The 288358-nt window shown below is 38.0% G+C and overlaps 2 protein-coding genes and 2 long non-coding RNA genes across 8 annotated transcripts in view; 1 reads left to right on the top strand and 3 right to left on the bottom strand.

Annotated features, from left to right (window-relative positions):
* ODAD2 (outer dynein arm docking complex subunit 2) overlaps window positions 1-85462 on the bottom strand; it is an 87249-nt gene extending 1787 nt beyond the window's left edge. Inside the window, exons 1-19 of the mRNA XM_037387390.1 lie at window positions 85047-85462; window positions 84189-84440; window positions 82870-83027; window positions 81330-81525; window positions 80650-80756; window positions 80061-80197; window positions 78915-79031; window positions 76048-76267; window positions 74251-74386; window positions 73907-74051; window positions 52968-53114; window positions 52485-52694; window positions 52090-52326; window positions 50659-50769; window positions 49991-50145; window positions 46348-46590; window positions 38761-38875; window positions 25880-26068; window positions 25104-25325 (exon numbers count right to left, since the gene is read on the bottom strand). Of these exons, the coding sequence (XP_037243287.1) occupies window positions 25104-25325; window positions 25880-26068; window positions 38761-38875; window positions 46348-46590; window positions 49991-50145; window positions 50659-50769; window positions 52090-52326; window positions 52485-52694; window positions 52968-53114; window positions 73907-74051; window positions 74251-74386; window positions 76048-76267; window positions 78915-79031; window positions 80061-80197; window positions 80650-80756; window positions 81330-81525; window positions 82870-83027; window positions 84189-84412 (3069 nt within the window). The 5' untranslated portion in view covers window positions 84413-84440; window positions 85047-85462. The remainder of the gene's footprint in view (window positions 1-25103; window positions 25326-25879; window positions 26069-38760; window positions 38876-46347; window positions 46591-49990; window positions 50146-50658; window positions 50770-52089; window positions 52327-52484; window positions 52695-52967; window positions 53115-73906; window positions 74052-74250; window positions 74387-76047; window positions 76268-78914; window positions 79032-80060; window positions 80198-80649; window positions 80757-81329; window positions 81526-82869; window positions 83028-84188; window positions 84441-85046) is intronic.
* On the top strand, window positions 85192-89677 carry LOC119147910. Its single transcript, XR_005104223.1, has 3 exons — window positions 85192-85280; window positions 86424-86475; window positions 89623-89677. It is a non-coding gene; the product is annotated as an uncharacterized LOC119147910 (long non-coding RNA).
* Window positions 89678-106801: 17124 nt separating this feature from the next.
* MPP7 (membrane palmitoylated protein 7) lies at window positions 106802-264434 on the bottom strand. Of its 5 annotated transcripts, none has more exons than XM_037385049.1 (21): window positions 264279-264434; window positions 259341-259416; window positions 221339-221505; window positions 207607-207725; window positions 177105-177182; window positions 172508-172588; window positions 154575-154706; window positions 146168-146249; window positions 145154-145239; window positions 143248-143322; window positions 142448-142644; window positions 141856-141920; window positions 132671-132691; window positions 132559-132570; window positions 131447-131488; window positions 122976-123146; window positions 116119-116199; window positions 114193-114286; window positions 113003-113111; window positions 111427-111570; window positions 106802-110030 (listed from the first exon to the last, which is right to left on the bottom strand). In XM_037385049.1, the coding sequence occupies exons 3-21, from the start codon at window positions 221373-221375 to the stop codon at window positions 109851-109853; spliced, it is 1806 nt and encodes a 601-aa protein (XP_037240946.1). In that variant the 5' UTR covers window positions 221376-221505; window positions 259341-259416; window positions 264279-264434; the 3' UTR covers window positions 106802-109850. The 5 variants fall into 5 exon arrangements, with proteins under 5 accessions (XP_037240946.1, XP_037240948.1, XP_037240947.1 ...); XM_037385051.1 differs by having other exon boundaries at window positions 131447-131485; XM_037385050.1 differs by lacking the exon at window positions 259341-259416.
* A 1109-nt stretch (window positions 264435-265543) lies between these two features.
* On the bottom strand, window positions 265544-271731 carry LOC119147210. The gene is made up of 3 exons (XR_005103972.1): window positions 271043-271731; window positions 268733-268953; window positions 265544-265804 (listed from the first exon to the last, which is right to left on the bottom strand). It is a non-coding gene; the product is annotated as an uncharacterized LOC119147210 (long non-coding RNA).
* Between the last annotated feature and the right edge of the window lie 16627 nt (window positions 271732-288358).

Below are 288358 nucleotides of genomic sequence, written 5' to 3'. Positions count from 1 at the left end.
TATCACTCAACTCCGGTGCATATTTTTCATACAGCTAAAATATTACACAAAATTATGAACTGCTAAATATAAAAGCATAAATTGAATGCAGACATCAAATTCGTATGCTACCTTTTTCTAACCTTCTAGCAATCGTGAGGTATGGGCCACAGCTGCACACATATGGCATTTGCTTAGAGAGATCAAAGCATTTTATACTTGAGGAAGTATTTGTGTTAGACAAATGTACAAAACAAGCATCTTGCCAGTCACCTTTCACCCTTTGACCCCTGCATATAACTTGCGAGAGTGCCTGTGAGAGGCCTGAATTGTGTCAAAAAGAGCATTATGCAAATTAGGCATCGATGATAAACTTTTTAGCAGTTCTTCTTCCTCGAATTTCCATTACTGCAATCAGATGTCTATGTACAAGTAGCTAGATAAGAATTCTATGAACACTCCTGAAAGGATATGCCAGAGTTAAAATGACATGAGAAGAAACAATATGAGAAAACTTTATCTTCTTTTACTGTATTTGCATGCAAAAGCTGGGCCAGGGTCAGCAACCAGAGGAGTCAGTGGAAGTTTCACCACCGACTTCAACTGGAAGCAAGACCAAAGACTACGCCTCTGTGTAATGATAAAGCTGCTCTACAAAGCACAAAGGCCAGAACCCAAGTCTTATCAGATGCCTAACGTTTTTTCTTTTTTAAGAAATATTGCTAGATGAAAATCTTTCTTCCCTGCTATTTTCCACCAGCTGATTTCTCACCAGCTTAAAGCGTTTCTTTAGGTGCCTCACAACTTTCTTGTATAACTTACAGAAGAAAACTGGTATAAATCCTTCATATCCCTGACTCAAAACCAAAAATATGTATGAACATACCATTCATATGGTGGTTTTGGTAAAGCCGTAAGTTTCCAATTTGGGGGCAAGGAAACTATATGTCTTATGTGATTATTCACTGCATCTGCACAGACCTAATGCAAGGCTTTTTCAGTGTACTAAGCATGGAACTCAAACTTTCATAATAATTTCAGCATAAGGCTTGTTATCAATGCCTAAGGGCAGAAGTTCATCACAAAAAAAATGTTTTGGAGATACATTATTTAGTAGAAATATAGCAAAAAGCAAAAATAGGCCTTTGCCTTTAATATAGGACTCTATTTATTCAGGTTATTTATTTCTTCTTTTAGCAACCACTTCTTTCTAGGCTCAGAAGACTTAGGAAAATAGGTATTCTTCTGTCACTTTCCATGGAGAGCTTAATATAAAGACATGACAATGGCTGTAGCGGTGGGTCTGTTCTCTTTGTTACAGGTGCATTTTGGAAAATCAGGCATCTAAGAACAGCATACTACATGACACTGGTTCAAAGTACCCGAACAGATGACTAAAGAATTAGTGGTACTAATGCAACCAATGCAACCAGCAATTTTTATAAAGGTATCAGATACTGATTTTTTTTCCTTCTGGGTTCAGGGGAGCAAGGATCAGTTGCTCTCTAATTTATTCTTCTAAATCACTTGCCAGTGGTAACATCTGTAAGAACCGCCCTGTCATACAAAATCCTGTACTACACTTGGTCTCAGGATTTTCACAATACGACTTCAAAGAAATATTCTTGGAAACACAGTCCAATACAGTAGCTGCCTCTAAGGACTCTAAGGACTGAGGATATACAGCAGCATTTGCCAGGTAACCTACTCCTTTTGTGCTAACAGGAAGACAGCTGAAGAGAAGATTACTGAAAACACAAAATATTTCAATATAAGTAGGTAATTCCATATTTAGGAATATAACTGAAGATTTTGATGTAAATTCTGCCTTAAATGAAAATAAATTTTATTCTTTTTGTATATACCAAGAAAGTTATAATTCTTTCACTTCCTGACAGCCACTCCTTGTCCCTTCATGGGTTCAGTTCAATTTACTGGCAATTTGGGTTGTCCATTTCAGCTATGGATTCACAGATAGTATACACAGACTACACCCACATATTAGATATATTTGACAAATCCAAGAAATCTTCTTTTATTCGAATGCACCAGTGCCATATAACATGTCCTTTTCCTTGACGCAATGACCTTGAACTTCATGTATCCCTTCCCTTTACTGTTCAGGTATTGTTTTCTGACACATGTAAATGTTAACAGATGTGAGAAGCAGTAAAAAAGTGTGTGGTATAAATGCTTCTTTCTGGCACATAAGAGGCCCTTTCCATAGACAGAGAAAACATTTGCAGCCCTACGTAGCCTTCATTTTCTGTTGGCAGGTATCTATATTCTAAGGCAGGAGTCCAAATTTTTTTGCACAGTTAGCACGTCATACTAGCAAATAAGCACAAATACAAGCTGTTTGGAGAACGTACAGAGCATATGTAGCATTTCTAGTTTCCAAAAGCAAGAGAAATGCACAGCCAAATCATTTAAATATTAGAACAATTAAGACTTTGTTATTACTATCTCAGCTTTAAAATCGCACAGAATTGTGATACTATATTAGGATTGCACAATCATAGAATAGTTCAGAATGGAAGGGCTCTCAGGAGTTCTCTAGCCCAATGTCATGCTCAAAGCAGAGTCAGGTATGACATTAGACTGGACTGCTGCGTTTTATTCAGCCTGATCTTGAAAACCTCCAAGGATAGAGATGGCACAACCTCTCTGGGCAACCTATTACAGTGTTTGACTGTCCTCGTAGAGACAAAGGTTTTCTCTGCATTCAGTTACTTGTTTCAGTTTATGCCTGTTGTCTGTCATCCTCTTGCCCTGCATGACTGTGAAAAGCCTAGCGCCATCTTTTTGATGACTGACCTCCTTGTAGGTACTGGACTGCTGTTGAGTCTGCTTGAAGCTCTCTATTCTCCAGGTTGAAAAAGCCCTATTTCCTTAGTTTCTCCTCATAGGTCAAGTGTTCCAGCTCTTGATCATCCTGGTGGTCCTCTGCTGAACCTATTATGGTTTACCCATAACAGTACTCTAGGTGTGGTCTAATGAATACTAAGGGGAACAATCACTTCTCTTCATCTGCTGGGTGTGCTCCTGCTCATACAGCCCAGTATGTATTCAGGACACATTTCTGGCTAATGTTCTGCTTGCCGTCTACCAAAATCTCCATACCCTTTTCAGTAAAGCTGTTCCTCAGCCAGTCAGTCCCTAGCTTGTATCACTGCAAGGGCAAGTGGAAGTGCAAGTCCTTCTCAGATGCAGGATTTTGCATTTGTCCTTGCTGAATTTCACAATGTTTCTGTTGGCCCGCTCCAGCCCTGCCTAGGTATCTCTGAATGGCAGCTCTTCCCTTCACGGTAGCAAAAACAGCCCCCCTGCCCCAACTTGCAATTTGGCATCATTGCAAACCCTGTGAGTAAGCAGTCCATTGCCTTCCCCAGGTCACTGAGAAAGAAGTTAAATGGGACAGGTCCCAACAGAGCGAGCCCTTCAGCACTGCCCTTCTCACCAGCCTCCAGGCAGCCTACAACCCATGAACTATACCCTCTGAGCTGGATCACACAGCCAGTTTTAATCCATTTGGTTGTTCACACATCTGGACTCTTACACACTGTAACCTGGACAGAAGTATGCTGTGGGAAGCTGCAAACCTTGCTAAAGCCAAGGTAAATGACATCCATGGCTCTCCTCTCATCTACAAACTTAGACACATAAAGGGCAATCAGGTTTACCTCTGGCAAACCTAAATTGACTGTTCCCAGCCATTTTCTCCTTCTTGTGCCCAGAAAAGCATTCCAAGAGGACTCCCTCTGCAATTTCCACAGAGATCAATGTGAGGCTGACCAATTTATAGTGCCCCAGACTGTGATGAGGAATTTTGCTCTGAAGACATGCTTTGCTAACTCCTATTGTTGAGTCTTACACTCTCTGGCATACCAAAGATGTAACAAAAATGCCCTTGCTCCTCAGGGCAGTAGTAAGAGGTAAGGAAATAAGCCATAATGCTTGCATAGTCATGCATCATGAATGAAGCTACCTTCCACAGTCTGAAAGCATTTCCTTCCACATAGTATCTTTACCATGACAAAATAACCAATTCAAAATGGGTTATTTCAAACATACTCAAATGAAATGCTAGGAAAGAAAGTAGAAAGAAGAGTAGGGCTTGAAAGATTCAGTGAAGTATTCTGAACATACGATTGCTGGTACCTTACCATAAGATGTTTACTATTTCTTTAGAACACAAGGTAACACAAGCATCAATGTAAGAACTTGCAGAAGTGTCATTTCAAAATGGGTATGGATCCCTGGATGAGCAAGACAGTAACAAACCTGGGCTAGTAATTCCCTTTTCTATGAAGATGTCTTTCTAGAATTTCTCATTTCTGTAAAAGAAGTAGCACAAGGGGATTTGAAAGCAGAAAAAGTGTAGACAAGTTTTGTACCAATAAACCCTAAATCTGACAAAATCTCAGATGGTAGCAATGCTCTGTGTACTGGTTACAATGATTTGGAAGTACTCACTTTCCTTTAGTCACAGTCATTGCAGCTTCCAGACTCAGAGGGTGGAAGCAGTACACATAGGAAGTGTTTTCAGAAAGAATATCATTTTGAATGTATTAATCTTTAAATAAGGGGTTAGTCATGTGATGTGTCTACAACAAGTTTTCCAAAACAGTGGAAAGTGTAGAACAATGCTGCTGGAAAGAGCAGAGATCAGCCTATTCAACACTCTGGAGTCCTGTGAACATGAAAGCAAAAAGATGAATAAAGAGTAACTATAAAAAGTATTTAATGCCTTTATATTTCTGGCTTCTTTAGATTTTCTGCCCTGTAAAACAGGTTTTATTGGGTTTTTTCTAATCAGAAGGAAATATGGACAAACTCCTCCAACAAGATTCGTATCTGTATTGGGAAGCTAGTCAGAGTTCACATAGAGCTTAAAATTCCTGGAACTAAAGACATTTACTTCAATACAACATCTTGTAGATTGACATAGTATTTCCAGTTGGTGGTAGGACTTGCTGTTTTTAAAAATTTGTATTTAGTATCTGACTTGTTTTACATGCAGCATTTCCTAAAGGATGTTAATTTTCTAGCACTGTGATCTTCTAATTGTGTAACACTTCTTTTCCAAAAAAGACATTTTTCACATGCTTTTTATAAATCTAACCTAAAAGAAAAAAATACTTTAAATAAAAGCATATGGTGGAAGCTTATCCAAGAAAGTATCAGCCTAGATCCAGCCAGCATTATCTAACTTTCAACACCATATTGCACACTGGAAAATATTAAAGCACCTAGTTTGGGTGTTATGTTACACATATTCCTATGAAAATACTTCTCATAAAATTAAATTATAAATAATAAAACATACTCCGCAATCAAAGCATAATGAAGGTTAAGCTAAGTCACCGCTTCTAAACTAAAATTCAGGCCAATTTCCCTATTTCCTTTTTCAGCTGAGTGAAACGGTAAGACATGTACCATGCACAGCCTCCTAAGAAGATGCTTGTTTAAGTTCTGGGGTGTTTTCTGTTAATTTTGTTTTTCTCAGGTGGCACAAAGAGAATAGATTTCAGATGTAAAGTCCTGCACGGCAGGGAACACTCTGAGCTAGCAGACGTACAAAATCCAGTACCAAGAAATTCCAGTAAAGGCAAAAGATGGGCAGGGCAGACACCCACTGTGCTGATTCCTTCTTGTATAAAGTTTCTCTGGGACTAAAGTCAAAGCAACCCCTGGTGCAGCCTAGTTCACCCACTCTGAACATAAAGAGGTGGGAACCTGAAGTGTTCTGGCTGGGGTGGGAAAAATCCTAGGAAGCTTGCACCTGGCTTCCTTTCCTCTCTTATTTGTCTTTCCTCTTGCCTCGCCCATGAAACACATCTCCCTCCTGGCAGCCATGGAAAAAGGATCATAACCTTTTGGAGTCACTCAAGCGTAGCTGGGGGGATGATGTGGTCCAAAGGACGCAGCTTGGGCTATGGTACAACTGAATGTGGTGGCCAGCAGGCTAGCCAGGAGCTGTCTCTTCTTTCTCACCTTTCCCTTCCTCTCTCAAAAAAACAGTGAAAGAGTACAGGGGTAAGCAAACCTGGACAGTTTCTGCAAACAGGTGCTGGACACATCAGGATGAGAACAAACTTGTCTGAAGTTTGTGCTGCACTTTCAGGTATTAAACCATCTCACCTGTCTCAGGATTCAGTACTGGTGACTTGTCCTTAGCAAGTCATTATTTTTGACTACGCGACTGTCTGTGACAAAACAGCTGTTTGTAAGCTACTTCCCACAAACCGCTGGGAAACAAGGGAGAAAGAAGAATAGGGCTCAACAGATTCAGTGAAGTATCCTGAACATATGATTACTGGTGCCTTACCATGAGTTGTTTACTATTTCTTTAAAACACAGCTTCAGTGAACTTCAACTGAATTTACACCATGACAGATTTGAAGCTTAAAACCCTTCCAGGTACAGCTTCATTTTCTTGTTTTTTGGTACCTGCTCTCTGTCCCTTTTTGCCTGTTCGGTTTAGTCACCTCCTTTATTAGAACTAAACTGAAAGGTATTTGGCACAAGGACTGTATTTCTCCAACACATTTGAATTGTGCCTACTACAATGGGGACAGCACTCTTGAAAATAAATACTCCTGAGAAGATAAATAAAACATAAAATAAAAACATAGTTCTCATACTCTCCAATAAGGTTAAATGTTGCATTGCATTACTTTGGAGAAATACATAATCTGAATGCCTAAATGAAATTACAGTATGGTGCTCACACATACTTGCAAGTTTTTATATATCTACAACATACGTATAAACCCTACAGCTCTCTCTCCACCTCACATGTATTAATTGTCTATTTCTTATAATCATAAAATTATTTAGAGAAGGATGCCCCTCTACGTGCGAAGATATAATAAATGGGTGGAGAACTCTGAAGTGACAAGGACAAAATGAACAAAATGCTAAATGGTGAAATAGTTTAAAAACTGTAAACTTGCAGGACACTTTAAAATGCACTAAGTTTAAAGATTTACCCATCTCAAGTTGTTACTTACAGGACTTCAGTGGGATAATTCCAACAATTTCAGATGTAAATCTAACTAAATATAAACACACCATGCAAAGTTAATGTAGCTAAATAAAACCAGTATATAGAAATGATTTCTAATCTTTGTTTAAAAGGTGTGATTATATGTAACCAACTGGAGTCCTTAAAGGCGGACAGCTTGAATCTACATTGAGCTGTAAGATGTTCGGTGCAATATTAAGAAAGAATTCAATCATCATGAACATTCCAATGTACAAAAAGTCTTACGGGATATGAAATTCATCCCACAAAAAGCAATAGGCAGATCTGATAATCCAGAAGTGATGAAGCCCAGGGTCTTACAGCACATTTTTATTTGAACCGATTTCACTATATTATTTTTATTTCATTGTAGTTTTCAAAAGAAGATTAACATATAAAAGGCTTTTAGTGGGATAGAGAGAATAAAGAACTTTTTTGTAATCTCAATAGAGTGACAGTTTAACAAAGCTTTTTTCAATTCACTGGAAATTAATTTTATTAAGATTTAAACAGGACCCTGCTTGGTTCGTACATGTAATGGACCTTCAAACCAGTAAACTTACATCATGGATGTTTCTTTCCTTTCATACTTTAGTTTGGCTTAGTAACGTGTTGGGGACTATCCTCCCCTTACATTGCTGCCAGCCTAATCAGTCTTTCCTCTCTGTATTTCCTGCTTCTTTTCCATACTTGCCTGCTTTCTCACACTTTGCTTTCTTTTTCATTTTACAGGACCATGACTTTTAGCTTGCCTTTCCTTCCCAAATATTACTGAGGAGGTAGTACAGGAACATGAGAAAGAACTGTTAATTCGGTTTTAGTTTTCCAAATTTGTTTACTATCAATATGAACACTTAACATTTTTTCTTTCTGTCTATCTCTAGCGGTCATATGAAGATTACTCAAAAGCTAAGAAGGGGCAGTTGCAAATAACCTATCAGCAGCAAGTCAGAGGAAAAAAAAAAAAAAAAGAGGCTTAAGTTGTCCATTAACCCTCACATACTGGAGGGTTCTGGCTGACTTCTCAGAAATACCCTGAAAACATTCTGCATTTTGTTCCTCTGGTTTGTGTGATATTCCTGAATTGCACTATAACTAGTCTGGCTTTGAAGACAACATTGAACTGCAGCAAAGAGACACCACAGTTTCCACACTAGTGACAAATTTTGCAATGTTTATCTCGAGTTTATCTCAGTTTATATGCTGAAAACAGGGTATAAAATCTGACTATAAAAGTATTTTAAAAGCATGTTAGATCTACTGGTATGCATGAACTGACTTCAAACTCTCTTCTGTATCCAATTTCAAGTACTGATTTTGATCTCTAAAGTTAATATAGCTTTAGGTCCAATGGTCTAAAGTGTCTGTCTCCCTGCCTATATTCATTCATTATAATCAAAACCAGTGGGGTGCTTTTGCTAGTAAACCTTACATATCAAAGTCTGGGGATAAACCCAGGATGTTCTCACTGTAGATCCATAAAATAGCATTTATTTCAAATAACGAGCCAAGGTATTTTGAAGCTCTTTTTTGTGGCACACAAGAAGACAGATCTATAATCTCATGTTTTTAGATGTGTGGGTGGCAACAGTGCATACATTTACATAAACTGGAAGATGAGTGGTAATTTCAACTTACAGTCTGGTTTTAGACTAGTAAATGTACTAGAAAATTTACAATTAGAAAATGGCATAAATAAATGCATAAATGGTATGAACACTGTTCAGCCTTACTCATACAAATAAGGAATTCTGAATATCATCAAACAAGAAATGATCTGGGGCTGTCCATGGGCAAAGGTCTTTGTATAGTCCTAGTCTATAGTATACCTAGTATAGATATGATTCATTCATATCTAGAGATTAAAATGTGTAATATCAGAGAATTAAATGTACAAAAGCAACGATGAATGCAGAGTAGAAGTTACTTTTCAAGATTGGCAAACTGCTTTTTGTTATTAGAGACAAATATAAGGAATACATTATTTTATACTGAGGAGTCAACTTCCTATGATCACCCCAAATTTCTGAGTCACTTGAGCATTTCTTTATGAACAGAGTTTGGTGCAGTCATCATAAAATGTATTTACTAGTACTGGAAATTTGTGTGCAAAACCAAGTCTAAAGTCTGTGCTGTGGAAAAACATTACCATGCACACTTTTTGTGACAGATAAAGGCTTTGGGTTTTTTTTGTGATTAAAAGATAAGGGGTGGCTTGAATTAGCACTCCATTCAGGTCACATTCAACCGAAGTATTTGTAATTTACGTATAGTTCTCTAGAGTGGTGTACTGGGTTTGCATGGCAAGGTTTTGGTAGCGGGGGGCTACAGGGGTGGCTTCTGTGAGAAGCTGCTAGAAGCTTCCCCCAAGTCCAATGACCCAATGCCAGCCGGCTTCAAGATGGACCTGCTGCTGGCCAAGGCTGAGCCCATCACAGCGATGGTAGTAGCACCTCTGGGATAGCGTATCTAAGAAGGGGGGAAAAATCTGCACAACAAAATTGCAGCCAGAGAGAGGAGTGAGAACATGTGAGAGCAAGAGCTCTGCAGACACCAGGTCAGCGCAGGAGGAGGCAGGAGCAGCTCCAGGTGCCGGAGCAGATTCCCAGGCAGCCCCTGGTGAAGCCCACGGTGAGGCAGCTGTGCCCTCAGCCAGGGAGGTTCATGGTGGGGCAGATCCCCACCTGCAGCCCACGGAGGACCCCACGCCAGAGCAGGGGGATGCCTGAAGGAGGCTGTGACCCCGTGGGAAGCCTGTGCTGGAGCTGGCTCCTGGCAGGACCTGGGGACCCACAGAGAGAGAAGCCCACACTGGAGCAGGTTTGCTGGCAGGGCTTGTGACCCCATAGGCTCCTGAGGAACTGCACCCTGTGGAAAAGACCCACACTGAAGCAGTTCACAAAGAACTGCAGCCCACAGGAAGGACTCATGTTGGAGAAGTTTGTGCAGAACTGTCCCCACAGGAGGGACTCCAGGCTGGAGCAGGGGAAGAGTGTGCAGAGCCCTCCCCCTGAGGAAGGAGCAGCAGAGACATGAGATGAATTGACTGCAAACCCCATTCCTGTCCCCCTGCACCATTCATGTGGAGAAGGTAAAGAATATGGGAGTAAAGTTGAGCCTGGGAAGAAGGGAGGGGTGGGGGAATGGTGTTTTCAGGTTTCGGGTTTATTTCTTATTATCCTACTCTGATTTGATTGGCAATAAATTAATTTCCCAAAGTTGAGTCTGTTTTGCTCATGACGGTAACTGCTGAGTGGCCTCCCTGTCCTTACCTTGACCCACGAGCTTTTCATTGTGTTTTCTCTCCCCTGCCCAGTTGAGGAGGGGGGGTGATAGAGCAGCTTTGGTGGGCAGCTGCTGTCCAGCCAAGGTCAACCCATCGTGAGTGAAGTCAGGTATTTTTTTAAAAAAGAAGCAAAACAACTCCCCAAAACCACTCAAGGTACTCAGTCTGGCCACAAACTGCTTGAGTGGCTGCTGGATTTTGGAAGCTTTCTGAGATCAGAGATTTTTAAAGACACTTTGCAGCCTGCAAGCAAGCAATAATACCTGCCTGCCTAACTTGTGTATGTCAGCAAGGAAATACTAGAGCCCTTGATCTGCTTCCTTCCCTCTCTAAAGATGTAGCTATCAAGTAGAGAATGAAAACTTAACTAATAGAAGTTAAATTTAAAACCTTCTTCTGATTAGAGCAAAGGTCTATTCCTCCACTTTTTTATTAAGTAATTGCTCAACTTTAATTCCAAGCTTCAAATTTTGGGGATGTTTTTCACTTATTCATTTGATTGGGCTTTTTTAGTTTTATAAAAAGAAAATTATAGTTGTGCTTCAGTAAGTGGAGGTTGTAGCACATGTATAAAAGCTCTGCTAGAGCTGGTTAAAGCATGCGGGGGAAGATGTGAAAATTAATTTCCTAAAACCATGCAACTCTATGCTTTAACATAGAAAGAAAAAATTCATGTGGGCCTTCTAACTGAATGCTACTACTGCAAAAGGTAAAAAGAATCACGATTAATATTCTCAATTCAGTATGGGGGTTACTTGGCATCTCAGGTAGGATGCAGTGGTTGGAAAGGCTGGTTAACTAGCTTCTAAAATACTACTTCACAACACGAATGCTAGCACAAGAACATTAACAGCATGCTGGACATTCTTGGGTGAGTAAACTTGGGGCATACTGCCATCTAATCATAACAATATGTGGAAGCCGTTGTAAGACGAAGCACTACTCCTACATGGGGAATGTACTCTCTTTTTCATCAGTTCCCAACTCAAAGAGGCTATTTTTTCATGAAAACAGTGTCTCATGTGTTTGAATCATGATAAAATTAAGGAATTTAACATCCTTTCCCGAACAGGAGCATCTTTATGCAGAATACTGGCATGTGTCAAAGAGCGGTTTCTCAAAATACAATTCCCTCGTATGCATTTTTGATGTTGAATAATTAAACAAAGTATCAGCTTCCACGCCCACTTGCCAGGAAGTCAACACAAAATTAAAGATAAATAACTCTTACGTTTAACCTCAAATTTTATATGAATTCTTGGATTATGAAAAGAAAAGCAGAAGGATTACAGAAACAGTCTGATCAACAAGAAGCAAACCCAAGATCAAAGTCAGGGCTTCAGGGTATCCCTAGCTGTATGGTACATTGATAACTTTTCTGTCCAAATTGTTTGTGAGGACTTTATTGCCTCGCCCAAATATATGGACATCTTTTCAGTTCTAACAGGTAGTTATTGTAATTCCCTTTGCATATGCTGCACGTGTAGTGTGCAATACTATCCAGTGTAGTAAATCCAGTGCTTTCATGAAAGGTAAAAACTTTGCACTGAGCTGGGATGTACTTGCACAGGAGATCTGACCTCCATGGCTCCGCACTGTGAATCACAGTTCGCAACTGGCTCTTGTCTCTACTGCCATGAAGCACTTTATTGTCAGCAAAGTTTGCAAACTTACCATTCACCACCCGTCCCATTATCATTTATGAAATACTGAATAGCAAGATCCCCTGGCTGCAAAACTTGATCCTAATTCCTACACTTGGATTCCTCGTTTTTAACGAATTATTTATCCTTTCTAGGACTTTGCCTTCTCATCATACAGCAGTTTAACTTCTATAAGAGTTTTTGGTGAAGAGTGCTGCTGAAAAAATCCAAACATGGTCAATTCCAAATGGCAACAGGATTATTGCACATGAATAGACTATACAACTGATGAAAAAACAAAATTATTTGAGAAGCAAAAGACTAATAAAATATTCTCTATACAGTGAATGTCCAGCAAATCCAGTACAAAAGTATGACAGGCCTTCTTTGGACACATACACACTCTATTAGCCTCTCCAATGCTCCAATGCCTCTGGAGTTCAGCTATTATCTCTCTTTGGAATTCTGCAAAGGAGTTAATCCAGTCTAATGACTGTTGGATTTGTGCAGATTTCACAGATACAATGTACAGAGATAAAACCAGCAAATAACCTGGATTCATCCCACATACCTGTGGTCAAGGTAGACAGTCGCAAAACTAGTGAACAACAGTACTCCAGAGGGCAATTCTGATTTTAGGTATTCTAAATACTTTCTGGAGATTTCTAACCTTTCTATAATGCCACAAAACCCTAAATTACATTTCTTAGCCTGAGTTCAGTATCTGGAAGGAACCGTCATACATGTATGGGAGTATGGAAGCACCTTTATGAGCGCCTGCATTCTTAGTTCTACATCATGGAGAGGTTTGTTTACTTAATTTCAACACAAATGCAGTGAATAGACTCGATACAACCTACAGTCACTTTCTATGTAGCTTCCCAGTTTCCTCAGATCCAAAGATAACACATAATTTGCGTGTAGCAGACTCCTTTGGTAATTAAGCAGTGTTATTGGCTAACATTTTCTTACTTTAACATTAGTATTTTCTGCAAAAATTCCAGAGATTAAACATTATCATAAACTGTGGCAAGAGACCCTGCACTGATTAGGAGCTGGTAAATATGGCCAATTATCATCCTTGGAGATAAATGCAAAATTAAATAAAGCAAAATATCCAATAAAATGAAATTGTATGGACTTTCACTCATAGTCTAGGAGAATACACATTCTACCTTTTGCATACAATTGATTATTATATAATCATAACTGCATCAGCAATGCATAACGTGACCCTGCCCTCACTCAAGTCAGGAGAGAATTCTCATCAGCCTCGTGCTGCCTGGCAACCTTGTCAGGTCTTTAGATTTTATGCCAAAGTACAGAACACTGACTAGGAACATGAATACTAGAGCCCATCCCATAATCAATAGTTTGCAAGTAGACTTTTCCTTAGCATCTTTACCTTGAAAGTAACAGCAATAAGATGTGCCATATTACTTAAAAGATACTGCATAGTTCTCTTTGCAATGCGACATAAAAGAGATTACAATGACCAGGGCTTGGAGCCAATTGGAACCGAGTGATGGATTTACAGGAAGAAAAAAAAAAAAGAAGTTTTCATAGATGACAACAATGAATGTATAATTCAGTACATTAAGGATTCCTGAGTGACAATTCAGCCTCTATTTACACATACATATACATATGTATACACATGTGTGTGTGTGTATATATTTGTGTATATTCTTGGTATTTCTTATGTTCAGCTTCTGTGAATAGCTTCTTACATACAAGGAAACTATTTTTGACGAGCTGAATGCCAAAAATAATCACCTGGCATTCTGCTCTTGTGCATTAAGCCCAGTATCTCTCAATTAAGAAAGTAAATTTTAATACCTGATGATTTAGCTAAGGTATTATTCCATAAATGTAAAAATATTTAAATAATCTTCTTTCTTATTATTGCCAAATTATTAAGAAACATTTCACATAGTCACAAGGATAAGACTGGTGCAGGGAGCTAAACAATTGCAAGAAGCTGCTCTGTGTATTTCTGTGGTTTGGAAATAGTGCCAGGTCGGAAGGAAAAGACATTCTCTGCATTTTCTAAAGCAAGATAAATACAGAAAAGAAATACAGATGAAAGATGGAACTGCTATCTATGGACTCTGCCAGATTCCTTGGCTTTTTGGCACACCTATTGAAGCTGGAAGACTTAACCAGTAGCCATCTTTTCCATTAAAAGCAGCAGCATATATTTTTGGTATAACATACTTTGTTTGTGCATTTTTAAGCTTCAAAAATGTCTATTTCAAATTTTTTTAATGATTCCTTCTGCACAGTTGGCTGCATTTGCACTTATTTGAAGAGGCTCATTTATCACTAAAAGAGCTGCAGGGCACAGCTACTGTTAAACAGCTCCAGGAAACCTACAGCTTAGTGGGACAAGCTTCTTTTTATAAGACTAAAAGATGTTTAAAATGTGCCAAGAGGAGCTTTATGCCAGCCTCTAGGTTTGTTATCCAAACGTTACTAAATTAGAGGTCTCCTGAAGCACAGAGTTTGGGCAACGATAAGCTGATCTCCTTTAGGCTGCTGGTTTTTTCCCATCCAGGATCAGCCAGATTTTAACAGAACACTTGCTATGTATCATAAACTTTAGTAATGTGAAATTTTGAAAAATAATCTAAAGTCTGAGGCTTAATCTACACTGAACCAAACTTCATTACCTTTGGCAATGGTGCAAAAGCAAAATGTTTTACAAGTACCCCTATTTTATGAATGGTGAAAATTTGCCTATTACGAAGGTAAAGGCTTACTGGTTTCTGTTTCCTGGAGCTGAAACTGTAAGGAAAATGTTCACACCTGGCAGTTGCTAACACAATAGAAATTGCAGTGCTGCAACATTGACAATTTTCATTAATCCTTCTGAAATAAAACAAAATATGCCAGTATTGGACTTAGTTTATGGAACCTCTTACATCTGAAATTTTAAAGTGTGGTGAGATCAGTACCTCTGTGGGTGAAGGGACTGGGCATACCTTCTGTAGACAACAGACCTGCAGAAATTTTGCCATCTAGTGCCCTCTTTCTTGATGTCCAAGAATTGTAACAACTAATTTATAAAAACTAACAGGCAACAGCTTGGAGTATGTGCCAAACGTGCTGTATGTCTAGCCTGAACAGTGGAGCCTGAATAGAGCCAACCACGACAGTTAAAAAGTGAGTTCTTCTAAACTTAAAATTAAAATACAAATATGGAAATATGCAAATACATGCTATTGTACCCTGATAATATTACTGCATAGATATTATACGAAATATTTTGGATTGATTTATGAAGACCTTACCTTAAACCTTGCTTAATAATTTAAAAATCTACACTCCGTATTCAATGTTCTCACCAAAGGCCCCTCCAAAAAACCAACCAACCCCACAGCCAAATGCTCCAAAAGAAGTAGGTACCAATGCTTTTGCATTTCATTTTCTAAACTTCAGATATATATGGTTTGTGGAAAAAAGTTGTTTATAGAATGTTTTCAGTAGAAATTTCTAGTAATTGTCCTCCATATTTTGTAATTCACATCTATTAATTTCACAAAGTTGGTCTTCGGAAAGCCTTTTCACATAAAATCGTTAGCCAAAATTTCTGGTAGGGATTTACGACTTTAGCAAACAATGACCAATATTCTAGAAGCTCTGCACAATAAAATACACAAAATGTATTTTTTAATGCAATCATAACAAGTGTAAAAGAACTCTCCAAATATTAAATCTAAATTTCACAATAACTTTCATAAATCATGGCTAAACCAACTGGTTTTATATCTTAGGTTATTACAAGGGAATGGAAGAGCCTACGTGTGATTAACCTTTCCACTACTAAGAACAGAACTCAGAAAGCACAAATACCTCTTATAAATTCATCATAGAATTCAGAAAATAAATTATAGCTATTACATCTTCTTAGGAAAAAAATTAACAAACTGAAAAAACCCTCATGCAGCTCTTGAGGCTATAATCTGATGAGAAAACAGGAATAAATTTGATGGATTAATTTTATATATATATATTAAAATATATGAATATACAAATCAAGACCCATTCTTAGGAGTATGAGTCTCTGCTTTGCCTGCCCTATGTACCAAGCACTTGAAATTAGCTTTCCAGCATCCCTGGTGGAGTTCCTATAACTACAAAACCTGATATTCTAGAAGGCATCTATTAATACTTTCTAATATTAAGAAAAAGAGCACTTCCATGTTGTGCATATAATTCAATAAACTAGCCCACAGAGTAAAGCTAAAGATCAGTTCTATGCATTGGTAGGTTGGATAGACATTTTCAATACTAAATAATGTCAGAACATGAATGGAAAGTCTTATCTTCTGCATATCAGCTATGTATTGTAATCATTAAGTTAATGGTTCCTTTAGCCCAAAAATAATTAGTTCTGCATATACAATGGAAAAAGAATGGGAGAAAATGGACTTGTTCATAGTGCCGCACAGCAATACTATCTTTAAACAAATAAAAGCAGCTCAGAACAATGCAGAGCTCAACAAAGGCTAATTTACTCTGACTTCATGTAGCCTTCAGCATAGACACACACATGCAAAAAATTGCCAACAGCACTAGTTCTGATTCCCACACAGCAGAAGTGCCTTAATGTCTGGGTGACCGGCTACTATCCAGTGGTCCTTGGTTTTCTCAAAAAGCTTCCAGTCAGTATTTGGCATTTATGTTTTACTTACGGTAACTGAGTTGCAGCTATGAATTAGCAGTTGGTTTGCTTGAACTATCAAATATGATCAGTAAAAATATTTTTATATATTTTTTCCTATCACTCCATTGCTATCTGTTTGTTCACCTCCACCTTGTTGTGCGCTACATTTAAACTGACTAGGGTCTTCTTCTTCTTATGTAGGTATACACCACTGCCTAGCAAAGAGAACTACTTATCAATGATCAATGGCTTTAAGTATCATCACAGTACATAGAAATAAATGAATAAATAGAAAAATAAATACCTTTACTTATTATTATTTAATTAGTTCAGAATTCAGGCACAAGTCTTAAGTCAAAATATCAGGTGATCCTCATATGAGATACTGGAAATGACCTCACTGGAAAGATTTCCCTACATATTTTAGAATATTCATGTACCATCTGATCAGGTACTTGCAAATGTAGAATTTCATTGGCAAGTAGAACAGGCGGTTTTTAGCTTCACAATCAAAGCCTCTGCTATTCCTTTCACAGACCTTGATTTATTTGTGTCTACATAATTCAAAAGTATTTACCACTTTCTCAGCCAGCGAACTCCTTCAGTTTTCTAATGAATCATATCTGTGCCAAACCTGGAATCCTCCACTGTGGAAGGGCAATATTTTGTTTTAAGAGTCAGTGTGTTGGTCTCGTAAAATTTTCCTCTCTAAAACAACAAAATGCTTGAATACATTTTGTCAGTTTTTAAGTTGTGAATTGTTCTTAAAAAAATGAGACCTAATTGATCTGACATTTATAAAGTATATTGACAACAATTAAAATCTGATACAATCTCCTGAAAAAACAAATCAATTTAAACCACAAGATCTAAACTCACTGGTGATTTCCATTAACAGTATTACCTAATTTTTACTCCTGTGCATGAGGGCCAAGATTAGAGCATGCAGAGGTCTAACCTGGGGAACAATTTCCAAAAAGATATGGAAATCAGAGTAGAAAACTGGCTGATTATGAGCTTCGAGGGCAATACTATGGACAAACAAAAGTAATGAAACTCTCTGATGCTCAGAGCTTACATCGAAACAGGGAAGTTATTTCACCTGTTTTAAGTATTCAGGCAGATATTAATGGAATACTGAATTCTGTTTTGAAGTATTTGAAATTCAGTCCAAAAGGGAAGGTCAAAAATAAAAAATTCAGAACTAACACCCAAATATAATTCAAGAATTAAACAGACATAAATTCCATCAGAGATTACACTTGCTTAGCTAATTAAAAAGATGACAATGTGACAAGTAATTTGATCTTAGTAAGAATGTATATAAGAACAGAAGTTATGTAAGGCTTCTCAGTTTACCAGGCAACAGTACCATCTAAGTAACTGCATAAGATAAAGTTAGACAAACCTTAGGCTACAAATAAGATGCAAATGTTTTTATGGGGAAGGTATTTAACTACTGGAACAAATTATGATGGCATTAGTGGATTTTCCATCGCTGGAATTTTTTAAGTAAAGAGTCAGTGTTTTCCTAAAAGATATACTCTATTCCAAACAGAAATAAATTGAAGCAACATCTCTGGTTTGTATGAGCAAGGCTAGTCAGACTAGATCACTAAACGATCCCTTCTAGTATTATAATGTATGTACCTATGATTATTTAACATGAGAACAGTGTCCAGTTTACTGGACTATAATCTTATTTAGGCTTTTTAAATATTGGCACATTACTTTTCTTCCAGCCCTGCAACTTCCCCTGTACCGCAAGCTTGTTGAAAATCAACATTCAGGAGGATATTAATTTAAATTCAGCTGTCTGAAAGCTAGCTACTTAGTCTGAGCTCGTCACTTGGGTCCTTTCTATATTAAGTGGAGAAAACTAGGCACTTTATGAGTCTGTTCCTCTCAGATATCTTGGACATCTATTTTCAGGTAGGACAAGTCTGCAGGTGCCTCCCTCTCTTTCCATTGACTACAGAACACATCTTGGTTTAGACTACTTTAAATTCCATACCTAAATGGCCAAAGTCAGATGAAAAGATTCCAACCTTAATATTCCAAAGAGCTTTTCCAAAATCCCCGGATTCAAGTTAGTTAGATCCACTAATTTAAAACATCTGGCTTTATTAGATCATGTTCAAAGTGTGCTTCAGTTACTGCTGAACCATCATAGTATATAAATGCATCTCATCTGTATTTTTGTAGGAAAAGAATACATTTTTAAATAGCTTTTCCTGATTGCACTATTATTCAGAATTCTGTCATTCCTCTCTAATAATGAACTGGACTGTATATTCATTTAAACAAGTTCTCCACTGCCTTGGGATGGGATTCACCCCATTAAACACAGATACATTGTAGATGTGCAGATCTGGCCTTTGAACCTGCACTCCCATTATAGGCAAAGGAGACCAGAAAACACGGCCAATAGAGGCTGAGGTGTGTTATCTTTGCACAAATGTCCAAATTATGAATGATGAAACACAGTAAAGAATCTATTCCTCTTCCTTGACACTTATAAGAATTTGGGTGACTATAACAGATTGGCATGTCCACAATGTAAACATTTAAAGTTGAATGATGACTTTGATGATGGGATGCAAACAGCCAACTTTTCACCAACCAGAATGACTCAAGTTCCATTTTCATCAACATTGTATTTCCTTTTAATTTACTTTGCCTCCTTTCTCTGTTCAGAGACATACACATTTACTTCAGTCCCTTTAGGGTGCAGCAGTTCCCACTGATACTGGTTTTTTTTTTCTTCCATAGCCTGATTCTGGGTGCTTATTTTCCCTTGTTCTTACTTTTTTTCATTACTTTAATAATCTCCTCAGAGGTCTTATTAAGCCCCATAATAAAAGACTCGTCTCAACTCTGTAGTCATGAAGCCATTCAAACTTCCTAAGCCGTCTTTGCACAGAAACAGTAATGATATTCCACGAAACCAAATCCTTTATATCATTTAAAAAGTCAGAAATCAACTTCCACAATAGATCAACTTTTAACTTTCTTCATTTGCAAAGTAAGAATGACCAGGAATAATCAGTCACATGTTTTTCACTTGTATACACTCTGAATCTTTCCTAAGATCTCTAGCCTTTTAGAAGACATTATGAGCAGTTTCATAAATGCCTATGCACACCACCATCCCCACTCATTTCAGAAGCATATCCCAACCTACAGCTTGCCAACATAACCAAGAAAAAGCATGTCTGTAACATAGAGAAGCATCGTGTTAGTTTGACATGGCAACATGGTTTCTAGGACAATTACTTAAGTATTCTCTCAGGATCTTCAGATGACTTGAATTCTTCCTTTAAAGCATGTTTAGATCATCTTTTCATTACTAAAGTAGTTACACTTTCTCATCTGCCTGTGCCCTGCAGAACAGTCTTAACCTACAATTAACCTGAAAACAGCAGCCCTATAAAAATCTTTATCTTTGTGCTTTGCAACAACTACATTTTAAGAGATTTTCTGCAGTTTCCATTAAGAATGTGGCAATGGCTGGGTGCTTCCAGTTGTCTGTGACTTTTCCTATTTCTCTTCCTTCTAATTGTGACAGACTCCAAGTGTGAAGAAAGTTGCCTGGTATTCCTGCTTATCTTGGCTATAAACTGCCAATCCCACATGGAAATTCTCTTCTCCCTTGATTTGTGGACAGCTACCTCCAATCTTGAATTCAGGTTCCTGTTCTGATTCAGGTTCTGTAGTCTGATGTCTAAAAATTTCTCCTGCTTTCTAGTGTCCCATACATCATTACTGGGTCTTTGAAAATACAAATCTCTTTTCCAGCACAGCCATGAATTTTTATTTCAGAAAGAGGAAATATTTTCTGGTGCTTGGTAGAAAGAAAGCATTGATTCATCTGTCACAGGTCATAACCATTGTTCCATTCCCACTCCTAAGAACACTGAGTGTGGAATGGAACATAAAAGGAAAACTTCAGAAACTGCCTTTCTAAACTTCCTCCAAAAGCACCCTGTTTGTGTACTCAGAATTTCACATGGCAGCTGACCTGCACCAGTTATTTCCCAACCTTTTTGTCACATAGCCTTGCTTGAGAAAACTGAATGTATTTTGGGTGTAGTTACAAATACGTGAAAACTTGGAACGCCAGTTTTCTCTCACAACTGTGTGCGTATACCTGTTGTTTTGTGATTAGCAAACACTGTTCGCAGCAGCAGCAAAAGGAAATATGAGAATCTGGCTGAAATTTCTTTCCCTATATATTTTTATTCCTGGTTTCCTGGACAGAAACATCTATATGCACATTGTGTAGTGAATGGTAGAAAGTCTGATGCTTTGAGAAAGTCTCTGACCAACTGTGCAAGCACTCAGCAACTGTCACTCATGCAGAGTAAATGTTTTCCTGAAGCATCAGACTTCCTGTGCATGTGAACATAGCACATGAACATGTACTGAAAAACACCTGAGAATATGCATGTCTTGCAACCTAGTCAGAACTACAGTAGCTGTGACATTAATCCAACTGGGCACGGTTACTGAAACACCAGGTATCTGGTAAAAGGATGAAAAAATATCAAAGGAACCCAGACAAATTTTTCAGAAGCAAAAATATGATTAGTCCTGGAAAAATCTGTACTTAACAACCCCTACATAAATATAAAGTATGCCTGCAGTCAACTATTCACTGGAGAGGCTAGAAGAATGAAAACACCCAGACATGCTGTCATCACTGAGGAGCATGGTGCAAAGACACCAACAGCACAGACATAGTGCTGCAACTACTGTCTCCCTTGCGCCAGGCAGACCAACAGAACAGACCAGGCTGGATTCAGTCCTGCACTGACTCTCACCATCTGAGCAACTAAATCTCCTCCACCCACTCTCCTTGCCACCTGGGAATGCCTCTTTAGCTCTTCCAAACACTAATTGATGCTTGATGGTAATCCCAACAGTGCCAGCATAGAAGTCAAGCTCATAAGTGTTGGTGGATTGGCCAGCTGTGCCCTGAGCTGTCATGGTGCATGTGGTGATTTGCTTCATGGTCTGCTCAGCTCTGGCAATACAGAACAAACACGCTTGGACTAGCACATCTGGAGGAACTATCACAGGTCCAACAGAACATATTTTCCCAGACTGCCTACCACGCTTCAGTTATTATATGGGCATCCTCACTGGATATGAACTAGTATGTCTCGCTGGTCTAATAAAACCTCCAAAAAGGCCCATTTGCTGCTTCACTGTGCTGCTTTGCCATTCTAGGTATAACACAATAGATAAACATTAGAAAGTGGTTAGAAATATCACAGCAGGATAACTGCTAAATAAACCAGGCTTTATTTAGGGTAAGAAATATTAGATGACCGTAGATATTGTCCTCTTGTGGGTGGGAGAATTCCAGTCCCTGAAAAACAGGGGCAAGGCTAAACTACACACAAGTGGGTATGTCTATAGTAGGCAAATCATCTGACACTGAGCTCTACACTACCACAGCTAGACAGGTAAGAAAGCTCAAGATAGCTTGAGAGAGTTTGCTCTGATGACCCCACACCCCCCATTTTTGCCACTTTATGGCCTAGGGAGAACAGGCCAAGGTCTAGGTTTTTCACAGTTTATTAACATGGATCTCTGAGCCACATTAACTTCAACACGTACACTGGTATTGGATTCTCTCTGGCTATATTCTAGTGGAAGGGCAAATGCATTTTGCAACATGCCTTGCAGTTCTGGTTCCCAGTTGTTCATACATATTGTGGTTCCAGTTCTGCACCTGCATTTTTTTTTAACACAGACAAGAATGTATGCATCCAGGTTTAGTCCTAATGTACAATCAGTATGTGGCCAGGTTATGCACTTGGAGTTAAGAGCTGGGAACGGCCCCAGGGTCCTGCTGTATAGACTTACCTATTACATCAATTTGCCTTGTGTTACGGATTTCTCAAAGACTTAAAGGAATAAAGCTCTAATAACAGCTCCATTAATACTTATTATGTTAGAACAAAGTTTCCATAAAATGTTATTTTTAAATATCTGGATAATTCACAGTACAGAACTATCAATTGTGAAGAATATTTGTTTAGATATAATTACTTTCATATTCTTCAGATAAAATGTCTGCAAATTTGTAATTAAGAACTTCCATGAATGTTCACTTGAATGTAACTGAACACAAACACATAGAAAAATGAAATATCTGCAGGTGCTGAGTAAGATGATGCCATGTAGCTTACCTACTTATTTGTAGCTCAGCACTAATTATGGGATATGTTTAAATAATTTCTTCACCTGAGTGGATTTCTTACAATTGTAAATTGTTATACCTCATTGTTACACATTTGCTGCATGACCTTAGGCCTTCAGATTCTACACTATTTACACTGACTTCAGTAGGACACTGAATAGAAGGCAGTTTGCTTGAAGAGCTGGACAGATCTCTACGATTTACCTTATTCAGTACATTTGACTATGGATTGGCTGACAGTCTTTGGTACGGACGACACCAACCATCTGACTGGTTTGATTTAGTTTACCTGAAAGTACACTCCGGTAACCAGACTTCCATTATTTCTGCTTTTTGGGTTCTGCAAGAACTATTCCTTCAGATAAATTAGTGTCTTCCAAGGATATTTAATTTTGTACTGCCAGTAGGCAAAATAGGCAGTAAGGAATAATATTTATTTTTCCCATCAATGTATTTGGCTTTTTCTTTTTGGCTATGTCACTTTCTGGCTATGAAGAGACTGCAGTCTACCAAACTAAACAGCTGATTGCATGAATAAACAACACAGCCTTTTAAGGTTAGAGGTGATTTCGCTGAATTCTGAATCACTTCCAAAAATCCTGCCCAAGACTTTTGCATATTGTGATACTTAGCAGGTATGAAGAGTTATTCCATGTACTTCATGGCAATGTGCAGTCACGGGTGTTTTTATCTTAATGCTCTTTAACCTCTTAATTCTTGATCAGGTTTGGCTGCATTTTAAAGATTCATTACAGAACCAGTTTTGTTTGCAGACAGACTTCTTTCCCCCCAAAACCTGAGATCTTATGAACTACAGAGAAGTAGTCAAACCTCATGGAATTCTGAAATAGGTGTGTGGGATAGCACTGCATCTCTTAGTCACACAGATTTGTAGCCCTGACCTAAAATTCAAGATTATTTTCTGTTCATGGAATGAATGTTTCATTTTTGAATGATACAGGGTGGAATTCTGACACTTTATCCTACACATCTCCCTAAGTATCTAAAAAACAGTGATTAAATCTGTTCCTCTGATGGTATTCCTTTTGAGATACCCATCTAAGTATAATGAAGAAGATTTCTGCCACATTAGATGGTGACTATTTCTGGATACTAAACGGAAAGCCCACTATCACAACTATGGCTGTTTTCCCTAACTGAATATGCTGTGTATGGCTCAATAAAGTCCACTGAGAAGCTGGAGAATACTGCTTAATTATACCAAAAAAATGAAGAAGTGGTTTGCAAAGTTCAATCATTACTTTGCATATTTCTTATTATTTTCATTATTTTCCATCTGATAAAAATCAGATTATCTGAATCACAGAATCATTTGGGTTGGAAGGTATCTCAGGAGGTCATCTAGTCCAATCTCCTAGTCAAAGCAGGGTCAACACTGAATTCAGACCAGGTTGCTGATGGCTTTGTCAAGTCAGGTCTCTAAATTTACTTGGATGGAGATTCCACAGCTTCTCTGAGGAACTATTCCAGTGCTTCACACAGTAGAACTTTTTTTCTTATATCCAGTCCATCAGATTCAATTTATGACCACTGATTGCCTCTTGTCCTCCTACCATGTACTTCAGTAAAGAACTTGACTTTGCTGCCTTGATAAATTTGTCTTAGATAACTGGCAGGCTGCTGTTAGGCATCACTGCCCAAAGGCCTTCTTTCTCAAAGCTAGATGAGCTTAGTTCCCTCACAAGTCATGTGCATCAGTCCCCTACCATCTTGGTGGCCCTTCAGTAGACTTGCTCAGGCTAATCCACATCTTTCTTGAAGTGGGGTACTGAACATAGTACTCCTGAACTGCTTTACTAAGTACTGAAACAGCTCCAAACCCTAAGCTTTAGTATTATTCTGTTTTAATTTGACCCCAAAATCCAGTTACACTTAGTTCCTAGGTGTCTTTCTTCATTGTAGGCAACTATCCATTAAGCTGACCCAACTTCCTTTGCAAAAGTCACTTGAGAATGAAAAACGCTGATGTGATGTCACTACCAGCCTAGGTCAGAGTCAAGTACTCTAGAGGTGAATGTCTGCATCATATTTACATTCCCAATATGTAGCTGTAAATCTTTAGCATTACCTAGCTGTAAAATCTTTAGCACTAAAATACTGGTCCCTAATTCACTACTTAACCAAAGATTTTTAGGATAAAATTCAGAAAAATCAAGGTACACAGCAATATTCAAGAACTATTTCAAATGAAAGATGTCTTCTTTCGACCATGCCAAACCCCTTCAATAATTTGAACTCCAAATAAGAAAAACCTTCCATCTTACCTTTACCACTCCATTTTCATGCATGGTGATACAGTTGTTGGGATCCTCTGAAAGTTCATATAAAGCCTGAGCTGTAGCTCTGTGAACTGATGGATCATTTGACTTCAAGTAACGTACTAAAGGAGCTACAGCCTTGGTCTCTCCAAAGGTAACTCTATTGCTTCCCCACTTGCAACAGTGGGAAATGGCTTCTGCTAAGTGACGTCTTAATTTGTCATTGTTCTGAAGAAGGTAAAAAAATAATGAAAGGCAATGTAATACAACAAAAATTTCATATGAAAGCAGAATTATATTCTCAAACATCTTTAAGGCCTGCCAAGTTAACTGCAGTACAATTAAAAACTGGAGAGAGCTGTAAGGCAGTCCCTTATTCTCTTTGTAAGTGCTGTGAATTTTTATATTGTTTCAGAGGTGCTTTTAGACTGAATTGAAATTAGATAAGCATTAAAACTTAACATACAGACCCACCATTGAGATTCTCTGCATGGTTCAGATTTATTGCTCTCTCGACCCTTTGTGCCTGTTTTCATACAGCAGCTGCATCTCTCAAAAGCAATATTCAACAACAGTGAGTATGAAAATGAAGCTCATCTTCCTAAGCAATTTAGCCACAGAGTGCTTTCATGTCCAATATACACCTCATAGAAGGATTCTACAGCTCTTCCTAGTAGCTGCTGCAAATTCTACTGCTCTTGTTATAACCTTTTAGTTGGGTATAATGCAGTCTGACATAAGAAATTCATATATACAGCATAATATGTTTAGATGTTACTTACTGTGTTTGCTAGTTTGGACAACAAAGGGACGACTCCATGATCTGTTATAACAGCTAAATTTTCTTCGTCTTTAGCTATATTTGTAATGGCTGCGCATACACTTGCTAAAACTTCTTTATTCTTGGATTTTAGCAAATTGACTATCAGTTCCAAGCCACCAACAAAGGATCGAACCATTTCCCCAGCATCCTAAATAAGAATCAAAAGAAACACTATTTTTAAATATTCAATCTGTATTTACATGGAAATGTTAAAAAAAGAGATTGGCATGACATAATTATTCAAAACTGCAGCTACTGCTGTGTTGTCTTCACCAAGAAATAAGGCTAATTCAGAACTCAGCAGTCTCTTGATTGATGTATGAGAGTTAGACTGGTTTACACACCACCACCTAGGCAGAAATTCAATGTCTAAATAAAGGTATCTAGTGTCATTTTAGATACCACAGGGTATTCTTTACAGCCTCAAGCTGTCACTCCAGAAGGGTGCAAGTCCTCCTTATCCGCTGTATCTTATTGGCCAGGTGGTTGTCTCACATACCTTAGGGCATCTTAAAACAGCAACAGACTCCCCTTTAGGCTCCAATAAGTGTCTTCGATTTCCTACATTGACAGCTAAGACAAAGCATATTTTCTTGTTTCAATGCAAATGAGTATCCAGGAATATTTAAGAGGGGAGGTTACACAAGTCATGACAGCAACTGTGGGAAAACAAGGTGCACCTCTGAGCACGAACAATCAACGCAAAATATGACTAAAGGACACAAACACAACTCTAGAAAAATGTCTAAGTATGCTCTTAGGAAAGAAATAGATAACTAAAGTGTGCCTTGGTCTTGAATACAGTATCTTTTCCGTCTTGAAAAAGTTATAGTAAAATTAGAAAGGGTTTAGAGAAAGACAACAAGAATAATCACTCTTGTGTTTATTAGTGAACTCAAATCATGAAGCACACGTTTACATGTCAATGTATAAAACAGGAAAACAGCAGTTTTGGCACTGTGAGACTGAACTAACAGGTATGGAATTCATTCAGTTGCCTCAAGCAAAGACAAACTAGCAGTATCTGGAAAAGCGACATGCAGCATACAGTACTTCATGTACCCTTAAAAGCACACAGGGTATAAATCTAAGTTTTGTTTAAGCACAAATTCTTAACTGATTAAGTTACACAGGCACTGACCAATGCTGTACGCCCAGATTCACTGCACTCTGTTAAGCTGAGATGTTTGAAAAGAAATGCATCGCTGTCTTTGATAAGATGTTCTACCATGTAATACTACATTATTTTAGACAATCTCTTTTCAGTTTCCTCATGGACAGAAATAACGCCAGAATAGAAAAACATGTACTTCTTTAAATGAGTTTTTACATGTTGATTCCATCTGTGGGTAACTAAGCAACCTTTTGCTAACTACGATCCAGAAAGGGTTCTCAGGATGCCTAGTTACACACAGCTTGAAAGACAACACTGCACAACGCGCCATCATTTTCAGAAACTTCGTTGTAAACACAATGATGTGTGTTTCCATCCACAAGGGGTGGATGGAACTTCAAGTGTCTAACCTGAGGTTAGCAAGTATTGCAATGTGGTTTGGAGAAAGCGCCATTTCTACTTGACTGGGCCCATCCGTTACTCTAGTTGAGTGGACCTCTATACTAAGCATAAGTATTTGTGTTTTATCAGGACTTCTTTATACAATCTGTAATCTAGCCCAACATTGTTAGATTTTCAACCTTTCAGATGTGGATCTGGAAAGATGACTGGTTTTCTTAAAGTTCTTTGTCCAATGGATATAGAAACTAGTGAATGGCTTAATTATGGCTAACATGGGTTTCTGTAAAAATGCAAGACTTGGGAAAAGCACATAACTATTGATTATGAAACAGATACAGGTCAGAAACCACTGTGGGCAAGAACTTCAGGTGGTTTTTTATGGTGATCTAATTTTTACAGAACTACTTACTAGAAATATGCCATTAGCGCCCAAATCATATCCTTCACAAAGGGTACTGAAAATAGGAAATGAAAACAGGTCAGAGGATTCTTGGTGACATCGTGGTGGCACATCTGCAGGTAGCATTGGATGGCCTGGTGTCAAACCACTATTGCACTGGATAGAGTAAAAGTGACTGGCCAAATGGTTAACAGTAACTTTGTAGAAGAAATTTTAGCCTGTGCACTTCAGTGATGGTAAATGTGCAGAGATGGAAAGAAAGGTCTGCAAATGGAATTATTTTAATTTGCTTCCTTCAGCAGGTCAATAGGAGACTTTTGAATAAAAACTACCACTCTCCTGAAACCCCTTTGGACTCAAAGGTCTTAGGACTTCATGGAAGTGCAAACATGGGTAATATGAACTTTCCTAGGGCTAGGGAGCAGCCCTGAGACTAAGAATGGTTTTGATTCTATTTATTTCTTCTTTTGGGGGCTGATTTATGAACATAGTAGAGTCCAATTGTATTGTGTTAGCTTTGCTGAGCAAATCCATCAAATTGCTCATGGACTTGGTAAACAAAAATCCCAGAAGATGCTACAGTTCATCTTTTTTAGTTCTGGGTCTAAATGCCAAACAGAACTCTTAGCTGTGATGTTTCTTCTCAAACCAAGCAAAAGCAGTGGGTAAGCCCACAGGAACAAAGCATTCTCCATCACAGGCAGTGCAATTTTTGAGACTGAAAGGGAGAGGTTAAAGTCATATAGTGTGAGGGTTAAAACCAGAAGCCACAGCATGTGGGAAAAGGGTAGTATCCAAGAGGAAACTTCATGCTGAAGTCCTAGAAAAAACAGAATGAACAAATAACAGAGGTCTGTACAGAAATAAAAAGAAGATCTAAATGTTTATGCAGAAGGAGGACAATACAGGTTTGTGACTTAGAAAAGCAGCTGAAAGAAATGGAAAAAAAGCTGATGCTCTGCCACATCTATCACCATGTGACCTGTATGTAAAGGGAGGTGGGTTTACAGTGTGCTTCCTATGGATATACTAGCATAAATGTTTCTCTATCATTGTTAGTGCATGCATACCACAATGGAAACGTATCTACAGTCATCTGAATAAAACCAATATTTCTTAGTATCAGTTTTCATGTCTGTCTTGAAATTTCTAAATTTGACAAAAGGCAGTAGATAACGGGTTACGGAGAATGATTTCTACACAGAAATTTCTTACCTGGTATGTATTAGAGGCTAGACAGCTAAATGATCAGACACAGCAGAAGGAAAGAAAATGAAATATTTTACATTTACTTCAATTTCTTGAAAGTTACTACAGAGGTGTGCATTACCCTGTGTCTAAATATTGGCTCAAGAAATGAGAAAGGCTTTGTGCAACAGGTAAACTACAGTAAACTACCTAAGACTTGAAAGGGGCCTGCTATACACGAAAAAGATTCTGATTTTCTGCATGGCTCAGATATCTGTGCATTATTATTCATGCTCTTGAAAGATGTTTCATTAAGAGATAAGATAGTCTGTATCCCATCTTAATGAACTAATACATATATTTTATATTTTCCTACCTGTACATATTTTCTTTCTAGGTGATTATAACCCTACTTGTTAAATTTCTCTTCTGAGAAGCTTATACTTTCTACATTTTGTAAAGGAGCATGGTCTAATTAAACTGATGGAATAATATATAAACAATTCAGCAGCAGGCAGAAAAAAAGACTTTCAGTAATCATCTGTGAAAACAGCTAAATACAAGGACAGAATCTTCTACCAGTGATGAAAAACAGAGTGAAACTGCAGAAACCACATGTCAGGAAAGTTTCCCAAATGTGATTGTGGGTGTAGTCTGGTGGTCTGTGCAAGACAAAGGGAAAAGCAAAGCAGCAAGAAATTTGAAGAAGTATGAGCAGAAAGGACTGAAATGAGAGCTTTTTAAATCCATTATGTTACGTACAAGATCCTTTTATTTCCCAAAGAAATATAAAAACAAATGCATTCTTTTTGGTATCATTTAGCAAAACTACATACTTGCCTTCTACAGTAAATATCTGCTTTCCCCCCACCCCTTTTTACTGAAAGATGTGTATTTATTATATGCAATTGCCATACTTTAATATTTAAAGAAGAAATTATATGGAGTTGTGCCTGTGATTACAGAGGTCTGGATTTAATTCTTTTTAATCAATGTTCTTTGAGTATACTTGTATTAATGATCAGATTGCTGTTCATACAATATAGTCTAAAGTAATTTCTGTGATTTTAGTTTCCATATACTCTCAAGCATATTAACCTATACTTATTTTTGTAATACAAGAAAAATCATATATAGCATGCCTTGGAAATATTTTTTTAACTTTTTGTTTCACATAGAAAAAAATGCAATCTTTAAATTCCACCTTCTAAATTAATTGACATGCAACTTTTTTTGTGTGACTTAACCCAAAGGGTTTGTCATTTTAAGCTTTCATATTTACCTGTAGTCCTTCAACCTCACTGCAGATATGTAAATGGCATTGTTTTAACATCTAGGTATTATACTATTACATAATAATATATTTTTGATATTGAACTTGAAGTGGAAAGTGTTCCATTTCCAGCCCAAGACTACACTACACTTTAGCATTTACATACTGCAAACTCTAATCTATTAATATAGCCATTAAACTGCATTTACTTTCTTTAATGTTACATATGATGTTATTCAACAAAATTCCAGTGTTTTGAAAAGCTCAGAGAACATCTTAGAACACAGCTACATAAAAAACAACTTGAAAGAAAAGACAAATGCATTTAAGTGAATTTAGGTAATTTACTCCTCCCATACATATTATGACAAAACCTTACTTCTTAGTTGTCCTAACAAGGCTACTCAGGTCAACTTAGGCAGGAAAAAAAAAAGGAATGGTAAAAATAAAGCCTAAGAAACAGTCTTTATATAGATAAAAATATTGGTAAAATTGCTGATAAATGTAATTTTATTGTATACATCTGAGTATATGTGTTAATGATAGGTTGGATGCTTCTGTTTTAACAATAATATTTCCTCAGCTGAACAAAACGAGAGGTTAAATGCAAAGACATTTAAAGAAGCAATAAAAATGTTAAGAAAAAATTGGGGGAGGGGGAGGGGGGGGGGAAAGAGCATTTTACTGTATTATCAGGAAATATCTTGATTTTAAGTCTTCATCATTCTTATACCTTTTAATGTAATATTTAACCTGAGGTAAAAGCTACGAAAAAATATGGATTGTTAGACTACATTTTAAGTGGCTGAAGCAGACAGGAAGAGACAACAGGATTTTTCATGACTTCACAAGACCACATCTTCTAACTAGCGGGCAGCAGTTTTCATCCTCAGAAAGTATGATTAATACTACTTAAAAATTAGATTCAAAGAGAAGAGTTTGCAATCTCAAGCAGTTAAAACCCCTAACTATCTGGCATAGATGCTGAAGCCAGCAAAGTTACCTGCTGTGCTAATAAAAGCCTCAACCTGCTACTCTTCATATATTTTTATCTTGTTGAACTGCATGACTGTTAAGAAAATCTAGTTAACTTTCCCTTTTCACTTCTACATTGGGTTCTGCCAAGAGCAGAAATACTGTGAAATAAACCAGCTTTACACTTTTTCTTTTTTTAATTAGGAGCAGAGCACATTACAATATTTGCAGAAAGATAGATTTGGAAAAATCACTTGATCTTTGCTGTATTTATACAAAGAGAACATTTGGGATTTTTGAGTTCTCTTGTCATCATATTATATGGGTTTTTGTGGTTATTTTCATTAAGTAAATAAAGTTCATCAGCCTTAAGCTGAGACATACAGTTCTTTTAAAAGAACTACTGAATTCTTTTGTAACTAAACTCCTTTCTTATTTCTTCCAAAGTGAATACTGTGTTCTTTATTTGAAAGATTTAAAGCTAAACACCCTATTACAAAACCACACTGTGTTTAACTATAAAATACCCCACTTGAAAAATAAAAGTTTGTCCACTGAAAACAAGTAGTATTTCACTCTTAGAACATCATTAAAAGCTTAAGGTGTCAAAGCTAATTTGTCAAATTGAATTGCTTTTGCCCAAGAAAGTGATGGTATGGCTGTGCAAATAAACTTTAGTTATCAAGAGTCATCTTTACCTTTTCTTTAATGAAGGAAGCTGTCCATTTCCATCTCCTATTGCCAACCAAATAACTTAGCATAATGCACAACCCAATTCAGAATTCAATATAAAGAAATGCAACAGATAAATTTCTGTATTATAGCCGTTCAGTGAAAAGGGAAAACACACAGTTTATATAATGAAGTTTCTATTCACTTTTCTTATTAAAGAACTCAGAGGTAATATTACTCAAAATACTTTATATATATAAAGGCTAATTTTATTCCTGTCTATACAGCTGTGGAGGCTTCCATTGTAGCAGAACAGACAAAGAAACATCCTGTTCAGATGAGACTACTTCACTACATCTCACAACTTTTCTTCTGTGTTGGGAAGATGTAATGCACTAGGAAAAAAACAGCAGACAATCAGCATGGATTTTCCTGTCCTCTTTACCTCACTGAAGCAGCTAAAGCCACAGCAGCAAAGCAGAGTAGCTTTAACATGGCTCCAATGCTACTCTGTAGCCTGGAAGAGCAGAATTTATTACTCCTGGCTCTTCAGGGATTGATCAATGCACAGTTAAACACTTGGCAAGCATCTTGCTATTGATAGTTTCAAGAAACAAAAGCAAAGTCCATTAGTCAAACGTAAAGACCAAAAAAGCATGCAATGCATGTTCTCTAAAAGACTGTGTGTGTGTTGGGGGGGAAGTCTACATAGTCACTCATGCAGCTTCTAGTAGTCCTTTTGTCTAGTGTTCTTATTTTTTCAGTCTGGCGGACTACACCTACTCTTCCTCCCCCTCCTCACCACTCTCACTGATGTTCAGTCCTGAGTAAATGCCAAAATCCTCATATTTTTCAAAGCAGCAAAACTACTATCATCAGAGTCCTTTGAGGCCACAGTCAAAGAAAACATCATGATTTGCTTTAGATTATTTTGAAAAGCATTTTTATAACAGAAGTGTGAGAAACAGATAACATAGAATAACTGGGAAAAGTAAACATTGTTTCCATTGGGTTTGGATGGAATTGAATCCAAGTAAGTGTCTAGGCAAACTTTTTATAATTATTAATGTTTATGAGATAGTCATCACTAATATGTAGTTTAATACTGTAGAGATGCAAGACAGCAATATTGGAATATTCTGAGGACAGTCTAGGTAAACAATCAATGCAGTGAGAACAGAAACTAATAAACTGTTATAACAATTATTGTTTGCATCTTTACAACTCTGGCTTGGTTCCATAAATTAGAGTGGTATACCAGAAGGCAATCATATCACATTGTACCACTTACCATTGCAGACAACTGAGAATCAGAACAAGTATGAAGTATAAAATCTGTTATAGTTCTGTCAAAAGCTTCTGTGCTAGATAAAATGATTGCTTGAAATTTTCTGATTCATGTTATGCAGCAAATGAGACACAATGATTTCCATACTCTTTTCTTGCCTTAAAATCTATGGAGGTCCCATGTGGCAAGTGAGAGGGTAAAGACAGGAAAAAAGTGAGATGGACAAGAAGGAAAAACAAAGAAGAGATGAAAAAGAAAAGCTGTGAGGAAGGTGGGGTTTAAACTTTTTATAGATTTAAAAAATCTAATCAGCAAGCCTAATTTAAAAGCTACATGACAAGCTGTTGACTAGCATGTGTAGCTATTATAAACTAAGTTACAAGGAAAGCTGGTCAAATATTTTCCAGTGGAACCGTATTCTATCAGAAAATGCTAATGGAACGGAACCAAAACCTTCCATAAGAACACAACTACTTCTTGAAAAGTTTTGACAGAAACCAGGCAGAAAGGCAGGCTACATTACCAACGTGCCTCTTCATCTTTACTCTTGTCAGCCAGATGGCTGGTGAGTAGCCTGCCAGGTTGCTTGGCTTCTGGTTTTCATAGAATCCCTGACTCCTTGCCTGATGGGCTGCCAAACAGCTGGAAAGCCAGGTCTCCAGGAGCTCCTAAGCTTTTTGGCTTCTTACGGTCTCCAAGCTCTCAGGCAGCTGCTTTGCATGGAACTTAGGACCTGAGGCTCCCCAGTGAGGGAGACAGGAGTTACACTCTTAGTTTCCCTTTGCTTCTCAGCTTTCAGGTTATGTGTTTTACAGGAACAGGACCCTACTGGATTTGTCAGCGTTAAAGGACCTCAGGGCAATTTATGTCAGTTCATTCAGATCTTCAGGGTAACATGTCTACAGGAGGCCCAAACAACTCCTGAAAGGTTATTCACTAAACTTCTAGGCAGCCTGTGTCAAGAATCATTGGATAGGCTGGTTCTGCCTGTACCCTGGCAAACATGGCAGCCAGCTATTGATTCACCAAGCCAGGTCGGGCTTCCCAGACTTCCTAAATCTCCAAGTACCCTGGTGCTCTGGAATTCCTGAGAGGCAAGCCAAAAATTCCTTTTTCTCTCTCTTACAGTATTCTTTTGAAGTTCAGTTCACAACAAACACTTAAAAATTTGGAAAGTCAAAATTCAGATATCAGGGATTAAAAACTGCATAAAAATGAGATCAAATATAGAGAAGTAGGTATGATTGATGCTAAAAATGATAATGTCTAGAGAAAACAAATAGGAAAATGGAAAGAGAGCCATAAGAGCACTACGTTTGAACTGCCAAGATTTCTGTATAGAATTGCAAGAAGCATAGCATGGAAAACAAAGAAACTGGAAAATGCTGTACATACTCAAGTAGGGAATTTTGACATTATAGGCTTAACCAAAGAATGGTACGTAAGCAAAAATATAGTTACTACTTAAGTAAAATTTTTAAAATATAACACAAATGAACAACAGTGTGCATTATGGGGCATGACTGAGCTTTATAAACTAAAGCTTTAAATTAGTAAAATGTGTAAACAAAGCATCTTAATTCATTTAAAACAGCAAGTTATTTTACTATTTGTTAAATATCAGAAGAATTTTCAAGTTCAATTACATTTCTTTGTTACTTTTAGTAAAGAAATGTTTTCTGTGGTTTTATACACATGGTTACATTAAAATTTCCATAACAAGCAAAATCTGTGTAAGAATCCTAAATAGCATGGGTCATCAGCAGCATATTTTCCACCCACAGGTTAACTCCAGACTGCTGGCTCCAGTAGAATTCACTTCCACAGTATATAATACTTTTGTGTAAGTGAAGACTACTTGACCTTCACACATACCCACTTCATGACCCTTCCCTCTTAAACTTGGTTTAGTTTTAATTTTGGGGTTTTTTTGTGTCAGCATGGACATTCTCTTCCCCAGTATGCAGGAAATATACAGACAGCTTTAGATGGCTGATTGTCCTTCATCACACCCATGAAATTCCACTGCAGAGCTGAAAAGGGTGCAGTAACTTGGAGGGGGTAAAAAGATCATGCTTTATCAGAGAAGTTGAGATGTCATTTTACAAGTACATTTTAAGAAAACAGAATAACTTTCTCTCTTTTCTCAAATAACCAGTTTTATACTGTTTACTTACATTATTTTGACAGACTTTATAGGTAGGTGGCTTCCTGAAGTTCTTTAAGAAAGCCTTTACAGCTGTAGCTGTAACGAAGGCTAAAACTGAAAATTTGAAAGTTCAAAGCTGATACACAAGCACAGGCAAAGGACAAAGGAAAAGACAATACCTGACATTACCATTCCTATTTTAATGTTTGCACCCAAAACTCTACCAAATATAAGGATGGAAAATAACCGCTGCAACTTTTTTTCTTTTTTTTTTTTTTTTTAATTTTATTTCAAGACATTCTATTTAAATGTTGCTCTGTGAGGAAACAGGTATTTTTGTACAAACTCAAGCTGGCAGTGTTGCTTTTACTGGCACAATACCTTTGGCTGAATTTTATAATAGCCCAAATAACATCTTTGTAGAATTTCTCTAATTTTTTCTGTTTGGGGCTGATAATACATTCGGAGAACACCAAAAATACTGTTTTTCAAAGAAGCATCATAACCAAATATAGTCGTTCCAACATCAACAGAGTTGAGCAGACTTTTCTGAGCCATTTTTCATAATCATTTGTGGTTTTTGGACAGTGCACTTACACTCTGTCATTACCAATGTGCCTGCAGTAGTAACTTTTTCTTTTGGAAGTAAGGAACTAATTAATAAGAATCTGGTTTTATTAACATAATTCCTTTGAATAAATTACATTCTTGTCTCTTTAAGTCTTATATTTTAAAGAAATGTATGAACTAATTTATACAAAATCATGAGATATTTGTCTAAGACTCACAAGTAGCACTCACAGGTGCTGTGCAAATTTTCTTGGGAGAGTTCTACCACCCAAATTATACCACTGCCAGCCTACCCGTAAGATCTTCACTCTACAAGAAATTCTTAAGGCTAAAAATATTTAGTACTAATACTGGCGTAGTATATCCTCTATTTAAAAAGTCTTAAATCTGTCATAGACCAAATATCACTTACCTATATATCATACTGCTGTAATAAACAATATTACTTAGCTATAACATACTGACACAATTCTATTCTATGGGAAGTACTCTGAACCAGCTACTGTAATGTAACCTTTGACATATATAATCTTGGGTTACATGAACTTGGGATTCTGCTCCCTTTGCAATTAACTTCCTGTTGAACAGCAGGCAAACTAGTTAACCTAAAAGCTCAAAACTGGCTGACACTAAACTTTTGGAGAATTCAAGTCCTGACCTTTTGTGACTCTTATACCCCAATGGTAAAACAGAAGTGGTAGACTTTCCAATCTTAAACAGATGACGGTGAGAGTAAGTGCATGGAAAGCCCTATCAGTATGATAGATTAGCTTCTAAGATTTTGAAAATATAATAGAAAATAAACTTTAAGTTGGATGTACAGAAATGTCTGTGCAGAAAAATGGATGCTGCACTACATTGTTATAAAAAAATTGTTTCTGATAATATTAACAAGTTCTATTTCATCTATGAACCTCCACACTGCAGAAGAGAGCCACTACAGTTTCCACAAAAGAACACAAAAAGAAAACAAATCCAGATTCCAAGCTTACAGCTATTTGAAACATAGTTTGCAGTCCCAAGTACAGGCTTGGAAAAGCCAGAATGCACATACATAATCCTTTTAAAGTCATATACTTACTACTGCTTTTGAATCAAGCACTGCATAAACCAAACTGCTTCTTGGAAGATCGAATTGTTGAATACTACTAACTTTGAATAAAAAAGCCAAAATTTTGTTTAGATAGAAATAGTTACTGCACTTTCACAGTGTGGCTATAATCGCTGCTTTATACATAATTCTTTCCATTCAGTGTCAGAGGAAAGGGTATTATTGGTAGGTTTGTTTCAGTGTGCCACTTTGCCTCAGTCTCACACAAAGAACTCTTTCTGGGGTCACAGATTAGCATTTGGGCAGGCAGCCAAGGTAGATGAAAGGAGGATAGCTAAACTAAGGATGTACATAGCTTATGCTCATCAAATACCCAGGGAAGAAAACAAGAAAAAAATCCATGTAGTCTATAATTTCAGTAGCTGTCCTCTAGCCCCTTAGTTTCTGAAGAACTGCTTTTAGTGGAAGGTCTAATAATGTGAAGTTCTATTCTGGCAATACAGGTTGCAGTCTTACACATAATAATTATTCCCTCAGCACTGAGATAAAGTAATATTTTAATATTCAGCTACAGCAATATTGTTCAAGAGAGAGGCAGGTATAGTCATATCTTGACAGAGGAGACATGCACACACTTCACCACCACCTAACAAAAAACTTTATTATACTAGAGTGTACATTAAAAAAAGAAAAAAAAAAAAAGATGGCAAGATAATAAGCAGCATGTCTGAAAAATAGCAAGCAAGCTGCCATTGCAGAAATCATTGCAAAGAAACTGAAAATACTTAAGTTACAAAAATCAAGACCAAATATTCTCACAATACTTTCATCCATATATCTGTATCTACATCTATCCATCCATATAAACGAATAGCAACCATACAGTGCTCATTTTCAAACAGGAAACATTGCCTGCAAAGGATGCTAAGGATATCTAGCACTTTGAAGGAACTTCCGTTTTTTACAGTCATGATCTCGTATTATATGTAGAGATATATCTATTTGTGGTACAGTAAAGAGAAGATGCAGAAGTATTAAATGTGGAGGTATATTAGAAAGGGAAGATATTGCTGTACAAGGATAAAGGATAAATTTCTAGGAAACTTCCAATGAGAAACAAAACCTTTCCCATTTATTCCACCACAGGTAAGAATTCACTGAAAATGACTTATAGCTTATACTCACCATTTTATCGCTATTTGGAAACTGACATGAAATAAATGAATAGCTCAGTCTTCTGTGCACAACTGACCTGCACAACAACCACTATTCACAACTGGCACTTGTTGTTGGCAGTCTGAGTAGAAAATCTAAGGATTACATTGGCACTGAGTCTGAAATGCTTTGAAACCAAATGATGGTCTCTTGAGAACATAGCTGAAGTACCTCATAGCGGAGAACAACTACAACTACCTGTGCTATTCATAGTCTGTGAGTAGAAGCTTTCTGTTTTCAGCAGTGTCAGATTTTCAGCATGCTTTGTTTGAGAACAGTAAGTCCAAGACCCGATAGGTTATTAAAATATATTTTCCAAATACAGTAAGCACTGTAAAGGCAAAACAGAATGCTATAATGAGTGCTAGATGAAGGACTATTCACTTTTGAAAAGTGAATACAACATGGTTTTAGCAGTTAACTGAATGAAATTAAGTGAGTGTAAGTAGCAAATGGCAAAGTATTTCTGGAAATCACACAAATACAAAAATTATATATGATATATATATATAACAAAAATATTTACTTTAAATTCTTTCTTACCTTAGCATTTTCAATGCAAGGACAAATAGCCCAAGCTGCACTTGCTTGAACATCTGGATTAGGATTTTTCAACAGTGACCATAATAAACGAACTCCATCTAGACGGTCAATTATCCTATTGCAGACACAGACCAATAAAAGAGATAATTAATTATGGAGTAGACAATTTTAAATTATATCAGTTTGTTTGGAGCACTGCTTTAAGAAATATTGGTATGATTTTCTTTAACATACTGTTTTGCTTTATGTAAGTGCTTGTGGTTTATTGTCAGCTAATCTCCATCAATTTATTCAGTAAACTGCGTACTATAGGAGATGGGTGTGAACAAATGATGTAAAGACAGAGTATGTTTTCTAACTAAATCTCATTAATGTCATTTACCTTTTTCTCAGCACTATCATCAAAATTCTTATAGAAGATAAAGTAAGGTAAACTACATTATAACCAGAACTCATATAAATGTGAAAACAAGCATGTGACTTTTTAACGATCTGCATGCAAAGTAAAATCTGAATTCAAGCATACTGGCTTCTTTCATATAGTAACAAATACTTTCCAAAACAAATATTTATGCCCAAACTATGTACTTAACCTTTTATTCAGTCTATGGTTAATGTATTTACCTTACTCTATGACATATTTTAAAATACTATGTTTCTAATCTAGCATTAGAAATTAAAATGGTCACACCACAGTGCATCCTTTGTTGGGAACGAATAATGTGTAACTTGTTTCCCACGTGTTCCTTACCAACAAGACTAACACTGAACACTATGTTACAATTACTTAAACACACCATAATCAAAGTATCTTCATGACTAGCTGGAAATGAATTATCATCAGAATCATCTCTACACAATCTGTGTTATGTTTAAAAATCAATCTGGCTTGGGGATCATAACTTCACATTAGGGTCCAGTGAATACCTTAAATGGAAAGGAAGGTCAAACAAAACTTAACAGCCTTTACAAACATGCCTATTTTCAAAAAGATATGTTAAATCCCAAGCAAATGAGCTGAAGATAAACAAAAGTAAGTACACCTTGTCTAACTGTGTAATCTCAAAAGTAAAGTTTCAATTGTATAAAATGAGTCTACAAGATAAATTTAAATACAGATTGGGCTTAAAAACATCAGATAAAACACCTAATTTGTGTTCACTATATGTAGGTTTGCCAGGAAATGTTTAAACTAATTATAAAATCAGCTTTGTATGTAATCCTATCATTTGAAGCAGAAAAAATAATAAAGTACATTAACTCTGTCTAAAATAACCAAGGATCTTATTCATAACGTTTTTATGCAAACTGGTTAAACAACTATGTTTTTCAAAATAATACTTTTTGCACAAAGCTATGGTTAAGGCACCAAGATTTTAAAGAATTGCTAGTTTTAATACAGCTTATTTTACATACTCAACTACAATTCAACTCCAAGAAAATCATCAAAGGACAAGTTCAGAAGTTCTAACACAACAAAATAAAACAGCATGATCACAAACTACACAATTACAGATATATATTCACATAGTAAGGATGACTTAAGTAAAAGCTTCAAAACAAGCTTTTAAAACCCTCCAAACCCTGAACACTTTTAAGCAATTTTAACATTACTTTCCTGTCAGAAAGCACAAGGAATTTTTTCCTGTATTGGAATTAATTAAAAAAGAATCCATGAATCTTTCTTCCAGTCAAGCGGAGTACTGACCGTTTACCAACACAAGGTACTTCCTCCCAAGAGGCGCTACATACAAATGACCCATCTCCAACCAGTATATAAAAACCAAGAGATAGAAGCCAAACACTGAGCTCAGATTTTTACACCACACTTAAAAAACCCCAACCTCTAGGCTGATTTATTTTTCCTTTCTATTTTTTTGAGAGCCTCCTTCTCAATTTGAAGTTTACTTTCATTTTCTTTTCAGTTTTCTTGCCTTCTCTTCAGCTTTTCAAGGTAAGCTACCCTCACTCTATAGTTCATTTTCTAAAGGAGACTTTTGCCTTTTGCTTGAAGACAAGAAAGACCGTTGTCTTAGACTCAACAGAACACCTCAGAATATCTGAAAGCAATAGTCCTCCACCTATTCAACGTGGACAAAATCAAACTAAAAACCAGCATGGACTAAATAAACCAATCTCCAAATTACATTGTTCATCGCTGATTACTGCTTTCTCTCAGTTACACTAGATTAACTCAAATGAAAAGAACTCTACATACAGAAAGGATGCTCTTATATTCTCATACTAGAGGAATTATTGTGTAATTACCATACAGGCACAAACCCTTTTATTTTCATCTTACCAAGAACATATATTTGCCAATTAAGAAAGCATTGCTAAAGAGTTCAATTTTTTATCTTTCCATGGTTTCACTGCACAATATAACAGATGAAGACAATGGGTGTTAAATGAGCATATCTGCTATAAAAACAAAGTGAACACTAAAATATATGGCCCTGAAAAATGTTTCCTCTATAAAGTGCTTAGACATTAGTTTCCTTACTATGTGAAAATGCCTTTTTAAAGTGGACAAAAATACACACTTAGATTTCTTTACAAATAAACAGAGAATGAGATGGGAAAATAGACCTGTAATCTTGAAAATTTCATCTCTGATGGCATAATGCTAAACAATATTCTGATTTGCTTCTGTATCTAATTTTCTTCCCCAAATTTATAACATTATTAGCAGGATGCTGTAATACAGCTAGTTACCACAGTAAATACAAGGAAATATACGTTAATATTTTTTTTGGTTAGCTTTCAATTCTGTATTCATCCATAGTTAGCACATTAGTCACTCTGTGGTTACAGTCACTTCAACGATATATTTTATAGTAACTTGTTGACATTATGATGATAAAATTAAACTACAGTTAAATCTGGATTAAGCAACCACTCATGGGACTGTTAAAGGACAGGTATTTTAATAAAGATACAGAGTATTTTCTTTGAAAGCTGAAGGGAATCTCATAAAAGCTGAAATAATATGCTATCTAGTTTATATAAAAGATCTTAATATTTAACATTTAAAAGCTCAAATATTTAACTGCTTTTAAAGAATAGCTGAACTGCATATGTGTAATGTACAGAACATTATTAATAATCAAAATCTTAACAGGCATAAAAGTCACTCAAAATAGAAATGTAAACTTTATTATAGGTAATTGCCATCTGGTGCTTCACTGTAAGTCCATAACAATATGTAAATATGCAGAGTTCAGAAGCAAAAGCCTTGATTCTGAACCACTGTGGCTCTATACCTTAATACAGCAGAGGCATCTCACAACAGACCTGGACCAAGATGGCCAGTGGCCACCTCTCCTGATCAAAGCCCTGTGCGTTGTTGTCAACTGTTCTTATTTGATCACTCATACAATTTAGAACAAGGTTTAGATTATTCTGTTCCCCAAAACAACCAAAAGAAATAGCTGGAGTTAAGAGGTGTTCCCATCCTGTGCAGGCCAGTCATGATTAGAGCAGAGATGAAGGGGTATGAAGCCGACATCACTCCTACAAAAAGGCAACTGCAATGTGTATGAGCAAAACATCTTCCTGGTTTCATCCACAGAACAGCTGATGTATGGTGTCTATAGAACATGTCTTAAGGACAAATAATTTTAATGAAATTAAACCCATTCAGAAGTTACTGGAATGTCTAGGTTGCAGTGAATTGGTATTTGCTATTTGACCAGTGCAGATAATTTTAAGGTGATAATTTTTTTGAATGAATTCTGTGGCTGTTTACAGTCAACAGTTGTTATAATAAAGACTTCTCATGTTATTTAAGAACCTTCATATCATGACGTCACTGAACATCATGAGATGTCTGTGCAAGACATGGGTTGCAGGTCTAGAAATATGGTCTGCTTTTTTACATGTATCTGAAACTAGCAAAGCTGTTAATCTGAAATAGTACTTCTCTTTCAAATTCAAACTTGATATTGAACATTTCCAGTAGAAACTTTGACATGAATTTCTTACACACACACACACACAGCCTAGACATCTGTTTGTCATATCTATCATCTTTCTCTGCTACAGTGTTATTTGCCAGAACTTTTGAGAACTCTAGTTTAATTGCCTGCCAATTTAGACCACAAATACAAATGTAAATAAACAAAGTTATACTGACTCTGTGTTGTGCTCACTGGTAAGATTACAGAGTTTAATTCTGGCAGAATGTAATCTTGTCTTTTTTGAAACCACAATTTAGCATGTTTCTTAAAACCTTCACTAGTTTCTGTGGACTGCTTTGATAAATAATATTATGTACCAATGACTCAAACTCCATCTGTTTGGCTAAAATAATTGTACATTTTAGTTTATAAGATTCTAAACCCTCAGTCTGAATGTTAGAGATGAAGTGTATGGGTTTTCAAATGGAAAGGGCAAATGAAAATCTAGTGGCAGTTAAAAGAATAAGCACTAGTCCTCTGTTTTTCAGTAAGAGAAAAAGAGTAACTTGAAAAAAGTTCCTGAAAAAGACGAATATACATAAAAGATATGGAGCAGCATCTCTTGTCAGTGGCCATGTGGCAGACTGAATATGTAGAACAGCATCATGCTGTCCACATAATAGTAAAGACGTTCTGTCACATAGTTGTGCTTTTTTTTAAGATAAGTCAACTATTTTTTTGCTGTGGGAGAAGCTGGCTGTGGTTCTTTATTTTACATAGCTCAATAGAGTCAATAAGAATCACTTAATTGCTTGAAGTTGCCTTCAAGTAAAGGTTCAGTGCAGGAAAGTAACACTTGTACCTTCTGCTCAGTAGTTGTAGAAGGTGAAGTGTCAACTAGGAAACACAGAAGAGATAAAATATATAAAAGACATATAGAAACTGTAGATTTACCTATGCTGATCTACTAGTCTCTGTCAGTGCAGGCTTCCTCAATAGAACGTATGATAAACATACAATATTTCCCTCAGATGTTTACTGCACTGCAGCAGAACACACTCTTTTTTATAATACATAATAATATTTTTTCCTTATATTAATTCCATCCTCTTCATTACATATTCTTGAATCTTTCTCAGCCTGTATGGTTTCCACATACCTGCTGCAAGTATAACCACATTCAAAATAGAAGACTGCTCAACTGAATATTTAGTCTCTAAGCCACACTTTGTTAAACACACATGCAGCTAATGAAATGTGAGAATATATCTGAAAATTCTCAGTCCTTATGAGGGCTTGACACTCCCTTTCAATTTTCTTGGTTTTTTCTGGGTGTCCAGTATATATGAAAGTCAACGATAGCAGAATCCAGAAAAATCATCATAGTTTTTCAAGTTTCTGTAGTGCCAAACTAACCAAGTAACTCTTTAAACAGTGCTTGTCTGTACCAGATGACAAAGAAAACAAGCCTCAAGACCTGCCAGCCAAATTTGTCAGAAGAAAAGCTATTAGCAGAAAAGAACTGGTCTCCTAGAACCTGTCAAGCCATTTGGAGGAGTAAGTGATTAAGAAATAAGGAATGTAATAGGGATCCAGGCAGGTGAACCAGGAAGAGCAGAAACAGCTAAGTATCAAGCTTCAGTGGGAAGCTTTCGTCACTACTTCTACTACCTTGAAGCTACAAGTGGCTTTGCTTTTCCTTCTTTCTAGAAGACAATCTTGGCACATCTCCACATCCTTGTTAGGATGTGTCTTTTTGGTTAAGAACTTCAGAAAATGATAACAGAAAAAGAATGAACTCCACAGTAGTTTTGAACAAGGCTACTTAGTGTTTTAGTCCCAAATTCTGTAAATGGAATGAAGTGATACTACTGGGTGACTTACTCTTCCCAAAAAGGAGAAGAGCAATCTGGATGACAACCTACAATTTCAGTTCCTGCTGTACAGCTCTGAGAGGAGGAGAAAGGAGAGGAATGGATGTCCCTTTTCTTTTCGCGGGTGGGTGGTGCTCTTAAGTGCTCTTAACCCTGTGAGAGGCAGAACACTCAACCAAGCAAATCATTTAAATGTAAATGGTTGCACAGGTGTCAATGTTTTAACTCAGCATTGTTTTTAAATATTTTGCTGGATTATATCAAATTTATCCACACCTGGATGAATCGTGCCTTGAGAAAAGACAGCAGCATTATCTCTTCTACGAGTCTAACTAGCACAACACATCATGTACATGTCAGCCTTACTAATAATAATAATTTCTGTGTAACAGTTCTTTTGTAATATTAAAAAGTATATTCTACTTGATCTAAGATCTTGCTTATTTGTTAATATTTTTAAATATTTTAAAAACATTTTAAAAGTTGAGAACCTTCAATAGAGAATATTTTTATATGAAACAAATTAGACATTTTATTCCTTTCTCCACTCTGCAAACTCTATACAATTTTTTCCCAAACAACCTGTATTCTCTCCTTCTTAGAAACAAGATGGACTTTATCACAATTTTAGCAGCAACTTGTGTTATGTTTTGTGCTTATACTGACCATATTCCACTATGAAGCTATCCATGCTGGCTGTTACAAGTGACAGTCCTGAGTACTGGAGTATGTCTGAGGTTTTATAAATATCAATTTGTACGTATTGGCATTTAAATTTAACAGTTGATGTCCAATGTTAATTATGTTAGCTTAATACATTACTCTAAAGTCTGATTTTTAGTGAGATATGTCGTGAAAATTATTTCATTTATTTATACTTTTATGCTACATTACTAACTGTTCATACAACCCATGTTTACAGTTGTGTACCATCTAGCCTTTTGCCACTGGGTGACAGCCAAAGCATGAAAACAAAAGCCCTATTCAGGAAAAGAATTCCCTGCACTGCTATATGAATATCAAGTGAATTATGCAAATCAGAACAGGAGGAGCTTAATAAAACTCTCTTTCTGACCTTCCTTATACATAAGGAGGGAAATATGCTGAGAATCTTGAGGTAAATATCCCTGTAAGAGAACAGCACAGTAAGCACAGCAAATACCGACCTCAACATTTAACTGGAACACTTAATCATAAAACTCAAGGATCTTTGTAAGTTGTACAAACCTACGTCACAAAATCAAAGAGAGCAGCTGTAAAAAGAGTCTTTTTCTTTGGTTTTGCAAAGGAATAGGGGAGAAAAAGGTCCAAAAAAAGTCTGAGTTCATAGAAGGAATGATGAAGAGGGACAAACCAGAGAAAATACAAATAATACTCCTAATTTTCAAATTATTTTTCATGACTGTAAATATGTACCTTTCTTTTTAGAATTACTTTCTCTAACTTAGTCTATTATTTATGATTTGAGAACATTTGTAAAAGGAGAAGGCAAAAGAGATACCTATCATGCAGCACTTTAAAATGATGCTCTGTAACTTTCAGTTTTAACTTTAATAAAAGCAATTTACTAAAGGTTTATCTGATTTTCCCTAAAATGCAAAATCTTTACATTCTATGTATTTAATTCATGATTTTTAAAAATACTTATTTATTTAGGACATTTTACAGTAGGAAGTAACTAACCCATAAAGCCCTGTAGAAAACAAAAGGTAAAATATCCTTTTAAGTCAGATTAAAATTGACTGTATTTATGCCAGATTTACTAAAAAAATCTTTTTTTCCAATCTAAAATGCTATGAATATGAATAGCTTACATCATATTTTCAGGTTCTGTTGCACAAGCTCCCACTGCTTTGGTGACATTCACAAGTAGTGCCTGATCAGTTCCAGTAAGGTACTTCACTAGAGGTGGTATTCCACCACATTTACGGATAATGCTTCGATTTATTGGCTCTTGGCAACATTCTCCCAGTGCTCCAACGATATTTACAAGGACTTCTTCAGGCTGATCAGTAAGCAGCCCTACCAAAGCTTCTACAGTTTTATATTCCCGAAATCTAAAGGACAGCAATAAACCCAAAGTTGTTAGTTTCAGTATGTTACTGTGATAAGTTTTATAATTAAAGTATCATTATAATTTAAGTACAATGTTTAATTTATGTATGTAAATTATTTTGTTGAAGAAATCACAGTACAGGTAAACCATTCCAATGAATTCTTGAAAGTGTGACATACAGCATGATTTCTTACTCTACCTTTATATACATTTGTCTAATTTAGCTATCTAAATCTGCAGAGTAGTTTGTGGGGTTTTTAAAACTTGACATGTTCATGCAACATCAATAAATAGTTGAAAACATACTGGAAGACTGGCAAGTACTGTGGCATCCTAACTTCCAGCACTTTTTCCTGCCATGCTAGCAATAGCTGGAGTAGTAGTGTGTTAGACCCCCCTCCACCTCTTTGGACCAAAGGATCACCCTTACTTTTCACTAAATGTCAGCCTTTAGAGAGTTTGCCCTGACCAGTTCTACACTTAGTTCAGGCCTAATACCTACATTTTCATAAGGTCAGACCTACAGTTCTAGTACACTTCTATTTACTGTGTTAGATTCCATTTTGAAACTAAGAAATCAGTGGACAGAAATTTGAGTTGACTGCTATTATTAATACTTCCCTCATTCTTCATAGCACTTTTGGTACTGAAAATCAGAAATATGTTTTAAAAATCCTGAACAACCTATTCTACAAACAGGTGCATGCTAGACCTCAGAAATTCATCTTTCAGAACAGGACTTTATTGCTCAGTACTGGGGTAATCTTCCAAGTTTGTTTTGTTCAGAACTTGGAAGATACTTAACAAATAGTGTATCTTTGTTTCATACATTTTCTGTGATACAACTTGACAATTCTACTTGGTGTATCAAGCTAGATGTAACCTGCATATTATCTAATGGTTATGCTTTGATTTATAGCTTTATGTAAATACACATAGTTCCTCCCCTAAAGAGTACAGAGTTCTCATTTGTGTTTTCCCCGCAGTCCCTAGCTTCTGGAAGTGTCTACTTGAGCTACAAATACTCTGTATTTTCCGGGAATCAGTTGTACATGTGCCTTTTCTTTCATACAAAAGAAATTAGTATTTTTGAGATTTTGATGGCAAAACTAGAACTGTTTCAATAAAAGTTAAAACTTCCCAAGCTGGTTTATCAGTATAACAATTAAAATAACTGAGAAATGAGGAACTTTCATTTTTCATCATTCAAGCTTTTGCTTAAAGAGGAATCTTCCTCTCTTTGTTCCCTATAATTTGGAAGTATCCCTACAATATTATTTTTTTTTCAAAAGAAACCATCAACAGCATGAAAAAAGAGCAATAAAGCAAGCAAATAATTTTAAGCCCCCCCTGATTTTCTCTGGCTACTTTATCTGTGTTGCCTATCAACTGCTTCACAGATAGAACTATATAAGCTGGCTCTGCAACGGGCTGGCTACACTCTGACAAAGCTGTTGGCTCGGGCCATCTTGTGTCCAGAAGAAGTAAGGCCGCTTGCACGCAAACTGGAATCTGAGCTAGTCGCGTCCAGACACCTGTATCAGCTCGTTGCTGAGTCAGTACAACATCTCAGCAATGTACTTCAGGTATAGGAAACACCGTGGAGTAGTTCAAAGGTAAGCGGCCCTACAGGAACCAGCAGGGTCTTTTAGCTTTACCCTCATGCCAGACTCAAGCTCATCCCTCCAGATCTCCTCACATGTTTTCACATTATCCTCTCTCCCTGTTCCGTAGTGCCCTCCCACCTTCAGTTTGGATAGGGTTTACTGCTTCAGACTCAGCACTGAATAATACATGAATTCAGCTCAAGCCTGGAGCTGCGCCTGGCTAGTAACCTTCATGGAGCATCAAGCACTTGCCAAAGACATGTGAGTAGCCCAGCAAAAATCTGTTTGCATTTGGACAGAATTACTGGCTACAGCTATACTAATAAATAAAACAGGCAAGGGCTCATTCTCTAGGCCTGAGGACAAGAAGTACAACATAGCATCCACATGGCTGAAGTCTCTTATCCTCACAATTCAGGGTGGGCTCACCCATTCTGCTAATAGGAACAATCTGTTGCCTGCACTGCTCCTAAGGAGTGTCTGGGCATTGTCTGGGAGAGCGCTTGCTGGCACAGGCCGAACTGTGTAAAGGACTGTGCTAGCAGTTAAACAGGATGGATAATCAAAACACAGTGCCTGAACCTGAAAGGTTTGGCCCTGTTCAGTAGTATAGAGTGCGCCATTCAGTCCATCTCGTCACTGACTGATCCAGAAACAGGATGCCTCTGTGCAGATACCCAAAGCCCACAGAAAAGAAGGATTTCCTTCTGAAAAGCCAGGTTACTGTGCAATCAAGAATGCAAAAAGCAATAGGACATCAGTGGAGTATGTAAAGACCACAGCTCGGTATACCAGCAGTTTGGGAACTCATTTAGGACAGTAAAAGCCAGACTATAAGCCCTTATTACTGGAATTCTTTCTGATTTTTATCCAGCATATCTGCTTGTCTAGCAAAGTACACTAAAATTAGGGCTGCAGGAAGCGGTTACCTCTTACTTATACTCCTTCCAGCCTCTGAATCTTACATTCCTCTGCACAGAGCAGCCTAAGTTCAGCAGGAAACCTAGCACAGACTCCAGGATTATTTTTTTTTTGAGGTAAGGTGCATGAATCTGATAACTGAATTCTAGATGAGGGGGTCAATTATTCTCAGTCATTAAGCTGTTTCATGAAAGGTGGAGGATGCTAATGCCTGCTGTCACATTCTCAGCTAATCACTCAGGATCCTGATACTAAGAGGTTGTAGTACCTATGGTACTCTCACCAGTTAATTCCACACAATTAGAAGCTGGGTGTCCAGACTAAGCTACTTTTCTGAGCCCCCTGTATAGTCAAGGAGAGAGGCATCTACGCTAATTATCCTAGATTGCAGTATATTGCTGAAGTAGGTGGACCTAATGTGTATCAGATATCTACCCTAGAATGAGATAATTTGGTCTCCACCTCTCTTGACATAAAACATTAAAGCTAAGTGTGCTAACTCTCTACCATGCAGCAGTGATTCCAGTTTGTAAGCTACAGAAAGGAGTGGGGATATCAGATATGCCCATGAGTCAAATGTTTAGTATGTGCTAGTACACCTCCTGATTCAGCGCCCTACATCTTAACTATTCTTTAGAGGCACCAATTGTCCCCACTGACTCTTAAGACTCTAGGAACTTAACGCTGTCTCCACTGTATCCTGATGAGGTAAAGTGACAATTTTTTAAGTACTGTAAAACCTAAGTTGAAAGCCCAACCGATTATAAAGTATGTTTTTGAAGAATTACGGCACAACAATTTTGAAAATTAAATAGAGGCCCATAAAATCAAAACATGATAATGCAATATATGTTTGTAAAATTAAATTGTTACTTTGACACATTTTCTCCACTGATTGCGCATTTCCAGATTGCTCCTGTCACAGCTGCTAAAAGTTGTTTGTTTTCAGAGTTACCAAGCAGAACAGATAATGGTTGTAGACCTCCGTGCTGTCTAACAAGGTCACGTGTTTCCTTATCTTCTGCACACTATACAAAAAAATTAAACATATGTACAATGCAAAATGTGCAAAATTATGTCTTCAAAAGCTAGGTGTATTATGTTATAACTAGTAAAAGCTAATACAGAAGAAAACGTAAGTATTTTATTAAAGTATCTGAATATGCTAACAACTCAGAGGTAGACAGTAAACCATTGCTGTATATGCAGCAGTGCTTATACTGTCACATTGTCCACCTTGTCGGCAAACAAACATAAAAACCCAAAGTAGCTCTTTGCACAGTACACCTCGCCTCTCTCTGTTGGTTACCTGTGCAATTCAGGGCTTGCACACAAGAACAGCAAGTACAAACTTAATTACAGTATTAAATATGCAGCTAAAATATTCTAATAAGATTTATCCAAAGACCATCAACATTTTCATGAAGTAATTTCTTACACATTAGAGAACTAGTAAAACTAAGAAATATTAAAAATGACAACCACATAAAACCAAAGGGCTAATCCTGGCTGTGATCTACTGATTATAATAATACAATTACCTTAAATATGGCACTTGCACAATGCATCTGAAGCTCCTCATGTTCACTACTCAGATTTTTGACAAGGTTCTCAATCATTCCTTCTGTCCTTATTGCAAGTCTGTAACTTGGCTAAAAAGATAAACTGAATCTTTTAAATCCTATCTATTAACAAATAACACCAGTCACAATTCTAGGCTTTGATATTGGGAATCTTCGTACTTTAAGAACAAGTAATCTGCATTGCCTTGAAAATACTATTGATGTTCTCAAAGTTAATCAGATACATAAATTCTCTGCAGTGCTCTTCAAATCACCTGTAAAACCAGGTGCTGCAATTTCTATTTTGTAGCCACCTGGCTTAAACAGAATTCAGTATATTCTGAACTGTGTCCAGACTCCCTGCTCAGAGCCAAGGAAAAAAAAGGTGCTTCAGAATGGGATCAAGAAGTACCCACTCATTTCATCAAGAGCCAGCAGCCAAAACAACAGATCTGTTCCTAGAACAAAGTTAGAAAAACATGTTCTAAGAATTGAAATTTTTTAGTGATCTTTTCTTCCAAATTTTAACCCAAAGGCATTGTAACAGGGGACCATTATTTAAGAGATGGGAAACATCTGTGTAAGAGATCCATTTAGTGTTATTTCCAAATCTGGCCATATGAGAAAACCTCAAAAACATCACCTTCTCAATATAGACTTACTGAAGCTAAAACCTGCTGGGTTGCTGTCTCGTGGAGCATGCATAAACTTGTGTAGTTCAAGAAGCTAATTTTGAAAATACAAAGTATTTTATAACGTAAAATCTTTTGAAAAATCATGTCTTACATGTCTTAAATTCACCAAGAGAATTTATGTATATTTTTGGCCATAATGCAATACACTTTAACTTCAAATATGATTCTACAAACGGAGAAATAACCTCTCATCTTATATGCAGTGGTAAAAAATACTTGTATTCAAATTTAAAAACGGAATCACATATATTCATCTTTTTGCAGTTGATCAGACACCATCTTACGCAATTCACAAGGACATTGTAAACCACACTGCCCTGCACTGTATTGGAACACCTTGGCCACACCTGTAGGTTAGTTTTGTAGAATTTAATTGTACTGATTAACCAGAATATAGCATCTGAAGTTGCCAAATTTGTCAAGTATGATGAAAAAAAAATGAGAAAAAAAATGAAACTGACTAGGGATTTCATTTCTATATATCTTCTTTCACAAACTACCCCTAGTCTTTTAAATAAAACATGCTGGTCTGTACTTCCTTACAAGATGTGACCTCAAAAATACTTTGACCACACAAAGCATCCACCTCCTGATGTGATAATGGCCCTGATTTAAATGACAGACAAATGTGATGCTTCCTTTTAGTAGCCAATTGTTTTAATGATTAGAAATAACTTAGCTATATGTGTTTACTTAGCTATAGGTGTTTACTTACCTCTGAGGCACATTCTTGTAGTGTCCCCACTACTGGGGTTAAGATGTTTGCATGTGAACATTTGAGCCATCTAGCTAACAATGGAATGCCACCAGCTTTACGGATTGCTTCTTTATTTTTGGTGCTTTTGCTGCAGCTCCAGAGCGCCAAAGCCCCACAGCGTGCTATTTCAGTATCATTTGCTTGGTATAGTGTTGGACTGGTTGATCCCACTGAAATACCTTCCAACAGCCCAACCTGAAAAAAAACCACTTTTTTTTTCATTATCTGAAGGGATTAGGTATTATACTGCTTTTTAATGATGGTAAACACTACTGCAAGAATCATGTACACAACACGTGATGTGTATTTTTGACAAAAATAAGACAAGGGTACAAATTTTAATGTCTGCTTACCAATCTCTTGATTCCTCCATGCTGCCTTACTGTCCTTCGTGCTAGTTTAAATCTAGCAACATTAGCAATCGTTTCAGCTGCCAAACATTTTAGATCTTTATCTGGAGAGTCCAGTATTTTCACCATGATCTGTAAGCCCCCAAGATCTGCAATTGCATGTCTGATCAGTATATTTTGACTAATTTCCTTCAGGATTTTTAATGAACCAATCTAAATAATGGAAAATAATAGAAGTTAAACATTATTTAAGTATACATAAAAGTATTTAACATGCTGGTTTATCCAAATCATTTTATCTTTTAAATTGAATCAGAAGAAGGAAACTGAAAATCAAGGAAATTTATGTTTATCTAAAAAATCCTTGAAATCAAGAAAATACAGAAATGAGAAATCAATTTGCATTATACTATATAACTTTGAAAACTGAAAAAATATTCTAATAGAAAAAGCATATTCGTTTCTCTATTTGACAAAGCTACTTACTTGGCATTTAATTTCTTCTGTATCGAGTAAATTAATTAACACTTCAAGACATCCAAGGTCTTTGATGGCCAACTGACAAGTTTCTTGAGCCAGATTGAAATCTCTCATCAAACACAATGCAATTACAGTAGCTGTAGGATTACCTCCCTAAAATAAAGCAAGTCATTAACAAATGTGTAAAGTGCATTTAATACAAAACAATCTCTTCTTCAATACTAGCAGAACTACTACTAAAAAAGAAACATGTTAAGATTATTTTGACTCTATGGTGTTAAATAATGCAGACATAGTAAGAAACAGAATTATTGATAAAGTCTGCAAATGGCGTAAAGATTGACATGAGAGTGAACAGCACAGGTGACAAACGACTAACATGGCCTGCTGTGAACGGACCAGTAAACTGGGCAGTCAAGTATTATGAGTTTTGTAATGAGTGTTTGCAGTTAGCAGAAGAACACACAGTGAAGACACAGACATTTCAGAGAAGCTATCTGCATTCTTTGCATTCATATTCACTCTGGAAGAAACCAAATTGATTCTGATGGGAATCTTCCATTGTGGACATTTCAGAGGATTTTTCTGAAACTGAAGCCAGTGTAAAAAAACTCTGACATTATGAACAGTAACAAATTGCCATGATTAGAAGGTTTTCAACTGAGTTATAAAGGAAACAGGATAAAATAGTTGATTCAGTAGAAGTGGCATGTATCTTCTTGCTTCAAACCGTCCTGTTACCAGTGTCCTGGGAATGTGGTGTCAACTCTGAAAAGAGTTCAACAGTTATCCAAGGCCTTTTAGCCAAATATCTGTGCTGGACAAATTGGTAGACTGCAATAAAGAATAGAATTAGCAGATATCTGTCTAAATATTATATTCTTGCAACAGTATGATATACTTAGAGTCACTGTGGATCTGTTAAGAGAAGCCCTACCTCACAGAATTTACCAAGCTTGTGGTAATGGAGATTTAGTTGTTATGTCTAACTGGACTCCATAAGGATTCTGACAATGTCCCTCCCTGATAGCTTTTAAAGAAACCAAGCCACTATATTATAAGAGGAAAGGTTATTGCATTGATTGAAAAGAATGACTAAAGGATAGGAAACTGAGGATGGGAGCAAGAAGTCAGTTCAATAAAGGGATGTGATTTCGTGGAGTTCCACAGATCTGTGTGGAAGTTAAGCAATTCAACATACTCGTAAATACCCTGAAATATGAAAGGAGTAGTTATGTGACAAAGTTTGCTGATGATATTATGATTCAGGGCCAGTTGTGACAAACCGCTAAAGAACTTTCTAAGATTGAGAGGGCAATAAAACAGCAAATGAGAAAATGAGAAGTCATGCGCATCAGAAAAAACAATCCTAACTCCATAGATGAAATGATAAGTTTTTCAGCTGACCATTACAAATCAGAAATGGTATCTGGAGGTTAGGGTAGATGGTAATCAAAAAACAAATGAAATATTAGGACTTCATTGGGAAAAACTGTGAACAGAGAATGTCACTATACAACAGTATAAATCCATAGTAACCTTCATGCAGTTTTGCAGCCTTAGTTTCAGGAAGGTCACTATAGCACTCAAAAACCTTCAGCAAAGAGCAGCAAAGATAACCCAAGGTATCTTAATTTAGAAAAGGGATGCTTGAGGGATATGATAGACTCATAGAATGGTTTGGCTTGGAAGAGATCTTTAAGATCATCCAGTTCCAACCTCCCTGCCATGTGCAGGGACACCTTCCACTAGACCAGGTTGCTCAAAGCCCCATCCAGCCTGGCCTTGGATGCTTCCAGGGATGGGGCATCTACTGCTTCTCTGGGCAACCTGTTCCAGTCTCACCACCTTCACAGTGAAGAATTTCTTTCTAATACTTGATTTAAATCTACCCTCTTTTAGTTTAAAGCCACCACCTGTTTACAGTATTAGGGATGGCACTGAGCACAATAGATAGGGATTGACTGCCCAATATCTCTTTTTTAATACGGATATAATCCCTTTTAATAATGAAGTATAATAGGATTTAGGTTAAAATAAATAAAGGGAGTTGATTCTTCAAATGAAGTAACAGACTAGTGGAACTAGTTGTGAAAGGATTCTGCGAAATTAAGTTGTCACTGAAGGTCAGTAAAAACGTAAATATCTCATTCAATTTTCAGATCCCTGGGCTAAAAACAAGTGGTAGCTTGGAAAGTATTAGAAAGCTGTGTGTTTGCCCTGTTCTTACTTTGCCTGCGTATTCATTTATGGTTCTGGGTTTCTTCTGTCTTGATAGAATATGAACAGAGTTTCACACTACTGTAAGTTATGCCGTCAAGTTTCCGACATCCATGTAAATTAGAGGTCAGGACATCTGAACTGCAAAAGATTAACCACAGAAAAAAACCCATCCCAATCATCATGTCTCCCTCCTGTTGCAGTAAGGTTATTGCAATACAGTCTTTTGATCTGCCCAATACAGTTTCTTTTATGTCTAAAATTAAAGTCATACACTTAAAAACAATGAAAACAGGATATAGCTCAATGTAGGAGTTCTGTCCTGGAAATCAGAGCATATAGACTTGGGATGTTGAATAGGAATTTGAGACTACAGTGTAAAATTTGATTAAAAGGATGAACTTTGGGATGTAGAATTCAAAGTACTGTATAGGAACATAGGTATTGTCTTTTTAGGCACTCGTTCAACTACTACTGAAATTCTGTGTCTAATTTTCCTTTTCACAGTTCTAGAAGGAAAGTGAAAATATGGAGATGATTCAGAGGAAAGAAATAAAAATGACTGCAAGCCTGGAAAATAGTTGCATTAAGACAGAAATGAAAAGCACTGTTTAATTTATTAAAAAGTAAATTAAGGTATGATTTATTCATAGTGAATATCTCTCTGTGAGGAATAGGAATGTGATCACGAGAGCTCTACAGTCTAGCACAGAGGTTTCGTTTGAAATTAAAGGTACTAAAATTTAGATGAGGAATAAAGTGCAAGATCTCCATTGTGTGGTTAATTATCCTTTGGAAGAAATTACTCAGAGTGATGATAAGTTTTCCAGCAGTGGAAATTTTTTCAGTCAAGATTGGATGTTTTACTAAAAGATAAGCTCTATTTCAGTCACAGCTACTAGACTGAAAGCAAGAAAGAGATCAAAGAATACACCCTATGGTATGCAGAAAGTTAAACCGTATGATAACAAAGGATTCTTTTGAACCTATAGTCCAGATTTACTATTAATCAAATCAAGGATGGACCCAGCTGCACAGAAATTAGAAGTGCTGAGCTACCATGTAGCTGCGACAGAAGCTAGCATGCTTGAGCGATGCCAACTGGTGCTAGTGTGGAAGTTACAACTTAGCTCACCCAGCAGATCAAACTACAGTATCCACCTCCCACATGCCTCTGAATTCCAAGGAGGCTTTGGCTCTCACCCAGATCTGAATTGTACTGCCCACGTCCATCTCTTTCAAATAACAGTTTTGAAACTGTAAAGGACTTTGAGTCAACCCTTTCCAGAGGAAAATATTTTGGTAAATTCTGCACATCATATTGAAATACAGAATACTGAAAAACTGAGTAATGTCTGCTAATAAGTAGATCTAACAGATCCACAAATTTAGCAGCATATTTCTTAGAGGTAAACAGAAACACTAAGACAAAGTAAAAATGTCTTTAACATGCTCTACAACAGATACCATAAATGTAGTAGAGAATTGCAAGTGAGAAAATACATCCAAAAGGAATGTGAGAAAAACACTTCATATAGTTTCAGATCAGTAACTTGCACCTTATGCACCTGCTAATCAACAAAGTGTATGTAGATGGTGCTTCATAGAGATTTTTTACTTAAAATGTCTTGTAACAATAGATATTCACATAATTTCCCCACAGAAAACTGTTAAATATAATTTTTTAACATCTGTAACATACAATGTCCTAAAGGAAGATTCCTACAATTTTTTATGTTGCCTTTTTTAAATCATTGTTACCACCTTGACTTCAGAAGAAAATGAAACATGTCTTGCTTTAAGAACATAATTTGATCTATTTTGAAAATATGTCCTAGTTAATAAAATATTTTTATATATTTCTCAATTTTTTCCTAGAGAAATCAGTTTATCCACACATATCAAAATCTAAACTTTTTTAAAAAAATCTATACAATATAATTACAAACTTACACAGGATATTCTGTAGCTCAAAAGGACTAACAGCTGTCATTTTATGAAGTTTGTGGTCTCTTCATATAGCTTAGTCTTTGAGATTTACTTTGCTTTGTATTATAAAAATTTTGCAATGGGTCTTTAAAGAGAAAACTTGTCTTTTTATTATTTTATATAAATGTAAGAAGTATATTGCTAACCTGACAAGCAATGTCTCTTCTTTTGAGGAGTGCTTCTCCTACAGTGAAACTACATTTATACATAACATAGTAATTCATAATTCACTTATTTTACATGTATAACAATACATGTGCAACATGGATAATGACTGGCATATGACATTTAATAGAGACCAGGTTTTTAAAAAATAAACAACTTTTAATTGTCTTATATTCAATAAAAAATAAAGCTGTATATAAAATATACACTCATTTAATTTTTTCAGCTTAAAAAATGCACACTAAGTGTTTTTAAAGTAAAACCACAATAAAATATTTTTCATATGTGCTGAAGCATCAGTTCTACAAAATAAGAACTATTACCGATGGTTTCAACAATTATTTTTTGCTTCTTGAGGTTATTATTACAGTAAGTCTTGCAGTACTTACAGCACAGATTTTAACATGCATGGAAGTAGTTATCTCTCCATTAAGTTGACATAAAATCTACATCAAGTTGTTATACCATCTGAAATCTGATATGCTGGATGCAAAATAAACTCTACTGGCAGATCAACAACCAATTTTAAGGCTTGAAATTAAACACAGACTTAGATTAATATGTGCCTCTTCCTATATAGTGGTATAACATATATATCCACAAATTAAATGAAAATAAAACAGTACCACTGCTACACTATCAGTAAAACATCTTCTCTGCAACGTATGTGTAATGTCTCTATAATGATACTCAGAGCTCACTGATGAGAATTACAGAACTATAATGTGTAGCAAAGCCTGGCTTTCTTTTGCTTTTACTTTTGAGGTGTTTAACAGACCACTTTTATAATAAAATAATGCACAGATTAATATAGTTAAAACTTTTCATGTATGTATACAGAGGCAGTTGTTTTAGATGACTATAAGATTGTATGTAAATTTGGTATCTGTCAGTCCAATCTCACAGGTTTAGTCACCACTATATTAGAAACATCTTTATTTTCTCCATATATGACTACATGCATCAGCTAGTCCATTCTGAATGCGCAGCAAGATGAAAGATGCGCTAACTTTTGGCTGCATCCAGAGCCCCTTTTCACTGGCTTGCTTAGTGTCCTGTCTTTGTCTATTTAAAAATCTTTGGGCCTTCAGAAATTCTTCCTTACGATCACAGGGAATGCTGGATACTGTTTCTGAAGTATTCAAGTACCTTCTGACACCTTCTGGCAGAAAAACATTCAGATACAGCATGCGTGACACACACTGCTCAAAGATCTAGTGAAAGATGTCCCAGCCCATGGCAGGGCATTTGGAACTAGATGATCTTTAAAGGTCCCCTCCAACCCAAACCATTCCATGATTCTATAATCTCAAGTTACAGTGGCTCCGTAACAACAACAGTGACAGAAAACAGCTAACCACTTAGTTACTGGTGCTATTACTTAGTAAAATTAGTATTCAAGGTCATCCTAGGGCTTCCTAGGCCACAAGAGAGTTCCAGTGGGAAGAAAAAACCAAAATTAGCTATAGGGACATATTTTAATATTCTTAAGCATTTCCTTTTTTTCTCTGTAAGTTTCTTAAATGAATTTTACAGTGAAAAGAACTGGCAAAGATGGCTTTGTGCTTATTTTGCAACCACTACCTCCTAAAGCAGCTGAAACCACCTTGATTCCCAACATAAGTCACAACAGCTTGAAGGTCAGTTGCCCAGGTCATTGCACAGATACACCAATGACTTTAAACGGCAGTGTATCAAATAGCAATTAAATCAAAGCTAGCAGGAGGCCAGAAATTCATCCATTGTTGTTTTGTAAATTCAGGAAACCAGAAGGTATGATATAATGGGAAAGAAGGAAAGATAAAGCTCAGAAGAGTCATCGGTGCCTTTAAAAAAATATTTATCAGGTACAAAAGCAAAAATCTCACCGAGGATGAAGAACAGGAAGTATAGAAAGAGATTAATCAGGCAAAATCATGAGCTCTTCAGTTGGCTAACACTTAGGGAGCATACAAAGAGTGAGGACAATATCAAATAACTACTAAGAATGAAAAAAAAAAAGAACCACAGAAGGACCAAACCCAAAATGTAACTACCAAGGGACATACAAGTTAAACCAAACATTTTATTTGATACTTCCATAATAATCAAGCAGAAAAAACTGTTAGTCGATGGCAAGCTTTCAACAAATGAAACCAAGAAAGCTAGAAGTGCTAATGAGCCCTTTTTTTTGCATTAGTCTTTACCATGTACTAGTAACATATACTTAATGTCAATGATGACATAGTCAACACTCTGCTTATGCTAAGGACATAACTAGTCAATAAGTACTTAGATAACTTAGCTGTTTTCATACTAGCTGAGCTTAATGGAATCTGCTCTATGGTGCTGAGAGAATTGGCTGATGCCAAAGACCATGCTTAGTTGGCAGATTTGCAGAAAAAAATCTGACCTGGTGTTAACAATGGAACACAACATACGTATTACCTATCAGTATCACAGTGTTGTCAGACAAAAAAGCAAACTTTACAGAGAGGTTTATAACCAGATTTGTTACCTGTAAGATGCAAGAAATCATCCTTCTTCAGTTGGTACTGAAAAAAACACATTAAGTACTAAGTTCAATTTAAGTATCATACTTCAAAAAAGACACTGACCAACTTGAAGACCAGAGGACAGCAAAATATCTCAAAAGCATAATCTACATGGTAAAAGGAAGGAACTGGAGGTGTTTACTCCAAAGATGAAGAGACTAAGAAGGTGGTTTAAAGAACAGCTACAGAGACAATCATCTGTTCTCCAGGTCCATTGTGAGTAAGACAGGAAATAATGGGGTTCTAGGTATTAGAAACATTTTTTTAATGGTAAGAATATCTGAATTTTGGAATACACAGCTTACAGCAGTTATTAAATCTCCATCACAGGAAAGAAAAGTTACAATGCTATTTTGGAGAAAGGCAGATAGGGTAAATAACTTCCTGCATTCTGCTCTAGCTCTGTTATCTGTTATTTGGGTATTGTGAACTTTTGTTACCATGAAATTTTGTAAATATGAAATGGTTTTGATTAGATATTTCCTTCTTTTTTTAAAAAAAAATAAAATTTAAATTTAAAATTTAAAAAAAAAAAAAGAAGGAATGATCCATAATAGATAAATAAGATCATAGGTACAGGTAACAGATAATAAAATATACAGGCTTAAGATTTCAATATCCCATGTCTCCTCCTAAATAAAACCCTTCCTAGTCAATACAATGCTTTAAATTTTGAAACTATGATGTCAGTTGAGTAGGCTAGGAAAAAAAGACACAACATTTCCTCTGGACTCATCTCTGGAAAGGATAAACACCATTAAAATTTTTGCAGATGATCTGTCAGAAGGTGGAAACATTAATTTATCAGACAACTGAGACTGTACAGGAGCTATACAGGAGACCTATGGAATATCTAACTTGGTACAGTCCACTTTATGGTATGCATTACCCTGTTCCTTTTGCTTGAATGCTCTGACATCATATATGGCATAATTATGCCACTTTGACTGATCTTCCTACAGCAAAGACCTGTATCAGACACCTGTCACAATTAACACTAGAGAAAGGATGGTTTTATGGGATAGGCACCATAGCTGGACTCAGGATACCAGCTGTCCTTGAGTCCTTTGACGAAATTCCTGCCTGCTGTTGGCCACATGCCTTTTCCCAGTATCTTTGTTCCCCACTTTCAACTGAAATGCAAAGGCATTATTGGAGTAGAAGTAATAAAAGTACTAACAAGACTGTAAAGAAGATTATTCCAAACATGTTGCCCAATTTGTAGTAAAATGCATGCACATGCATAGAAAAAGATAAAACTTTATTAATAAAGTTACAGTGCATTTAAGTTTCCTAAGAGAAATCAAGACTAAACAAAATGAAAATTATACAGCTTTTGGCTCACAAACATCTCTATAAATATGGTACCTATTTAGAGTTTTTTAAATTAATTTATTTAATTTGTATTTGTATTTAGAGTGAATATAACTGAATGTATCCAGAAAATGAAATATTGTTTTACTCTGCATGGCAATGTCAATGATAATTTTTTTTCTTTTTAGACCTATGACTGAAATTTATTTTGCCATAGTAAAAGTTCATTTTATTTACTGTATTAAGCAAGTCCTGGATAGATAACTTAATGTGCATGTCTATGGTAGTAAGCCTATGACTGAATAACAGAAAAGAAAGTTGCTGCTTGTGAGCAATTTTGTACTTCTTATGTACAGTAATACCTTACTTTTGATTATGAGTATACATAATCTGAATGGCAATCACAACATACTTGACCAAATTAAGGCCATACATACCAAGCCAATGTATTTTTAGAAAATACTGAATGAACAAAACAGTTTTATGTGATATGCAAAAGAAAGTATGTCAAATTATAGAAACCTTTATTGTTATACCAGAAATTATTTCATTAAAATTCATTAATGGAATGCAAAAACTCCTAGAAAAAAAACCTATTTAAGTCCCAGCCCAAAATATTATTAAAGTATTGCTATTTTTATAAAACAAAAAAGCCAAACCAAGTGGTAAAGTATAAAAAGGCAGAATTCTTAATTTACACCTTTGTGACTTTTGATTTTCTGTTTTATTTAACTCTCTCAGATCACGGGCCATTTTGTAATATTCTGCTGGAATACTTCAGAATTTAAATAAATTTTGATAAAACTTAATGAAAGACTAACTATTGCAGTATAATATCTTCAGCAAGGCAATTTTTCTATGCTAGTAAACCTCTAAACACTCTGAGTTTTGGTTTAAATATGAGTTGAAATTTTTCATTTTAGTTTATAAAACATACAAGCTGCAACTTGTTAAGAGATGAATTATGGACAAGTACAACTGAGTTATGGAATAACTCCCTGCCCCATTTCCTGAATCTTCTGGTGTTCTTTGGCTACAGCCTAGCAGTATGTAAACCATACAGATTAATACAAGTAAAACCAATGGAAAATCACAGGCATCACAAGATCCAAAATGTTCACATTGGACTAATACCATGTACAGAAGGTGCATAGCTTTACTTGCAGATTAATACCTTGACCCTGACCCTTCACAACGGCAGAAGTGACATATATGTTATGACCCTGACACAGAGTTTAAATTGTCACCATATTTTATGAAATTGAAAATAAATTAGTTTCTAAACAAAAGAATAAGTCTATTATTTTCTGAGTGATCCAGAAGGTTTTGTTAGGCACTGTTGATTCTCTCTTGAAAACTTTCCCAAGACATGTATCAGTTCTGTTAGTTTTCCTTTTCCGATTCACGGTAATTGGACTCTACTAGCAAGGAGGTAAGAGTCAATGTAGTTCATGCACAGACATATTCTTCCCCCTAACTTCACAAACCTCAAACCTCGAAAGAAGTGAAATGCTGACCCAAAAAGCCACAGAAACCCCAGCCAAGGTAGTACAAATATTTAACAGTGCAAGTTTATCTTCTTATTATTTGTGAAATTTTCAGTTTAGGAGTGTGTTTGTTCCCTGTTTGCATCTGGACAATTTTGTAAAGACAATGAACCACAATCTTTTCAACCTTAGATAAATCTGGAGAGAAAAATAAAGATTGTAATATGCACGATAAACTCACGATCCCACTGTGATTTCTAGATCAGATCACTGCAACAGATGTTAATTTGAGATTTAATCTATTTGATCCATTAGAAACTACTGTTACTGCAAAACATTACCATTCAAGAGAATGTGTGAGCACTGAGGTCATTCTGAGTTTTAGCTCTGGCTTTGGTTTTAGTTACCACAGGCCACCTGTAGTACCTTTGGTAGCTGTGCTGGAGTTCAGACATCAGCTCATTTGGCAAAGTGCCTTGAAGTAGCTGTATTTAAAGAGCAAGTCTTAGATTGTCTTCAACTCACATCGCAGTCTCCCAATGACACTCCAGCATGAATGAACTCAGCTTCAGCAACTATCCCAGACTTCCTCTGCCCGCCATGACAGGCCCTTTTAGCATCTGCAAAATGCTTTACTTAATGCACAAACCGTGACCTTCCAGCATTCCCTGTTAAAGAGAAGCCACCCTCCATGGCACCATCTTACCTCTCCAGCAGTACACTGATTTCAGCTGCCACTATCACCAAAACAGACGGGTTCTCTGAAGAGGGAATTTACCTCAGCACCCTTGATGACAGGGCCATGTTCTTGAAAAGGACAGGCTGTACATTTCTTCAGCCTTAGCTGAAGGAAGGTTGCTCACTTGTTTGTTTGGATCATGACATACTGAAATTGTCACTGTTGTTCCCTCTCCTCACTTTCAGAAGAGGTTGCTTTGGAGGACAGAGACTTAACACACTTGGTAAGTCCCACACAGTAGGAGAGTATTTTCATTCAGTGCTCTCTGGTCTTGAAATGCAAAGCTTTCTGCATGCCTACATCTGTGGCCAAAAGGTCAGAAACTTCCTCTAGCAATAGTCATGCTAACTTCTACCACCAAGTAACGATCTTTTTGGGGTGGGAACTCCACTGCCACAGTAACTGTAATAGTAGCGTGCAACGTCATCATACTCGGCCTGCCTGACCAGCATCAGAAATGGCCAATGCCACTCAGCTTGACAAAACATCTTAAATTCTGAGGTTAAAGAAGACTTGCTGCCTGCTCTAAAGGAATAGTAACTATGTATACAAAAAGACTAGCCTCTCTGTAGTAACTCAGAGCCTGGAGGATCATCATGGGACACTAAGACAGGACACACTGAGTGTGTGCACCACACCCAGGTCTTCATCAGGCATAGAGGACATCAGTGCTGGTAAGATACCTGTGCTATTGGCATGTCTGAATACCCTATACTGTCATGAGTCTATAGTGCCTATACAAACAATACAATGCCTCCAGCTCTTGCAGACTGAATAGAGTTATGGTCAGGCGTTTCACCATGAGATGACCGATTTTATACAAGTATCTGGATACTGTGTCCTCAACAAAGCTGGTGAAGACTTTAAAACCTCTGCAAGGCTGGAAAAAAGCACTTTTATCAAGTTCAATGAAATCAGAGCATGGCATTCAGGACTAACTTTGTTCACTCTAAAACTGCTGCAGTCCTGTGCTGTCCTGTTACAAATGGGCTATCTCCTTACATTTACATATCTGAGTGCAGTTACCTGCAAACATTTTTTTACATAGGCTTCCACCTGATGTTAGTCTTTATTAGTGTTCTCTCCTCCCTTTCTGCCTTCAGCCTCTGGCTGAAGTTGTATGTGATGCTACATATCACAAGCCCTGGAGACAAAACTTACCCCACAGTAATCCTTCAACCACCTTCAAAATGTCTCTGACATGAGCAATGAACATTTGGGGCTCATGGTGTCCTTGAGCAATGCTCCCCTCACATCCCATATAGATGCCCTTTATGCTGCCTATGCAGTCTCCCTCCTAAAAGATACCAACTGAACAAAAAATGTTCTTTCAGCAAAAGTACTAAATATTGCTAAATTTGTTTTGCAGGAAGAACAAGCAAACAAGCTCTCGGATGTATTATGTGACAGTACAGATAGGTAAGAACAGCTAGCTGGGCTAATGTAGGCAAAAGTAACTCAGAAGGTCAAGATACAACCTTAAAGGTGATTCTTGGATAAAGAGAACAAAAATGCTGTTTCTCAGAACAGTGTGTAACTTAGGTTCATATGATTCCTCGAAGAAAGGAATACGTATGTTTTAGTGACCAGAAGGCAGATAAGGTCTTTTGTATCTGTGTGGAAATTACTGGATTTTTTACTTTGCTTTTCTGATTGCCAGATGACATCAATCTCAGTCAGGTAGCACAAAACTGCCACATGCTGCTGTTCTTTTGGTTAGCTAATCCTTGCAAATTCCTTTCAGGTATTTATCTACTCCTGCTTTTCTGCCAGAAACCCGACAGCCTCTCTCTTTGTTCACAAACATAGTGTCAGAATAACACCTAAAAATGTGAGGATACTTTGCAGCTCCAAATACAGTGCAGCATATGGTGATAAGAAAGTAAAGAGCTCTGCATGGCCAGTAAGTCTGGTCTACTGAAATCTGCCTAAAGAACTAGAAGCAAGATAAACGTATAGGATCCTGATCGCACACATATTGTCTATGTAAACAAAGCTCAAGCACACTCACCAAGCTGGCTAGGCCAAAGGTAGAGCATAGGTATCTAGCAGATGCCAATCAATTAATTCTCCCATTAACTGAGGTCTGCCAATTAGTTTCTAAGGCTGTTACAAAAAAGACTGATCTTTACAAAGTACTCCAAAGAAAAAGGCCAGAAAGCACATAAAACCTTATTTCCAAATACATAAAGAATCTGCAATAAGAGTAGGCCTTCAAAAGATCACATTACACTCACCAATGACTTCAAATGCACAAGACTATGGGAGAGTCATCTGTCTAAATTCACTCATCTACAGCCATCCTACATCCTTGATAATTAAGACCGAGTCATCTATAGCCATCCTACATTCCTGTTAATTGAGAACAAGTCAACAATGATGCTGAAAACGTGATCCATCTCACTCTGAATTAGATGCTTAAAATACCAGATGAATCATATCCTTAAAGTGCCTATTTTTTTCCACTTATCATGAAGGTAGCGTTTATTTTTTCCACTTATCGTAAAGGTAGACTTGAATGCCCAGATCATCTACAAACACCTCTCTGTTTACATCTAGAACTAGGTGAGATGAATCCCAGTTTAGGTATTAACTTCTATGTCTTGGCACTAGAACAACGATACAGCCTCTCTCTGTCTTTGGCCACTTCATCAGAGGAAAATAAAAGTATATATTTTTTGAAAGAACATGCAGAATTTAGCAGAAAATGAGGACTGAATGAGAAAGAGAAAAGGGCCCAGGATTAACTAAACTAAACAAAGAAAAAAAGTCTACAAATAGCACTACTGTTTTTTAATTTAACATTGATACTTGTAAATCCTGACTGCAGACTTGGAGATGTGCCATATGCTGCCCATAATACAGGTGCACTACTGACTTTGTGTGACTCTGTCAGGCCTGCCTAAGCAATTTTGATTTTGCCTAACACTTGGCTCACAAACAGAATAAAAGCCTTAATGTTATTACAGCTATTTTATTTTAATGGATCCAACTCATTTGGGAAACCAGTGGAAATGAATCTGTGGAGAAAACTGAGTAAGGTTCAACCAGGAAGGACCTGTGCCTCTGTATCGCAGAGCTAGCACACTGTTGAAGCTTCACAAGCACTGAGCAGACAGAAAAGGCACTGTCGTTTGAAACCAGCCAAAAAGATTTTGCAAGAAAAGCAAAATTATACCAATATTTTATGAGAAATTAAGAGACAAATGTTTTCTGGAGAAACAAAACAAACTTAAACACTGAGCTTAGCGAAAGCATATGAAAAACAAATATAGATGAAGACATGGCTGAAGCACAGACATGCTTCTGAAATAACTGTGTGTTGAGTAAACTATGATTAAATTAAGTTTACATCCAATGTGGAACACTTAAAACCAATGAAGAATGCTGTTCTCACTTCTTAAAACTTGGTAGCTTTCAGACACAATCATGTTCTAATTCTTCAGGAAAGCCAACAATTTGATTATCTACTTCATGATTGTAAAGCCTTAAGTCAGATTGAGACAGCTGTGGCAATTCACAATTATTTGAGAGGTACAGTAGTTACAGTGTCAAAACAGTAGCTCAATTTAATTACCTGCTTTTACAATAGAATAAAATCCTGTAGAAAGAGAAGCATCAAACATAAGTTATTTTACAATCTTTTCTTCACCCCTTAATTACTGACATACCAGCTCTTCTTTATCAGTTTTTTTTGTTGAATTCCTACTTTTTTCTGCCTTTTTTTTAAATTTCTGTCTTGTCTTTCACCTCATCACCTATGAAACTCTTAGGAATGGATGACCCTCAGAACATTAATGAAACCTCCACTACACAGAAATTCATCAGAGTTGGTGTTAATGGTCAAGAATCAACTGGCTGTTATGAATTTTATATGTCTCTTGTGATGAGGAATTATTGTTTGTACAGTATTTTGAGGAGAGAGCTATGCAAGTGCTTCAGAGTTGCCAATTATAATAATAATTCCAGAGTTCACTATTTGCCAATATTTCCTACCCAGTAAATTTATCATAAAAAGATTTCTTCTTCATCAGCAGCACTGGCTAGGTTGTTAACAAATACATTATCTTAACTATAAAACACAGTTTTCCCATATTTTTATTGCCTTTTTTTTTTAGTAATCATATTCTTTACTGAAATAAAAAAAATATCTTGGCTAGTACTGGAAGATGGAAACAAGAAATGTTCATGAACAGTGGAGAAGAGAGTGATATGAAGGCTGACAGGTTTGCCAAGGCTGACAGGTTAGCCAAACATGTGCCTAGAAACACTAGCAGGTGGCACATGATTATGTCTCATACATTTGGTATTTTCTAAAAAATAGCACTCTATCATTTAGTCAAACTACAGCAAAATTTATTTTTCATCTTGATCTTTCAGTTCAGTTGAATAACCTCCTTCATATTACGCCATAATATACTTCCAGAAGGGAAAAGGAAAGATTTACTGTTAGGCACTCTACTAATAAGGTCAGGTAAATCATCTGCAAAGTTGGTCAGTTGTGAAAAATGCATTACACAGTGGCAAAATTATATTATACGTGAAAATATTTTATATGCACTTATATACGCTTATTTTGTATTTAATAGCCAAAATCTCATGCAAGCCTTGCTAATGTGACAGTACAAAAAGTTAACTCTTACTTACAGATTGTAGAAAAAAATAATGTGCAATATATTTCCTACACAGATTAGATATTTTTGTTCCTGCTATAAAATTCTAATATTTCCATCTCTTCCACGTCTAGGGGCAGATTTTGAGATTACAGATAAATTTCTTCGATAACTTTGCACAGAATATAATTTTAAATTTGGTTATGTATCTGATCAGATTTGTAACTTCCATGTTAATTATCTAAGTATTTGATTATGGTTTTAAAGTTCCACCCACCAGTAACTCTTCCTGGGGAAATGGAAGCAGAGTCAAGAAACAGAGTTAGTTTCTCAGAATTTGCATCTGCAGTTTTCTGTGCAGTTTATTGTTCAGGAATATCCATAAATACCATAGATTTTAGACTTTTTCTATGACCACCACAAAACTTTTGAGCAGTGTTAAAATACAATTAAACAAATGATTGGTACTTTAGTGGGTACACTGTAACACTGATACAATTTTCTCTTGTCTTACAAAGTTTAAAATTACTTCTTGTATAGTTTCACTTTAAATAAATTAGTATTTGAAGACCATTTTATTCCTTAGTCTAATATGTCCATTTCTCTTTTGAGGTTCTGCATTTTAGAATAAAACAGGATTACTTTTATGCTAATCCCCAAATATAATTAATTTCTTAATCTATGCACAGTTTATTAAGCTGATTTACATTTCTATAATGAGTACTATCTCAATAATTTGGAACATTTCCAACACCACTATAACTTAAGAAAGCTATAATTTGCTATTACGCAGTTAAAAAACACTGCATCTATCCTCTATTTCATACAAATTTTGAGAAAAATCTACAAGCCATATCAATGTCTTTGCAAGTGCCATAAATTTATAATTGGTTCATATAAAAAGAGTTGCTGTGTACACCACCTGTTAAACCACAGGAGAGCTGAGATGGCTACACAATTTTTGTTTCCAAAAGAAAGTAATAATTTATTTTGAAAAGCTGGATGTTTTCTATCACTAAATTTTATGAGGAAGGTATCTATTTTTCAGATATCTAAAATCTGAGACCTCAGATATGGCAAGTCTCATCTCAGAGATAAACTGTGCATTACTTTATATTAATGCATAGTAGGTAAGGTGTGCAAGCAGTTGCTGACTTCCTACTTCTTCCCCTCCAAGTAGAGAAATGTCATGTTGCAAACCTTGTATATAGAGTGCAAAAGAAGTCCACAACCACACACACACCCCCCTGTCATTTTAAATTTGGTCCTCAAACGTTCTGCAATAGGTTCCCTGTTTCTGTAATGGTTTGGACATTCCTGCCCTTTATGCATACATGGATTTCCTGTACCCTGGTTTGCCCCAAGCCCCTGAGTTCCAGCCTTCAGATGTCTCCCTGTCTTTTCCTAGGGAATAAAACTATCCCATACTGTTTATGAACAATATCTACATGAACATCTCACTTGAGATCCTGCATCATAGCTCCTGGCAGTCTCCCTCCATCATTTCACTGTGTATTTGACTTTCTGCATTTCTAAGCTGTGCCCTTCTTCCTCATGAATGCTAGTGCTTTCCATTTGCAAAGAGCTCAGCTGGGGATCCACTATTCTTTCCTGCAAGGCAATACACGGTTGCATCTCCCTGACTGATAAATTTGAGCTTCCTGAGAAGAGGAAATAAACTCTGCCTGTGGTGCAGCAACAACACTACATCCTCCTGGTTCAGCTCTGTTTGCACTGCAAACGGGAAGCAGAAGTGATGGGCATTAGGTCTTGCCCAGCCAATACTCACTGCAACACATGCACTGTAGGAACTACACCCATAGCTTTGATCTCTTAAGACTTTCATTTCCTTGACCTAATTGCCTAGAAATAAGTGAGGACTTGTAGAGGGAGCTGGAAAGGAAGAAAAGGAAAGATGCAAAGACCAGAAGAAATATTCTTCTACATACCTGCCTCCCTAGTCTGTTTGCCACTTTTATGTAATGTAAGCCAAATACAGAGGGCCCCCCTGCCAGCTACAGAAATGTTGCTTGAACGCAGCAGTCTTCCAAAGGTCCTGCCAAAATGCAGCTGTGGAGCAGACCTGAATACACTCCATGTATCCTGCAGTTCTTTCAACCTTCTCCTTGTCCAGTGAATGAGATTTCACTAAGACACGTGACAGACGGCCTCCCTTCCCAGCCATCCACTGCTATGCAGCACCAGGGTACACGGGCACCTGGCAGCTGGAGTTGAAGGCCATACTCAGGGCACATACTCCCTAGCTCCTGAGCAGTACCACAGCCTTTCCCTGACTCCTGGACCTGGCACAAGACATAAAAACAGCTGGGGAAAGACAGCATGTTTGTCCACCTATGATTCCAAAGGAGAAAAGAAATATAATGCTGTTCTGGGAATGAGGTCGTTCAAACTGGAGTAATTCAAAACAGATAGGAAAGTAGGGGATATTTTACATGAAGTGTGAGACTTGACTGGTTTCACTAATGTAGCCCTGAAATATAGCCAAAAGTAGAATGACTTTCCAGGTAGAAAACTGAAGGAAGAATACTGTAACTGGCATGGTCCTGCATAACTCTATCCAGAGCTCACCCTGGCATAGGTGTACATATAAATCACACCCTTACAGGGAACCAAAACCAAGCAGCACCAGGGCTTAAGGAATTAAAAGACTTATTCTGGAGATTGGAGCTATTCCAGGATCAGTCATCAGCCCCAATTCACCTCTCAACATCTCAATTTTATCTTAAAACGGGCAATAAACAGTGCTCAACAGCCCGCAGCACAAAGCATTGTGCCCAGCTCTCACCATTTTTTTCCTCTTTTTTTTTTCCCAAGCGAACAGCCCCAGTTCTGCCACAAAGATTCTGCATTTCTACCTGATGTCCCCCATTTCTAGTAAAAGGATCATTGCAAAATGTGACCCCTTCACCCTATTCCTAAAATTTTTCACATGTAAACTGTAGCCCTTCCCCTGGAAATCTAATACTTCAGAAGCACTAATAAATTTACTTTAATAAATTATGTGAAATCTGAAACAGGCTTTTTTGAGAAAATCTCACTGTTACAAACATCAACAGAACACTTCATTCTAATTCTATCTATCTAGCCCCCAAAAGATGCCTAACACAATGCCATCACCAAGCTCACTCATCTATTGTCACTGCCCATTCTTAAGTTGATGGGGAGACATGGCAAAAGCACACATGCTCTATCTTCTGTTTCACAGCCCTGGGAAGCTTGAAGGTAGGACAAAGAGCCAGACCACAGAAGCAGCTGCTTCCCAGTGGAGCAATTCCAATATGGCTGCTTTTTCCCAGAAAGGAGGGGGAATGGAGAAGGGCAAAAAGTCAGAAGGGAATTTCCCCTGCCCTGGAATTTTCTCTCCATGAAAAGGTATACAAACACGTAGCCTACAGGCACAATTCACAGGACCTAGCATGTTTGCTCTATACAGGAAGCAAATGTCTTTTTAAGTTTTAATAACAATCTAACATTGGGATAAAAACTATCACCTTTCAGGTTTTATGGAAGTTTTTTGTGTTTGCAAATTCATCTTTAATAGTGTTGTTGAATTGTGATTAATATTTCAGCAGACATTCAAAAAATGGTTGCACCTACAAATTATCGTATTTTCTAACTCGGGATCTCAAACATCTATTATTTAAGGCATTTTATTAATATTTTAAGATGTGAAAACAATGTTTACACCCTTTGAAGACACACAAACCCTCTGAAATTTGTGCTTCTATAGAAATACGCTTGTAGATACTAAAATATCATAGTCATAAATTTATTTTCTCTTACGTTGTATGTGTCATGAACACTTGCCTACATGAACAACAAGAATGCCAAAAAATCTCCTAAGTCTGGCCAGAAGTGCAGTATTTATACTTGAATTAAAATGAATTCCATGTGCAAGCTAAAGCAGCACTCCATCAATAAAACATTTCAACCACTGTCTGTGGTATGGCACTGAGGCATCTCTTTTCAGCTTTATCTGACACTAGGGATTTCTTGCTTTACATAGCTAAGAATCAACAGAGAACTATTCTAAGTATATCTTCAAGTACTTTTTAAATTTATATCTAATTTAAAGAACTATTGTAAGACTCAGGTGTGCATGAATACATGAATAAGTGAACATCTGAGTTTTCATAACAGAACCTTTTGCTATCACGAAGTTTTGTATTACATACACTTCTTAACAGTACCCACAATTTGATCAGAAATGCTCCCCTTCCTTTTTCTAGTTCTAAGCCATTAAGTATTCTTGCTTGTTGACAGCTGGAACAAAATATACTCATTTCTAAAACAGAGTAGCATGAAAAAATATTTTCCTATTTGCCACCCTCACTCTTTATTCAGAAGGGGTTCATGCAAGTGTAGGTATGTTTTGGTACTGAATCAAGTCCAATACTAAAACCTAAACGTCTAAATGAAGGATTTAGAAAGGAAAGGGAGTTTGAGAATTACTTAACCAGAAGAGCCTTGTTGGTAAAGAGGGTGGTGCATAAATGGGCCAATGAAAAGATTTCTGGAAGTTCATCAATAGTAATGAATTTCAAGTATCCTCTCCAGGAGGACCTTGGGTCTTTACTAAAGTCGCATGTTTATTTCTCTGAGCTCTCAGAGAAGTACAGAGGTGGTCTGTCAGACAGGCAAAAGCAAGCTATTAGTAGACTGGAAGATTTGAAAACATCACCTCGAACTGTAATTCCATGCAAATAGAAATAACTATCATGCAAAATGTATATATTGTGTGTTCAGCATGAGTAGATAGCTGAGCAAGTTACATGCTGAATTATAGGCCAGATTACACTTGCAAAGGGTTCTTTTAGCATAGTCAAAATGAGAATAATATAGAGGTTCAGCCTAGAGAAGATAAGGCACAAAGAATTGTAAAGAGACTTGTATTATCCATGCTTTCCTGTGTCTGGCTGCAACCACTAGCATAGGTCCCACATACATGAACAGAGAACAAACAGTGTGAGTGCACTGAAAACTGTTCAAAAGACTGAGTTACTCTTCTACAGCGGCTAAAGGGCTGGAAGGAGCCAAAGCTTTGCTTATTCTTCACAAGTATTTCTGCTGTACCAAATGCCAGCACCATCATTTTATCAGTCGGATGTGTATACTCTGTAGCTGTACTCAAAAAAACAAATAAACCAGCACTTTTATTAGCAACTTAGAGTACATAAATTCCAGCACAAACTTGTAAAGGAATTTCTCCTGAGGGAAAAGTATAATTAGTTTTAGAGTTTTCCAGAATAGTAGAGGGTTGTTGGGGGTTTTATGTGTTTCAGACATACACAGAGTTCTAAATATCTATATTAATAGGTTCCAAAAGATTTTCAACAAGTGCGTGAAAAAAAACATTTTTTTTTGTTTTAGAGGATGTCTGTTTAGCATACATTTTCTTGTCCACTAACAGCATCTATCCAGACACAAGAACACGTTAGAATTACTTCAGCCATGCATTAATCATAGCTGATGAAAGACTTTAGGCAAGTATTCAGTTTTAATAAAAACTCTTGAAAGTTATTATCCACATAAAGAATTATCTTGGAAAGTTTCACCCAAAAAGCAAAACAGAAACCCAATAATTAATAAAGAAATTATACCATCTTAAGTTTTAAATAACACTGAACAGATGGTTTAATCTAAGGGTTTATATAAGCCAAAAATAGCAGATAAAAAAACATGCAGGAGAAACGCGTGCATGATAGGAAAGGAAAGTCCCAGTTTCAGCTTTTGAACATACTACATGGAAGGGCTATTCAAAAATATATGGAAGGTGGAAAGGATGAGGAGCTGGTTTGGTGTCCTCAGATGCAGAAGGTAATGAGTAGCTTTTATATAAAAATTATCAAAGCTTCTTATTTACCTTTAAATACTTTGCGAGTTTCTGAATTCCCCAGTATTCTGATGGCAAATCAGTGCTTCGTTCCTGATGACGTACAGGCTGTTCTTCATCTTCCTCAGGCTCTGAGGAACTTTCACTAATGTCTTCAAACCTCCCTGATGTTTTACTAAAAATAAATAAACAGCGTCACCCATTTTAAACAGCTATAAACTAATATGAACATGCATATTTTAAACAGGTATGACAACACTGCTAAATAACAGAATTAGAAAAATATAATTGACATTACCAGATACTAAGTAATTACTGTAGGTATAGAAAATCAAAATAAAACAATTGAAGGAAGAAAAATAAGTATCCCATACCATCTTGAAGCTGGTTGTATTTTAACGGATCCAGAAGAAATGCCACTGGCTTTCTTTTTGGTTTTCAGAGACACAGTACTACTTCTGCCTTCTTCTTCAATGTCTTTTTTGGTGGCCTTGTCACTAAAATATTTGGGTTTATTAAAAGAAAAATAAATATATATATATGTACATAGAACCAAAAAGCTATGGTTAGACACATATTGTATCAGTGCATATGAGTTTATGAATCTACACAATAAACTTAATTAAAATTAAAGGATGCTGTGTCTTAACTAATTTTGCTTTAATAAAATAGTAGGATATTATAAAAATTATATTATGTTGAGCTGTATGTGACACAAGAACAAAGAACGAGTATATGCACACAGGCCACAGGTCCATTTATTCTAGGATACCGCCTCTAACTAGGATCTATCTAGGAGCTATCTAGGTAACGGTAGAAGAACAATGGAAGAACACGGAAATTATTTTTTTCCAGAATATTCTTCAGCAAATTGTGATTCAGTGAACTTGAATGTTCTTGCATTAACAGTTTTGGATGGATTTTTCTTCCATGAATATGTCTGGATGCTTCTTGAACTCACAAAAACAAATGGCCTCTACCATACTGTGACAAAGAATTTGAGAGTTTAGCAGTGTTGTACCCTTTGTTTTGAACTGGTCTCACTGACTCATTTTCCTTTGATGCCCTTTATTCTTGTATTAAAATGGACAGTGACTATCTCCAGTTTTTGGATGTCTTATTGTCTCTCAGTCATCTTTTTTCCAGAGACTTCTAGTCTATTCAGTTCTTACATACACTGAGCTGTTCCACAGCTTTGCTCACACTGACTACAACAACAACACAACTTGCTTTCCTCATATTCCAAGAAGACTCCTAGGCTTAGCTGGGCACAATCTCTGGTGCTTTTTTGTCCCAAGTTTACAATGCTGTGAAAACAAAATGTACTTTTGAGCCTGGACTGGTCATACTACCACAGTCATGACAATAAAAGAGAATACTACTCATGATTACAGCCAATTTCACTACATCTAGACTCCAACAATGACTGTGGAAAAACATTAAGCTCTTGTCCCTGGAAAGTCATATTTTTTTTTACCTAATGACTGCAGGTCACATCCAAAAATCCCTGAAAATGTTTCTTGCAACATGTCATACTGGCAGACTTGAGAAGATACTTTTTTTTGTAGGATGGCAATCAAAACCTTTCTTTCAGATACTTCTTCCTCTATTAACACAGAATCAGGAAGCATGACAAATCCAACAAAATCCAATCTATGTATACTCTATTTCTGGGTGTCCAAACTTTGAGATAATCTAATTAGTGAAGACTGTTGCTAAGCAGAGCTAGAAGAGTGGCTCATATAATAGGAGATCATTAAAAATTCGTAGTATAAGTAAGAGTCATCCTGATTTTCCATGCTGGATTCTCTTTCGCCTCTCTCAGTAAGTGTGGTTTAGATTAGACTGTCTGCTCTGTCTTACTTTAAAGAGCATTTTACACCAAAAATATGATAATATCACAGTCCTGGAGAACCAATAATGCAGACTGTTGCAGGGTATTTCCATGCCTTGCTGTGGAAATGATGTAGCATCATCAAAATTGTTGCGTGACAGAAGAAGACTGAGAAATCTCTTTGGTAGTCCATACTTTCTTCTTAGAAATTAACATGTAGTACATCTTGCTTTATTGCTCCTAACAAGATAATAATGCAAATCTATAACATGCAATCCAATCATTAGCACAGTTTAGAGAGATCTATAGGAAAATTCAATTATACAGATAACTACTTATCTGTGGGAAGCAGCAAGCCCCATACTCCTCCACTTCATAGACATTTCTAATTTCTTCTTGTCCATGGATCTCCTTGCTGCAGAACTTTTCATTTTCTCACATACATTCTTTTCTGTAATATTATAAAGGTCCTGGGATTGGCCAGAGACCTTAGATTCAACTATTTCCATACGCTGATAATTATTCTCATGTGTTGGTTCTTTAAAAAACCTATATTCCTAATAAAAGAAGGAGACATGGTTTGTCAGTCATATTGCTATATGAATAATGCATATTAAAACTGTCAGTTATAAGCACAATTCCAGGATGCTGTGCTTAACAATTGTATGTATCAAATGTAGAATTAGATTATAAGCACAAAATCAGATGGCCTTTAAAAGAATGAAACATTAATCTGGAAAGTAGCTGTTATCGTGTGCAATTTAAAGTTTTTGAAATAGGTGAACTAGCTAAATTGGGAACTTTCTGAACATACTAAATATTGGGTGTTGTTCAATTTCTAATATGTTAAATAATTTGTGGCACAAGCACTTTTACAGAACCTAATTCCAAATGAGCTTTAAGATCTAGAATTGCAAAGTCAGTCATTCTGCTTTCAATGGATCATTTATATAAGACTATTTATTTCCCTGCATAAAGGATTTACAAAAAATTCCCACAAAAAAAAATAACATAAACCTGAAAATAGGCTATGATAAACTGCTAGATTTCAGTTCCAAGTAATTTGATATAGTTTGGAATTAATATAAACACATTCCATTCGATTTTTTTCATCTCTCAGGACAAAACATTGTTGAACAAGTCACACACAAGAATGGAGCTGAGTGGCACCCACCAATCCTTCAGCTGTCTGTGTCTAGTACCATGGCTGATTAAAAATACCCAGAACAGAAAGGACTCTTGTCAACTCTTATTCTCTATTGGAACATATTCAATTTTTACAGGAAAGACAGCATATGATCATTACTTAGTATTATTATTATTATTATTGCAGCTGTCACTACCAAATAGGTGAAGACATTCCTTTATGTATCTGATTCAAGGCAGTTTTAAGGAGACTGTCACAGTATGGTCTGTTTTTGACTAGTCCCTGATGTGAATCAGCTGTTCCAGGCTTGCTGACCCAACTGTCTAACCATAAACTCATGCTAATACTCTCATTCTGAGAGTGTACTCTAGACAAGACGATTTAACACATGATAAACTAGACAAATCACAGGGGAATTGATGCTGTAGCTTGACCAGCTAAGCACATGTTATGAAGTACGTTTCCTACAGCACTATATGCCAACACAGCAACTCTAAATGCTAGCTTAAACAAGGCCAAGAAGATACTATAAAATTGGTTTTGCAATAAATGTGTATGTAATGAGCTTTTTGAAGCTCTCCTCTCTTCAGAAAATAAATCAAAACTATTCCCAGTCATAATGTATTTCATGTAGACAACTTTGGAAATACAGCTTCTCTCTGCTCTTCAGAGTTCAAGCATTTAAATTCTAGTTTTAGAATGCAGAACGTACGAAACCAGCTCTTCAGCAAGACAATATGATATGATATTTCTAAACCATTAAAATGGTATAATTTATACTCTTCAGCATAAACTTATTTACACAGTCAGGGAATACCAAGTGATTTATATGACAATTGAAAGAAAATAGGATAAATTGTATTTATTTACTCTTATTTCATAAGTGTAGAATTTCTTCATTAGCTACAGTACCTTTATAAGAGCAGAAAATCAGTAAAGAAAGTTATATTATATCTATTATCAATATTAACATTAATCTATTTAACATTTAGGATTTGAACTATTTAAAAATATTAAAATATTACCATATTTTACCTTTCATGACCATCAAATGAAGCCAAATCACTTTGAAAATACAGCAATTATGTCTAAAACCATTCATATATTGCCACATTTGTGAAATATAAACCAATAGGTAGATATAACATTAAAAAAATACTTCCCTATGGGATAAATAAAAGACAGTTTGGAACTTACTGTACTTTCAAACAGAACAACTTAAAAATTTAATTTCATTACTGTTAATTTAAGCTGCCGTATTTATGTATACAACTTGAAATGCTCTTTAAGAACTGTCAAAAATCTGTATCACCAAAAAAAACCCTACAGCCCTACATTCCAGAAAATCAGAACTAAAGCATAAGAAAATTTCCCTCTTAATTACTTAGTTCTTGCAATAATTAAAATTGCATATAAATATCCACAATAAAACTTCTGACAGGTTTTAGTCTGTAATGAATTTTACCAACAAGTTATTAATCTGTAATAATCACATTAGAAATTTGAAAAAAAAAAAGTTTTTATCAGGAATGATAAAATAACTAATACTGTAGTGGCACTGTGTAATTCTAGCTAATGTAAAGCTCTAAATAAAAGCCAAACTGCTTGCATTTCACAGGGGCTGAAGCAATACATAGTGTGTAAGCTGGATGCTTAACTCTCAGCTCTGATATTTAAAACAGGCAGCTCCCGTAAAAAAGTTGGGCTATTATTTATATTTGGGCTACAAAGAATGAAGATAAAAATTTAAGTAGTTTTGATCAAGAAAAATATTGTCACAAAAACTCGACCTCTTCCACAAGTATATCATAATTCCCTGCTCCAACATTTCCAGTGCTCCATAAAGAATAACACCAGAAGATGAGCAAAATTTTTTATGCAAAATTAGAAGCTGACCTCACATGTTGGATCAAACCTTATAGTAAGGTATGATAGAATGATATGTGAAATAGTGTATTTGGTGTTTATGAAAGGAACATATTTAGTAGAAATTGATATAAATCCAAATGCACATTTGTACAAAGTAGAAAACACACCCGATATCAGTAAATACATACCTGTTTAGCCATATTTTCTAGAAATCTAGGTGACCTCTCCCTTAAAAATGTGACAATATCTTTATATACATCACTTTTTCTTTCATAGTCAATGTCATCTTTACCCTTTAGCTGACCCTTAAAAATAAATTTAACATTATTAACAGTATTGCCTTACACATGTAATTTAATCTGCATCACAAAATAATGCTAAAAGAGCACAGAGGTCATATTGTCATGAATTAGATACAGAAGTCTCATGCTCAGCAGAGATCATCAAACCTCAATAATGTTTTGTAAAGATGCATGGGATCATCTCCATGGATCCCAACAGATAATCAAGATCTTATATAGAATCTGCAAGTAATTACTATGAGTTAATTGTGTAGTTCCACTGAAAAGAATTTCTGGCTTATGGCAAACAACCAAGTAAATATGAGCTTCCACTGCAGTATGGCAGATGTCTAAAAGGATCAGAAAATAATGTGACCTCACTAGCATAAGCCTTATGAGCTTCATCCATTAAAAATGTGCTAAGTCAAAACTTCCCTGGCGTTTTTAACTCTAAGGAAAACAATTTGTGGGTCACGCCTGACAGACATCAGATTCTCTTCAAAATGAATCGAAGAGCTCCAGTCACTGCTTAACACACACAAGGGACTATTATGCCTAAATAAAAGCTATCTGTAACGAAAGAGGTAATCAAAATGAAAAGTAGAAAAGGATAGATAAGTTCTAAAAGGCTTCCACTGAAAAGAAAACAAAAACCTGCTTATCATTTATAAAAACACAAAAGCAAGCTCTATTAGTCACATGCAATAATATTACACCTCAGATCAAGAGCAATGAGACATGAGAGAGGAATCTAGTCCTACACTACCTTTGAATAGGAATAGTATGAGGGACTGTTAGGGTACTTTTAAAGACTAAACAAACATTGCTAGCAAACAGTACAGAATACACTCCTACTATAAAAATTAGAGAAAAAGCACTCAAAACATACAGAAAACTATCATACATTTATGACTCTTGTCATCTTCTTCTGTCCCAATAAACTAGCTCTGCAGGTCTTACAGCCTCAATACCACTACACTAAACCTGATTGATTTTTTGATTTTAGCACATAAAAATATTCATTACTCCATGGTATCCTTTATTACTACTTACTCCATTTAAAAAGACTCCTGCTGTGCTGCAAGTGATATACAAGGGATCAGTATCATGCGGTTTGATGACTAAATAACAAATTTCGCCATGCACTTGTCTCCAGGGAGGAGCTCGACATCCATTAGAGAACATGTAATCTGTAACCAATTAGCATTAGTATTTTTAACCAGTTTAAAAGTAGGTTTTAATAATTAAGCTCAATAATTAATATAACATGTATACAAATCAAATTCCCAAAACAATGCCTTACTCGTAAGAATTCCTGCTGTTAGGAATTTATCATACAAAGTTCTGTGACCCACGGTCTGATCCAACCAAAAACTGCAACTGTGCTTAGCACTTTTTAGGATCAGGGACTCCACTCACTTCCTCTACTTCCACTGAAGATACTCATATAATTGGGAGATTATTTCTGTAAGTAAAGGCTGAAGAACAGCATTCCATACTTGAAAATATTTTTTATTTTACTTCATAACTTTAAAGTAGAAATAAACACTTCATTACTGAAATTAATTTAGCAAATTTCACACAGAACTCAAGGACTTCAAATAAGGGTATAAATAAATGTGAGATATGATCAGATCTGCACCTGATGTATATTCCAGTGATTCCAGTACTGTATCTTCTCCTTTCCCAGAAAAATTCTTGAGAAGATTCACTTCATTATCTATAGCAGCTGGATTTAGTCTTACGTCTCTGCAATTAACAGAAAATGGTCTAAAATGTATTCATCAAAAGGATGTACTCAGAGAAATAAGAAGAGAATATTACATTATTTTTTTCTTTTACATTGAGTGTTAATAGTAGCAACAGAGATCTGGAAATGGGTCATTTTCCATTGTTTTTCTTAATTTTTTCTGTTAGTTCAATGTAATTTTAGTTCCATAGCTGATATGAAGTCTTTGTAACTCTAAACCAGACTCAATGTAGTAATTAATATGCTTCCATGAAGAAATACAAATTTCCTTGAAAATATGTAACTGTAACTTTGTTGTCTGTCCAAATAACTTCAATTTCCTACCAAAACACAAAATATATGCAATAAACCCCCACACACTCTCAGGCACACTCTTGCATACCCACACCTACAGCAAAATCTTCAGAAAAAAAATGTTTTTTCAATAACTTAGTGAACAGTGAAAGCTATTTCAATAAATTTATTTATGTCACACCAAAAGCACATGTTGTGGGTTGAAACCAATCCAATTTAACCATAACACAATAAATGCATTGGTTGCCATGCTTACCTTCCATTTGAAATGCACTTACTGTGAAATGTGTTTCAAAGAACTATTAAGCAGTTGCAAATCCAGCTGACGAAGAAGAAGAAAGATTTTCATTTTCACCTCTGTTTCAGGGTCATCATCTTTTTTCACTTTGTCAAGTAAATGCAACATGGACATATCTTCTCCTTCAACAGTACCATATTCAGGGCCAAGAATTTTCACTATTGGATCTCTGTTAGCTGTGAACATGAAACAGAATAATATAACGTGATACTATGTTAAAAACTGTTAGGCAAGACAAACGCTTTTTATCTCAATTGCCAATTAATTTTGATGCTATTAATTTACAATAAGAACTTTAATGATGTGCACATTCATCAAGTACTACTGTATTATGTATTCTTTCATATCTCTCTTATAATTTGAAATGCACTTTTAAAAATATGAAAACATTAAGAAGAAATTTTTCATACGAACAAAATTGCTTTTCACAACAAAGGTTAAGATTTATTCAACCAAGAGGTGAATATTAAATAATTCCCTTTATCAATAGCCCCTTTCCATAAAATAGGCCTGGCTGATCACCAAAACAGGAAATCAATGGGTTCAACTCACTGAAAATTGATCATTTTGGAAATATTATTTAGGGTTAAAGAACACCTTTAAAGTTTCCTAGCAGCATTCCCAATGGACCCATTACTTCTTCAGCTATGCCAGCTGTGGTTTTTTTGGTAAACAGTGACATAACTGCATGTCAGTGGGTTTTACAAAAAACATTTTGCTCTGTTACTGCAAATGAAGTCCCATACATCTGTGAAAGCCTCTGCATGATATACTGTCCATATTATTCTTCCCCAATATTCCTGGTTGATCACTGTCAGTGACAGGACCCTGGATTAGATGGACCTGAAGTTTGATCCACAGCATTTACATCTTAGTATTGCAGATGCAATTTCTAGTAATTCTACCAAAGAACATTCCTCATCCCTCCTAGTTCCAACGAGAGGAGGACAGCTAGTTTAGTCTATGACGGGTCTTCTTGTCAGTTTGAAAATCTAGGACTTGAATATGACACAGCAGAAGTACTCATATCTGCATTTGAAAAGCTGTTGTGAGAAGGACCTGAAAGTGCTCATGGTGAACCTTGTGCAGGTAAGAATATCTTAAGCATATAAGGGGGGGACACACCTATTTTTTAAGAACGTAACATTTTAAAAGAGAATTTAACTACAAATATGTGAAAAACTGCTATTAGCCTCCAATAAGACATTTGTTTTCAGAAATTTAAATCTACTGTCTGTTGCAATAGCTGGGATATTACTCAACATATATGAATTTGTATGAGAATATTTTAACTTTATTACAGATTTCTCTGTTATTGATTTCTGTGAAAATAAAAGAAGAAATAGAAATTTCATTAAGTTCTGGATCAGCACCTTAGCCACCTTCATGAATTAGCAACTTCTCATACCCTTAAAATGAAGGCATAAATTTTTTTTCTTCACATTTCATAAACATGAATTGAAAGAGAAGACACACTTTTTTAAGAGAGAGGAAAGTTAAAATAAATAAAGAAAGAAAACCTTCAAGGCATGCCTGTGCTTCCTTCAACTTTTTTTCCATAGCAATTTGTAGCAAACAGCACAGCTGGTCAAAACTCCGAACTCTGAGAGTTGATGCCGTGAGGAGAAGCAATGGTTGGCCATCTTTACCTTTGGCTTCAGACTGAACAGTTGCTCCACTAGAAAAATAAAATTATATATTTTTAAAATAAGAACTTAAATAAACAGCAAGTGTTAGAGCATAATTCTGAATGTTACTCAAGCTTCATATGACAAAGCAAATATAATTTCTTTAAGCTGTATTTCAGAAAACTTCTGAGGTAAACCAATTTATCCACTGCAAATCAGTAGATGGATGTGCCCAAAGCAGGCTGGGACCCTGTGGAGAGCCTGCACTGCAGCAGGCTCCTGGCAGGACCTGTGTTCCCATGAAGAGGAGCCCACACAGAGAAGGCTTGCTGGCAGGACTTGTGACCCTGTGGGGGACCCATGCTGGAGCAGTCTGTTCCTGAAGGACTGCACCCTGTGGAAGGGACCCATACTAGAGCAGTTCACGAAGAACTGCAGCCCATGGAAAGGACCCACATTGGAGAAGTTTGTGGAGGGCTGTCTCCCATGGGAGGGAGCCTACCCTGGAGCAGGGGAAGACTGTGAGGAGGAAGAAGCATCAGAGACAACACAATGAACTGACTGCAACACCTATTCCCCATCTTCCTGTGATGCTTGGGGGTGAGGAGGTCGGGAAAACTGGGAGTGAAGTTGAGCTCAGGAAGAAGGGAGGGGTGGTGGGAAGGTGTTTCAAGAGTTGTTTTATTTCTCGTTATCCTACTCCAACTTTTCGTTGGCAATAAATTAATTTCCATGAGTTGAGTCTGGTCTGCCCATGACAGTAACAGGTGAGTGATCTCTCAGTCCTTATCTTGGCCCATGAGCCTTTCATCGTATTTTTCTCCCCTGACCAGTTGAGGAGGGGAGTGATAGAGCAGCTTGGTGGGCACCTGGCAGCCAGCCAGGGTCAACCCACCAGGCAGGAGCCACTTCTAACACTAAAAGAAGTTACAGCGTTAATCACTGTTAGACACACGTTGTGGAAAGTCTTAGGAATAGACAGTGCAAGTTGTAGAAATCAATAAACAGGCCTGAATCACAACCAAGATATCAGTAGCCTGAAACTCTCAAAAAACCCTACAAATTTTAACTCAAAATTTTCAATACATATCAGTAAAAACCCCACCCATTTCAACCTCCCAAAACCACTAAGGCTTTCTTTATGCTAAATGAGCAGTTTTGCTTTGTGGTCCACCTTCAACATTTCAAAGCACATCACAATTCGGACTTACTTGAGATCATAACCCTCTCCGAATACTGAACAGTTCAATTGTGTTTTCCACTCAAGGGGCTCTCTGAAGACAAATGCTGCTTCCTGAGGATGTCTAGTACTGAAGCCCTCTGCAAACTTAATAATTTGATTTAAAAGAGATTCGTTCAAAGGGGTGATTTCAAGTGTGCCGGGTCCAGAACCAGCAGCTGTCCACTGAGCTGCTCTTGCCAGCGCCGCTCCCATGGTCCTCACTAGTATCAAAGGTGTACACCTTAGCAAAGAAACAGTCAGAGAATGACCAAACTGAGCTCCAAAATGATAAATGCAATATGCTGTGCCTGCTATAATTTGAAATAAATATATCTAGGAATGGTTAGGTTCTTTTAACTCGTTTAAATTCCCAGAGTGAGAAAGAGGGAATTTAGGATGACAACTCACAAGTTTTAAACAGGGAAATCAGGTGAAAACACAGGTTTTTCCATCTTATTTCATTCCTGGCTCTATTAGGAACTGAGGGAGCTGACAGCAAGGGCCTCTGTTGTGGCCATTAACAAAAGGTGCTCTGGTTCTTGTAAAGTTGACCCCACTGTTAAAAACCATATGTGCAAGTCGACAAACACGTGCTGCCCCCAGCAACGGCACCCCTCCCTCAGCCACTTTCTTTAAATGGAGGAAAGAGGTGTGTCGGGCCCACCGCCAAGCCAGAGGCCGGAGCCCCCAGACGAGCGGGGCATAGGGAGGGCTCGCCCCTGAGGAGAGCCCGGGCCGGTGCCTGGGCTGCTGCAGGAGGCGGGAGGGGCCCTGCCCCCGCCCCCCCCCCCCCCCCGGGACACCGGCAGCCCGGCGGATGGCCGCCCCTCACCGCTAGCCCCCGTACCTTGCCCCGGGAGAGCCGCGCCGGACCCCGCCATAGCCGCTGGGGCCGAGGCCGATGGTGTTGCTATGGGGACGGGCCTGGCGGCAGCCGTTACCGGGAGAAGCGGGTAAACACAGGCGGCGCCCGGCGGCGGGAAGGGCGCAGCCCCGCGGGACGGGCGGCCCGGTGGCGGCAGGCGGCGGAGCGCCCCGGGAGGTGACGCGCTGCGGGGGAGGCCGGAGCCCGGCAGAGCAGGTGGGTGAGCGCGGCGGGGCCGCTGCGGCGGCCGCTCCCCACAACGTCCCCCGAGACCCGGCGGCGCTGAGGCAGGGGCACCCTGACGTGGCTTCCACGGTGGGAAACGCGCGTTTCCCACTCGGGAAAGGAGGCGGGAAGCCGGCGGAGGGGTCAGGCCTGTGGCACTTCGAGCTGGGCAGCGGGGCTGGTGGGGAGAGTGACGCTGAGGCTAAAGGGCGGCGCGTTTCTCGTTAGAAGGTAAGAGGAGCTATATTTAAAATAATAAACCATGTGATATGTTTTTGGCGTGGAAATAATCTGCTGATTAGAGTTACTTTACACTAGAGTTTAAAGGAAGACCACCAAATACTTTTTAGCTTGAATTTTATTCAGTATAGCTTAAACCTTTCACTAGCTTTCAGTCAGTGCAAGAAAACAGCTTTAATTAATAAGGTTAACATTGGCAGCTTTTCGTTCTTGAGGCAACGTGACAGATTATGCTTTAAATGTTTTTTGTTAAAGAAAATGTAATGCGAAATCAGTGTTTCTTGGAAGAAGTAAAGGAAATATGTATGGGCACAGCCAGTGAACAAAGTCCTTTAACAGACTGAGGACAACACAACACTACAAATACACAAATAAAGCACCCCAGACACGGAATGGAAACAAATACTATTTCCCCAGTCCTATTGTTGAGTCATAACGTGAATGAGCCATCACTCTGCATAAGTTTTTAAGTTATAAAGTTGCCACTGCACACCTGCCTGTCTCATCTGTACCACTGGGGCAGCGAGGGCTCCATGCCCAGACTGCCCCCTGTAAACCCCCCTTCCAGCCCAGTTATCTGGGCCCAGCAAAATACCTATCAGATGGTAAAAATTGGACTTGGATTCGACCTGGGAAGGAATAGTTACCTGTTGCATACTAGCAGAAGTTACTTCTGAAGGCAAAGGAAAATAACCCTTTCAAGAGCAGTCCAACAGAAGCACCCAGTTGTCTTAACACCATAGAGTTAACATAGCCAAGAGTTACTTTACTGAGAACTCAGCTGGATAAAAAACCCTGTAATAACAAGGAAGGCTATGGAACATATGTGGGATGTATCTGAAAGAATAACAGTGTGGGATTAATACCTTTTTCTTTTTTTTTTCCCCCACAAAGATGATTGTCCATATACGTTTTACTTACTGAAACTTTCAAGCAGTAACTATGGGTAAGTACATGCAGTCTGCGCAATAATGACTTAAGAATAGCATTGGTTTTTCTTGTTTCACTGCATAACTTTGTGAAGACAGAAAATGAATCATTTGATGAGGTGAAAATGAAAGAGCATTTTTAGTAAAAAGCCTTGCTAAAGACTTAATGCTTAATTCCTCTTTTCTTTATGGAATACTGTGTATGAAGGCATTTCCAGAAGGGATTAAATCTCTTCTTTTTACTGTAATAATGACTACTAAAAAGTGGAATTTGATGGGCAGAATGTGCAAACAGCAAAATGTGAAAGGGAGTAAAAGTATCCCCCCACCATGGGTGGTGGGGAGTGAGGACAGTGGGTTTTCACACAGAGCTGAGTATTTTAAGCAAGAAGTCGGTGGAGTAAGAAATAGAATTCCTAAACGAGATCACTCTGTTCCAGTGAACAGCAAGAAGGAAAGACATCTCAGTGGTGAAGATAAATGGGATGATTTGCCCTTGAAGAGTACACATCTCCACTGGCCATGAAAGGAGCTTTGATAACTAGCTGAGGCTTAGTTACCAGTAGAACTTCCCGTGGGGACAGATTTCAAAAAATGAAAAAGCAGAACAAGTTCTGCAAGCCAGTAGTGAGGAATGCTGCTGGGATCTGGTATTAGAAGCTAAAGGCCTATAGGCAGTCCAGAGGTTGGAGGTGCTTTTCCCCTTTCTTCTTTGTGGCAGGCAAATACTGAATTTGTAGCTCAGCTGTACTCATAGGAAAACTGCTCTAACTCTTCTGAAGACTAAAACCATTGGGTTTAATGTCTAACCTCGATTTGTATGACTAGTTTGTGTCTGTTCTTGCACCAACACTGGTCCTTTACCTTATTTTCAATGGCTACTTTTCCTCCCCAGTTCTACACCATTTCTGAGATATTTTCTCTTAGACTTCACTTTGCTAGTCTAAACAAATTCGGTTCCTCTAGTTTCAGCCTGCAACTTCATTTCTTTTGCTGTCACAGTATTCCTTATTTGCCTGTGTTCTAATCTGAGCTTGTTTTTCTTAAATAGATTTGACTCTGTTTCTAAGGTCATTTCACCAGGACCCATTACATCAACATTAATATTATCTCTTTTGGAAGTTCCTTAACTACCACATTCTAGGATTGCACTTGTTTTTCAGGTCATATTAGGGATTGTTGTCACCTTGCAACTGAGTAATACAGCCAGTTTTTAACCCATTACTTTTATTTTTAGTTGATGAGTTTGTAGCTTTCTGCAGGATTTAAACATATAGTGTTGCAGTTTGCTGTTATAAAATTAAATTCCATTTCTAAAGAAAAAAATACATAGCATGCAGTCTCTATATTTTGGTCCCCATCCTCTTCCTCTTTCCAAAGTAATTTTTGAACCTGATAGAAAATTTGAACCATGTTTCACAGAGGGTTGTGCTCTTGGAAGTAATGAAGCTCCTACAAGTTTTGTAAAACCTGATGTAGTTAAATTGAGACAACATTAATGACCTTGCTGAGTTAAAGGCAGGCATATGAACTGCATGTCACATCTGTAGCAACCAGACAGCCAAGTGTTTTGTTCACACCGTGCTGGCTAATTATAACATGAGTAACCTTAGCCTTGCCCAGTGGGTGTTTTATGGAGAAGGTGGACAGCAGCAGATTGAGGGAGAAAGCACATAATTCTGTAAGAACTCAGATCTTGTTACTGCTCGTGAAATCTTTCCCTGACCTTCAAGTCAGATGAGGTTAGTGAGCCTAGGGCAGAGTTGGTAGGTGCAGGGACTTCCAGATAATGCCTGTTCACACACAAGTACTTTGCCATGCCTGTCCTACGCCCTGCTAGGTTCTATGAACTGCGTTCTTCAGTGCTAAAACTTTTCACTCATTCCCTTATGTGATATAAACTGTTCCTGCTGTCTGCTCATAGTGTCTGTGCTCTATGGTCTTTTGCACATTTTCATACACATACTGGCTGTGGCAAGTCATTACTTCTTCCATCAGTAGTTAAGCTCTAGGTGATTCCCTCTGTTACTTTCAGGCTTGTCTTGCTGGATGACGGGAAGTCATGCATTCTTACATCAGCTATCACTAAAAAATAAGCACTTAGTAACTCCCTTACTTCGCCAGGCTGAAGGTTATTTACTACCACCTTTTACTTCTACCACATTTGATTGATCAATGCTATTAATACCTCCTAGCAGTAATACTCCTAGTACAAGATATAAATGGATGTATGTCTTAGAAAATCTTGTCTGAAAGCTAAAGTGTTAGGGAAAGTAATCACTTAAAGAATTATGAAAGTATTCTCTTGGTAACTCAAGATCAGCATGCAGAAAGTTCTAGTCTATGAAGTCATGTTCTCAAAAGTAGCTTACTGAGGAACTTACTCAGAAATAACATTTGCACCATATTTGGCTAATTCTGTAAATTTGTAGTAGTACATTTATGTACTAGTGACTGCATACTGTAAGTTACTTTTACATTTTTCATGTAAAAGACATTTTATAAAACAGTAGGTGAAATGTGTGCCTGAGTGTAGTCAAAGATGAGATCATTTGTTACTGGCACAAAGAAATGGGGGTTATGAAGAATTTGTCAACATGGAGAGAAGGGCAATAGGAAATATTTTTTACAATCTCAAGGTTGCAGCCAGAATGTGTAAGCCATTTTTCTTTTATATTTTTCCTCACATTATTGTAGAGTAGGGTGTAGATTATGACTGTTGAAGTAGAATAGTAATAGAAGTTGTAAAAAACAGTTGTAGAGGCTTACATAATATAAAAAAAGCCATTCAAGGTAAATAATACCAGCTATTCCTTCTGTTACATAGCAGTTTAGCTGATTGGCTTCATGGGTAATCTGTCAGACAAGCTGGAAATCAGGAGAAAACAAGATAGTATTTGTCAATTTCCTTTTATTGTTTATTAGCTTGCTTTTGTTGCAAAACTTACATATTTTTGGCATTCACGAAAGGAACAAAAGTCACCACTGTTTGGTGAAAAGGGCTTAGCTAGAGAAATTAAAAAATCCAGTTGTGTTGCATTTATTTGATTTTTGTATCAGTACAAATGAACTATTTAGGTGCCTAGAGCTGTTAACTAACAGTTTTATGCATCTTAAATTCTTGTAATCAATTGTTTGTTGTTGTTTGTCTTTTTTTTAATTAGGGAGTACTGTTTGTGGAAAGGCAGGGTTTCAGCTCAAGAGGCAACCTACATGAGGTAAAAAGAGGGAGTGGACATGATGAACCTGTTGATGTTTTGAATCTTTAAGCATGATTTGATGGAAAACCTATGTTCAAAACCTAATCCTTAGAAAGCAAATGACTACTAATTTTTCACTGAGTCTCTGATTTCTCTGTTGTGACCTCCTACTTACATCTTGTTTTCTGAGCAATTAGGTACTTTAAAAAATTCCAAATGATCTGAAGTGAGGAGTTTTAAAGATTGGACATTGTACAATACACTGTCTTGGCTCTAGAAATTAAAAAATAGAAAAGACTTTTTTTCAAATGTGACTCAATGCAAGAGACAAAGAGGTATGCAGTGTTGTGCATGGGTGTCTGGCAGAGACAGTTACTTCAGAGTTCTTAAAGGAAAATAAAGCAGGAAAATATTCTGGTTAGTAAGTTATAGATTAACAAAATAATATAATATTTCAGAATACAAACTGTGTTACTATACTGTGCTTCCCTCTATTTGTAGGTGGTTGTTTATTCCCTTTTGTTAATTTCTGTTTATGTTACTGCTAGGTCTCTTGACTACTTCTGAGTATAATTTGAAAGAAATAATCAGTGTGGTGTAGTAACCAGATGCTGTGACTATGTCATAACAATATTTGAAGTACCAGGTTAGAAGATAGTGATTTTGAAAGATGTAGTAAATTCATTTACATTTTTTCTTTGTAGCATCAGAACAAGATACAGGTCATAGTATCAGGGGCCTTAACATGGTGGGTATCTTCTCAGTGAAACTTGGCTGTTTTTCCTGGATTTGTAATACTTTAGTGGGGGATAATTCCATTCAAGGATTTTTCTTTTTGAATCCCACATTATCTTTCTGCATCTTCAACCTCAGTTCCCTCTTCATGTAATATTTTGTCTTGAGATGTCTACTATTCAAATACATGTACATAATAACACTGAAAGAGGAAGCTTCAGAGAAAGATATTCTGGAGTAGAGTTATTTGAGTATATGAATAAAGTTTGAATTGTTTTAAAATGCTGACTTTTACAGGTGGAGTCACCAAAGTATTGACTCCATTAGCCACCTTAATTTGTTCATGTATGGGTACAACCCCTTACACGCAGAAGGGACTAATCGCTGATTCCCTTTATTTTTCTTACTGATTCTTCCCTGCATAAATTACAGATTTTGCATACATTTTTCCAGGGAGAAAGAATGTCTGTGTATTTTGATGTTTATATAAAATGTTTTTTTCTAGAGCTGGTTAATTATTCTGACTTGAATAGTATAGCAATTCAGTATTCATAGAAGCTACAGAATGTCTTTTAAAACTTGCTTATTGGTTAGTTGAATTAGTTTTATAGGTGGATTATAACTACAAAGTTAATAACTGTTTCCCTACAGCCATCAGAAAGATACATAAACCTTTTAAGGCTTCAGTGGAAATCAGGCATTCTGATTTATATTATAAAAGCCAATGGAACTTCAGCAGTGGTATTTAGTAGCAGAGATTCAATTAAAATAAAACAAAACATAAACAACTGAATACTTATCCAAAATATTGTGTGCCAAGTGGAATGGACAGATTGGTAACTTCGCAAATTAGAGCACCGTACTCTTGAGTCTGCTGTGTCCAGAACCACTTTTGACCTTTGCAACTTAGGAAAGATTTTGACTTTCTGGCTAGTAAAACAAAAATTGGAGAATTATTTTGAAATGTAGGAAGAAAAACTGCCAGCTACACGCATTAGTTATACATTTAGCCCGTGGTGCTAAACATTTGAAATAACTTGATAATAAAGGTAATACTGCAGACAGTATATCTTGTACTGTGATTGAAGACAGTGTTTTTAGCTTTCAGACGTAGACCGTTTGCAAGTGAATGCTACTGACAAGCCCGAATGCCTTTTGCTTTCTTAGTGGTTTCTAAAAATTGCCTCCTTTTTCAAGGGGAAAAGGGAAGAAAGAATTGGGCTGTTTGTTTTTGGGTGCGAGTGTGAAAGGGAGATTGTTTTAAAATTAGAATTTCATAAGTAGTCTCCATTTATGGATTTCTTCTCCTAGAGGAAAAATGAGAGGTATTGGTGGAAAGTATTTTGGACTGTAACATGGTGATATTAATCGGGAAAGGGAGTCTGGCTGTTTCATGAAGACTGGATTCTCAGACTAGGTGCTAATACAAACATGCAGAAGACACTACATAGTTAAGAGAATTTAAAATCCTTTTCTTTTGAGGTATCCAGCTTCCAGTTATTACTGTGCTAGTCCCATTTCACTACTTAGGCAATTATCAGTAGTAATTCTGGGTAATTCCCTACATAGTTTTTATGAAAAATGACATAAAAATAAAAAAAAAAAGCACCAACCACCAAATCATTTTTCCCTGTTATATAATCAGAAAGAAAGCCAAGACTGACATCAGGGCGTTTTCTCTTCCTTGTAGGTCATTTTAAGGCAGAAATTCAAACACCTTGGAGCAATCACTGGTTTTGAAGAGACTGCTTCTATCATTTATGGTGGTGTGGTAATATTATATGGGAAAATGTGAAATTGTGAGAGGAGTGGAGATCAGAATAAAGCCAAATCGCTACAGGGTTTAGCAGCAATTGGCTGTAAAATTAGTGTGGAGCAACAGTTGGATGTTGCAAGGTTGAGCATTAGTCCAGTGCCTGGTAGAAAAATAACTTACTGAAATTTCTGTTTCATAGTGGTTGTACTCTGTGAGCTATTAAAGGAAAGTTGCTTTTTTATTTTGTTTTATTTAAGTATATAGAATGTATTTGATCTTACTGACATCTGCACTCAGCTTGGATGAAAAATAAGTCCTGTGTGGACGAGAATAGGGATTATAGCTCCATTACAAATCGTTTTACAGTAGAACTTCCAATTGGGGAGGAAAGTTGCCTTTTTATCAAAATTATTTTTATTGAGAGAAGCAGAAATGCGTGTTACATATACATGTCTTCTTGCATAGTGTACATTCTGATACAGTTAATTCAGCCAATTTTCTGGTATTATTCTCAAGATCTGTGCCATGGATATTAGAGTCCTCCATATGGGTACATTTTTCCTCTGATTTTTTCCATTTCTTCTTCTGGTAATAACTGTAGAAAATCAAGCGTTTTAGTTGAAATTTAGAATCATTAAGGTTGTTCTAGAGGATCTGAAGCTCTTCTGTGTTTTGGTAGTTATTTTATTGTAGAAAGGGTTGCATCTACCTGTTAGATCTTCATTTATTTTTTAGTTCAAGCAAAGATGGAGATCAAAACTATCTACTTTAAAAAACTATTCTTATTGCATCCACTTTATGCATAAATTAATATTTTAGTTTATTACAAGAGCTGTTGATTTCCAGCAAGCCTTCAAATCTGAATGTAAAATCTGGGGAGCGAAGCAGGCAAATTTTTCAAAATACATGCCTGTGTGCTCTGTTTATATTTGGGAAGAGTAAGACTGAATAGTTTGAATGTAATTTTTCCTGGAATATCAAGTTAGCATCTATTGCTTTGGTATTTAAAAGGTTACTGATTGTGATGCATAAAGACTGTCTTACTGGGTAGTTTGAAATAATTTCTCAGACATGGAGGGGGATTCTGTCCCTACTGGAAAATCATACATGGCAAGACTTTAGTATCTGCTGCCATTGTTATCAATGGAATTCCGTCATCGATCTCATGGGAGGAAAAATTGGTCCCTCAACAATACTGTCAGACAGCAGACAGTTAAACTTAATTTTTACCAGACTGTTTCAAAAAATCTAGTCCCTGTGACATTCTAAAATGTAAGTTAGTTATGTTAATGACATTTTTCTGCTAAGATTTCAATGTAAAAGGTTTGTGATTTGTTCTGATTTTAGTAAAGCCTTCATACTGGAAATAAGGATAGTCTTTGTATCATGCCAGGGGTCAGAAGGAATTAGGCTTAAGAGTCTGAAGAAATCTACTACCAATTACCAGTTTGCTACTGCTGTCAAGTAAATATCAGCATATTTAAGCATGGTAAGCCCAAAATTACATGATTTAGTGATTCATTTATAGTGGTATTTTATTATTTTGATATTTTAGTTCAGAAACACCACTAAACTTGAAGCAGTGACATTTAAGAGTTAATAAAAGTTTTGTGCCATTAAAATGAGTAAGTGCAAAATAAAAATTGGGGATCCGAATCTGCAGATTTTTTATGCAAGCAGTCCTTTGTTTCTCCTACTAGATATGCTATACTGCACAATAAGTGCAATGTAGAAATTGGTGCCAAAGCTAGCTCATGGGCGGGAAAAGCAGGCTAGCCTATTTGTGCAGTGCTTTGCCAAAGCTAATTTACTTTGCTAAAAAACAGAGTAAATTAGACAGTGTGCAGCATTAACCGATGTGGTTAAACTGCTTCCAGTTACCCAGGCTGGCTTCTTTTGAGCTGCTTTGGCTATCTATCCACAGCACTGTGTTGTGTAGCACAGACATGCCCTGACTAAAATTGATGTATGTGAAATTTTATTCATCTAAGGACTGACGAATCATACCCATCCTTTCTTCTCCAGAAATTCTGTCCTTAGATACATTCAGAATGTACAAATAAGCATGTCTTCAAATAAGTATGGTATAAATGTCATTGCATTTGACCTCAGAAATGTGATTTTCTGAGTAAACACAGAAAATGGAGGCACCACAACTGATTATAATTAAATATAAGTGGCTAAGCACTGATCTGTGGTATAAATAGATGTGTTACGGCTGACGGTTAAAGTTCGAGTTCAGCTTACGTGTGAGCGTTTGCATTACTCATGTAAATCAATGTTCTCACTTACAAGAGAAACCTCATAATTTACCACTACCCATAAAGTATCCTTGCTGTAATCAATAGTGATTCCTATATGGAATTACTGTGCAGAGCAGCGTCTCTTCTGCAGCATGATTGCTGTGTGGTTTGGCACCATGACAGCAAAATATCCAGTGAGCTCAGTAGTTTTCTGCGTGGAAGGACTTAGCTGTCCTAATTTGGTACAAAAATTCCATTCAGTTTAAAGTAAGGAAAACTGGAATTAACTACTCCACATGTTAAAGGATGGAGTAGAATCTTCAGGAGGGGAAATGATTTACAATCTCACTGTATTGAGACTATACAATGAAATTCTGGTTGATTTTATTCTATATAAAACTAGAATATAGTAATTAAAAATACTTGGTGTTGTCCGCCACACTGATAACAGTCAAGGATGATCTGGTGATTTTTTTCATCTCCACTTTTGGTGTTAATTGAGTATGCTGCATTTGAGACTGAGAGCAGGCCATATTCAAATGAATCTCAGAACTTTTTACTGCTTTTTGATTACATGAGCACACCATGGTGCACATACAGACATGCTGTGCTTGGCTCTTTAGTCTGCCAAACAGGAATGATGAGTGCAGGGGCATTTCTGAACCCCTCCGCTGCTCTTGGGAGCCTGGGGGTGCCCGTGCAGGTTCAGGGCTTTGAAGCACTCTCCCAGGGCACCTCTTGGAGCCACAGTCCCCGTCTGATGGGATGCCCTTCTATAAAACAGGCTGAAACTTAAAAGGGGTAAGGTGGGGACTCTGAAGCATGCAGGAACCCAATTTCTCCATAACTCACCACTTTACTAGACAACTTCACAGGCAGTTGCCAAGTAGCCACAAGCTCAAGATATGAGTGAGATCATTCCTGGAAGCGGAAGCGTCAGTAAGTGGTAGATGTGCTCAGGGCACCTGGATTGAAGTGAACCCCTCACAGAACATAGTGCAGACTTCAAATGTTAGTCTTTTAGTGGAGCTGCAAGAAGCTGTGGCAAGAAGTTCGGAGTTTGGTGTACTCACAGAAACCTAAGCTGTGGCACTTACGAGACTGACAGGACCAAAACAAGAGAGCCCAGTAAATTCAGATTTTGAAGTCTGTGAAGCAGAGGTTTTCTGAACTGCTTTGGTGGATTTGCATTCTCTGAATTCCACTTCCAGTGCCTTGTATGCATTCTGAGTGTATGGCCCAGTGTTCCAACAAAAATATAGGCTACATCTCAAATAAACAAAATTTAGAAGATAATTGGTTTTCCATTTTTGTATGTGTTTGCAATTACTAAAGTAAAAAAAATTCCTGTAATTTTCTAGTCACCTATGTAACTAACACCTCTGGTGGAACTGAGTGGGCCTCTTCTAGTTACATAAAGCAGACACTTGCACATTTAGTGTTTTACAAAGCTGTGATTAACTAATGGGAGAATAGTTGAGTTTTCTAATAAAATATGATAAACATGCTAAATAAATGGCACTTAAAAAATAAATTGTAATTGTCCTTGGAACTGGATTACAGCATCAAGGAGTGACATAATATATTTAAGCTGACAAATCTATTGATACTACAGAAATCTCTGAAGTTATGTGCTTTCCTGTTCTCATTCCATTTCTCATAGGAAAGCTACTTAATTTTTTGTTTGCCCATCTTGATGTAAGGATAGCTGTTTATTTACATGCGATACATTTTTTCATGTATTTTTTTATTTATAAGAGACACATTACACAGACCATGTTTTATTTTGAGAGTAAGCAGATGTATTCTTAAGTATCTTCCCATAAAGTGTCTTACGTGTCTTTTTCAGCTTTTACCAACAGAACAGTGTAGTATTTTTAAAGTTTATTTGCTGTACAATATTAAGACTATGAGAAGACACACAGAGCCTATTGAATCCCTAACAATTGCTTTGCATATAGTCAGTAAAAACATACGTGTACTCACAATCTTGCTTTATTAGTGGGCTCTTCAGTGGCTGCTCAGTGATACTATAATATCGCCGTTTAAATAGATTAAAAAAGCAAGACAGATGAAGGACAGTGAAGTTACCGTTTAGCACTTGTCTAATTCTTGCATTAGCAGAAGTATCTTAAACTCAGCAATTTTTCTCAAATACTCAAATTTCTCTTTAGCTAGAAATTTGCTGTTCTTATTTTAGGTACAAGGAAGGACAAGTTTAAGAAGGAAAAGCCCCATCAAGCTGTTCTCCAGCCATAAAAATTGAACTCATGAAGATTTATCGTTGTAATCCCTGCCTCCGCTTTTCTTGATGCCTCATTGAGATGCATGGTGCCTGATTTCTCAGTATTCATTGCACAGCAGTGCTTACAGTCACAGCACAGCTCCCGCTGCCTACAGCCTGCAGTTGCAAATGCTCAGCACTTCTACAAATTACACTCCACTGTACCGAGCACCAAGAAAAACACAATTAACAACCACATGTGCAAAGTGACTAGTATCACACAGGAAATCTGTGGCAAAGGCAGGGATACGATTCAGTTCCCCAGGGCTCCAGTCATGCCTTAATCATGAAAACATGTTCTCCTCTCTACAGTCGTCTGCTTCATTCACTACATACTTCCAATGGCTGCAACAAAGAAAGTACAGATTCCACAGAGCACGCTTGTTTTTACTACGCAATGATTCATTGTCCAGCGCAGGTCTTTTCTATGTGCTACATAACACGGAAAGCCCATGGAAAACTCTGCTTTCAAAGGAATCACATGCAGTTCCCTCTCCCTCACCACTCACATAATCCACCAGAGTCCTTGTCCCTTTGTCTGCCTCTTCTACCACAAAGAGAGTTGGGTGCACGGGAGTGACAGGATTCCTGATCCAATTCCTGTGCTTAATCAGGCCCCAGACTGGAGCAGCAATGAGCAGCATGATCAGGGAAGACCGTTTCAAATGCCAGTAGCCCCAGGGCTGGAGCATGCCCAGATGTTTCATGGAATGGCTCCGGCAGGCCAGTTGCACACAGGTGTTTGTTAGCTTGAAGTAAAAATCAGGAATACCAAGAATAATTCATCCACCACTTGGCTTTTCAGACAGAACAGGAACGAGCACAACGTGCAAATTGAAACGGCAGATAACAGCAGGTATTAGCTAACAAGCATGCTTTACTCTGGGAGTTGCTTGCGTGATGAACTTTTTCTTTTCCTGGAATGAACTCATTTTCATAAGAAAAGTGTTTATGCATAAAGTATTGGTAAAGGCATGCAGCCTAGAAACCATACAACTTGTTTTTTCACTAATATAATTTTTAGGAACAAAATATGCTGCTGCTAACTGCAGTAAGTACAAGCCTGCTTCTTAGAAATGTGATTTGCAGTTTACTTTCTCTTTACACTTAAAAGCTATTTAAAAGCAAAACAGATCTAACCAGATCAAAAGTTGCATTATGCACTTACATTAAATATATGTATTTTCACAGTAAAATTTCTTCTTTAAGGAGGATAAGACTTGCTATATGTGGGAAAAGGTTTGCTATTCTGCACAGCCTCTCTGTGACCTAGACTGTGCACGATTTATTGGTTATCTTTTAATAAAGTGAAATCCAAGCACCTTTTCTGTTTTGTTACTTCCATTTTAACACTAGCAGTAGCAGACAGACAAAGTTTAGTTTTAGCCTGGGAGCTAAAAGAAATATTTCTAACATATATGTGTACTGTTACAGTCTGACTTACGAAAGCTCAGTAGTAAAGTCAGCAGGAACTGAGCACTAAAACTGGAGAAGAGTAAATGGAAAGAGACCCTGCTGTATTTGCAGACTCGTGGTAATAAGGAAAGCACTCCTGACTGCTCTTGGCAACTTGTCATGTAAGCGAGCAAGGGGAGAGGTCAGGCAGTGACAGACTGCTCTTCCAGCCTGAAACGGGGGGTTGCACCAAACCTGAAAAACTGAAAACAGTTTGAAAAAAGCATTTAACTAAAAATGAATGCTATTAAAACAAACTGTACACATAGTTTAGAAATGTAATCTGAAAGTACCATAGCTCCTGGCTTCCATTCAGATGATGTCTGGCAGTGTATCTTCCAGAATCCCCAGCACCCTGGCTTCAGGGACGGCTCTAAATCTCACTGAATTCTGATGATTCTGATGTCGTTTTCTAAGCTTAAATTGTTCTTTCAAGTGACATCAATCATGACTCAACCTGGCCTTTCCTGCCACATATGACAAAGGCTCCTATTTTTAAACTTTGAGACAAATGCAGCTTGTATAAGATTTTTTTTTTGCCAAAAATCCATCAGTTCAAATCTTACTATTCCAGGCATATTCTTCTGTTCTTTTGGGATACTTGTCAGCTGGCCTATTTACATCAGGTTTGTAAGAAATTAGATGTTTTTCTAGAAGTAAAATTACAGACTTGGAGAACAGAGCTTCCACCTTGCATTATTAATAGAATTCATGATAATCTGTGGTTATATTGTCAAGAAGCACAGAGACTAATTGCACAGAGCCAACAATTCACTCAGCGTAGTGGTTAAAATGGATAAATGGATAAAAATGATTTGTATTAGTGCCTGCAGTGTCTTGTAAATGTCAAATACTTTCTTGACATTCTAAAACCCAGGCTGTACAGCAAAAGTGGGAGAGTAGCATTTCACATTAATTTAAAAAATGCATAAAACTGATTATCCTCTTCTAGCACTCAGTATTTCACTGTTTCTTGAAGACCCTAGATGCTGCTCACTACTGACTACATTTTTTCAGCTCATCATATCTCTCATTTTTCTTTCAGCAGAGCAGTAAATGTTTTACTTAAGATAAATAAGGTTTTACTTCCTGTGTAAGAAGATATTTACAGAGATTCCCCACAAACGTTGTTCCCACTTGGAGAAAGTTGTAAATACTCATCTCCCCTATTTCCCATGCATGGACGTCTGGCCATTCCCACAAACTAGCTGTTCCTTTTGTGTAAATCCCAATCACATGCATGTATCTTCATGTATTTTGGTACCATCATTGAGCTTTTTACTATTCACTTTAATCACCTGGCAGGGTTCAAAGAACACCTGGACATATTCTCATCTGCTAGTCTTTTAAAACACTCCCAAAATGGTCTCATATAAAGGATTTATGATATTTCCTTGGTTCACCCCATTTGTGTACTTACCAATACATCTGTTAGACTCTTATTTTTCTACTCTGCTATTGTAGAATGATGCACAGGTGTAATTGAACGGACAAAAGTGTTAATATTTTTCTAAAACAGACCTCTTAATATTTACACAACCGACATTTTACTCATTGTTCTCGTTAGTACCTGCATTTATTCCAAAAGAATTCTGAAATTAAATCATCAAAAAGCTACCAGCTGCACAAGTCTTCTGAAACCTCTGTCATCCGAATCTGTCTTACACATTACAAAAACATGCAAAAAGGCTTAGAGATAGTTTAAAAAAAAAAAAAAAAAGAAAAGGAATATCCAGGTGGCTTTTTAGCTGTGGAATACAATAAAACAGAGTTTGGAAAGTATTACACAGAAATATAATAACGAAAAAACAAGATATGCAGTTTACAAGTTCAAATATATAGTGCTGTGCCTTTGCTTGAGCCGAAATCCATAAAGCAGAGAGAGCTCGCTTTATATGGGTTTACTAAGTGCTTGACAGCTCTGAGTTTACAAACGTATGACCAGCAGCTTACAGGCGTGCTGATCAACGCTGGAAAATCCTTTAAGGGGTAAGGTTAATTAAGGTTAATTATTCTGAGCCACTGTTTTGGAGATTTCAGTAATAATTGCCTAAAATGACAGACATGAATTACTGCCTCCATTTTTAGAGCACTTGGGAAATTACTTAGAAGTGTGCAAGATTTATTGGGAACACATTGTAGGTGTAGAAGAAACGAAACCCTGGATGAACAGCTAAGCAGCAAAGGGCATGCCAGCCTAACACAGTCCTACAATGCGCATTAAATAATTTAGGCAAAGAGTCAATAGATTTATCAGCAAGACATATTTACTCTCATGTGCTTGAGAGGAATTAGATGCATTTGCATTGAAATTCACTCCCAGATACTAATCTCAGATATTAATCCAAAGATAATAACCAGACAGCTCTTACATGTTTGATTACTCACTGAAATATTTACCATCTTTGCTGATTGCATCTTATCTCAAAGCCAGACCCTGAGCCCAGAGAAGTCATCAACTTGGTTCCAGGGCAAGAGCTGCCAACCCCTGTGTGGGGAGTGTTACTGAAGTCAAAGGGACCACACATGAAACAAAGCAGTAAAGCTCGACAGTAAAAGTCAGCAAGACCTGGCATTAGATTACAAGGTCTTCAGAGCAAAGGCATTCCTAATTTCCCAGGCACAGAAAGACAAGAGGTAAAACTCTGATATTGTTAACATAAAAATGAAACTTTTCTACTAACTTTACTAGCACCGCATTTTTATCCGCTGCCATCTCAACTGTGCCACGCTGCTTAACTGCACGAACAATCCCATGTTTTTAAGTGCTACGGATGAAAGTCATTTGAGGCTAGCTATAAGAAGAGCTCCTACTATCATTCATTTAGGGGTCGAAGTAGTGTCAGCTATCTGCTGATATTTTATACTTGTCCCATACACATAATACAGAAAGCAGCAGCAGCCTGAGGTACTAATAGGAGAGCAATCCAGACTAAGCACTTTCCAATAGCACAAAATGAGGCAATTTACCAGGAAGAGAGGGAGTTGCATTAGCATGAAAAAAATTCTAAGTTATTCACAAGATGCTAAAAGAGAAGGAAGAATCATCAATCCTGAACACTGGAACTGTGGGGATCCATAAGGATTTTACGTGACACTAGTGATCTCAAGCCAAGTAACCACTGCTATAAGCGGAGCTGTGCAAGGAGCAAAGGAGTAGCACTGCCTCCCTGCAATGCTCTCTCAGATTTAGAGAGAATCTGGCCCCTTGTGGTTTCCACTTGGATTTTGTGACAGTCAAGTTACTGTAGCTGGGAGTGACCCAGGAGGTCCTGCAAAAATTCTGAGCATGTGTGTCTCCTTGGAGGTACAAGGACATTTTGCCAGTGGTAGCAGAGTTAATACCAGCCACCACCATCCCTCTGGTACGAAGCAGGTGAACGTGAAGGAGGCTTAGGATTAAGAATGCACCGACCTTGTGACTGATACACAGACCCTTCAACCATGCACGTCTCAGAACTCACTGGACTTGAGTAGACTCTTAAGAATAGGCAGGTTTTAATACCACTTTTCAGAAGATGACTTCTGGAGACCACAAAGTCAAGAGTTCAGACCATGACACCGTGCAGACCACATGCAGTGTCTGCCACGATGGAGTTAACTGCACACTGGTAGTACTTTACCTGACATAGAGGGTTACTTAACTGCTCCCTGCTAGATGCTTGTAAGTGAAGGGCACAGGGGTGAGACTGCTCTTTTTCACAGTTAAGAGGGTGTAAACACCACCTGGCTGCCTAAATCATCTTCCCGTACTGTTCACTCATGAGTTGCTCAGCTCTGTGCCAGGCTTGCAGACTTCCCAGTGGTTCAGAGCCCAGCAGTGCCCCAGCTTCTCCCTTCCAGCGGTTCTGGCCAGCCTCTCCTTTCTGCTCCACATCCCCCTTGGTAAACTATTGGCCTCTGACATGGAGAGGCTTTTTGAGAAGGCTGGTTAGGAAGAAAGGAAATGAGATTAAACGGAATAGGTCACTTGAGAACAGTTGCAGAAATTTTGTCTTTATTTGCTTGCTCTGGTAGCTTTGGAAGATAGGAACTCCACATCTTTTATGGTTACATTTATATAAAGAATAAAGGCTTTAATTGCAGCAACTCTTGCTTTCAAGCAGGCAGTAGGGAAGCCAAAAGAAAGCTAGAAGAGTTTGCAGAGTAATAGGATCTGATAATCAGAAGTGTCACGTGAACTTCTGAAGATTAAAGATGGAATAAAGCATTTTCCTCTTCTACTAAACTACTGTAATCTTACCACAAGTAACATCTTCATTTCAAACAACTGTGGTGTTACCTATGGCAAATCTCTACCGCGGCAGAGAGCGGCACCGCCTGCTTTGCATGGCACAGCTTCCCCGTGGCTCCCCTGCCATGCCACAGCATCCCGCGAGCCCACGCGGCTGGCTCACAGCGGCAGCACGGAGAGCAGCCTCTCAGAAGCGGGGTACATATGTCGTTGGACTTTTGAAGGGAAAATAGAACTCGATACTTCAGTTCCCACAGGATACCACCACAGAGACTATTTTCTGTAAAACGAAACCAGTGGAGTGGTGTTTTACACCACAGTATCGCATAAAAGGCAAGACAGTTGGCCCAGTGATACTCCTACACAGACAAATTCCTGTGTCTCCTGACAGGTTTACGTTTCTTTATCTGGCAAGCATAGAATTATAGTTTATGTACAAAGCAGCCTTTTCATTTAGGGAACAATTAAGCTAATCCCAGCAAGATTTCATGTTTAACCGGGTTTGTAGTGAACAAGTTTGTAGTCTGCATTCAATCAAGCTCTTCTGACTTTCATGTAATAGGGGTAAAACAGTGTATTTGAAATGTAAAATTCTAAGCTTCCCGAGATGTGCGAGAGTCCCGCCTGAGTAAAGCTGTGCATCTATTTGCTAAAACTTTAGTATTATATCAGTAGACGTCTTTCTTTAGTTTGTCATTAGTCTTCCAATTAAGCAATAAACAATGTTTTTGTAAGCCTGCTTTTTTCATTAAATTGGTGTACACTACAGCACTTGATAAAGACATAAACGTATATACATATGCACACAGGCACAATACAATAAAGTTGCTATTGGCATAAAGGTAACATCAGCTGCACGCGTTGCACGGTACAGACTCCTTGCCTTCAAAGTCTCACCTATTCAAGAGCATGGCTGGAGTCTGTGCTTTTCTCAGTTTGGTTTGAGCTGGGGAGATGGGGCTGGATCCAGCTGTGGCCGGATCCAGCTGTGGCCAGTGATGATCTGAATTCAATGAAGTCAAAAGAATACAGTAATTCAGGTTCAGTTCTGCTTTTTGACAAAACAATGGTTCGAATCAATCTTTGGTTTTGGTTCTACTTCCTGCTTAACAGCTGTGTAAAGAAAAACATCTGGACTAATACCCCAGCAGGACCAATAACAGGCTGCTCTTTCACACTGTCCAGATAGCACCAGTAACAACAAAGCTTTCAGGGCAGTTTTCAACAACAACAACAAAACCAACCAATTAAAAAGACTCCTTTTGTGCCTTATAATCAATAGTAGCCAGCACTGCAAATGGGAATTCAAATACACTGCCTGCATCTGCACCAATCGGTAAAATGGGCCAAGACGCGTTGTTCTGGCTCTGAAGGAGAGGGGCAGAGCACAGCTCACGTACACACAGCTAGATCTCCTCTGGCAGTCAAGCTGGCCTCACAGCTGCTGGGACCAAACTTTTGCTACCCCTCAGCTATGCCTGAGCACTACCCGGCATGGGCCGGAGTCCTGTTAGGAAGCCCCTTAACCACCTCATCTTCTTGTGAGATGCTGAATTCCAGATCTGACTGCCCCATTATGCCACCTGGTAAGAAGAGTTGCGCCCAGATGCACCACTGCTGTGCCATCTCTCCGACTGTTCCAGTAAGCATCATTGAACCTGGGGACTACACCTGTGTTCCATGTTCACACGGGGCCCGAGACAGGCCAGGCTGTATTTGGGAGTAGGGCTCCAGAAGTTGCATCAAAAAAGGTTTAATAGGGAAGCATAACCCATACATGGTATGCAAAGGTCTCTGAGAGAGGAAAACACGAGCGTGCTGCGTGCACTATGGAGTGGTCGCAACCCATGCTTCCATCTGTGCAACCGCCCCACTGCAAATGTGCACCCTGATCATGAAACGTGACTACTCCCACCACCTGAAGCCTAGACCAATTTCAGGGAACCATCATTTCTTCAAAATAAGCAGTAATGCATATCTAGGAAAGGGAGGGGACACACCGTGAAATGTCCAGAGGTCACACAGAAGGCAGGCAGAACTGCCCCCAGTTGCCATTTTCTTGAACAAGAACACCTGAAGCCAACACTGGCTGCATAAAATTTAAAATTGCTCCTGGTCTTTTTTACCACTTGCTGCTCTCATGTATCAAACGGGCCACGGGGACCTCTCAGAGCAAATCTGTTTTCATAGGACAAAACACTGCTCATGTGCTTCTCCATATGGATCAAACACTAGCTCTTCACCTCTTTCAGAAACACACCAACTCTAGTGTCCATTGGGGAGGAGGTAAAAAACGTCCTTGTATCAAATTTTTGGTGTCTCACTGTTTCTCAAGATGAGTTAATTATCCTTTTTCCCTCCCTTTTATGACTGAGATTACTAAAGGTGTACAAGAGCCAAGAGAAAAAAAAGAATGGACTCGCCAATGATTAAACACAGTTTGGTAAGTTTGTTAAAGCCGTGGTTGCTGTACTCTTGCTGTAAAAATTAAAAAAATCAGAAGAAAGCAAAGCAATAACTTTGCCAACATCACCAGGATCCAGAGTCCTCCTTCTGGGTACTACATTTCAACTCTCCATAACTCTAACATTTTTTGGCTTTGCTTACCAATAAAGATTTACTGGCGTTTACTTATATTTACCAAGGAGGGAACAGAAACCACAATTGCAGCCAACTTGCTAACCTTCTTGTTCAGTGACTTACAAAAACAAAGATGCATTTCCAGGGCAGTAATCACATTTTTAACATTCTCAGTCCCTCTCCGCCATACCCACAGACCCTCCCTGTGTCTTTAAAACATGTACCGACTCCCTTAAAATGAACTTTCCATGAGCCTGTGTATAATGCTATAGAAAGCCTGTAACATCTTTCTTAAACCAGAAAGCTGTATTTCACTTGAGGAAAATTACAGCATGCATTCTGTTTTTTTAACATTTTCGAGTCATGAATATGAATATGGCTACTGAAAAGAAATAGACCTAATTACAAAAGAAATTGTGACCTATTTATTTCTCATTAAGAAGTTTTCAAATCCTGTTTGTGCCATTTGAACCACTTTGGAAATCCTGAAGGTATTTTTCTCCATTCATATATTGAAATGTGCAGCTGGCAGCTTTGTGCCACTAAGCCTTTAAAAATATGTTTAAACAGACGTGTGTGTACAAAACTAAAACAGAAGCAAAACAAAGTCTCAATAGTCACACTGTTTTACCTTTGTTAAAATGTTGGATGTCAGCTACACAAAATACCATAGCTTTTTATTATAGAGATGTAAAATCATTCCATACAGTCTACCAAATATCCAACTTGTATTTCAGACACAGATACCAAGAGGGGAAAAGTCTCCAGCTGTCTAGAACTCCAGATTCTCTCATTTGTACTGTCATTTAACATAAGACAAAATTTAAGACCAGACTTTAACTGTTTCCAAATGTTTTTGTGTATGTTTCTGCTGAAACCTTTAACCATTATCTAGCACCAGAATTCTTAAACAACAAATACACCCACTGTGTTCTTTTAATTTTGTGTTCAGACATTTTTCTGTTGAGTGCTTGGTATCTTATGTTAATCATGGTAATATATGATAAATACTTAATGACTTTGAGAGCAACAGGATCCTGGGCAAACAGCAAGTACAACCAATTTTAAGCACTGACACACAGCAAACTCTTAATCCTGTGAGGAAGTGACTGTAGATAACTGCAGTAGCAAAAACTGACTCAGATTATAACTTTAACTGTAAATCTCTGAAGAAACTATTCATCCTTTGAAACAATCTCACAAAATCTAAATGCAGGCTTTACCGAGGAAAAATTCTCCACGCACAGTAGAAACCTGAACCTAAGTACATGTGGGAAATGCAGAATCCTGCACTGAAACAAAACAGAAGGGGCTTAAAAGTATTCTCTTTAATCCTAGTACGTGTTAGGCTTGTTTTCTGGAAAAGCCATAACACAATGCAAAAAGTAGCTTAGTTTAAGCGTTACTTTCTTTGAGTCCTACCAACGAACACAACCTCCAATGGGACCTGTGAGTTGGCTAGGAGCGTACGCGTCCACTAAACACTCTGAGTTGGTAACTCAGATAATAACCCCCTCCAAGCACTCTGCAAGCCCAGACGAGCTGATGTCTCAGTTTGACCCACTCACTTAAGCTTTCCCTCTCAGAAAGAAAATGGCTTATTTTAGGGTGGGTTGCAGGAAAGGGTAAACATCTACTCTGAAGGAGAATTCGGCATTATTTATACTAATAATAAAACTAAATTAAGAATTTTAGTCCTTGTTCTAGCTTGCTTTATTTTTCCATCTAAAAATAATTGCAGCATTACAGTTTATAGAGAGACCTATGGAATAACTTACTACTTGGGCATTTTACCTTTTAAAGACATTAAGCCTATATGTTATGGTGCAATTTACAATAAAGAAAACCACCTTCAGTGATATATCAATAATTTATTGTTTTGCATAAGAAGGTAAGATTAGATTTCAGGTAAGACATAAAGCAAGGACTTGATGGCAAATTCAAGTATAGAGCTTGGTACAATATCAAAAAATACTACCATTTGTTTGACTATGGCAAACAGCTAAGACATAATAAAAACATCTGGACTTGACTGTCAAAACATACAGTTCTCTAAAAACCACACAGCACAACTGGAGTATGTGGAATACTGGAAACATGTTTAGTCATCTTCATTCCCAAATCCTTAGGAGTCAAAGGAACAATCCCCTCCCCCCCCCCCCCCCCGCCCCTTGGTACCCCAGAACAATTCAGCACACGGGGTCAGTGTCCATCACGGTAAGCAGGCTCCTGTCCTGTTGAAACTGTTGGGTTGAGATATTTTTTTCTGCCTTGACCTACTGTCATCTCTGCCTGCCTCATGGAGGCCAATGGCTTTGATTTTTAATTATTATTTTTTTTAAGCTAACACTGCGATAATGTGTGTTTTCAAGAACAAGCTAGTAACTTAAAACTATTTCTCACTCCTCAAACCCTCTGTGCACATTTCACTCGGCTGGTTGGATTTATGTTTTTGTGATTCCCTTTCATTTGCAGGTGTTACAATCCAGGAATTAGCTCCTGGCTCGGAGACGGGGCAGGCAGCCATCCCTCTAGGCGACTCCTGCCAGGGCTGTGCTGAGGACCGGCAGGTCAGTGTCTCTGTAAACGCCACAAAGCACCGCGCTGGTTACTGCTGTAGCCAACCTGTGCGGAATGCCCTCCTGGACCACACCGACCCAGGAATGGGAATTAAATTAATTTCAAAAGGACAAGAAAAACAGCCTGCAGGACAGCCAAAACTGTTTCTACCAGGGAGTTTGCAGATTATTCTAGCATCTATTTCTAAAGAGAAAAGCAGGTCCCTTATGTGAGTGTTATTGTACACTAATGTTCTGAGACAGCCCAGGTTAGAAGCAGCATTGAGTGTTTCAGTAAGGACTAAAGACCCTCTTGTTGGAAACAGCCAGATCCTGAGAGATGCTGAGTGCCCTCTCACTTTGGATTGGTTGGAAGAGATGGCAAGGGCACTCGGTGTCTCACAGGCGAAGGCAAACAGAACCGCTGGATTCCAGATCCCCTGAAAAATAGTTTGATTTTCAGTAATTAAAAAAAATAGAAAGCCTTTTCTCAACTCACATAATCTCCATGCAATTAATTTAATCAACAATTTTCAGTTTATGTTACAAAGAAGTTTAAGTCCACCAGGAAAATGGTGAAATTTGACAAAAGTTACATTATAGCTGTTCAAGCAGAGCGTGTATCCGTACTGGGATTCAGTACATCTGTAACTCTTGCATAAACATTTCCAGACTCCTAGGGATTTTGCTGTTGTTGCTTGCATTTCATTTGTTCTATATGACTCTAAGCCAAATGCAATGACCCACACATTAAATACCCATTTAGAATAAAACTGCAAAATCTGATGGCTTTATCAGCGTATGAACAGAAATAAAATATTTACATGGAATGTTGAGCTCCATTTACAGAGACAGTGTTTCAAATTACAGACTTAGCAACCTCTTTAGTAAATAATCACATTGACAAGAAATTTAAAAACTTAACATCCCTTTTCAACCCTTTCATAAATATATAGTTTCACTAAATTCTTTTTTCTTTAAACAAGACAGCTATATTCTCTTTACAGATTAACATGAAATAACGGTTTCCTGTTTGAATGCCACAGATAGAATGATCTGAAGTCAGCAAGTTCTTATACACATTCTGTACTTACAAGACATATTCACAACACAACACACGGTCGTTACTTGGTCTTTACAGCTGTACTCACTGCCCGCATATCAGTAGTAAATAAAGAAAAATACCAAATTATCTATATTAAAAATACATCATCTAATATACATTTGCTTACACTGCCACATCAAATTTTAAAATCAGGTTTCCAACTGTGTCTGACCAGTGACAAGGATATGTTTTACAGTAAAGTCTACAGCATTGATTTATTTCTGACTGGAGACAAAATATTTGTTACGCTACTAAAAAGTATCATGATGTACTAAACAATAAAAAGAATTAATCTCTTACAACTGCTTCCTGGATCTCCAAGGTTTCCTCACTAACTGTCTGAAAATTTCTAATGCGAAAATTTTTCTATAGGATGCCAAAAATGTTTGAAATCAATTTAAAGGGGGGAAAAAAAAAGTTACTCTGTACTTTGCTGCTATTCATATCACTTTGCCACTGATTTTACAGAAGATCAATCCCGAAGACTTTGAAGTTACATACATAGTAACTCGTGTTTTTCCCCATTTAAACAAATATTCCTATGAGTTTTCTTTGTTGTGCCACAAAGCATGCGTGAAAATACTTTCAATCCATGCATGCTCACAGCAGATTATTTCACAATTAAACCACTGAATACATCTTTCTTTCCATGACTATGTAAGTGCAAAGGAATACTAAAATCACCCTGTACACACAAGACAAGGTTCACATCTAGAAAAGTGAAAACATTTATCTTTTTATGTAATTAAAACTACGATGTCTTCCTCATAAAAATGTTGGTCACTTTTGCCTGTTTCAGTTCTCTCAAGCACTTAAGGGGTAATAACTTCCAAGTGCCAATGTGCTGCTTTTTTCGGGAGCAGTTATGCTTAAAATCATCAAAGTGCTGATCTCCAGTATCAATTAGTATCTTCTGCGAATTGTCCGTTAAAAAAGCTTACCTTGGAAACACACAGACGATGATACTGAGGTGTTTGGCAGTTTTGTTACACTAGTATTTGCTCACTTTATGGAGCACAGCAGGACTTCAGTTTAATCCGACTGTTCTGCCCCAAAACTATGGGCAGGAGGACTGAAGACACAGGAAAACAAGACCAGTTCCAAGTGCATGAAGAGTGTACCTACTGCTCAGGTGGAGTTAGAAAGCCCTCTAACCAAGAAAACAACCATCAAGTAACACCTAACCATGCCCCATATTAGATGCTGAGACAACAGCAGACGTTTCGGCTGTTTAAAACATTATTATGAATGCAGCCAGCTGACGGGAACCCAGAAGGTCTCTGTCTCCAACCTGTCAAAAGTTGTCTTCAGCTCACTGTAAGCTGTAGCAAGGTCATCATTGACTATCACCTTATCGAAAAGGTGGCCATACTGGCTCTCCATCACGTGGGCAGATTTAATCATTTCTTGAAAATCTTCTTCCTAGTAAAATCAGTGCGAGGTGTAGTCAGTCCACAGCAACATCACATAAACTCATTCTGTGGTAAATGCAAAGCTACTTGCTTATTTCTCATCTCATCAGGAGATGAAAACTGTACTTTTAGTAATAAAAATAATTTCTAGAAATTACCATACAGGTGATGTGAGAGAGCACTCTCAAAAGCAGACTTTGCTCAACAGGCAATTATTTCGTCTCTCCCCTTGCAGTGGCATAATTAGTCATAGGAATTACAGAGACATTTTCTGTTAGCGGTACCAGTGGAAAATGTTTCTACCTGTTTACTTAGATGATACATTTAAAGTTTCATTGCTTAAGTCTCAGCTTGCTATTAGCATGCAATATATTACAGTGCAACCGTTATTCTTTTAAGAGCTTAGTGAGGGCTTTTTCCCCATGCCAAGTTTGACCTGGCTCAGTGGATTTCTCTTCATGTTTGGGGAGGGAACAGATCTTAGGAATTTAATTGTTTACATAACTCTGACAGATTAAACCAATCCTAACTAAGCAGTGTCCTGAAGGTTGCTCTTAAGAATGAACTCTTCTTACATTTTATATATGATAGAACATATTATTATACTGCATTATTTCCAAACTATTTCAAATGCATATTCCAGACAGATACAATCTGTGACTATACCCATGACTCAGTTTGAAACAACAGCTAAAAAATCCGAAACACCACCTGAATGAGGGAAAATGATACACACTGTAAATGCAGGGAAGTCTTACGATCAGCTTTGCTTTAGCTTCAATTAAAATATGATTTCATTATCTTTCAAGGAAGTAAATAAGTTACTGTTGGGTAATCCAACTAATATTTTTTTTCCGATTATTGACAAAAAGCAGCATTTGTTACTTATTTAGATTTTTCTCCTTCAGTCTTAAGGGTGTTCATTTCCCTATAACATTTAAAAAAATTGTTTCTCTTATCCACAAATATGGGCTTTTTATTAAAGTAGCATTTACTTTTTTAATTGATGCTTTATAGTTGAGCTTTCCTCTAATTTAGACCAATAACACACTTGATAAAACAAGGAAATTCTTATAATTGAATGGAAACATCTAAGCCCAGATCAAAATTATTTAAAGGAAATCCACAGCATTACTTCTCATAAAATTGCATTGTGGGGGTTCTTCAATGACAAAAGTCAGAGGACCACGGAAGTGTAAACAGCCGTGTGCATACCAAACAATGAAAAACACATGGTAAATTTGCAGTGTGAGAGCGGCTGGGAAACAGGAAGATACTATGTGTAAGCCCTGACAAGTACAGTCGATGAGATCCAGTGATCACCTTTATTTTCAAGGTAAACCGCTACAATAAAATTTAACAAATTCTCATGTTTTACCATGTCTTTCTTACTTATATATACTTACTGTAAAGGGTTTTGCAGTTCCCTTATCATCTTTACTTGAAATAATCTTGGCATTTTTTCTGGTCTCTCTCAAACGGTCAAGTGATGGAGGCTTTATAAATATAACAAATGGTTTAAATTCGTATGTCCTTAAGTGTTTCACTGTCTGGGAAGAGGAAAGATTTTAATTAATTAGTTTATTTCACACAATGGAATTTACTGTAATAAAAGAAACTCTACACTAACAAAAATAAACCCATAAAGCACTCCTAGAAGGCTATTACTCATTTACCACCATCCCGCTCTGCTGATCAGCGTTAGTTCATGTAAGGAGAATTTTCATGCAAATGGTAAAAAACCCCATTTCTCCAAGGGCGCCCATTCCTCTTGGTTTCCACGTGGGCTGCTGGTGAACCCCATCCATGTGGCAAAGGCTGTGCTGTGCACACCACTGCTGCCGGCAGTGGGAGGATGGAGGGGAGCAGCAGGGCGTTCAGGAGAGGAGGAGAAGTTCAACACATTTTAGCAGGAATAATGCTTTCTGTACCCATGTAGTGGGAAAAGGTGTCACAACAGATTAATGTTTTTTCTCTTCAGTACTGTGCATCCACCACACAATCCCTTGCTGTTCACTCTTCCCGAGCAAGGCAAGTGAGTATGGAGTTAGGAGATAAGTTTATGATTTGGATTGCAGCACAGGGTGAAGCAGGGATGATCAGAAGCTTTCCGTCCTCTTCACACAGCCAGGGCCCACAGGAAAATGCTGTGTTGGAGGGTGGGAGCCCAGAATGGTTCACAAGCTTGGGTCCCCAGAAGGATTTAGTGCTTCACTGGGAAACGGGGTTGTGCTGGACAGGTAAGGGGCTGGCAGAGCAGGAGCCCCTGCGCCGCTGCCCTCCTCCCCTGGCTTCCCCCTGGCACAACCCCGCAACCGAGCGGCCCCGGGAACTGCTCACAAGCTGCCGGGGTTCAGAAGTCACAGGCTGGCCACCCTTGGAGAAGAAATACTTTGGCTGGGTTTAAACAAACTAGTCGAGCTCCTGGAAGCACTGTGGTTATTAGTAGCATAAAGATTCCCAGCGGAGCTGTTCAGGCGGGGTTGAAAGACAAGGTCAACACAAGAACAAACGGTTTAGAGAGGAATGTTCTTAACAATTATCTGGCCAACATCACATTTAGCGCGTTCCTTGACTCATGTTCACCCTGCACAGAAACCCCCGGCATGAACGGTCTGGTTAAACGTGTGAGAGCTGCTGGGCTAGGCGATGGCTCAAAGCCGTCCTGAAACTGAAGTTTCAGGGAGAACCTCTAACCCAAACCATGGAAGTAAAGGAGCATTTCGTAATTAAAGCTTCGCTATTATGCTGCTGGCTTTCCATTCACTTAGTTACCAAGCTGAATACTTGCCAATACGTATTAAAGTTCCCTTCCTCTCCTTTCACAAAGCCTTGCTGTGATAAAGGTACCCAGCAAGCCCACTCGATAGTCTTTCAGCATGGAATAAAATGTATCTTTTTATATTAGCTTCCAATTTTTTTCCTGGAATCCCAATATTCAATATGGGGAACTACAAAAGTCCAAAAGACACGCTTACTTACATGAGGCTGCACATCCAACAAACAAACTTTGTTTTTAGCTAGAACCGATCGAACCGAGTCTAAACTTGTACCATAGTAGTTGTTCTTGTACTCGCCATACTCGATAAACCTGTGGCAGAAGGTGAAAATATCTGGAATAATTTCCATTTTCTCCAGAAAAAACCTTATCAGTTTGGTTTATGAGATCTAATTCAGGAGCAAAAATATTTTACCTTACATGAGAGTTTTACCATGTTTTATAAAGGAAATGCTGTCAAGTACTTCAGCATGTCAATTTTAAGAAATCTTCTACTTTACCACTTTGAAATCAGTAACACCTGCTTGTATTTCAGTTAAAGAGAAAAAAGTACTGTAGTCCAACAGCCCACTAATGTTTTCCATCACCTCTTTTTCTGAACTAATGCAATGCAATAAAACAGTGGATAAGCTAAACAATAGAAACTACTGAAATTTCATTGCACACTACAGAATATCCAAATTCTCTGTCTCAGAAGAGGAGGAGGAGCGACAATGGTGCTAATGGAACCAAGGCAGCTGGTTATGTGCTATAAAACTACAAGCGCTATTTGCCAAAAAAGCAAAGCACAGTTTGAAGTTTCAGTAAAGCCCACAGCTTTGTGTCTAATACACTTTTGCCCTCTGAAACACTGGGGCAGAATTTCAAGCTGCAGTATTTTACAGGCTGCTAGAGAGCACGATGCTACCATTGTCTTCATTTTAGTCTGATTTCTGGAGGGTTTACAGGCAGGAGCTTCACTGTAGATCTCTAAATTCAAAAGGAGAGGAAGTGCCTGGCCTGAAAGAGAGCAGAGCTATTCAAACATTGACTCAGGCATGTTTGCAGCACTTCCAGCCCCCTCCCTCCTCAAGCTGCAATGCTTTATTGCTATGACAGACGATGCTCTATTAAAAGAGTGCTCCCCTATCCTGAACACCTACAATTTCAGCATCTTGAGGAGCTGCAGCACTGAAACTACTTGGAAGCTTAGAAACAGTCGTGTTTGCACATACTGCTTTTTTGCTCAGTGCTTTTGCCCGCTGCTTATATATCAATATGTAATTTCAACACATCTTCAAATAACTGCAACTTTATATACACTTTGACTTATTATCTAAAATGACAGCCAGCCCCATTTTATAATAAAGCCATTGTTTTAACTGCAGTTCGACATAAAATCTCTTCAACATACTTGTTATTCTGTACGTCTGTCTCGAACAAGTGCTTGGAAATGAAAATGTATTCGACACCATCACTTTCTTGGCTTCTCCTTGGACGGGTAGTGTCTGCAGTTTCATTAAATAAATAAATAAATAAAAAAATCGAAGATGCACAAAACAATATGATGCAAACCAGTTCAGGAGACAATGAAGAGCACAACCCCCTTCTGCAATGCTAAGCGTAGCGATTCCCTCACTTCTGATGGACAGAAGGCTGCTCTGGATGTGGTAGGCGGCACGCAAGCACATGACAGGACTGAGATTTAAAAGCATGCAGGAAAAAAACCCTACTGGACCAAGTATCAGATTATCATTTTTATTAACTAGTGGAAAAATCCAGTAAAATGAGGACAGCTGAATAATAAAAGGAGCAGCAGTCCATAACAATTACCCCAGCCTTGCCACTTGTTAAACTTATTAGCATATGAGACCATAAAGGGAAACAAAGCTCACCAACCTGATTTATAAAATGTTACGTACATTAACAACACTCGTAGCTATGGTATGTGAAGCATGATTATAAAAAAATGGGGTGTGAATTTTATGTTTTAGTGCTTTTCTTTTTCTGGTGATCAAAACTGAATTCCTTTTTCTTTCAGTAGCCTTGCAGTATTTGCATTTCTTACTTGCCCTCAAGTACTAGGTATAAAGGTTTTGCTTATAAGTGAAACTTATTTGTGGGGTTGCCACTTATGGTTAGTGAACCCATTCAAAAGTCCTATTTAATAAAAGTCATATGTTACAGCATCATGTATTCTCCATCACGTACGAACATACACAACCTGCTTGCAGCAACAGTCTTAAATGCCATTTGATATCATGCTCTTCTTAGGTTGACATGAAGAGGAACATTTCCAAGACAAGAACCCCAGTTCTCCCTCCAAGTCCTGACTTACTGAATTTCAGGGAGAGGGATTTCTTTACGTGCTTGTTTTAAATTATAGCCACAAATTTGGAAGAGAAAAGAGAGAAGGCAGCTTGATGAATACTGGCAATTTTTAGAGAAGTATTTTTGGGCAAATGATTGCATATGCTTCAATGTGTTAAATATTTGGGAACATCTGGCTTTTTTTGTTGTTGTTTTCAATACCCAGCTGAAGCAAGTATGTGCAAATGAAATGACTTGCCAAAAACCAAATGCATTCATTTTTCTACCTAGGAAATTAATTCATCTATGTACTTTATAGAGTACCTGTACTTGCAAAAACACCTGTAATAGTATCTCCCAAATTCAGAATATTGGACCCATATTTTTGAAGGATCCCTATAGGAGGCACAAGTACCAGTAGAAAGCAAACCAAGGAATGAAAGTCTAAAGCTGTCAAATCCTCCATGTTCAAGAAAACCCGATAAAGCATTGTAGAAGTCAACATACCACAATATTACTCAATGTTATAAAAATCACACTGCTTGGTCAGATAGGGGGGGAAAAAAAAGGGGGGGGGCGGAAATCCCCCACTTTTCTAAAGGTAATCAAAGGGATTTAATTCATTTATTCACAGGATTAAACTGTTTATCATCAGTCTTCATTTTTCAGCCTAATACATGAAGACCATTTTGCTGAAAGCAAACATCGGTAACAGAGTACATTTCACTGCTTTACAGCCAAATCCAGGGTGTTCTTCAGCTGAGTTTCATTTACTAAACCTCGCTGACATCAATCATGTTAAACTTGTACTAAAAATCTACTGCAATGCCTCTGAGCCAAAATGTCCTATCAGTTTAATCAATGCTATTTAAAATACAACTGCAGCAGCACTTTTAAAAATTGGAAAAGTAATTTGGATGCCAAGCATGCATTTACAGACCCAAATTCAAAAGTGCCTTAAGGTAACGCAATAATAACGGATAATAATGCAAGTATAGCATTAGGAGAATAGAAGTGCATTTTTACTTACGTGGCACTGTTACCCCGTAATGCTGGGTGTCACTGATCAGCAGTTTCCGTTTAAGTTCATTCAGTCCAACCCCTACAGGACCTGAAAGAAAAAAATTGTGCTGTTTCTCAGCAGCCAGTCCCCTCTTGTCTTCAGGTGTAAGTACTCTTCAAGACTATGTAGCATATAGCTATAATATATACCGGCTTTTAGTCACAGTCATTTGGAAATGCCCATGGTTCTAGCCTCTCCTAGAATATACAGCGCTGACAGATTTCAGGGGATGTAGTTGGCAATTACTCTATTCTGACTTTATTACTGAGGAAAAATCAGTGAAAAAAATATCAGTGAAAAAGCGGACAGCAAAGCTAACTTTCTTTTCTACAGCACCTACCCTCTGTTTGCACCGATCTCCATCCTCAGCCCCACTGCAAACCCCTGCACCCTACCCTGCAGTTTTCCAGCACAAAACCTGGTCTGGCTATACATTTTGCCGGAACACACGCAACTCACAGACTAGAGGACCCCAGCTTGCATGCACGAAGCTCCCCCAAAGCCTCTGCAACTCCATGTGTCGGCATAGCCTCTTCCCTCACTGCCTCCAGCTGCTACATCCCTTGCCTGCACTAGGCTCCCCTGAGGACGGTTGCTCCCACGTTCGGAGCCCTGTTCCTTCCATCCCCAGCTGCAGGCAGGAATACTGCCCAGCCTCTGGCTGGCCGTAGCTGTCACCATTCGCCTGTTGACTATGTGAGGGGGGCATCACACAGGGAAAGGGAGGAAGGGCAGCATCCACCAGGTCACAACTGATTTGGGATGTCCGGGTTTCTGTCTTTGCTGTTGATTTTCTTTTAAACTGTGCTCATCTCCGAGGATGACAGGAAGAAACAGAGACTGCAGGGAATTTTTTTGAGCAGTCTCCTCCACCTCGAGTACTGCTGTCCTAGAAGCCACTGAGCAGATGTTCCTCTTGGCTTTTGTGTTGTCCCTAACTCTCAGCCATTAAATAGTGGTGCTTCAGGTCTCAGTGAGGGCATTCTGTCCCATGAGGTCTCAAAGGGCAGTCGGTGCCTACCCCCAGCAGCCCTTCAGCAGGGCTCCTGCAGGCCTGGACCCTTTCATGGTGGGTCCATGGCGTTGTGTGTGTGAAGGGAGCTCAGTTCTGCATGCTCATGTGTTCCTGACAGTGCAGTGACTTTGTTTCTGCAAGCAGTATCAACAGCGGAATGCAGAGAGTGAGTCACTGGAACAATATCCCGAATAATACAAGGATAATACATGTGGTTTTAAGGAAAATTCTTGCTCTTCTAGTAAAAGTGACACATTTATGCATGGAGTACTTCTTACCAGAGTCCTTTTAAACATTAGAAATACAAACCCTCATAAACATTTAAATGAAGTAGTGATATATTGGTTAGTAGCGAGAGTCAAAAATCAAAGACTGATGCTTCAGCACCTTCAGGTGCCTATTTATAAAAAAGACTGTCTGCCCTGTCTGAAGAGAGAAACACAACGATGAAAAGCAAATGCCTGCTACTTTGCTGCTACCCCCAAACTACAGACCCTCTGAAAATTTTTTTTTGCAGTTTCTGCATTTATAATTTTTATATGTTTACATAAGTTAAACACACAACTACATTTCAAGTTCCATCTCTGACCTGCCTGTAAATTAATCTATCAGTATCTATAAATGTTTATTAAATATGGTTTACAGCAGCCTCTACTGGTGCATGTCTGCAGAGGAAAGCAATGTGTTATGTAGATAACAGCATTACTTTTGTTCTTATTTTTAAAAGAAAAAACATTTATCCTTTTTGAATAGTATAGCTATTTAAGGCAAATATGGATTTTTATAGGACAAGTAATTAGAATTCTCAATATATCCTAGCAAAGTAGAATGAAACAAGTGGAATTAAAATTTAAAAACACATTGTATTCCTTTCAAGCAAAAAATCTTTCCCATCAAATCTACACAAACATTATTTCCTGAGTCTACATGCTGTCAAATCAACAATATGCTTTTAGCTCTATTTATATGTAAAGAATCCAGGCTTCACTTCCTGCGACAGATGCTTTGGAAACTTAAATCAAATCTGTTTCCAGACCACAACCTCACTACTACTCCATCTCCCCTTCCAGATTACCATTTTAAAATCAACTTTAAATTTAACTACTGAAAGGTGCAGATTCTTCTCTGCGGAGTTCTCATAACTGTAGCATATGGACGCTGAAGGCTGATTCCTAATTAGCAATGACATCCATTACGCTGATTTTTACACTACACCTCCCAAGTGTAACGTACACTTCTATTCTGAATATTCTTTTCATTTTGATGCAGCAGAGAAAGATGCCAGTTTCTAATAATTATGAATATGCACACAGTTTGAACTCAAGAAGAGAATAAAGCATCAGGATTGAAAAGGACAATCCAGATGATCCATGACCATAGCATAGTTTTGGATTATTGGACATCACCCCAGGCAGCAGGATTTAGTTATGGAGACAGATTTAGAGATATTTTGTTTATTATTTTAAAGGAACGTTTATGTTGTTTCTTACTGTTGCAATTGAGTCACATAAGCTCTGTTAAGTCATGCACAAAAGGACTGTAGTGCCTCCCTCACTTTATTGAGGGACACTTGCAGAATTAAATTCCCAATCGTTAAAACTTGCATTAAATTTTGTAACATTCAGACATGTCTGAAAAAAACCTGAAAAAATTGTTTGATATAAGTTCAGGTCTCAGGAGGGTTAACCCAACCAGCCATTCTTCACCCATAGATACATACTGAGATCCTAGAGGTCCATTTGAAAGAAAAAGACAAAAAAAAGAAAGCAGTCTTTCAGAAAAAGATTTTGGGAGTAGGGTGACAACATCCCTGCTGGGATCATAAAGACCCTGTAGAAAACATGCTTTGACAGAGGTTCCATGGCTCAGTTACTAATACAGCTGATGACCATAGTGCAATGACTGCACATGCATGTCCACTTATAGCTCAATGAGATATGTGGTAGGAAAATAGAACCTCATTTTTTTACGTTACAGTAAATTATAACTAGCAGTGGGACTGTACTTTGAGACTTGCTGCTCACGAAAGCAGGATCAGTGAGTTCACACTAGTGTTCTCATGGGCAAGGTTAGGTGATATGTTACATCCTATATATTCATTCCTGAGCTATGCTGACCTACCCATGCCTTCAACCAGGAAAGTTTAATGAAGACACCAATTCTAGGCCTCTTTCTTCATTGTCCAGATACTCTACTTGAAGCAGTATGGCCATGGGAGCCATGTTCCTGCACTGCTGCTGTAGATCTATTACACCTCTGCAAGCCACTACTCAACACACGTTAAAGGTAACTCAGGAGACGTGGAGAGTTAGAAGCCACTTTCATTTCATCCTCGCCTGCTCTGAGACAGACCTGGTCTCCACAAAGCTCCTTCATGATAAAACCAGAGGTGAAGGATTTTTTTAAGAGTATGTAAGCAATACAAGAGAACATTTCCAGCCCCGGATTCTTTTCCTTTTGCAGTGGTGACCAGAAGGACACCTTTGCGGGGAGTACTGACAACCTAATTCAGAGACAGCGAGACTTTTCTGATCGTGTCACACACCAACAGTAACTGGTCCTTTGTGGTTACACACCTCTGGTCCTTGCTTCCATCACTGCGCACTCAGGACAAAGGCATCGCCATGGGTGACCACAGCACCTAAAAGGCTCTGCATGCCTCTGGTGGTAACACTGCATGCACATAACTGGACGTGTGCTGGGGTACACGTGACGTGCTTATGGCTTGTCACTGCTGACCTTGCTTTATCCTTGCACTGCCCCTTCAGAAAGCGCTGACTTAGCTGGAACTACCCCATGTAAAGTTACGGTATGCAGCACATCCATTCTGACTCTTAGGGAATAAAATTTGTGCTAGACTGGCCCCCACAATTACTGAAACAGAAGCCTTTGTGAGCAGGACTTTCCCCTTATTAATGTAAATAACAATTCTAGTGTCTAAGTAATATGTTTCATGTTAAAATATTCTGCCTTTGCCTGACAGGTCTGCAAGGTATCACACTTAAGATGCTGGAAATATTTGTGAAGGAAAACTGCAAGGGTTTGTGGGCAGCCTGGGAACAGTCAGTTCCCAGAAGACGACTGGTGACATGATATTGGGTAATTTCGTTTTTTAGCAGACTCACCATATTCGTAACAACTAAAAGCACAGCAGAAGCATCTGTATCATAACTGCTTCAGATGATCTGTTATTTAGCCCCAAGGATATGCAGGACTTTATTCATGAACCTACATCTGCAGACAAGGTAAAATCTTGACAAACTAATACATCTAGCTGAACCTGAGACTAATATATATATCACACTACAGGGTGCTAAAAATTACTGTGTGCAATTTGCATTCTGTAAATTAGGCTAGACCAACTTAAAATGAAGCCAAAAGAAATTTCCATTTCAAAGCTGTCAAACTCCCTCCCCCTAAAAAAGGGCACACACACACACCCCCTGCTGAAAAACCCTTCCAACAGTAAATTATACATTTAGGCCTCGCACAAGACAACAGACATTTAGTGCCTCGACCAAATATAGCCAGGAATTAATTATCTGTCCCTTTGTTTCCTGGTATTAATATCCAAAGTATATTTGACGGATTATATTGAATGCTGCTACTGGCACAGAAAAAGCTTTTTCAATGTGTTCACTTCTACTATACCTGCATTGCTTAGCTCTGCTACTTTTTCCATATTTTGCCCAAGACATTTTTATGGTATTGGCCAGACTTAAGCTGCTCTTAATATCCAGAGAAAAACATTAGAATTACTGAAGTCTGCAATAAATTTCTGAACTGCTTTTGTTACTGAAAAAGCACACTTTCTTCATTTGATTTATTACAACAAAAATCAAATGAAATCTCGAGGTATTCCTTAGATCAGACATATGCAATTTGTTATAAAAAGTCTACTTATCACACTTTTGCACGGCACTCTGTTGATGTAACTGTAAAATCAACCCAACCATGTTATTACTTGTTGTATATAGCCCACAATCTCACAGTGATCACGCTAGTAGGTGGCTGAATTTTAGTGCTGGAGAGTGACAAAACTGTTTATTAAAAACTAAATTTAACGTTCCCTTGGATATGAACGATATAAAACCACAGCTACTCGACAGTTCGTAACAGTCTCTGATAGAGGGTCGTATTTCTCTGCTCTGCTACTTTCATAATGGAGGAAACTTCCTAACAAAGCATCAGCCTATGTGCTACTGCAAAACAATAAGCAATGAGACGTTACTCATCGGTAGGAATGGTTACTCATTACTTGTTGATACTCCAATGGTTACCTTTGAAAAATGTAAGATAATACACTTTCTCTTCTTTTTTAGGAGACTGAAGCAATGCATTTTGATTAGGTAATAAATGCTGTGAGGAAGCCATGGCAGTGACAGATTATAGAAGGACAGAAAGCTGACTAAGGATGACATCTTGAGTCTTCTGCAGCTATGCCTGCAGCTACGCTTACATCCATTCTTGGCCTACAGAAGTCCATCTCTCACCCACCCTTTTCCCTACTTGTCTGTTTACTTGCTCTTAACACAGTAGAAGGGTTTGTTTCTTTTCATTTATATAGTCTGTCTTTGCTGACCACAGGTATTTATTCTGTTATTTTTTTCTTCTTTTTTCCACATAGATATATCGATTGATCTCTAAGAGCAGAACACCAACCTAATTCTTTTGAGTTTTAGTACGGCTTGACTGTCAGGTTCAGACTAGTAACCATGGCAGTTACATTTTAATGTCACCTCCCTTCGGTTTAGTAAAGCTTTAAATATGATCTCCTAAAGCATCCTTATATGCAAGCTGGGACATCCTGTCTAGATAGGTGGACTACTAGATCAGGGAAAAACTGGATGGATGATCATGTTCAAAGGGAAGGGGTGATCGGTATGTGCTCTACTGGGTGACTCATTACAAGTGGAGTTCCTCAGGTGTCTACCTTGGGACATACTTTGTTTCATATCTGTATCAATAACCTGGAGGAGGACATAGAATGGGTGATTATCAAGTTTGCAGATGCCAAAATGGGTGATGCAAGTGACTTGCTCAAGGGCAGGGCTTCTGTTCAGAGGGAACTGATATGCTACAGGCATGGGCTGGCAGAATCTTGTGAGATTTGATGAGGACAAATACAAAGTCCTGCATCTGGGACAGACTAAGCCCCACAGCAGTAGGCTGGGGACTGACTGGCTGAGGAGCAGCCTGGATGAAAAGGACCTGGGGGTCCAGGTGGGCAGTAAGCTAAGCAGAAGCCCACAGTGCACACTGGCAGCAATGAAGGCTAACAAGACTGGGCTGTATCAGCAAGAGCCTAGCCCGTAGGCAGAGGGAAAAGATTATTCCCCTTCACGCGGCACTTGTCAGATGCTGGGAGGAATACTCTGTCCATGATGGGCCCTGCACATCAACAATGTTGATGAACTGGTGCAAATCCAGTGGAGGGCCTCCAAGATGGTCGGGAGCTGAAGCACATGGCCTGTGAGGAGCGGCTGAAGGAACTGGGTATGTCTAGCCTGGAGAAGAGATGACTTCAGGGGGACCCACCAGCACTCTTCTGATACCCATTGAGAAGATGGAGGCCACCTCTCTACTGAGGTGTAGGTGGAAAGATAAGAGAAGACATGCTGGGAAGACAGGTTCCCAAAGTTGTTGTCATCAGCAACCTGCTCTGAATTCAGTGTTAATCCTGCTGAGTGGGGGGGCTGGACCAGGCGACCTCCTGAGATCCCTTCCAATCTAAATGATTTTGTGGTAAGCGTTGTGCTAATCAGCAGTCCTCTGTTTTACCAGGTCAAAAATAAAGAAAATAACTTACCAACCAAAACTACAAGCCTGTATTTGTCATTAGGTTGTCGTCTATATTTTGCAACTTCTTCGTAAGTTGGGATATCTGCTGTATCATACTGATCGCTCTTCTTGCACTCATACATAGATTTGTTTGTTTTTTTATCTTTTCTGCTAAGACGAAAGCTTCTTCTAAAACCAGCTGCAATAAGAACAGGATTTTTTCAAAGTAAGAAAATAAGTCTTCTCAGAATGTGAAAACAGTCTCTTCCAAACATTCGAGGACTGGTGCATGGAATGAAAAATTGTATTTATATGTTTAGTAAGCCAGGTCATTTAGAACAATATTTCCCCACAGTTTTAAACTATTTCAGGTGCCTATTTAAACTGCAAAACTAAGATTACCAATAAAATCACAATAGTTGCAACAAGCTGAAAATATAATTATGAGTTAACATAGTTAGATAATTTGAGTATCTTCTACATTAGTATGTATACATAAGGAAATTCATGCCATCTGGACTCTCATACCACCCTTAATGCATTTCTAACAAATCACCGTGGCACACAGACCTCCAATACAACATATAGGACAAACACATCTGGTGGTTGAAAGGGTTAATTAAAATTAACTACTTGAACAATCTTCTTGTGCTTAGCTCCATGCTGATAGTATGAAAAAGTGCACAAAACTTTTCCAAAGATGTTTAAAAGTAAAACCAAACACTGTTAAATTCCAAAACACTGTGAAACATCTTAGACAATACAGCACCCATATTATAGATATGTTAGCATGAAATTAGAAGTTAATATACCTATTAAATTTGCATTTACTATTGCATCAACAGTGGACATCCACAGGGCCTATATAGAAGACTGGAAATTTCAGAGAGCTTTTAAGTACTCTCAAAGGAGATAATAATAGGCATTTTCAAGCAGAACAGCACAAAACTCCCCTTCTACACTATACGTTAAAAACTGATTTATTCCTCTGTTAATGATTACATTACAGTTTTTCAAATAAATCCTTTACATTGCATTATATTACATTTTGTTGGTATCTCCATTGCACCACTTTTTTTTTCTAAAAAGAACTAGAGGAAGGACTGCAAAGTGATTTCATTATTTGGGGGTAATAAAGTAAAACACAAACTACACTTTAAATACTGGAAAAAATCCCAACACCCTTTTTTTTTTCCTGCCCGGAACATTTCATAGGATAGTAAACACATGTAAACTTTCGGTGACCCCAGATTTTTCAGCAATATGCTTTCATAAACTTGTAACAGCACTTATGTTTAGGTGTTTGAGAAGTAATCATATTACAGTTTTTTCTTCAAAGGTAGTATAAGGCAAATTCAAGACCCAGTTCTGCAAATACTTAGAACCAGATCTGAAGCAAAATCCTAGAAGGCTTAGTCACAGGCTTAGCATTTTGTATGCACAGAGTTCCCCTTAGCATAGATCTTTGCAGAACCTGGACCAGAGAGGATGTTAACTAAGTTATTTTACTGATGTGAGCCCCAATACCTATGGGAATCCGTAACACATACACACAAAAAGGGAAGAAAAATTTCTTTGAGAATACAGTGATGCCATAGAATCATAGATTCGTTTAGGTTGGAAAAGACCTTTAAGATCATTGAGTCCAAGATCCATTCATATTCAAAATATGAACAAGTAAAATGAAAATCAATGAAAAAGAAGAGCTAGCATGCACAGAAAAGGCTGATGACATTCTTAAGAGCTACAGTATTGTCTAGACTGAGGACATGGGCTGGGGTGGAAAAGGGACAAAAATACGAAATATGAAAACATAATGAAATGAACAGAGTTATGTCATTACTTAAAGAACACCACTAACACTGAAGTGACTGCAGTCAGAAAAGCCCCGCTGGGAGTGCAGATAGCTGCAAGCTTACACACTCAAGAGAAGGTCTAGGAGATCTCGTCTGCCCTAGGGTGAACTCCATCATGACACGAAGATGTTTTCATGCTACATAACTACACCTAACTGTATAGGCAGCTATGTAAAGAAAGGTTAAAGGTAACATTAGCAATACAGATACATGAAGCAAGTTACAAGTTTCCTAAAGCCTCATCCAAAAGACTCCAGATTAAAAAAAAAAAAAACAACAAAAACCACAAGAAAAAAAAAAACAACACATCAGTTGCCCTAAAAGCAAGTGGAAAATTGTTCTGAATCTTTTTCTGTATAATTATTTTTGTATAACCTTTTTAGGGGGGGGACGGACAAAAAAAGAATGGATAAGGAAAAGAAAAAGAAAATGAAAGAATAGTTATTCAACATTTGCTATGAAACAGTCTACAGAATAAAGAGCTTTGTCACAAAACCCAGAATCCACATACCTGGAAAAGGTAAACAGTAAGAGTAGTGATCAAATGAAGCAAAATCAATTGTCTCCATTCACATTTGGTGTCAACCTTACAGATACCAAGAGCTCCGTGCCTTTGAGTAGCTGTCAGAGCGCCATTGCCAACAGCTTCTTAACCTCGTCTCACATGTTGAACTGTGGAATCTTTAGGAAAAACATTCTTTTTGCAAAATCTTCACATCAATTCAATCTCTGCTGTTGTTTTACTAAGACCACTTGTGACTTGTTCCTCTTTTCTCCATCCACTTTATTCAGACTTAATTACCAACTACCAGGTGGTGGGTTACTAAAGAATTTTTTTTCATCCTTCTCTTCAAAGAGGAAAAAACCCAGATTTTTTTTTTTTAAAATTAATCCAAAAGGATAAAAACTTTCAGTGCTGTCTTCAGCCTGATTCATCCTTTGTCACTTTTACAGGCTGCACATAAGCATCACACTCAAGTGATACAGTACCACTGCTAACATGGGTTTCCTGATGAAGGCATTTGATACTCTGTGACTGAAACTCAATGGTAAAATGAAAACAGTAATACTGTCCTGTATATTAAGAAGAGTCAACAAGTTCAACTAGAACTTAAGACATTACAGAAAAGCTATTAATTAAAAAACCCAAACACGTGAGCCAGAGATAATGAAGCAAATTTCCAGTATGGCTGATTTCTATGCAGTGTGCTGGTGAAGATATTCTGTAAAACTACTGATTACAAACCTGTGATACATTGATTATTTTGCCACTTTAAGACTACTGTCAATTTTCAAGTTGTTGTAACTTGTCCTGAAGGCCCATCTCAACAGTCCTATTCAGAAACCCAAGAAAGCTTGCTTTAAGCAGCTTCAAAAATCAAGGAAAACATGCAGCTTGGAGAGGATGGATGAGACTTATTTCAAATATATCCAAGATTTTTATGATACTGCTACTGCATTCCTGGAAACACGATTCCTCCTTTCTCACATCTGCCATTATTATGCCCTCACATATGTGGCTTAACTTTACTGTGACCTTCAGAAGCTATTTTATAAAGAACCATTAATAAATATTTTCTATTGAACTCTGCATTTATGATCGCATTATACGTTGGGCAGCTATGACTGGAAAAGATTCAGCTGAACTGAAACAACATTGTACTTGCAAAGAACAAAACCATCTATGAACAAGCAAAAAAATGTTCTGCCAATGTTTCCATATTTTACAGTTCAGGAAAGATGAAAAACAAACTTCATATATTTAAATTAACAATAGAGAATTATTAAAAATATCGTGAAAAATCACTACAGAAAACCAAAACCAATACTGATATGCAATAGAAAAATAAAGTTTCTATGAAGTGATTAAGCTTAAAAGTGAATTCCTATAAAGAAAAAAGGGAAGAAGCATTGCTTGCCCAGAACATTTGATAACATAAACCTTGATGAATATGAAAGGAGCTGCAGGCTACAATGTCTGTGGAATATGGTTATCAGCAGAGATTAATCCGAGTTGCCAAGTATGCAGACTATAAAATAAAAGGGGAAAATTCTGTCACTAAAGCAACATAAAATCCTGAACACTGAGAAGTTTGCACCAGCTCACTGGTTTCAGCTACATGACTAGAAGCTTACTGAACATGTAAACTCATAAACTACTGTGGAATGTAACTGATTTGGTGAAATGAGAACAGCCTCTGGGAAGAAAATATCAAGAACAAATGTTCTCAAACTACAGATGTCTCCAAACCTTATAACACTTCTCAACATGAAATAAAAATCAAAAGCTGCTACTAATAAACTTAATTAAGGCCCAACAACAATCCAAGAGAAACCACTTATATCTCTAAGAAAAAAAGAATGAAAAAAACCCCACCAAACCCTAGCAGAAAAGTGTGATTCCTTTAACCACTAGCAATATACATTTGGTCATCTTGGAAGAACATCCTTACATTTACATGGAGAAATCCACTCAGACCTCACACAGAAATCCAGACTGAAAACAGGCAACACGTGAACCTGTCTCCCTTAAAATACTTTAAATGACGCTGATGTAAAAAGCTGTGCTTATTCAGTTTTAATTATATAATTCTAAAGAAAAAAAGAACAAAAGATTGTGACTATGTTGTGTGAATTTAAATCCAAATATATTCATGAAAGTAGAAAGTTAATTTCCCAAATTTAGAGAAATCACGCTAACAGGAAACACTGCAATTTAAATTCACCTATGCTTCAAAAATTAATCAGTGAAGCTCCAGAATGCTATAAAGCACTTACACATGCTTTTGTTCATTTTCATTCATTAAAGCAAGTGCTTGAATATGTGTTTAATTTAGGTATATTATTCACTGAATTCAGCCTAATCTTACATAATGTAGAGTGAGCAAATACTGTTTAATTGTAAATACATTTCCACTAACTTCTTGTATTCGTATTACTGACAAAAATAAGTTTGGTACCATGGTCATTATCTAGGTTTGTATGAACAGAATATTTTTACTAGATATTTCTGGATTTTTATTTTCCCCCAAATATTGGGATTTTTTTTATACCGGCTCGTATACTGAGTATTTCTATTGTTAGACAGGAACTGCACAAACACAGAGCAGACTTCTTACTCTGCTTGCTTCTGGACTGATTCCCAGCTTGCACATTTAGACAGGGTTAATAAAAATTTAGATTATGTCTGGATTTTTAAGACAAAATTGAGAATAGTAAACAGATGATATTCATCTATATTTACTGTATGTTCATAAAGGTTCAAGTAATGTAACTAGAATTTAAGTTTGGCAAAGGCAAACTCTTAATGCTCTCCCCAGCAATTCCTCAGGAAATTACTGCAGAAACACACGATACTATACTGTGACTTAAGTATTAGAATTTGGTGAAAATTCATTAAATTTATCTAAGTCACTTTTGAGGGCAGGATTCAAAATAATAGCAGCATAATCTTGGACATAAAAGATCTGACCCCAAATGGTACAGACATTCTGCTTTCTGAAAGCTTCTTCTTCTGTTGCCCTTCATGACCACCTCGGGTGTGCCTAAAGCACAAATCCTTTCTGAGAGGATCAGATGTTCACAGAATATCCTGGTTCACAGATTGAAATGCCGACAAATACAGAGCCCTAAACCCACAACGAGCTGTAACATCAACTGAAAAATTTTTAATGGATATTAGAATTGTTGTAGTTCACTTGATTTGATTTTACATACCATCAAAAGCAGCATGAAATATGACTTGCTCATTTTGGGTTTAGGAAGTAATCAGTGTACCCATACTTTGAAAACTGTTTCTAGAATTCAGGCATACGAATGATTTACCACACTTCAACTTACCTCATGCTAATGTCCATAAGTGTGAATACGTACAAGGTAATACAGGCCAACTCCTTCATCAGCGGTTAAGATAATTCAGACTACCTCGCTCTTGTAACAGGTTACAACATACAGACAGTTACTCAGGTGTCACTGAAACACCCTGAAGTTGCTGGTGTGATCCAGGCCCTTCAGTGACAATGTTTTAGGGTTTGTTTTCAGTGCAGCATGTTTAATCAATAATAACGAAGAGACTTGCCTAGAAACTTTTAGTTACTTTGTAATCTAGAGTACCATAAATGCCTGTCATCTTTCAAGAGCATGCACATTCAGAAAAATCGACATGTTCAGGGTTTACCTCAAAAAACATGACTGCAAAACACAGGTGGACATTGAGAATAAGCTGTTTTCAAAAATCAGACATATTTGTTTTCCCACTCTCCTAAAAAGCAACAGGCGGAAAAAAAACCAACAAACCTTTGAAGGCCTTCACCACCCCCGGGATTGAAGGAATATATGCTCAGACCAGTGGGAAAGAAAGAGGCCCCCCTAGTCAGGAAGGTTGACTGCTGCAGTTAGATGTGTAGATGTGGTGTGGGCTCCCACATACCTAACGGAGGGTTTACAAAGTGTCTCTGCCGAGGACTCCTTTACCTTACAGACTATCAGAGTTTCACACCTTGCACAGCACATAGGTAAGAGTTTTGTGTCCTCCCTGCAGCTGGCCAGCAAGTTTTGTTCAAATTATTATACTTTAGACAGTGGCATTTGTCCAGCCCAGAAAGTCATTCTACAGCAGTTTGTTCCTTGAGAAAATACAACTGAAAAATGATTTAGGAGAAAAGAAAACTTAAATGTGCCCAAATAGGACTGGGCTCCTAATGGCTTGTAAAAGAAGGGGACACTGGAGTGCATGAGACAGTTTGAATTACAAATCACTGCGTCTTGTCACCATACACAAAAGAATGGTAACATCAACTTTCCAAAGCCTACCTGCTTCATCTTAAGATAGGATAATTTTTAATGAACGATTCTTAGTGAAGAGCTCCAAGGAACCTCTGATTTCTAAACCAAATAGCTAATTATTCACAACCAGTGAATATACTTCTGTCCTTACTCCAAAACTGGTCCTAACCTTAGACGAGTCATCTTCTCCCTGTTGTTCTTTCTGTCTTCTGGCTCTTCTCTCCAACACCCCACTTCCAACAGCACTGACTCAGCACGAGAAGGCTGAGAGCTCTGGACCGATGGCAGCACTCTGCTATGTGGAAGCCCTCAAGAGACAAACCATTGCCTGAAATGTACAGTAGTTCTCCAATAAATTTTTTAAGGTTTTGCCTAAGTAAACTACACTCTATCTTGATTTTTTTGTTTGTTTGTTATTTGCATCTGGGACAACAGTAGCTTCTTCCTCAAGACACCTTACTAGATGACTGAGCCTTTTCGGTAACCGCAGATCAAAATGTTTCACTGAAAGGGCTACAGCACTAAGAAAAGGTGGACTCTTTTGTCAGCTTCACTCTCAAATAAAACAGCAGCCCACTAAGATCTGATTGCAAAACCATGATAGTCTCATATTGAGAATTCATGCAATCTGTATCTGCAGACAGAAAGAAAATGGGGGGGCGGGGGGAAGCTGGAACATCTTTTCTGTTAGAGAGACAATTGGATAAGGAAAATGCAGTTCATCCGGAATCGCATCCAAAGTATTATTTGCCAAGCATACTTCAATCCCTCAATACAATTACAAATCAACCTTAATTTAGTTGATTAACAAACAAGGGTAAGATGTTTTAGCATGATCAGATGACCACTAGTTCCACAAGTATGTGATGAAATTATACCACACTAAGGTTTTGGAAAGAGGTCAAAGTTCTTTCAATTATATAGTTTGTGTCTTCCCGATGTAGTTTATGCACCACATTTAAGAACAGCATAATGCAACATGAAAACCATCTCTGATTTACAGTACTGCTCTAGGGTGTTTCAGTGAGCCCAGTGGCTTGGAAGTACTAAAGTACTTTGACAAGTTTCTTCCCATTCCTCTTGTAGTAGGAGGATGAAAGCCTTGGGAAAAGGGCTGGTTGCCACAAAATCCGCTTCAGCCAGCCTTCAGCTGGCAGGAATTCTGGACAGTTTCAACTAAAATATTTTTACATAGCTTTTTAAATGGCACAAATTAGAAAGTTGAAACATATAACGGAACATTCACCTTTTTTAAATGTTACTTTTGTTTGAAATTTGGAATCTTGAAGCTGAAGCCAAAGGACTCCTTCCCCTCCTCTTCCCCCCTCCCCGCAATGATATGTTGAGCTCAGACTAGCTTTAAAGCTAAATTTAAGCTATTGAGTTATTATGACTTATTTTGTAATGTGGAAAAAGCACCAGTGCCTGCTCTGTATTCTCACTGAATCCTCCCAAAATTGTTAGATAGACATGTACAAAGAAAAAAAGTGTAAGCAATACTTGGACAGAACCGAGAAAGTGTATCTTTAGACTTACTCAAACTTTTCTGTTTCATTAAACACATTAAGGTACTTTAAGTCAATATTTTCCCAAATTTTTATATATATATTTATTTTGACTTTAAAATGAAACCAGTATTTTAGTAGCTGATGTTTAACCAGATAAAAGCATACACTACATAAACCCTTTATGTCAAATCCAATGAGCCATTTTTAAAACCTTAATATTCATGCTTTTCTCATGCAGAGTAAGGACATTTGTATGCAGATTACCCCCAAAAGCAAAGTGGACACAGTAGTTCCAGGGAAAAGAAGCTGAAAGAAAGGAAGAAAATTTTCTTTTGTAACCAATTGCTCACCTAGATAGGATCCACTGTTGTGGCCAGCACATTCAGCATCTTCTGGACGAAGGGTAAAAGCATACAGAATAAGAGCCAAGAAATAAAGCAGAATAATTAGAAGCCCAGCAAAAAATACAGAAGAAATTACTTAAAAAATGACAACTGTACAAAGCATAGCATTAAAAAGCCTTCAATAAGCCATTTTCTTAAAAACATAAAACAACATTTATTGTTTTATATTTTAGCTGGAGATACTTTGGAATTTTGCAGCATGCACACTGATCCTTTTACCTTTTCAAGCAAAAATTGTGACGACAGCAAACATTCTAAAAAGAATTCTAACACTGTATTCACACTTTATCAGTTAATAGAAAATATGATGCCACTTAAAAGAAAACAAAATGTATTTGATGTAAATCAAGCTTTTTTCATAAATTATAAATTATCAGACTTTAGCTTTAAGTTTTGGCTCACTGGATTAGACAGAAAGGTTTTTGATCAAAAACACATCCTCTCATTTGATATGGAATGGCTATAATGTATATTTTTATATGCCAGAGGCCCTTTGATCAAAAATATGAGCTACAATTTCTAATGCCTTTATAAACAAAGGCCTCTTAAGTTAAAGATAAAAAAAATACAAGAGATCAGCTGCTATTACTTTAACATATGCTGCACGCATAACAGTTACCAACTACACTCATAGGGAAAACAGTAAAGACGACACTGCATTGATGAACTTTCTACCATCTCAGAGCAATACTTTGTCAGCATTAATTACAAATATGAGACCTCTCATGGCCAGGTAATTAAGTTGGAACCATCACTTTCCAACCCAGCCCACCAAAGTTTTGCTAGTATGACACTACTTTTCTGTGTCTTCCAGAAGTTCAAGAGGAAAAAAGCAGTTTAAAACAACAGTTCTAATTACTGATCTTTACATGAAGCAACTAGGAACATTCTGGTATTTTTATCTCCTTTAAAAGATGATTCAATGTATCGGGTGGCAATATAAAAGCATTATAAGTACAACATCTCTTAGAAACGCTGGACTATATTCAATTTAATTCTAAACACATGTTCTCTAAATAAAATTATTGGGCTATGCAGGGAAACTTTTGTACATGTACCTTCAATTTCCTCTGAGAAGCACAAAGGAAAAATAGGAAAGGAAATCATTAAATGGAGCGAAAACATAACTTAAGAAAGAAAAGTTAAATCGAAGAAGAAAAATGCACCTACCACACTCAACCGCTTCCTCATCTTAGAACAGCCAAAAAAACAAAGTATTATTGTTTAATACTTCATAAATAGGAAAAATTTAGCTATGTAAGCTACTCTAAAATCCTCTTGATAGCACCTATTATATTGAGCCATATACGAACATACCGGTACTGAGTTTAACTGACATGTTTAACTACACTCAGTTCGAAAAGAACCTAAAAAGACATTGAAATATTATGTGCACTTTAAATTTCCTATACGAGATTCTTCCACTGTTTATTTGGTAGCAATGACCTTACCCAGCTGACATGGAAGATCTCTTTGTTATTAAAGGCAAAGTTTGTTAATTCCATTTAATCAGTCTTAACCTAGAATTTCTAAGAATCACTTACCATGAACATGATCTCAGTATTTTTCTGCACTTACAGTAATAGGTGCTACTGCCCTTGGGGCTGGGTTTTGGAAAGGTTTTTTGCTTTTTTTTTTTTTTTTTTTTTTAATGTCTATAGTTGTAGCTGCAAAAATACTGAAAGAATTTATATACCCTTGTCATATTTTTGCTGTCACTATCCTAATATAATAGATCTACCTAACACTTTCTGCTTACCTATAGTAAGTCAATAATTTTCTGCATCCTTGACAGTGGATAACATACACTTTCACAATCATCTTTGGGCTTTTACGTAAAAGCAAGATAAATAGAATGAATTTTTATTCACAAAGATACTGTATACTAAGGTCTAGATGTATTATAGATATTAGATATTTATTATAGATATCTAGACATTTTACAATCTACATCTCATTCAAATTTCCTTTGGAATCTGGATAAGTATGCCCCAAATATAAAATATAAATATATAAAAAATATAAAATAAAAAATATTTCAAAGAGTTTCCATGAAGCATGTCTTTCCTTGGAATGTGAAGAAATTACTCAAGAGATATTTTACAATCTTTTATGTGTAACTGATGTACCAAAGGCTAGGTTCCAAAGAGCTTTTCTCATCTCGTGTCATGAAATGGATACAAGAGTCTTTTCTGCCTGGGGAAGAATACTGTTTTGCAGAATAATTTCTTGGTACCTTTTTTCTTGAGGACTTACATTTAAAAATACTAATTTGGAAGATTTCTCTAAATATTATTTAAAGTTTATTTATACACTCAAGGTGACCATACGGTTTTAGTAGGCTGGAAAGTCCTCTAAGGTGAGCACTGCTTGGCTGACCACATCTGGTGCCTTAAAAGAGTGCTGACGTCTTTGTGAGTTGAGAGTGAAAGCACTGGATCCTTTTCCCTCTCCTGACCTTAAAAGCTCCCAGTTCTTGCAATGACAAACGCCCTGAAGCTGGACTTAGGATGGCAGGATGGCTTCCAGGTACTATTTATTTCTCCTTCTCCGTGCTGAGAGACCTCTTATATTTCCTGATATGTATGGCAAGTTCTCCTGCGTGTCCATTTGCGTGACCTTCAATAGGCTGCAATGTGTCTCCCAAAAATAAGTTACTAATGCTCAAAACAGGTTCACATCAATATATCTAAAAAGTCCCCTGAATTCAATAAAGTTATTTGACTTAACTAGTGACTCTCCCTTTTAAAGCGTTCCGTTTGGTATTTTGTCATTGGAAACAGACAAGTCCTCATTTATGAACAGGAAAGACTGGACCAGGAGAAAAAGAGGTCTGTACCTACCCACAGGTGTACGTTCACTCAGCTCTGACCACTGCAGACCTTCAGAGGGGATCTGCAAGTGTGGGAGATGGTAGAGCTACAGCAGCAGGGCTGAGTACAGCTGAAGGGCGCCCAGGTTTCTGGGCTGCTCCTGCTAGGAAAGGGAATGGTCTTATCCCTAAATCAAAGATGTTAGGATTCCCAGGTAAGCCAGCTGATCCCAGAGAGCACAAGCTAAAATGCCTACAAGCTGAGGTTTAATGCTGAGATAAAGTGGATCCTGAACTTTTTGTGTTTTGTTAAAAATCTCCTTTCTTAATGCTGCTCCTGGCTCTCTTGGGTTACTTCTAAGGTTGAAGATAATTGTCTGTAACGAAAAGATGTAGGAATTCAGTGGGTCTTCCCAGCTTAACGCCGCTATGAAACAGCCATCAGCGTGTAGCTCCCAATTTGAACTTCACCAGGAATTTCACCAGTGCTATTGCCTGTCCCTAGTAAAGCCAGAGGTTATTTGCCAGGAAACTTTGTATTGTGATCCACTGCTAATACAGCTCTGTGTGTCTGAAGCAGTTGTACGCTTGCAGCAGATATGTGCAGATGCATGTCTAAAGTTCCAGCGTTCAGAGACGTGGAAAGCTGGGGTAGATCTCAGGCCAATACAGTTTCACTAAATTGAAGTGGGCGAGAAAGGAAATAGAGGTGTTTTATCTGGAAGGAACAAGTAAGAGACTGAAAGAGGACAGAGGATAAAGAGGAGGAAATCTGGTGGGAAGTAGGAAAATAAAAGCAGTGACAAAATGAAAAAAAAACCATAAGGAAACATGGAGCAAATAAAACACTGAGAAAACAAGGAATATGATCAAATAAATGTAGTGTGGTAAGAAGGGAGAGGAAGTTACAACGAAAATCGTCATGGAACAGGCTTATGAAACAACAACAAAGCAGTACCAAGACATAAATGGGAAAAAAGAAATAGGAAACACAAGCACAATGGAAGCTTAGGAAGTAGGCGTTTTATTCATTTTAGAAAGATTTTGGTGTAGCCAATATGCTAAACTGTAACAATGCAAAACAGTATCACATAGGCTGTATTTTCATATCTATTTTACCTGAAATATATTGAGATTTCATTTTGGGAGTCTCACCTAAGTTATATTACTTAAGAAGCTCAAAACCAGTGCCACTCCAGGACCTTCCTCAACCCTTTGGAACAGTCCATCGCCAGATTAAAATTTTTAGCTTTTGCTGACTATTTTTTTCAAACAAAATTTCCATCAAAGAATCTTACTTAAATGTTTCTCAGTCTAAAATTAGATCTAGCAGCATTCTTCTAGTTTCTTATGACAAGCAAGTTACATTATCCCTTAAGCCCTATTTCACTCTATTAAACATGAAATTGTGTTGTATAGTGATCTGCATTACAGTGACTGTATTCAAACACTCCTGAATTTTTAGTGAACAGCCCCACGTAACAATCAATATTTATACTGTTTTGCAGGTTTTTATCTGAGAGTTTTGTAGATGGAACAATACATATATGTTCATGCTATAGGAAATTTAATTCTCCCATAACATCATCAGGCAACAGTATCTCTACCAAGGTAATGTGGAAAATGAAGGAGGATAGTCTTGCGGTGAAGGACAGAGCAAGAGTTTATAAGATTCATTTCCACTTCTGTCTCATGTGACCTTGACTCAAATGTCATCCAGCTTCAGGTTTCCTTAATTTTTCAGTGATAGCAGGAAGTTAATATTTGTAAGGACAAGAGACCTCTGAACAAAGATGCTAAGGTGCTAATTTAACCCTACAGATCTGGTTTATTTTTTGCTTTTAACTACCTGCAGGTGGACAATCAAGTTTCAAATATTAACACAGAAAAATACTGAGAAGAAAGGCAGAGTTAAGATGGTGCAGCAATTATAGAAAGTCCTACTATACATTTATCCTAAATGTTTGGTGTTCAAATACAAGTGGTACAAAGCATTCATTCTTTTAGCCTGTTTAAATTCTTTTGTTGGCAGAACATGATCTTCAATTCACAAGACACTCATCTATGAATAAACTGGGTTACATCTTGTTTGAATGAACACCATTTGGCTGCAGTTAAGTATTTCCTCTTGCTTGTACAATGCCAATCACATATGGTAAATCAAAATTGAAAGTAAAATGGTTTTAAGCCCTAGAAAAACTATATGATGATGGCTTTGCCACAGTAAGTATTTACATTTAGCATTAAATATACAGAACAAATGTATTTTCATGGAAAAAGACAGCTCTGAACAGCTCTGTCATATATGCTACATACATATACATATTTATATATAACTATACATACAGGGTATGGATATACACAAACACATATGCATGCACTGCACAAGTTAACAGAAGTTGCAGGCTACACTAGCATAAAATATAAAGTTACCAGTAATTTTCATACCAGAGACAACACATATATAACGTAAGAATAAACACAGTAACCACTGTGAAAGCAAAGTTATGCTGAAGGAATATAATGTCTTGGCCGATCACGGTAGTTTATAGTAAATGCAGAACAGTAAGTTATTTTGTTGTTATTCAAAGAAATTTACTTTTTTTCCTCCTCAAAAAAACCACACGTGATCACTGTTTTATCTACAATTCAAAGTAAACTATAAATGCAAGAATGACCATGCTTGCTGGCAATGACTATTACAGTCAGAGCATCCGTAGTCTTTGTATTCAAGTTAACAGTCAGGGAGTCAAGTTAAAAAAATTCTTCCCTGTACTGAGTCTCATGTCACTGCTAATTAGCCAAGATGCAGCGACAGGAGAACTCACAGAGCCAACTTTGGCTACAAAGTTGGACCCAAGCTAAGGTGACCACCTAAAGCCAGGAATATTAAGTATTATTGAGGGATACCAGTGAGCAGGTTTCTGTGGAGCTGGCAATCAGCGGTGGCTCACAAGCTCAGACACACCAAGGCTGACTGCATGCAGCCAGGCACCTCTGCTGTACCTCCCTCTGCGTCCCACAGAGCTGCCTCACACCCCACAGGAGGTATGCTGCACGTTTGCCATCCCAGCAGGTGAGGAGTTAGTCCTGCTCACGCAGTCTCATGCATCTCTGTTCCTTAACTTTCATTCCATTTTCCTATTTTCTTTTCTGCACTGCTTTTTCTTATCATTCCCCCCCCCCCCCAGTATAATTTTCCCATAGTATTAACGCATAACACTGCCTTGTGCTGAAAAAGTCATTGCTGTTAAGTACCGAGAAAAATGCTAAAAATGCTTGAGATGTTTGATATCCCTCCATCATTTCTGCACTATCCCAGAGCCTGGGAAGTAACATTATCAATCTTATCAGTGGGTCAGCACATCTAACAGCCACTTATCTCACGCTTTTAAAACATCAATTATTAATGTTTAATATATTGAGGTTTTCTACCAATAACAACAGCACAGGTCAGAGTTCCTATTAGTAATTTTTGCATTCACCATTTCAAAAACTTTAGGAAAATCAAATATGTTAGTGTTTGGTTTAAATGGAATCAAGAAATAATTGAACTATAGTGCAAACAGTGACTATTGTAATGCTCTTCCATAATACTGTTAATTGTGTTAATCTAATAACTTCAAAGCCCATCCCCTGTGGGGTTTTGCCTAATGGGGTTTATGGGTAGCTTTGTCCATCTGTTCTTCCACTGCCCTTGTTGCAAAACTTTCTCCTTTTCTTCATCCTCAATACAAAATTTCACCTCCCTGCTTTTCCCTTTATTTGTTTATTCCTACTTTTTCTGCATCTTTCTCTCAATATAAAACCACCTCTTGTCAGCATAGGCTCCGCCTATACTACCAGCTTCCTTCAGCCTTATTTTCAGATACCATCGAACTATGCACCTTCTCCATTTGCAAATGAAAGTGCTATTTCACTTACCTTCAGTATCGAGCTTACACTGTTTTACCCCCTCCTCCAGTGTACACGTGACACGTTAAAGGTTTTTCACTTTGACTGGTGCAATGTGAGAATGATTCTGTTTTGTCTTTTAAGAAAATGGCTAAATGCTGGGAGAGGCATGTGTATGGATCTCCCACAAAGCTAAAGTATTTACTTGTACTTATATTCACTTTACACATAGACACAGTGAAACAGTTGACTTGGCTATTAAAGTCAAACTAAGAATTGGCGTTTCCATTATAAACTGATTCTTTAATAATTTAGAACTAGGTTGGATTTCTGTTTTTTTCAGTGCAAATGCTTCTTGCTGGAAAAGTTCTGTGGAAAGTATCCTCTACTCTCTTTCCTCAATATACGTATATGTACAAGCATCACCAAAAAAGCCCACTTCTATTTTGCTTCGAATTTTATGATATGTGTACAAATTAAAAACTACACAACATGCATTACTATGCTGAAAAGAGTAAAAAATTCAAAATGGGAAATAGAAAGGTTTCCCAAAAGTAATCCAATCTAGCTCCTTGCAGGTTTTGAAAACTCATTTAATTAGCAAAGCAAATCCTGATGGATATTAATATTACAGTAAATACAGTAAATATAGTTACTGGCTAGAGAGCTCCTTTTCTAGACAAATACAACAGCCCTTCCCAGTTCCTGAACTGGCTTGAGAGGGGAAAAAATAAGTTGTAGGATACTTCTTGTATGTCATATAGTTTTGACTAATTTTTAGATTAATTTTCAAGCAGGACACTACCACCCTGGAAGCTCACCTAAGAAACCAGAGCTGACTCACATTTTCTGAGTATACAAGAAAATAGAATATTTCACCTTGGTTCTCCCTATTAAAAACAAAGGCATGTACCCAGGTTTCTTCATCATTACAAAACGTGGGATCTGTGGAATGAGTTGACTGAACAGAGCAGGCCAACATTCAGTGCTACTTACCGTATCTCAAGAAAGCTTCCTAGTGCAACTCCCAGCCCTGTCAGGAAAGGGACTTTCATTAGCAGCTCTGTTGAAGTCAACAGGTTTTTCTCTTTGGGATGGTGTAAGAATATCAGCTGGCAAATTGCCCTTTCCCTCCAAACTACTAAGGAAATTCAGGTCATATGATTGGATGGGATCAACTGCAATAGCAAGCAACCTCTCAATATACAGCTACTTCAGAAAGATCTACAGAACATTTCCCTGCACAATTGCCCTTCCAAACATTGGAGAACCCTGTATCAAGCTGAAAGCCTACAGAATCAGATGTAATCAAGCATGAACAATTTCCCACCTCCTTACACGGGAACTTGTTAAGTACAACTTTAGAGGACAATAATCAGTGGGCCATACCCCACAATACAGAAAAGGGCTCCAAAAAATCCAGTTTTTTGTTCTCTGTGTCACCCTTCCTTACATGTTTCCGATCCTGGCAGTATGCTATTTGTTCAGCTGAGCAACACATGATTTTCCACATCTCCCAGTTTTGGCAAGCTGATGGTTCAGCACAAATACAAATACAGCCTTCACATCTCACAGCTTCACTGCTGTGCTTGGGAACACGAACAAGCAGCCTAACTTTAGAAAGATCACAAGGGCACAGAGTTTCCCAGCTTATGTGGAATCTTCTTGAAAATCCAGGTAAGTGGAAGGTTTTCCTGAGAGCAACTCAAGCAACACCCTAGTCACAACACTTTTTCTATAGCTGAATTCTGGTCCTTAAAATGCCTCCTCTATAAAGGATCTGATTTCCCTCCCAGTGCTAAAAAAAAAATGTTTCATTTTTGAATGAAGGGATGAGCCTCTACTCAGAACAGCACTTCCCCTCTTCCCATGGAAATCTGGCAGATGTAGCAGCAGATTGTCCTAAGAAACGAGGAAGAGAGAAAATGACAAACCTAAGTTAGTCTGCAGTCTTTTCTCCTTCAAGAGGCACCACTGCCTTCTAGATGGTATTTAGCTGGATCTTGCTTTGTTTAAAGCAAGTCTAAAAGAGAACAGTAATGGGCATACTGCTTGACCCTGAGGCTCTTTCATGTTTTAAAGGAAAGGGAAAAGCCCTTGTTTAAGCTAGTTAAGGCAAAGTCAGTGGAAACAGCAGAGGCAACAATAGTAGACATCATACTGTAGGTCTTCTTTGGGTTGTAATTTTGGCAGTTCCCAATCAAGTTCAGGCTGCCTATTTGGAAGGGTGAAATGCATCTTGTAAAACCTTTCACTTGAAGGTCACTAAAAAGATGCAGTCCATTACAAAAGGAATCATGCAGTGTTGCTGCAGCAGCTGATTTACCTCTTCAAAAGCACCAGTGCCACCTTAATTGAAGGCTCTTGTTGAAGGGTATTATCCAGATTCAAGAACAGTGGACAGACAGAAATAGCTATACCCTGGGATCAGACACTTTTCCAAAACTGGGGCAGAGCAACTTGACCTAGAACCTAGAAAAACAACAGATTTACTACAAGCTGGAGGAGCTTCTCTTTGTTTCTAAGATCTAAGTAAATTAGAAAAGCTATAGTGCAATCATTTAGTCTGTTATTATAATCACAAAGCTAATCGAGGGCTTTAGCATTAACAACAGCATTAGGGCACACAATCAAATAGTGAAATGGAATGAAAGATAGAAAATGCAGATTATTAGGAAAGTAACAGTAACTGTCAAACTTCAGAACACAAAAGCTATAGCAAGGAGTTAGGAAAATTGCAATAGAAACCTTGGTGTTTTAAAGTTAAAAGCATTTAGTTTTGCACTTAGTGTGCCAGCATCCACTGTTTGCCATAGTATCCATATTTTTTGTTTTAATGTTAGAGAATGAAAGACGGTTGGGAATTTTAAACAACTTTCTGAGTATTTCTAGTTGAAGTCACAAACATGTTTGTATTTGAGATTTAGATCCTACTGAAGCGTGATAGTTTCTCACATTGCACTCACTTTCTTATGAGTCTGTACAACTGAAAGAAATAACAGGTCAAGTAAAATATGCAATAATACTTAAAACAGATGTTGATGTAAATTCCAGTGGAAAGAAAATATTTGTTTCAATGTATGCACTTTGTTAGCTTATTTTTCTTATACTGTCCAACTACTGTATTTAAAAGCAGAGACTAAGAATGAATTTGTTTAGAAAACAGTAAGAAGCGGTACTGTGAAAGTCTGTCAAATAACTGAATGTTCTCACTTTTAAAAATTTATGCTGCTTCATAGGAGACAAACCCCCGCCAACTATATGGGGGAGAGAAGGGGAGACTATCTGACCTTTTATCTCACTCTCAATATGAATTTCACTGTATTGATGCAGTCCAAATGATATAAATTCTTGAGCCAATTCTGTACTATTTCAACAGGACAAGAATGCTCTTCAACCTTTGAAATATTATATATCAAAACATCAATTGGTGCTTCAAAAACAAAGTCAGAGGGCTGGAAAAACTTGTTAGCTGCTTTTAAAGCTTCTGATTTCAGCTCTTACATTTATTTTCTTATTGATAAAATGTGATCAAGAAATTATCATGCCCAAGAGAAATGCATCCTGTAGTCACAGGGCTGAAACAAACTGCTTTTTTATAAGGTTAGAGATCTGGAGTATGATTTCTGTTCCAGATTAACAGACTTACATGATTTTCTGTTGGAAATTTTCAGTGGCTGAATCTGTACTTCTGGTCTTCTTAGTGCAAATCTCCTATAAAATGGGAGGTGGTAGGAGAAAGACACAAACTCCTCAGTTTTCACTGCAAGTTTGGGATTAATAAACACTTAACATCATGAGACTATACTGCAAAATATCCAGAAATTTTTATAAGAAATTAACTTAAAACAATGCAATCTATTCACAATCTAAAAAAATTAAATCCTCAGCCTCAAATTTTTGTAAGCTCTCCAAAACCTGCTGCAGTTCTTATTCCTGCATAGTACATCAGTCTGAACAGAGATACTGATGTGCTGTTTTCCATATGTTTTTTCTTTCAAACTGGATCAGTGTTATCCTATCAGTTTTTGTCATTATTAATTGTAGCCAGACAAATAAGGAAACCCAAAGTATTATAGCAACAGGTTTACAAGTTCAGTTGTCTTGCTGCAAATGCAGGTTTATCATACCCATGCAATCTATAAGCATTACATATGACAACTATGCTAACTTAACAACTCGGCAAAACGTGTCTATTCTTAATACAAAAAATAATGAAACTATGCTTCTCAGTAGCTCACCTCTCCTGGAAATGCTTTGAAGGGATCAAGCCTGCTCTGGGATTGGCATCACCTTCATGTTTGGCCTGCCACCAGGTTGCATCATCCTGGCTCATGATCTGAAGGATATCTCCTTTTCTGAAAGCAAGTCCAGCTTCTTTACAAGGAATTGCTTTATCCTCCTTAGGATCATAGTCAAATAGGGCTCTGATAAACATCTGAAACAAACGTGTTTTATCTTTAGAATCAAATTAGAGGTAATCCAAAGGTATGCCCCTTTTCAGCTTTTACTATTCAAAACCATTGAACTAGATGTAAAGCAATAAATATTTACTGTTGTAAAACACCCTTATGGATATCTGACATTGGAAGTTCATAAGGGAATGTTAAATTCATTCCTTCTGCAACGACAATCCCAGTGTAGTAAAGGTTCTATGATCCAAGGCAGACAGGATTTTGCAGGTGAATAGTGTGCCCATATGGGAAACAGAAGATACTTTTGAACCAAGGTGCTATCAAGTGTCTTCTACCCAGTGTATGACGGAAGAAAAGGAGTACTTGGAAGCAAGCCAGGTCCTCGCAGAAGATGGAAGATTACCTATGTCAACTTCACAGCCGTAGAGTTAGGGCTTAAGAAACATGTTACAACCACTTGTAAATCCAGCGTATGAGTACTGAAGCGTACAGTGCACTGCACATCGTTACATTAGAAAAACCGATCTGGAGGCATAAATCACATTCTTGGTTCTGTCATCCAAGCAAACAACATACATACTCAGCGTAACAGTTAATGCAATAGCTTCTGAAATCATCTTGCCTACCTTGCCTTCCTTCACTGGCATTTCTTCCTTCACACTAGGTATAATTTTAAATGTAATTGCTCCTTGAGACTGAGCCTGGTGAACATTTGAAAAGAAAATGCACTGAGAATTAAGCTGTAAATTTCAAAGAAATCTTAAAAGACAAAAGAAATTTAAACTAATTTTAAAATATTAAAATATAATTAATCTATACTCTCCCAAGCATGATCCGTGGAGTCTGACAGCCTCACCATATCAAACTTTGCATTGCAAAGATTAAAATGTCCACTTGAAATATTTGTTTCACTGGTGGGCAGAGATGTACTGTTAAAAACTGCAACCTGCATATTGCAGTGGTCCCCCTCCTGCACTGAAAGCAGAGGCAAATGCTACAGCTAAAATGTACGCAATATTAGAAGCAACTGCTGGACTCCTGGCACAGTTTGGACATCCCTGGAAAAATCCAACTAACATTTCATTAAAAAAAAAAATAAAAAATAAAAAAAAAGATAGAAAAATTCAAACAGGCTTGTGCCATATTTATCATATAAAACTATTGGGGGGGGATTTATTCTTTTGGCAACTTTAAGAAACTAGAAAAGAAAAACATATTTGAATAGACTACGTGTACTAAATGGAAAAAAAGCCCTCGCTATAAATCTTAAAACAAGTTAGCCATCATCAACCACCTCATCCATTCATCTTTCTCTATATCCCACTTAAAGTGTGTCTGGCTGCTTTTTACTTATTAACCATAATATATTCCCACTGCCTCAGTGACATTTTGCTATTGAAGGAAGTGCTAATCAGCTGGAGCCTCTGCTACTATTGCATGCAGCCGACAAGTTTCATAAAACTAGCAGAGTGCAACAGACAGCCAACGATTTAAGCAAAATGGAAACAGGCCTGTCCACTACCAAGCGAGACATACTTCTGCTGGCATGTCTGTGATCCAAGAGCTCACTGTTTGACAAGCAGCAGCCAAGTTCTTATTTCACCAGCCGTAGGACTGGAATCAATAATTCTGTTACTTTTGAAACAAGCTCTAACTAGCTTTTGATGTTTATATTGTACCTCAAGGAGGTAAACGGGGAAATTGTTCACACCTTTTCCAGTGCTATTGTGTTTCTAGAGATTTTTAGATATTAATTTTTTGCAGGAAAATATGTTTCTGTAGGGAACACAAAACCATAAAGCTAGTATGAATATCAAGCAGGCTAACGCTTGAAATGAATCATCTCAGTTATTGAACCAAAACTGTGAGACAGCCACTCAATTCGGCAAGACAGCAAGGAATTTATGTCTATAGAAATGCCTACACCATGAACACAAAGCGCTGTCCTGACCCTCATTGGTTTCTTTGCTACAAAACTATTAACTACTTTCTGAAAAAGTCTAAATTACTTGATTTGCAATAGTACTCCATAAGTGAGTGATAAAACTTAGAGATTGTGTAGTTCAGAGGAGTGCAAACATAATCACATATATGGCTATATACTGCAAATCCATATAAAATATAATCTTAATATGCCAGTTATACAGTCTATCAAGTGCATGTATTATGAATTAATTTTCACATGGAGTTAACGGATTATTAATGAATACATTTAAAATAGTTTGAATTCAACAGATCATGGTGTGCCTTAAAAATTGCAGATTATGCACTGAGGTCTGCATCATTATGTGTCACATTTATAGCCATATGACTGTTACTAACTCTCTACAAGTAATCTGTAATTGCATATACATGTAAAGCACGGAAGATCATTCCTTAAGAGAAAGGAAATAGCGATCTGGAAATGATAACACTGGAAGAAGAGGCATTATTGCAGAATGTATTTTTTTCTAAGAAATGCACCAGAAATCGTAAGTCTAACTGCTTTTTCTAGACTCCCCTAAATTAATTTTCAAATTTTTTAGTATTTACCAAAATGTGTATTATTTCTTCAGGTTTTTTATCATCTACAGGAATCCCATTGACTTCCCTCAGTTCATCACCAACATGAATAAGACCTATAGAAGACAAAGAGGAGTTGTTAAACCGTAGCAATGTATTACACAAAAAAAGCCATTAACATTCAGCTTTTTCCCTCACGTTCATGTGCTTTAAGTTCTAACTTAAAAGCAGGACTATAAGGTGAACACAACAGCTACTGTCCTCACAGATAACTTTGAGATGGTCGGTTTACTCACCTCCCTTCCTTCCTTGTGAAAATTAGTACCATGTCTCTATGACTTTTCCAGACTTTTATGCAGATGTTTGAAAAACGTCTGTGCCAATTCTTTTTCTGCTCATACTACCTTCTTATTGCTACACAGCTGCAAGTACTGCAAAGATCACTTAGGCTGCGAGTGCTAATTTGTGGCACAAATGCTTGCTAATTTAACTATATATATCTAGATTTACTCCATTACCCCATCTAAGTGTGAAACACAGCTGTTCTAGAATCTCTTCAGGGAAAAGAGGCACTTTAGATTATAATTCAGGACCTCTTGCCTGAGTTCTTGCAGACTTTGAGCATCCCAACCTAAACAATGGCAGTCAAGTATGTGCTGGTATTTTGAGAATTACCAGCTGAAACTACAAATGGATGTCCTAATATAAAATAATGCAACCATCCTGAGTTCCTCCATCCGCAGGCTGTAACCTTGGCATATCCCACCATTTCTAAGTGGATTTCTTCAACTGGAAACAAACCATGCTATATCTAAAAAAAAAAACCCCCAACCTTGTATCTGCTAACTCCAAGATATCTGGTTGCAACTGAATTGGGGAAAAAATTCAGCATGAATACTTTCATCACTTTGGAAAACTGTCCAGACCCCAAATATTTTTGTTTGTGATAGTGATGTATTTCATTTCCACAAAATACGCCATTTTATCTCATCTTGTTCCGAGTTCTAGAACTTTAATGGCTAGGGCCAAGCAGCACCACCTTACCACTTCTGTCTGCAGCTCCTCCACGCATTATCCTGGCCACCACAATTGCACCAGTATGTTCATCCCTTTTAATAGTAGCTCCCTTGGGTAAAAAAAAAACACCAACAGTTATTTGGTTAATCTCACCCTAAGTTTAATTCACTACAGTAAATAACGTTTGCTATGTAAAACTGCAAAAAGTTGACACTGTATCAACATGTGAATAAGCCAGAAATTATATTTGCTTATGAGAGGAATATACAAATATACTGCTCTACCACCATCCTCTTAGAATGTGACGACTTTTCCTGTCAGAAGTAACTCATGCATTCTGTACACACACAGCTTTTTAAAAAAAGGACAAATGACTGAAAAAGTTTACTTTTCAACTTAAAGTTAACTGCAGCATACCTTACTTGAGTCTGCTGCTAAAACTGTACTAAACTACCACTGAAATTTGATAAATTGTTGCTTCTACATTACAACAGGCCACTACATACTATGGGTACAAAAAGTTTGTCTGTTTTTGATTGTTGCACTTTATGTTCAGAACTGCCTGTGGACCTGTGGATCATGATCTTGCTTTACGGTATAATCAGTAAACAAATAGGAATTTGAGAAATGCCCCTGCATGTCAGGACTCACCTGGAATACCCATGGGACAGCAGTGGAGAGGAGGGGAACATCTCCTGAGTTGGTCGCGACTGGTTTCGTACATTACACAAACATAGTGCAAAGCGTTTTGGTAAAATGACATCATGTAACTAAATTTCCAGCCAACAGCTGTCTAGTTGAGGAAAATGCCTTTGTAACTAGAACTGCAAGGGTGCACTGGAAAGAGCTACAAGGTGACGGGGCAGCAGCAGGCAGCAGCAACAAGTGAGAAGGGAAGGGATGCGGAGGCACCGAGCTGCTGCCCAGGCTGCGGTGCCAGCCCTCTCAGGCAGACGGGAAGGAGTGAGGAGGAAAGTGCTGGCCCTACTCTGGAAGACAATCCACTGAGTAACAAGGGGGATTTTAGCTATGTAAGTCAAACTGTATAATCACCTCCAAAAAGGTTATTTGATCCAGTATTTCTATAAAACAACAGGAGCAAAGCACCTCCTGGCCAACAGCTTTTTACGTGCACGATTACCTTGCCAGGTTAATGTCATTAGTTACCTCTGATAGCTCTAACTTTGTAATCAACAGAGGTGTTTAGGACTCTGGCAGGTAAGTCAATTTTCTGAAAACTCACATATTTCTACTTAGTAAATGAACAGTATTACTTCATCTCTAAGTACAAGACAGTGCTACATGCACTGCCATCACTGGTTAAAATTTCCTTCCATCAGAGAAGTGTTTTTCTTGAAGTAAGGTACATAAGTATTTTATAAAATTCCTTGAATAAATAAACTGTTTTTATAGCTACCTTTTAACATTTGTTTAGATTAAACATGAACATCATATTTATCACCACTTCAATTTTTAAGTGTTTCATTAACATAGAGCTGAAATATGTACAAATGAATATCAGGGGTGACATTTTACTAAAGTTAACAATTTTACTGACTGTAAATAAACTTGTTTCCCTTTCCCTCTACCTCTAAGATAGAAATACAAGACATGATTAAATAAAATGGGAGATTAATTTATATTTTTTATATGCATGTTGCATTTATTGCAAATAGGGAAAAATTAAAGCACACTATTCTCTTTGGCTGAAACTTTAACAGTAGCCAGCACTCCACAGCAAAATTGATGTGCTGTATTTGTGCGTTTTATTTTACATCTTAAATTTATTAGTATGGATTCTATCATATGCAATGTAAGTCTGCAATCTGCCAGCCTTATTCTCATGTATTATTTATAATATATTTATATCAGTAAGCATTTGTTTATATTACAGTTTTGAATTAGTCTGAAAGTTTCAAAAAGATAAAGACTTAGCTGCAGCTAATCGCACTTTTAAAAACCTCACCGTTAAGACTTCTGTGCAAGAAGAACTGCAATACCATTAGGAACATATTAAAAGCATTAACCTCTCCAGCCTGTATCTCAATAATAAGTTCTGACCTTGCAGCAACAGCTATTAATTTGAAGTTTATTATTAATAACTGGAAAGTTACATCTGTTTTTCTGAAAAAAAAAAAAAAAAGCATCTTTTTTCTGAAAATATCAATCAAAAAGAAAAAAAGCTCCATTAGGATGCTCGAGCTAAATATAAATACAGGACATCTCCAGTATGTTTTCCATATAAAAGAGAGGCTCTCCTAATTAATCAGGGAAAAAACCTTGCAGAGAAAGGCTTTATGCCTTTTACCTAGAAGTCAACACTACTAAATGCCACTGAATACAAAAGGCAAGCGATGACTGACAGCCTGCCCCTGTGATCACCCAGCTATCCCTGCCCAGTGCTGATGTCTGAGAATGGGTACTTCACCTTGGTTTTAGACAGACCCTAGAAAAAAGCTTGTGTGTGACTGAAGACCAAAGTATTGGCCCAGACAGCATCTTGGAGTAACAATAAGGCTCTTGTCCAAGTGGAATAGTCACTTCATGCTCTATGCGGTTATCGCTAATGGCACAAAATGAATTTTCCTAGCAAATATTAGTGGATTTGGAAGATGCCCCAGTAAAGATAACAGGTAAATTGGAATCTTCAAACAAAGCACAAAATCAAGTTGGAGTCTACAGGGAAATTATTTAACCCAAGTTAGCTCACTCTCAATAACCCCTCCGTGGCAAGCTCAAAGTGAATGGGCAGGCCCGTGAAGAGCACTTCTTGAGTTTATGTATTTTTCCTGTGCCCATAGTACAGAAAGAAAAAAAGGGGTTCCTTAAATTCCCCTTCCCTCCCAATTTAGAACACTTAAGAAGAAATCATCAAACACAAGCGGATTTCTTTCTGAAAACCCGAAAAGTTGATCTTCTGAAAAAGCAGCTTCTCTTGTACTGCTGCCAGCACTGCTTAAACTATGAGGTATATATAATCTGGCAAGAATTTCTCCTTATGAGATGTTCAGCTCCAGTACTTTCAGTTACACGTGCAGTGCAGCTCCTCATTTAGAGCTTTAAAAATGGAAGAAGGTTAGACTGGACCTTGAGAGCTGGAAAATATTTTCAGTGTTGTGAGCCAAAAGTGTAAGTTACCCTAAATGAGACATATACAGATGTAATAGCATAGCTCAGTTTAAAATACTTTTAAAGGGAAAAATAAGGAGTTTGGGAGCCATATGGTGATCAGACTGAGAAAATGTTTAAAGGTATACCATGCAAAAGCACTAAAAATAATACAAGCTCCTTCAGCAAGGCTCTGTCACTGGTTTTTGGGTTGTTCTTTTTTTCTTTTCATTTTTAATGTAGCAACACTGATTGGTGAGCATCACCCAGGGTTTCACAGATGTGAGCTTTATTAGTTCATCCATTTATCTGCTGGGTCCAGAATATAAACATTATAATCCTTTAATTTTAAAGAAAGAAAGACCAGCCTGTAAAATAAATTACTAATAAGAGAGTTCGATAAATCAGTAATATTTTTGCATACCTTTCTGTTAAACAAAAGCACATGCAGATATTGAATGCAAATAAGTACTTCAATAAGCCTTATTTTAATTCATTCTCTATTGAAAATACGAATACCAGTTATCTGTCATAGAGTGAAAAGTTATTTAAAGGTTGATGCCCGCTTACATCAGACTATGCACACTAAAGCTGTCCCTGCACTCAAATTAATCCCACATATAAAACAGTTGGGTTCATTCACTAATAAGAACTAACCTGTGGGGACTCAGAGTAAGAGGCGAGCCAGTGTTGCAGATTCTGCATGGGCAGGGACATGTATACAACTCTCAAATCACCACAATTAATTTCACCCAAGTTCAGCTACGGAAATCAGGTATCTTGTTCAAACTAAGTGTCTAGGTTCCTCCTATAGGTAATGAAAAGAAATGGGCAGCTCTGGAGAAAGAATCATCCTTTCATTAAGGCAGGAATCTTAAGACAGCACAGTTCATTCTCTGGAGCTGCCTATTTTTCTCTTGGCTATAGATACAGCACAGATTAGTTTTCAAATGGCTAAATTTACGTGAAATGAATCTGTGTGACAAAGCAGCAACCATCTTAACATGAAGCAGCATCTTGTTAAGAGTAACTGCACGACTATGTAACTGTAACAAGCCTGGAATATCATTTGGGAGCTGGAAGTAGTGACAGGCCAGGAACTGAACTTCTGGTAGTGTGGTTGTACATCCTGGATATCAGAAATGCTAACCAGGAACATGGCAGTGGCTGAAAAGGCCCTGGAGAGGTAGGCATAAGTAAAAACCCTCCAAGCTATCTGATAAAAAGCCTAAGTGTAGCCAGGTAAATTTTGGACTGTCTCTGAAAAGAGATGTTTCTACTCCTCTTTATGTAAGGTTCAGAGATGTTCTAAATTACTTTGTTCAGATAAAACCTCCTCACACAATTTCACCTTGCTTGAGCAAGACACTGCTAGAATGGCACTTACTAATAGAGCATTTAGGGGGGGGCGGGGAGAAAATCCACAACCCAACGAACCCCACCTGTGGAAGGATTAACAAAAAGTTTAAATCATCTCTCCCAAAAAACTGGAGGGAAGTTCAGCACTGACTTCTGAACTTATGAAATCTGCCAACAGAACATCCCACAAACCATGTGCTTCCCTCTTTTTTGAGATGATTCCTCCTGGGAACTCAGGCTTCGTTAATATGTGATTAACACCAGCTCAGAACACCAGTGAGGTGCTTAACTCTGAGAAAAGCAAGAACAAGTACAAGAGGAAATGTGGTACAGTTTTATATAAAAATCGTCACTAGATATATTTCAAAGAAGTTAAGAGCGCCTAATTTGCTTCACAGAGGCTACTGTTGAAAGTCATCCAAAGGAGATCTCCAATTCAAGAACATCCAGGGCGTGCAACTGACGTAAAGCTTACTGCTTTGCAGAAGAACAGTCTCTACTCTTTGTGTACAAAGAGAATGAGAATGTATCCGAGGTGAAAGAAACATTCAAAGAGCTCAGTATCTTTTAGTCAAGAAACCAGGCACTATCCACCCCAGAAAAAATTCTGTATGGTACCACCAATCTCAAGCTTAGGAGAAGAATCCTGATACGATGATGCAAGTGGAAGTCAGACTTTTTGACTGCAGAATAGTGAATAGATAAACTGAACAAGTAGAGACTACTTTGATCTGTACTTAGAATATCCAAGACGTTAGAACAAGCTCTGAAGGAAAAGCCAGCATAAAAAGACATGAAAATAAATAGGAAATGACATTTTAAATAGTTTAGTAAACATAGATCATGGCATATCCTTTCTTTAGTAAAATAACTTCAGGAAGCATAAACGCAGTAGATCTAATATATCTAGTATAAACTTGTCTTTATTCTGCTGTGCCGTATTTTGGTAAGACCTTATCTGAATTACTATCCATGTTCCTTCTCACTGCTACTTAAGTGGGGGGAAATCTAGGGAAGACAAGGACACAAATAATAGGTTTATTATGTATTGTGGTGATAGTGTCATAATAAGCCAGTATAAATCTGCCACAAAGAAATTAATGTTTGATGTTAACATTAAGAATGTTAAGATGGATTGAAGGTGGGTTATGGACAGGAGGAGGATGCTATACACTATTCCTCAAGGTCTTCCTGGAGAACAAGAAACATGCAAAACAGAACCCACTATAAGTTCTTCTCCAACAAAAATAAAACATCAAGATAGGCTGGGGATTTAAAAAGACCACAAACACTCTTTTACCATGCAGATACGGTACAATCTTAGAAACATTGGTTAAAGGACAGCTTTTGGAAGTCATTCAGACCAATCTCCTGCTCAGAGCAGGGCTACTGCCAATGCCAGACCAGGTCAGCCATTGCCTTATGGAACAGGCTGGAGATTCCACACGTCCAGTTAGTTTGCACCAGTGCTGGACTTCCCACCTAATGAAATACTTCTGTTAATTCTCAGTCTAAACCTCCCAAGGCTGCAACTTGTGGCCATTGCTCTATGTTTTAGCATCTTTCACTGCTGAGAAGAGTCTGACTCTACTGTCCTTGAGAGCTCCCCACTCTCAAGTAGTTGTAGGCTGCAATTAGCATCTGCCCTTTGCCTCTTCTTGCTAATGGGTCTATCACAGACTCCATTGTAAGGCTGTTTTTGCCTTGGAAAATAAACTAAGCAGTCTTAGAACTGAAAAACTGAATTCTCTCACATTTTTGTATTTTCTATGGCTGCCATCCTGTCTAGTAAAAGAAAGCTCTAAAAAATCCTTTCTGTTACCTCCCTAGCACAAGACATGCTAAGTGTGGATGCACATCCTAAGGGATTGTACTGGTTTTGGCTGGGATAGGGTTAATTTTCTTCATGACAGCTCATATGGGGCTATATTTTAGATTCATGGTGAAAACAGTGTTGATAACACAGGGATGTTTTTGTTATTGCTGAGCAGGGCTTGTGCAGCCCCAAGGGCTTTTCTGCCTCTCACCCCCCCACCAGCGAGCGGGCTGGGGGGGCACACAGGGCTGGGAGGGGGCACAGCCGGGACAGCTGACCCCAGCTGACCGGAGGGACATTCCGTACCATCTGATGTCATGATCAGCAATAAAACTGGGGGAAGGAAGAGAGGGGGTATGTTTGGAGCGATAGCATTTGTCTTCCCAAGTAACCATTAGGTGTGCTGCAGCCCGGCTTTCCTGGGGATGGCTGAGCACCTGCCTGCCCACGGGAAGCAGTGAATGAATCCCTTGTTTTGCTTTGCTTCCATGTGTGGCTTTGGCTTTACCTATTAAACCATCTTGATACCAATCCACGACTTTTATCACTTTCATCCTTCTGATTCTCTTCCCCATCCCACCAGGGAAAGTAAGTGAGCAGCTGCATGGAACTGAGCGCCAGCCAGGGTTCAACCACAGCAGGCACACTGGTATCTTGAAGAGTTTATTATCCCGCCGGAGTGAATGAGCAAGAGTGGAATTTGAGGAACAGTCCAAGGATAACCTTTGGCTTAGACAATTCTGTGTGTCCCTTTCAGAAGGATTAAAATTTCAAAAACCTGTGTATGTATCATGGAAGTTTTCAAAAAATCTCTGATTTGTTTTCAGAGTTGCTATTTATCCAATCCATTTTGAGGTACTTTTAACTGACAGTATTTAACTCACAAAAGTCTTAGTAGAAAATCATGTTTGAAACATGAAACTATGTAAATTAAGATTTTTATTAAGATTTTTCTGACAAATTCAAGAAAAAACAAGAGTGTTATCATTAACACTAAAAATAAGCTTCCCAATTAGAACTAATTTCACACTATATGTTCAAATTTCTCCATATCTTTCAGAATTAATAGTCTGATATTATATCCTAAAGCAAGTTTGTTTACTCTCTCAAAGAATTTCTTTGATAAAAAACCCTCAGGAAATCTTAAAGTTGTGATTCAACTATTTGGGGGGGAAAAAGAAGTTTAATATGTTAAAGCAAAGTAAAAGCTTTCCATATGGTCAAACTTTTAATTATGCCCATGGGCATCTACAGCCAGTCAATACCAAAACTTATTTCTTGTTTATTGATCCCAGAAATCCATCAAGAATAAGAGTGATAGCAAGATAACTACTATGGGACAAGCTACCCCTGTATGTCTAACGGAGGCATCACTCTCCCACTGTCATCTCAAGTACAAAATCATGCTTTCTCAAAGTAACTTTGCAGATCTTTCTTCAGGATTGCTATCCATTAAAACAAATATCCAGTATAATATAAAACAAAGCTCTTACTGGTTTGCAGAAGTAAAAAAAATAGTTAAATTTTATACAAGATGACTCCCACTCTACAGCAAATAAAAATAACCAAATCAGTAAAGCATTTTAATATTCTTGTAATACAACCTAGGTTTAGTCCTTTCATTTTTCCAGATATCCCTATGAAGATATTAACTTTCTAGTATTCATAATCCAAAGTACAACAACAGACATCTTAAATTTGCCCAGATTTCAATTCAAGTATTTTAAAATATGTTTTTATGCTTCCTTTTCAGTGTATCAAAAGGTCACATTTTTTTAGATGAATGCTAACAGGCACAGTTCACAACAAAGGTCAGGACTTCTTTGGGGATTTGTTCTCCCTCTCTCATTTTAAAACAAGTTCATGATTTGAATTCAAGATAAAAGATGAATATATTATTTAGATAAATGCTCAGCCTGGCCCACATATATAATGCTGAAACACCACGAATGACCAGATTCTTATTATTCATGTCATATGCTCTACTAATAGTGACTGCAAATGGAAGTCACAAGTGTATTGTTGAATGTTATGAATATGTAAAAATGTCCATCTATTCACATTTCAAGTTAACATCACCCATTCAAATCTGAACACTCCCCACTCTGCACACAAACTCAAAACCCCAAAACAGAAGATGGAGTTACTTACCAATGGTTCCCTGTTTTTGACAAGCCTGATTATTTTAACTGAATCTTCTTCCTCATCAATATCATCAGGCATGGGGGGCAAGACAGGATCATAGTTCTTTTGAGCAACAGTATCATGTACAGACAGCAAAGCCTGGAAAGATTAATAGTGAGTATATTATCTGGCACCTCAAAAGTTCATGAAAGACAAAGCAGAGCATATTATTTATAGCCTGACCCTACTAGCGTGATGCATGTAGATTGAATATCATTCTTGTTTGCAATTTTAACACGTCAGACTGATGAAACTCCTCCATAAAGTATGCATTTTCATATACACAATGTATTCATCTAGCAAACTGTGGATACAGAACAATATCTTCAGACACATGAACATATTAAGTGCTTTGCACATCAGCTTGAAATTACAAGACATTTGAACAGGAAAAAAACTAAGTCTCCTAAAGAACATAATTCTATTTGTTCTAGATAAACAGTTTCTTCGATACAGTAAGCAGTCCTATGAAACATATAAGCAAAACAAGTATCTTCCAGTACTTCTGTTCAAGCATGAGATGCATAACATTAAGCTGTTGCCCAACCATTCCCTTCAGAGGATCTCTGGAAGCTTACCTGGTAACTGGATCCCTTTCATACCAGCTCCCTTTCATATGAGCTCCAAATTAAGTTAGGAATTTTTAATTTATTGTGGAATTCATGACAGAGATTGAGGAGCATATTGCTGAAATAATTTAGTTCAGGCAGGTGCTTATCAACCACCTGTTGCATGGCCTTGCCTCCTTTCTCTGTTGCTTCACCAGTTCATGCACAGCTTGAACAAGAGAATTTTAAAAAAAAAAGCCTCAAAGAGGTGGACAAAAGGTTCAGTTCTGAAAATAATTTATGAACTTGCAGAAATTTAAAAAGACCTTACTTCAAATATTTTTAAGATTCAAGACTCAAAATTCAGTGGAAGTTAGAAAGCTCATTCTAAGGCTCTAAAAAAATCTCAGCTATATAATCTAAAATGCACAGAATTTCTTTATTTTGAAAGTCCTCATTATTTGTAGTAGCTTTTAAACTGGGGAAAAATGGTTAAGTAATGTTTTATTTTCATAGCAAACCCTATGAATTATAGCAGGAATAAGAGCAACAGCTATATGTATCATTCTATTGATTGTTTTCAGTTGCTTCTCATTTCACGTAGTTGCTCCTAAATACTTGGAATATTTTAAATTTTGACGTGATATTTTTCCCCAAAGATTCAATGTTACAGAAGTTATAGTCTGAATAGCAGAAATACATGAAGTATAAATTGATAGCCTCTGCAATAAAAACACAGCATTTTGGAAAACATTGAGACGTTTAGGATAAAGCACAACACACCAACCTTGTAAGCACCATGAAAATATCATACCAATGACTGTAATAATGAATCTATTATAATAATGCTTAAGAAGAAACTCCTTAATGCAGAACAGAAAATGGCTACATTTTTCTGATGTCAGTTTACTTGCTACTTAATAAAAGACAGATAATACTAGACTGAGTATACGAATTACCAGAAACTGTATGTTCTCAGGGATAACACAAACGTTCTGAAAAGCATGGCACTTCCATTATGCTATCCCAGGATTTTTTTCCTGAATGGAGGAGACTGTAGCAACAGAAAACAATTTCCAGGCAATGCTACAACCTATCATGTCAAAAGCAGAAGGCAAAAAGCGTATGGTAATCTTAAAATTCTGAAGTTTAAATTCAAAATCAGGTCTTCAACAAAATAAATCCAGAGGAAGTTCATGCCTGCTTCATGAGAATTTGCTATTGTCTTACTAATTTCTATGCATATTGTACAATTTGATAAAAACATGGCAACATACTCTAGTTATTTCTGGGTTTCTTCCCAAGACACAATTATGAATTTGTACTACTTATCGTCAGGAATTACCAGCTCCCTCCCACCACAGATTAGTTTTACTTTAGATCTGAGCTAAAAACCTCAGTCTAGCAATTATTCCTCCACATTCCTCCTGGAAATGTGTATTATGAAGCATTACATATGTAAAAGCCATGCAATCACATGCAGTCCTTTAAAGATGTATGTGAAATATCAAAGATACACTAAAACAAAAGTAGTGTTTGCTTTTACTTCAGGCTACTTACAGTTAAGACTTCTGAAACTAGTCTTCTGCAATTACGTTTTTCCACATAAAGCTTGGGCTCATTCATGGACTGGTTCATTTTAATGAGGTTCTATATTGCAGTTTAAAAACACTCAGGCAGATAGAAAAAACAGATGAAAATAATCTAAAGCACCACTTCCAGAGTAAAAGGCAGCAACTTAAAACATATTCAAAAGAACCTACCCTTGACAATGAAACTTGCAAAACAGATTCCGTCCACTACTACACTGAATTATGCCACCAGTGTTAATAAGATACTTCCCTGCTCTGACTGCCAGACCAGGCTCCTGGACACCACATGCAAAAAAACCGATGCAGCCCAAGTATTAAGAACCAATGCCAATCAGTGTCTAGTAGTCATCATGCTTTTCTTCACTCACAACTGGAACTTATCAACCACTTCCCTCCTCCTCCCCAAAATCATATTAAACCACAATGTACTACAGTTTTCAATATATCTTTTCCTCAGACTCTGGTGCTACTTTATCTCAGTGCAAAGATGCATATTTTAGATAAAAGTATGAATGCCAGAAATTGTGTCTTTTCTCAGTCAAGCTTCCAGAAGAGCTTCTGCCATCACAAACTTACTAATGCTATACACTGAACATGCTAAGATTTATTTCCTGATTGCCTTCCATCATTGCTTCTTCTAGCACATGACTATCCACTGTAGTTGCTCTTGAAATAGTCAGCAGCATAGACATTGGGTAATGATTGAACTGCAAACAAAATTATAAAGCCATTTTTATTTCATTTAATGTATTCAAATAGAAGTGGCCAGGGCCTATCCTCAAAACAACTTCCGTATGCTCTGAACACATGAAGAAAAGACCATATTCACAGAGTAAAGGGACATTTCTTCAGCAGCCTCTTTGTACCATGCAGTTAATACAATGTACCCTTAGTTCAAAAAAACTATGCATCAGACTAGACTTTTATAGAAAAGGCTGGGACTTTTTTAAAAGCAAACAAACGACAAGTGCCAAGAAATGAAACTTGGATCCTATGATGAACAAGATTTACCCAGAATAATTGTGCAGTAAATGCACAAGGCAATGTAAAGGCAATAATGTTCTCTTTTTGTACATAAGAAGGAATCAACTTACTTCCATGATACTAATTTTTACCTATCACAAGAAACTGTGAAAAGTACAGATGAAACTGGGGTTTTTTAATGTTCTGGTTTTGTTTTCAAATACACAGCTCTTCAGAGCTATGCACGCATGGTCCAAGATTTGGGTCATGTATATTTAAGCACCTCTGGAGAAAAAGATTTTATTTCAGCTCTAAGTTCTATGCTTATGATTCACTAATGTAAACACGGTCCATATTTAGAACTTGAAAGAAGGTATAATTCAAACTCCTGCACTACCTAAATATAAATATTGATGTTCAGCTAAATTCTTAGACATGATCTAGTTGGAAATGAATACTTTCATCAGACCTCTGAAAAGTCTAATAACTACTGCTCTATTTTTCATACTATAGCTATCGCTGATCATTTCACAGTTTATAAATTGAAATTGTACACTATCAACTTACACAAAGAAAATCTGACATTGGAAACATTCAAAGTTCTTTTTCTTAACAGTTCTGAAACTTTAAATGTTTATTTAAATTGAGAATGTTATTAATGAAAACAGTTCTATATTTTGAAATACGTGTATCATGTAACTACACTGTCTACATTTTTGCTCCTCTAAAACAATGACAAATTTTGTATTATTTTGTCCTTCTGTTTATATTCTGAGATCTGTAAGAGTACAAATACCCCAAGTAGCCACTGACTCATGAACAGTGTTCCTTATGCTTTAACATTTTCATTATTAAAAAATAATTATATAGATATATATATAATTTTAAGCTTTACTTTTCAGAAATAGTTTGCATTTACTACTCTAGAAAAACATTTTAGAAAACAGTAAATTAAATAAAGATGCAAGACATAACGGACAAAGAAACAAAAGCAGCCTCTTCATGGTATTTGGAAAAAAAAAGAAAAATTAATAGTCAAGATTATCAACATAAAATGTGCAGGGACTCAACCATTATGAAAGCCAACAGCTGCAGCAGACTGTGACACTGCCAACCCAGCTGCCGGTTACCTTGTCTATGGAGTAGATTACTGCCCTGGCAGCAAACCCAGCAAAATGGAACAAAACGGTCCATGATTTTGCTGTCATTAGCACCAGCCACCCTCCCTGGCAGTTCAGCTTGAACTCTACCAGGTAAGCCAGAGACATTTGCCCATCTCTGTGCTTTGCTTTGGTGACGTAAATTCCACTGAGGCTGGACAGAGGAGTTACACTGGAGGAGCAAAGTAACTTCATCGGCAACCACAGCAACGTGTCCCGGAAATCACCTGGCAGAGCTCATCCCCTCAAGACCTCCTGCCGTATTATGTTTTCCTTTGTGATAAGGTTACAGAAGAAATACAAAGGGACAAGATTTAAATGTTTGTGGAGAAAGTTATTCAAGACTGGAAAGACTGATTTATGAGTAACTTGCATAAAGTTAAAAACAAGCGAGTGAAGTCATCCAGCGAAAGAAAGCTGAAAGAGCTGGGAGGAGACTGAACCCACTGAAGGAAAGCTGTCAAGAGCATCAGAACAGAAGGAAAAGCATAGGAGTCATAGCAGCCACACATGGGCAAGAATTTAGACAGCAGGAGAATAAAACCAGCAGAAAGTTGCATAATGGTGATGGTATACAGGCTCTAGGCACAGAAAAACAATCTAACTTGAGAACAGTTTGAAGAAAGGGATAAAAATACAAGGTTCAGAATCAAGCTATGCTTTTAAAAAACAATTGGTAAGCAGCACAAAATTAAGCTGGAAAAAGCAGGATAATTTAGGTGAGGAGGGGCAGGAACAACCTTTCTTATTCTACAGGAGAATTACGCCTTCAAACCTGCTATCTTGAATACATGAACTAATTTTTACATTGAGGTACCAATGAATTCCATCCCACTAATTCCACTCTCCAGCAAATGGATGGTAAAACAGCCATCAGAAAAGGGCAGCACATGGCAATGTCTTAACCACCACCACTGTCTGCTCAGGGAGTATGTACAACCCTAATCATGAGGCAAGATAAGGGTTAAAAAGATAACAAGAGGGCAGGTGAGAACAAGTACCTCAACTCACATTAGCTGAATTCTGCTTAGCTAAAGCATTAAGCATAATCTAGAAGCAGAAGCAAGCAATAAAACTATAGGCAGGAGAAACTTGGTAGTGCTGCTGAAGTGGCTGGGACAACAGCAAACTACTTGTCTTTTTTGCAGTAGAACAAGTGAGTGAGTACACAAGCTACAGTAACCACTTATCGGACAGAAAAGTAGTATTGTTCCTTCTGATGATGCAATAACTTAATCACTTTCCTACAGAAATCTGAGATTTTCTGTTCTAAACAAAATTCTTAAGTTAAAATAGATACAGCATATAACATTAAAAACATCAGTTAACTTCCAAAGAAATGAACGTTTTATTTCTGCTACTGAAGATCATTTACACCATTCAACTGACATTGACAAAGAAACATTTAACAGTGATGGTAAGAAAAATAAAATAAGGTACTTTAAGCATAATTTTCTGTTTGTAAACAGAAAACCCATAGGTGTACTAATTCATGGGGGGGCGGAATCAGGCTTAATATTACATTTTCCCTAGATATTCTCTACAAAATCCTCAGAAATTATATAGTGTGTGAGAAGACAGCAGTTAAATATGTACAAAAGAGAAAAAACATTCCATACTTGCAACTGTCTCATCTGTACTTTAAACAGAGTTGCCCTCTAGCTTGCGCTTGTCCAGCTGGCAATTAAATCCCTTTCTCTTCCAATCTTACTCTGATGCAGTTATTTGAAACACATACTGTACATGTGTGGTTTTGTGTTCTTAATGTTACCATATAATAATGTTCTTGGCATAGCAACAACTCAGTCTGATCAATATTCAGTATATATTACTTCTTTCTCTTTACTATGGTGGACTTTATTCATGACTATATGAACTTCCCTTCACAAAAGGGTAATTTCCTTGCCTGAAAATGCAGTTTCTTGATTTCAGATTCACCAATCTGAACTGATGGGTTTACCTGCAGCTGGTAGCCAGACGGCAATAGCCAACAGAAAAGTGAACTTTCTGCATCTTCAGACTCCTGCTTCCTCTGGCTCATTGTTCTCAGCCCCTGGAGACGCTTCCAAAGTTGAACTGTTCTCAGTGTTCACAGAAACATGCAGCCCGTCCGTGTCATCTGGTAAAAGTGTTAATATTCTTCCAGATGACAGCCCTGTGTTTTTCCTCAGTTGTGGATAATGGCAGAATAAGCTCAAATTTTAAATCAATAGTGAAGAATCTGAACAAAGTCTGTTTTAAATTCACAATGTGAATCATGTAGCTAAAGTGTTCTTGAAGCCTTAAGCCCTATTTAAGTAACTTCCAAGACCACAGATAGATGGTTTTCAGAGTGGAAAACGCCAAGACAGGAGCACTCTTCCAATATCCTGGCAATCCTTGATCAATTCCTTTTTTGAAGGAATCCTGACGTTATTGTCTACAGCAGTAGCATGCATATCTTCTTGGTTGAAAACCACCTGCAGACACCTCCCCCCCCCCAGATCACATGAAAATATAATAAAGAAAAGCAAAAGTTGAGGTTGCAGTTGCCTTTTCTGAGAAAGTGCCTTTTAGAAATGACCCAGCCTTTATTTGACAACAGCATGACATCTAAAGTCTTAAAAAGTAAAACATCTAGTGTTCCTTGAGGTTGAAAGAACCTGGATATACTTAAGTTCTCCAGAATATAATAGATTTGTTTATGATAAGGAGGTCTTTAAATTTAGCTACAGAGTATTCATACTACATGGATGTCTAATTAAAAATATTGAACCGGTTTGGTTTTTCAGGTAATTACTTTTGCCTGCTTTGGACTTTTCCCATACTGAACACTAGAAGTAGTATTTCTCCATATCAATTGCACTAAATTCAGGTATCATTCTGCAGAACTAAAAAGCTGCAATGAGTATTACCTTCATCATTATACATAAGTAAATTGTCTATAAGTACTTTAGAAAGGTATAATGAAAGAATTATAAAATATTAAAATAGATGTAGTGCAACAGAATAAATTCTGCCTCTTTAATAGTAAGATTCTTTTTACAAAGCCAGCAAAATAGCAGGTATAAGAAAAAAGCTTACAATTTTCTAAAATATTTGTGATAAAGATACTTACAGATCTACAAGTTAGATATCATGGGAAGAGAGTCTTGCCACTGGGCCACTGACTAGAAACCCAGAAATAAGCAGAAAGGGGGGGAAAAAAAGATTTCGAGACCATACTGGACCACTACTGAAGATTCATCAACAAACTAGAAAAGAGCAGACTGTTGAGTAAGTAAATGGACACTTCAAATAGAACATGGTCCAGCAAATGCAAAGGAAAGCACCACTGAAGGAAAAAAACAGTATAAAAAGTTGACAACTAAAAAAGGGATTGTTTGCTTTGTATGATTGTGCAGTTTCTCCATTTTCACTAGCTGACTAGATTTGCTACTTGAATAGGATGTGATTTATCCATAGTGATTTTTTCCTCCTCCTAAATTACCAGTTTTAGTAATGTTGCCAACTCTTACACACTGTATGAGAATGCTGTAGTTATGTCTATGCAACTCAACATTCTTACCTGGGTTAGAGGTGGCTCCTTCATGTGGGAAAGTCTGTATATACAACCAAAGAACTTCTTTGATTTACTTTCAAATCTTTTATTTTCTGCTGCCAACCTGCCTAGCTTCACTTTTGTTTATTACATCTCTCACTTTGTTTTTTATATGTTGGCTACTAGTGAGTAACCTCATATCCATACATCCAAGATTGACAGAGAAGCTGTCCATTGGACATCAGCTGAGTTATCACATGGGATGGACCTGAGACCATTTCCAGGGTAACCTGATGGTTATTACCTAAATATATTCATGCAGTATTCTTTCAGCTCCTTTACATCATTTTATACCTATGCTTATGGGTATGCTGTGTGTTGTTATCTCTATGCTCTGCCAGCTCCTACCACACTAAAAGTGTGCCACAACTGCTTTCTGATGTTCTCTGCCTGTGAGATGTGGAAAAAAAAAAAAATCAAGGCTTTTATTGCTGTTTTTAAAAGGACTATTTTGTGTTACATTTTTGTTTTGCTTACTCCATTCCAGTAACACGAAAATTCCAAAAATAAAGACAGAACATATTCTCCCAGGACTCCCCACCTTTTCTTTAAAAACCTCCTTTGAATTATGGGTGCAAGCAGACATGAAAATAGGAAGTAAAGGTCTAAAGCTAAAAAGAGAGAGCAAAGATAGATTTTATTCTTAAAACAAGGTTGCCAAAATGTGTGATGGACGGCATCCCAGTGGCAAGTACTTTCAAGGCAGGAAACACTGGGCAGAAGGATCTCATTCAGTTGCCAACAAAAGTCTCCCCAGCACTGTCTCCTCTCCCCTAGCTTCATGGCTGGTATGGCCAGAACACCTATGTTCCCATCAACCAATCCAACCAATGTTATCAAACCATCAGTGCTGTGGTCTTTGCTTATTGTTGCAGTGATCTGCATACATTACTCAGAGGGAAATAAATATTTCTCTCTCACTGCTGATATTTTACAGCATACCATCCAAAATCAAGCAGGCTTTTGCAGATTTACAAATTAATGGCATATGATTTTGCAAATGAAGATTATGTAGGTAACTTTTCAGTTGATATATGAAGTACTATGTACTCCAGCTCACCATATCAATTAAGTTAAACTAATTTGTATAGTAAAATCTCTTAATATAAGAACACAACTCCTGTAACTAGTTCTACCAGCAAACCTCAAAGACCACTGATGAGTAAATAGTTATAAATCATGGGAAATTATGCTTCTTGAACAGATATTGTAGTTTGTGCTATCATGTGCAAGCATGAATATATCATAAAGAGAAGGAGAATGGTCTCCCAGAGCATTTGGGAAGACAGGCCTCTCAAGGGACAGGGCCAAAAAGTCCTCCGAGTGCCTGGGATATACTAACAGCTCAAATGTAGTTCAGATGTTATCTAACCTAAAATTTGTATTTGGGTTCTCCAGATACTGAAAGCCTGAACAAGTTATAGGCAAATCCCAACAATTTCCAGTGGAAAATGTTGACTTTGCAGAAACTGCATATTTCAATGAAAAGGCCCTGATGGAAAATCCTCAGCAAGTCTAGTTACAAAGAAAATGTTGGAAAGAAGGCAAAGTTTAGATTAAGATTTTTTAATTACATGTTACAAGAAATGCTTCATGAACTTTCCAAAGCAATAACAGATTTTGTTTTATATTATGATAGCCCAATATTTTCTTTGAGTGCTTTGTACGTTGAAGTTTTTGTAGAAAAATGCCTGCTGTTTCCTGCACAGTAAATTATATTGTCAATTTTTGCCAGTGACTGTAAGGCAGCTTTACAAGGCTCCGCTGAGAGAGGCTTAAAATGTTTGGGTTTTTACCAGAACAAGTAGCACTTTGATCAGAACACTCGATTAGGCCACTGGGCAAATCTAGTAAGCCTCAGATGGCAGATATGATGGTATCAGCAGTTATTTATCAAATGAAGGCTAGAATTTATAAACTTCCCAGTAAATACAGGAAAACCAGGACAGGACAGGACAACAGAAAAAGGTATGCTTCAAGCTAAAAGAAGCACTATTTATTTTTTTAAAGAAACCTAAACAAATGCAGGAAAACCATCACAAACAAAGTGCCCTGGCTTCATTATCTGCAGTTTTAGTTTTGTTTAACTCCTGGTTCTATTCTGAAGGAAAGCCTGAGGTACTTATTAGATCATAATGTTTACAAACGCAAAATTTTTATGCTTTGTGAAACTGGATGTCAAGCACACCTCAAATGAATAGCAGATAAAACAGCAATCATAAATCTTACTTACAATTTTCTGGGGTATGTATCTTTGCTATTTGAAAGCAATTTAAAAAAAACTGAAAACAACTTAAAGAATCTATATATTGTCTCAACAGCACATTGAAGTTGCCCATGAATAAATTAATCTGAAAACATCCCCAGTTATATGAAAGTGATTTTCCTTTCACTCTGCAAGTTATCTTAAAATTACTTCCAATATTATGTTGATTCTACGGTAACAAAAGAGAAGCCAAGAAAAATACTTCAAGTATGTTCCACCATTTGTTCCCTCTACAGCTACAGGTACAGTGCCCAAAGTGGTCCAAATACTTTACATTCTTGTGTATCATGATGTGCTGAAGTCATTCACAGTCCTGCCTCATACCCTTGTTTAGGTACCTGGTTTACCTTTCAGACTAGCAGCTGGCAAACCCTTCAGCACACACAAACAGAAGAAAAACTCCACTAAAACAGGCAGAACCACCATTAGCATTAGGACATTTAAAAAGCTTAATTTCCTCTGGGTCATAAGAGATAAACATCCTCCAGAGTAGTTTTAGCACAGTGGTATAAACTAATTGTTATGCCCATTAAACCAGTGACCACAAAATACATGTTTTGTATGAATTTAAAAGACACTAAATAGACCCCAAATAGGGATTAATTTAAAATGGTAAACTGCTCATTTCAATATGGAATGATCAGGAATGTAACTGCTGTTGCAAACACAGTTAAGAGCTATTTAGATCTGAATATCTGAATATATCCTGAGCCTGTCTCAAATTTAGGTAACTGAGATCACTGTTCAATGGAATAAAAGATGTTCCATTCTTTCTATAGTCTTTTTTGTTTACAGCCACACCAACAAAAAAAAAGAGCCTAAAATGTTAAAAATTCCTATAGTTAATTGGTTTAGTTTTTCACGTCTCAGTTTTAAAAATTGACAACAAATATGCTCAATATGACAACAAAGCTTTTTCCAGCTTGTTATAACAGGAACCGAGAGCTACTATTCAAGAAAGCTTTTTACTTAAAAGTGGAAGAGAATTTGTAAGCTTCAAAGTCTTTCATTCTTAGTTTGATCTTCTTTCATATATACTACATCTCTTTCCTTACAGTGTCTGGCATTCAGGTTCTGCCCTGTGACTGACAGAATAACTCTAGTGCCCCCTTCCCTTCTTCCCATTTACATCTCTTTTGACAGGTAAGACCATTTTGCTAACTTGATTGTGACATGCATTAGAAATCCAGAATTAAATTCCTTTTTAGATATATTTGGTGTATATAGATATATATTTGTGTATAACAGATATATATTATATACCTGAATCTTAGTCTTCCAATTATATATCCTGATTTATACAATTGCATGACAATGAAAAATATTTTCTCTCTAGATACTATAGCTATTTTTTTAGAAAAACAGAAACATGTAGTGCTCTCAGACAATAGCAATACTTCCAGATTCATAAACCCCCTGAATTACTCTATAAAGACATCTCTCTCAATTGCACTGGTGCCTATCTGATGCATCATAATTTAAAACATTTTTGCCGGTTTTTTTGAAAATTTTGTACAACTCCCCTCTTCGCATACATAACTGTTTGCTGTCACGTAAGTTCCTTAAATTTCTCCAAATTATAAACCATTAAAGCTGAGAATACTTATTTATTTATGCTATTATTCATATTTTTTTAAAAAAGCACACACAGGAGTGTCTTCTCTTAAATCAGAAGCATCATTTGCTCATGTACAGACTCACTATACAGTCTAATCTTCATGTTATAAACAAAAACAATAAAGCCTCATGTAAGAGAGATGTTTAGTGTTACGTCAAGCTTCACATGTTGTGTATTTACAATATACATTAAGTAACCTTAATCTTGTCATTAGTCAAGGAAGCTAGAGGACATTTCTTCCTTTCTTTGACACATGGAAAACGGTATATTCATAGAATCATTTAAGTTGGAAGAGAACTTGAAGATCATCAAGTCCAAGTGTTAATCCAGAACTGCCAAGTCCATCACTAAACCATGTCCCTAAGCACCACGTCTACATGTTTTTTAAACAACTCCAGGGATGGCGATTCCACTACCTCCCTGGGCAGCCTGTTCCAATGCTTTAACATCCTTGCAGTGAAGACATTCTTCCTATTATCCAATCTAAACCTCCCCTGGTGCAACTTGAGGCCATTTCCACTTGTCCTGTCGCTTGTTACGTGGGAGAAGAGACCGACCCCACCTGCCTACAGCCTCCTGTCAGGGAGCTGTGGAGAGCAATAAGGTCCCCCTTGAGTATCCTCTTCTCCAGACTAAACCATGCCAGTTCCCTCAGCTGCTCCTCATCAGACTTGTGCCCCAGACCCTTCACCAGCTCTGCTGCCCGTCTCTGGGCACGCTCCAGCCCCTCTGCGTCCCTCCTGCAGTGAGGGGCCCAGAACTGAACACAGTATGGAGTGCGGCCTCACCAGTGCCCAGTGCAGGGGGACGATCGCTGCCCTTGTCCTGCTGGCCACGCTGTTTCACATACAAGCCAGGATGCTCTTGGCCGCCTTGGCCACCTGGGCACACTGCTGGCTCGTGTTCAGCCGGCCATCAGCCAGCACCCCCAGGGCCTTTTCTGCCCGGCAGCTTTCCAGCCGCTCTGCCCCAGCCTGTAGCCCTGCCGGGGGTTGTTGTGTCCCAAGTGCAGGACCCGGCACTGAGCCGTGTTGAACCTCATACAACCGGCCTCAGCCCATCGGTCCGGCCTGCCCAGACCCCTCTGCAGAGCCTCCTGCCCCCCAGCAGATCAACACTCCCCCTAACTTGGTGTAATCTCTAAACTTACTGAGGGTGCATTGAATCCCCTCGTCCAGATCATTGATAAAGATATTAAACAGAACTGGCCCCAGTACTGAGCCCTGGGGAACACCAATGCTTATTATGTAAGTTCCTCATTAAGTTTCATTCAAACATATAAAATCATATAACTTCAATGTAAGTCCATTGACAAAATTGGAATATAAAACCCAAATCTTGAAAACACAAACCATCTTCTAAATGCTTCCTTCATAAAGTAAGCTTGAAATAGGGCTAAAAATAATCTAATTCATGGTTTCACCTCATGAATTATAAGCCTTAAAAAGTTACTCCAGAAACTGAGAAAAAAACCAGGAGTGGGTGCAGTACCCACTCGCACGCAGGTGAGGAATTACCACCTTCAAATACAGCCCATTGGCCCGAATTATACAGAATAAAACCTTACAGACAGCAACACAATCCTCCCTCCATTCCTCATTCATGTCAGGTTATAAGCAGACACACCACACTACCTAACACTCATAATGGAATCGGTGGTAGCACTACACAGATTATCTAATATGCAATTAATTTAAAGTACCAGGTCCTATGTTGGAAAAAAATGGAAATTATTAAAAAAAAATTCAAAACATCCATCAGAAGAAAGGCCAGTAGGTGAGGTCTGTGCTCAGCAAGCTTTACACAGGTGCATCAGCCTCGTGTGCCTTGTAAGACCTGAGCAGAAGCGGGGAAGACCTGGAGGTGCTGCCAGCACACAGGCTTTCCACAGCCTGTCCCATTGCAAGGCAGAAAAGGTCGGTGAGCGCTGCTGCTACAATACCCAGCAAACAGAGACAGCAGTGGAAGACAGAAATTTCCCATTCAGAAATCTAAATTATATTTACAGAGAGCTAGAGCAGGCAGATCCAAGCCCGATCTGCCTGCACTTCAAATCACCCAAGCACACCCTTGCTTGCTCCAAACACCATTCAGACCAGCGCCACGCAGCACTGCCCACAGGATGCCCTGGTGCCCTGGTTTCAGCTGGGGTAGAGTTAATTTGCTTTTTAGTAGCTTGTGCAGTGCTGTGTTTTAGATTTGGTGTAAGAACAATGTTGATAGCACACTGATGATTTTGGTTCTTGCTGGTAATGTCTGTACAAAGTCAAGGACTTCTCAGTTCCTTGGGCCCTGCCAGTAAGAGGGCTGGAGGGGCACAGGAAACTGGGAGGGGACACAGCCAGGGCAGCTGACCCAAAATAGCCAAAGGGATATTCCATACCATATGACGTCATGCTGAGTGTATAAACTGGGGGAAGAAGGAAGCGGGGGGCATTTGGAGTGATGGTATTTATCTTCCCAAGTAACGGTTATGTGTGACAGAGCCCGGCTTTCCTGGAGATGGCTGAACACCTGCCTGCCCATGGGAAGTACTGAATGAATTCCTTGTTTGGCTTTGCTTGCATGCACGGCTTTTGCTTTACCTATTAAACTGTCTTTATCTCAACCCACGGGTTTTCTCAGTTTCACTCTTCCAACCCTCTCCACCATCCCACTGTGGGGGGAGTGAGCGAGCGGCTGCGTGGGGCTTAGTTGCCAGCTGGGGTTAAACCATGGCACCTGGCCTGACTATGAATTTATATAACTTTGTGGTTTATACTTTTAATGTATCTTTAAGGTATATATTTTATTGCAACTTAATAAAACCAACCAACCAAAATCCCCACATACCTCACAGCTTTAAGAAACACAAGCACAGAAATATAAGTTTCAGTACATCGAGTTCTGGTTATTTACCTCATTCTAACTTTGACATGCTAAACATGAGCTGTTTCTTAACCAACTCAGCAGACCTTTTAAACTTGCATACACATACCCTGGAAGTGTAAGCATTTATTAACAGTTATCTTCCTCAACTGATTGCAAACATTTGATCACATACTTGCAGTTATGATGGAAAAGACCTGAAGATATATACATTGCTTATATACATCGCTGTACTTGCACTCTCTAAATAAGAGATAACAAGATGCATTTCAAAGAGCTGATTTCTGGTCTGCTTAAAATCCAAATACTGCATTCAACTGGATTTGGGTTCTAAGGTATGGAAATACTGTTCTACTTGTTGGTATCTTTAACAAGGTAGAGCAGGATTACAGAATGTAAACTGTAAGTCTTTATTCAACATTGGAAATTTAGAATAGATGCAGCTGGCCTGCATCCACGGGACTCGGCAATTATATTTTAAATCTAGAATGCAAATGCTGTATCTCACACGCAGATGAACAAATTCACTTGGTTTCCCAGAGCTACATGCTCTGTTCTACTTCCAAAGCTCTGTTTTAATTAGAAAAGATAAACCCCAACCACTGCTAGTTCATATAATTATGGTAAAGGATGCCACATTTTAGAGCAGGAAAAAAAACAGTGTCACTGGATATTGCATCCAGTTTTTAAAAGACCAGAAATGTCCAATTTATTTTTTTCCAGAAGAAAATGCACCTGACAAAACCTTGGCATGACTTTCAGGGCATTTTGAAAATCTCAAGTCTCATAAATGTAACTGTCTCAGAAAAAATTTCTTCTTTAAAAACAAATCTCTATGAATGAAAATCATGAACACCAGATTTGTCAAAGCTTTACTCATCAGATGCAAACACCCAGAAATATATTCAACAAACAATTCTGTAACACAAAATGAAAATACAGAAATATTCATCTAATCAGAGAGTTGCTGGAAACCTCTCCCAGCATTTTTTGGCACGTTAACCAAACCTGTGAAGATATAATCACCTTGCTAAACCTGTCCCTTTACACCACCAAACTTGGGGAGGCGGTGATGTAGTGTAGTAAACTAATCCTAACCATCCTTCATTGTGCCATGAACATTAAAGCAGAGCTGCAGGGAAGTGGAAGCTCTCCTGCTGGCTCCAGCTAACCCTGCAGTTATAAGCCAGGTCAGGAAAGCCACCTTAAAGTCAATCCCAAATCAAGCCACATACAAGTTTTTAGATAAGGCCTATGCAACATGATTGGAAAAGATGGATCAATTAGCCCAAGCAATTTCAGATGTGTGGGAAAGAGTCGTTCTAGACATCATTTTGCCCCAGGAATCTAGAAACAAAGAAACAAAGAAACCCTCTCCAGCCATCAATCTAATAGTGAAGGGCTAGAAAATCTTATGCAACGTACAGCATAATCTTAGATACAGCTGACGAGACTCGATGGCATCTCTGGGGGAGAAATGGAAATACTGAGTCCCAGCAATTTCCTTCCTTTCCTTTTCTGCCCAAGACAGAGCAGGGGAAATCAACAGAGGAATCTCAAGTAAACAGCCTCTGACTGAATGCAGTACACTTGCCTGGTCAACATGATGGAGGAGGGAGCCATGATAATTTACCATCTCTCCCAGGCATATTTGCCATGAGATGGCAGGTGGAGAAGAAAATGGATAGGCAAAAATATCATGCACACTGTCAGTCCTTTCCCCCAACTCACACAAACACCTGCAAGGCATGCAGGGCAGGGAAACATGAGTGCCTTGTGCAGGATTAGGCAGTCTGGCCATGCAGGCTTGGTACCCTGCAGCTGGCCATCTCCCCCTGCAGCCAAAAAAAGACAATTGGTAAGTTACTGCAGTTGTTCAATCATATTAACCATGCCGAGGTGAAGGCACTTGTTTCCCTGAAATCCCGCTAAGATTATCACATTGCATTTAACCACTTCCAAGGAACAGACAGCAAGAGTGAGTGAATGGAGGAGAGAGGGAAGGAGAGTAAGACAGCAAGGAGAGGGGGAGAGAAAGAGAAAGCAAGAAAGGGAGAGGGAGAGATGCAGTTGTGACAAACGAGCTGTCTTCATACTCAACCCACTAAAGCTTCAGAAGTACAAAACATGCACGGACAGTCACCAAGGAAGTACCTACAGTGAAGCTTAGGATCTCTGCAATTTGATGCAGCAACAGTTCCTCTTGTAATACACCACTGGCATCACTTACCATTTCAGAGAAAAAATGCTTGTCACTTTGCAAACTATGGAAACTATTTTGCAAACTGCAAAAATCCTTTACAAAGGAAGCATAATTGATCTTCAAAATTTTGTATCACTTTGAAGATATCATAGCGTCTTATGTTTTGAGATCACTCTTTTACAGGGAACGTAAAGAAGCAACTGTCTTAAAAAGGGCTCCTGACCACTCTTCAGTTTTCCTCTACATTTATCAACTGCTGCATTAATTACCATTGCAACATGGCTCTAGAGCACTAACATCTCCCTTCTCTTTAGAGTTGAAAAATAATGGGATAGCGTGCATTAACAATGATAAACAGGGAAGGTTCTGACTGGATATAAGGAAACAGTTTCCACTAGGAAAATAATTAGGAATTGGAAGAAGCTGCACAGAGCGTTTGTGGAATGTCTGTTCCCGGGCATTTTCAAGGTCTGATGGGAGAAAGCCCTGAGCAACTTGCTCGGAACTCAGTGTTGACCCTGCTTCAAACAGCGTGTTGGACTAAACAATCTTCTTCCAGCCTGAGTGGTTCAATGGTTCTATAGTCTACTGTCCGATAAAAGCTACCAAGTTCCCCAAAAGCACCACAGAGAACCCCCAGGAGTTTTGCAGAAAATCTTCAAAATATTTTTTTTAAAAAAAATAACATCCATCAGGAATTTTGTCCCAAGTACCAGGTTGTGCTACTTATATACATGGTGCAATCAAACCAGTGGCACCACTGACAAATTCTTAGTAAAAGCACATTTGTAATAAATTTATGAAGCACATGTAATGAGAGTTAGCAAAAAGCCAAAAAGCCCCCAAAGTATGTACTTTTTGGAATATCTGTTGTGAGCGAGTGATGGCTTTCCACCGAATTCCTTTTATAAAAATCAGTAACACCATAACAATTTATGGGCAACATAAAATGTGTTTCTTAACAACAGCTATTTCTGATTAACACTGCATCCCTTCTTAAAAGTACACATACTCATTAAAGCGGACAACCCCACACACAGCCCGAGGAAGCAGATGCACACACCCACGCAGAAAGTACTTTGTAGGTGCAACACATCCTCACCTTGAGATTGGGTTTTGAGAGGAGTTTCAACAGTTCTCTGATCTCACTGCTCAGTGGCTTGCTCTGCAGCTCCTCAGCTAGCTGGGTGGGAGATGGAATCAACACAAAGACCATTAGCAAAGCGTTGTTTTAACCAGTGCATCAGTGACAACCCAGAATCTACCTTGTTCAAGGTTATTACTTTCCAGCGTGTTCAAACAGAAGCCAGCATGAAGAAAAACACCATCAATCACCATGCTTCTTTTTCTGGCCCTCGGTGGACCAGGTTTAAGCCAGGCCTTTTGGCTCAGTTTAACACAAGTAATCATTTCTGGCAAGCGTGCAGCCAGATCACATTCTGATTTATAACGATGGGGGCAAATCCCAGCACTTCATTTAAGTGAATGGTCCTTTGCGTGCAGACAAAGGACTGCTTGTAAAAATGACTGGATCAAACTTTGACACCGTCTATAAAAAACAGTTTTGAATGAGGTGGTGAAATCCACACCGCTTCCAAAAACCCACAGTAGCTGTGCTGTTTAGGACTGGGATAAGCAAGCAAAGTGCCCCTACAGTGCAAGCAATCTGAACCTTTTATTATGTTTACACATACACTGGAAAGAGCTTGTTAAATGTGAAGTGGGTTAATCATAATATAGTTTATAACAGGTCATCAGCAATTCAAGTCCCCAAAACACACAAACTATGTCATAACAACAAGATCAGTAATTTATGTTTCGTTATACTACAAAATTGTGGTTTGGTGAACAATAGAGCAGCAGTCTAATGTTTAATCCCATGGCTATTTGGCTCATGTCTTGAGTTTTTCTTATCATGACATTCTCAACTAATTTGGACTCAAGAGGCATATTTTACTGCAGGATTTCAAACTTGAACTATTTTTCCAGAACAAGGAAAAGCTAAAACATATTTCACAACACTGAACTTTAGTTTAAAATTCTGAAGCTACATGGCTCATAATCCAAAACGTGATTTCAGATAATCACTTATTTTCTTTGCATTAAATCAGTATCATAAAAATGTCTAAAAGAAAGATTGGTTATTTGCAGCAAGTAATTTTATTCGTCTAGCCCAATTTTAAATTTGTAGTTTCATTTTGTATAAATTCTAAAGATACATGACTAGAAGTATATTTTGCATAATTATACATAATAGACAATTCTAGAAGTAATTATAGGCATCAGACATGGATTTAATACTTTTTTTTAGACTTCGAATTAATACAAGGATAATAGGACTGAAACAAAAATTCATCACCTACAGTCCCACAGCCTTTTGGCTATAATTCATAGATAAAAACATCAACCAAATATATCAAAGCTAATTTTAACAATATTTGTGCCTTAATACCAAAAGATTAGAAAATTATCTCTGTAGAAAAGACCAGAATGAAATATTTTAGGCACATAAAGCCAAATATTGAAGTAATCTGACAGTAATCTAGTCTGGATGTTCTACGGAAAAGTTCTGCAAAACAGAAAATCTGATAGGCATGACAGCAGGTATATGACACAGGTTCCCCTCAGTTCTCTTTTCATTCTCTAGCTAGTACTGCTCATCGCTAGAGAATAAAATTCTATTCATTCGTGTTTTACTGATGAAGACTACTAATCACTCAGTGACAATGACTTCAGCATTCTTCTCTCAGATGAATTGTGCACGAACATCTATTAACTTCAGCAGAATCAGCATTTGCTTTGGTGGTACAAATGTGAATGCAGGTACGTGATTTAAAACAGTGAGAAACAGAAATAATATTTTGTTACTGCTTTAACACACTTTTTAATCTCATAATTTAGAAAATATTTGCTCAGAGATGAAACAATTGAAAATTTGTCTTCACTCGCATAATTCACAAGGGTTTTCCAAATATTTCCATAAAAGTCTTACAGGCCCTGTGATAGAAGAGGAGGATGACAAAGTGTGATAGAGAAGGAGGAAGACCAAGCTATGTTTCCAGATAAGCAGTTACCACCAGAGCTGCTTGTTGTGCTTCTAGCAGTTTTGGAGTGGATTTTTATTTGTTGGTTTTGAAGCACCGAGATGTGTGACAGCTGCCAGCAGCAGTTACATCTCATACTTAGGGCACACTGATACTGTGCCAATCACCTCCTAAGCCTAAGACTGCATGAAAAGCTATCTGAGAAATGATTCTCTGTTGAGGGACGTGTAACATTTCACCAAGTTCTTTACAAAGAGCTGCCACTATAGAGAGGGGAAGACAAAGCAAGGGAGAAAGGCAGATGTGGAGTGTCACTAGTGAGATGAGGAGCACCAGGGCTTGTGAGTTTAAAGCTTCTGAAGAAAGTTCTGAAACTTCTTTTGCCAGAACAGTCTTCCTAATAACCTAGAGGCCTTCTCTGCCATATAAACCTATACTCCCAGCATTGTTTAGATCACTTGCATGAAACCAAGAGTCCTATGCCAGACACTGCTGCTCCAAAATCAGAGGCAAACAGAATCTCTGATGGGAAATTCAGCCTAAAAGTCACTGGGGGTGAGGAAAGAGAAGGTATGGCAGCTAGGAATATGGAAGTGTTTAGAAAAGAAGCCTCACCACAACTGTTACCCCTAAAATTGCTTTAAAAAAATAACACAGGAATAAAACCACACTCCTTAAACAGTTTTTAGTTAGATTAGCAGCATCTCAGATTTGCATTTTAAATCAAACAGAAAATATTCACTCGCTAATAAGGATCTCTCCTTCTTTGTTTATCTGTAGAACAGTTGCTATCACTAGGAAGACAAAAACATTAATTTAAAGCCAATTGAAATAGAAGTGTGCTTTATATTACCTACATACTCTTAAATCCCTGAAGCTGACAGCTAATCAGACAAACATGCCAAAAATTGAATAGCACTTTAATCCTGGAAATTCATGGGGTTTGGAGTTACAAAGCCCACTGCATGTCTATTACCTTCCTCAAAGTTTGCTGGTAACTATTAAAACACGAAATCCTGCAATGTGCTAGCCTGACGTCAGCTGCCAAAGGACATCCTCATTCTATGGGACGATGCCCATAAAACCAGCTGTTCAGCTACACATAAGCAAAAGTGAAGAACAGCACAAAGATCTTTAGAAAGAAGCTGTGCTTAAAAAGTAGGCAGATGTCTAGAGATATTCATGTCACAACATGCACACATTTTTAAAATACTACCATATATACATAATAATAAATTCACATAAGGTTAAAACCCCCAACCTCTCAACTGGGGAGTGACAAAGTACTTTAATTTGGGGATTTCCAGAAGTATACGTTTTAAATGGGGCTGAAAACAGAATGAGATTGCTCAGCATTTCTGAAAATATCAAGAACTAAGTTTTGTATCCAAAAATAAGAAACGATTCTTATAAAGAATTTTAAGCCAGAGATCCGTAACACAAATGTTAACAAGGATTATTAATATGTCACCAAGAACTTAATGAAGAGAATTTCAACCAGCTTTCTAATTTTCAAAATTACTATCAACATTGTTCAAAGCTACTTGAAGGTTAAAAAAATATTACTAATATATGCCTGATATCAAAGCTAATGCATTATTGTATTTGGTATGTTACAGGATATAGCTCTCCTACTGAAACATGACTAAATTACATTACATCCTTTTTTCAACAGACTTCAAATATGTTTAATTTGGTTTTTCATTAAAATTTTACCATTTTCAAATCACAACATCTAAGCATTTGTAAAGTTTAAAAATCAAATGCTATTAATTATATAAAAAATAGTTAAGATTTTAAAACATCTATAAAGTATGTGAAGTTTCAAACATTCCATATTTGAAACGGATCCTAATACATACTGCCTTTTCCAAAAAACAACCTGAGATCATCAATTGCAACACAGATTTCTGGATTTCACCTAAACCACAGTTTATTAAACATTTCTCTATCCTGGCCTACCTCAGGTTCAGTCATAGTTTATACAGGTGTGTGCACAATTCATCTGAATCCTAGAATTAACCAAATAGCAAGAAATGGCAGGTCGGATTTTTTTCTTTAAAATAAAAATTATAGTAACAGGAAATTAACTACTCCATCAATGCCGACCACTTTTACAATTTATTTTTTGGTTATGAAGGTAATTTGGAAAGCTCCAATATCAATAAATCACTAGTGTACTTTTTGTTCAATAGTTTTTGATATTTTTTTTTAAACAAACCTCCTTCCTAGGCATTTCATATGCTTCATTTCTGTAGTGTTATCTGTCATTTTTCATGTTCTGTCAGCAGTGCTGCTATCTCATTTGTCTTTATTTTTCCAAAGCATTCCTCTTGTCTGTGACTTTCTCAAAACACCAATAGTTGACAGCTTTTTCCCCTCCCAGTAGAGTTCGAACCTGTAATTTCTATTACGTAGTTACTAAAGCAGAACAAGAGGCTATCTAGATGCAATGTTTTTATAACAGGCAAGTGAATAAAAATCAAAGTAGTATCAGCAACAAGCCCGGTGATGACAGCACCTTTGGAAACATTTGCAGCTTCTTATGATTTCAGCTCAGAGGATTATATTCATATGTTTGCACTATGAGGAGTTCTGCTTGCAGACAGTTTTTTGGGAGACTTGGTACCAGTGATCTCAGCAGGGGACACTTACATCATCTGCCAAGGCTGCTGCACCGTGGAGTATGGGCACCGGGTTCTGTTTCTCATAATAATGCAGTTTTTCATGAATCTGGAAGACAATAGCACAAAGTGGTAAGTTTATTTAGCAGCATGAGAAATGGTACAAAATGACCCTGTTGAGCTAACTGATCTGTTGAGTGTCTGTAACTAAAGAAACATCCTTATAGTCACCTACAGGCAGCAATCATGTAAATGTAATTCATCATCATCCTCTGTTGAAGTGCTAAGAATATGAAATCAGATGGAAAAAATGCTCAGTATGTAGACCAACCCACAGAAAAACTAAACATTTGTGATTTTTCACTCCTGGCTTTCTCTGTCCATATTTCTAACATATTGCTTTAAGTATCAATTACATTTTATATTGCTGCTGAAAACACAAAGCGTAAAGTGTTTATCCCCAAGACAGATATAAAAAACCCTGTAAATTATGATTTACGAAGTGAAATAATAGCCTGCCACCCACATCTTGACAGACAGCTTGGTGGAGCGGCTGCCGTCATTAAAATAATTCAGAAACAAGGGCAAAGTAGTGCTAACATGAATTCTAACATATCTGAAAGAAAAAGGCAGTCCTTCAGCAAATTAAAGTCATTTAGGAGCATTTAAATTTTTTAATGGGGAGTTATCAACATTAAAAATGCAGCACACTTTGTTTCTTTTTTGAAAGAAAGGATACACTATCATTTAAATATCCAGCCTCTTCCCTCCTCTGCAAGTTAAGCATTTCAAAATTTAGTTTTTTCCAGTGTGAAAGCTTTAAAGAGCCAAAATATTTTAAAGCTTTAACAACTATCTTAAAAATTATTTCAGAATGGCATAAAGTAGTATATTAAACATTCAATTTTATATACCTTATTTTCCTGAAGATACACAATGTACAAATATTAATTACAATTTTTAAAAAAGACAACAACAGTAGTCTAAACGGATACAAACACACCCCATTCTTAGATTTCTGCTTTAGTTCTGCTGCTGTGAAGGAGGCGTGAACTCCAGATGGTTGGAGGAGTTGCAGATGGAGCTAAATTGGGGACTTCTGTGCTTGGCAAGGAGGGGAAGACAAGGTCTGGCAGACACCACAGGGTGCAGAACTTGGCTGAGGAGCCCCTCACATCCTTGGGGTACAAGAAACCCAACCATACCCTACTGCTCCCTGGCATATTGCTGGGGGAGGAATGGGACAGACACTAGGCACCACGGACAGCTTCAAAGAGCAACCAAACCAGTGGTCTTTGCACACTGAAAATGTTTGCAGTTGACTGGACCATATATGCTTTGCACTGTCTGTTCCCTCCAGCCTTCCCCGCTATTCCACATTTGCTTTTCTCCACTTACTTTTACCCTGGCAGCACTTGCTCCTCTCATGGCCCAGGAGTCCCGCAGCCGCCTTCTCAGCTCTTTCTTTTGAATTTAAACCAAACTCCTAACAACTACACCCATAACAAGCTAATGCCATGTCAACAACACTTGTGTTTGCCATTTTTCCTGTCTTCTGCTGTGCTTCATAAAACTTTTGAAGTCCATGTCTGTTTTTACTCGTTTAGTCTATAAGTTCTCTGAAGACCATACGATACTCTGTTAATGCAACGTGGCACAGCAAGATGTAAGTCTTGGTCGATTCTTTCATCATTTCTGTAATCTTAATAAGATAATTCCTGTATGTTGTTGCTTAAAGGATATCGGAGTTCTGAAACATCAAGGTAAAGCATGAAGACACCACAGTTGCTCAGTTGCTAAGTTGTAAAATTATTTGTTCTGAATAGCAAGTATCTGTTCCTCATCTGGAAACTAAATGCAAAGCACTACTATCTACAGAACATGAGTCTGAATTTTATGTAGCTCATGTAGACATTGTTTACTCAGCAAAGATTAAACTATACTGGATGTCACCAAAAGTCTTAAGTGATCAGACAACCTCGTATTTTTAGATCACAAAATGCAGAAACTAAACAAACCAAGGAGCTGCAGCTCCCATTTGCTTAGACTGTGAACTTGAATAACTAAAAGCTATACTGTATCAAAAAGCTCAAATCCATCATTTTTTGATTGCTTTGGCCAACATCTTGATTTTATCCAGGCTGAGCTTCTGTCAGCTCTGAGGTTAAATGCTGATGCCCATGCTACCTTCTACTTTCTCAGAAAAAATAGAAGCACTGCTGCCAGTCAAGCTGGTTTTACACTAAACAAGCCGCAGGTGTGTTTACCAGTGAAATCAAAAGAGAAAAAGGAAAAAAAAAGCTGAGACATTCTTACATAAGCAATCTTTGAAAAAATGTTATAAAATTCTTAATTCATGCAACAAAAAATAGGGTTTAAAGAGTAGGTACTGTGTAACTTTAACAGGTTATTGGCTCTGCCCATAACCAGCAAATGGCTGAAAATAAATTTTATTTTCCTAACAATGGATATTGGAATCCAGTTAAAAAATTAAGGAAAATCATTAAGCTTTCATTTGATAACGGAGGAGTTGTAGAGAGTAATTGCCTAACCAAATCGGAAGCAAACAACAGAAAATAAGCAAGCAAGCAGGAAAATTTAACTATTACTAGACAGTTCTAGACATTAGCTTTCGCTACATCAGGCTGGAAGTTTTATTAATTTACTGTGCTGGCACAATTAGGGACTCTGGGATAAATGTTACACGCCCTATGGTAACAGACATTGCAGCCTCAGCACACTCCCACTGAAGATGCAATTCAAGTCTTTTTTTTTTTTTCTTTTTTAATTCCCCCAAAAGATCTGATTTTATTTACTAGATAGCATTTTGCCTTGTTTGTTAGGTGAATATTTTTAAAACAGATTTTTATATGACAATATCTGTCTTCAATCTCTGTAATTGAAGAATTTACCCAAGAAAATTAACAAAGCACTGGTCTGTGCACAAAGCTGCAATCAATGCAAAATATGCAAATCATAAAAATGCTACTTCCTACTGCTTTCCTACAGTTACCACCTACCTCCAACTTCTGGATAACAAATGTATTCATAATTTATGCAGCACATACAGAATAGCTTCCTGAATGCAGTAAGACAGGACATTTGGTGCACTTCAACTGACAAAGCGAAAATTTCAGTGAGGCAAAAATGCATTTTCAGGCAACTTCTTCTCTCTATGCGTCTAAAAATGTATTCCAAGATGTTTTGGTCTGTAAGTTTCCCACAGATAACATTAGGGCTAACTGGCCTCTAGTTCCCCACACTGCATTTTTGGCCTTTTATGAAGATGGTACGGCACTTGCCTTTCCCTAGTCACTGGGGACTAGGTCACCTCTGTTGCCTTTCAAGGATGACAGAGTGCACTTGCAAACTCACCCGGTGGCCTTTGAATTTCCCAGACTTCAGGATGATGAATAACTCATTTCTGACAACCACCTTTAGAAAAACTACTGTGCACACAGCCAAATGTTTTGGTAACTTCTCCACATGCTGTCTTTGAGCTAATTATTTTCCCAAATCTGAAATTTATAAATCATGCTAGTATATGCACAACTAGCATCTTATTTCTAAAATTCTATTCTTACACAAGTAGAATTTGAATTGTAAATATCTAGATTCAGTGACCACACTGATGAAAATGAATACAATGTGAGCTATGCAAACACAGAAATGAAGAGCAAAAGGGGACAAGGCAGTGCAAGTACTTTGCCCCTTTACAAACCTCACTCAAGGAAATCAAACTGTAACAGAAATCAAAACCATCCTGAAACACTTTGAAAGAAGTATGAGAGTAGATTCAAAATAAAAGAGAAAGCATTTACCTACTGAAGATAAAACATTTCATATTTGCAACCACTTGTTTGAGCTTAATTCTAAAGAATGCTATTTAATACAAAACCCAAATTTATCTTATATTCTGTGGCTATACTGGATGTCCAGTAATTTTAATACTAGTGTCTTCTCTCTAGTAGAAACGTATAGAATATATGGAGACTATATGACTATCACACTTAAAAACCAGAAAATATAGTACATCTATTTTAAGTTTTTCTGACATTAAAGTGTAAAGCTTGAACCCTGAAAATCTCTTCACAGATGAGAACGAGTATGCTAAACCAAGAGTTATATATTGTAAATAAAACATATAAAGCTGTTCTGCTGAACAGATGACTAAGTTGCTGGGGTTTGGGGTTTTGATTTTACTTTTTTTTGACTACCTTTTCTTTTCACTGCAGGGTACTTTGGGAAGACTTACAAGGTTCTGTGAAATCTGACAATCTACTGTGAAGATATGCCCCCAAAGGGAAAAAATACAATTTGCAAGTTTATACATTTTTGGGCACATTTGTAGGCAAGGCAAATCGTTTCTGGATCTTCACAGAGTGATTGAATTAAGCTTTCTATAGCAAAATACAGCAGAAATAAGTTTTCTGCAGTGTCCCCAGACTGGACTATTTCAAAACCCACAGGGAGCTTTCTGAGTCAGAAAACCAAAAATCTTAAGCAAAGAATCCTACAAAATAAGTTTAATTTCTCCTTTTGGATTTCTTAATTTCAAGGTACAGTTCTGATCTCATATGGCTGAAAACAACACAGGGGAGGGGGATAAGCACGCACACAGAATAGTATCATCAGTTTCCAATACCCCAGCTCCTCCTGGGAAGGAATCCCCTTAATGCAAGAATAATTTTATTAGTATTAAGTGGGTTCTGGTAGAGTTATGTTCACAGGACTTTTCTGAAAGGCTCTACAAAACAGTACTATACACCTACAAACTACATACCTGGCTTCAGCAACAGTAGCTTGTATCGGTATAACAGCCCAGGGTTTATCAACAATCTCTTAGAAAGTTCTCCAGCTATACAGTTTCTGAGAAATTTAAAACAGAGCTCCAAAATGGACTATTTTCATTATAAGGTGATGCCACCCAAGAAATGCAATGTCAGTCATGTTATCTCCTTTACCTGAACTTGAAGAAACGTAGTCTTCAACTGCTTGATGTACCTGAGGCTTCACACATAGGAATGGAATGTTTTTAAAGGAGATACTAAAAGTGTCAGCAAATTGAAAGTAGAGTTCCCTGTAACTGTGTTGAAAAAAAAGCTTACCATCAATGCCAATGAGCTATACTAAAGATGCAGAAAATTGCTAGAATTAATGGAGTTTCAAATGTTCTGTACATTGAAGCAAAATAAATTTCCAAAACAGAGACAGAAGCCTACTCACAAGAATAATTTTGAGATGTAAACAGAACGTTAAGACTTTCGCCTTTTGGTTTTTACAGTCTTCTCCATGTCTATCCGTGATTCTCTATACCATCTATATCAGCTTTGTCCTTCTGTCTTCTCTTACCCTCCTCTTTTCCATCTCAAAAAGTATTTTTTTCAGCTTCCTGGCTTCTGCTTTCTGTTTTCTACTCTCTAAATAGACATTATTGACAATCAAAGCATTTAAGTCACCTAGATCTACCTTGCTGCCCATATGCTTATATTCACATTAATACTCTGTGGGTACATACTCAATGACTACACACCTCTCAAGTGTTTAAGCAAGTACTAAATCTAAATGTTATGTACAGAATAGGTTAAAAGAATGCTTAACCTCTGTCCTCCAGATTATTTTACTTGTTACATGGAGTGATCAATCTAAGCAAAGAAACTACACCCAACAATTAGACTACACGTGAAGATGTATTGTGATGTAGTGGTCCAGTGCAAGATTTAGAGCCCACCGATAGACCTTGCTTGAAAAGTATATGCAAAAAGCATTGGTGGTAGAGAGAGTAAGAGGTAGCAAAATGCAGAAAGGACTCAAATAAAAAAAAAGATGTTATTAATAACCAAGAGCAGGGGAGAAATAAGCTGCCAAACAGTTAACAGGAAACAGTCTTTTTGACAGAACAACTGGCATAGGTAAAGAATAAGTGTATGTAAGAATATAACATGCAAACACTTATAACCCAAAAAACACTGTTATCAACATCAGTGAGCCATACTAGTACATAAAACACAAGAAACATTACATACATTTGTGAAAATATTCTGCCAGCCACACAGGAGTGTTACCAACTACTCAGACATGTCAACACCTCTGGATGTTGATGTTAATGGCAATGACTCCATCCTGACAGTATGCATGGAAGAGGATCTTGTGAGAAGTTTGTACTGACCATCATTCTAAGGCAGACAGTAATTTAGTAATTTAATCTCATTTACACAGTGAGATTTGAAGATGAAAATTAGGGTTTTCATTTGATCACTAATGGTACTATCTTAACTCTGGGTTTAAACAGTGAGTTCATTGTCTAAATTGATGAACAACTTTGAGTCAAGGTAAAACAAAGTACTTTGAATAAAGAAACGATGGGCTACACTGAAACAGATGAAAATAACCATAAAAAAACATTCACAAACTATAATTGCATACCATCATCTATTGCTTGATGTAGAATTTTAATTAAAAGATTGTTTAATTCCCTCCTTTTCTCCTCCCAGAACCCTACTGTAGCAAATTACAGGAACCCGAAAAATTAGTCAATTTTTTGCTTTATTTTCATTATTTAGCAGGTAAGCCTCTTTACACAGCACAAAACCATGGACTGAATGCAAAATTACTCATTTGTTCTCAAACCTCCCTATAGTACTTATGATTGTAGCTTTGGCACACTAATCAAATATATGAATAACTGCAGTAATATGGCATGATGGACACGTGAGGTGTAGGAAAACTGAGCAGCAAACCAAATACCAACTAGTTTCAAATACCCAATGTAACATCTTAAAAACTGACTTTCTTAGAAAAAGTAAAGCCTTTAAAAATCACGTTCTATTCAGATCAATTGACTTGAATTGCAGTTAGAGGCATAAAATATTGCTAAGAATTTAGCATTATGTATTTTAGAAAGACAAACAAGATAAAAATGCATAAATCATAGCCAACTACCCAGAGCGTGCAAAGTGAATTTCATTCCCTGTAGTAACATGAAATTGCCTCAAATATAAATTAAGTGACTGCACAGTGTGGAAAGGCTTTCGAGAAAATGTTACAAGTATCAAAGCAAGCCTCTGAAGCCATAAACACAGACATTCAGATACCTGGGTTCTGGCCCAGTTTTGCACAGCAAAAAGTTTCATCACAACAGATGAGCAATTCTCTTTCAAGCCCTTGTTCCAAAGAGCAGAAGCATTAAGTTCTCAAGAATTCAACAGCAGGCTAATGGCAGGGAAATATTTCTGCCTAAAACCTTAAGAGTCAGTAATCAGAAGTCTTTCAGAACAAGTGTTAGACATCTTTAACAAAAGAACAAAGAACCTGCACTATAATAAAAGAATCATAAGCTTCTTAATCACTATAGCATGAAATCACTGTTAAAAAAAAAAAAATCAGGAAGCCTGCAGGCTCTCTGGTATAAACTGCTGTAACGGGCTTGGCTGGAAAGGAGTTCATTTTGTTCATAGCAGCCTACACGGTGCCGTGTTGTAGGTCTGGGACCAAAACAGTGCTGACAAGACAGCAGTGCTTTAGCTGCGGCTGAGCAGTGCTTCTGCAGTGTTAAAGTCTCGTGCTCTGCCCCACACAAGGAATAGGCTGGAGGTGGCCATGAGTCTGGGAGGGGACACCGCTGGGACAGCTGCCCCCAGCTGACCAAATGGATATTCCATACCATGTAATGTCACGTTTTTCTGAAGCAACCATTCCTACGGGGCTGGACAGGCATCTGTTGGCTGGTGGTGAGTGATTGCTTTTGCATCACTTGTTTCCACCCTCCATAAGCAGCTAGAACAAGGGAATAACCAACAAGGCATCTCAATTCTTTGATGGCAACCCCAATATGCAGACTCTTTAGCTTGAGCTTTATCTCAGTTGCTGCTAAAGACTGTTTTCTTTTTGGGGGAGAGGAGGAGGGCTGTAACTGGAGATATCAATACAGTTAGTAAAAGGAGGTGTTTCTAGCCCAGATAAAACTTGGTAACTAGTTCATTTAGCACTCTGTTAAGCAAGCAATCAATTCATGGAAACGAAGTAAGTCACAAGAGTGAACTTGATGGGATTTTGTCAGTTTCTGTCACCTTAAAACATTATAACCATTGATTATTAAACCCATGGATATCAGCACTGCAGGGAACGTTCCAGGAATCACAGGAAAGCAGCCTGTTATCAAGGGCCTGAAGCTGCAAAAAAGGGACGTGATTTCTGCCGAGTTCATTTTTGTGCCACAGCAGAATACATGAAACAAAAGAAACTGCCAACACTCTCTCTTTTCCAGGTCATATGCGGACCTGAAGTCCATTATTTGAAAGGAGCCCACAAATAAACATGTCTATTGAGACTGCAGTGCTCTGAGATTATCAAAATCTTTGCAGTTGTGTTAAAAAAGAACGAAAATCAGGCTCCAAGCATAGAATCATAGAATGGTTTAGGTTGGAAGGGACTTTTAAGATCATCTAGTCCAACCCCCTGCCATAAGCAAGGACACCTTCCACCAGACCAGGTTGCTCAAAGCCCCATCCAGCCTGGCCTTGAACACTGCCAGGGATGGGGCATCCACAGCTTCTCTGGGCAACCTGTGCCAGTGCCTCACCACCCTCATTGTGAAAAATGTCTTCCTTATGTTCAACCTAAATCTACACTAGCATCTGTTCAGCCTTAAAGTTGCTGAGAGCCCAGGATTGTGCTACATGACACTTAAAAAGTGTCCTTTACCCAACCTTCAGAATGACCTATATCCAAAACAGAACTCCTCCAGAAATTTCTAATTGCATTGCAATTTCAGAAATAGATTTTCAGAACTGTATGCACAATTACAGTAATTTTCTAAGTTACAAAATGTGGTAATAGAGTTATATTAGATCACATTTAAGGGCATTTTTCTTGTCAGGTTATGTTTTGTAAAAATTATACGATGGTGTATTATCTACAGATTTACAATGTTATTGGAGCAGCATTATTTTAAATCAGGTCCTATCAATGCAAATCACCAGTGCTGCCTGGAGAGGCCACAGCTTCAACTTAACACTCTCAAGAAGCACTTGCTGTTTGAACTTACCGAGTGCATATATGTGTGAGTCAGTTATTATGGCAGAAGTGTCCAGTTAACAGTGATGGCAAATATGTGATTATTATGAATTAGATTGTAAAAACCAATAAAAGAAGAACAGCATGTTAGAAATAAAAGAAAGCAATGTCATAAGGAAAGAAGGCAGCTCTTCTCAACTGGCAAAATCAAATGATGTATTGATTTTGTTAAGGACAAAAAAGAGCCTTGCTAAAAATTCAAGTCATGTGCGTTATTAGTCATTCCAGCCAAATAACTAGTTTTTACTGTCTAGCCAAAAATTGCAAGATAGAAAAAATACCTGTGCACATTTGCAGTAAGTCATACAGTAAAATCCTATTCTCCATGTATTGTTATTAATTTTTTTAAAAAGTCTCTGGTTTCAGAGTTTCCCCATGAATCATTTACCACTGCATCTCATTACCTCATTTTTCTATCCTTTGCCCTTGATCAGTCTTGATGCGCTGGTGGCACTTGAGAAAGATGATCACAACAGACAAAATGTAATGCTTCAGGCAGAGGCAGGAAGAACACCTGCACTCGGGAATTTATTTGAGGCAGTCTCACAGATCAAGCAGTTCTGAGACTACTCTGACAAGGTCACAAGTACATTGCCAGTTTTGATTTTGTCTTACAGATATCTAATCAAAGTCTCAGACCTGTAAGGACCCATTTCTTGATTTTTGTAAAATAAAGAAGCATCTCTTCCACTCTTTCTGTATTGAGAAAACCAAGACAGACATTAAGTGAGCAATTGGTGAGCCTGGTGATCCTGCTCTTGCTTCTCTGTGCCATGCACACTGCCTCTGTGTACTTAAATTGCACCTCTGCATCACATTTTTATTGGTAAAAGTACTTCATTATCTGTTAAATACCTAGCTATTAACACTTTAACAAACACATGCTTCATGAACAGTCAGATATGCCTGCAGATCTGTCTTGTATTTCTGATTTCGGAACTTTCTATTACCATGCTAGTGTAAGCAAAGCACATGAAAGAAAATTAGTACATGTCTCCATTATGCTCATATACCATGCCTCCTCCTTAGCTCAAAAGCAGAGAGAAGTATTAAACTTAAATTTAAAAAATTAAGTTCATCGGGAACATTTTAGAGCAACAGCTATAGCACCAGAGAATCAGTTCTCCTAATCTGGAGAGCCTATTGTAAGCAAGCAGTTGTTCACCTGTCAATAAGAGTTAAATGCTGAAAAAATACACCTGGCAGGGAAGACTGGTGAGGTTGTTTTTGCTATCCATTCTGAAAAGACAAGAACAGATAAGAAAGGCGTGAGTGCAGTTAAGTGTGAGATTAGAGGCACAGAAGTTCAGCAGTAACATTAGTCCAGACAATCATTTTAAAGCAAAGGTTCTAGGGTACGAGCCTACTAAAATGTGATGAGCGGCCAATTTCCTGCTTCACTACCACCTTCCTGAATGACAACGCATCCATTCCCTATCTGTAAAATGGAAAAGTAGCATTTCCTTGCTTAATGTGTTAAAAGCAAGATCAGGTAAGCACCTTGATAATAGTGTGCCACATATTTAAATTAGTTTGGGTGCTGTGGAACTTGTTGGGGCAGCTGATGAAGACCAGACACTTCCATCAGGAAGAAAAGAACAGATGTAGCCTGAAGCAATTTTGATGAACACAAGCTCTCTTTATGCACATAGAGAAACCGAACAGAACAATCTGAGAAAATAACATAGAGCACAGACACAACAGCAACGCCCCATCCAACCCCTTCTGCCCATAGCCAAGTAACCAGAGGTAAGTTCTACAGATTTTTAATGATACCGATACAAAATGCTCCACGGTAAGACTTGCTCATGCAACTGTATTCTGCCAACAGTCCTTTGTAAGCAGCTCCTCAGGGGTGTGAGCAGAGCCAAGTACTGTGCACGGAATAGGCAGGGCACCCCAACACAGCAGGAGCCGGGTGTCCTTGCAACATGCAGAATCAAACCATTGCTCAACAGACCAACTGCCTGGTTTAGCACCTACAAGACAGCACCTTCTAACCTAGCTCCCAGCTCTCTTTGAGATCCTACAGCCACAGGAGTGGCAGCCTTGCATTGGACTTACATGTTGCTGTAAATTGATTTCTTACAATTATTCACTTTGTCTTTGTGATAGCCTCTTCAACATGAAAACATAGGTACTTCTATCATTTTTAAGCTAAACCCAAACGCTTTCAGTCTTCCCCCATGGATTACTTTGCAGCCCTCTCATCATTTTAACTGCTCTCTTCTGGAATTTCAACTGCTTCATTTCCTGTGATCTGCCTATAATCAATACATTTTTTCCTTAACTCCTGATAATACACAGCACGCCATCTAGTTTTCATGCAGTTGATAATTATTATTCAAGTAGGATCCTAATACTATTAGAAGGTTAAAGATTAAAACAACAAATACATGAAATGTTAATTTCCTTATTCATTCTCATTGACAGAGTACTCTAACATGTTTCTTTGTGATTTTAACCCCTTTAAAGCTTACTTTGTGAGATGCTGCCCTTTTTCTTCCTTCATTTTTAAAAGCTTTTTTCTTTAAATTACATTTTAATACCTCTGTGGTTTATTTTAGTTAGCCTATATCACAAAATCAGAAAGGACTAAAGAAGAAGAAAATTCTGGTCTGAATGAATATGAAAGCATATGGTAATAAGACTAATGCATTAGCTATTTTATTTTTGCAATGTTAAGCAAAACAGATTAAATACTGGCTACAAACCCATTATTCTTTGCAGAGTTTCTAAAAATGTTTATTTTCTGTTAGAAACACTTTTCACTTTGAATTCATTGTTCCTTATACAATAAAATAAAGCTGCTATTATATGAGATTTCACAGACTTCATTCAAATGAACTTTTTTTTTTTGTCAGTAATAAGAAAAGGTTTTGATGACTTTGCTTATAGGAAGAGGGTCCCTAGGTAGACAGAGGAAGTTCAGACCAAAGCCAAACAAGTTGCATTTGCTCCAAAATAAATTTCCCTGCCCCTTTAGAGCCAAACAGCCTACGTGGCTACTGTATACAGTATTTTCAAAATTGTTTTTCTGTACTTTTAACCTCATTTCCAAAGGAAGGAGCATCAGAACAATTCCAAACTTCAATGAAGCCACTCTCTTGTGAGAGCAAAGGACATGAAGTCCTTGAACAGAAAGAACAGAATAACATCAAACTTTTTCTCCTTTGAAACAAGTAATCTTCAAACTGGAGTCCACAGATGCTGAAAAACCCCTACAATTTTAATGCACTACACTTCATAAATACATTTTCAAGTAAAATAAAATCTGAGCAGTAAACCCATTAAGTACTAGTCTGAATTTACTAAAATAAAAGAATAGCAATTCTTTTCTCCAGAAGCACACACTGACCAATATAAAAACATCTTCAATGTGGTAAAAGTTTGAAGGAAAAATTTTAGAAAAGCAATACTGAAATCAGGATTCCAGGTCACAAACTGCTCTTTCCAATTTATGGATCTTCACTCTTCTGTCTATACACTCCCACTCTGGCAGTCTTTGCCCACCCACCTCCAGTATTATTACTTTAATAAATACACTTTTTGAAAGTAAGCATTCAGATTTGAATGAAACACAGAATTTGAGGTGGGCTCATATAAGTCTCGTTATTTCTCTCTCTTCCTTTCATTAAGACCATGATAAGGATTCATCATTCACAACACAATAGACCAAATCTTTCACGAAAGATCTTGACCTAAATGTCAGAAAATTCTTCTTTGCAGTACTGCAGACATAGTTAATCGATCATGCATGCAATAAAACTGTCAAAGTCATATATAAAGACTGCAATTTAAAATGGCCACAATACTCAGGATTGTGCACCATTTTTTTATGCTAAGAATTCAAAGCACATTACCAAGGGAACTAAGCGTCAGTTTCCTCATCACTAAAAGGAAGACAAGGCCTAATCACGGACACAAAGTGTACTTAATTTTCAAACCAATGCTACTAAAACGACTTAATATTGTAAGTTTAAATTTTTTGGTATTCCAACTACTGATAGTGAAATACATATAACCGACTGCAATATTTGTTTATATGACAATTATATCAGGAAATTGTCTACGTCACTTTTAAAATACACTTTTAGTTCAAGAATACTTGATGCAAGCAAGAAAGGAATTGGAACTCCCACTGAAGCCCTTCAGTTTTAAGAAACAATACTTATTGCACAGTTGTAATTAAATATAGATGGAAATAATCCTTACTGCAATGATCAAACAGCTGATGTTTTTATAATGATTCTAAACACAAAACTTGAGGAAAAGCTTACTTAATTCAAGACACTAATTAACTTAGATTGATCAGAAAAAAGGTAACTACACATCTATAGTATTTCAATCCCCCATCCCAACAATAAACTTCTTTCTTTCTGTCATTCATTCATCTGATTCTGTGTAAGTAATACAAAAAAGATTTGCAAAGTATATGCCTAATTTTAGTTGTTATTATGTATAACAAATAATCCAAAGAACTGATCTAAACCATCAGAACTTAAAAACTTCTTCAAGTCTTGGTATTGGTCAGATTTTAAGAAGCATAAAAGTTTCTTTAGCTTTATGACAAATGTTTTTTAAACAACACAAGTATAACAGTACTATTTTATATAGCAAGAGTGTTTCTCCATTTGGAGTACGGCACTTGATTTTAAAGATCTTTATGAATTTGAAAGGATTATTTTATTTTTTTGTTTAGAAAAGTCAGCTTTCTGTGCAGAAAAACATAAATATAGAATCCCTTAGGTTGGAAAAAAACTTTGAGCTAATCAAGTCCAACCATTAACCCAGGATGTCCAAGTCCATCACTAAACCATGTCCCTAAGCACCACATCTACATGTTTTTTAAACAACTCCAGGGATGGTGATGCCACTACCTCCCTGGGCAGCCTGTTCCAATGCTTTAACACCCTTGCAGTGAAGACATTCCTCCTATTATCCAATCTAAACCTGCCCTGGTGCAACTTGAGGCCATTTTCTCTTGTCCTTTCACGTGTTACCTGGGGGAAGAGACCGACCCCACCTGCCTACAGCCTCCTGTCAGGGAGTTGTGGAGAGTGATAAGGTCCCCCCCGAGCCTCCTTTTCTCCAGGCTAAAGAACCCCAGTTCCCTCAGCTGCTCCTCATCAGACTTGTGCTCCAGACCCTTCACCAGCTCCATTGCCCATCTGCGGACACGCTCCAGCACCTCAATGTCTGCCTTGTAGTGATGGGCCCAGAACTGAACCCAGTATCGAGGTGCGGCCTCACCAGTGCGTAATCACTGCCCTTGTCCTGCTGGCCACACTATTTCAGATACAGGCCAGGATGCTCTTGGCCTTCTTGGCCACCTGGGCACACTGCTGGCTCCTGTTCAGCCGGCCATCTGCCAGCATTTGAATATTTCAAAGAAAAAAATTATCTAGAAGAGATAAAATATTATATTAGTAAACATGAGCTGGAAAAGGAAAGAAATAGCCTGGATGCAGCTAGAATGTAAAGAACAAAGATAATGTCAACAGCTGAGTGACTGGGTTTTAGAAGCTATAAATATTTGAAGTCCTTCTAAGCACAAATTATACGAGCAACAACTGTCATCTTACTGCTGAGACACATCTAGGAAAACTGCAATCCTGAACATTTCATGACTTGTGATTAAATTTTATTATCTAATCCAGTAATTTAAAAAAACCTAATTCCATTATTTCCCACTGCTTTATGATGGTATGTTGATTAGCAAAGAAAGAGCCATAAAGTGAATTTGAACATAAGTTTACAATACTTTCTGTGCCAATACTAATATCCATTCATGTTAAATTATTCCCGGAGTCCAAATTAGAGGACTGAAGAGGTAACTTGCTGAGAATGTTAGAGATAGCACTTTAAAAAAAATTAAATTAAAAGAACACTTCCAAATAAAGACGCTATCCAGACATGTTTTAAATGAACAACCGTGCGGTCTTGCTTTGTCAAGTAAATGCAGTTGAAGAGGAAGCTTTAAAGTGAGACAGAACAGAAAGATGAGAGTTGTCTTTGGAAATCTGCTAAGAAGGTAAAGCAGCACTGCGCAGTAAGAGCAGATAGTCTCCAATTCACTGCCAGACTTCCTTGAAGGCTAAGTTCAAGATGTCATTTAGATGCTAGAAACAAAACAAATACTTGCCTAGATTTAATGCTTCTCTCAATAAATGCCTTCCCGTTTCTTCAGAAAACACAAAAACTTACATAATCATAAAACAGTTCTCATTTGCCCAAAAGTACATTTTACTTGCAATTTGCATTATAATCTTAATTTCTCCTGACACTATTGTTTTTAAACACTCATCACAAATTTGATACAGAACCAAATTTCCAGGTATTTTTCCAAAAGCAAGTGATTTGCACTGCTCTGTTAACAATATAAAACCAAAGGAAAGAACTTTGTAACCCTACACACCCAAGTGAACAGATTTCTAACATGAGCAAAGGCTAAACTGCGCTTCTGGTTGTCCGAGATTTTTCTTTTTCTTTTCCTTTGTGTTTCCAGCAAGTTCCATTCTCTACATAACTAAGATCTTGCAGAAATCCCAATTAAATAATAATTTAAGAAAATAGACAAAAAAACTAGGATTCACTGCATACAGCCTAAGAAACCTTGACATAGACTTGCACTTTTTCACTTTTGCTATTCAGGCAGAGCCTGCTAAATTTAAATCATGAAGAGTTTGGTTTATTCCTGCTTAGTACAATAAACATCATCCTTACAGTCTCTACTCAGTGATGATAGTCCAAGATCCAAATCAATTCAGTTTCCCCGAGTTCCTAATAATACTGAAGAGATCACTTCTGTACAACCCAATGATACTGAATTAACCCATTCAAAACCCAAACTGTAATCACAGAGAGGGACATCTGTGCTTTGAGTTAAAATTAAATATATCTACACAGACATACATTTATCAATTAGCACCATCTAGTGGGGTCAGTACAATTTATGTAATATGAGAAATATGTAGCTCACCATTCTGTTTTTTCTACATCCTGTGCAACATGTTATGATATAGCACAGGTCAAACAATTAATAAAATTCAGATGTTAAAAAAACCCCAAACCAACCTCAAAGTCTCTCATTTTAATTCATAACATTATGTTATTCCACTATAAATCACATGGTAAGAAAAATACTGACACTGAAATCTGCACAAACATACGTACAAAAATTTATTGACAGGAAGAAAAAAAAACACCTTCTAGGCATTCATACACAGGCAAAACACAACTACAATTTAATTACTATTTTCTATTTTTACTCTTCTGTTCCCCTACCACACACCTCAAGAAAAATCCACCACTCTTCAAAAGGAGCTACTCTGAAGCATGCAAATATTGAAAAAAACCTTCTATTTAAAGTCTCCATCAACAGAGCAGAATTCTGCTGTAAACACAATTTTTGCTAAAAATGGATGAAAGTGTCACAAACACTGGATCACAACCCAAAACACTAATAAAATCACAGATTAAATACTTCTGAAATTTTTGAAGTAATTAATTTAAAAGAGGTCACCATTAACAAAACCAGATCCTAAGAATTAACCATACTAACTTAAGCCATTTCTCAAATATGAAATCTAGAAATTTAGTCAGTTTTACATTAAGAACTGTATGGATTTAAGTCGAGCAAACGCTGAAGAATTTCATATGCAAAAGCTAACAGTAGCAAACACACCACCCCCACCCCATTCATCAACCATATGCAAGAAAGACTCACAAATAAAAAGCAGCAGCACATGAGGGTGCCTAAATTCAACAGGTAAAACCCCTATCAGCCTCTGTCAACAGGCAAGTGAGCTAAAAACATTACCGTTCCCTTCTCCGTCTGCCTGCTTACAGTCCAGGTAAAAAACAAAGCACAACCAATTAATCACTAAAATTAAGTACGTGCTTAAGGATATTAGGACAAGTCACGAGTGTGAAATTAAGCACTTCCTTAAATGCTCTTTAATGAAGCTATGGTCATGAAAGCAAAGAACACCTACAAGGTGATGGATTGCATTCAGATCTTCCCTGGTTTCTAAAAAAGGTGATTAACAGCACAACTTTCCAAACTGGTCACAATAAATCAAGTGGAATTTGGAAAATAAGGGACAGACACCTCTCGGCTGAAATCTCAGTCCTAAAGTGAATATGTAAAACAAAGTTGTGAAATCTTAAAAAATAGGTAACAAAATTAAAAAGCACTTTATGGTGGTTAGTAAAGGAAGATCAGAATTCTGTTCTTTCCTACTACACTTGGCACTAGGTGAAAGTCAGTTTTATTTTGGTTTGTGGAAATAACAGTAAAAGTGGGTGAAAACCCAGAAAAATAGAAATATGGGGAGAAAATATGTAGACCATGGGGAAAGAAAATTAAGATCAATAAAAATCAGCAGTGGAAGACCTGCGGCGAGTAGTTCAGAAGTCACAGAATGTAAGAACAGAAGATGCCAAGGCCTGCGCAGTACAGCCAGGTGCCAGGCTGCAATTGAAACTAAATGGAAATCAAAACAAAGAGGGTCTTATAAATTAATACCAACAAACAAGATTTATAGTAAGAATTTTAATTTAAAAAAAGATGAAGACAGCACCTGAATTTTATTTAAAAGGATAGAGATGTGTTAGGAGTAAAATGGCCCAAATATGTACAACCAGGTAATTACAGTATGTTAATGAATATAACTAATTCTCACCCTCCCCTGCAGAGGATGGAGAAACACCAACACTGAAGTGGAATGTGTGTTCTAGGATAAAGAGGAGTATGAAAAATAGTGACAAAATATTGGAAAAAAAAATGCAGTAATTTAGGAAAGATTTACTGCCATTTCCCCATACCTTCTCAGACCACTGCACTTCAGCCTTTTCCACTAAATCATCCAAACATGCAAACCCATTTTACAGGAAGCCTCAAATCAAAGCAAACATATTAATTTCTTTTTATATTGGAAGGGGCAACACAGATGTATTTGTACAGGTGTACAAAATCACAGCAATGCCATATCTTTAAATTTTGGAAAGCTGGTAGAAAACAGCAGAAATTGCCTAATGACAGAGGAGACAACAGTAAGATAAGGGAGTTGTATTGGCACTCCTTCTGTTATAAAAAAGAATACCGAGATAAGTTGAGTACTTTTATTCTTCAAGAAATAAGGATCTATGAAAATACAGATCAGTGATACAGAAGTATCAACTACTGGAACGCCAAGAGATTTCCTCAGTTTCCAACCAGGAGCCATCCCCCAACCCCATTTTTTCAAGTAGGATGCAACCAAAGCATTAGCCAGCATTAACTTCACCTGATCTACACTGAATATGAAACCAGCAAAAATTTAAATAGCAGGTGGAAATATCATTAACTAGGGTTTTTTGGTTGGTTTGGGTTTTGTTTTGTTTTTTAATTTTTATGCCCCAGATGCTTTATAACATTAACAAAAGCAAAAGGCAACACATTTCCTTTTATACCATGCAAAAAATGTCCATGTACACTTGACAGAACAAGAAGTTACAAATATTGATTCAGCTTAACTCAGTTGAACTCCCCTGTCTCAAATGGAATACACTGAAGTACTCTCTAACTGTATCCATCTTTGGGTGATCAACCTCAGTGTATGAGAGGTCACTTATATCTACATTCTTAAAGCTTTGGAAAAATCAGTGGAAAAGCTGAAATAAGTAAAGACCAGTATGATATTCCCACAGAGAAGCCATGACAGAACGGTTATGAAAGTGTTAAGAGGAATAATACAAAGGAGAAAAAAATGCACATACCACGAAGGGAATTAAAAGTGTCTCATAGATTAAAAAAATAATTTAGGAGTAGAAAAATAAATAGAAAATAATCCAGTTCTCTTACGTTAATAGACCAATATACATACTCAGAAAACACACAGACAGAGCAGAAGCAAGACAGATGTGATCGAGACATAGGTCTTAGTGGTTACCTGATATGCAAAAAGAAGAGAATACTGCTTACCCTTTGGGAGACGATAATAATAAAACTTGATCAGATTATTAGTAAGAATTAGTTAGAAATTGGCAGAAAGTGGATGTTTCAAGATGAAAGAGCATAGGCACACACTACAAATACCTTGTTGCTTGGAATGTGCTATGGTATGATTTGTAGTTAGCCTTTAATGACATACCAAACTTCAATATGGCCAGCTTAGTATTTCAGATGCCAATTAACATAATTACAATCATGGGTTACTTTTTTTCCTAGAATATTTGAAACTTAGAAATTCAAAATTGCACCCTGATTTATGGTTTGATCCTGATTAAAGCCATGTATGTCTGTAGTGTCATTACTGGATTATTTAATCACTAAATCTCAACAAAAACTGTTCTCCTCCATGAAACCCAATCCGTAAAGCACATTAAAATAGAAGATACTTTATAAAGACGATATCCATACTAAATGTAAAGCAGTACTGAAGCTACCCCGTACATAATCACCAGCATTTATAGCTGGCAGGTTTGGGGTTTTTTAACTCTTAGATGTCAAAATAATTGAGGCAGTCATGCTTGTGAATAATTGACATCACTGTCTTACCTTGTGCAGGTTTTGATTTCTAGCAAAAGTCAACAAGAAACATTGGAAAGAGATAGGGAGACAATATGGATTAACTTTCCAATGAAGAAAACAATACTGTTTTCCCCACCACCACCCCCACTGCTCAGTAAATATCATGTTCTTCATGAATGGTCACACTGTGCCTAAGCCACCGGGGCAGAAAAGCGTCCAAAAAGAAAAGGTTCAGTATCTCTTCCTCTTGGGAGCAATGATTTCATGTTAGAGGTCTATGAAACATGGTGAAGGAGAAAGGCAGCAGGGCAGAAATAAGAGGAAAACCAACTTAAAATTGAAGGGAAGAGCACAAAGTGCCTACTTGGCATAACACTCTCTGAAACAAACAGGTCTGAAGCAGAAATGTGTCCTTGCTGACCAGTAGATGCATCCAGAGTGGCATACTGCTGCATCTAGTATAGATAATGTGCTTCTATTTCCCTAATGAATTTAATCATGTGTGTACTTTTCTAGCAAACTTTAAGCTGGAGTAGCCAGCAAGAGGAAACCCATACCTGGAAGGACTCAAGATCTTAACCAGTGGCTGGGTAAAGGGTCCAGGCATGCCTATCTGTAGTTGGACTTGAAAGCCTGTGCTGGTATTTGAGGCACCTGTAAACGTGGTTGTGCTTAGAAATCTCAAGAGCAAGGGGGCATGTGCTTTCAGCTGTGAACTTCAGCCCTAATCAGCTGGACAGGAGAAAAGGGACCAGGCTATCTGGTTTTTTATTTATATGAACACCGTTGGTGCTTCGGTGGGTAAAGGCCCTGCTCTGCCTGTGACAGCCTTTCCGGCCAGCTGGGCTAGCAGCACAGGGGCTCAGCCTTCCTCGTGGTTGGACCTGTGAATGGGAACAGCAGTGACCACATTCATGTGTCAGGGCACCAGACGAGGTTTCTGCAGCTGAGGCAGAGGAGTCCCTCATGTCCTGGGGTCAGCTACACTTGGCAACTCTCATAAGACCCTCAAACTTCAGCACTGATGGAGTAGAAAAGGTTAAGTATCTCATCCAGTTTGCATGTAATGAAATAGCGTAACTTTGCAAATACATGCAAACTAGGTGAGAGTAATGTTTTCCCTATGAATTCATGTGGCCACATTAACATGGCATACAAATATTTCATCTTTATACACCTACTCTGTTAATTTCCCTAAGAGACAAGGATTTAATCCAATCCTTACTTAGTGGATGAGAAACAGAAGAAGCCTGCAGACATACATGGGAAGACACACTGAAGGAAAAACTGGGTCTTAGTAAGAAAAATGGAGGAGGGCAAGACAGCTGCAATAAACGTTAACATAATGTATGCATGTGCAAATCTAAATGGCCCACTGAGGCACCAGTGCTTTTTGAAAATAAATCCAAGACAGCTCTAACTTTAGACAAGTCAATGTTTTTAAAACTGTGACTACAGGAATAGGAAAGATTTTTACACCACAGGTACCCTTAGAGTGGTTCAGCTGGAGCAAGATACCATGAAATCTTTTTCTGTAGCACAGAAACAGACTATGTCACCATACTGAAAATGCTACATCAAAGAGAAACTGTACCTTTAGGTTTTGTTATTTGCTATTGCACTAAAGACATAGTCAAGTTATAGAAATTGCTCATTATTCATCCTTGATTTGCACAGACAAGTAAGCCTTATGCTTTGCATGTTTTTAAATCTTTTTTCTTCAGCACCTTGTTGGTTACTCTGCAGTGACTGCGCGCCATGTGGATAGCACTGGTAGGTTATGCACTTGCATGCTGCAGCTCTGAATGAAACTTGTGTTTGAAGCAAACTTCCACGGATGCCACCACACCTGCAAAGCGAGCACTGGATTCTACAGAGATACACAGAAATGGCTATTAGAGGAACAACTTATGGTTAAGAGAACAGTGCTATACAAAAAATGCTATCTGTAAGCCTAAAGGAATAATGCACTATGTTGCTCTCTTCTTTCCATGCTTTCAAGAGGAAAAAAGGAGTTATCATAGAGATGACAAAGAAAGTTTAAAAACAAAAGTGCTTAAGGCAGCACAGAGAAAAGAAATGGGGAACAGAAAAAGAAAAGATAAGTAAAAACTGTATGTGTATGCCTGTAATTCAGACAAAGGAGGAAAGATGGTGAGGACGTATTACCTTCATAAGGATTAGCTCAATGGATAATTGAGACTTCCAAAAAAAGAAGGAAAATTAATGTAAGCAGTAATAAAAACTGCTGGTAGGAAATACAGACAGGCATTTTTGCTACATCTTATTTTTATTAAATCTTACTGTATCAGTTTCTATGCTTCAGAAAGATTTTATAAATATTACATCCCACCCTTCTTAACTCTTACAACGTTTTTGCACTGCAGAGGCTTGTTTGGGTAGTTATGACTTTCTGTCCTTAAAAGGAAAACAGTCCAAGACAGTAACAAAAAAAAAATTGTTTTAAACGCTCCCTCACATGTTCTGCCACAGAACTTCTGGTCCAAGAGGAAAGAACACTGTAGAAAAACAGTTTAAAATTACATTATCCTTGGATGTCTTGGATTTATCAGACTACTATTACTGAGCAGCTTACAAGACCTTTGATTGGCCTCAGTATCACAGACAAAAAAAATGTATCACTTTGGTTAAATAAATACTGTAGAAGCTTTGTAAGACAAGAAAAACCTGGATATGAGCATAGATTTGGGTACTAAAACTTCTCTTCAGACCGCTGTACCAGTTTTGTCACCAGGCTGGTACATTGCCCCCTCAGTAACAATGAAATTACAAACTATTTGTCTTAGAAGGATTGATTTGCTTCTTTTATGTCCAGTACATTTTGGCTGGATTTCTGCTACTTAGCAGAAACTTTAAATCAATTACCACTGATCCAAAAAAATGCCTCCGTCTGGATTTTAACCTAAACCAAAGTTTTTTCACATTCCAAAGCACTGATTTATTCACAAGTTTCAAGTAATAGTCATAGACCAACATTTCACACCTCTGACTTAATAAGCTTATCTGCTTTATTTTTCATTTCGAAAGTTTGTTGGTACAACATACCTGTAGAGACTTCTGATATCAACCCAAATTCTACAGCTTTTATGACACTAAACTCTCAACAAGACAATTTAATTGATACTTTGGAAAATGATCTTTGAATTATTTTCTTATTATTATTTTTAACAAAGTTGGCTGAAAGGAGGAGTTGATGACAGGCACAGGACTTCCTTTTAAAATCTAGATGAAAAGTTGCAAGTGCCTATTACTAAACACATTAGCAACTCTGATGTAGAAACCGCAGGATGCTAGGGATACCAAATGTCCAAACTTCTGACAAAGAAGTTAAACACTAGCCATCCAGTTAAACTTCTACCAAAAAATACAAAAGAAAAACAACTGAAAAAAAAATACAAAAGAGTATTCACCACAGAGGCACCCATTCAACAGACTTCAGGACAAAATGATTATTTATGTCTGCTAGCTATCTGTTTCCTAGTAAACTATCTACCACCTACAACTATAACAAATACTTTTAGTTGAACCACCACATATGATCCATATTTCACCATAACTGCACTAACCCATCCATTTGGCGCTAACTTGACATGCATTTTCTTACAATGTAGGTTACACCATCCAAAGCTATGGTTGACCACTTTTTCAATAAATTGGAGGTGCATTTTTTCACTTTATTAAAGGCACTAATAAGCACAGGTACAGGTATGTATGTGTGAACACACATGGCAAACCAACTTTGTTTTTACTCAGAAGAAAGAGTAAACCTGTTACATATTATAACATGGAAGGTTGGGGGCTTTACCTATGATTTCAAACAGGAACCTATTTTTATTTTGCTTAGTTTTGCCCGGTTATTAGCTGATGTACTGCGTTTAATACAATAAGAGCACAAAGAAGTCAAAGGGTTCAAAACACACACATCAACCAGAACCACCCCGAATTTCAACAAGAGAAGCAGTAATCTGCTCAATGCCTGGCTGTTAGCTACCTTTTCCCTAATGTTTCCATGGAAACAATATCACCCTGAATAAAGTAAAGATTCTGTACTATTTTCTATAAAACTTCAATTACCCAATTTTGATCAATCTGATCACTGTTCCCATGGAAATTAAGTTTAAAGGCAGCTGACTGCCTCCAGCTAAGAGAGATCTCTTTACTTGCAGATTTCAGTTACTGGCTATTGAGCAAGTCTCAAAAAAATCACTTTGGCTTCAAAAGTAACACTTTAAATTTATGCAGCATTTCATAAGGAATAACACCTTGCATTACACTTTTTTTTTAATGCAATAATTTTGATGGAAGCAAAATGACTCATTGCTTCAGTGGTAATTACTCCAAATACAAATGCAAACTGTTGTCAGTCACCAAAAGGATTTCTTACAGCATATTATTTTTCCAATATTTTCATCTTTAGATAAGCAGAAAGCATGTGGGAAGCTTATATTTCAGTATATGAATTAGACCATTACCTACAATACTTTGGATGAGAAGAGTAAAGAAATTCTAGCTCTCCTCCTTATATATTCTGTACATACAACCCGAGCAGGAAGTTTCAAAAATTAACTGCAGATCAAGCTTCCTCTCCAGACAATGAGGGAAAGGAAAAGCCTTCAATTTCTTCCATGCAGCTTTTGTATTTCTTTGCAGATTTAGTGTCCTAATACTGTCCATATATACCTTACTGCTAGATAGTTCTGTAGCGCTGAAAACCTTGTGTATCATGGGGGTTTTTTGCCAATAGGACTTGAGGCAAGACTGGACTATGCCTCTTTCAACAAGAGATTCTCTGAATAAAAACATCCTTACAAAAATACAGATTTCCTTGATCTATGATGATCTGGATTTAATGAATAACAAATTTCTGTCACCTACTATCTAGTACATCACTATTAATGAATTCACCTATAGTAAATTCCTTCTCCCCTTGCCAGAAATAGTAAAAGTTTTCAACCCAGCACAACGGACCACATCTGTGCGTTGTTTGGATAGCCTGCATTACAAGAGTGATAGCTTTACTCTTGCCATGAGTAGGCTTTGCACGCTCTCTCTGACTGAAAGATGTAAACTATAACGTAAGAAGCAACCTTGCTTAATTGTCCTCTAGAGCATGACGAACAATTACTTTTCATTGGCCATGAATTGTTACTGGCTGCCAACCGCCACACTCACACCTCCTCCTCCTCCAGATGGCCAGGTGGTAAATGCTTAGTCACATGGCCTTTTCCTTCATTTTTTACCTTCTCCAAAGCAAACAGCATTTCAGACCTCCACATGAATTTACAGATCTGCAGCCTATTCCCTTTACCTGGAAGGCACAACTTGTTAAAAATAAATAGAGTTGAGAACTAAGCAGGAAAGAACCCTAAGGACTTCAAGTACCAAAGCAACGTTTTAGTGAATGAGCTATCAGTTTCAACAATTCCACCCACTCCAAGGTGGTCCATACATCTCTCCAACTCTTCAATGCTTCACCCCAAAACCACAACCCACTCACTGTTAGAGCTGAGATTAGGTGCCACCTATGGTCTACCAAACCCCAGTCCCACTTTCTCTTCTAGTGCACTTTCCAGGCTTTCTGCTCTTGGGTAACACAAATCATCTGAGCTCCTTCTGAGGTAGCTGGTTTTGTCTGCCTTGAAATCAGAAACTGCGCTCACCATTCTCTTAGTAGGTGCAAACACACTAGCCATCAAACTCCCCTCACAAACACACCTGCCCTTCCCGTCTTCTATGTAGCAGAACAGGAAAAGAGTTCTTATGACCCACAGAAAACAGAAATTTCCAACAATAAATTATGAAGATTATATAAATATTAGTTCTAGAGAAGGTATATGTGAAGAATAACGTAATGAGAAAGTAAGTAACTTTTGCATGTTTGTCAAAAAATATTTCAGTATCAGCTTCAAACTGGAAATGCAGCAGCACTCAATATTAGCATCATTAGGCTGCCATAAGGAAAGCCAACTCCACCTCAGCACAATCTCCAACCTTCATTTTACAGCATTTGTGTCATGCATAGATCTTACTCTGTCTAATACATGCTCCTCAACCACCATCACCCTCCCAGACACATACACAGATATCATTCCCTCTGTCTATGGGTCATCCTCACCAAAAGTTCTGAACAATGAGTTCAGAACAATCAGTTGCCACACACAACTCATGCAATCTGAATTCTGTTTCCTTTATGTTCTTTTGGGAAGAAGATCCAAATGTGTGAGCTCATGCCCAGGCAGGAGCACTCACCGTTCAGATACACAACACAGGAGGTGAATGCAAACGATCCGTGCAGCACGCACCTGGATGTTGGTTGCAGAATGCCTGACACATCACAGGGAAGGGGAAGCTGCACCATATGACCCCTCCACCAGTGCCAAAAGAACCTGCACAGCTCTTCCCAGGTGAAAGGTTGGACAGTTACGAGTTAGTCTATAACATAAAGCAAGCCATGAAATCTCATTGACATTCTGATTCTGTACTGTAGATGCAAAGCCATTCATCCTACAGACTAACAGCTTTTTTTCATGAAGTTTGCATGTAAAGCTCTGGGTAAAAACTATGAGTGTATATAAACTTGCCTACAAACTAGGCTTGTACCAGTCCAGGCTGAAGATTTAGCACGTTATCTGCAGATTGTTAATTTTACCACTGTAAGCATGTGTCCGATCAATCCCTTTTGCTTTGCCCTAGTCAGCCCATTTTTTGTTTTCCTCATTACCATCTTTATTTTTCTCATTACCAACAAAGGAACCACAAGAGGCTGAAAGCATCTACATTTACATACTGAAAAATCTGAGTCTTCACACAGAAAATTTCCAACACTTCTATACCACAATGATTATAGAATTTGGGCTGTATAATCATATCATTCAATTTACATGCCAAATAAATTACACCATGATATTCTTGACATTTTGGGAAAAGTTGTAATCTGTTGATATGGACAAACACTAGGACATACAAAATAATTTCTCACAACTTCAAGTCAAGTCATATCCTGGTGAAAGTAATAGAAAATTAGCAGAAATTAAAAGTTTTGCAGGGCCAGCTACCAAAATACTATACAGTTATAATAAAATCAGATTAGATACACCAAATATTCCTTATTTTTGCAGTAGATATTTTCTTTTCCAGTGCCACGTACTGCTTTTTGGAGGTACATACTCTTCCCTATCAAGAGGAACAGCAACACCACTTGCTGTGGCTTCTTTTTTGTAATGCAAAGTACAGTACTAACTAAAGAATTGTGCATGCTCTGAGCTGGCCAAAACCAATCAATAAACTGCAATTGGTTAAGAAATACTTTGGTAGCAGCCCAACAGATAAGTTTACTCAATTCTTGAGCATTACATCCACAATCAGAAATGTTTGAGGTGACAGTGCAAGCAGAAGCTTCACCCTGGAGCTAAACAGACAAACAGTAAAACATGTGTCTGGTGCACTAACAGCGAGCAAATGCACATGGAAATTCTTGCAGCTCCTCTAAAAATAAGCTAAAAGAGTAGCTAGAACAGATCTTTATTTATCCCTTCTGTTCCTCTAAAAAAAAAAAACAAAACAAACAACTCCAAGCAGAGCACATGTGTACTATTTCAGGTTTCAGCTATGCTAGTGCTTATAATTACCCTGAAGGATCATCTTTTCATGTTTCTCTTCTATAAATCTCTACAGAATTACTGGGATCTCTGCTATATAAAAAGTAATAAGATGGCTGAAGATTTTTGGTAGAACTTGAGAGAGTTGTGTAATAAGACAAGGAAGTAACAAATTGAGGAAAGCAGAGACAAATTTTAAACATTCACTGTCCAGAGCCAGTTTTCTCTTCCAAATTGTCAACAACAGTTGTGGGTTCCCTCTTCTCTATACTTTGCAAACTAAAATCTAATCAACAGATTCATTTATGGAGAAAAGGGATAGCAAGAAAAGTTGCATCAGTTTTTGCTGGTTTTACTTACTACAATAGGAATGTACTGTAGGGAACAATCCAGTATTTGCAGGGGAATGGACTGGATGATCTAATACAACTTTTCCATTTCTAACTTCTTAGAACAGTTCAGGCTGATCCAAGTTCACAGAGAGATTTCTGTCCAACAATACTGAATGAAGAGAAGTCCAAGAAAAGGTTTGGGGCTTTTTTTTTCTTTTTTCTTCCCCTTTTTTCTTTCTTCTCAATATTATGAGAGCCAGAATAGCAAACCATATATCATAGTATACAACCATACAGAAAACACTATGATAATTAAATACCCATAAAGCTCAGACTATCTGTAGAAAAAGTAGGAAGTTCATTTTATACTTAAGCCTTTTAAGCAGCTTAAAGCATATTATCCATTTTTTAACTTAGGAAAAAAGCTCTTTTCTAATATTTGAAATTATTAAACAGTAAGGTAAGAAGATGAACATAGAAATTTTTATTAAGAAGTGTGTCTATCTTAAATAAAGAAATATTAGTGCCTCATTAGTAGTATACTCATGCTCATTTTCTTCCAAAACTGACACATACCAGGATCGCAACATCCTTGGCTCTGAACTACTACTTTTTTTTTTTTTTTTTTTGAATTACAAAATATCTGTCATCATTCTCTGCCTAAGGAATTAAAAACATTTGTCTTTGCAAGTACAGTTGACTTTAAGATGTTATTGCTAGGAAAAATACTCTTTCAAATAAGACAACAGGACTGAAAAATAAAGATTTGGCACTTCTGAAGCCTTGTAACAGGGAAAAACTATGGCACATGGGGTTTGTTCTTCTGCTCTTACAGCTCTCTTCCAAAAAGGCTATGGACTGCCTTCTCTGAAACTTGATAGGATACTGAATAATCCTTCTAAAAATGTGCTAAAGGTCAAACAAATATCATGAGTTTCAGATACAGTTAAGCCCATCTTGGGGCAGGGATGTGAACTAGATAACCTTCTGAAAGCACTTCATGCCCTACTTTCTATACCTGAACTCCACAGAAATCAAAATGTAAGGTTTAATAGCCTGTAATACGCACTGGGTCAAACCAGATGCTTTTAATAGTCTCAATTCTTACAATCAAAAACCTTTGTCTTTTGAATGAGATTAATATGGCATATTAAAGAAGTGCAACTAAATGCAGTTGCAAGAATTAAGTCTATTTCAAGATAGTGTGAGACTTAATAGGACATTAAAAGCACCATTCACAGGGTCAGTTACATGTACATTTAATACTTGGACCTAAAACATACAAGATAAATAATAAAGATGGCTGGAATACTTCAGTGGCTTCTTGTTGTAAGGGCAATAAAGTGACCATTCACTGATCCCCAAAACTTTCTAACTTTCTCAAGAAAGCTTTCTTGTGAATTCTTTTTTGTTGAAATCAGAAGGACCAATCCACCCTGCAATAACAAGCAACATGGTAACTAGGGCATACAACTAGGAGAAGCACTAGGAGACTCAGCTTTTCCAAACTGCCAGCATATGCAAGGTGAGTAAACCAGTTACTGTCGTGCTGTCTTTGCCTTCTTTAGGGGGAAGAGGCAAAAGGGTACAAGTGAAGGAGTTTGAAAAGGTTTAGGTTTTGCCTCAATAGAAAATTAGAGCAAATGTTGAGATGTCCATGTTTCACAGATCCACAGTTAATTTTCTAACCAACCTTCTTTAATTCCCAATCCAGAAAGAAAATTAATTCAGCAACTGACCTGACATTATGCTTAGATGCACACCACTGCCAGCCTGTTTTAGAAAGATGACTGGTGTTCTCTTTACAGTGATCTCCTGAGCGACCTGAACAGACGGCTGCAGCAGAGCGGTAAGGAGTATGGGAACCACTGCATTTCATAAACTTTGATGAAATTGTTTAGGCAAACAAGTATTACCAAGCACTGCTCCCCTCTACATTGCTTTTGTGTATCAGCTACCAGGGAGTACTTGTGTTTACTTTAATATGTAAATTCTTAGCTATTTTGAAAACAATTTTGGCCAGGTATCAACACTATTACATCTTTTTTCCAAATAAGGTATCTGAAAGAAATGGGAAGAGGTGACTTTTTCAAACCTACATTGAAATAATCCCAGTTTTAAGCTTCCTCTAAATTGGTGACTGACAAGGGTAACAAAATCTGGCCAATTATGTGCGAGTCTGGATATATTCACGGCACGGGTTACTACCACCTACTGACTTATTTGAGACCTCAGAATTTCCTTCCAGCTTGAATTAGCTCTGTAATGGAGACTGAAGACATACTTACCATTTTGTAGGAGTGGTACATTTCTAACCAGCTGATTGGTCCCATTTTTCTGCTATAAGCAATTTTAACATTATCGGGATAGCTCTGCATACTCTCATGGCATACTTTGATTTCTTGTTGCTGATCATTTTCATAGCAGGACACTTAAGTATTCTTCCAAAACTTATTTTAGGTCATACTTTAGGCCAACATATTTATGTGCAAAACACAATTTTAAATGGAAGCAAGCCAATAAAAGAAACAGCTTACTAGAATTTCAGTTGACTTTGTTAAAGGAAATTATTTTAAATTAATGTGGCTACTGAACTGTTGCCATACTTGACCTCAGAAAATATATTCCTTCTAATTTTTGCTGTGAACATTTATTTATTTAAGCTAAACTCCAGGTCTTGAATGTTGACCATAAAGAAGTCTCAGATTTCCTGCTACTATTTCGTACTCTTTTTTTTTTTTTTTCTAAACAAGGGCAAACAACATATGTTTGCTGCATTAGCATTGCACTGCCAAAACATCACTCTTAAATGAAATCATCTATGTATTTTTGGTAGAATCTTAACAACTTCCACCCCTGACAGAAACAGATTTAAAACAAGGCTGTTTTGTTTTCACTGAGCAAGAGTTTGATCACTGGTTTACTAGATGGCGCTCAAAACATTTTTCCATATGCTCTTCTCAAAGAGAATCTGACTTAAATGTGGTTTACCTTCACCAGTGAATGAAGGCTTTTTTCAGCAAACATATCCCAGAGGAAGGTCAGGTCTTCCTGGCTGTCCACATGTGGCTGCAGCTGGGCTGGCAATGCAGCCAGCAGCTCGTACAGACCTATAAAATGAAAATAAAACACAAAGTGTAATCTAGAGGTGATCTCATTAATTTCTCTTAACAGTTCTGTGTAATTGGCTGCCTGGAGCATGTCATTCTAACTAAATAGGGAGTCTGGAGTATCTAGCATAACATTAACTTGTAGAACCAAAAGGAACATTTTTAGAAAATTACTAAGAAGCAAGTATTAGCAGTGTACTTTTTACCTTGTCACAGTTGTCAAACTTCTACGACCATATATATTTACACAAGGTTATGCAGAAAATTCATAAAGGTTTTGAAAAAAGGACAAAACCAGAAAAAACATACATTCCTTTGCTTAATCGTTATTCCATTTCCCTTGATGTTAGCCAAAGAGTGAAATGAGTCATGAATAGGAAAAACTTCCTTAAAAGAACAGAAACTGGATAGGGTGGTCCATTAAAAAAAGGTTCGTGGTTTCTCTAAATATTTCTTGCTAATATATTGCTTAATATTTTTTTTATCCTGTGTTCAGTAGGAATCCACAGCAAGACAAAAGGAACCGCTCTGTTTTGCAGGATTAAACCTTAAAAAACAAAACCAACACAGTTTTCTCAGACACATACACACACAGAGAAATATTTCAGTAACATTTTTTCTTTGCAGGTATTTGAGATTCTCCATAGGGTTAAAGCAATTGCTGTTCCCAGTTATTTGTGGCACACCTCACCAGCGGTCTCTGAGGGGCAGACAGTAGCACACTGTTCCACAGTAGCATACAGCATAAAAAATCCATCATGCACACAGGCCATCAAACTGCTGTCCAAGAAATGTAGCAACAGTGTTTGCAGCAGTCCTCTTTAGGGAGGTAACCTGGCATGAGTTGATATCAATTCATAGCACATGTTTAATTTTCCAGTGGGATTACTTGGGGTAAAAAGGACAAAATGCCTTTTTCTCCTGTCTGATGTCTACAAAAACACCAATAGTCTCTTGGGGTCCAAGATACACGGTCCTGTTATTATTTTTAGTCTGAGTAAGTGCCGCTGTTCATCAGAAGGACAGATTTACAAGATATGCTACGGCTAAAGAACATGGTTCTAAGTTACAGGTTACTTATTGTTATCATGCCTATTATCTCCCTTAAAATTATGATTTAGAGTATTTATTAGTAAACATAATTTCACAACCTTTCCAGGTACTACATATCCCTTTCAAAATTACATACAGCACATTTGGGATCTGATTATTTAACATTTTTGTCTTTTTACTGCCTCTCAGTAAAATATTCTGGAAAAAAAGTTCCTTCCAGATACATTCTTTTTGTAGTCCAAGCATTTTTGGTGGTTGGCATTAATTTCTCTTAGAATCTTGCTTTTATTTAAATCTGCTCTTGTTTATGCTTCAGAAATACTGTAAAAATAGAACACAACTCAAATCACTACCATTTTTCACGGACAGAAAAAGAACACTGAGCCTTGCCTAGCGAGACACAGTCAGTGGTTGAGCTGACACCCAGAGAACAGAGGTTTGAATGGGACTCCTGGCTCTGACTTTCCAGACTCAGAACTTAGCAAAAATGGTGATTTTTACCATGCTGTTTGTGCTTAAAAAATATTTTCATTTAGAAAATTTTCAAAGTTTCTTTACACTCAGCCTAATACTTCTGCGCATAGGCACTTTTGTTACTGTAAATACATTTAGCCCAGAATAACCTGAAGGTTAGGAAGTAGATTAGAAAGCTTAATGAAAGCTTAATGTAAGCTTACACTGTGGCGTAATTGCTCAGGAACAATTCGTAAGTGCCACTCAAAAGAAAGAAAATATGACATTCAGCCACTCCCTTCAAATAAGAGATATATAAGAGTAAGCTTTCTTTTCCTTGATGCATCAGATCTGCTTAAATTTCACATATAATCAGGTATAAAACTATTCTATCCTTCTAACTTGCTCCTCAGAGCTTTGGTAATTAAATACCCAGTGGAAATAATATGAAAGTTTATGTTTCCTGATGGATTAAGTATTACAGTAGTGACATAGGGTGAGACTGAATCTGCCTATAATGAGACTCAGGTTTTATGCACAGAACTCCCAGAAAAAAAATCCCACCTGCTGGCACTCCAGGACTGGCTAACCCTGCAGGTGCTTACGCACATTAAGGTTTCCACATCCAGCTCAAATATATCTGTGGCTTCACATATTCACGTAGCTCTGAACTGCCCCTTCTAGAGAAATGGGTGTCCTCATCCCTAGCGCAATACTCTGGCTTTGACAGCAATGCACCCAAGTCTCCAGGGGAAGTGGAAAAAATTCAGCAGGTGCTGACTGATTTTATTCAGTATCATGGTTGCATTTCTAGTTTTGCCCTGCTTTGGCTCTGCAGTCCAGTATTGATAGCTTTCAGCCAGAAGGAAGTCAGGATCCTGCCCTTCAGAGCAGCAGAACCCGCGGACTATGCCATGCAGCATGCTGGACACCACCACACTCCTGCTCTTCAGACAACTCTTGGAACTGAGCACTATGTAGCCAGGAATAAAAAACATCCAAGGAGTCAAATGCAAATCAAGCAGAAAGGATGACTTGGGGTATTTAGTTGGGGAGAACAGAAGACAAAGATCTAGAATTTGTCTAAAGTTTTATTTGTGTAATTCCAGATCATCTGACTCAGCTATAGCCTCCTTCCAAACAAAGTAATGGCAGCAGAAGGTGCTAGCACCGCTAAAGGTTTCCCTTTACAGAAAGAGTTTCATTTTTTCTTGTTCCTTCTGTGGTGTCCAGTACTACAGAATCAAAAATTTTCAGATGGGCATTCAGATTTTTATAGATAAAGAAAAACAGTGTATGAATCTTCCACCCCCACCACACCACTCCACACCCAACTAAAATGTCACATTTTATTTGTGTCTCAACTATATAAAGTATGTTTTTCTTCTTCATTGCAGTATGAAGAAACAGTGAAAATTGTGGCTGGCATATGATTTTACTAGCAAATGGGATTTAAAATAAGTGCTTTTGTGATATGGACAGGGACAAAATAATTTGTAAAGTTACCGTAAACTGGTAAGGAAGTTGAAACAACTACATTGGCAACTACACATTAGCCTAATTTAAACTACTGGATCTGATAACTTGTCACATCCATCTTTCCAACGCCTGAAGGGTAGTAGCTCAAATCTCTGCAGCCCTGTAAGTCGTCACTGTACAGACATGCTGCCATGAGGCAACAGAAGTAATCTGAAATTGACAGCAAAGCCTACTTCAGCCCAACCTCAAACCTCCTGCAAAACTTCTAACTAGCATCTCAGGCAGTTCTGAAAGCCAAAGCCAAAAGCCACTGAAATAAATCCAAGTTTTTTACTATTTTAGTACTGCCAGGGTATTGAAATCAGATTTTTTTTTTTCAGTCTTTTCAGTAGCAATTACAAAGACTGAAGTGATGCTATACTGAACATTTTCGATCACTTCTAAAAACAAAAATTAACTTTCCAGAAGGTCATAGCTATACCTCCTATATTCAGATGAACTCTTTCGTAAATTAAAAATGCATGTTCATGGCGTAAGCCACAGAATGAGATGTACCTCAGCACCTCAGAACTGGATGCTACTGTTGTAATCACATGGCTGCCAGGCCTTGGTTGTGTTCTTGGTCTCAGATTGATGTTTCTCTTAAAGTCCCACCTTATTGATTCATATGATATGCATGGAACTCCTATTAAAAAAAAAAAAAGTATTTTGCAGAGATTTTTGGGAATATGCCCACAATTAAAATAAACACAGACAAAAAAGCTTTTAAAAAATTATCAAGAAGTTGTGTTCAAAAAAAAAAATCATGAAAAGCCAAAGAAAATCCTGGGTTTTTTAATGCCTGATATTGGCGAAATTGTAAATAACCTTGCAAAGAAAAAAAAAAATTGCTTCTTTTTAATACACTGTTGCTATTCTTCTCAGGTTCTTGTCATTTTTTTTTAGCCTAGTTTGCCTAAATTTAACCGGCTTTTATATTTCAAAGGAATCATATACCCACTGGGATTTTCTAGTATCAAAATACTTCAGGTGTCAAAATTCAGCAAAGTAAACATGACTTACACAAGAAAAACTCATTTACTTCAATTTTAAAAAACAGTTCATTTATACAAAGGTCCCAGAAGACCTGAGCATACATAAAAAAATTAACAATGAGTTTAAACATGGAGATGTAAGACTATTTTGCAATTATAAGAGGGGAGGTAAGTCCGGTCAGTCCTACAACATGGCAGAGGTGGGGGGGGGGGAACACACCAAAACCCAGTTCACAATGTAATCACCTCTGGACATTCCCAAATCATTGAAACAGAGAAGGAAACAAGGGCCCTTTCCAAACCAAACAACAGTCCCATACCAAACAAAAAGGTCACATAAACCAGTGGCAGTGATAGTCAATTCCAGACAAACAAGGAGCTCCTAGTTTTAGGTACTAGTATGCTGCTATTTATATGCATGTTATATAAATTAGGTACAGTATCTAACACTTCTGTGAACTAAGTAAAAGCCTATAGCATGTAACATCAATAAAAAGAGACAAACATTGAACACAGGAATACTATAAAACTCTTGTAAGAGTGGAAGGGGGAGGAGGTTGTTTTAAGGTGCTTAGTCTATTAAATCTGATTACCTGATTCAAGAATAAAGAAATTTAAAAGTAATAAATTAGTACTGGACATACAATACACTTTTCATGAAATTCAGTTCATCTAAGAAAAGGGCCACAGGGAATTAAAATACAATGACTAGATAACCTTGTCTACAGAAATAGTCCATATAAACTATATGCATGTAGATAATCTAAACATACATACATAATCTAAAAATAAAATTTACAACAGCTTGTCATAAACTAAGATTTTGGACTTGTTGCAAGAGCAAGTAAGACAAAATGGCTGCAGAATAAAGCTTGCAGCATTATGCCACCTTGGACTAAGGAAATAATTTCAGGAGGAAAATCCAGCTACATTTGAAAACCCAGCACTGTCCCTCTTTAAAAAGATAACAGACACATTTCAATTTTTTCTTTTTACACACTTAAGCAGTTCCTGTCTTCAGAGCATCTTCAGCTTTTCCGTAGCCTAATTAATATGATTTAGTTTCATTCAGTCTGAAGAAGAGGGCGTATAATGATGGCAATTCAATTTAAAAAAGTGTACGCTAAATTTGTACATGTAGTAAGATTTAAGACTAAGCAGACATGGAAAGCTTTTAAATCAGAAACAACAGGACATAAAGAATTTTTCCAGTTCTAGAAAATTGCTTCCTTTGTAGTGTTATATTCTATAGAAGACTGCTTGTTCCTAGGAGGAGAATAAATGGCTAAGCAATTGATGAAAGTGTTCCCGTACTGAACCACTCACACTGCAGATTCCAGATGCTCTACATTCTTGACATCAGAATGGAAAAATTTACTGTTAGTCTAGAGAAATTTAATATCACCATTCTTGTCATATCCTTCATAGCTTCATTATTAGGACAAGTCTGTGGAAGCTATAAACTAGTGCTAAATGATAAAAAATATGGTCTCTGCGTTCCATCACTCTTGCATATTACAAGAAAACACCAACTTCGTTTTGGTTAGCATTAGGAAAGAAATGGAGACAAATGGATGTGCATTTGCTTTCATATGTTAATTAATTTCCTGAATTAGCGTTCTGAACAACGATGCCAGACTTAGAATCAAAAATTTTTACAGTAACTAAGGGATAATAAACACTAAAGAACATATATGTAAGCCCAGAACAACACTGTAAAATTTTATTGTATTAATAAAATGGGACACACCAACCTTTAAATTTTCCACTTTGTCAAAGGTAAAATAATCAGCACCATTTGGTGCCATTTATAACAAGCTGACATTTTTTCACATTTGAACTGTACTTTACAGTTCTATAAAGACTCAGACAACACTTGCTTTACACAAAAGCAAACAGCATTGCAGAAGAAACACTCGTTCTGACATCCTTGCTGCTGCACAATAAAATCAGTCACTAGCACCAAATACTGAATATTATTTGAATCTGAAGTTTGAGATCAGTATTTATGCACAGGTTCCACTAAAAACATATGCAGTACACTTATGTATTAGGATAGACATACTGCACCATCCTATCAGACTCCAGTTGTAAAAAGACCATTATGTGCTCAACTTTATGTGCCACAAATAGTTCTTTTTTATGTTCTCTTAAGTAATTCCACTGAACATATGGGCTTCCTGACACTGCAAAAAGTTAAAGACTAACAATTTTTCTTTGCAGAACCAGAGTGATTAACTCATTCCAGTATGTACCTCTTTTTAATTTTGCAGTTTAGTGTTTTTTAAAAAAGGTTAATCTCAATTTTCAAAAGGTACAGGATACTGAGTAACTAGATAATCACAACATGGAAGTGCATAGCGCCTTTGGAAAAAAAAAAGTATTTGTTTTGATTTATTTGCTAATTCACAAAAAAAGTAAAATGCTGAAATCCTTATGGATAGCACAGCAACAAAAATGTCAATGTTCTATTTTTTCCTAATGAAAACAAGAATTTTGCCATAACTGTCCTCAAAGAATAAGATTACATACTAAGGGCAATACAGTCTTTTAACTTAAAAGTTGTACCCAATTTTTATTCCTACAAGCTACAGTAATTTGTTAACCCACCTTAAAACAACATTATGACAGAAAATGTTGAAAGCGAGCAATCATTTAAACCCACCACTCTTAAAAAAATTATTTCCTTCAAAATGGAAAAGTCTTTAGTTTTGGAACTTGGCTCCCAGAGCTAAAGAATCCACAGTTGTTTGAAACAGTTATTGGTCTTTTAGGATTTGTCTCAACATGTGTATTTCAGATTTAGCATACCACATACCGTTACGTTCTGATGCGAGTTAAATAGTTGATCCCTGTTTGCATTCATACAGGGCAAGGCTGTTGCTTCAGAGCTCTTGCTTGTATGGCTCATCAAAGCTGCTTCAAAATCAAAACCCCTCAAAACGTAGTTACTAGACACTGTGTCAACAAGAATACTTTGAAAGTTCATAAAATGTACTTTCATGAGTATTCAAAAGCTCCCCTATTACCTGCAAGAATAACACATACATAAAACTGATTTAAAGTGACCTATCAAGCACAAATTAATAAGCAGCTTGTAGAAAGCTCCTACAAAGATCTGACTTTTTTTTTTTTTGTGAAAACTCTTGGCTCCTCACCTGAAGCTGCATACCATGACACCTTGAATAACCCTGATTAATTGACTGCTTCTTTGTACAGACATCAGGTCGATGAGTCTTTAGTTTTTCTATCTAGATCTTCATCAACACTAGAGGAGGCAATAGCAAGTACCTGGCAGGCAGTCTGGAAAGAACTCATTCCAGCACTAGGATGTCACTGGGCACACTCACCATGTTTAACTCTTAAGTCACAGTTTGCAAGGTTAAGAGACTTGGCACTGGGGAGAGGTGGCCAGGTATACTAAATGTGGCATTGCACACCTGCAAAAGGAGGACACTATCTCATTAAGAGAATGAATAAGGATTTCTAACAACAGAAGCCAAAACTCGTTACAACTCAGCTGTGCCTAAAACTAGCAGAACATAATTTGATTACTATGTATCTCAACCTTTTATATTGTGTCTTGAGAGTAGAAAAAAAAAAACCCTACAATCCTAGGCTGTACTGATGGCAAAACCATGCCAGTATATTATTTTGGTGTTGTGATTCACTGTATGACTGAGTTTAAAGTTTAACACTCAAAACAAGTTATGCCACTACATCAATCACTTGTATGTGCATACTGACACATACACATGATATACAAGTCTATAGAGGCATATAGGAAAGTTTAAAGAGTCAAGTACATCATCATCCTATCTTGATAATATGTTTAGAAAATCAAACTGTTCAAAATAAACTATTTAGTAGTTTATCCCTAAGATTAATATGCTGCATTGAGGCACTTTTCAGTTTTTTTAAAAATCAATGTTATTTTGAAAGCAAAATCATATTTGAACCCCTGTGTTTCACAACAGGCAACTAACAGCTAGCAGGGAAGCTTCTCACTATCTCTTGATAATGCTAGATTTCCTTCAGCTTAACAGCTGCAGGTTTTTTTTTCAATCAGCCAGTATTTGATGTGATGTTGGGCTGAGAAGCCACAGAACCTTTCACCTGACAGTAAATGCACAGAATATGTACACTCTGCTAGCTAACGTGGACGCTGACATGGATACACGCGAGCAGTACAGCATGGCAGTCTGCTCTTGGCAAAGGACAGCTGGCATCACTGTCAACCATTTGTGTAATTAAAGCTTTTTGTTCAACACACATAGCTATACATTTAGGCCTCTGGTTAGAAACAATATAGGCTGCCATACTTTCAAATTTACCACAAAACTACACATTGCTTAAAAAAAAAAAAAAAAAAAAAAAGGTAAAAATTATTGCAGCTGCCAGACCATTTGAATTTAAATTTCTGGCCAAGAACTGTAACACTTTTAAAGAGCTTACCATCAGTAAATATAATTACACACATTTTCTGATTCCACACTGCTGAATCAGCCTAGCATAATATAAAATATTAATGCAAAACAGAATAGTTTAGAGAAATTTCATTCTACTTTGAAGTTTTCCAACAGTCAACATAAATATGTTGATACCAAAATAAATACCCTTTCCAACACCAGCAAGTTATATTTTTAAAAAATTAAACCTGATAGCCATTAAAGCTAGCTGTATGTCTCATAGTTTCCCAAATCTTTCATATGAATGTTAGCCTAAAAGCCATTTAATGCCTCTGGCAGCTAGAGATGGGGAGAATTCAAGAATGCATGGTAAAATATTGGCTCTGTTTATTAATTCAGTATAAATTTTGCCTCTGCTAGCGTATCAGTGTTCAATAAAATTTAGCCATATCTGTGCATGTCAACATAGTGAGAAATTTTAGTAGCCTTGAAATCATGATGCAGCCAAAGGCATTTACATACTAGACTTGGCGTGGCACACCTATGCCTAAGTCGTAAGCAACAGCATGAACCAGGCGAGCACAGACTTTCCCTCTGCTCTGTTTCCACCACAGCATGTCAGCAGGGAAGCAGCAGCAGTTTGGAGCAGGAGTCAATCACCCTGCAAGCCTTTGCCCTGGCAGCCTCCGATGGAAGAGCTACCCCCAGAAATCTTTCCTTCATCACTCTCCTAAAATCCCTTTCTCTTCATCTCATAACAATGAGTCCAGCTCTTTGGCCACCATTTTATGTTATTACATTTTTTAAACAAGCTCTAAAAATAGAACTTCCCTGATTTCTATCTCCCTCATCACTCTGAAAACTGGTTTAAAAGGCTAAAATATTTAGCCACTTGAGTTTAATTTGTCCTTCTTCCCCTGAAGACTTTTCCAATGTCTCACTCTCAGCTCAGCCAACTACTCAGCTTTTTCAGGTTATTACTGTTTTATTTTTTCTCTCCACCTTTTTATCCTTTTCGTTATCAATAATTCTTAGAAAAGATTATGTTAAAACTGGCAAGCTGATAAAAATGCATTAGTAGTAAATAAGAAGACATCTATATAAAACCAGTAAAAGAAAGGACAGCATCTTTCAGTGTTCAGATGATTGCAAAGTCATCTCTGAACTTCACATTGCTTGCAGTGGTCTTACTTCACTGGGTGGTAATCCATGTGGACTATGGAGCAATCAGCATAACATTCCAACAAAATATTTCTACCAGTATTCCGTATAACCACATCACCAGCATGCAGCTTCAGAGGTCAAGATACTTCTTAAAGAATCAGAATACACTACTAAAAATGCAGTTTGGAAAAATACCCAACCATTTAAAACAAATTTAATATATTTATTTTGTATTACTACAAAACAGAGAAGAAAACACCAAACCCAGGAATATTTTAAAGGACGTGTGAACTTACAATATGGTTAGCAATAAACTTTGGGGTTTTTAATTTAGAAAAAACTAACACATATTCAGTTTTATAGGCTTGTAATACTGAAAAAACTTCACTATCTGGCACAACATTAGCTCCTATATGCACCCAAGAAGAAACAAATGTAAGCTCTGCACTTTTTTTCTTTCTATAATTTACAATATTCAAATTCAAGAACTGCTTCTGACTTTCATTATATTTAAGCAATCTCACACAGTTTTACGTGGTGGCTAAACTTGGCCCATAAATGTGATTTTCCCGCTGACAATACATGAATCAAAAACACAAAGTCTGCTTTGCACATTCGTGCGCTAGTTTTTAAGGACAAACAGAAAAGCAGTTTTAAACTCACCAGCTGAGCAAGCTTGATACAGAGTTGAGAAGAAAGAAATCTGTAACAATTTTATGATGTTTTTCATGCTAAAACACTTTAAGCATAATGATGTCATCTCCATTCCACCAAAGTCAGCAATGAAGCTGCCGTCAACTTATGTGAAGCTGGGACTGCAAATTTAAATCTTCCTAAATATATCAGATAAGTGAATGCCAGACCTCACAGACTTGCTCTACCTGCAAGCGCAAAGTGCAAGTCTTCCTCAGTCTTTGGACTCTATTTGATGGGCCTGCACACAGAGTTTAAAAGCAGACACTTGTAACACAGAAAATATTAAAAGCCTCAGATGCAGCCTCATGCAGGAGCTCAGCCTTCCATTCAACATGGTTGCTTTAAGATAACTTTGACCTGACACTGACAGGACTATAAACCTTAAGGGAGGAGCAGGATAATGCATGTGTTATAAACAACAGTAATATTTATTATTATCACATAAAAATAGGGTTTCTGTATGGTTAACGGAGAGTAGAAGAGAAAGAAGCATGTGCACATATAAGCCTTTCCCCTCCGTCTTAAAGTTAAGAAGCCAGATCAGATTGGTAAGGTACAAGACTAATTTCAATGTTGCTTGATGAATCTAAATGAAAACAAATATTTTAAACAAAAGATTGCAAATATTGTAGCCATGCTTTTGATTTATCACCATTTAAGGTCTGGCAAATGCCTCAAAACAGATTTAAGAGGTACAGTCTGTGTTCAGAAGAATATACAGGTTAAAACATGGCATAACAAAAGCACGTACGGTAACATCTCTAATAAAGTCTGTTGACAAAGTAAAAGCAATGTAAAATTAACACGAGTAAGTCAACATTTAGTCCGATCAAACGTGGCTCATCATGGACACTATCCTGCTTTTGACAGTGGCCTGATGCCTAAGACTACATTAAAAAAAAAAAAAAAATAATCATCAATGCTTCCATACTAGTGTCTGAGTTTCCAGTAGTCCATGACTTGGCAACTTCTCGATATTCACAGATGATACATTTCTATTTACTAGTCCTCAATGAATTCTTTCACTCATTTTTAAATCCAGGTTTACTTTTACTTCACTGGGATATAACAGACACAAAAATAAGCTAGGCTGGAGTTTTGTTTGAATGCGTTACTAAAACAGACTCTTAGCAGACAGGCTAAATGAAGCAGTGTTGCTACCCTAAAGGTGCATCTTTCTTAGGCCCCCAATAAGTGACTTGCTAATTCCACAGCATCCCAGATAGTCCTCTCATGGACTAGAGCAGTTTCAAATCAATGCATGTCACTACACCAGTTTATCCTGTCAGGGCAGGAGGAGAATTGGTCTATCCACCAAGGAACAACAGAGGTAAGAAAATCCATATTTTTTGTGTGTTTCTCTCTCTTTTTTTTTTTAATCCGAGAGTACTAGAACAAAAACAGTACTCTGATTAGAAACCACCTGTATCATAACCAGAACAGAAAGCACCGTTTCATGTAATCATTCAAAAAATACTTAAAATACCTATCATCGTCATCAGGAAATACCATAAAGAAAGTGGATATAATTTTCTTCTCTTTCAAAAATGTAATTCTTTTATTTAAAGAAACAATTTGCAACTTGCAGCAGAAAACAAATTGGATTTAACAAACAGTATTATTTAAAAGGAAGACATTAGTGGTGCGTAGATTTTGCTATATATTTCCTGGGACAGTGAAGATAGTTGAGCTTTATCACACACCATAATTATTAAAGGTGTATTTGGAGCATCATATGCATTAAATAGCATAGTAAAACATGGTTTTATAGACATTTTGTCACATATTTAGATTTAAAACACTCCCACTTTTTGGAGCCCTTTTCTTTATTCAGAGAGTACACCTGTGACAAATACTTCTGGAGATATTAACTTCCTTTAAACAACGAAACAAGCAAAATTGTTAGCATCAGGTAGCAGTCATCACACATCCCACTGCTGTTCATCTCAACAGGTTCTTGAGTCTTCTGAAACGCCAGAAGGCATCTGGCCAAGTAATAAAAAAAAAAATTTAAAAAAAAAAAAAGAGAAAGGTGTGTTTTGGAAAGACACAAAATTTTGTGTGATAAAGAAAGCAAAGATCCAGAATGGACCCAAATCTTCCAAAATTCAGCTTTAGCATACTAAACAGCTTCAACTGCACTTACTTCCATGGGGGAAGGGGGAGAAAAGAAAGGCACGTAGAGTTAGAGCTTGGGGAGATGATAGTCAAATATGTTAAACACAGGAAGAGGGAGATATAAAAAGCAAATAAAAACAAACAAACCCCTCCCTCCCTATGGTAATAAACACACACACATACACAACTCTGAAGAGTAATCTTTTCATCTAAGAAATTTTACATGGCCCTGAGATGTAGGAGAAAAAAAAAACATCACTGTACAGTCTATTTAAAATAAGAATCAAATGCAGTTCCTTATATATGTATTTTTTTGATTCCTGACTTGACATCTCCCTCTTCTGTTTTCAAGATCCTCCTATTACTACATAAAGCTGTGTGATCTAGAATAGCAAGGTATGTGATCTAGAATAAGCAGCACAGGGGTGGAAAGCAGGGATCTTTGTATTGTAACCTCAGCCAGATCATCTATTTACCGAACACCATCAAACAAAAATACTAACTTTAGTTGTCCTTAGAACAAGAATAAAAATACTGTCAGACAGAGCGTAACAGCAAGATAAGATTTAACCTCTGAATATAGCCTAATATTGCAACAGAGAAGGTGAATACTGTGGAAAGCTGCACATCTGCACTCCCGCTGCCTGTAGTCAGTGATAGGAACTGGACTCTTGACGTGGAAGGCGAGGGAAGGAAGAAAACTTGAGACAATATTTTTCTTCTCCTAATTTGTTAAAGAAGTGTCAAAACTAAATAGTCTGTGTTCAGAAATAACTCCACTGATAACTGTAACTCACAGAGGGGATAGTCTAGACTGCTGCAAATGTTAAGGCATGTATGATATCATCTTCTTCCTCCACACACCCCACCCCCCTTTTTTTTTCAAGTTAACATTGTAGAAACAATGCTCAGAGGTGAATCCAAATTCTTCAGATCCATATATAATATCTGTTTGGAGTTGTCCTTTTTTGGCGTTTGGGGGTGGAGGGGAAGAAGGTGGTGGTGGGACTTGTAAAAATTAATTTTACCTGTAGTGTTTCATATATCTAAATTAACTTCAGAGAGAAAAGGTTACGTTTAAAGTCTGAAATTAAGCATCTGTTGAGACTGTAATTAATTATCTTATTTGATGATTTCTTGAAATAGAGACCGTAGACTTAACAAATAAGATCTGGAGGAAACATGCAGTCCTCCTTGGCTTGCGTACCTGTGTCACTTCCAGATCCAGTTGATAACGCTGGCATGATTTAGTCTGCAGAGTATCACACAGGAACGTCAGACTAGGGCTCTGCAGCCAGAAGGCAGAAGTTAATTTCAGTTTAACTGCTTGCAGCCAAGTTGTCTTTGAAGATTTATGCTATCCCCCAGTTTCTCCTAGAAAGAACAGAAACAGAATTTTGCAATTAAGAATGCTGTTTTGAGACTCTTAAATCAAAACCTTATTTTGTGATAAAGACTGGATTTGGTTAGCTGCAGTTATTTACAAAGTGCTTTGCATTTATTTATGATTGTTAAGATTTTCCCCCAAGTGAAAAAAGTTTTGCTTTCTTCAGTCTAGCCTATATTCCCATTCTGCTGTAAAAATAATTAACACATTTCTCTCATGTTAATTATACTCTAACTCTAGTGTGTCAGGTATTTTGGAAATAAAGTCTAGTGTTATTTTAATAAAACAGTTAATAATATAAATCACTCACATTTTGCTACTACTTATCCCAGAAAAAAATTTTTTGCTTACTAGCATGGTTATTTATTCAGAGTTTCTACTTAACCTCCTTTCAATTGTTTTCAGTTCATTTAGGATCTGACATGCAATTTGTATCCGTAATCTGGAAATATAATCCAAATTTTAACTGAAGTTGTAAAAAGCAGGACTGGTGCAAAGACTTTTCAAAGGTAAACAGCAGTTTTGATTCACAGAGTTGACGGAACCATTATCATGCAGAGAGATCCTTTTAAATCCTGACTACTCTGTGATTGTGTGATTCTGTGATTTTTTCTGTAATTCATTACTACAAAGCCAGTATTTTTTAAGACATATTTATTAATAATTGCATAGGCCCACTGATACTAAATTTTGGGTCTCTCTTTTAACCATTTCTTGAGGAAAATTCAGAGCAAATGTAACAAAATTAAAAAACAATTTCAAATATAAGTGAAAGTATTTAGATTCAAGCACATTAAAACATGAAACTGGAACACAAACTTGTGAAAAGAAATTCAGAGTTAAGACTGGAAATGTTTACTAATAGCAGGGCAGAGGCTGGTGTGTTTACAGGGAGAAGGAAAGGAGAGGGGGAAGTAGAGGTTACCAGAAAACAAGGGTTTTCTCCAGATTTCAGTACACCAAAAGGATCCTTGAAGAAAGTAAGTAGCAGAGTTCTGATTTAGCATAAGAAAATAAACAAACAGAAGAGCATTTTGCTGCTGGTGGTTTGTTTTTCGTTGGTTTGTTGGGTTTTTTTCAACACATTCATATTAATCAGAATGACTTTTTAAGTCATCTTGGCTCTGAAAGCGCATATTTTGGACACATTTGCTCTTGGCAACAGTCTTGTGGAAGAGTAATATACAGGTGCTGTAAACACCGTATGCTGTTCAAAATTTGTTTTTCACAAAAAAAAAAAAACCTAACCAAACAAAAACCAAAAACCCAAACCCCACATTGCTAAAAGTATTGCAACATATTAAGGGCCATCCACAAGATTTTGTTTAGTAAGTTTTAAATCAATTGTTAGATACAAGCTAGTTGTTAATTCATCCCTAGGCATAAGCCTATAGTTTAAATAGTCTGGCAACTTTTTAAAGTTGAGTGTTTTTTTTTTTCTTCTCCTAAGCGTTTACCCAAAGAAAGATTCAGCATGTCAGCTTTCAAACTCCAGTAAATCTGGTTTTCTGTTTTGGTTTTTTTTTTTTTTTTTTTTTTTTTCTTTAAGGCGGTAAGTACTGCACAAGTTACAGCCCCGGATAACTTCTATGATGAAAAGGGCTGAATAAAACTTAAAAACCTATCTATTAAGATTGTTTTAGGGTTTTGGAGGTTTTTCAGTTACAGAAGTTTGTGGTGAAGAAAAAAAGTAACTTCTTACTTAAAAAACATCAGCTTCCAAATAAATATATTTACATTCATCAAATCAGCACAAAGTCCCTTAGCTTAAAATTTAAAATAGAGATCGGGAAATTAAGCATTTCAGAGTTTTCACATCTTATAATGACAATGTTGTAAAACATCTATATGCAAAGCTAGCCAGGGTGCAGATTAAAAAAATGAAAAAAGAAAAAAAAAAAAGACATCATAGCCAAGGACACACTGTACCAATTAAGAGGAAACATATTCACTTTCCATTAATTCTTCTTGTTTTCTTTTTAACACATACAAGTACCATAAAGGAGAAGTCATGTTCTAAGCTCACTTACAGTCCCCAGCATGAGCACACCACTACAGCCATACAAAGGGTGGAGGCATTTTTAGTTTTCACGCATATAAGAAACCAGTTAAAACAAAACAATTTACTATTAATGGTTTGATTTTTATGCAACTTAAAGTACTTTCATCGATTAAAAAAAACCAAAACACACACATGCAAAGCATTCTCGTTATACCTGCATTATTATTAATCAGAAATTCAGGTTCCTTGAAAAAGTTCATTGCGAAACGTAGTCTTGTAATCTACATACACATCATGTATTTTAACTCAATCATTTTCCTTATTTTTCTTTATTTCACAGTAAGTCATTCAATATAAAAAAAATCAAGCTCCTTATTATTTAAGAAACATATACGGCATAAAGTTATTCCCCCCAGATCCTAAATATATATTAATGAAAAATAAATGACCTGATGAAATCCTTACCAGTAAAATGCTTAATATTTTGCTGGAATGGAACGGGGACTTTTTTTTTTTTTTCTAACTTGCAAATTAAGCTACATTTTTGCAGTGATGATGTTATTTTCTTTGGCTCGCTTTATTTAAAATGCTTTGGAAGTTTTTGCCGGAGCCCAGCCATAGGCATTGCTGACTGCTGTATGGAATCGATTTGCCGCAACACAGAAATACCAGCTGTTACAGTATGTCCTGAGAGGGATTACCGAATATTCTTAAATTGAAGTTCAATCCATCTTTCCATAAAAATTAGAAGCCAACGCCAGGAACGTAACAGCAGTATCAAGTGCACCTGAGGCATTTACAATACCCAGCAGGACTGTTACAACCAGCCTTTAAAAAGGGCTTATTTTTGAAATTTCATTATTCCAGTTGTACCTTGCTTCTATATATCACACTGTATCGGGTTTTGCTGGCACCCGCCGTGTGGAAACAGCGGCGGACGTGCGGCCCCGCGATACGCGCCGAGCCCCGGCGGGCCCCGAGCGCCGCCGCGCCGCGCCTGCCCCCTAGCGGCCACGGGGCCCGCAGCGCCCACCGGCCCGGCGGCAGCGGCACCGCGCCTCGGCCCGACTACGCCAAGTACTTCGACTCCCAGTTATTTAAACTTTAAAATTAATCATTGGTGAAAGGGGAATAACAGGTTACCAAGTTTTAACCGTTTCCGCCGGTATTTCCTCGCGTGATGAGAGACATTTGTATTTCTAGGGCTTTCCCGTCGAAGGACCAATATAAAAACCCAAAACAAGCAACCAGCCCCCAAGCTGTCTGTAGAAGGCCCAGGAATGTTTCCGTGCCCACCTTTTGATAACCCCTGCACGCTACACAAACACAGTCATCAAGCCAGACACTGTGCTAGTTAGCTTCACCGCCAGGTTCATCAAGGTGACGTAAGTTATCACGGTGCCAGATCCCCCCCATTACAAATAGCAAGGAGCAGGGCAGAAGTCTCCTGGGAACAACTGCCAAAACTGCAAAATCCTAGAATTACAGCTCTCCAAGGGAACCATTTTCCTGCATATCCCACAAATGAGAGAGGCCCCTTACCAAGGGATGCGGGGATAAATCTCGTTCCCAATCACCCATGTTGTCAGTTGAGGACTAGTAACGATGTACAGAGGCAGTCAGGTAAAACAAGAGGGTGGGAGGCAGCTGAAGAGTGCCAAGAAGAACAGCATTCCAAGTAATTTTAGCTATAGTAGCTTCTTTCTAGCATCCTCTGTTGCTTTTGAATGGAAGTGACTCCATTAGTCATGCAAGCGTTTTATTTCAGTCAAGTTCATTTTTCTACAAAAGATGAGGTAGGAAAGCTGATTCAAATTTGTATTTATGGCAAGCACCATGCATTTGGAGACAGCACACATGGATTCTTGGTTCTACCTTTGACTCCCCATCCAAACCTCAATAAAACTGCACAACATTTATTTCTGAAAGGTTATTTTACAAGTTACTCAGTATTTTTGGCACTTTAATGAATACAAATTGATTTTCTTCATATTTAAAAAGCAGGCTGAAGACTTCCGACTGATTTAAAACAAGTAAAAACATAAAAAGTATGAACCTATCAATGTTACAAATCGTGGGGGGGGACGGGGGGACGACACACGACACAACATGACAACCAATAACATGTAAACCCAGGTTGTTTAATTCAAGAAACATTCAACCTGTTTTTCTAAAGGATGCTAAAGTTATGAAGATTGTAACCTTGATTTCCACAACTAAACGGGCATGCCTGCAAATGGTATTTGAACTACCAGATAGAGATTTCATGTGGAGACAGGAAATTTGACAGCCATTCAGTCTTGTATTCATCACGGGGCCTCAAGTAATTGAATGATTAGGGACATGAACACAAGTCTCCAAAACCTAGTCAGCACAGGAAATTGCCAAAGGAGGTTTTCTAGACTGGGAGAAGCAAAAGTGTTTTGGTAGATGAAATCTGAATTTAAAATGGCAGTCTACTCTTTTGGAAGTTGTAATGTAATGAGATCTTATTGAATCCTTAAACTTCCTGAGGAAGTTCCCACCTCCTCAATCACAGGGTCTCCGACAGGCTACTGGAACCTCCTTGCGGCTCCTGACTGGCTTCCAAAGCTGGTCAGCCACCCCTACAGGCTGTACATGCACATTGTCAACGGGAACCTTCAAAAAAATCTTGAACTGGAATTACTGCGTAGAGGAGACAAGGTGCACAAACATGATGGGACTTCAAAGGCTCTGCAGAAGCAGGCAGCTACGTCTGACTCATTTGGCTGTGGGTATAATGGAAATGAAAAGAATGGCAAAAAACAGCAAAACACTCTGGGTGGGTATAGAGTCCAACAAAAGAAAAAAAAAAAAAAGGAATATCTATGGCAACTACCACATGTTAGTAACTAATACACCAACATAGAGAAGACGGACTCTCCCAAATTGAAATCAAAAGCAGCTGCCTTCACTAACTTTCTCCTGGTCTTGCCATCATATCAATCTTCAGGCATCAGAAGAATTTAAGGCTTCTGCATATTTTTTCTGTATAATGTTCTATCAGTGTTACCCCTTTTGCTTAACTTACACCACAGGGATGTTAGAAACAACCTCACTTCATTAAAAGGCTTTGAGAATAACAGATGAGAATTTAGACACTTTTAATCATCCATTGATAATGTATAAGCACTTGACATATAAACTTACACATTTGCGGGGACATTTTTAACAAATATACAGTTTGGAAAACCCATAGCTCTGAACTCATTGTATCTTGTAGGGTGCCTTGTACCTCCATGGCTCAAATTTAACTGTGAAGACCCAATGCATCAGAAAAGACATCTCTCTAGTTTCTACTTAACAGAAATTTTTTATAAATCGACAAAAAAGGTTATCTAAATGATAAAACTAACAACTAGCAATAAAACAAGAGAGTATTGAAGAAGCCAAGTACTGACAAACAAAACTACGGTGGTTACTAATCTCAGTGTTCACTCGTCTGGGGTGGTTATGTCCGAGAGTGCTCAGGTCTCACTACAATGAGAAGTTTGATCAACACCAGAACAAAGCAAGGCTGATTTCTAGTGGCCTTCCTGACTGTTGTGCCTAGGCTACATGTTTGGGCCTTCATAATTCCATTCTCTTCCTCTTCAAGGATTAGCTCCCACGAAACCCTTCCCTCACTGGATCATTAAGAGAAGACACACAACTCCAATCACTACCTGCCCACCCATTTCCAAAAACATGCCAGAAACTCATATATTGAGATCTTTTCTCTTCTGTCATGTTTGACTGCATTTGTTCAAAAAGCTCAGAAGACAGGCAGGAGAGGGAAAAAGTCAGCACAAGCATAAGATTTGCTTCCTTCAGAACCTGAGCAATAACTCCTCTTGAAGAGCTTAATCCTGTGTCAACTGGAAAAATCTCACTTCTGTAGACACTCCAATAGCAACACTGAAATTGATACCCTAATTTTCTTCTTCCAGACTGTTTTCCCCCCCATGATATTCCTTCACCCAGATGGGGACCACAACACAAAACCTGTTTATCTACATAACACCTTTATCTAAACCCTCTTCAAATACAACTGTAAAGTACATTATTTCAATGAGTCAATCTAATGTAGAACTAAAAATGAAACAAAACATGGGATTTACTAAAATATAAAATATCTTGTAGGCAATACAGATTTAATTTATATATTAATTATGATCTATTGTACATTAAAAGTTTTAGACAGATCCTTGCTGCATTAAAACATAACTGTGCTGCAAATGAAATACGTTCAGTAAGCAGCAATAGTGCAACAGCAGCAAGACTGAGTGCAACCTGCACCTTCCCTGTCTTTAACACAAAAATCCCTACATGAGCTCTGTCCAGACTCAGATTTTAAATGTCAGTGCTGGAACTGAGCACATTCCTTCAAATGCATGAAAACATTCTTTTACATACATTGCTAAAACTACCAGTTTAATTTAAAACAGCATCACTGTAGTTGATGTCAGATACCCTTAGATCCAATTTTCTGCAAGTAAAATGTACCAACTGACAGAATAATATTAGTTTAATAAACCAGTTTAATAAAGCTATTCATTAAAATGTGACATAAACTGTGTCACAGATCAAAGGTTGCTCTTTTGGTTTGAGTTACTGGTTGGGGCACATTTTTAACACTTTTCCCCTAGCGGCAAACCATTCTTTTTCTTGGAAAATACCTGTCAGCAGGTACCACAGCCTCTACATTAATTACCTGCACAAATAGTTTTGTCCTGGCATCGTTTCTTGACAGTCTCTTTGAAAAATTTAACTAAGCACAGTAAATAATAAACCTTACTGGCCCCCCAAAGTACTGGAAAAAATCGACAACTTTAACATTTTCTATAAGTGAGAAAGTACAGCAAAACCTGCTGCAATGATCACCTCAGTGCTCCCTAACAATTACACATACTTTGCACCAAAGGGCTCTACAACTCTAATTTTAGGAATATACTCCGTATTTTAATAGTATTATAATGCAGTTTGATCCCTCATCTACAAAAGCAGATGGAAAATCTCTGATATAAATAAAACCAGGATTAAGGCCATGCTTAATAAAATAGTAAATGTTTAATTGATGTATTTAAATAGTGTGGCCAAGTATTTGTGCCAACAATGTAATTTACTTCATAGTGCTGTGGCTCAACAAAAAATGCATGCATCAACTGAGGTCATCCTCAGAAATATATATATTCAAATACTGTTACTTCAAAGTCAAAACATCCCCTACAATGTTATTTTTTCAACTCAAAATTTTGTACTCCTCTAGAGCCAAATAAGGGACAGGTATTTTACAATGCTTCCGTATTTTATTACGGAAGCTTTGACCATCCCTTCTCTTCCAGATTAACTAATCTTCTGAACACTTCTCCTTTGTTCAGCATAATGTTCCATAATCCACTTCTGTCAAAATATGATTTATTTTTTAGATAGAGAAGATGGATAAAGGGAAGAGACAAATGAATGAATAATTTAAAAAATATGTATTTTTTTTTCGAGAGCAAAAGCAGAATAAACCTCACTTTAATATGAGCAATCTGAGAAGTATATGCCTTTAGGTCAATTTTGGAAAAATTTTTGATTCATTAAGTGGTAATTTATTAGTTTCATCTTGAGTGTAAGTAACAAAAAACTTCCTTATGTGTACACATGCACAGTAAAAACAAAGTACTACATATGGACAGAGAGCTAGTTAGAGAAAATATGTGTGTTTGATTTCCAGAAGTTTACAAGCTCTTTGAGCCAAATTTCTTTGGGATGCTAAGCTTGTGGAAGAAAACACAGGTGAAGCTGAATAGCCAGGCAATGACACATTCCAGAGCCTCTGCACTGCTGGTACATCAAGAACACCAGACACCCTTTGCAGCCTTCTGTTCCTCCATGGAAGCTCCCTGTGGCCGTTCGTTCTTCACCCTTCAGTCCTGCAATTCCATCTAACTCCCAAATGCCACTGCAAAGCTCTCCTCCATCACACCCTTCCCTCCTCCTCTTCCTCTTTGGCAAGCTCTGGGAGCGCCACCGCATTGATCCCATGGTGTGATCTGTCACCCAGGACACACTTCCTTCTGGTTTTATTTTAGTTATCTTCATTTACTCCATTTCCCTTTTTCTAGGAGCGAAGCCCCCTCCTCTCAGACCTTACTGTCCCAATTCCACCTTGCAGTTTCTTGCTTCACATCATATCCATCTTACCCCTTCCCTGGGTGACACTGCTATGTACTCACTGTTCTTGTCATAAATTCATGATCCTCCACTAACAGAACTTTTACCCCTCTCTTTACAAACATCCCCACCTCCTGATACTTTGCTTTTACTTTCCTTACAGTTTTCACTTTTTCCTGTCTCCATTTCCACTCCTGTCCCGCCACTGCCCCAGCCCTAATGTCCCTCTCTATTTTTCAGACTATTACTTTCCAAACACAGATTGACTTCCCAAATCTATTGACCACCAAGTCCCTGCTTTACAGCCCTCCAAATATCTCTTTTAAAGTTCCTCCCTTTCTTCTAGAACATGGATTAGCCTAGTTCACCCAGGCAAGAAACTTTGTTCATGACACATGCAAGCAACTGCAGATAGGAACAGATCAAATGTGGAGATTTTTCTGTCCGCAGCTCTGCACCATCTCCAGGCTGGAACCACCCTCAGAGCAGGACTTTCCCTGTGTTCCGAGTTACATATAATCAACACTCAGTAACATCTGGAATACTCCCTAAAAATTTTGGAACCAATTATACATATACTTTCCAAAGTTATACATTGTAATTCAGAAGAGATACAGTTTGAGTTAATCTTTATTACAATAATTTACGCTTGATTTATCCTATGAGTAAAGTCGCCCTGCACATTTTAGTTATGTACAAATTTAATTAGCAGAAAATAGATCAATTAGAATTAATTGTAAGTTGTCTTGCCAACCTATATAGCTTAAGTTACATTCCCACTGCAATCAGAGTACTAGCCTCTGAGATTCAATTCATATTTTCAACTTTAAAAGCCACTTAATTAAAATCTGAGATACTGATGGATGAAGAAGAGTAGGACTCAAAGCAAAGAGAAAACCGTATGTCAAATTCACACTGCAGTCAAGACAAGCTCTCAGATTTCACTTCATTTGGCCAAAAAAACCCATATTCAATCTCTATGAAGAAAATAACTTAAAATTATAAAAGGTCAATAAACACAAATGGTAACAGAACTGCACTTGGCAGTGTTACATACATGAAGAACTTTTTCTGTTTTTCTTGTTCAACTCGCAGCTTAATACATTACTTTATGTCTTAATGTATACCAGGAAAACACAGGATATGCAAAGAGTCCAAGTTAATGTTGCTGTTGGAAACCTAATGTTTGCATTTCCTGGATTTTGCAATTTTAACTAGGTGAACAATACTGCATTGATTCTATTTTGGCATTTGCTACAAATACCAAAGTATTTTTTCTTATTTTGCCTGAAACTGTATAAATCAGAGCTAAACAGTTTGATAGTGAACCTCTGTTGTTGGGTTTTTATTCATAATGGCCTCTCCAACTTACGTATCTTGCACTTTATTAGGTAATGACAAAGGCGATGCTATACAAATCAGTAAGCATACCTGCTCCAGAAAATGTAGTTAAATAAAAGCACAGAAACATTTAAAAAATCTGGTGCTTTGAAAATAAAATATTGTGAACACATAAATTTTGATAAAGCAATGGAAAAATATGCTACAGTAAAAGTGTTTCTTTGAAATGGTGCCACTGCAGAATCCCTAATAGCACTGGAGCAGTTAAAACAGGAATGTGCGCTGTTTCTGTACACGTCATATATTCCCTTATGCTCCTATGAGAGGGTGTAACCAGAAGCAGTTCAATCCTCCCTCTGAATTCAAAAGCTAAAATACCTAGGAATTCTGAAAAATAGATGGATGGCAGGTAACTGAACTCAGTTAAGTGCAGCTACTTGAGGAACCACATGTATTGTACAAAAATTATACCCACTGCACAATAACTGGTCTCTTCATGTATATATTGATGTGTGTTCCTTGCATTAGTATCCTTGAGAAGGTGAGTAACTGAATGGTGGCCAGGGCTCATCTGGGACTTTCGGCTGCTATTTTGACAGGTGATTTAAAGGCACAACACTGACAGAGGTCAGTTCAATATTTATGTTTTATCATCCTACATTCTCAGAACTAAGAAATAAATTAGTCTTTTGTGGGTTTTTTGTTTGTGGGAGTTTTATGGGGGTTTTTAGTGGTTCTGTTTTGGTTTGTTTTCTGTTGTGTTTTGGGTTTTGTTTTGGTTGGGGGTTTTTTTGTTTGTTTGTTTGTTTTTAACAGCTGAGGCAAGAGATCTGTCCTCAATGCCACCTTTTCCAGCCAGGCGCCTACCTTTGGGAATGATGTTGCATGTAAGACTCATGAAAGTATCGTGTAGATACTTAAATTTCATGGCCTATGAAATTTAAGTATCTACAGATGTATATAACATTTCTCTGACGATTTGCAACACTGAAGAGGCTATGAAAGGAGAATGAGTAAACACAAACAGCAAGGAAGCCTCCTCTCTCCCACCACTCCATAGATGGATGGGAGGGGAGAAAAGGGGTCGCAATACGTATATCAACTGTAAAACCCTTTCATCATTCTTAAAAGACCCCACTTCTCCTCCTTTCTAGATGTATGATGATTTATAGGGCTTTGTACCAAGTGGCCATAAAGGACTCGCATTACTACTAAAAGTTGTGAAAAGCTCAGGTGGGACTTAAACGAAGAGATCATACTGGAATTGCAACTTACACCTACATTAACCATCGCTGTCGTGACCACGCCGGCAATACCACACTGACAGAGAGGACATCTGCTGTCCATGACGGTACAGAACAAGGCTATAGAAACATAAATATTGTACTCACAGCAGAATCCAACTGGGCATCTGAGAGCTGAAAAAAATTTTACCATGATTGCCAAGATACCAGAAAAACATTTATGCAGGTAAGTATTCAATATAAGATTGGGTTTTTTTAGTGGGATGAATTGAGAACGTTCCCATGAACTTTCAATTCAAAGCGCTCGAAGCCAGAAGAGGGAGCTCCTGCCCTTCTCGGATAAGTCATGGTCAGATCTCGCCTTTAGTAATCACAAAGCAGCCCTTCAACTCATGCCACACACAGGTCTGCATCTGGCTGCTTAAAGAGCAAATATACAGGAAGAATCTAATACGAAACCTTAAGATATATAATGCTTTACTTCTACATGACTGATACACATAAACCCCAGTTAAAATTAGTTTTATTTCCCCGCCTCATAAGTGATCATTTTCACATTATCTAACCATAACTGAGCTGAAATAATTGTCTGCAAACTATTTAGTAAGAGCTATAAAAAAAAAAATTGACACAATAGGTATGAAGCCCCACTAAAAATTACCTAACAGTGACGGGGTATTCTTCCTATCTTTCTTTGACTAAGTTGAACATGTACCTTGTCTAGAATTACAAGAAATAAGGAACTGGAATTTGGTAATTTTAAGCAAGTTAGGAAACTTGAGAAGTGCTAATTAAAACAATTATTTGCAACTTATTGCTGCAGTTGTATTTCATCAATCTTTTTATGAAGGTGGTGTTTTTTAAAACATCTCAAAGAATAGTTATTATTAAAGCACTTTTCTGCTTTTCTAATGAAAGATAAATAACAAATATTTCACAGATTTTGTGGTCTGATTCCTTACTATAAAGGCAGTATCTACCCAAAAATAAAAGCAGGCCACAAAAAAGTCAAAGGAGACAAAACACAAGTTTTTATAGCATGCTTTATCAGAACACACATTCCTTATACCAGATTCACCACTGTGATACCAGTTGCATTTTCTAGGTTGAGGGAAAAATTCATGAAATAAAATGGACTGGATATTTAAAAGATCGCACTACAGTGAATTTCTTCTCTTTAAAGTACACATACATAACGAATTGCCTGGTTCACAACCTGTATCCTGGAGATAACTTGTCTGTCTCTTTCAGTGAAAATGTCCATGACAGCCAGCCTTACTTTTTTCTGTAGCAGTCTAGTAAAGAAGGTTCAGGAAATTTTTTTTCCTATTGAAAGAAGTTAACATGTGAAAACTTCTCACTAGAAAGCATATGCCAGTTTGAAGAGGAAAGGTGTCTAAGATGTAAGATGCAATCTGTGGTGAATATCAGAAATCGCCTATTTCCATCTTCCAGCGGTTTGAATTCTAGATAAGCACTCCAGTTTCCACCTCATATACCTTCTTGCTATTTTGATGAAGATTCTTGGCCTTCCAGGTTCTCAGACCAGTGCTTCGGACCTTGATCTATGGTTTCATTTTCCCCGTGGTAAAAGTGACAACATCCTGGGTTTCCTACCAAAGCATAAGCAGTAAACTTCTTCCACTCCTTACTGATGACTTCATTAGCATTTCTCACACAACTCTCAGCTTTATCAGAAATATAAAACTTAGCATCATTATACTCCAGCAATTAATTCGCCATCTGGTCTATGTAAATTCTAATTTGACGATCTTAATATCCTTGAACTCATGCTCTCAGCTTAAAAACAGAATTGATATACAGCAGAATCTACTCATCAACGATAAAGTCTAATAGTCTGTTCTATAAAATCTGGAAATTTGGTCTCATGATAGAGAAAGACAATGATCAGAATTTCCCCATTGCATCTGCTATAACCTTCAACTAGGGTGGTGAAGGAGGAGAGAAAGAAAAGCCGTAAAAGATAAAAAGCAGGTCAAAAGTAGCAGTAGTATTTGCTGCCAAATTTCACATCACTGTCAGCTTTTACAGCACAGCAATATAATTATGTAGTCTACATTTCATGCAGTTTCATAACTATCCTCTCTCACTCATCAGTTGGCTTCAGCTTTGTGGAAAATATTAGAGTACAACTATTTTTCACGATATATTATTTGCCAAAATATCACTGTCACAGCTCATTTCAGGTATGGCAGTATGATTAAAGCATACTAAGAGAGTTTTGACATCAAAGTTAATTTTCACAAATACTGTAATTATTACTTTTAACATTATGAACTGGTTTAAACAAACATTAGGACCTAGAAGTTAATTCCCTGAAAGTTATTAAGTGGATACCAGAAGATATTTCATTATGTTGCCCACCAGTTTGAAACAAAACAAAATACCACCTTTCAACTAAAAGTAATATAGCCATCATCAGCAAGGGAGTGGGGAGGAAATGGAAGTACAAAAGCACATAAGCACTGTGGAAGAGTTTTTCAGTGCACTCTTAAATTCTTGCATCCAACAGTCCAATGGAAAAACCAACCAAACAGAGAATACAGTGACAACACATGTCTGGTGGTCTTTGCTGTTAGGCAAATGGACTAATGAGTTTGATTAGTGCTGGTTGGATAAAAGGTTTACGTAGGATTTTTACCGACTAATGTTGTGACCAAAACTCTAGAGATTCAAATCAATTTTTGAAAAGGAAATTTCTATTTAAAGCATATTCAAGCATAGGTTAAAAAAATTATTTCATTTTTAAGTAATTCAGTTTTGAATACATTGTTACTCAAGACATTCTTGAAGCCCAAGGCTGTACTTCTCCAAAGTCAGCTCCTCTGTCATCAGTCTCTGCTAGAATGCCATTGTCTCTGCATAGCTGGGAAAGTAAGGTGGCAGAGAGAGGAAGAAAGCAAACTTTTCATACTGTTTTGTAGTATGAAAACAAGCAGGAATAAGAAAGACTCATAATTTCTTATCTTGTACAATCCCAACTTTAAAAAGTTATTACTTTAAGTGCCACATCACACTATTTCAAGCAGAGAGTGTACATGAAAATGAACAGATAAGTGATAATAACCAAATTAAAAAAAGAAACAAACAAACCAAAACCCAAGGGTTAATCACACATAAAATATATAAGGAAGTATACGTAAACAATCAAATAGCACATTTTGAAGGCCAGCAGAGCTGGTGAGTCTATGTTGAATATGTATCATTCATGTTGACAAAAAAAAAAAAAAAAAAAAAAAGACGATGAAAAGAGTTGTTAATCCCCCACCTCTTCTGGCCACATGCAAGACACCTTTGGACCCCCATGAACTACAAACTTACTGGAGAAAAAAAACAAAAACAAAAATTCCAACTAGGAGTTCTAACTTAGAAAGCAAAGCAAATAGTGAAGAAAAAAAAAAAAGCAAAACCTTTTTTGTACCAATATGCTCGCATAATACAGAATAACCACACTGGGCATGGCCCAGCCTCTAGACCCCCAGACTCACAGGCAACAGCATCAACAAGGTTTGCAGAATATCTAACTCACTAAACATCTTGTGATAACACTATCACTTTTCATACAAAATCCATAAAAAGTCTACAGAATGTCAAAGATCAAAGTTATTAGTAATGTAACAGGTGCTTGTACAGTAGTTATCAATGTGAAAATGCACAAGTATTTGAAAAATATACCACTGCTGCACAAGTGGAACCTTAAAAAAGGGGGCGGCAGGGAGTGCCTGTAGAAATATCAAAGCCTGTAGTTTTAAATTTAATCCTGAATAAAAGAACAAAACACAACCAATTAGGCACTCTAAGTTCTTCAAAACTAGTAAAAGCACCAAAACATCCTGTTCAGCACGGGGGAAGGCGGGGGGTGGGGAGCAGATGGGTTGAGTTTCAGCTAGCCACCACCCTCCTCCCTTTGCTTTTTGAGACCCAAGGAGTTTGACAACCCACCAGCATCAGCTGGTCAGCTTGACTCCTGAAGCCAAATGCCAGTAGTGACCAGTCCAACCACCATCTCTTGTACTTGTCAACACCAAGAAGCAGCCACCGTGCCACACATAACCAGCCACTTATTCAGAGTGGCTTAGCAAGACTCTGAAGGCCAGTGGTGGCTCTTCACGCTCTTCACTGAAAGAAGATAAGCAAGATCTGCCTGTCATAAGCAGCTATGCATTTTTAATTGGTTTTGTCTTACCTTCAACCCCAAACACACCCTTGCCTGTGGGTTTAAGGAAATCTACTAAATGAAGTCTTTATGTGTACAAACAGGAAGAGTATGAACCTAATGGGGTGGGGAATCGTCCTGGCCCTCACCAAGAGCTAAGGACCCGAAAACAGTGCAAACATGTATGACCAGTAAATTTGCTACCAAGTTTACTTCCAAACTTTGCTAAAGACACTGCAATATCCAATAGCCTCACTGTAAAAGCTAGCTTGGAAGTGGACGGTTGCTTCTCCTATAAAAATCCAGCAAGTGCATCTTCAAACAACCTACATTCTCTGTTAGCATTGGAGTTACCCCACATCTAAGCCCATATTTTACAGTCATAAGTAGTCATTCTCCTTCCTTTCCCACTCCCCAAGATATAACCCATCTTGCTCATTATACAAGACAAGTCATGCTCACTGAGCATTTGATTTGTTCTCACCATCTGGCATACTTGCCTTATTTGCTGCAAACCCTACGAACACTGATCTGAAGACAGGATGATCTTTTCCTTCTGCACTTCCACAACACTTGCTCAATATACCACAAGAACATTATAAAAGTTTATTCTCACTTTAAAAAAATCTAAAAATAAATGCATTTCAGAAAGACACCTGTTATTACAAGTACCTAGTCATGGCCCAAACTGAAAAAAGTAAGTATCTATTAAAATATTCTTACAATATAACTGTCTAAATTTCAAAGCCTAACAATAAAATAAATTAAAATAGGCTCTAATGGTCTGAGTTTTCTGGTGTTTCACACAGGATTAATAACAGCCTTTTTACATATACAGAGAATATTCCCTTGATTTTAAACTACTCAACCAGTTCAATAACTAACCTACAATCCAAGTGACCAAGCAGGAGCTTCAACATAAGAATGCTTGCTTTCATTTTCCTGCAGATAAATGAAAAAGTAAGCATGACAGGAAGATCTCCTTATTCTTTCTCAAAATATAGTAAATTGGATGTATTCCCCTAACTTATCATGAAGATAGATTAGTATTCCACCTTTTTTAAATTAAACTATTTGCATATATACTAGATAAGTGTTCCCACAGGAATGCATACCTGAATTTTATTTGATATATAAAATTATTTATTACATTCTTCATACTTCTGACTTGCTGGCTACTTGCATGGAAATTAAGATCAAAAATATTACATTTAAAATTTAACAGTTTCCCATTATTCTTAGCAGTAAAAATAATAAAAAAAAATAATTAATGTTAAGCTACCCAACTGCTTAAATAAATAAATAAGTATAGAAGTACATTGCATAGTCTTGTTAGCAAAAACATAGTGTTAAACTTAACAGGAACAAGCGTCTTCAGAAAAAGCCAAGACATTTGAAAAAAAAAATTAGATTTTACTTGAAAATAGATTTCCAGATTATTACATACACTGTTGTCAAATCTGGTTATGAGAAGACAACTTGATTTAAATCAGAATTCTCTGCACTCTACTACTTTTTTTACAGGTGTCATACATTTTCAAAATATTCACGTAAGGAAGCATCACTGTACTTAATCCCCACGTTCAAAAAGGCAGCACAGATGGGTTTAGGTCAGGACTACCATTTAATCTGTACTGCCCTTTTTAGGACGCTCTCATATTTAAGGGCATTTTAACGAAGGCCTAAATGTGCAACAGCACAGTTACGAGTAACTTAAATCTCTGCTGAACAGAAAGAGAGGACTTTTGCAAGCCAGCTTCCAAAGACTCACACTGGGAACTCAAACTCAAGTATGTCTATTTAGCAGCGTCTCTTGAGAAGTTTTAGATTACCTAGTAACACTAATTAAAGTGTGATTAAAGTCACTAGAACAACTCTGCTGCAGACAGGAACACGATGCAATTCTCCATTTCAGTTATCCACAGCCTTAACGATACCTGACCTTCCCTTTCCCACAACATTTTGCAATAGCTATAAACCTTACAGCTTTGACAATAACTGAGATTGAGGCATTTGTTCAAAGAGCATATTATGTCATATAGGATCATCAAAACATTTACACAAAAAAAACTAAATTAAGCTGTAAGTGCACATTTTAAAACTGCTCAATTTTAGTGCACCTGACAACAATTTTAATGGTATTCATTGAAATCTGGTTGTGAAGAAATTTTCCCTGCAGTCTTCAGACAAATCTATATATCTTATCATGAAAAATTATCAACGCCTACATGGTTCATTAGCTGAATGAACCAGAGCTTTCTGAAACATTGCACAAATCTTTGCCACCGCAGCTTACAGTAACTGGCAGCAGTCATTTGCCACCACCTATGGAGACCAGCAGCAAAAGGGCACTACACTTGGGCTGCAGGAAAACCAGCATTACAGACTCTGCTGTATATCCTTAAAGACCTTCTACGCCCATAGATATTTGGCAGGCCACAGATGCAAAACCAGCTTAGCAGAAAGAGTGAAATATGGTGTAATCTGAAACATAAAAAGACAGAATTTCCTAGCACGCTCCTAAACAATATACAGATATTCCAAAACTTACTTAGTGTAAATCCCTAGGTCTCCACAGCTCTCCTTGCACTGGAAAGGAGAATCTTTCCAAACTGAAGGAGAAATGCAATTTTTTTCTTGTATTTCCATGAGAGAATACACAAATCAACTGAACACCAAAGGGGATGAAGATTTATATCCAGGTTTATGTGCCATAAATATGCCATCTTATTTGTCAGCCCACAATGCTCTCCCCACTGTCAAGAAACAGCATGTCTTTAAAAGACCGGATCAGAAAAAACAAGTCATGGACAATCAGCAAAAAGAAAGTCACATGTCAAGTTACGAAAGGACAAAACAAACCAAGGTGAAACTTGCTGTCTTACTAATCTGCAGGAAGGCACTGGGAGGCTGCCAAGTTAGTTAATCTAAATACACAAACAAGTTAATGATGACCTCAGGGAGCAACAGTGGATTTACACATCGAAGGAAACACAATGTAGGGAAACATTGAGAAACTGCATGTATTTCAGAGCTCTATGCTATAATTCCCAAAAGCTTTTTAATTCACCAGATGGAACCATGTAATGAACAGAGAGAAGCTGAGCCTCCCCAAGGAATCCTGTTGCAGTCCCCATTCCCATCACAGGATGGGATGTCACAACAGAAGTTTCAAAGTAGCAAAACTATTAAGCATCCTGGCTATAAATGCTTTTGGAATACCCTACCATGCACTTTCTAAGGACCAAAATAGCTTGTGTCCAGAAAGTTCACAATCCAAACAAGACTTTACTTTTATTTTTCAAATTATCAGTGTAACGCAGAGACAAAATCATAACCTGCTCTGAGTTTCCATTCAACCTACAATTTCCATATTTTCATACCAGACAGCAGAAACCCCAATTCTTTAAAAAGGAAGGTGAGATACCTTGCTCACTCCAGGCTTTAAAGATGCATATGAAAATATTTTGATTCCTAGTCAGGTGTTGATGTTATGTAAAAAAAAAAATTGTCAGCCTCTCTGAGAAGAGTGAAATTATCCATCTTCTGAAAATATTTTCAACCTGCGGGTGGGAAGGCATTACTTCTAGTTTCGTAAGTACAGACCACTTTACAACCTAAAGACAGGATCAGACTACTTACATGAATGTAAGACAGAAATCTACAAATCCACCAACAAACAATTCCTAAAATAATTGTATCACATATTGCATTTTTCCTAAGCACACTATTTAAAAATCATTCTGTAAAATCACGGTAAAATAAGAACAAATGTCTTGCCACTTTGCCCTAGAAAAAGATAAAATAAAGTATTTTCCAGTTATCAGGAAAAGTGTGACATGAACAGAATCCCTGTATGCCTTTTTGCTGCTACCTTCAACCATGTTTACATTCTCCACTACATTTCTATTTAATTTTGAAGAAACAGTAGAATGGAAGCAGAACTGAACCCAATACTGACTGCTGATTTATTATGAAATGTCTCCCCACTAAAGCAACCCTTCTGCAGAATTAGGAAGTTCAGAATCCAGCTGGGGGGGGAAGATTCCTACAAAGCGTTTAAGACAGGCTACTCAATAAGAACTACATTTTCTGTCAGTACAATGTTTTATTGAAGGACAACCTCAAATACCCTCAGAAAAAAAAAAATACATTTTAACATGCTGAACAATCACCCTTATAAAATAGATCCAAATATTAATTATTTAAAAAGAGTCTCTACTCCCCCTTCTTCCTTCTCGCTGCTATGCCAGGCATTAATATACTCTTTGGCTCGATTTGTGTTTACTACACAGGCATATTCCAGTATTTTGGGGACCATAATTTTGCTTAGTAGCCTAGAAGCACCTGTCCCAACCTTCTGTATTTTGTGTAATTCAGGTAATGACATAACAAGCTTTGCTGTAACACAGTTGATAGAAGCACCACAAAACGTTCTGCTGAGATCTTAAAAGGGTACACCTCACCCAACGATCCCACCAGACTTCTCCACACTTCCTAAGAGTTTTCATTTACATAGTTGTATTTGGCTGTGTAGAGAAACTCAGCTGTCATTCAGGACAAGTTCATTTGTCACAAATCAGTGGCTGTATAATTGGCCTGTAGGAATGAAAATTTGTTATAACGATGCTTAAAATATTTAGTGAGTGTAAGGCACCCACAGTCTGTTTAGGCAGCATGCATTAGCCACCATCAAGTCTGAACTGCAACTAATGAAACAATGATTACTGATCTTCCCTGAGAGCTAGCCTGTCCCAGTTCCCAGCACAGGATGTATACAGTAGGAAGGCTGAGCAAAACCTTGTCACCAGCTTGCATGCTTTACAGCCACCTCTTCAGTCTCACCAGGACAAACTGGAACCCAGGAATAACAGACTCATCCATTCCATGTCAACTGTGGAAATGCTTGATCACAGTCCCTTATAATACATCAATGTGATACTTTATGGAAAAGGAGGTTAAGAGAAATAAAAAACCTGAGAAAGTACCTGACTTCTAGTTTAGTATAAAATTATAGATATTTAGAACTTATTTTTAGTCACTTATTTCATGCTTTATCAATGCATGTATCTGCAATGCCACCACTGCTCTGTCTGTTTTGCTGCTTTTTGATCCACCTGTGAATAACACGCACAATTTGAAAGTTAGGTTTGTGTCAACACGAAAGAAAGCCATTGATAATCTAAAACTGTTTGATGACTCAAGCCTACTAACCCATGTTCTTCCACTGCTAACAAATGCTTGACACCACCTTCCTGCTCTTCAGCCAACTTCACACAGGAGACAAAAATAACTGAGAAAAAACCACAAACCCTTCAATACTTAGCCAGAGTAAAGGTCCACGTAGTACAGAATCCTATCTTCAGGAGATGCAGGAAAGAGTATCTAATACACACTGAAGATAACACAAGTAAAAATTATTTCCTCCCTCAGCATCTGCTTGAGTCAAACTGAATCGGGACCATCACCAGTCATACCAATATATTTGTAAAGTTCTTTGTTGAGCCCACTTCTTTGTTTTGACTCTTCACAATATCTTGTGAAGCTAAGTTCTATAACTTACACCAAGTGTAAAGCAGTTTTTAGCATTGTGTTTTATACCCCAAATTCTCAGAAATAGTGAATAAATAATTTCCTGTTAATTTCCTCCAGTATTTATAATTATCTTTCATGCCTTCCTTCAAGCACCAATTTTCCAAACAAGAATTAGTTTATTTACTTTTTTTCCCTTCTTCTAATGGGTAAGCCATTTCACATTTCTGATTCTCTTATGTTCCCTCTCTTTTCATTACACTGGCTAAATATCCCAGGAGATTTAGAATTACATCAGTCCCGGAAAAGAAGCGAGTGTTTAAGCATTCACAGAATTTTGGGGAGAAATAATTTTCCCCAGGATTTTAGAAACAGACTGAGGATTTTTCTGTTTCCTTTCTGTCTGTACAGAATCTCAGGAACTTCCTAGAATTTCAGCAAGTATGTAGGAATCAGAGCCCAACCCCTGCCCATACACAATAACTGGGTCACAAAATCCAACACCCAGCACACTGTATGACTTGCACTGGGTGATGTAATCAGGAGTATGCGTCCCTGTTCCAAGATGCTGCATCTCTTTTGTCTTTCTTGATTAGGGAAAAAGAAATAACCCACAGCCTTACCACCCTACTGCAGAGTTATCCTCCCGGTCTTAATTTCTTTAAGCCAAGCTAGTTTCTTCTCACCCAAACCTTGTAAATGGACCTTTTCTTCACAGTGCAATTCAAAAATACACTTTCATAGTAATATATGTTACAAGAAAACTGTTTGTAAAACATAATGCATACACATATACACAACATTCTTCCATGCTTATTCAATGTAAAAGTGAAACAAAACCATTTACAGCAGGATGAGAGATGGCATAATGGTGCCAAGTGCAGTAACTCCAAAATGGACATGAAAGTAACCACAATCAGAAACACTGTAGTATGAATAATACCATACTTTTGTCACAATCTGTTATCAGCTATTTAATAAACATATAATAAAAAAATATTTTTGTTATGTTTAAGCATAGCTGTATTTGTTTTCCCTGGCACATCTGTTGAACACACCAAAGAAAACGCGAGATCCCCACCTGCAGCTTGTGAACACTCCAGAACACAACCAAGATCATTTATTACAAAAAGCTGTCTTTCCAGAATACTTTCTATTCATGGCATAACAAGGAAATGGTTATTTTGAAACAAATTAAGTTTTGACACATGTAACATCTAACTAATTTAAAACCCTAGAGCTACCATTTGATATTTTCTGAAAGATGTTTCTGCCAGACGATATTTTTCCCTTTTAGGAAAGATGTTAATAAGTTCACACATTAAACCACCACTCTCCATGACATAATAAAGTCCTTCAAATTTCATAACTCCTTAAGTTAGTCATTACAAGTTACACACTACAATCACTTCTTAATTGATCTAGAAATAAATAAAGTATCGATGAAAGTGCTATGCAATGCATTTAAGGCAGCAAATATCTAATGGAAAACAGAGAAAAGCAAGAGAGAAAGGATTCAGAATGCTCATTAAAATTAAAAATACCTGCTGTGGTTACTCAACAGAAAGCTGAATACAACTATTTGCTGGAATTAGCAAATTAACTTTTCCTTCTTTTCTCTGAATTATGTTAATATATAGACATCATAACGCAAAAGTCTGCACATGCACTTGCATCTGTTTTTATTTTGTTTTGAACTGGAACGTCTCACATTTGCAAATATCTAGAGAGGCACAGAAATACAACCAACCTCTGCCCTCCTCAGATGCATCTCCTTTCATCTGTCCTACACACTTAGCTATGTTAAATTTGTGACCAATTCCTATATAAACTGGTATATAAACTAAAAAGAATTAGAGAACCAGCTAATAGTTAATATGACTCTTCAAAAACAAATTAGAAAACTCCTGGTTTTGATTCCTGGGGTTTTTTTGGACTTTATCATAGTTTCTAGTATAATCATACCTTCATGTATTTCCTCTATACCTGATCAACTTCACTATTTGAAAAGAGCAATTTAATTTAGCTTCAGGATTTGTATTGCTAAAGTAATTGTGTTCTATGTAAGAAAACAGCTTCTTAATCCCTTACCATTTGTAGCTAACACTGCAGCCTATGCCATCAGATCCCTTGACTATGAAAGATTTGAGTTGGACACATGGTAAAAACATTGTGCATTTTGTCAACAGTTTCCAGACAGCTCCTTCAGAATTTTACTGGTCATTAAAATCTAATTTCAGGCTAACAAACTAGATGCTGCCCACCTTTGAAAAGCTAGAAGAGCTTTCAGTGGAACAGCAAAATTAAGGTACATATCTTAAAAGTTAAAGTGCAAAGTTACTTGCAATCCAAAATATCTGCATGCTCCGAGTGCTTAGAAAGCAACCATCCAGCTATCTGACATGATTTTGAGACTTCCATGCAAAACAGACACTTTGGAAAGATGCAGAGATTTTCCCTCAGCACTCCACTGCAGAACACAAGACCACCGTTAAGTCGGAGTCAAGCTTGCCTTCTGGTTTAAAAACAGTAGCTGCCTTGCCTTCATCGAAGTATTTTTGCATGTAGAAAGGGGGAAAAAATAAAAATTGAGGACTATCAGAAGAAATGCATTCATTTTACTTATATCTCCAGAACACACCCCTCTGGGCAGCATGAGAGAAAGCTGTGAGACATTCATATGAAGATTTAAAGGCAGTCATTAAGGGCTGATTGGAGGTGGACCACTATATATCACCATATCACTAGCGAGTTAATGTCAAACAGGATAGGAGTCGACAACAAAAGGACCTTCAAGGGAGGTCTGGTAGCCTGTATATAACTCAATAAGAAAGAGGAATCCTGCAGAAGAAAAAGAATGATGTGATGCAAGCAACAGCCTTGTACAATCTTTGCAGCAGAACTGTGTTGCAGAGAAAAGCATGACTAAATGCTATGAATTACAAGAGACAAACGCTGCAGTAACTGACAAAAGAGATTGTGTGATCTAAAATATTTTCAATGTTTAAACCCATAAGGAAGGATACATCTTACAGCTATTATTACAGGATTTGAAAAGACCAAGACTTAAATATAGCCTTGACACAATGCTGAATTTGGAAAATATTTTCCTGTTTATGATCTCATGAGAGCCAGAATAATGGTATCATTCACAGAAAATCAAGAAAGGGCATAAGAGGAATTTTAGAAATGGTGATGAAATTAGGGTATGAATTGTATTATTCAAGAAAGAAAGTAATGTTCTTTTTTAAATTACAAGCTAAGTTTCCAATAATTTACTTGAAAACTAATAGTAATAAAGTAATAATACTAATGAAACTTTCCAGTGCAATTTAACAATGACACATTTTTTTTAAAGTTAACAATATATATTCAGACATTGCAAGCAATGAAAAAATCCACTTTGTTTTCGTAATTGATATAACCACATTTTTAGCTAGTGACTGTATGTCAGAAGAATTAATCTTAAGCAAGATGGCAATGTAGAAAAACCAGTCTTGAAGAAATTATTTTGCAATCTGCATCCAAAACACATAAAAAGGTGAAAGTGCTAGTGCTGATCCAGGGAAAGAGGCATAAATAATTTAGCCTTTCGAAATTAAACTTATTTTTTGTGCACAAAATTATAATATTAAATACTCTTTTTTTAGCTTTTCATGGAACTCCAGAACACTTAACAAAAAGCAAGATTTTTTACTTCCCTCAGATCAAACTGGAAATCATCACCTTCTTATTTTTTCTGTACCCCAACAGGTCAACTAACGTAATACTTTCATCTGCTATTGTCTCTAGTGAGTGAGCAACTGAAAAAATAGGAAGAGGAAGCCCTTCCATTAAAATCATCTTAAAATAGTATCTGTCTAGAATGAATCATTTCAAATTTCAAAAAAATCCTAGTGCTGTGTTACTTTCAAGCAATGATTTATTGGGGAGGATGCCTCCGTAGCTTCTAAGTTCAGACTGACATTTGAACAAGAGATAACCAGGCACAAGTAAATCAAACTGAAGTAAGCCTAGTTTTCAATGAAGACAGAAAGGTACTTCTATCATCACATAAAATTTGGGAGACAGATTTCTTCTCCTCCATTGATTCCAACAAAAGCAGTGCATATTCACAAGAATTCTAAAGCAACGTTCTTCAACTAGAATAACTAGGTCTCTTACTCCTTTTCTGATAGTTTCAAGTGCTTTTCATTGTGGTTATTAAGAGATTAAGGTATTGAACTGTCATATTAAGGAACATAACAGGCTCTCCCCCCATTATCTCAGTTATCCCCAAACAACTTCCTCCACAATTAATCGATAGGAGACCCTGCCATGTTAATCACATTTCTCAGTGCAAGGTAGATACTGCCCAACAACTTAATGATCCCTTTGCATCTCTTGGTCCTTGACAACCAGCTACTTCTCCTTTCAGATCCAAGGAGCTGCACACCATACATTTTGAGCAGCAATAGAGGATTCCTTCCCCCAGTCACCTCCTTGCCTACATCCTAATAAGGATACAATCATCTCCCTTGCCCCACACTTCTTTCTTCCCATTAGAAATAGAATGGTGCTTGGACAGATCATCATGGTCCTTTATTTACCACTCTTCAGAGAAATTCAGTTACAGAGGTCAGAACAGATTTATTTTTCACCTATTTTTCTTTAAAGAAAAAAACCAGTATTTTGAAACAATATTCTGAAGAGACACCTACTGTATTAGAAAAAAAAATATGCATCTATAACATTACCTGACATTGTCCATAGCAGTAACATTCACAGAACAGATGTTCACTGCTTTTAGCCGTTTCAGTGCTGTCCAAAAGCAGTACTGAACTCTGCAAACTCAGGAATGGCCACTGGTTGAAGCAGCAGGAGATTTTTGTTTTACATTTCTGCCACAGAGTACCAGAACAAATGATTGTTGGCTACATAATGTAAGCTTTATTCTAATGTTCATATTTACAGCTCCTGTTTTTCAGCTGTCAAACCAAAGAGGAATACCAAGAAGCTACACAACTCTGTTAAAGCTGATTTAAACTCAAATGAGAATCAGCCAACACACAGAAGAACTACAAGCTTCCAGAAAAAAAACCCACTTATCTCCCAGCAAAACAGTGATGTTCCAGCATATTTCAGGTTATTACTTAAAAGCATTTGAACTGAGTATCAGTAAATACGAGCTCATGAAAGATTTTAGTAAAAAGGCATGTGCTAACATTATAATATTGCTTTCTGACTTCTAAATAAAACTGAAGTAGAACATCTCCACTTGAAATATTTAATTAGGCAGGAAATCTAAATCTCATATCCAATTTTCTTTCACCAAAACCTCTTTATCCTCAACATTACAGTAACTTCATTTATTCTTAACATTAACAGGTGCTGTTTGAATTCAGTGCCAAAGAGAGGACAGTACATAAGCATAATATTACATTTGGAAACACGAGTGAAATTTGGCAGAAGCTAACATGTCGAGGTATCTAAGACACTGCACATGTGCTCCTTGCAGTGAATTGTGCCAACTATGAAAAGTAAACCACTTTAAGGTAAGATGTCTTGCAGATCAGATGTATGGTCTGCACTTAACTTCATACTGCAGACAATACAAGGCACAAAAAACAATCCCACAATGGCTCTCTGTGCACACGTTTTCCTGCCACTTCACAGCCAACCCCCAAAGGGTGCAAACATACCAGATTTCAACATATTTTTCATTATTGCTACTTTATAGCACCCAGGAATCTAAAGAAGTCATTCACACATGAAGGCAACCATTCTCTCACACCAAGAAACTCAGAAGATGTTGCAGGATGCAGCTAAAAAGCAACAGTTAATACATTACTTTCATCCAGAAAAATTTTTCACAATTTTTTTCACTTTCAAGGTAACTAACTCATTAAGTGCCACAGGTGGCTATATTTCATTCTTTTACAGCTTTGCCCAGGTAGGACACCAACTTTTGAGGGTTATCACATGGGGAGCAAGCAACATGGAAACATATACAGCAAGTTTATTTTTGAATGCTTTGGAAATTTAACAGCCAGTCATTTTCCTAACTAGGTTATCCCCTTGTAAGATCCTCCAGTTTCTGTAATCTTGTCTTCCTTACCTGAAGGGAAAAGGAATTTTTTTGCACAAGTATTATGCCACACTTGTGAACAAAACAGAGAGAAAAAAATTATTTAACTTTGTAAGCTGATTTACAGTTGGGTCTCCCAATATAGCCTGCACATACAGAAAATCTTTTATTTATTTCAAATCAAAACAGCTACAAATTCCCTTTTGTCTTCCTGTATCAGGATTTTAAAATCACAATGTCTGTCTCAGGAAAAAACAAACAAACCAAACAAACAAAAAAACTCAAAAACAAACAAACAAACCAAACAAACAAAAACACCCAACAACTGAATTGAAATAACTCTAAAACTTCATCCCTAGAGGCAATGAGATCAATGACAGCCATTATTATTACAGTATCTCAGGTTGTTAAAATATTCTCTGGCCAAACATTAAACAGAAAACAGTACTCAAACAATTGCTAAGAATATTAAATTAGAAGAAAACCAGATTATTTAGATGTAGATTTTACTGCTCTCTAGCAGCAGAATTTCCTTTCCTGGAAAGAGAAAAATGGAATCATGTTCCAAGAGAATATCTAACTCACCAGCCTGCGGGGTACTTTGCACAGGACTGCCCCATCCTTCCTAATGAAGTTGACCATAATGCAGCCAGAAACGCAAGCTGACGGATGCAAGACAGTAGGCAAGAAGTCTGAACCTACGGTCTGGTGGTAGGTCACTGATCTAAGCACAAACAACTGGCTTGTAGCGCTCTAGCAAGAAGAGGAAAAATACGGGCTTGACCTCCCTCAAGTTGAAAAGGACCAAGAAACAAGGCCTCCTACTTCTTGGACAAATAAGCTAACTAACTTCTAGTCTACTACATATAAGATAGTTATCAAAAGCATCTTCCCAAGAGAAAACTGCGGAAGTGGTATGGGATTAATTTTCTGATTAATACAAGGGTTATATGACTGGCTAAGGTATACCCTGGTTTCCTACTGCCAGCTTCACTGCGCCAGTGCTCCACATCAAATTCTAGCCAGGAAATCCAAATCTCATCAGCATATGGTCCTTGGGTGCCTGCTTACTTACTCCATACTTTCTTAGCCAGGAGCCTAATCTTTATGAGCTGTGGTGCTGAACATTAGAAGGCTTAAGTTCTTTTTTAAACCTGGGATATAAAACCTTCCCTTGCATCTTAAACGGTGTTAAGTGTTTGTTTTATTTTTTCCAACACAACAGCCTTTAGGATTTTAAATGGGAAGAAAGTAGGTCAGGCCTTCCTACTGAAGCTTTTTCAGTTGTTGTTTTTTTTTATAATTCTGTAGTTAAATTCTGCAAGATGAATCTACCTTTTACATCTTTCATTAATATCTTAAGAAAAGAAATCTTTGAAGAGGTTTGATTTATCAAGAGTCTTAGAAGTAGTAAATATCTATAAATATTAGTCAAAAATATTTAAACATAATTCCAGTTTGATTCCTTTGTAATAGGTCTGACTTATCTTTGATCACAGATTTTTGCAGCAACTCATTAAAATGCACAAAGAATTTGTCTGTGCAGATCAGCCACAGAATACTGATCTCAACATTTAACAGCCTGAGGGGGAAAAAAAAAAAAGCCAAAAACAACACAACACACCAAGTGGAACCCACTTGAAGCAATCAAACATCTGCCTGCCTTTCAACGCCACTTTCATAGGATTGCTTGCATTCCTAAATTAGAGGATATACCATGAGCCCCTGCTGTTTGAACAGCCTCACCACTGGAAGACAATGTACAGAGTTTAAAATACAAAAATTTCCTATATTTTTGTTTCTGTTGGTGCACTGCAATAACAAGGAAGCTACTATTCACTTCTATCAGCAGTAGTACAAAGAATAAGACACACCCTTCCCAGGAACTGGAAAAACCTGCTATGTGAAAGCTGAAAAGTCTCTGAGTACCCATACCTTCATTTTGCTCCGCGTTTCAACAACAGAACTGAAGGAAGACTGCAAGGACTTGGCCTTAGCCTAGCAAAAGTAAAGCTGAGCAGAAAGGCAAAGGCTGTGTACAAACACACCAAGATAATTATAAAACACTAAGAAAAAACTATTTAAAATAAAAAGACAATATTGGCACAAGAACTGGTTATTACCAACTGATGATGAATAAATTTAGGTTGAACATTACAAGCAGCTTCCTCATGTTTAGGGCAATTTAGCATTGGAACAGGCTTCTAATTAAAGTAGTGAGAGGAAAAGGCCCAGCTGCTTTTAAAACAGAGCTCCATATGTCTATGACAGTATGACATAAAGCCTACAAAAGCATGAAAATAAACTTGATGAATAGGGAGGTCCTTTCCTGTCCTGCGTTCCTTAGAGAACAATAACTGTCAAGCAAATAACATCATTCTGATGCAACTCAAGATATAACCATCTGTCAGGCAATACCCAAGAATAATTATACCACAGAAAGCAAAACCAGATATTAATATCACAGCAGGACAAACTTCGCCAAGAATAAACTTCACAGAGTATCTTTTCATAAAATACCTTAGACCCATAGCCTCACTTCTCATAATTTCATGCTAAAAATTTGCTCCCTCTGCAAACAAGAGCTGCAGAAAGCACACCTCTCATGCACTGCTCACTCCCAAATCTGCAAGAGCTCAGCTTACCTTGTGTTTGTGCAACTAGGCAGTCCTATTATCTGCACCCCTAGCGTTATTACCCAAAACAGTACTATACCTAACATGCTCAACAGGCTCTTCGTTTGCTACAGTCGTTACTATGTTCAGCTCAGGCAGGATGAATCAAAATTGGCTGTCAACTGCTTTGCTATTGAAAGTTTCAAATCGCCCAACTTATTACCCAGAAAATCTGCAGCAACCATGATGGTCCAGAACAATTGGTTGGACACAACCAGTCTGCAGAAAGAACACATTCTGTTAGACTAAGCTTTATAGTTTGAAAAAGCAGATGGCCTTTCAGGCACACCAGCCTTTCAACTTGCTTGACATCAAAAGACACATGTTAACAACAGTATACAAGTTGGTCTAACAAAGACTAGCCTTTCAGGCTAGGAGATTGTTCCACACTAACAGGTACAGGCCTAGCTAGTGGGGTTCTTTCTATCTTCGTTTGATTACTGCAATAATAAATCTGAAATTGAGGACAAACTGCAAAATATTTTTGGCCGATAGACTGCACCTGCTTATTTGCAAAGTCCCTGAACGCATCATGCATCCCACTGTTCCCTTCTAAAGGTTCATACTGAAAAGCAATAACTGAGTAAATCATAGAAGAAAGTATGAGTGCTCATCAGTTGTTGTACATCAAAGGCAAACCAAACACAAACATTTGTTACTACTCACAATACACAAGCTCAGGCACTCAAAGAAATTACCTGGCAGCACAAAAGAGCAAACTATAGGAAATTCTATACAACACCTGGTTAAGTTGTAATAACAAAAAGCCAACTATTCAAGTAAGTACTTAAAAGACATTTGAAGAACAGGTTCTTTGGCTGCTATCAAACAGATGGCCCAGACACTGCCCATCAGAAACAAATGGTTTGATATCAATCTTTGTCAACAACTAGACAGCTACACCAAAACAAAGGCTGCTTTACAGCTACTTTTTATTCTTTTTTCCTATACAACCTCTCTTGGTCACTTCTGAATAAAGTATAACAACTCCTACATTTTTGTCAGCAGACCTAAAGTATTTAATTGTTCTTTTATTAGCACACAATTTCACTTAAAATTTAGAATTCAAAGGCATTTCCTTTTTTCAGTTGATTTCCCCTCTCCCTACCCCTTCCTTGCAAAATCATTGTGGTTAAACAGAAAAGTTCTGCAGAACAAGAATAAAACTTGTATCTCAGTCGTAAAGTTTATGTAAATTAATCTCAAACTAGTTTTCTAGCTTTATTCTCTTAGCAAAGCAAAAAGCATGGTAGCTGCAAGAAAGCATTACAATCCATTTTCAGGTATTTTATATCATACCACAATATTTTCCTACCATTTCAGTTCATCTGCTTATACTAGAATACCAATGCTTTTTTAAACTTGTCATCAAAATAGTATACACTTTTATTCACTATGAGAGCCTGCACATCTGATTTATAGCATATTCCAGACATATGACTGCATAATTCAGACAGGTTTAAAAAAAGTATGCTGAAAGAAGATACTACCAAGGACTTCCCGCTAGCCCTGCAGAGCATAAGAGGACAAATTTTACTTGACCTACCCTACTAATCTCAGCAAGTCGGTCCTTAGTAACAGATGCAAAGCTCAAATGACCACTTCCAAATCCGTGTTGCTGCTCCACCTCCAGCCTTTGATCATTTTTCAGCTGGAAGTAACAAGTGGATTTCTGCTCCTGGGCCTATGTAACAGCCTCCTTGTAATCTACCAGTTGATCTCTCTAGTACCAGCAAGTGGGATTATGCATCCTGACTTGAGCTGCATTTCTCCCCATCACAAACAGAGATACATTGGATACTAATAAGATAAATTTCAGTTATCTTAACTGTTTACAGACTGTTTTGATTATTTTGCTATAAGATTGGATACCAAAGCACAAAACTACAACAAAATATGGCATTCTGACATTTAAATTTTGACATTCAGTAGTCTGATGCAAAAGCAGCTAAATTGTAGGATGAAATCTAGTTGAACTAGTTTTCATTCCTCTATATATTACAAAATTGTAAACACTAACTGCTTGAAATGAAGTTTACTTTCACACAAGCTTACCTTAAACTGGAATAAAGTTAGAAAGAGTATTTTATATCACAAAAGGTCTTTACCTTAAGATAAGCATTTAAAAGGGCAAACTGAACTCTTCAGAATGCTGTAAGCACTGCAAAGCATACAAAAGGAAAAGCTGTCTATACAAGAGTAACTCAAGAGCACTCAGAAAACATGCAGATTAAGATGTGCAGTTAAGAACCACACATATCTCAAAACACACTTGCTTTCCGTCTGCTGCTCCTTCCAAGCTGCACCCACAAACAATTTACAGAATTCCCTGACAGATATTCTGATTACTCTCCTACCCTCACCCTGGCTGGTTTCCTGGCAGCCTGAATGATTTTGCTATGCCACTGCAATGACAGCAAAGGAATCCTGTGTACCAAGTAGCACAGGGGTTTTTTTAGTTTATTTTGAAACAATGCTTTTTGAAATATATTACCTTGGAAATACGACTGGGCTGATTCCTGGATCTCAAGTGTAGTTGTTTATGCCAAATCTTGGGCTGATAAAGTCACACAAACATGTAGTTTTCATTAGCAAGGGTTTTTTTCTTTCTTCATTTTCATTTAATTCCAAGCTTATAGAACTACATAGGACATTCTGACAGCTGATAAAATCATACATCAAGTCCTAAGCCAAAGACTCCCACAACAAAATGCCAAATCAGCGACTCTCTGATGAGACACCAGCAGTGTAGAAAGAAACCTTCCTCACCTTGACTGCCAGAACACAGCCTGGTTGAGCTGGATGGAGACAAGGTCTCAGCATCAAATCAGAAACTATTACAAGGAAAAGTCCAAGTCAGCCTGACCACACTATTCTCTCTTCAGTATTGTCTAACAAAGAAAAGGAAAAGCAGAACAAACACTATGCCCCATGTAACTTACTGACTGGGAACCACTGACCTAGACAGCGGTACATTGACATTAATCCATAGGCCAGGGCTGAAAGCAGTTTCTTACTTGGAGACCAGAACAGCCCATCCCTTGACTCCTTAGAAAAAGAGGCTTTTATTTTAAGGTTTTACCACCCCTCTTTTAGTTACAAGATTCCTGTAGGATCCGCTAGATTAGATGAGCTTTTCCTTTAGCTTTACTTTTTCCAGGCGTACAGTATTACTACTCTATTCCCTTCGAACAGAATTTCAGGAAGATTTTTTTTCCTGAAATGTGCTGATTCTACTATAAGAATGATAAGCACCCGACATTTTCCTTTTTCATCTCATTCTTTTTATTTTTTTTCCTTGGCCTAAGAAAGGTATCACTGGCAAAGGTGGTGAAGACTCATTAGTGAGCGAGGTTTGCTGCAACAATTCTCTAAAAACTCAAGGTCAAGTGTTTCTATAAGTAACAGCTGCAGATGCAGGCACACACAAAAACTTTCACCTTCCTTGCTGTGAGGGCTACCTTGTACGTGAGTACATACACTATGAAAAAAAATTTATGTATAGTAAACGTGCACATGAGAAACAGTTTATGGATAAAACCATCCAACCTTCAGAAAAAAAAAAAACTAATTACAAATAACAGGAAGTTTGTGGCTTACCCTGTGTTTGTAACTTTTAGTTTCTAAATTTATAAGTGGCTCTGCAACAATGTAAACACTGTATTTTGGATTACCTTTCCTATTACAGTCTGTATCCAGCAAAGAAAACATAAGATAGTGAAAAACATCACAACATTTGGCATGAGGTAACCAGACACGAGGCTTTCAGTCGGGCTGTGGTATATTCTTACTTTTCTGTTGGGGAAGCAGGCTATGTGTGCCTGTCACATATGCCCATATCAAAACATCTCTCTAGTCAAGCATTCAAATGGGAATATAACATCTCAGCATACAACTCAAGGATGAGTTTTGGAGAATAAAAAATCCTATCATTACTTAATAATTCAGGACAACATATTATTACATGTAAAGTCTCTAAAAAGTGTTCCAAGAACTACAGAGAAATTTTGTTTTTTCTAAAGGCAGCAAAAGAGATACAGAGGAAGAGGACACAATTTCCATTACCCAGGAGAAGATACAAGGCACCAACAGCAGCAAGACATTAACATTTGTTAAAACAGAATTGAAACCAAACCCCGCTTGAAAGAGGAAGAGGGCAACAGCATGCTTTTAGTTCATGTATGGTGGCTAGCACATAGGTCATAAAGCCAACGCTAAGCAGTGGGCACAAAAGGGAAGTGTAGCCCTTTGCTTACTGTCCGCTCTATTGCACACCTACATAGAAGGGACATCAGCATTTGAATCTGAGCAGACAGAGAATGAGAAGCTTCTCACTGCAAGAAAAGAGACCAAGACATCTGGCCTCTGTAGCAAGGACCCTGTCCTTGCAGACTGGGAGCCAGGAGCAACAGAGGCGTGCTGGAATCCTGCAGACAGGCTGCAGCAGCTCCAGCCACGTCCTATGCAGGCACTGAAAGAAGGACACACTCTTATTTTTATCCCAGTGCTGAGGGACCTTATGAGCTGCAAGCTAGCAGCTAAATAAATATTCATCCATAACTACCACAATAGGAGATTTGCTTTTGGACAACTGGAGATAATTTATTATTTAGATCTTCACAATGTGGGCAATATAAGAAATCTCAATTAACATATGTAGCTGCTCTGACATACTGGAAATTGAATACAAACACACTGAACCACCACAGAAGCTTCAATTACTTAAATTAACACTTCCCTGTTTCTGTAGTCTGTTAGTCTTTGACTGTAAGAATGTGCACACCATGTTTTCTTTTCAGGAATATGGAGATACTCCTTTCATATAATCAAGAAAGTGGTTTTTCTTCCTGAAGTACCACCACTGTCTCAACCGCCCAGCTCGTGAAAATGTACAATGCACCTGCTGGCACTATATGTCATTCCAGAGACTTTTACCTGTGATGACAGCAGGTTTATTTTAATAAGCTGGAGTGTTTTGATAAGTAATGCATGTGTCTATTGAATTGATGCATACATTTTAAATATTAATGCTATATCAAGCTAGATGAAAACATTAGAGAAGACAGAATAACTGTTTTAATAATGTGGGTCATTTAATTCCCTGATGCAAGCTAGCAGTGTGTAGAATGGTGAGTTCAGTCCCTGGATAAAGCAACCAGAATGCCTCCTGTTTTGTTTCAAGTTTAATTGCTATCACCCATAGGAAGCCAAAACCACTAGCTGGCACTTATTAAAGTGTGATAAAGCTGAAAGTCTGAGAAGTAAAATGTAAATTCAACATTAATGAAGTGGCATTTACTCAACTGTCATCATCGATTACACTTGCCCAGCTACATAACAGTTACTGAATTAAACGTTGTTACAGCTGCTGTCTGCCTCTATTCATAGAGCAGTAAAAAGTATTTAACTAGAAACCCATCTTCCTACAGGATGCTTTAATTCTGAATAATTAAAAAAAAAAAAAATCTAATACCACCTTTGGTTTGCCGAGCCAGAAGTGAACCACCAGTAAAATGTTACTGGGTTGAGACTACCTGTCTTCATACTACCAGATGTTGGTCATTGTGTTTCTTGGTATTTTTTTCAGTCAGTCAAAGTGACGATAACCAATCACAAATTACTTGGGTCACACACACACCCCATCTCTTCTCCAAAAGTAGCATTTTGCAAGGTTTCTGAAGTTTTCTTGGTATTCCATGACTCACTAAGTATAATTAGCAGATCAGCTAAGGTCCTACTGTGAGAAAAGGTTATTGAGTTTGCCAACCTTTCCTAACAGGTATCACCCAAAAATCCTGTGCTGTATGCAATGTGGGGATCCGTTTCTTTGCAAAATTCAAATACTTGTCATATTAATGTCTGCACATTCTTTTTAAATCAGACACCCAGGGAAAGAAAAAAAAAAAGAAAAAAGTTTTACAGCTCTGCTATAGTATCCTTTTGTACCCAAAACACTTAAACACTTCCTCTACAGCCATGTCAGCTACAGAGTCTTCCTTTCAGCCAAACTTCTGTATTGGTTTCTAACACCCTTCTGTTCTCACCCCAACCTTTTTTTCCTCTTGAAATGAAGATACTTAAGTCTTCATTTATGACCATGAACAACGTCAGTAAAAACCCTAATGAGAAGGAATCTTAATTATCAAGTAATAAATGCATATTTACCATGAAATTAGCAGTTAATATTGAATACAGTATGAAGTGTTAGAAACCAGGTTTTTTGTAGCTTCTAGGAAACAAAAGCCATTTACAGCTTGGCACAACCAAGTTTTCAACTTTTTTCTAATTGTCAAACTGTTTCTTTGACTGCCATTTCCTCCCGTAACTGCCTTACAAATCCTTCTCTTCATGGCACTCACAGCAGAACTTTCCAGATCCAATTGCCTAGGAAGACGTTTTCCTCTACTGCTGCAGTCCTGAAATCTGCTATTTCCAGCCACAATCTCTCCTTCGGCCTGGGTGCTAGCACACCCACCATCCACTAGAAGTGGCTATCTTCCAGCAGAATCAAACAGAGGAAAACTACGACAGTATTCAACTGTCCCATTTGCTAGCTCTAGCCATGGTTCTAAACAATAGACAACATCCATCTTTTCTACAGTCCTTCCAAAAACGTGTTTGCCGGATGACTGACTTCTATCTTTCCTCAGTACTCAGCTGCTGCATGTTATTTTTGCTCTCCATTTTTACTATCAAGACTTCTTGAAGCTGGATAGTCTTCCCTGAGAAGTGCCCAGAGTATTTCGCCCGACCTGTTCCAGATCTCACGGCCCAGGCACATGACTCTCACAGCAGTCAGACGAGGGACCAAAGGCACCACTCAACACCTACCTCAAGGCATGCTATTCACAGTTTTGTCCCCTGAGGTTTGTTTGCCATTTTGATACCCTTGCTCAGACTGGTCATGGCAGCTGGAAGGTGGTTCAAGTCACTGTCTGATCATATTTCAAACACACGACAAGCTTTCGAAGCTGGGAGCCAGGCACTGCAGCTTGATCCAGACAGTTTAAGACTTGCTGGGCTATAGTACTTGTAGTGTCTTAATATCAAGACAAAATTTCCTGCACATCCAATTTTGATGTTACTTCAGAACAGACTTGAATCTTTGAGGAAGTAGCCAATCTTTGAATAAGAAACCTACAACAGCTCTGCAGTAGAGGCTGAATGTCCCTTTGCCCATAGGAAATTAAATGCTAGAACTGAGCTGGCAGGACTGATGTTACAGGTTGGTTACATATGTACTGGAGGGAGCACAGACTTACTGAATCAGTTAACCTTGGAGATGAGGCAGCAAAAGACACCTTTCAGGGTCTCAAGGATCTGCAGATGGCAAGAGAGCAGCAGCAAAGCCAGGATAGGGTGTGCCCCAGGCAAGGCAGCTAACAAAAGGCTGCTGTTTGTCCTGGTGGGAGCAACAGTCACTTCGCCTTGGGCTGGTACAAGGGAGAGCATTAGGGGAGAAGCAAGGATTTTTACATATGACCTGCAGAGTAGAGATTTCATATTCTTGTTAGAGTTCAGCTTCTATTCACCTTAACAAGAGAGCAAGCTGCTCATGTAGAAGCTGGTTGTGGTCGCTTCTCCAGCACTGCTAGTCTCAAGATGACACAGCTTCAGCGTTCCCCCTTCCACACGGGCGTTTCACTTACAATGCAGTGCCAACACAGAAGTTAACTGTGTTCACAGCTTCCCAAATGACCCAGATTACAATGAGATAATTAACTGCTCATGAACAGCTATTCATTGCAACTATCACAGTATCTGTTAAACCATTGAAAAGCCTCATTATTTTATGTGTCAAACCTCTAAAGTTTAAGACTGCTTCTTTAGATCAGTTCTGGTTTTCAACTCTTCTGGACTGTGATAAAAAACCCAAGGTTTTCTATCAGTTGAACTTGCAAGGTATTTTCTAAAATCACAGGAACACCACTCTCCATCTACCAGTTGAAGCTTCTGATTTGGCCACATGTAACTTGTGAAATAATTATATTCCACTCTATTTATAATTAGCAATGTCAAGTCCATCTTTGTAGACACCATTCATGGCATATTGTCTGTGGAACAGCAGCTCTGCATTGCATATCTGAAACTACATTGTTCTTTTTGGAACAGTTTAGTTTGCTGAATCCAAGCTCAGTCCACCAAACAATACATTACGAACACAGTATTTTCTGTGCTCTTTATATAAATGGATGTGTACATTTCCAAGTTCTGAAACATACCCAGTAGCTCTGAAACAGAGTTTTACTCTATGCTTAAAACTTGTTGTGGTATCAATTGTGTAACACATTTTGTAGTCAGTTATCATGAACTGTTGGCTGTATTAGCAATACACTTTCCTATTTTTTTTACAACTTATACCATCATATATAATGAAATAAGAAAATTTAGTCATTCTTGACTGAAAAAAGAGGCTGTATCTACAAGATAATAAAGCAAAACACAATTAACAATACTTAGACTACATATTGGTACAACAGCTTTATTTATTAATATTAAGCATGATAGAAAATTATTCTTGGTCTTTCATAATAATCCACACATTTTTTGTAGAAAACAAATGACAGCCTAGTCCAGCATCAGAAAACAGTGGATAAAAGAGTTATCATAAGGTAATCCTACCTGGATGACCGTTTTTACTTCAACAGGGACTTAAGATATGCATTTTCCAGACTATGGAGCTGAGAATCTGTGAGGCCTGAAGGAAAAAGGAAAGGCTCATAGTAATATGACATTGGTTCTAGTCAGCATTGGAAATACTACCTATTTTCATGATTTTATTCTCAATGTTAGGAACACAGGTTTAAAGTAGTTAACTTCCCAGCAACTGTTTTTCTATGAAGCCCTGCAGAAACAAGAAAAGTCAGAAAAGACTTATTTAAGCTAGGAAGAGAAAGGATTTCAAGTCACAAATTTGTTCAGGCCTCCACGCCTGTCCTAGATAAAGTGGTCTTAAAGTGGTAATTAAGCAAAATAATGATTTCAAAATGGGTGCAGATAAGCTTTGTCTGACATATAAATATCTGTAAGACTTCACAGGTGTATAACCACATTTTACACATAAACAATATGCAAGTTCTGGCACAAAACTTTAGGTGTAAGCCTTCTCCCACTGCACTTAATGGGTCCATATTGAAAACCCTTCAGGCACTTGTGACTTCATGGTTGTGGTAAAGATGGTCATTTCTTCGGTTCGTGATGGCTGATCACTCTGCTTTCGAAAGTCAGCAATAACCTCAAAACCATTACTAACTGTGCTTACTGACATGCAGCAAATGTCGTTTTGAACACTCCACCTGGCATCATGCCCTGCCTAATCCTCGTACAAACTGAAAACACCCAATGTCTCATCTTGGCAATAAGCTGCAGGAACAGAAATGGAGCAGCAAACCAGAATGCACGTGGGGAACAGAACCACAGCAACCCTGCCAGATGTATGGCAAGCACCTAAATCAAAACAGGGTAAAAAACATCAAAGGAGACCTATTCTTTCTATGTTCATACGTCACCATCTCTTCTGCGCACCGCAAACTACAATGTTCACATCTCCAGCTTCGTAGTTATATAATTCAGTTTGTAGTTAAAGTTTATTGATTGATTTAATGTTTATCTTTATATACTGATGTCACTGAAGACTTAAACAATAAGCTCATTTCAAGAGCTTTTGGTTGCAGTCTTATTACATCACTGACTGTACTTCACATGGCTGAGAACTAAGAAAGCTTTAATTTTTGTTCTTTAAAACTAGCAAACAACTCCCAAGGTTGACTCTTTCTTTTATTGAAGGGGGTATTGACTATTTTTCTTTTAAAGGGTACTATTGTCTAGGCTGGATTTTAACTTGATCTGTTATTTCATACAAGTAACATAAGAACAGCAATAATGGGATCAATATTAGCCTTCACAGCTGAATGGAAATGCGACAAGAAACGAGATGTTGGCCACATGTAACAAGATGCGATCCCAAGAGATTGAATATACTGAAACCCTTTAACATTAGCAGCTCATCTTTTCTCCAGAGCTCACAACTGGGAGCTAAGGTCAATTCTACACACGATTCATAATGTAGATTAATAAATTATTTTAGGGACAAAACCTGGAGTCCTGAAAACTAGTCTGCTTAACACTGTTGCTTAAGAACACATGGAATTTGTTAGCCTTTCAAGGGGGGGGGGGGGGGGGGGGGCGGGGAGAGAAGGTATTTGTGTTCTTTGGTAGCCAAGCATAATGAACATCGATATTCAAGAACACCAAAGTAAAGTTTTGTGCATCTTCAAACACACACTATTCTTGTTTTCTGCTGGTTTTCCCCTAAATGCCAGACTGCTAGCTGAAATAAAGAGCATGTCAATGTACCTCTATGATTTATCACTGTCTTTGGAAACTCACTTGTCAAAGAACTTTACTGCATACCCCGTGGTTATGCCCAAAATGGTTCTGTATAATACGCAAACATAAGAGTCAGAGCTGCTCTCAGACCTGCCATACGGCCAACATGACATGGGACAGGGCTAGTAGTCTGAACTGTCAAGGGATGTGAAGGACACTGCACTGTAAAAGTTATCTGATGTGTATTAAGTAATGCTTGCTCCCCGTCTTTCTAATTCCGTAATACAGGGCAAGGCACTGTATTAGGTAAGTATGATATCACTTGAGATGTAAACACCCACGATCTGCTGAAAGCAGGTATAAATGAATTCTGCTATATTATTATATTTCTAAGACTAAAATTAGGAAGAGTCAAGTTAATATATTGCATGTTTTCCTTAACGAACAAGGAACAGTAGCAACCAAGATGAAAACTTTTCAGAAGACAGGGTCAGGAAGAGTATATACACTACAGGCTGGGATTAAACTGCATTAGCACAACTATGTGGGAAGGTTTCATGACTCCTACACATAATTCATGTAGTTGTAGATGGTGAAACTTGCTTAATTCACTGCAACAACTTTCCAGAAGATGCTCTAGAATACAACTAACAGACACTTTGCTAGCAGTGAGACAGGATTTTTTTCCTGGTTTTACTCATTTTCAAAGGAATTTCTACAGTAAACCTTAACACAGAGGAAGTGATTTAAAGGGAAGATGCTACTGAAGCACTTTTTATAGATCCCTTCTGCTCCCTTCCATATGCCAGAGAAAAATGAAAGGCTCACGGGTACCCAGGTGCTTGCCACATAAAAAGGGGAGATACAGCACAGGAAGGCAGGCATTGCAACACCGTAAGAACAGATGGGAGTTCCAGCAGATTCCAACAACATCTTCGTGAGAAGCACAGTACTCCCACAAGGCACTCAGGAAAGGGCTGGAAGTTGCCACTTAGAAAACATACTTGTGACCGTTTCCTATCGGGAGTTGGGATGTCCTATAAGCGTTAACAAAAAAGCACATAAGCATCCAAAGTAATAGTACATTCATTCATTAGCTTGCTTTCTCTGCACCTGGTATTGACTTTCACATCACACTCTTAAAAACTTAGAGCTCTGACACCTGCCTGAATTAAAATTTAAATTCCAAATGGCATGCTACTACACAGAAAACACTTTATTACAAACACAAAAACGCCATACTAGCTCAAGGTCCATCTAACACAGCATCCTGTCCCTAATGAGGACTGCCAGCATATGCCTAGAGAAGAGAACAAGAACAGAGTAAACACACAGCAACCCTTTCCTTGATGTTCTTTGCCACTGACTGTGTGATTTGCAGCTCTGGGATTTCCTTTGTCTCATTTTAAGTATACACTTGTAAATATGAACACATTCACATTAAAGTCCAAAGCTATTCCTGAGTCTGAAATCAATTAAATCAACTTTTCTCCATTTAGGTTACTGCTTTACTCCTTTTCATTCTGATGAATAAACGGGCACAGTTGAAACTGGTAAGTTTCATTCATTCATTCCCTGGCTCTACAAGATTAAAATCTAAATTAACTGTGGCTTTAATACAGCTTTTAGAAGCTGCATGCAATCACTCATTCTGAATACAAAAAAACTTACTCAATCCAAACAGTGATATCTAGCAAAATCCTACCGTTAACTCTAGGTAAGATTAAAGATTTGATCCACATCAATTAGAGCAAACAATACACTCAGTAAAAGAATAACCTAGTTGTAAACTAAATAAGATCTTTCTGTAAATACGGCCAAGATTTAACATCCTTCCATAAAAGGGACCTGAAGGATGACGATAATACCTCGTACCAAAATTCTAATTACTGTATTTTAAAATTAACACCTACAAAAGGTAGGTTTAAGCCCCCGCAAAAAAACCCCCACCAAAATAAAAAAACCCTACACAGCCTCGTTAAAATGGGGCTCTTAATCTAAGTTAACTTGAAAATAAAAACTCTGAACCTCATTCAAAAAATGTAACTGTAAAAAAAGAAATGCTGAATTCAAGTACTGAAGATTGCCATGAGGCGTAAAGATGTTAGTCGCCACTGTCCAGACTATTCAGTCTTCTTCCAAGGGAAGAACTAAAAAAAAAAAAAATATCACCGAAAGCTATTGCCCCTGAAGTTATTCTATCGCTTATTTAAAGGGAAGGAAAGGCAAAGATGCAGTGAGCTGTTTAAGAAATCAAATAAAAGAAAATGCTCTAGAAACGCAGAAAGGCAGTTTGTTACAAATACAGAATAAATAGAACGAAACTAGGAATTCAGAGGTAAAAACGCAAAAGCAGCATGCACAGGCGCCTACCGCTCTTTCGAGCTCTTACACCAAATATCATTTACGTTCTCCACATGCAACACGCCAAATTAGTAACGCTATCTACTGCTCAACACAGATTAAACGTAGTCATTAACAAAATGAGCAAGGAGCTGGTTTCACAGGTGACTGAAGTCATTCTCTGCCAATTCATAAAAACACCTCATCGTACCGATAACCTATAGATTAAAGTTTATGAGTCTCCCGAGCCCAGCTGCGTAGCCCGATGCCACTGAATGGTTTACTCACGTCCACTGCCGGCCGCAAGCGAGCTCTCCTCACCCCCTCCCCGCAGCCCGGCGGGCTTTACCAGCCCGGCACAGCCGCAGCACCAGCCCTGATTAAATTCTCCGCTCCCCCCACACTCCCGCCCGCCGGGAGGATCTCGCCGTGCCCGCGGGCAGCCCCGGGCCTGCCTCCCGCGGCGGCGGGGCGAGACCTCCCCTCACGGTGCCGCGGCGGCGGCGGGGGGCGCGGGAGCCGCCTCAGGCCCGCGGGGCCCCCCGCCGCCCGCGCGCACCGCACGTGCCGGGGCCGGGGGGCTTACCGGGCGGCGGCGGGGCAGGGGGCGGGGGCCATCTTGGAACCGGCGCCCCGCGCAAGGGGTGCGGAGCCCCCTCACAACGCCGGGACCGAGATCCCACAGCCGGCACCTGCCGCATTCCCCCCCCCCCCCCCCGCCGGCCGTCTCCCCCCGCCGCGGTCCCGCCGGCAGGGCGCAACCCCGCCGCGCACCTCGGAGCACCCCTATCCCGGCGGCGCTCGGCGCCCGCCGCGCCCCGGCCGAGCGGTGGGGCACCCCCCCGCTACAGAGGCGCTACAGAGGCACTACAGGGCTGCGGCTCCTACCTGCGACCGGGCCTCCCGGGTGGCGGCGGGCGCGCCCCAGCCTCCCTCTACCCGCGGAGCCGCGCGCCCCAGCTCCCCATCGCCACCGCCGCGCTGGGCCGGGCCGGGCACGCCGGGCCCCGCCCACCTGGGCCCGCCCATCAGGGCCCGCCCACCGGGGCGGGGCCCCGCGCACCGCGGAGCCCAACGGCCGCTCGCCAGGCGCGACCCCGGCCCCCCCTTCACACGGGCACGCGCCGAGGCAGGGCTCGCGCTCCATTGGCTGGGGACTGAGGACCGCGCACGGCCGCGCACCGATTGGCCGCGGTGGCAGGCGGGTGCCCGCCCCGCGAGGTCGCGTGACGCCAGGTGGCGGGGGCTCGGCGGGAGCGGGCTGGGGCGTGGGGGTCGCGCTGCCTCGCCTTCTCGCCGTTCGGTGCCGGGGCGCTTTGGGGCCTGGCGGCACAGGCTGGGGCCGGGGGGGTCCGCCGCGGGGGCGGGGCGGGAGGAGAACCGCCGGTTCCCGCGGCGCGGCGGGAGTGCCGTGCTGCGCCACGCGCGGCTCCCCTCTGGTGCGGGCCCTCCTCCGCCCGCCCTGGTGCGGGCCCTCCCGGTGCTGCGTGTGGCCGGGGCGCGGCACCGCGTGTCGCCACGGTGCCTAGGGGGCCCGCAGGAGCCTCCGCGGGGTCGCGGTGCGGTGTTTGGGTCTGGCCGCTCCCCTCGGGGCTGCAGAGCCGCGCACCGAGGACATAATTCCCTGGAGCTGGCGGGGGAGCGGGGCTGCGGGATGGACAGGGCTTGGTAGCTGGCAGGGGCAGCGGTGGCTTCACCAGGACAGGCTGCAGGCCTTACCTGTGTGTGAAGGGATGAGGCTAGTCATTGAGTAAATCTATTCTTAACGGTTAATTTTTCATATAGTAAAGTATCCCAAGGATTCTTCCGGTCTTTTCCAAGTGGAGGAATACATTGGGATTATAAATACATGTGTTTGCAACAGCAGTGCTGCCCAGTGTCCACAAAACCCAGCATTTAGTGCACCAGGCAGTCAGCTCGCAGCAGTGAGACCCTGGTCTATGCCAGGCTGTATTGGTACTAGTTCTTGGCTAACCTCAACCTATGTTGTTACAAGTGGTTTGGGACAGCTTTAATTGTTCTGTACTTAGTGGGGCCTTTCTGCATTGCCATCAAGTAGTATTTCAAGTGAAATGTTTAATTGTGACAAAAATTCTTTGAGATCTATAACCAGTTCCAGAAGACTATTAAGTTGCTTACAAGTTCATCACGCTTCTTGGGGCAGACCTTTTATTATTAGGCACACATAGCTGTGTACTGTATAATGCAACTAATCTCATTCAGCATCCTCCGACATCTGTTCCTGTTCAATGTAAAATTATGGGATTTTGGCACACTACAGGATTTCATTATGTTGTCAATCATTTTTGGTTTAGATCAGAAAATCATTAACAATTACTTCCTTCTTATCCTTATCTTCAAAGACTTGGGAACATGATCCTTCCTTTTGTGATCCATCAGCAGCTGAAGCATTCCTGAAAGGAAACCAGTTGAACATAGGTGGTTAGTTTTTTGAATAAACTATTCTCAAAGACAGCAGAGTAATTACAATGCCTAGAAGCGCTAGACACCTCAAAATGTATCCCAGTTTCTGGATGAATACATATATCTTGTGTTTTTTGAGATATTTTAAATATTCCTCTCGCTTTCCTTTTAAATAAATATTTCACAAGATTAAACAGATGCCAAGCTAATAATTTCCTCCTTTTTTGCTGTGTACCACCCAAGTACTTTTTCATATCTTAAGACGTAACCTCATTTGGAAAACTAATTAAAAAAAAAAAAAAAACCAAAAAAAACCCCCAACCAAACAGTTCAGATTTCTGGTATTTTTTATGCAAACTTTTAGTTGAGGCCAGGCTGTTGTATGAAAAACTTAAATTCCCCAGGATGAAAGCGCTGACTGACACTAAGCAACAAAACTCCAAAACAAGGCTTCTGGCCAGAAGGATGAATTGCCATTGTACCCATCCAAGTATTACCCTTCTTTTCCTATTGTAGCATTTGGCAAGAGTGAGTTGAGCCCTCCATTGGTTTTGAAAAAGGGTGTATTCTCCACAAACTCAAAACAAAGCAACTCCTGTAAGCTGAACACTCCCATGTGATAGCAAACGAGATGAAAGTAAGGAGAGAATGAAGAGCTTTCAACAGGTCAGTGCTTTTTCCAAAGCCAAGGGAGACAACCATCTCCAGAGGATATTCTCCAGCATGACTTTATTTAAAGAACTAAGCATCCCAAAGCCATTAAATCAGTCTGAGTCTGAAAGTCTAAGAGCCAGACTAAAAAAAGATAGCTAGGGAATTAAATTTAGGCAGGTTAGATGCCATTCTCCTTTTAATTTCTTCCCAGGGATTTCTTCGGTGGAAAATGTCAGGAAGAAATGAGACACTTAAGAAGCTGCTGTGACATGCTAGTTCCCAAAACAGTTTAGACATGACTGATAACAGCTGGGAGATTTTCTTCTGTTTTGCTGACGTGGTTGGAAATCTGCAAAAGCAGCATCTGAAATCTTCTCTCAAGAGAATGCAGCAGTAAAATGACATCTCAGGTGGTACCACGTTTGCAGATCACTGTAGGCCCACAGAATATTCCTGGCTGCCTCTAAAGATCTAGCTGATCACAAGGTGTTGGCACCTCTCTTCTCTAGTTGCTAAGTTGGTGTTACAAGGCAGCTAAAGCATACTAAATACTTTCCTAAAATTATTTTTTCCGTGCAGGCAATTGCTATATCTGGCACAAAGATGTTGTATGATCATTAATGGGAAGCGAAACTGAGCCAGTTTCTCGTCAAAATGTAGCCAGCCCTATGGGATGATTTGAGAACTCCTGGGTTAAATATGTTTGGTTGTGTGTGCGTAGAAACTGCTTTGGTGTTCTTCACCTCCTGACACTGACGCTTCCGCTGTGCATAGCTGAGATTCTTGCATAATTTAAGCGAGCCATCTCAGGTGTCTCCCACTCTGTTCAGAGCAGCATTTGAGCTGTTCCCCGGATTTTGGCACACAGCTTGTATCACATAATATTTACAGAAGAGTTTACCAGACCTGATTATTTAGAAAATTTCCTAGAGAATAAGATTTTTTTTCCAGACATATATTTGAATGGCTTCCAAAATATTTATGATGGCTGCCTTCAGTCAAGTTTTTTATTTCCTTGATTTTAGTCAGTATAACCAATTTAGTCGTTTTTCTGTCTCAAATTCCACTGTTGTTAGCACAAGTGAAATAAACAGTCGTAGACATCTGTTTTTTTCTGATGCATTGTAAATGCTTGCTGGGGTTTTTGTGTTACTCTTTCATCTTCATGGTATTCCAGCAGACAGCCTTGTGGCTAGCACAAAGGACTGGCTGAATGGAACTGGAACCAGCAAAAAATCTTGCCAGTCATGGCAAACTCAGGATACTGGAAAATGTAATATCTCAGTCATTGCAAATTGAGCATACTGGAAAATATGTAAAACCAGATTCCTTTATTAAAAGTGTATTTATTTTGTTTTCTCACTTTTTCCCATTATAATTGCAAACCCTTCTGAAATTTGCTGTTCAGGAAAACTCTGAAGTATATCTAGGTACAGTAAATGATTTATGCAAATTATTTTATTGAAAGAACATGCACATTCATGCGTACACATTATTTGCCTGGTCTTCCTATTACAGATGCAACCTGTAGTAAAATCCTAGTTTGTTAAAGCAAAGGACTGCTCTAGAGACTCCAGATTTCTGACTGATGTGGTAGAAATCTGTATGTTTGTGTAGGGCACATGGATCTTGAATACATATGTTAAACATTATTTTTTGTTGCTTTAGGTTGTTTTCCTGAGGAAACAGGGCTTATGATATTTTGATGTTCATGAGCAATCTATCTCTGAGTCCCCCTTACCAATTTCTGAATTTTTCTAGCTGCACTTAAGGTAATTGTAACTTTCTTCTTTCATTATATTTATAAAAATCTCAAAATACATCAGGTTTTTTCCCTTCACCTTGTAAGCTTTTGCTGTCTATAGAGTTCTCAGTATTTTTCTGTGAGGCTACCTCTATGATGTTCTTGTATATCAGAATTTCTCCTCAGGATCCAGCTACCATAAAGGTACATTTATGATGTTGACAGACATCTTCAGATCTGGCCTTTTTATTCTTCTATGCGCTCAGTGAGCTTGCCATGGCTGTTTTTGCTGTGCATAAGCTATTTTGAATATTCATATAGTTTTGATAAATAACCAACCTCAGTTTTGTCCCTTCACCAAAATATCTCTTGTTCTTCTTGCTCAGTCTTAACAGTTTTCCTTACTGCAAACCATGTTGATATCCCTTCTGCCATTTGTACCACCAACTTCTCACTTATGAAGCAGAAATTACATAAAGTTGATTCAGCAGGAATACAACAGTTTGTCACAACAATTTACCTGTTTGATTGACATTTCATATTCTGTTTCACTTTTAATTCTTTCCTGAATATCTTCCTCATGATCTTGCTTCTAAACCATATCAGATAAGCTGTTCTGCAGAAACTTTTCCAATCAGCAAGCTATGATCCAATTTGCTGAACTTTGCAATACATCCATTGGTACTCCATCCAACTTGAGAAATTTTGTTGGAGCCTTCTCTGACTTGCAGTCCTCCTGTTCTGAAAAGTTAATTATATCGATAATGAATGCTATTTCAGGTTTTAATGGTGGCAGTTCTCTTATCCATATGATTCAATCATTTCTCATACAATTCCTCATTGTATTATCAGTGTCTGATGATCCCTTGTTTTTCTTACTAGAATCTCACACGTTAATGATTTATTAATTCTGGTTTTCAGTTAAAACCCTTCCATTATTGACATGCAGAAATCAAACATCTCCTCAGTTTTGCTGCCATCTCCCAATCCCTGGCATACCTACTGGTATTTAATCCTGTTTAATGGGTTGGATTTGCGTAACTAAGCCACCTACCACCACCAAAGTGCACTGAACCAGGAGCAGATACATCCTTCATACTTCTCAATATTCCCATTATATTTTAATAAAGTGCTTGGAGAGGAGAAAACCACATACAGTTGAAACTAAGAACAAATAATTAGTTTTTTCAATACTTCTAAACAGGGGTGTAATTTATGAGTTAAGTGCTGATGTTAAAGTTTCTTATAAAGCAACTTCAGGATTTGTGGCGGAGTTGTGAAAGAAGTAAAAACATAATGAATGTGAAGTTTAGGATGTCCCTAATTAGGCTTCCACTTCATTTTGCTGAACTCCTGGGAGCGTGAACTGTTTGCATCACAAGATAGTTACAATGTTACTGCTTTCTTTCTCTTGGCAGTTGCAGAAAACTACGATTAATTAATTTGGATGTGTCTGCAAGCCAAGAATGTGCTGTTTCATGAGTGCGATCCTGCATGTGCATTTTAGTCTTCCGTTCACAGACTAAGGAGAACTCTGATGCTTAGAGATCAAAGTCAGAAGCCAGGGAGTGTGATCCACATGATCAAAACATGTGGTTTTGAATGGCAGACAGAAGAAATACCAAAAAAAGAATAGAATTTGGTTGGATAAGCAGCTATCATCTCATTTCAACTTGCTATCAGATGACCTAATCTCATTTCCCTACGTTTTTTCCCCTCTAACCCTGTCTAATACCCTCTTGCTGCTGCAAGGCAGAGTGCAGAACACCTGTGCAAACTGGAGGTAAGGCAATGAGCACAACCTGCAGCTCCTTTCCCTTTGGGCAGTGTGTGGCTATAGAATGGAAAACAGATCACCCTTCAGTATTATCTTAAGTTATCATCATGTACAGTTGACAGTACCAAGTTTAACCTTTAGGAAATGCATTAGAAAAGAGGCAACAGCTCAGGTACAGACACAACACCAAGATTAACAGGAAATACACAACTATAATCTCACAGAAGCGCATCAGCTAATAAGAGGGAGCCAGATGTACTTTTTCACAAACTGGCATACACCTGTGACATAGCTGAGTTTAAAACTTCTCTAAGAAATCAGTGATTTTAAGCTAGCAGGAAAATGGGGTAACTGATGCTGAGTGCCTCTGGGAAACAGTCTGTTCCAGAGGAAAGAGGTTTGCTTTGGACCTAACCTTACCCTCTGAATTCACCAATGTTGCTACGTATGTGGCTGCAAATTGGGGAATATCAGAATTGGGGAGGTAGTAGTCCAGGACAGGCAAAAGTTATCAGCCCTGTGAATGTGTCCGTAATTAAATAAAGTTCGAGCAGCCATAATGCCTGAAATGCAGCACCAGCACTTGTGCATTTAGTGAGTAGCAGAGAGGATCTTTCCAGGCTGAAAAATGAGCGCCTATTACTGGCAAGATGCTCATTATCAATCCAGCTGTTACCAGTCATTATTAAGCATACTCATTCTCTATCAGATTGTTAAACAAATGTTTATTAGGGTTGCCTGACAAAAACTGAGAGCCACGTACTCCTCAGATATCAGGAAGTGCACCAGAAATTAATATAGATTTTCCTCCAGGACCTAGCAAGATCTACACCTTCCTCTTGCACCTAGCAAGGTATGGTCAAGCCTACCTTTAATATCAGGATTGCACCCAGCTGTGTTGCACTTACTCTTTACCAAATGGCCACAACAGCACAAGGTTTAGAGCTTCCTGATCTGTGCCAGATGCCTTAGCATCAGTGCTCATTCATCATCTCTGGATGACTCAATCATGCAAACACTTTGCAGGCAGTAGTGCAACAGTCTCCGATTTACCTCTTCCCAAGTACAAGCAGAGACGCTCTGAGCTCAGGCTGCAGCAAAGCTCACATCCAGGAAGAAGTGGATCACGGGTGTCTTCTGCATAAATCCACTGGCAAAGCTGTTCTTCCTTCCTGGTTGAAGCAGTCATTGCTTCCCAGACTTCCCAGAACTCTTCTTCTGTGCCTGGGCACAAGCTCCTACCCGTGAAAGGCAATTTAGTGCTAACAGGACTATGAGCCACTCAGGATCAGCAGAAATAGGGATCATAATTCTGACCAGAGCTGGTGAATGCCATACCCCTCCTTCCTTGCACTCCTCTCGTGCCAGCTCTGGAGGGGGCTGGATGAGGAACTGTACTCTTTCTGCAACTGGAAGGTTAGTGCCTTCTTAACATGACTGAAAGGCAAGTGGCTGCAACTCAGAGCTGTCATTTCATCTGTGAGTGGTGGTCTTTCCAAGTCAACATTTTTACCTCTCTAGGCTGAATAATGCACTGTGGTTCTTCGGTTTCTATTTTCATTAGCTCTTCTAGGGTGAATTGTAGACAGGCTGGCTGTGCTTGAAGCCTGCCAGCACAAGCCAGCCTACTGCAAAATCTCATTATCAGTCTCCTATTTTCAACTCACTTAAACTCTAATACTGTTCAGGTCTGCCAAAAGTGCTGTTCTGTATCTATGGAGGAACGGTCTTTTCCACCTGGAGGGTACCTTTATGGCTGTTTTGCTCTTTTTTTGTGTGTGTATGTACGTGCACATATAAGGGAGGGGTGGGAGAAAGGAACAGCTCCCCTAAGAGACAAACATCCATTTCTTTCCCTAAGCTGGAAACATATTTAAATATGCTTGCTGGGAATCAGCCCTTCAGCTGATTCTCAACACATGCAGAAGGTAGGGTGAGCAGCTCTGCCAAGTTTTTAAAGAGCCCATACAGCCCGTTACACAGGGTTTGACATTTCCGACGCAAGACCCAGCTTTCAGCTGTTTGCACCGGGCTACACTGATTCAGACTGGAAAAGTGGATACTGATTGTCTGCATCATGTGGGTGTTTTTCTTGCCCAGAGTAAGTATCAACCAAAGTGTTTAGTCATTTCTAAAGTTTTTCTCATTGAAAAATGATACATCCTTCCCACATTTAAATTAATCAAACTTTTTATGGAGAAAGTTTGCTTTGAAATTGAGCAAGGGGGGCCTTTGTTGGATGCTTTTCACTGCACCAAAGAAAATCTTCTCTTATTCAGTCAAATTTTAGGGTATTTTAAATCTCAGTTGATGGAGACACTTGCTACAGCTTAAGGGTTAAGATTGTCTCAGAGCAAGTTTATGCCTTTCGGTTAGAGTCCTGTTGTTTGTACATCATTCCCACAGTTCAAATAAGGCTCTCTGGCCCCTCTCAGCTCCTAGCCTCAGTGCACTCTCCATACAAAGCCACTACACATGCTGCAGTCCAGGATTACATGATGGAGACAGCATTTCCCAATAATGGTTGTTTCCAGCTGCTGCATGCTGAGCCGGAGCCAAGGAAGGAATGGAGAGCAGGGACACTTTCCCGCACTTTCAGTGACCTCTCTGCTGGCATTTAGGCAATGTGAAAGAAGAAGCTATCTGATTCAGAGGCAGACAGAGTAAGAGCCAGATCTAAGGTCTTGCTGTGGAGAACCAGCAGGCTGTACTGGAAGTAGGAGCATGTGGGATGAAAACTGGGACTTGGCAGAAAAGTCAGATATTCAGGATTGGCAGGACAGCAATACGGTTTTGAAGCCACCAAAGGAAATGACAGCTGGCAGAGACTGAAGATCCAGACCAAGGATATTTGGGTTGTAGGCTAAAGGGGTGGTAGAGGTGAATGTAGGATCGGGGAAAGAAATTGCCCCAGAAAGTGAGCGCAAGGAAAAGAAGCTGATAGAGAAGTTGGGATGGAGGGGGAAGGAGTACTGAGAATGCAGTCCCAGGAAAGAGGCTGGCAGTAGAAACCGGTGGAGGTGGGTAGTGCTGGCAAAAGAGTCAGGAGGGAGTTCAGGTTACCTGGGCAAGGAGACATGGAGTGTTCGCTTAGCTAGGAGTTTGAATACAAGGGGTTGTATTTAACCAATGTTTGTGAAGGACACAAATAAGGCAACAGTTGCAAGAAAACAAAAAGTAGCCAAATTATATTCTCATTGTAAAAGCCTGTAGGTGTACACTCTGAGAAGACAAGAGGGAGCCCAGGACATGAGCAGCTCCTGACCTGAGCACAGGGTCCACCCTCTCACCACCTGCACGCTGGACTGGCCACCGCAGCTCCTCCCGACACTGTCAGGCTGCACAGGGCACTGTGCCATGCCTGCTCGACCAGCTCTAGCAGGAACACAAGAGCCCGTGGTGGGAAGGTTTGCTGATGGTGGGAGTTCCTGGAAGTGGCATTGTCACTGGCATGGTGAGTCGATGACGTCACCTGCTTCATGTGTATCTTTTACAGGGTGGATCTTCTAGATCTTTTAGTGCAATTTTTGCTTGCTCTCCGTTCACCACAACTTGGTGGTCAGGCTGTTGGCTGCATTTTAATGCCAGATATTAGGCAGAGACGTTTCAGCTATCTCAGGTAACAATATGGCTTTCATTGATTTTAATCTAAAATAATCATGGCAAGATAAAAATGATGAAATCTGTGGCAGATGAAATGTATTACAGGCTACAGCACTCATCAAATGAGTAGCAGACAATGATTACTATACTTCGTGCTGCTTTCTGGGGTAGACTCTTGTGCTTATTTTGGAAGTAGTTCCTGATCTTCCTCTTCTGACCAATGCGTATGGCCCTGACTGTGAGTGCTCAAGCTAGGCTGATCCTCTTACTCTGCATTGTGTTTAACAAAAACTCCAGCTGTCTCCAGGTTTTCTGTGTGCAGAAGGTTGTTAAGCCACACAACCTTTGGCATACTTGATGCTGGTCTTCATTTCTGTCTGCAGTGACGTCACTATTTGAGTTGAGCTACTCTACCGTCATTTAAAATCAACCAGGTACCATCAGCATTTATGAGTCTCTTATATGTGGTGTTTTGTAGACCATGAACAAACACGTTCAATAAGTCTGATGCCAGCACAAGGTGTTGTGGGAATCGCTCTTCTGGAGCTCCAGGGGTGGGTTTGTGGTCCACAGCCCCAAGAAAATGTTTACCACAGAGTTAACACCTCAGTCACCACTGATACTCTTTGAGGAAGGATGACTGAAGGCTTCGTCAGTGGACTAGCATGTCAGATGGTACCAGGGGTTACTTTGAGCTGAAGCATGCTACATTTTTCTCATTCTCTTGACCATCCTTTTTAACACACTTAGCAATTGTGATGGTGTTGATGTTTCATTCCAGCAGGAAATCTGACAAAATGTCACTCACAAGACCTTACCTGAGCATGCCAGGGATGATGCCTGTCCTGCCAGGAGAGCCAGATCCAGGCATGGGTGTCTGCAGCTCCGGAGAGCACTGGGCAGTGCTGTTGTCTTCAGTAGCTTTATGCCATACTGTGGGCATCCAGCCCCGCAGCATCAGACGGCGCAGAGATGCACAGACAGTGCTAGCATTTCTTTTCCCAGTTTCTGTAGCAATTACAGCATTACACTGTCACACCTGCATATTAAGCTAGATTAAAAGTATCCCCTGACTTCAGCTTGTGATTCTTAAGATCTCTTTTTTTCTGGTAGTACCTAGTGCTATGTATCACTTTGTATGTTTAAAGCACAGTTTCTGCATCCTTGGCTCCAGCTGAGTGTGTCTGCAAATCAAATCCTAGGTTATCAAGTCAACACCCAAAACGAGGATTATGAAATTAAAGACTAACACAATAAGAAGTCCCCTGCTGGAACTCTCTACCAGGAGAGGAGCAGACTCCAGTCCTGCAGGGATTCTGCTATCTTAATTGTAAGGCAACCCTGTTTCTTCATGCACTAGCCTGTGTCATTCACAGTTCATTTTCCAGTTTCAGCAGCAATGGGAATGAGGGTCTGGCAGACAACCGATGCTTTTGGTTCAGAAACTGACTTATACCCATAGCAGGACTAGGAAAAAAAAATGCAATGTTGCAAGTAAAAACTATGCTAACAGTTAAAATTACAAAATTAGCTTTGCCAGGTTTTCATGGTTGATTGTGCAACATTAATACTGCTTGAATGTATTTTTTCTGAATACAGATACATTTATGTGCTCTGCCTCTTTGTCAGCTCATGTTCTTTGTGATCCCAGAGTGTGTTGAGAAAAAATTACAGGAGAGAGAAAAAACAGGTAAGTTAATTCGGAGTAATCCATGCACACAGCTGAAACATGTCAGCATTAACACTTCACTTCCATTTAGAATAGGAAAGACCAGCAGAAAGGATTGGAAGATGTTTTTGCAAAGAAACTCCTAGAAGGTGCTGTGTTGGGATAAGTGTAAGACTACACATACACTGTTTTATAAGAAAGGTTATAGTCCCTCTATATAAGGCTTCACCAGTGAAATAATACTTGGTTCTATAAAAAAGGATTGAAAGGAAGACTTAAGGTAAGTTGACTAGGCTTTTCTTCAACATGAGAATTCATATGTAATTCTGGAAACATCACATCTGATAATGTGGTGGTTTCTATCACTGAACAGACCAGAGAGAGAGAGGTGGAACTGTCTGGTTCCACATGTGACAGCACTTTGCATGCAGTCAGTGTCACTGTGTGCAGATGGGCTTTAGTATATTCTGCTTAAGGTACTATCTTGAGCTCCTGCTTTTTGCACTGATCGGGTGGGAGCTCAGAACTAGTCTCATCTCTGGGGCACTTGCCAGACACAGCATCAGAACTGAAGTGTTACAAAGCAGACAAATAAAATGCAAAAATATTGAGGGAAAACTTGTGGACCAAGTATGCTGCTTGCTAAACCTGTCTGCCTTCCTAGACACCAGCAAAGGCTGATGAAAAAGACTCCTCTATAAAAACAAAACAGCTTGTGTGTGCCATGTCATGTTTTTCCTTTCAGAATCAGCTTGGCAGTGTCTCTTTAATGTGCAGCACTGTGAACTTAAAAGAAATCTCATTATCAGCCTTCCTAGCCTTAAGCACTTCATGAAGTATTCCATGATTGCTGGCTTGCAGATGCTGCAGTTAAGGTGCTGGGTGGTGGGGTTTTGTTTGTGTTCCCTTAGGCCCTTTTCTTGTTTTTATATGTGGCTATAAATATCTTACCTCTGAGAAAAGACATGAAAGTAATTATATAGACATTAATTAGATGCCATGTGATTATTATTTTTCAAATTCTGGAGTCACAAAGCATAACTTTTAATTACTCGTTTTTGTTTTGGGAATAGTAGTTTCTTCTTCAGACATATATCAACATGATCAGAAATATGTATAATTTATTCTCCAGAATTCTTGATTTCCCCCAGCCAACTTTTAATAAATAAGGAAACATTTGTGCCTGAATCAAAGAGTTATGCACCCCTGAGTAAAAGTTCCAGTTCTTCTGTTGTGGGTCTCAGCACTGTACATCTATCATGTTCACAGAGATTCTCAAGATAGAGATCAAAAACTTATAGTTAATTTCAGTTCATTTTTTAACTTCTAAATTAAAGACAGAAAACTTGATTCCAATGTAGTCATATCCAACCGGCTGGTAGGTGAGTAACTTTTTTTTAGCCCTTCCCCTACCACGAAACAGTTGGTACAACAAACTCATATCACTTAATTTAAACTACATCTAGATAATATTATGTGCTTATGTTGTATATTCAGGCATTAAGGAGAAGACTCCTTTTTGCAAACCATTTTGCAGAATGCAAGCATATGACTTCAGACTGACTGACCATGTTGTATTTTTGGTAAGTAGCTTTCATCAAAATAGAAACTAGTAATGATCCATTGGTGTTAGAAACAGCTACAAATCACTGAGAACATAGGGTTTTCAGGCAGAGGATCCACTGCAGCCAGAATTCACAGGTTGCATTACTTGGGAATGAAACTGCAAGAGGTAGTTTTGAAGCCCAAGCAGCATGCAGAAAATTACTGCAGACCACAGAACTATGTGTAATAGCTGCAGAACCTCCACTGTGTCGAAGCTTTTGAAATAGCTGGGTGGAGGAGGAGGTGGATTTTGCAAACTTCTGAGTGTGTCCTAATGACTTTTAGCCTTTGATGTACTTCGGTTAATCCAATTCGGTTTCTCAGTACATACAAAATATTATAAGATTTTCTAGTATCTAGTTTCTTTCCTTTCCCCTTTCTTTCTAGTTTCTTTCCTTTTTGTTTAGTTTCTAAAGAATCAAGGCTTAGATGTCTGTCTTCCCACTAATTCTTGGATTTGTTAGCAAGTTTCAGAGTTGACACAGGTCCTAAAGATGAGTTTGAATTTACCCAGAGGTAAGTTCAATTTTGTGAAAGCAGGTGGCTGACAGAGGAAAGAAACCAAAATTGGTGACCCCGCACCCAAAAGCTACAATAACTCAACCATTATTAGTTGTCAGATCTGTTCAGGGGAGCGGAGTCTCCAAGCAAAGCACCCAAACCTTCATAAAAAGCTTCCATCAGAATTTTGCATGGATGGAAAATAGGGGGATCACAGTATAGATCCTTGGTGTAGAGAGTGTTGTACTCTGGCCATTCTTTGTCCAATATGAAAGCAGAGATGGACCATTAAATATGACGTGCATGTCCTCCTTTCCTTTCTGTCCTGTGCTGTCCCAATGTTCCCTGAGCTGCACCCCTGAAATCTCATTCGCACCTCCCAACTTACCCACCAGAAGTTCATGGAATCAGATTTGAATTTTTTGTATTTGCCATCCAAACCAGCAATTAAACTCCCCTATGCCTGCTCTCCTGAATATATACTGTAAAAAAGCTGTCTTGTGGTCATATGCTATTTCTATTTTAATTTGATTGCAGATGTTCTTGCACTTGCCCAAGGCTGGCTGTGTCTCTCACACTTGCTCTCATCTGCTTTTCCAGCCCGTATGCTAATCAAGAACACATTATTGTGAATCAATGCCACACCCGCCCTATCACCATGAAATGGCATTCTCAATCATTTAATTCTTAGCTTAAATTAAAAATTCCCTGTTTCTCAGAAGCATTCTAAACCTGCTTGCTTTTCTAAGCTTTACATCTTTATAGAAATATAACTGGATTGTGACGAGTGGCTCTTGGGATCCTTAGGCCATAGCAGTCTGGATGTCATGAAAACCTGAAAGAATATTCATAGTGATATCTTGCTGTTAGAAAATGCTACCATTAACAATTCCAGACTGCCAAAGATTATGGATTAATCTGAAGAGTGAGTCACGTCCTGGCTGGGTAGGCTTGGTGAACGCTATATGAATTACTCAGTTTTAAGCTGCTTTAGTGATCAGAGAATAAACCGCTGGGCTCAGAGAGAGAACTGGTAGTCACTTGGTGTGCACGGTGTTTCTCCTCCTCCATTTCTAATTTTGGAAATGATGTGAGAGCAGATCTAGAATGCTGGAAAGGTATTAACTAATACATGGATGATTGTGGATGGCTACCCTGGTCACAGCTGTCTGTCTTCTTTGGGAAAGGCCAACATTTAAAGCCATCTAAAGGCATCTCAGTGAGTATTTAAATTTTCAAGGCACTGGGCAACAATATTTCCCCCATAAGGAAAGAGCAAGAACACCAGTAGTGACTGTTTTCTGGTACAAAGTCATATTTTTATGGAAGGGCCGATCACCAATTTCCCAATTCTTCTCATCTTTTTAATATGGCTATACCTTGCAAGTCCAACCTTTGCATGGCTAAAAATGAGCTTGAACTATACTTTCTGCCACTCTTAAAACCGTGTAGTTCTGAATGCGCTGTCAGTGACCACCTACATTTTCCCTATCAGCAGACAAACCTGCCGCTATCTTATCTTCTGACAAACGTGTTGGTCGTTGACTGTGGGTATAGCAGCCACAGACCCTCTGATCCCTTTCTCCCAGCCTAGACCTCCTGCTCCCTTTCTTGCTGCCTGGGTCTCGTTTGCTCCATCCCTGTGTTGCACCAGCTCTGCTATATCCACCATCTTTGGCTTCTTACCTCAACCTTCCTCCCTTGTCCCGTAGTCTCTGTCCAGACAGCACTCTTTTTTTCTTCTCTCACCTCTCCCTCTCCAGCTTGTCCCTCCCTTGGGTGACCATTTCTTCTGGGTTGCCTCAGACCAGCAGCAGGCTCCAAATGAGCAGAGGAGAAACTAGCTGAAGAAAAACACCTTGGCGAGCCCCAGGCTAGCACAGAATCTCTGCAGGCAGGATCTTTGAAACCCCAAGCTGCAAAGCTCTGTCAAGACCAAACTGATCTTGCTCAGGCCCATGATTCAACCAGGCTGAGGTGGATTTCAAGGGTGGCTAAAGCACTCCTGCCAAATTCCATGGTTTTCCTCTGAAGTGTGGGGCCTTTGGGACTGTCTAAAGAAGAGGTTGCCATTCTTCTTAATATGCGGGAAACGGCACATTTTTTCTTACACTTGTTGAAAAGCGAAGCCATTTTGGCTGAAATTTTTATATACACTCGGTCTGAGGCAATTCTTGATACCCGCATACACACATCACACGGATCCAGCCTTAGGCAGACACCTGCTATGGAAAATGTGAGTCCTGGTGGCTGAAGTCTGACAATGGCATCAGCAATGGAAAATGTGGTCTAATAGTGGGAATTATCAGGCAGCATTTAACAGGTGAGTTTTCCCAACACCACCCTAAATTATCCCTCCACTGAAAAGCTGTTAAAAGATTCAACAAAGTTATTTGTCCTTTGCAGTAATTTTCCCCTTAAAAGCCTTTGGCATGCACTTGTTCATATGAAATAATGATTTGCGGAAATAGAGGAAGTTAAAATCCCACCCATCCTTTTCTCTCCTGGTTTATTTATTTTCCATGTGAGATTAATGAGTTTCCTGCAACAGGGCTAGATCCGCTCACGCATTGTGCAGACAAGTTAATATTTATTTCCTTTTCCAAAGGCGAGCAGACACCTTTGTGTTCCCTGGTTTTTAAAAGCAGAGATCAGTGTACATTATGTCAAACGACACTAAGATCTACCATCCTAAATTATAAAATGCTAGTTTTACATTGCCTACTGCTGTTAAGAAGACTGGTAAAAATCAGGCTGAGCTGTACTGCTGGGTGCTGACATGGAAGCTTAATTTAACTCGCTTAATTTATTTTACCAGTGGATACTTTGGAAAGAACACATCTGCTTCTTTAGAGGACTTTCTTTAGTTTAGCGCCTGTCTCATGTCAGGTTCAACTGCTGTGTGCAGCGAAGCTCAGAGAGGCTGGTTTCCTATGGATTTCTCTCCCATGTCCCGCTTACCCTCCCAGTTCCTTCCTGCATCCCAGTGCCATCGCTTCTTCCTGCGGCATCCCCAGGTGCCTGGGGGTCCCCTCTGGCAGGTGGTGGTGCCCCCCGCTCCTGCCCTGGTGGGGCTGCAGAGCCGGAGCCCCTCTCCAGTGGTGGCAGATGCCTGTGCTCTGCCTGCTGGCAGGCCGGGCCTTTGTCTCTCCCATATACAACTACCAAGTTTCACTTTTGGTCTTGCTCTGTCACATGCCTGTAAGTGGGGAAATGGTGGGTGGCAGGAGGAAGGCTGAGGAGGAGATGTGACAGGCAGATGATGTCAAAATACACACTACATTTCCTGGGGAAACCAGGTTAAAAAGGAGCTCCTTATTGCCAGGGCATTATGTAAAAGAATTATATATGACAAATGCTGTGGGTGACTTCATTCAAGAGCCAGTGGATATTTACACTGTTACTTAACCTCTCCTTCTTCCAGGGTCAGCCTTGACACATCACTTACAGCTCCTTTCTCTCTCTGTTCCAGTCCCCTTTCATAACCCCGAGGAGAAAAATCCTTTCTTTTTTTTCATATATAATTTTAAATTTTCTGTTTTAAAAGGTAAACTGAACAAGCAATATGAAGAAGTTACAGCTGCCTCAGGCCCCTGAGTTTTTAACTCCCTGCTGCTGGAAGTGTGAACTGGGGCAGTGCAGCCACAGTCGGTGGAGCTGTGCCAGTGTGAACAAGGGGAACTATTCCAACCATGTGTGCAAACTCCACCAGAGATTTACTCACTTTCTGAAACCAAAGAGCTGAAAGTTCATTCCTGTTTCACTTATCTGCCAAGGCTGAAGTTCAGTAATTCATACTTTTACGGTAACAAATAATGAAACAGCTATAACAGAGCAGGGAAGGCTTTGATTAGGTATTTTATAGCAAGTACAAGAAAAACATTGGATCTTGTGCTCAGGAACTGGCAGCTACGAGAAGAAGGAATGTCTTGGTTCAAACATGTCTGTAGTCAAAAAAGAAAGAAAGAAAGAAAAAGAAACCTGGAGAGTTTCTTTCCTATGACTTTACAGGCAGTACAATAACCGTGGCACTTCAATAAGGGAGCAGTCATAGATACAGCTTTCATTGTCTGTGCTCCCACTGCCACAGATAAAGAATAAATGAGCCTCTGATTCACAGTGCCAGAGCAACATGCCCCTTATCTGACACACCAGACTCAGACAGAATGAATTTTTCAAGGCACATGCTAACTGCAGCTGAGAATTTCAGAGCAAATAACAGGCAGGCTGTGTTAGAACGACATCACCTGTACACCTCATACTTCAGAAGCCTGTGTTCAGAAAGCAAACCTGCTGTTCTGAGCAGTGTGAGTAGTAAATGTTGCATTATATAGCCTCACAGAGAGCATCCTGTGTGTTCAAAGGGTTGCCTGGATCTCAGCCCTCCCACCCCATTAAACACAGTGGGAATTTTGGAGCTAGTACTTTGCGCCCTTGTAGAAAGGGGCCTCCTCCCTCAGAAACAACAGGCAGGAGGAAAGCAGCACAGGAGAACTCATTTCCCACTTGCCATTTTTAAAAGAAAATAAAGCATCGATGATCGCCAAAGTTCAAAGAGAGAATCGTAAAGTCTTTCGTAAGTGCCCTGATGCTCCCAGGAAGGTCTGACAGGTCTTATAGTTAACATGAAGTCAGGCAGGGACTAAAAAAGATGAAAGTTTGTTGTGCCCTCCTTTCCTCTTCTCCATACTCATCAGTAGCACACGATTGAGAACTAAAGGAGCGTCTCAAGAATGCTGCTGCCACAATGGCACAGGCTGGCAGAGATTTTCTCTTTGAGAAAGTATGCTTTTTACAAGAAATACACCATCCAAATTCTGGAGATGCAACAGTGATCCATGAAGGACGTTAGAAGTATTTTCCCCATAACAAGCCATTTTGATTTTTCACCCTTAATTACACTCTTTTTGGAGATAAGTTCTCAAGCATTTTATTTCTAAGATTTGAGAGTTGTAAATGAAGACCAATGTGACCTAGAAACTCTATTTGCTTGGTTTACATTTGGCCTTACCCTTGGCTTTCAGTAACCTGAAAATTTTTATTGACAGTTCTTGAAACTGAGTTATGATGGGCTGTGAGGAGCCGACATGCTGCAGCACCGCAGCTGCAGAGCCCGCAAGGAACAGGACAGGGACGCAGCCAGTGAAAAATGAGCTCTTAGATCAGGGGTCTGTGAACACTGCTCACCCAAGGCCTTACACATTTTTGTGGGACTAGTTCCCATGACTCTTTTGCTTTGAGATTACACTCCCAGCTAAGTGCCTAATTGTGGGCTACAGACTCTAGCCCCATCGTGTTTCCTCTCCTTCTAGCCATGTCATTCTCGGACTTGCACTGACCTAGTTTCAAAAGGAGAGGTGGGCTTCGTTCCCTTCCCACGTAATTTTGTAGTCTACTAATTTATGTTCACTGGAACCATAAATTGTTTTTTGCAGCTGAAAAGGGAATTAAAGTGGTCTCATTTCCAGAGCAAGAGCCCTAACCTCTAGGTTGTTACACAAACAGCAGAAGGTACTCCCTGATGGATTTTGAAATGGAAGTGGCCATGGTTGCTGCTGTCTTAGATGGGAAGAAGACATGGAGCCACTCAGTTCAGCAAGGTAGCTGCATCTCTGGACAAGTGGGGTAAGAGAAGTTTAGGTACAAATGATGCTCAGGTGCCCATAAACTGAGGCACATAAACAGGGCTTTTTCTGATCATTCCCTTGGGCTGAGACATTACAGGTTTGCTCAGGATTAGCTTCAGGCATGTAGAGCTTTTTCTTGGACCTCTCCCACTGAGGTTGTCCTGCCTTCCAGATAGTGAGCCTGAGAGTCCTCCCTGCCACCACAAACAAAACCTAATAGATCTGGCCTTAACCATAACGAGGCCCTTCTGTGCAACTTTCCTCTGTTGTCCTCTACCGCATGCTGGAAGCCTGGTCTGGTGTGACCACCTGATGATAGTGGTGCAGGTAAGCAGCTCTTTCCACATGTCCCACCACCAGACCAAGAGACTTGTCCGAAACAGATGTAAACACTCATTACCACTGGGACGGTCTCTAGGAGGAAGGACTGAGAAAGGCTTCTTGTCCCTGAAAGGACAAACTTGCAAGTACATTATGGGAATGGAAAGTAATTACAAAGGTAGTAACTCCAACTCTGCATGGGATTCCTGGCATCAAAAGCTTCCCTGGGTCCTCTGAATGCTGGAGGTTGGGCTCTTATAACTTTGTGTCCTTGATCTTTACCGACAAGCAGGAAAAGAATCTGTCAAAAGAGAATTTGTGAAGTTTCTTGTCTGCTCTAGATCTGTGGCAAAGTATACCAAGTTTCATGCAAGGAAGGTTTTAGCTTATGGTCAGTAGGCAAAAGTATTCATAAGGGTACATGATGAGGTTATTACAATGTGGAGACTGGCAGGTTTATAGCTGTAAAAAATTGGCAAGCAAGAGCTAAAGAAGGACTTCAGTGTGAAACATGAAGTTGATTTGGCATTCCCTGTGTCTTCAGGTTCCCCTAGGTACATTCTATACTTAACATCACAGTTTCATCCCACAAGAACAGAAAAGAATAAATAAAGGTGAAAACTATGCAAGTGGAAAGAACATCATTGCACAGAAGTGACCATGAAAAGAGAAAAAACCACCCACCTTTCCTTTCAATTGCTGCTTCTTCAAAGATGCTGCTGTAGAAAAAAACCACTTTTAACAGAAGTTTGGTAATTGCCAGTATCCTTTGAAGGTCTTTTCCACTGTCTTCAAAGTTAAGACTTGTACTTGTCATGAGCTCATTTGTCATGAACAGGCTGGAGCTCCATCAAAAGTTTGTTCCAGCAGGGCTACTAACCGAGTGGCAAGAGCCTTTATAATCAGCCAGGAAAGATGAACAGTCCTAGCAGGTCACAGAAGCCAGTTTCTGTTGAGTGTTCAGCCCCTTGCCCTCACTCTTCCCTGGAGAGGTGCTGGGCATGACACCATACCTGCCGCTGGGAAGACATGTCCCCCTCTTCCTATCCACCTTTGTCATTTCCCTAAAGACTGCACTTATCATCAAAACATTCTTCATCAGGAGATGGCCGCATCCTCAAAACACTGAACTTCTCATTTGTAAAAAAAGGAAATGAAATACCCATGGAATTTATCTTTTTGTAAAGAAAACAAGGTCTTACACAAAGCAGGAGCTAAATGGGACTTGGCTAACGCGTGGCCCTTACACAGGTTCCTGTACTGCAACACATTTTGCTCCTGGTGCAATGCACAGTTGCAAGCTGTACACCCCGCTGAACAAAACGTGCTGGGCAGCTTTTGCCAGCGGGGAATCTACTTCACATGCTTGGAAACAGAAAAAAATATTTCCCTTTCCTAGCTACTGTAATAGTTTTTCCTGATACAGGGAATGAAGAGAAAGTAAGTTCTGCAAAGGTTACGAGCAAATACTGACCCCTTCCTCTTTGAATTCCCATTGCCATTTTGCCTAAGTGCTGCTTTCCTTTTCTCGTGGCTACTTCTGGTGGCATACAACATGCTTACTTGAACCAGAAGGTCAATGTTAGACAAGAAACTGCCCACCTCAAGGTTCATGTCTATACCAACAGTGTTCCAGGTTTACTCTGTGGCGGGACACAATGAGACCTGATGCCACTACAGATGAGTTCTTGTGACATGGGATGCATTTGGTCCCATGGCAGGGAAGTTATGTGCTACAGCTGGGAGGTATGTGGACTACTGGGGGTTGGAGCATGGGCCCCGCAGCAAGCACAGCCCCCTCCTGCTAGGCAGTTTGCTCAGCTACCTGATACAGCACATGTTGCTGATCAACACATCAGAAGATCCATCCAGTTACACAAGAGGCATACAGCAGAGGTGAAAGTTTGTGGCTTAGCTGCTAAAGTCTGTAAAGGGGGAGTTTTGTATGCATGGGATACAACTAGACAGGTCTGTGACAACAGGATGAGGACATAGTTGCCAGTTACCTTGGGAAGAAAATTTGTGTCTGTATGTGCTACTATGGAAAACAAGAAACATGAGGGAACAGCTCTCCGGCAAGTGAATGATGTCTTCCAATTTACGTCTCCACCAAGGACAGCAGTGTTCAGTTTTGCATGAGCAGAGATTGTCCCAAACAAGCCATGGCACTGAGGAATGGAGGCTGGCATCAGAACATCTTAGAAGCCCCCGTTCCCCCTAGAGCTGTGCTGTCTGTAGGAAGAAAGCCTGAACCTGCAAGAAGGCTAAGGTACAAACCCTCAGTAGGCCTTGAGAGCAACCATATGGAAGTGGCTGAACTCACCATCCCAGTAGCCAGAGGCTGTGCTGGGGACAGATGCAGCAAGTCTGGCATATTCTGGGCATGTTGGACTTGCATTTGAGTCCAGACTGACTGAGTCTGTGCAGTGGCCATTTGCTCATTGTTTCCTCTTCTCTGGTGTGGTCCCCCAATGGTTCTTGTAGCCAGCCCTTCTGAACCTGATCAGTATTGTGTTTACCTCCTGATGGTCTGCCCCTGTTCTTGCTGACTAGGTTGTGTTCTTGCAGCCATTCTCACAGCTGCTGCTGTGTATCTTCCCACATCAGGGGAGGAAGCAGGAGATGCTGCTGGCTTGTTGGATCAGCTCTGCTGATAGCTTGTTCTCTCTCCTATCTACCTAGATTGCTGCATTGCATCCCCTGACTTAGTGTTGATAAGGATTTGAGGGTTGCCATGCAGCTCCTTGAGGAAGCCAGAGAATGTGTCACTGAGGACGACACTGTTAGCCAAGTTGTCCTTTTTATTTGTTCAGTGGAAAAAATAACAAATTTATCTAAGGACAGAACAAGAAAGGACAAAATATAACAGGTAGAAAAATCTCAAATGCAAAAAAATGCTGGATCTATGAGCATCCTTTGAGCAATGCACACAAGATACTGCAGACAGGCTGTCTACAGATTTAAAACATGATTTGAACCTGCTTCTTCACTGTCATCAGTCAGGTGGAGGAGTGAAGCAGCAAGTGGCCAAAGCAAGGACCAGATTGTGAAAGGATTTTAGGTGCCTGCACATGCAGGTTGGCATCCATCAGGCCTTTTAAAAGTCCTTATGAAGCAGCGACCAATTTCATTGAGCTGCTGAACAGCTTAAGGATTACAGCCATGGGTGATCCTAAAGGCATACGAAGTACTATGGGAACTGAGCTGCAAAAGATGAACATTTAAAATGTGTTTGCTCTGATCCCAGAAACAGCAAGGAAAGTGTCAAATCAGGAAGGCCAGAGGAATCCCAGACAGCAAAGGAATCTGCAGGGCAGCAGAGGGAAGCAATGCTGCTCTGCCAGGCAAGAGCAGTTTGCATAGATTGCTACTCTGCCCGCCTACTTGCTTCAAAGTAATAATTTTCTTATTATAAACATTGTTAAATGAAATGTGTAATTCAGGAGAGCAGAACTTGGTCTACTTTCAGCAAGAATACATAGCTTGAGAGGTTTCTGAATTCCTGAATACCTCCCTGGGTTCATTTGCAGGTTTTGCCAGTGAAGCAATGCAGTTCTGCCACAAAAATATTTCTTTCACTTCTTAGCAGGCAGTTACTAGCGAGTAACATCTTAAAGCCATCATGTGATTGTTTTAATATAATAAATGAAAGAGTAGACATTTTTACCTTGCAGTGTCGTTTGAATGAGTTAAGCATCACAATTACGGATATACAAAAAATATGTTTATTTTATTGCCCCCCAAAGTCTGAATCTTTTTTTGTTTCTCCCCTCCCCTGTGTGTGAGGTTAACTGCCTGGTTTGTTTTGAGAGCTGTGTGTGCTGGATCACTCTTTGGAGGTGCTAGATCTGTCCATCGACTCTAGAGGGAAGCAAAGACAAGCTGGCTTCTCTGTAAGCCCTCACTTAGGTGCCTATAATTAGGTGGGACGCACAAGCCCTCCTGTAAGCTGTACGCCTCAGCTACTCATTCTGTGTAAAGGACGCAGCAATTCTGCTCACGCTCAGTGCCCTAATTAAATGTCTTGCAACATAATGAGGGGTGGAAATTCCAAAAATGTTTAAGACACTCACGAACATAACCTCAAGCCAAGGTTGCTATGAAATGTTGCATATGCTTATTCATCCATCTGTTAACTATTTAAGAAAAGATTGGTCCCATTCCATTTCCCATTCTCTCTTCAGCGCTTCCGGAGGGTGAGCTCCATCTCAGTAGTTTGAAATGGTAAAGCTTAAAAAAACCCCAAACCCAGAAGAGGTGCGGGAAAGGGTCTGCAGCTTGCGGAAATCCTGTGGCTGAGGGCCCGATCCTTTGCCTGAAAATTTGGGAGCACCCTGGGTGGCAGCGGGAGCATCGTGCCACTCCCGGCGGCCAGGGAAGGGGCTCTGGCAGGATGGGACGCTAGGGACAAATTGCAGTTGTTCTGTTCGTTCTTACGTCTCATCACCCATACGTATATTTTCCTCTCCAGAACGTATCAACTGCTGAGACTTCCCTTTCGGAGCCCATAATCTTCACGACTTCCTTTACAAATGTTCAGTGCTGTAAAATTAAATGCTGGAGGCAGCAGAAACATATTGCAAGTGACAAAATAAATTGTTTAATCTCCTTGCTTGACAGCAGATAAACTGTAAATCAGATCTTATCTCTTCTTAGTCAAGTAGAAATGCTGGGGGATGAACAAACTCCTAAAAATAACAAAATAGCTAAAATCTCTGCTTTCTCTAGAGCAAATGTAGCCCTTTGGGAAAGTGTAAGAAATACCATCTGTGTTTCCAAAACTCTGAAGTTAATTTGTTGCAGACATTTCTGTATTTACTGTAAATGGACATATTTTGTGTTGCAAAACAACATGTTGCAATGATGAAAAATAACCTGAATACTCCCATCCAATTAACTCCAAAGGGTTTTCAACCTGAAAAAGTGTTTTGCATCACACAGCAAACCTATCTGGGTGGTTTTTTAAGTTAGTTTCATTTGTATATTGACAGCTGTTCACAGAGGAAGCTGAGAGGGGAAACTGTGAAGGAGTTGTGACTTTTA

This window comes from Falco rusticolus, chromosome 4 (genome assembly GCF_015220075.1).
Source record: "Falco rusticolus isolate bFalRus1 chromosome 4, bFalRus1.pri, whole genome shotgun sequence".
Classification (NCBI taxonomy): Eukaryota; Metazoa; Chordata; class Aves; order Falconiformes; family Falconidae; genus Falco; species Falco rusticolus.
The sequence above is the reverse complement of the archived record's forward strand: the minus strand, read 5'-3'. Positions and strand labels throughout refer to the sequence as shown.

Coding starts and splice junctions, on each gene's coding strand:
- MPP7 (XM_037385049.1), bottom strand. CDS start 221,375: ATGCCAGCGTTATCAACTGGATCTGGAAGTGACACAG. Junction 141,921..142,447: donor TCAAAGCATTTCCAGGAGAG/GTGAGCTACTGA, acceptor CCCATTTTATAG/GAGATTTGCACTAAGAAGAC. Junction 113,112..114,192: donor ACAGACGTACAGAATAACAA/GTATGTTGAAGA, acceptor CTTCTGCCACAG/GTTTATCGAGTATGGCGAGT.